Below are 288,358 nucleotides of genomic sequence, written 5' to 3' on the forward strand. Positions count from 1 at the left end.
TGTTGTTATGTAACGCTGGTGAATTAATTTTTGTCATATACATGAGCTAATCTTTGTCATATGCATGAGCTATGCACATATTATGTAATGTTATAGCATGTTCACTACACAAAAATTTTTGACAGCGAATACATGCCTTTTTTCTGATTTTTGCGTCTTCGACAGACATGACATATACCACTTCATTTTCATTAGTAAATCGCTTATAACTTGCTGTAGAGGATAAGATAGATTTTGCATTGCACTGCTACGCACAATTTGTGACCGTGTTAGCTCCAGGGCCAGCATTTTCAAATGGTTCAAATGGGTCTGAGCACTATTGGACTTAACATCTGAGGTCATCAGTCCCCTAGAACTTAGAACTACTTAAACATAACTAACCTAAGGACATCACACACATCCATGCCCGAGGCAGGATTCGAACCTGCGACCGTAGCAGTCACGCGGTTTCACACTGAAGCACCTAGAACCGCTCGGTCACAGATGCCGACCAGCATCTTCAGGTACTGTCTCCTAGTATAATTACATTTGTGTTTTCTTTATATATTCTTTGACTATGTATGCCAGAAATATTTAAAATGAATAAACAATATCCGTGGCCACCAACATGCTACTCGAGCCACCGAATATTCTTCTTTCTGAGAATCCACTAAATCAGCATCTCCTTTTACCGATTATAATATGTGATGATTTCGGGTTTTGCATATTCCTCTGTTGTTGGATCAGTCTGGTCATCATCATGGATTGTACTAATCATAACGACAACATTTTTTATATAGGAAACCAGAACCTTTAAACATGGAACACGTATTATGTTCGAGTATAATGACTTTTCTGGAGACTAGAAATCTACTCTGTAGGAATCAGCATGGGTTTCGAAAAAGACGGTCGTGTGAAACCCAGCTCGCGCTATTCGTCCACGAGACTCAGAGGGCCATAGACACAGGTTCACAGGTAGATGCCGTGTTTCTTGACTTCCGCAAGGCGTTCGATACAGTTCCCCACAGTCGTTTAATGAACAAAGTAAGAGCATATGGACTATCAGACCAGTTGTGTGATTGGATTGAAGAGTTCCTAGATAACAGAACACAGCATGCCATTCTCAATGGAGAGAAGTCTTCCGAAGTAAGAGTGATTTCAGGTGTGCCGCAGGGGAGTGTCATAAGACCGTTGCTATTCACAATATACATAAATGACCTTGTGGATGACATCGCAAGTTCACTGAGGTTTTTGCAGATGATGCTGTGGTGTATCGAGAGGTTGTAACAATGGAAAATTGTACTGAAATGCAGGAGGATCTGCAGCGAATAGACGCATGGTGCAGGGAATGGCAATTGAATCTCAATGTAGACAAGTGTAATGTGCTGCGAATACATAGAAAGATAGTTCCCTTATCATTTAGCTACAATATAGAAGGTCAGCAACTGGAAGCAGTTAATTCCATAAATTATCTGGGGGTACGCATTAGGAGTGATTTAAAATGGAATGATCATATAAAGTTGATCGTCGGTAAAGCAGATGCCAGACTGAGATTCATTGGAAGAATCCTAAGGAAATGCAATCCGAAAACAAAGGAAGTAGGTTACAGTACGCTTGTTCGCCCACTGCTTGAATACTGCTCAACAGTGTGGGATCCGTACCAGATAGGATTGATAGAAGAGATAGAGAAGATCCAACGGAGAGCAACGCGCTTCGTTACAGGATCATTTAATAATCGTGAAAGCGTTACGGAGATGATAGATAAACTCCAGTGGAAGACTCTGCAAGAGAGACGCTCAGTAGCTCGGTACGTGCTTTTGTTGAAGTTTCGAGAGCATACCTTCACCGAGGAGTCAAGCAATATATTGCTCCCTCCTACGTATATCTCGCGAAGAGACCATGAGGACAAATCCAGAGAGATTAGAGCCCACACAGAAGCATACCGACAATCCTTCTTTCCACGAACAATACGAGACTGGAATAGAAGGGAGAACCGATAGAGGTACTCAGGGTACCCTCCGCCACACACCGTCAGGTGGCTTGCGGAGTATGGATGTAGATGTAGATGTAGATGTAGAAGGCATCCAGACACCCCCAAATACATACGTTTTTCATATTAGGTGCATTGTGCTGCCACCTACTGCCAGGTACTCCGTATCTGCGACCTCAGTAGTCGTTAGACATCGTAAGAGAGCAGAATGGGGAGTTCCGCGGAACTCACGGACTTCGAACGTGGTCAGGTGATTGCGTGTCACTTGTGTCATACGTCTGTACGCGAGATTTCCACACTCCTAAACATTCCTAGGTCCACTGTTTCCGATGTGATAATGAAGCGGAAACGTGAAGGGACACATACAGCACAGGCATACAGCGTACAGGCCGACCTTGTCTGTTGCCTGACAGAGACCGCCGATATCACCTTCATGCTCTTCTGATGACTGTTCTGTCTTGGTACAGCGACCGCTGTTTTCACTGTCTACGTCACCATCAATATTATCGGCGCTAACGAATGCTACTTCAACATCTTCTAGGTCATCTTCTTCCAGCCACTCCAAAATTCTTTGTTCTTGTCTGTTCATGTATAAAAATACAAAATAATGTTAGTTTATTCATTTCATATATACTTAGCCATCGTAAATAATAAAAAACACAATAAAAAAGAGCAATGCACAAAAATTACATTTTAAAAAATACAAGTAGCGTAGTGAATATTTACGTCGACACTCACGCGATGATCTAGTTGCCTCACGGTGTTCATCGGCATAACTAACTGACCTCTGCGAGCGACACCCGCATACTGACACAACGGCAACAGTTTGCGCAGGTTGGGGGACACATAAAGCCCAGCTATTGAGTGAACGAGAACCCTGTAGGCACTGGTGACAAAAAGGAACACTGTTTTAAAGTTTCTGCGAGTAAAATACTCAGAGCATTACTGCTCATGGGTTAACGGATAAAACACTATAGTTTAAACAAGTTCCATTCACATATGGAGAGTGTACAGAAGATTGTACGGAAGATTTCCCTATCGTGTGCAAGGAAAGCTCCAATAACGAAGACGAGTGTGTGCGTGAATAATACTTTCTTGTGAATGAATGATACAAAAGTGTGGCTGCATAGTTGCATTTCTCACACCACACTGAAGTCTTTGTTTGTTACACAGATAGTAATGTTCGCTGTCCCTGCTCTGTCACCCAGTGATAGTTACAGGCAACGCTAGCGATGTCGATATCCCCACATAGCACGCCCCTTGTGCAGATGACTGTGGGAAGCTGTGTGTTTCTGTCATCGACCGTCTGGTGTAGAGTGTACAGATGTGCATGATGAGCCATGTTATGTCTGGGGACAGGACCAGGCACAGCTGGATCGATCCTCATAGATGCACTGTGGAGGGCCACCTGACCAGTCGTGCTGTGGTAGGCTTGTAAGTGAGACATGAAAAGACCATTCATCAATAGAGGTGTTGCCTGTAGCGCTGGTACCCTACAAATGGTAAGGTGGCACATGGCTTGGGAGCTGTCTGGTGCAGCTGTACCAGGATTCACACTGGATGGGCAGGGCCACTGGCTGCGGCAGTGGAGATATGCATCATCAGGTGCATCTGCAGCAGCATGTAGACAGAAGTGGCGTGTGTCATGTTGGAACCCTCAGGCAAATGATTTTGAGTGCACTGCCTGTTGGTAAACTATATGAAATAGAAGTGCATATATGTATTCGACTCTCTGAATGCAGGCTACGTTCAAAGTTAGTGCGATGTACCTATGGACATTCACCATTGAAGTATTATTGATGATTAGCGCACTTATGTTCTCCAGGTCGAAGCGTTTAAGGTCTATATTGATAATGAAAGGTTCTTCTCAGTTCAGAGAGGTCGACTGCATTCTGGATGGGAGTCAGTCATCACTGTCATTGACTCTCGCTGCAGTGTTGGCGGCATTCTCTGGATTGTCAACATGTAGTACCCTTCTAGGCTTTAAGTGCTTGATCGAGACAGTCGTTGCTTTGCTGTTGAGCAAGATGTCGAATTTGTGTGTATCGCTTTTGAGGACTTCGAGTGGTACTGTGTAGGATTGTTGTAGAGCTGGTCTAACTGAGTGGTTACACAGCATGGTTCAAATGGTTCAAATGGCTCTGAGCACTATGGGACTCAACTGCTGAGGTCATTAGTCCCCTAGAACTGAGAACTAGTTAAACCTAACTAACCTAAGGACATCACAAACATCCATGCCCGAGGCAGGATTCGAACCTGCGACTGTAGCAGTCTTGCGGTTCCAGACTGCAGCGCCTTTAACCGCACGGCCACTTCGGCCGGCTACACAGCATGACATAACCACAGTATTGCAGTGCCTTGTGAATGAACACCATAGGAGTTGAGTGCAGTAGTGCTGATAGAGGCACCCACATGCATCTGATCTGGTCTTTCACACATTGCGCCAGAGCAGGAAGGTCCATCTGTTCAGGTGGCTGTGTCAGCAAGACGAAACCTGAAGGTAGTATTAGTGTATGGTTGTATAGAATTTTGACTAGCAATGCTTGCAGATCTTCTTCAAATGCTGTTCATACTCCTAACAGTACCCACTGTATAAACTCTGTCAACAACCCCTTGTGGTATGAGAGTGGCTTCCAGTTCTCTGTGCCACTGCTCAACCAACCCGTAGCTCTGCAGGCGTATGCTGTTGTGTTTAATTCTGCTTAGGTTGCATAGAGCTTAGAATAGCGACGAGCCAAACTGTCAATGCTGACTGGTTGATACTGTCAAGAGTGAGCTGAATTGGGCTATCAAATTAGCTATGAGAGAGTGAACCATTGATTCTGCTGTGATGTCCTAGAGTGGTATCATTTTGACCCATTGGGACAGTCTGTAGATTACTGACAACAAGTATTTATCTCTTTCTGATTCTGGAAGGGGCCGACAGGGTCGAAGTCTACATGGCAGAAGCGTGCCAGTGGTATACAAAATTTTCCTAACTGTGGTGTGTATGTCTGCTAACTTGGCCATTTTGGTATGTTGTGAATGCTTGTTCCCAAGTGTGGCACTCTTGTTTTATGTTTGACTAGACGAATCTCTGTGTAATGAGACGAACTGTCGACCTGATGCCTGGATGAGACAAGCTGTGAAGTTGTTCTAAGGTTGCATACCATTTTGTCTTTGGTACCAGGGGTTGGAATCTGTTGTAGGATATGCCACAAAGTATCAGCGCTTCAGACCTACGTATCGTTCACTGTTCAAAGTGAAATCCTGTGGAATCGTTGTTTAGTATGTCTGTAATGTTTGCCTCACTGCCCTGTTTGGCTGATAACTCACTACAGTCAATGTGGAGAGAAATTACGTTGACACACGATAAGTAATCCACAATAATATTGTTGGCCCCACGCAGGTGGCGAACAACTTTTGGGTGTTGTGTGATGAGGTCAAGATGTTGGTAGCCATTGACACAGGCACTCTTTGAATGGTCGCGAATCGCATTGGCGAGTGGCTTGTGATCTAAAAACATTATGAAGTGTTTACCTCAATATGTTCCCTGAAGTAAGTGACCACCTTACAGACGACTAGTAGTTTGCAGTCAAAAGTAGACCACTTTGACTGTGAAGTCGTGAGCTTTTTTGAAAAGAACCATAGAGGTTGAGTCTCGCTTCCCACAACTTGTTGCAGTACAGCCTCGATTGTGGTGTCATTTGTCTCTGTGGTAACGATGAGCAGCACATCTGGGATGGGATGAGCCAGTGTAAAATGGTTCAAATAGCTCTAAGCACTATGGGACTTAATATCTGAGGTCATCAGTCCCCTAAACTTAGAACTACTTAAACCTAACTAACCAAAGGACATCACACACATCCATATCCGAGGCAGGATTCGAACCTGAGACAGTAGCAGCAGTTCAGTTCCGGACTGAAGCGCCTAGAACTGCAGGGCCACAGCGGCCGGCTGAGCCAGTGTAATTGCTCCTGATAGACAGTCCTTAGCAAGTTCAGAAGGGTCCTTTATTTTATCGGTCCAAACTACTCATCTTTTCCTCTTCGAAGCTACTGGTAATTCAGACAGAGGGGAAGTTGTTCGGAGAGGTCAGTTCGGTGTGCTGCAGGTTTGATACCTGTGGCATTCACTGTATGGCCTAGAAAGGGGACTTCAACCTTCTGCAGCTGACACTTCTCTTCATTAACGCCTACGCCCCAATTATGTAAGGCAAACTTTTTTGAGGTGCTGGTTGTGTTGCTGTGGTGTGGCCGAAAAAATTAGGATAATGTTTAAGTAGGCATAGAACTGTAAAAGGGTACCGTCTATGATGCACTGACACGTTTGCACTGCATTCTTAGACCATGCATCATGAAGAAGTATCGAAACAGGGGAAATGGTGTGATCATCACCGTTTTTGTAGCGTCATCATGGTGCATGGGAATTTGGAGGTACACCTGTTCACAGTCGATCTCACTGAAGATAGTTGCACCTGCAAGTGAGTGTGTGAAGTCCTGGATATTAGGTATCAGGTAGGTGTCATACACTGTTCAGAAGTTGAGAGCTCTATAGTCCCCATTGTGTCTGATGCTCCCATCTTTCTTCCGCCTGAGTTTCAGCAGTGATGCTGATGTGCCCGTTGTGCATTCATACGGACTTGGTCAATTTCAACAGGACAATGCGACATCCCACACGTCTAGAATTGGTACGTTTAAACACTTCCGCTGGTCACCAAACTCTCTAGACATGAACACTGTTGAGCATATCTGGGATGCCTTGCAACATGCTGTTCAGAAGAGATCTCCACCCCCTCGTACTCTTACGGATTTATAGACAGCCCTGCAAGATTCATGGTGTCAGTTCCCTCCAGCACTACTTCAGACATTAGTCTAGTCCATGTCACATCGTGTTGCAGCACTTCTGCATGCTCTTGGGGGGGAGGGGGGGCTACACGACATTAGGCAGGTGTACCAGTGTTGCTCAGTGTTATAGCGTATCCTCCATTATTGGGCCATATATTTTACGTAGCACTACTTGTTCAAGCTTCTTAAAGCGGCTTTGTAATCTATCAGTGACACGCCTCTGACCCATATGTGACAACTGGGCAATCTGGGGAGTTATATATTAGCATTTTTGTTCTTCTTGTAACAAGGCTCTCTCTCAGAGTTCTAAATTTGCAAAGTAAGCTCAATTCCTCACTTGTCCTACTTAACTTATAGCCTTATCAATGCTGTTATTGTATGATGTTAAGGCTTCCAAGTAACTAAAAGACGATACTCCTTTTAAACATTTCCAATTGTATTTAGATCTTTAGGGGTTCTTCTGGCCTCAGAGTGTGACATTACAATATATTTTATTTTCATTTACTATGAGACCAATTTTTACATATCTGGCTAGTTTTCATAAATATGGTGCCTGACCAGGTTGCCTCCAAACACGTATCTCCGACGATTGTCTGGTTGAAGGCGTATGCGACACTCATCGGTGGCCGGCCAGAGTGGCCAAGTGGTTCTAGGCGCTACAGCCTGGAACCGCGCGACCGCTACGGTCGCAAGTTCGAATCCTGTCTCGGTCATGGATGTGTGTGATGTCCTTAGGTTAGTTAGGTTTAAGTAGTTCTAAGTTCTAGGGGACTTATGACCTCAGGAGTTGAGTCCCATAGTGCTCAGAGCCATTTGAACCATTTGAACTCATTGGTGAAGAGAACGTGATGGCAATCCTGAGTGGTTCATTCGGCATGTTGTTGTTCTCATCTGTACTGTGCTGCATGGTGTCGTGGTTGCTTTATTGAATAAGATAATAGAGGAACTATATCACCTTCCTTCACTCCTTTATTGAAGACAAAGATTTCACATATCCCGTTGAATATTTGTACTTTAGTTTTTCTCTCTCTCACTGTCATTTTTATTTGGTTTATTACACATCAAATAAAGTTTTGCATCACATCAGTTCAGAGAGTTCCGGAACCTGTACAGAAAATTAGAATAAAGATCAACATAAACATCATTTCCACCCTTTTCATTGCTCATGAAAACCACACATTGCATGTTGTAGCTCCATACAGCGAGACCTTCAGAGGTGGTGGTCCAGATTGCTGTACACACCGATACCTCTAACACCCCGTAGCACGTCATCTTGCTTTGATGTATGCCTGTATTCGCCTTGGCATATCATCCACAAGTTCATCAAGGCACTGTTAGGCCAGATTGTCCCACTCCTCAACGGCGATTCGGTGTAGATCCCTCAGAGTTGTTGGTGGGTCACGTCATCCATAAACAGCCCTTTTCGATGTATCCCAGGCATGTTTGATAGGGTTCATGTCTGGAGAACATCCTGGCCACGCTAATTAGGCGATGTCGCTATCCTGAAGGAAGTCATTCACATGATGTGTACGATGGGGACGCGAATTGTCGTCCATGAAGACGAATGCCTAGCCAACATGCTGCCAATATGGCTGCACTATCGGTCAGAGGATGGAATTCACGTATCGTACAGCAATTACGGCGCCTTCCATGACCACCAGCGGCGTACGTCGGCCCCACATAATGCCACCCCCAAATAGCAGGGAACCTCCACCTTGCTGCACTGAACAGTGTGTCTAAGGCGTTCAGCCTGATCGGGTTGCCTCCAAACACGTCTCCAATGATTGTCTGGTTGAAGGCATATGCGACACTCATCGGTGAAGAGAACGTGATGCCAATCCTGAGCAGTCCATTCGGCATGTTGTTGTTCTCATCTGTACTCTGCTGCATGGTGTCGTGGTTGTAAAAATGGACCTCGCCATGGACGTTGGGAATGAAGTTGCGCATCATGCAGCCTGTTGTGCACAGTTTGTCGTAGCACTATTCAACATGGTGGCGTTGCTGTCAGGGTTCCTCCGAGCCATAATCCGTAGATAGCGGTCATTCACTGGCATTAGTAGCCCTTGGGCGGCCTGAGCGAAGCATGTCATCGACAGTTCCTGTGTGTCTGTATCTCCTCCATCACTTTGGTTCACTCCGAGACGCGTGAACACTTCCCTTGTTGAGAGTCCTTCCTGACACAAAGTAACAATGCGGACGCCATCGAATCGCGTTATTGACCGTCTAGGCATGGTTGAACTACAGATAACACGAGCCGTGTACCTCCTTCCTGGTGGAATGACTGGAACTGATTGGCTGTTGGACCCCCTCTGTCTAATAGAAGCTGCTCATGCATGGTTGTTTACATCTATGGGCGGGTTTAGTGACATCTCTGAACAGCCGAAGGGACTGTGTCTGTGATACAGTATCCACAGACAACGTCTATCTTCAGGAGTTCTGGGAACTGGGGTGATGCAAAACTTTTTGATGTGTATAGTTCGACACATATACCAACTTCCTTCAGCACTCAGTATAGTTCTTGGCGATGTTTACTGTCAAAGGTAGATTTGAAATGAGTGAATAAGAGGTGTGGACATGTGCCATGTTCATAGAATTCTTCCATCATTTGTCTCGTCAGAATTAGTTTATCAGTTGTTCCTCTGTCTTGTCTAAATCCACACTGATATTCCCCAAGTATGCCTTCTGCACACTTTTGTATCCTTTCATTCAGTATTATACTTGTGAAGACCTTACAAGTTGTGGATAATAGTGTAATAGCTCTGTAGTTTGACATGCTATTCTATCTTTTGTCCTATAAATGAGGGGTATTATTCATATTTTCTAGTTATCTGGCATTGTTTCTGTTTCCTATATGTCTGATATTAGTGAGTGCAGATCCTTTATTAAAGCACTTTAACTACTTTTTATTAAACCAGAGATTATGCCTTGTTCAACAGGGGTTCGATTGTTTCACACCTTGTGGGCAGCCAGAAAAACCTCTTGCAGTGTCGGTTTTCTTGCATCACTACCTGCTTCTAGCTCCCCTCTTTCTTCCTGTAGGACTGTCTGGTTTTCTTCTAGGCTGTTGTTTAGTTAAGTTAGTACTCTGTCCACTAACAGGTCTTCTTCCCTTATCATTTTCCCTTCTTTAATCGAGCATGGCTTTATTTTTTGCTTGAAGCTACTCCTTATTTTGCCTATAGCATGGCAGAATTTCCTTAACTCACTCTGTTCCTTTAGCTTTTCTAGTTCTTGGAATTTCTTCTTAGACCACTCTCTTTTCCTTCTCTTGCCCTGTCTGTTAGCTCTTCTTAATTCTCCATATTATTCTATATCTACATCTATACTCTGCAAACCACTGCGAGGTTCATGGCAGATGTTACATCCCATTTACCAGTTATTAAGGTTTCTTCCTGTTCTACTCACATATGGAGTATGGAGAGAATGGTTGTTTGAATGCCTCTGTGTCTGCAGTAATTATTCTAATCTTATTGTCACGATCCCTATGTAAGCAATACATAGGAGGCTGTAGCATATTCCTAGAGTCACCATTTAAAGCTGGTCAGCAAAAAGCCTGAAGTAACTATTAATATTGTCTGCATGATGATTAAAACAGGAACAGCAAGGGTTATAACTCACTTCCCTGGGGCTCACCTGACATTACTTCTACATCTGATGATGATTCTCCATCCAAGGTAACATGCTGTGTCCTCCGTACCGAAAAGTCCTCAAACCAGTCACAAATTTTGCTTGATAACATATATGATCGTCCTTTTAACAATAAGTGCAGTTGTGGCATGGAGTCAAACTCTTTACGGAAATCGAGAAATACTGTATCTACCTGACTCCCTTGATCCAAAGCCGTCAGTACGTTATGTGAGAAAAGTGCGAGTTGGCTGTTACCTGATCGATGTTTTCGGAATCCATGCTGGATGACATTGAGGAGATCATTCTGTTCAAGACACCTCATTATGTTTGAGCTCAGAATATGTTATAAGATTCTGTAACAAATCGATGTCAACGATAGTGGACGTTAGTATTGTGGATCATTTCTACTACCCTTGCCTTTTCCCAAGAACTGGGCACTTTTTTATTTGAGGTATCTATGACAGATTGTAGTTAGAAGAGGGACTAACTCAGCCGCAAATTCAGAATAGAACCTGACAGGGACTCCATCTGGCCCTGGAGCTTTGTTCAGTTTTAACGATTTCAGCTGTTTCTCAACACCACTGACACTAATACTTATTTCATTCATCTTTTCAGTGGTATGAGGCTAAGTTGGGGCAATTCTCCTGGGTTTTCCTTTGTAAATGAATATTTAAAAATGAAGTTAGACAGTTCAGGTCCTCTATTTCAGTTCCTGTCTCATTCGCTAGGGGTTTGGTTACATGTTATTTACGGTTTCTCTTTGTAACAATCTCGTTCTTGCCCTATTCTTTTCCTCTATTGCTAACCTACAATTTTCATCAAACTATCCCTGGGTTCCTCTGCTTCTTCTTATGCCTATTATTTCTCCTGCAGAATCTGTAATGGCTTTTTCAATCCCGCTCCACTTTTAACTTACTCCTGCTGATGACGGTTCATTACTCAATTCCTCACTTAGTGTTAGCTGGTATTTTTTTCATTTTAACAGGATTTGTAAGTTTCTTGAATCCTGATCCACCACTTTTCTGTTCTATTACTATTCGCTAATGAAAATTCCTCTATCAGAATTGATTTTACCACATAGTGATCTCAGTTACAATTTGGTCCTCTGCAGCTACAAACTTCTGTAACTGATATGGAGTGGTAGGTATTCATTAAAATTTTGTCAGTCTGGTTGACTATTCCTTTCACTGCTGACTTCCATGTACCCAGATGTATCCTTTTGTGTAGAAAGCAGGTGTTCTTAATTATCATACTATTCCTGACTGTAATTAGCACAATACATCTCCATTCTCGTTTTTTTTCTTTGTGTAATGAATGTTTACCAGAGACTCCATGTTGATGATCATTCTTCCTAATTTTTATGCTATACTCTCCTATTACTAACTTCAAGTCGTACTTAGGTACCGCACAACATACTGTTTCCAGATCTTTTATCATATCCTCATTTTCCTCGGTTGGTGCATGTACATTAACTCTTTTTAAGTCTTCACATTCTTTCATTAATGTATTCAAATTCTACTAAGCTATCCCCAGCTTTCCTGTTTCTTATAAACCGTGTTCCAAATTGTCCAGTTCTTTTGTTTGGCTCACTGTACACTAACAAGTACTCAGGTTTGTCGATCTGCCCATGTTACTGCCACCTTATTTCCTGTTGCCCCTCTACATCACACTTAAATTTTAAAATTTCTTTGGTTATTTCTTTCATTTTTTCGAGCTGAAGCATTGTTCTTACATTCCACGTTGCAACTGTCAAATTCTCTATTTCCTTTGCTGCAGCTGTAATATGATTTCCCACTGAGTATCGAGGCCTGTGTTCACTTCTCGCAATTGCTTTTTTTTTTCTTTTTTACTGTATGAGGCTATGGACCGTATGTCCATCACTCAGTCTGGAAGATCAGGATTTGCATCAGGTTTACTCCTTTAGGGAATCTGACTTCACCAGATCTCTGGAGCTCTCCTTGCTCTATATTTAGGTTTGCCTGTCATGCTTTAATTGTTCACTTGGAACATAGACACTATTGCAGTACACGTTATGGTAAGTCCAAGAATGATGTGGTTATGATAATTATACACAATGCAAGAGTGTTACAAGTTTTATTACAAAATGTTTGCATCACATGATGTATAATCCATATAGTAGGCATCCTTAAAAGATACACAGTGTGTATTTAGTAAACACTAATAATCCTAGTCAGAGTCAGCTTCTCTTCTGCTGAAATGAACATTCTGAAGTTACTGCTTGAAGTAAGATCTTGCTTCACTTTGTCGAAAATGTAGTCAAATGTCTCAATTTTCAGTCTGTGGTATTCCCAGTTTAATAGAAAAGTCTCTAAGTGGTAAACATGTTTTAAGAAATTCTCCATCACTTCTATCTTTGTTAAATTCGTGTAGACAGACTTGGTTCTTCCTAGCCATATATAAACCAACATATCTGTCACACAGTAAGAAATCGATCGTTTCATCGAAATCCCAATTCTTGATAGCTTCTGTAGCATCGTCACATCTGCTGGGAGGTGATAGATTAGATTAGATTAGATTAATTATTCTTTCCATAGACACATAAAAGAGGGAATTCTCCTCGGTGTGGAACATGTCAGATAAACACATTACAAAAATGTAATTAGAAAAACTTGAGTTTCATTAATTTTAATGATCCTCAGTCAATAAACAGTAAAATTATGTACATGAAATAAATTTAAACTTGTAATACTTACATCTGCTTTCATTAAATCCATCATTCAGACATTTGCTAGTTTCTTGGCTATTACAAAAAAGTTTGGTCAAAAATTAAAGTAAATTATTCATTTCAGTAATCCTCAGTTAAGAACAGTCAGATTATATACAAGATTTAAAAATAAACTTCCACTATTTACAGGCTTAAGACTTACATCTGAATTTTTCTTCACATGTTAGAGGATGAACTGAATGACTGGCATAATTATTTGAAGGTGGATGTGGAAACATATAATTATCTTTTGACATTCATAACCCTTCATATAATATGGAAAAGTATACGTATGAGGATAGCAATTACTCAATATGAATGGCTGACATTGAAGTTAATGTTCTGGGTAAGAGGAAGAGGCTACAAGAACAAGAATACTCTTCTGCAATGCTGAAACACCCATTGAGTTAAAAGTTATTTATGCTGCCCCAAAGGAGGATTTCGTGAAGGCAAGTAAAGTACCTCAATTTTGTAATATATTAATTCTGATAAGTTACAGATATTTTCACTGTTTTAGACATTTATGAAATTTAGTATATTCTTAGAAATTATACGTACAACCAATGAGCAATAGTGTAATTTGTTTCTGACTTGGTATTTTTAATTTGCTGCCTGAAGTATACCAACAACCTGTTATAGACTTTTGCACCAGAATATGAAGCTCCATTCTGAACTCTAGAAGGGGATTCGTAGTCTATCTTGAAAGTTTTACTTCTAGTAATGTGGTAGCGAATGCTACAGTCACATCTTATTCCCTCTCGTTATGAACCACATATTATTTTGGGAAGTAAAGAAAGTGTAAGAATCTTTGTGGCCATGAAGGTACTGCTCCAAGATCTTCCACTATCGGCTTAACACGATATTCTGACTGCACTTTTCTTTAGAATAAATAGGGCCTTTTTTATTTTTGTTGCACTTTAATTTAAAATTAAGGCATAGGACACTACTAAGTGAAAGATTTCTAAGTACAAAGCAAGCAGAACTGAGAATTGTGGTTCAGTTATCCACATGCTAGTATCACCTCAGTTTGATGAAGCGATTTCCGTCAGTAGCATGTTAAACAGAAACTGGGTAAAGCTCTGTGTTAATATCTGAAGTCATATCCCTCAGTTGTTACTTGTATACTTTTTGTCTTGTAGATAAGTGAATAAAGTTACAAACACAAGTAATCGTTACTGTTATTTACAAGATAATCTCAAGCTGTGTTTCATATGATTCACCTTCATTGGAATCACTCAGAAAGCGGAGGATGTCAAAATATTACAAACTTACCTTATATATTTTGTCATCTCCAGGGCCAGATCGAAGAGATCTCTTTATGGTAAACAGTACATGGCGGGTATATTTATTTGTATTACCACTTTCCCATTTGCAATATTGTCAACCGCTCGTAATTTCTCTATTCAAAAATTAGAAGTAGCTGTCTTCTTACATCGATCACTGTATTCCTTGGTCTTAATTTTCCAAAAATTTGTGACTCCTATACATTTCAATATGTTCAGCACCAAACATTACAGAGCAGTGAAATGTTCCTGTCATTTTAGAATTCACTGTGCACACACAGACAAGAAACACTAGACTGAGCAAACTGCTGACTCAAACACGGTTTGCACACCAGGTTTACAACAAGCTGCCGTTCACATATTAAAATTTGTCTGAACAGATGTAGTTGATGCCCACAGATTTGAGCAATTTTGCTCAAACCTCCAACTTCAACTTCCAGGTTCTGCACAAATATCCTATTCACACAGAACAACCTGTCTGTACATATGCGATGTGTACAGACATATTGTTGCATGTGGGCGAACTTTCGGCCAGTATTATACCATCAAATTACTTTGACGAAGAAATTTGATCAAATATTCATCATATTTCTTTGAGAATGATCTATGATGTGGCACAAAAAGGAGTAGGCCTACAGTAAACTCCCGTTTATCCGAATCGCGTTTATCCGAAATCCACTTTATCCGAACGAATTTTTCCGATTTTCGCGGCTCACATTGGCGCTGTCTGACACATCGCCCAGCTACGCTTTTGACTAGCTAGACTGACACTTCATAAGTTTCAACTTGTCTGCGCCTAAAGCCATGCATTTTCTGGTGTTTTCCGGCAGTCTACTGCTACTCAGTGCACTGGCGCGTGTTAAAAGTCCGAGTGTCGTGAATTCGTGTGTGTGTTGGTTGAAGTTTTAGCGTTTCTTGTTCGTACTGCGTGGCTTCATGCCACTGCCAACGATTGGAACTCCTTGGAAGTACAGTACGTACAGTATTGCTCTATGCAGCACGACGTAGCGCTGTCGAAACCGACAATGAGAGTGCGGCGCTAAACACTTCCCGCCTGTTGTCGGTACATCAGACGAAGCTGAGCGTTTAACAGTTTAGCAGTGAACGTTCAATGCACTGTCGTGTTGCCGCATCAGCTTGGATAGGACAGGGGAGAGGGGATAGATGTATCGAATGTCTTCATTCGATGGCTGCTACAGCCTGGTTTCTAAAGCCAAAAGTTTTGTCTAGTGCTTCTCGAGTGTTGTCAAGTTGTGTGTCGTGTTTTTTCGATTCAACGTTTCGTGCTCGCGCTACATGCTTTAAAATGTCCAGAGATAAAAATGGCTAAAAAAAAAAATCAGTCGAGCGTCGGTACAAAAACGCTGAACGTAACTACGGGTGCGAAACGAAAAGGGAATGTGATCTACATCTACATTTATACTCCGCAAGCCACCGAACGGTGTGTGGCGGAGGGCACTTTACGTGCCACAGTCATTACCTCCCTTTCCTGTTCCAGTCGCGTATGGTTCGTGGGAAGAACGACTGCCGGAAACCCTCCGTGCGCGCTCGAATCTCTCTAATTTTACATTCGTGATCTCCTCGGGAGGTATAAGTAGGGGGAAGCAATATATTCGATACATCCAGAAACGCACCCTCTCGAAACCTGGACAGCAAACTACACAGCGATGCAGAGCGCCTCTCTTGCAGAGTCTGCCACTTGAATTTGCTAAACATCTCCGTAACGCTATCACGCTTGCCAAATAACCCGGTGACGAAAGGCGCCGCTCTTCTTTGGATCTTCTCCACCTCGTCTGTCAATCCGACCTGGTACAGATCACACACTGATGGGCAATACTCAAGTATAGGTCGTTGGAACAAAAGCTTCGCGCTTTGCAGGGAATTGATGCTGGTGAGCCACCTGCGAAAGTTGCTGCAGATTTAAACGTCGGTGGGAGTACGATTACTGATGGGAAGACAAATCGATAAGAAATTGAAAAAAATTGTTCCATCGAAGCGTCACGCAGCGCAGTGAAATCTCGAAAAACAATGAGAAAAGGTGCACATCCTCAATTAGAAGAGACCTAATTTTTGTGGCACGAACAAATAAGAGCCAAAGATGTGCCAGTTTCAGGTCCTCAACTTCGTCAAAAAGCGACGACTTTTTATGAGCTGATTGAAGGAGAGGAGCAAGGATTCCTCGGAAGTGATGGCTGGCTGGAACGGTTCAAGAAGCAGCATGACATTCGTGAAATGGCCATCAACGGTGAATCATTACCTGGGGATGAAGCTGCTATATCTGATTTTAAGAAGGAACTGCACTTAATCATCGATAAAGGAGGTTATACTGGCAATCAACTTTACAACTGCGATGAAACCGGGTTAAATTACAAAATGTTGCCAACAAAAACCCTTGCTTAGAAACAAGAAAAAATGACATCCAGATACAAAAAAGCAAAGAAAGAGTTACTGTCCTCGCATGTAGTAATGTCACTGGCAATCATAGACTGTGCCTTGCTTTAATTGGCAAAGCTAAAAACCAAGAGCAATTAGACGCCATCCAGCTGATAAACATTTGCCACTGTGGTACACGAATCAGTCTAAGGCATGGATGAACGGTGTCATCTTCAAAGATCGGTTCCTGGCAGAGTTTGTTCCAGCTGTAGAAAAATACATGGAGGAATACGCACTTCCTCGAAAAGTGCTTCTTATTGTGGACAACGCTCCTTCTCACCCCGATAATCTACAAGATGGGGATGCCAAAGTTATGTTTCTCCCATCAAATGTCACGTCTCTATGTCAACTGACGTACCAAGGTTTTCTCGAGGCGATGAAAAAACATTGCAGATGCAAGCCGTTGGAATACTTAACCGGTGCGATTCATGCTGAAGAGGATTTTGTACAAGCTCTTAAAAAAATCGATGTTTTAAGTATCATTCATTGGATTGCTGAAGCTTGGAATCTAATTCCTCCAATTTCTCTCGTTAGGTCTTGGAAAAACTCTTAGATCATAAGACAACTCACCCGTGGTGGGAAGAAGGAGGTAACACCGAAATTCAAGCCGGTGTGCCAGAAACATATGAAAATGACGTAAGTTTGGTAAATTTACTGGAGAAACTACGGGACTGTGAAGACACGAACTTCGAAGACGTTGCAGAGTGGATGGCAAACGACTTTTTTGATTTGACTGAGGAAGAAATCGTCCAAATTGCGATCAATCAGAAAGCGTCACAAGAATATGCCTCTGATGACGCAGAAGACAAAAAGATTCCTCTCACAGGTGGTTACGAAGCTATTCAAACCACCCTGGAGTACATCAGCCAACAAGAGGAGGCGACTTATCCCAATATTCCAACGTTGCAGATATATTGCCGAAACAAAAGTTTCTCAAGCCAAAAAACAAAAAACCATAACAGACATTTTACCAAAAAATAAATTCTAATAAAGCGTCCTAGAACTTCAACGTCCATAAGTTAAAAGTTTTTGTTTTTTTACTTTACAGTTCCTCTAGACAAACTTTTCGTTTCTTTGAGTAGTCTCTAGATTTGTTTCATAAGTTTGTACAATAGTTTATTTTTTATTCAAAAGAATAGGTAATAAAATTAAAACTCCTGTTTTTTCCTGCTGCCAAATAAGGTGGTTTTTTTTGTAAGACCGCAAAATAAAAGAGCTTGGTTATTTAGCATTTAAAAAGTTTGCGTTTTCAATCATACTTTGGCGCCTTTTTAACATTTTTTCAGTCAAAAACATCTAGGCTTATTCACAACCATATCAATAACAATCTATGTACCCTACGCGCGTTTTACGATCATATTTCGCGGTATTGACGCAATTCGGGGTGTTTCACGCGTGAAAATAAGGGGACTTCGGTTTATCCGAAATTTTCGTTATCCGAACCGGCCGCAGTCCCTATCAAAAAATGGTTCAAATGGCTCTGAGCACTATGGGACTTAACATCTAAGGTCATCAGTCCCCTAGAACTTAGAACTAATTAAATCTAACTAACCTAAGGACATCATACACATCCATGCCCGAGGCAGGATTCGAACCTGCGAACGTAGCAGCAGCGCGGTTCCGGACTGAAGCCCCTAGAGCCGCTCGGTCACTTCGGCCGGCCCGTCCCTATCATTTCGGATAAATTGGAGTTTACTGTATTACAATTTCGTCAAGCACTTTGCCATAGTTTCTTCACAACAGCCAATGAAGACTTGTTACTACACTCTGTAGTTGTCTGGACTACAACTGCAGTGTATTTATATTTAGGAGAGGAGCAGAAAAACAGAAAACGTACTTGGATGAAGCTGTGGGTTTCACAGTGAGACAATAAAAGCATTCAAGAAAATTTGTTAGAGGAACTGCAAGCTGAGGACGTAAAGTTGCATGAAAATTACTTGAAAATGGACGAGAGTATATCTAAATATGTTCTCACGATAGTGGCTGCTCATACTGCAAAGCAGAACACTCGCCTGAGAAATGCTGTATCCGAAAAGACAGACTTACCGTAACACTGTGTGCAACGGTAGAAAGTTACTCTAGTTTACAGTACAGCACTCAAATACCGCAGTGGGCATTGACGAAGATAATACTGGAAATGTGTGAAGCTATTTATAAAGCATTGTAGAATGAATATCATCAGAGACAAGGGTATCGTCAGGAGGGCTCCAGGGAAGTGTGATAGGGCTACTCCTGTTCTTTATATACATAAATGATCTGACAGACAGAGAGAGCAGCAATTTACGGCTGTTTGCTGATGATGCTGTGGTGTACAGGGACGTACCATCATTCAGTGACTGCAGGAGTATACAAGATAACTTAAACAAAATTTCTAGTTGGTGTGATGAATGGCAACTTGCTCTACGTGTAGAAAAATGTAAGTTGATGCTGGTAAGTAGTAAAAACAATGTACAAATTCAGTTGTGTGCTACTTGACATAGCCACATTGATTAAATAGCTAGGCGTAATATTGGAAACTAATACAAAATGGAACAAGCATGTAATGATTATAGTAGGGAAACCGAATGCCCACCTTTGTTTAATTGGAAGAATTCTGGGAAAGTGTAGCTCACCCATAAAGGTGACATACACCATACTAGTGAATCTCATTCTTGAGAGGAATGTTCAAGTGTTTGGGATCCCCACAAGGTTGAATTAAGGGAAGACACTGAAGCAATTCGGAGACATGCTGCTAGATTTGTTACCATAGGTTGGATCAGCATGCAGTTATTGCAGATATGGTTTGTGAACTTAAATGGGAATCCCTGGAGGGAAGTCTATGGTCTTTTCACATGTCATTATTGCAGAAATTTAGAGAATTAGCATTTCAGGCCGACTGCAGAATGATTCTATTGCCGCCAGTGTACGTTATGAGTGAGGATGATGAAGATATGATGCGCGAAATTAGGGATTGTATGGAAGCTTTCAAACAGTCTTTCTTTCACTCGCTCTATTTGCGAGTGGGACAAGAGAGGAAATGACTGCTAATGGTACATCGCTACCTGTGCCATGCATCATACAGTGGACTGCAGAGTATGTATGTAGATGTAGATGAAGGTAGATAGCTGTTTAGTAGAAAATATAGCCACTAAGAACCGTTCTCATTAATAAAGCACTAGTTGAAAATATATTGGAAAATACACACACCCACACCCACCCACACACACACACACACACACACACACACACACACACACTCCCTCTCTTCACTTCCCAAAGTGTCCTCCTTCTCTATCCCTGCCAGTTCAAAAGCAGTTTGAATATAACCAGCAGTGGAAAGCTGTGGCAGTCTTTGTAATATGTTCCACTTGTGTGTCAGCACTTGATTGATCTCGTTTGTTTATTGCACCTCTCAGAAATATATCTGCGTCCTCCCCCCCTCCCCCAACACACACAACACTCATCTCTCACAATTCACAAGCAACATGATTCTAGAAGGCACAGAAACGAATCTTCACTGGCCGGTTCTGCATGCCTACTCATCATTTCGACCACTGCCTTGAGCCTTCAGAAAAACGTCATAGGATTTTCCTTTTCTCTCACTTGGAGGCTTTGGAGGCTCTCTTGGAGGCTGGGGCTCACACTGGCCAACTTCAACTTCATCCCCCTCTCCTTGTTCTTCTTGGTCCTCTGATGCATGCTATAAACACAGAACGAGGAACACTAGTTATATATTATATTAGGTATACGAAGATTTTTTTACAGGTACACACATGCAAAGAAGAATGAACCAAATTGCAAATGATTTTGAAGGAAAGTAGAATGCTTATAACACAAGAGGAGCATTAGATAGAAAGTATCTTCACTCACAATGTCCACACACTAGTGACTCTCACTTGCTGAATCAGATATCCTTCAACAGCATAATTTTATTTTCCCTTGAAGAAGCTAACCTGCAGTTAGATGTAGAAGTTGGAACCAATGGACTAGTTGGTGATGCTCGGGTATTTGCAAAAATTAAGTTCTGGGAATGTCATGTTGGTGAAACTATTCTGAACGTTTCTGGAGGCAAAAAAATAGGGAACATAAATACAACAACCCCAGTAGTTGTGTCACAAGAATATTATGAAACTGTATCCCTTGAAGGGAATCACTAAGGAAGAAAAGATTCTGAATTACAGGTTGTGACGATGAAGAAGGATCGTGGAAAGTGTGTTCAGTATTCTGGCCAGTCGCTTCAGGACTTTTCTTACTTCTATAAATCTACCTCCACAAAAAGTGAAGCTGTGTCCACATCAACAGGATATCTGTTGTATTTTGAGCCACAAAGCACTGACGATGTACATTAAATGCAACCTACATGTTGTGACGCTGCCTCTGGATGTGCTATATGTGGAGGAGCGAACAGAGACAATTTTAAAACATATTATAATGGTGCTGGGAAAAATGTCCTTACCAGACAAATAACATTTAATAACCAAATGTAAACATATGTACCTCTCTCAGGAACATCACACTCTCAATGTTACTCACACTTTCGTCAGCCATGATGGATGGTTCCAGAAATTTTAAAAGTGGGAACCACTACACTTCCAACTGGTAAATAGTCTGTATACTGGCTACAGTTTTGCTCATTCTTTGCCATATCTGCAACAAACAAAATTATGTAAAATATTTGTATGTTATGTAAATATTATTTGCACACACACACACACACACACACACACACACACACACACATATATATATATATATATATATATATATATATATATATATATATATTGAGTTAAATAAGAATGTCATTACAGACTTTTGCCTTCTAATTGAAATAACTAGTGCGGAGCCCACTGACTTTCTTATTTATATCTTCTGAAGTACATCCTGGTCGCACTTCACAGCTAATGGCATCTGCAATTTTTATAGCTTTCACTCTGTCTTAATATATTTTTATGTTATGGATGCTGAAAGTTATACAGGACTTTATACATTTCAACCAACTTTGTCATTGACGAAATACACCAAGTAAAGTTTCCAGTAGCCATAGACACTACATTAAACCAAGGAGGCTAGATTTCTTCTTTCAGTCAACAGGAGATGATTACTTTCTTTGATCAAATGTAAATGGTCTTAAGGCTGGTATTCCACAATCAAATTTCTTTGACAAAGTTGGTGTGTCAAATACATTTGATTTAGTGTAATAAGGAAAATTTGTCAAATGTTGCCTTTAGTCAAACTGATGTGATCAGATCTAGTCTCTCACCTTTTAGATTTGATCAAAGGAAGCGATCGTCTTCTGCTTACTGTAAGTGGCTGCCACACATGACCAGTGAGGAACCACTGGGTATTTTGTATATTGAGGGACAGGCACATTCAGAATGCAAAGGAGGTCATATTTAATAGCTTATTGTGGTGCTGAAAATATAGAAAGATGTTTCATAATCTGTAATCAAATAAAATGTTTTTCCTTTTTTTAAGCTGGCAGGAGGCAATCCACTCTCTTCCTTCAAAGCGAATTAGAATAGTCTGCACTTTCAGATTTGTATAAGAAGCACAAATCAGGAAAAATGTGAGACAGGTTCATTGTCACCACTCTTGTTTATTTGTTCACTGAAAAGGAAATTAAAGAACTGTTGTTGTTTGTTAATGAGAAAAAATTAGCACAATACAAATCATTTGAGTATGCAGCAGAGGTATCTGGAACTGAGTAGGAATTGAGTTTTGTGGTAAATATAATAGAATATGTGTTGGTTGTGGGTTAAGAAATGCACATGAATAAAGTTTCATAGGCAGACATGCTAGAGAGCTAAATGTTGCAGGCGGGGAAGATAAACTTGATACGTACACACAAGGCATAGAAGCAATGACAAGGCCCAAAGGTCTTTTATACGAATAAATAGCAGCTAATATTCAAGAATGTAAATAGTTTTGAACGTATTAAAATGAGTCTGCAGTTCGTAAAGAAATTACCGAAATGGCATACAATAGGCTTAAAAAGCATCAGAAAGTACTTGTCAAGCATGCAGATGTACTCATAATCAGTTCCTTTTGAACTGGTCACATTACAATTCATCTCTCATGTTAAAGCGTTTTCGATGATACAATAATGCCTCGGCTACTATGAACTACATACATTACCTCAGACTCAAATTTTATTATTACATGTTAAAATTAAGAAGGTGAGGGGTATTAGTTTAATTACAATTCATATCCATTTAATAGCCATTTGTATTCCTGTTGGGGAAAAAAATCACTGTTTCGTTTAGTGACTAATGTAATAGATATAATACCAACAGTATTGAAAACAGCAATTTCTCACTTGATATTGTGTGGTTACTCTTACTACATGCCAGTAATACCAGTTTAGCAATCCACGACACAGTTTCCCCCCCTCCTGTGTCAAAATCAAAACTTTCTTCCCAAGAAACCTTGACTGTGATTATGATCTTTATTTGTCCTGTAAGTTACAGCTATGTTCCTACAATATTGAACACATCATTATGCTTACAATCTAAACAATATATGTACAATATGTTAAGCAGTAAATACGTATAATAGCTTGCACAGTACCTTCATAACATTACATTAGTGCACAATGATTTACAATGCATACAAAAGAGTTAAAAAACACAGTTTTGTGATATAATATTATCTTATATTGTACATGAGTAGTTTTAATTCTAGTTTACTTTCTAACACTAATTTCTAATTTAAATTTCTCTTAATGTGGTACATAAAATATACCACTCACTGGATGAACTTTTGCTCACTGTCTGCTTATGTAGAGAAGAGTTAGGTTAAGCAGACAGGTCAAGCCAACTGATCCTTGCTTGTAAATCGTAGCAGAAGTTTTTTCCTGTGTCTTCCACCTGATGGATCAAGAAACTTCTCAGATCAAACAACTACAGCTATTAGAAACAGCTCAAAACCAGCAAGCAATTGTTTTGAGTGGGTTTGTTTGTTTCAAAAGGTTAGAAGTTTTTTCTCCCACTCATTTTGTTTATAGTTAGTTTGTTATTTCAAGAAGAGTACTGGAAAAGCCAAACACACTACAGCAAAGGTGTTTACTCCTTACAGCAGATTATTTTTGTATTAATCCTTGTTAAACAATTGTTTTAGTGACTTAGACAGGAAAAATGTGTGGTTAGGTTAACTGGACACCAAGGCAGTTATGGTATGTGGGCCAGTCCACATAACCCCAATGTAATTATTTCCTTTTGTAAATTACAGATCTTTTTCATTTCAAAATCATTTTCCATCATTTTTTGTACAAATTGTGATAAAGTGTACTTAAGACCTACTTTAGTTCAATTATACAGTTTTTTTGTTTCAGATGCCATACAACCAACCACCGATTATATTCAGTGTAAGATCTCAAAGTAGCAGTGACACTTATCAAAGAAGGAACTAGAATTATTGCAGCATGTAATGAATTTAAAATTCCTCAAAAAATGCTAGAATGTTTCGTCAGCAGATCTATTGATGACTATGAAGTAAATTTTAGGCCATCAAATGAGCACAAAAAAATGTTTACTCCAAAAGCAAACCTTTCCGTTTGTTCCCACTTAAAAGAAATTGCCGGCATGCCTTATGATTTATCTTTCACAGTTATGAGGAAGTTAGCATATGAATTTGCTGCTGCTAACAACAAGTAACTCCTGCAAGACTGGCAATAAGAAAAATGGCTGGAAGAAGTGGTTTTGTTCTTTCATGAAAAGGCATAAACTCTCTCTTAGGCAACCTGAAGCTACTAGTCTGAGTAGTGCAACTACTTTCAGTAGGTCAAACGTCAGTAAATTTTGTACCAATTTGAAAGAAGCTTATCAAAAATTTAAATTTGGACCAAAAGACATCTACGAGGGTTGAATGAAAAGTAATGCCTCCAACTTCGTTAATTGGGTTTGGATGGGAATATTTTAATAAATCAAATGCATAAATAATCCTTAGAATGTGATCTTTAATTACCAATATTCACTTTTCCACATAATCACCAGCCACTTGGATACATTTCTGTTAACAATGAACACGTTTTCTGAAGCCACCACGGAAGGAGTCGACACTCTGTTCCTGCAACCACAGTCTCACAGTTCTCTCAACGTCTTCGTCAGAAGCATAATGATGTCCCCGCAAATCATCTTTCATTATCAGGAACAGATGGAAGTCAGACGGTGCTAAATCTGGACTGTATGGAGGATGCCGTACAGTGGTGAGATTCAGTCTCTGAAGAGCTGCTGTGGTGGCACCTGAAGTGTGTCATTTGGCATGGTCATGCTGAAGGAAAACATTTCCCTTTTCCTTTTGGACCCTTGTTAGCCATCGTTTCAGAGTTCACAGGGTTGTGAAGTAACACTCTGAATTTATTATTGTTCCATGATCAAGGAAATCAACAAGGATTACGCCATCTGCGTCCCAGAACACTGTGGCCATGATTTTTCCAGCTGAGGGCTGACTCTTGAATTTATTTTTCTGCGGCGAGTCTTTGTGTCGATGGCCCATAGACTGACATTTCGTCTCTGGATCGTAATGGTGTACCCACGTTTTGTCTCCTGTCACAATTTAATGGACAAAGGCGTCACCTTCATTCTTGTAACATGACAGGAGTTTCTGGCAAATTTCAAGTCTGGAGTCAGCATCCAGGGAACCCATCATGCACAGTTCTTTCGATAGCCAAGCAAACCAATAATGTGACCTACACGTTCTTGTGAAATGCCGATTTTGCTTGCAATTTCTCTCTGAGTAATACAACGATCGTCAACATTTTGATTGTGAAACTCGGTGGTTGCTGTCACAGGGCATCCAACTCTTTGTTTGTCATGCAGGTCAGATGTTCCCACCTTAACATCTTTAAACTTACTTGCCCAAGGATACACAGTACTCACATCAACACAATCACCATAAACTGCTTTCATTCTCTGATGAAGCTCCTTTCGGGTGACACCTTCTGCTGTCAAGAATTCAATGACTGCATATTGCTTAAATTGCATTGACCAACTGTGTGCGCAGGGTTCCATATTTTACATTGTAACAACACAACTATTCAATGCTAAAGCTTCCCACCAACTGGAACTGTAGAGAAGAGACTATGGAACAAGCCAGTACCAGCCGCATACCAATGCTGTCAACTGTTGAAGAGTTACCCTCAAGCAATCTTGGTGAGTTTGCCTCACAATGGTACAGAAGCCAGGAAAGGTAGTGTCTACACATGGCTAGAAGCAAGTGGTGAAGATAACTTCTGCAGAAAGAGACACACTTTTAACCACATGTAGAATTATCAAGAGCACTTGAAAAGCAGTTCCTACATGTTTTGTGTTCCCACATGTCCATATACTCCATATACTCCACAACGGCCTAACTGGAAGTGCAGTGGCAGCTCATGCCTCAGTTTGGATAACTGGTGACATATTTATGGACATATTGGCTCTTTTTGTCAAACACGAACGACCAAGCGAAGAAAATAAAAAATGGTTCAAATGGCTCTGAGCACTATGGGACTTAACATCTGAGGTCATCAGTCCCCTAGAACTTAGAACTACTTAAACCTAACTAACCTAAGGATATCACACACATCCATGCTTGAGGCAGGATTCGAACCTGCGACTGTAGCGGTCGTGCAGTTCCAGACTGAAGCGCCTAGAACCGCTCGACCACTTCGGCTGGCCAAAGAAAATCAAAAACTGATTATGACCAATAATCATGAAAACATTTGCAATCGAAAATCACAAAGTTTTGCTAACGATACTGCCATATTGCAGCCATAAGCTGCAGCCTTTGGATGTTGCCATTTATGGGCCTTACAAGTCATATTACAAGAAAGCCTGTGACAGGTGGCTACTAAATCATCCTGGTTAGGCACTTCGTATCTATGACGTAGTTGGCTTAGTGGGTGAAGCATTTCCATCTGCTCTCACTCCCTCTAATATCAGCAGATGTTTCGAAGCTTCAGGAATAATGACTGTCAATGACAAAACCTTTGAGGAAGCCGGTTTACTGTTCAGCCTTTTGAGCGGCCTGAGACTGCAAGAGTAGTTTCAGAAAGTAACGTCCCTACTGCAGTTCCATGTCCAGTTCCTTCACCTTTTCTGGTGTCTCTTAGTGATCGAGTTCCTTCAGTTCCTGGTACCTTCATTGGTAATATAATTCCCTCTTGTCCTCATGAACAAGAACTCCAAGCAGAATTATTTGTACCTCCTGAAGCCTTGCTTCCATTTCCACTGTGTTTTCCCTGAAAATGACAGTCATTGCTGAAAGAAAGGAGAATCTCTTACCCTTATGAGTTCACCTGTAAAGGCACACCTAGAAGAAGCCTTTCCCAGAGAATCAAAGAAAAAGAGGAAACCTACTCCACAAAAACCAGTACTCAGTTGGCATTAAAGGAACCTGACTGTTCTTGAAATGAAGACGTTCAAGAAGATGAGGATTTTTCAGGAATTGAAACAGGTGACTTCATAATTGATAAAGTGCATGCAGTAAAAAAGGGCACGGGTTCAACTTTATAGCTGTTGTGAAGAAGTACCTTTGGCCTGGTGTTCAAGTGACTTTCTATAAACACCACATACCTTCCAATAGATTTTCCTTGAGGGATGAAAATGCATTTGTTGCCACTACTGATATTATTACAAAACTTCCCCATCCACTTAAAGACTTCCGCCAAAGATTTGAAGACATGATTTGTTTCACTGTTGATTTATAGAAAAACAGCCTTCTATACGATTGTTGTTATTTGAAATTTCGATCGGTTATGTTTAATGTTTCAACCACTAACTAAATGTTGTTGCAATAACATTTAAAGCTCCGACCAGACAACATTTCTAGTTAGGTTAAGTGGTCACTTTGTGAATAAGTTAATTAGTTAAGATTTAACAAAAACTGAAAGTAATAGAATCCTCGAACACCTCATTGTAAAGAAAACATGTACCCCAGACTTATTGTAAAATTTAATGAAAGTAAGTTACATAGATAATGACTCAAGCAATTAAAAAATAGATAAAAAAGACGACCTATTTAACCTAACTCAGCCACACTATAGCATTCTTCTTCTATTACAAACTTTTTTAGAGTTGCAGGGAATATCATCTCTCTTTTGAGGTTTTGACGTCACGTTCCTGCTGTAGCAGGCCTGTGTGAATGCTGCTGTTTGAATGGAGTGTGGAATGTTTCCTGTTCCGTAGAGTATGAATTGGCCCTGCTGGTATTTCAGATGCTGGTACTTCAATAGCTTCCCACGTTGTTCTCTTAAAAAATCACAACTTGTGCTAAACTTCCTGAAAAATACTGTAAAAGTTCATTAGACACACACGCACCAACAATTCTATGACACTGCTATAAAAATGAATTACACACACACGCGCGATGTTCGAAGCGGCGCGTTTCTTCCCCACCCCTCTACACACATAACAGAATTGTAGCCGCCTTAGGAACTGCAGTTTTAAGATAAAAAACAGTCTTACTGCTTCTTTTTTCCTTTTTCGCGTATTTACAGGCAATGACAACTGTATGAAAACTGATGCATTCTCTGTCTTTTCCAATTTCTATCACTATATGATTGCTCTACGTTCAATTGTTTCCTTTAGCAGGCATGCCACCACATATAATTCTGGCGGCATGATTTCGTAGACAAAATTTGATTACAAGTTGGATGTTATAAAGGGGTGCGTAGTGGTTAGCGTAGCTAAGCATTATGGATTCAGATTTTAATAATTCAGAGGCCTTGTCTACAGACGTAGAAAGTAATTCTACAACGGATAGTGAGCCTTACTCTCGTATTGAATTACTTACGTTGAGACGTTTAAGACTTGTTTTAACAAAGTATTTACTGTTATTAAGAGAAATTAAGAGGGACGTAAACACAACAGCTGAGAACTACGAATTTCTTCTGGAGCACCTCAAGTCTGAGAGGAAAAGAAGCGAGAATCGCCAGAAGAAGTGACGCAAGTGTTTTGATACCCGCTTCAGAAAACTGCTTGGCGTTCAGAGTTGTCAAACAGATTAGTGAGTGTGATGTTCGCAGTTTGTAACATGTTTGTATGAGTGAGTTTTTTTTTTTAGGACAGCTATTTTTTATTTGTAGCGTTTGAATGAAAGTAAAGTTACACTGTAAAATATTTACGATGACGATGCATTTTTGATAACTTTGAATTGGTGGGATCAGATGTCATCTGTTTTAGAAGACTACTAGTTTGGATCGTGTGTGCTTGCGTGCGGGGTGTTCTAGGCGTGTTCGCTGTCTAGGGGAATGAACCTGTTTTTGTAAAACCTTAATGAAAGGATCTCGTCACCGTGAAAAAGTTTTGTATTTGTAGGCTACATTATTGTATCCGTAAGTGAATTTTCGATTCATTTAAAGATAAAAAAAGTTGTGCTAGGGTAACTCAGTTTTGCAGACCGCATACTCGCAAGTTGTAGCTCATTGGGAGAATTGCCTCATTACATCTTGGGCTCAGCTCCACTTGGTGAGACTCTGCACCAGTTCTTTTCTCAATTGACAACTGTAGCAGTCGCCAAGCGTTTATTTTCTGTAGAAAGCCAGTAATTGTAGATAAACAAGACGCATCTCCGATAGCCGGCAGAGAGTGTGTGTGTGTGTGTGTGTGTGTGTGTGTGTGTGTGTTCGTATCTTTTTTTGTAAATTTCTGAATGATAATTCTTTTATGCTACTCTCATAATATCAATGTAACATTTCCTATGTTGTAAATTGTATGGTGTGTACATTCCAATCTCAATAGGCCTATTTTCCAACAATTTTTGCCCTCTTTGGCTCCATTTAGAATCATGGAAGTTTTTTCGTGACTTTTTAAAACAACCTTATAGTCATGTTCTTTCTAGTTACCATATATTCATTTCCTTACACAAAACCTTGTGACTCTTTATCTTATCAGTCTGCTTAATTTTCAATAACCTTCTTTAACACCACATACCAAATGCTGTAAATTTCTTCTTTAACTTTTCTACTGTTCATGTCACAATTCCATGGAATTGTAGGAAAAAAAATTCTCAGAAATGAAGGCCTATGTTAGATAATGTTGTTAGCAGACTTCCTAAGACCGATAACCTCGCTGTCTGGTCTCCTTCCCCAAAACCAACCAACCAACCAGACTTCCTATGATGCAAAAAGCTCTCATTGTCTGTGCTGTTGCCTCTCTTCATGTTCTTGCTTCATCTGTTGTACTGTATATTATTTGCTGGTAGCAGAATACCTTCACTATGTTTATTATGTGGTCTCTAATTTTGATGCTGAGTTCATCTCAGTAGACTGTCCAGTCAGTTCATAAAGTCCTGTAATTCTTCATCACTCTCAAAGAGGATAACAACATTGTCATCGCCGTCCAGTCTCCCCGAATTTTTATCCCATGTTTGAATATTTCTTTTAGTGTTTTTGGAGGCCTAGGTTATGTTAAGTTCAGTTTGGTTGTATGTTGTTGAGGCTATGGAATTTGTCATAGAAATTCTTTACAGAGTTTTCATCAGGAATGTGGTTGTATTTACCTTTCTGAAGAAAACTTGCATCTGTCTTTTGTGGACTGAGATTCTCAAGCTTTTAATGTGTTTGAATGTGTTAACAATAGGAACATGCCTGCCCCAAAACCCCTTATTCCTATAAAGGTCCCAAAAGTTGATCAATTTTTGTTTTGCTAATGTTTTAATTTTTAGTGAAGCCCTCCAATGGTCATCTCCATCATATACATTTATTTATTCATGGAGGGATCATCTTACATTGATATTGGCTTTGTTGTAATAATACAATGGAAATATATAGCTCAAAATATACATACACAGAATATATAAGTACGCATTTTTAAGATAGGACAGTTGATAGGCCGTAGCTTTGATGAAGAGCCTGTCATGGTATTTATTCAATTGGTGGGGTGTTTTGTTGTTTACTAAGCCCATTGCTTCTGTGATACCCAAGTTGGACAGTAGAGGAATAGCTATATATTGTCCTCTTCTGCCTTTTTTTAACCTAATGACTTCTTTCTTACTCTTCCATTCTCATTGTTCCCTTTTCTTCTGCAAATTGTATAGGCCTATAACATCTTTCCCTATAGCATGTATGATGTATCTCTTGATTATTTTCTCATGGTTTTTGTTTTCTTCCTAGATTGAGAAATTTTATGGAAGTGTCTGGGTTTTGCTGATGCCTTACTTTCATTCTCAAGCATGTTAGGACTGCGTGTATGACACCTGTAGGTTTCTGAAAGCCAACTGATCATTGTTTAACAGATCCTCTGCTTTCTTTTCCCATCTTTTGTATATTATTCTGGTGAAGAACTCGGTTGCTTGAGCTGTCTAGCTGATTGTCTGTCCAGTCTCACGTTAATCAGCTTTTCCGTCTTCAGTGTTGTGGGGATGATATTCTTCAAAAAGTCTTAAGGTATCTCTCCTGTCTCGTAAATCCTGCACAGTAACTAGAATAACTGTGTGGTTGGCATTCCTCACAATGGTTTTAGAAATTCTGAAGTAATGATATCTACCACTTCTCCCAGGATTTAGTTATTATTCATCCAGGTATCATCTGACAATAATATAGGATTTGTCTTTGTGATACAATGAAAACAGGTAGCTAGCTCAAAATATACATCTATATAGAACATATATATGTGGTTTTTTTTACACTAGACAGGTGGTCGCAATGACCTTGCTCATGGGGTCAACCTGGCATTAGCCTGAACCGATTAAGGAGAACCACAGAAAACCTAAATCAGGATGACCGGACAGAGCAAATCCGTCCTCCCAAATATGAGGTCATCATCTAAACATCTGCACTGCTTCATTTGATTCATCCCTGTTGTACAGTGTTCTTTTGATGATCTGCAGTTTGCACCAGATAACTTGTATTCTAGAACATAGCTTATCACTGTACACACCAAGGACACCAACTAGTGACTCCTGTACCATGAACATGCTGCTGTGTCCTTTGCATTCCTACCAGTCTGCTTGGAAAACTGACTCCAGTTGCATGAACATGCAAGTATGACCCTTGTGTGGCTTCATGTCCTACGTTCAGACTGTGTGAAAAACTGACTCACCAGATGCATGAGATGTTAAACTCACGATAATGATAAGACTGTAGTATCATGCGCTATGGATCTTGGCACATGATTCCTTGTAAAAGCATTACATTATGATAATGTATTGTAATGTGCTGTAGTTGTCCTGTTTGATTATTAACCACTACAGAGTCCCAAAATTATTCTTTAATAGTGTATTTATTATAGTTTTATTTATTTATTTTATTATAGGCATTACTTATGAAGTATGTGTACTGTCCTTTTGGCTAAAGTTTACAACTGTCTTCCCATGCGTAGATTCTGTCAATGCCTATGCGTGTGAGATTGAGGGAATGTGATATTACTAATACTGTCAGAAATCATGCAACTCATTAGTCTTCACCCATCCATCTCCCTAGCCCCACGATTTAATTTTTTTTAAAAATCATATGAAACACTGATTCACAATTCAGCTGTTCCACCATCTTAGATTTCCCCGACAGCCTTTTGTAAAGTTTTACCACCTTTTCAAAGAAATATATTTTAGTAATTGGTTTCATGTGCTAGATAAATTGATTGTACACTTTTTTCCTTGATAGAAAATATGTTTTTGAATTTTTGTATTTGTTTCTTCCTTGGTAAATGTAAGTCCAAAGTGTCTCTTAGCCTGTGATTACGTTAAGGCAGTTTGTGAAGCACTTAATGTTTTCCCTGAGATCCACAACAGATTGCTCGATGTACTCACTTGGTACAGGAAGGATACCCAGTTTTGAAAACAGTTCCATACAGTGAGCTGACTACAACTTCTAGTTACTTTTTCATTGCCCTTTTCTGCAGTTTGAAAATTGTCTAGGTTTTTTGCATTCGATCCTCTGAAAAGAATCCCATAGCTAAGAACTGAGTGTAAATAAGAAACCACAGACCATTGGCTGTTAGTAATTGATAACAGAACTCATAAGAGCGTAACATATGATGACATTCTTTTTGCCAGAATCTTTCTTTGTTCATTCTGTGTTAATTGCAAACAGTATTTATACTTAAAGACTTCGTGTTTGTTACAGAAGCTTTTGATTTGTCACCTATGCTTAATGCAACAGAATTATGCTCCCCCCTTTATGTCGAATGCTGCTGTTCATTTTCTTTGTATTAAGTGTTAATTTGTTATATTTTGCCCAGTTCTGAACATCCTTGAGGGATTTATTTGCTGCCCATAATAGATGGTCTGGTGTTTTATAAGACCTCTCTCTCCATGTCTTATATTGTCAGAAAAGTCGTGTGTTAAGAACAAAATTGGACCCAATACTTCCCTGATGAACTCCTATGTTTACATGTTTCTCACCTGACTATTGTTTTACTAAAAAAAAATATCATTTGCAGATTTGTGAACTACCTCTTAACTTAGGCACCCTGTTTTCCAGACTGAAACCACTCGTTCACCATTCCTCTTACACCTAGCACTTTTATTGTGTTTAGTAGTGTTTTGTGGTCAGCAGTGTAAAAAGCCTTGCACAAGTCTAAGAACACACCTGTAATGCAGTCATTCTTGTCAAGAGCTTGCAGTTCCACTTTTGTGAAATCTGTAATGGCTGATGTACTTCTTCCAGTCCACAAACTGAGCTGTGCTCCATTCAAAAGGTTGTATTTAATCATGCAACTCATTAGTCTATCTTTCATGATTGATTCAATTATTTTTGAGAATGCATAAGATAATGAAAGTGACCTGTAGTTTTCTTGGTTCTCCACGTTGCATTTCTTTAGTGAAGGTACAATCCATGCATTCTTTAAAGACACCTGAAGTAAAAGACTCATTTATGTTCGTCAATAGGGTTTCTATGCTCCCTGCACATGTCTTGAGAACAGATACTGGAACCTCATCTGTATCTGCTGACTTCTTTTTTAGTTTCTGTATTGGCCTCCTGAATTCAAGCTTTGTGGAGGGAAACATCATCATTGTGCTTGCTGTGTAATTAATTGTGGGTGCTACATGTGTTTTTGTTGCAACTTCTCCACACTACCAGAAAAATAGTCAATTACAAAATTTTTCAGGTCCTGAGGATTTTCTTTTACTCCATCCCCGTTGCTTTAATTTTTTGTATTGTATGTTATTTTGTCACTGAATGATTTTTGTGTTGCAGGCTTTACCCTCCTGTGTATCATCTTATATTTGTGATAGTAATCGAGGAACTGTGGTTTAGTGTAGTGTTTTGTAAAAAAAACTGTGAAATTTAAGTGTTGGGGAAAACTTTCTAATATCTGCAGTTATCCATCTTCTTTTCCTTAGATGCTGCTGTAGTAGTGATTGTTGTTGGAAATGTCCCTTTAAAAATTAATTTAAACAGTGTGCTGGATTTAGAGCACTTTTCATCTGATGGTTTACATTTTGTCACAGGTTTGATTTGCCAATGCCTTAAAGAGGAGGTATGTATTTTATGTTTCAAGAAGATCAATTTACAAGACTGCAGTTCTGCGGATTTTACCAATTCTGTCTTTAGCTTTATTATCTAACAGTAATGATCACAGAGACCAAAATCTATTATAAATATTTTTTAGTGCTCCCTGTTGTCTGTAAGTACATGCCGTGTCCTAACAAAGGATAGAGGGAAGACAGGGGTTTTTGCGGTCAGTGTGCAATTTCAGAGCAGTGAAGAGCAAATGCAGACACAGATTCCCAGTGAGGGCAAGTGGATAATTTGGATCAGCGCCAAACAGTGTCACAGGTCACCTACTAGTCGCAGATTCAGGGACTCGACAGGATACTTGCAGCAGGAGGCTCGAATCAACACTATATACGCTCAGAATAACTACTACACTGGAATCTAATTCTAAACATTGGTTGCACAACAGAAGTCAGTGTCTTAAGTCACATGGTGAGTACTCACAGAAGAAGTGCAGCACTCGGTGAAAAAAACAGACATGTCGGAGCTTACCGAGGCTGGTCATGAGTGACACAGCGTCAGCACCTCAGCAGTGTGACTGGGAACTCCCACTGAATACAAAAACATAGATTTTTAAAGAATTGTGGCAGCACACTATTTCTCCCTTCCAGTTGTCAGCCCACCAATCCACTGCACTTAACAAGCTTCAGCCAAACTGGTGAGTTGCTCTGCACCTCCAGGCACTTCTGACAACCATATTTAGAATCCTCCTGTACTTTTACTTGGTAGGTAGGGATGCTTCTTGATTTTACATTAACAAACTCAAAGTTTGGTATCAACAGCATTCAGTTGATAGCTGAACGTCACTGCCACTCCCATTATGGCCAGCAATAACAGTATTGTATGTCACTTGGCGCCACCCTCCATCCTTTTTAGAGTGACTGTTGCTGTAGCAGCATTCTAACCAGTGTAAACCCACTGACGTTGCAGTTGTTAGGAGCAAGTATCAAGCTTGCTGCCTCTGCTAAGACATGCCTTGTCATGGCCATCTTCTATTGTGATGCCTTAAGACAGCATCTAGGTGGTGGATGGAGTTAATTCTCTGAACTGGAACTTCTCACCTGGGACAGCTGCCCAATGTCTCTGCAATTTGCAGGGCTCTAGTGTTACTTTTTAGCTCCGGGAACCTAAATACTACTAATTTTTCCTGCTCTCTGCATTGTTTTTCTTGAGTTCCTATCTTGAAGTGCCCTTGATGGCTCCCAACATCCCTAAGCATAACAATGTACAAGTCATTAAATTGTCAGTGTATGACACATGATCTAAGAGTGGTGCTAAACTTTTTGGTATCCTAGTAGCAAGGTTTGCCATTTGTGCCATATTAGAAGTGTTCAAAAGGTTTAGTATGTTATTAATTATTTCACCCTCAACACCTGTGTTAATATTCACGTCTACACATAGGCCCTGTTATAATATTAGATATGGGGGCTGAAACTCTTTCCAGGACTTCTGTTAATTTGTTGAAAGAATTGTCCACATTATCACTAGGTGATTGGTACATGCAAGGAATGATTAACTCTTATGGATGGCTAGCTATGTTAGTTTGAACGGTAATGCAATTTGTTACATATACCAATTGTGATATTTATTTATTTGCTTGTTTCTTCTGTAGCTGTAAAGTGTGCCATCTCTGATATAAATATTTGATTGACTACCCTTTAAGATGGTTCTGCTGTAGCAGCTTGACATTCATATGATGATAGCAATATATGCTGTATTTCATTGCCTTTGCGTCAGTGCTCTGTAATGTATACCACTGTGCTGTTCAGAGACTGTAATTAAGATTCAAGCTGATACTTTATTTTTAATAGACTACATGTTTTGACGAAGAATAAATAATTCTGCCCAAATTACTGTGGTGGTTGTACAGTCTGGTGTGGTACATTTTATCTTCCATGTACATGTTGCTGAAATTTCTAAGCTGGTTGTGACAGTTGTATGGGAGGGGAGCCTGTTGTCATAATTTATCTTGCAAAAAGACATAGTCATCCTACCCATGACAACAGATGTTTGACCACACATACCTATTATACTCTCAATAATGAATTCTACCAACTTTCCCTTCCCAGTCCTGCTGAGTTGCAGATCATGCCTAATGTGTCTTTGTCCCAATAGTTCCCACTGGTACCAGTGCAATGTGCACTGCCTGGTCAACAGCCATTTGTACTATCTTCAGCTCTGCACTTATCTGCCATGCAGCACTGCTGAGCAGAGGCAGATTGTGCCACCAGTACAACTCGACTGTGCACTTGTTGGTGAAACCAATTAGGGAATCTATCTTGCCCAGTCACCACCTATGCTGTATGCCCTGCCCTATCTATATTGATGCTGTCAGGTGCCCAACTGTAATTACTATCTCGCCATCTTTTGTGAAATCGCTATAAAAAGGCCCTTAGCTTTCAGCCCAGTACTTCACTTGTGAGTGCTTGTGACCTAATGCTCTTCACCTAACTTCAATCATGGGACCTAAAGCTGTGCAATGAGCGAGAGTGCGTGCTGGGCTCACATTTTGTTAGATGGTCCATCTGGCTATCCAGGTTTAGGTTTTCTGCAATTTCCCTAAATCGCTTAAGGCAAATGCTGGGGCAGGTCCTTTGAAAGGGCATGACCAAATTGCTTCCCTCATCCCTCCATAATCAGAGCTTGCACTCCATCACTAATTACCTCATTGTCGATGGGTCGTTACTCTAATCTTTCATGCTAAACCTCTGCCACAACTGCTACCTAGGAGCAGTAACGTCGTCTTCGTAACATTAGTGTTTTCCTAGCTTTCCTACTCATTGGCTGAGTCTGCTGCACAGTAATTTCTGTTCACTCAAAAGTCTTCCAAAACTCTGTCAAACTCTCTCTTATATAGGATCCTGTGTCTCTTCCATGTTTCCTCTACCACAACAGCAGACAGATCCTTCTGTTTTCTTAGTGTGCTCTTTCCACTTATCTACACTTTGTATTTAACAGTGGAATTAATTTTACACACGTAATGTTCACACTTCTACTTTTCAATTCTTTGAAAGTTATATTGACTGTTCTGTATGTTGTATTTGTCCCTTTTTTTAAAGTTTTCAAATTTTTTCTACAGTTATTTTGCTTTAGCTTTCTTGCAGCTCCTATTAAATTCATTTCTGAATGGTATAGAGCACTGTATTCCTTTCTTTAATTACTGTGAGGGTGGAAGTTGTCAGTGAACCCATAAGGTAATGTGAATTAATTCTCTCCTAGTTTATAGGTTCGTGCATTACTGCTGTCCTGTTCAAAATAAAATCTCTCTGCACAAGTATATCAAATACTGTATTATTGTTTTGTTAGAATCATTGGATATACTCTTCTTTTTTTTCCCTCAGCTGACAAATCAGCTTTTTGTATTTTAGAATTTTGTTGGTTGTAGACAAAACTGCCAGGCCAATATAATACAGGCTGTAAATTTTTAAATGCTGAATTTACTGTAAGTTATGTGGCGAAAGATGATGGGAAGCACAAGTAAATGGCAATCCATCCACTTTTTTACTTCCTTTGATACTTGTAGGGAGGCTATTGCTAAGGGGCAAAAGGGGCATTCATGAGTTTCTGAAGCTTGTCCACAGAAACAACAGTTTTTTCCCTCCTACAATTAACTGTATCTAAAGCCCATTGCAGACTTAAAGTATTACAATTCTTATGTACTTTTTGGTTACTCTTTTTTCCCCCCCCCCTAACGTAACTACCTAATGAGGTTTGTTCTTTGACAAGCTACACTGGCACAGATTTGAATTTCACACTAAATGTGCAGGTACTCCCTATTACCAGTGGAATGCATCAGTGTACAGATTGTGGTAAGCTATAGGACAAAGTTTAGCAATATGATGACGTTCATACCAACTTACAGGTTGATGATCCTTCAGTTCTTATGGACTGCTGTCTAATGAAAACCCCTAATTGTCAAATTTTCAGAATTTGTATAAATTTCTGTTTTGTAGTCTGGGGTTGGTAGTATTGTGAATGTCCAGATTTAGTCTAGCGGATGTAACACAAGGAATTGTAAATGTGATTGGTAAATCATGTTGTTTGCTTTGACAGGAACATTATGCTTTCAATGGAAAATGTTTCATTTTACAGAGTCTTCATTAGAATACTGCATATCCTAGGGTGTGATGATCGGAAAAGCCAAGCGATTACACACTGTTATTTCTCACTGTATCGAATAAAGAAAGAGACTTTGTTAGTGTACTGTAGGTACTATGTAAATTAGCTTCACTAGCTCTGTACATCTGAAACCAAAAGCATACATTAGTAGTCGTGCTTCATATTGTTTGAGAAGTCACAAATGGAAGTTCTGAATTTTGTTATTAAATTCAAAAGATAGTAGTTTTACCATTTAAGTTAGTTGTATTTACAGAATTTTTTAAAAAGCTCTATTAATGGCAGTATGTTGAGCGAAAATCTTCAGCAATTATCACAAGACCAATACTGTTGACCAATAGTCTTACCAGTAAAGCACTGGTCACCTTGTCCAGAGCTGTGATGGCTGTCTGCAACTATAATGCACACTAGTGCTTGTGTTTCAACTGTACATTACCATACCAGTACAGGCACGTAACAGCAAGTTATGACACTTAACACTACTAGCTATGCAAAATCTGCAGTGGAGAGTCTGAACATTGTTCCTATAAAGTTTAGTGCCCATATTGTAAATAGCTATCCATCTACACTGGCTCAGGTAACGAAAGTTTAAATATAACCACCATGTATTGAGAGTTTTGTGTTTTTCCTATGTTGATGAGTTTCTTGAAAAGAGAGAGACAGAGTTGGAGATGGAGAATAGAGTGGGTATGACCTATTACACACAGTGATATATAATGTACAAAATCTGAAAAATACATAATTTTTGTAGTGTTTTCTCATTATTTGCCTTTATTCCTTACTCATTACCATCAACCTTGAAATAGTTCTCTTGTTGATGGGCTCTACACTCTTCAATGTGTTTCCCATTTTTAAATCTCACCATTAGCATAGAGTGTATGACATGTTATGTTATTTCTCACTTTAGAGAACAGAAAGATAAAGTGACAATGTATGTAGCAGATAGACACAACATTTTTCAGAAGTCAATGTGGCTGGACGGATGAAAATACTTTGATAGGAATGATATGTTTGTTGTGGTATCACAGTGTTCATGTATCCGATTTGTGTGAATAGTGCAGTTTTTTAAAGAAATTATATATGACATATAATTCCTAAACTTTTAATGTGTTGATGTGTATGAATATCATTTGGCAGTTGTGGTATGTAGACTGCGCTTCAGTAGGTATTGTGTTGGTCTCAATGGACCAAATTCACTTCAAAGCAGTCTGTCGATGTCCTGGTTTCCATTCAGAAGACATTTTTGTTTCCCATGACATACTGTGAAGAGAAGACCTACTTATTAACTTTCATGCTGGCCATTTTCAGTGTTCTACAAATGTGAATACCAGAGAGCTGGGCTCTCTGGTAGATCTGATACTATTAAATTGTCTACTTGTCAGCATCTGCCACACTGTAAGATACTCTGACGACATTTAGTATGTTTCTCTGCTACAGTTTGCTGGGTTAGTGGTTCTGTTTGACCATTTGGTTGATTTGGAAATTCCCATTTGTAAAAGTGTTGTGTAGTTATGAGATTTAAAGTTTTTTTTTTAGGTTTGTGATGGGACTGTACCACCGCTTCTTACCACTGTCACAAACATCCTTACCCTTATTATCCATTTGAATGCTCCATTCCCCCAACAACAGTGGTCATCATTTCTTATCCTTCCACTGACATTCTTTCTCTCTCCCCTTTTGTTTTATTGTGTACGCCTTACAAGGAAACATTACCAACTCAACTTTATATTTTATGGAGAAAAATGAACAGTGGGAAGACGTCAACTACAGCAGTTGATCTCATATGAAAATTTAGTCCCTAATTCTGATAGTATGTGGCTGTGCCCTTCAGGAAGTACAGCTTTTAAATGTTGCACACACCAGTTGTGTGTCGCTTATTCTGTCCCACCGAAGGCACCAAATTTCCGAGCACAAAGTGCTGCATAGCAGAGTGACAACTAGAGCTGCCCTATTCGTGGGGTCTTGAACACGAGTGAAGAGGAGGAGGGGGCAGGTGGACACATCTGCTTGTTGTGTTTTGTAATCTTGTACAAGAATGCATGTTTTTCTGAGAGAGAAGTGGTAAAGAAAAAGAGTATGTAATACATCAAAATCATGCACATATACATGTAATACTTTTTAACAGTGGCCTCGTAATGAATATTCTTCAGATAAAAAAAATAAAAAAAAACCTCAAAAACCAATTAAGAAACCTAAGTAACCAAAAAATAATTAGGGAATGGGGTTCACGATTTTTGGTTTAAAATTTAATCCTTCCTATCGTGTTGAAGAATAGTACATCTCTTGCAGATATACTTCTCTTTAACTATGTCAGCTTAAAAAAAACATGCACAACAGTGATATTAATAATTAAATAGCACTGAGGTGAATCACAATATAACAATGCTGCAGGTTAGAAACCACACACTATGACAAAATGAACAATGCACGTTATCAGTGTTAACAGTCAAAATATCCACGGGTGTGCTGCCGGTCTATAGTGTTGGACACTATAGACCGGCAGCACACCCGTGGATATTTTGATTATCAAATACGCCGGGAGAAACTCAAGAATCAGTGTCAACAGTGTTTCATAAAGATCTTTACTCACTCCGCTGTAGAGTACTTTGCACTTGAGCATTAGGCGGCTGCATTGGGGCAGAGCAAGTGACAAACAGTGTGCTTGAAAGTTTAAAATCTGTACTTCCAGAAGGTCATAACTGTGTACTATCAGAATTAGGCACCAAGTTTTTGCTGAGGTAGGTAGTGACTGCTTGCGTAAAATGGGAAAGCCAGGTTTGGGTCGCGGCCCGGCTCAAATTTTCATATATTACTAGTAAATCATATAGTCGAATGCATGAATGGTTTGCTCTTCTCTAGCACACTATTGACGTGTTAATGATTTTAATCGATGTAATTTTATTTTTCACCTGGGACAGAACAGACAATTTCATTTAGTATATTTGTAACACATACAGCAAAAAGAAAAATGCCAAGTAAATATGTACAAAATGAGTTTCCCCCTCCCTGCCGCCCTGAGTGACTGACTCAATGTGGTACTTTCGTTACAACAGTGTTCAAATCTCCTGCTTGATTTAGGCTTTTCATAGTTTCTGTAGACAGATTAAGCAAATACCAGGACAGTTCCTATAGAAAGGTGTCGGGTTGTTTCCCCATTCTTGTCACTCTATAACTGTCTCTTAACATTTGAAACTTAGTTGTGGTAATTGTATAAATTGTGATCTTGTTTATTTTTTTATTATCTAATTTTTTCAGATAATAATAGCTGAGGCATAAACGAAGATCGGAATGTTGTACTGCCCACCAAATATTACTCTGAGCCAAGTATGGCTCCACCCTGGTCTGTCACCATGTTTCACAGAAACAGTTGCAAGCTGTGTTATTAGTGGACTGGTTTTATTACTAGGAGGATGGCGACTGAGACTGTACAGACGTTATGGAACACTGGTGGAATCAGCACTGCTTCCGAAGTCCAAGTTGTTTGTAATTCAGATTTTGTTAATGTTGTTTTTGCCAGTATTGGCAATAACTCGATTTGGTTTACAAGCCACTGTAATAAATGATGGTTGCATATATGGATATATGGTGAGTATCCCAGTTTTTGAGCTATTTATATCTTGTGTTAGCATATCTTGAAATTTATGACACACCATCCACATCACTCTCTCCCAGTACTTATTTAACTTCTTATTGCATGTATTAAACAATGAGTATGTTTGTTCATCCTATTGGTGGATGTCCAGGGGTTGGTAGGTTCTAAGACAGAGCAGAATACTGAGATACACACACAGTGTTTAAGAAACTATTTCACTTAACTTTAATAACAGCAAGCCCAGACCACGATCCAAGGAAATTTCTTGAGATAGGCTGGTTTGATATCCACGACGACGACAGAGGCTAATGGACAACACTGAGACTAGACAGGCAGAACTCACTGTCAGACTGACTGGATATTGGTGCAGCATCCTGTAGGATGGCTCCATTGAGGAGGCAGGAGCTGGAAATTTTTCTTGCCCACAGCGCAATATTTGTCTTGCCAATAGGTGGAAACATCAGCAAAAAAATGGGCTATAGGGTGCAGACCCATGTCCAGGGAAGGAGCATCTTCTTTCACTGATGGAGGTGCAGTGGCAACTGGAAGTTCCACTGCGGCCCACCAGAAGATGGCAAGGTGAAAGGGGCAGGGGAGGCACTTCCCACTGCTGGTGTTCCTAACACTGCAACAATGGTAATGGCACATCTGTGGCTCCCATCCAGCACTGGTGGGAAGGAGTTGAAGGCAGCTGAGGCTGTCCTTTCTGCGTGATGCACCACAAACTCGGAGGCGTGCTGTTTGTGGTACTCAAACCGTTACTCTTGTGCGGAATCAAGTTCTCAGAATGGCAGTATGGAAACGTGGTGGTGGTGGTGGTGGTGCTGCTGCTGCTGCTGCTGCTGCTGCTAAGTTTTCTTGCACAGCAGTTGAGTTGTCATTTCCACGAATTGCTGCATCTGAACAATCTGAGATACTGACAGTGCTTGCGCATGACTGGTCATGATGAAACACACAAAAATAATGCTTGCAAATAGAGCACAACCACTAAAGAAAGCACGCATTAGTATCACTAGAAAGAACAGCCTCTGAAAAGCACAAAAAAAAAAAAAAACAGTCAGTTGAAGGCCCAGTGTTCTGAAAGAAATACACACAATTAATACTTGTGCCAGTTGTTTGTACAGTGAGAAGTAGAACTTGGTAGTGACCAAATGTAGTTTTCCATTTCCAGATGTTTGGTTGTTTGGATGGTGGATGCAACAGAGTGGGTGGGTTCCAAGATGGAGAGCAGAATAATGGGCTGCACCTGTAGTGTTTGATCACTTCTTTTACTGAGCTTGAATAACAGCAAGTCCAGAGCACAGTCCAAAGAGAGTCCTCAAGAAATGCCATTTAGATGGCCACAATATCTACAGAGGCTAACTGGCAACGTTTACACTAGACAGGCAGAACTTGACGAACAGATGATATGGAATTCGGTGAGGCATCCTTTTTGTCAGCTCTGTGGTGACACTGGCCCGCTGGCTGAAGGTGTGCCTCGGAGCTGGCCACATGTTGATACTGCAGTCACATGAGTTACTGCCAACTTCTAGATGTGGGCTGGTGGAGTGTGGTATTGATAGCGCGGGATATATTGATAGCACAGGATACCACAGAGAGGAAGTTACATTTTTTAAATAAATTAAAATGGAACGTTGTGTATAATATTACACACAATTTGGTACTTAAATTGTAAGTTGTTTTAACCAGACAATTAAAGTAGAAACATGTTCATTAACTATATGACTTCATGTTGTTGTTTAAATGAATGTCAGTACCTACGTTCCAGTAAACATTACTTAATTCAAACTATACATTTCATCATGAATACCCACCTTTGTGGGTTTTGTGGTGGTGCCTGACCTTTAGGTAGCTAGGTCAAATTATGATGGAAAACACTGAGCAGAACAGAGTTGGTGGGATAAAGTTTCTGATAAGCATACTTTGTGCCAGTGTTTAAGTTTGAATTTAAAACCTCTCTGAAGTGTCTCGTGAAATGAGGCCATGTGTGTCTGTTGATAGTGATCCATCTGTTGTGTGGGGATGTTACACAAAGTGGTCCCCTCAGTTCTGTTAGTGAGGGCTAGGCTGTATGACGGTACCAGTTTTCATCGTCTCCCTTTTCTTGTCACCAGGCAACATAAATGTGACACCACACTGCATGCGTATGTTAGTCACCTACAGCCAACATTTACACTTCAGACACGATTCTCATACACTGCACAGAAAGGGGCTATTGAGTGTGGAGCAAGAAAACAGTTTCCATTAAAGCAGTTGACCAACTCTTTGGCCACTTTCAGCCAACAATGCCTAAAGTCTCCTTCCTTTTTTTGTGTCTCAATTGGTTTTGTTGAAAATGTTACACTATTTCAATGGGTGTGAGTAACATACTACCAGTCTTGAGTTGCGTATAGATGTACAATTGTATAGGTAATGTTTATGCAGTCACTTTTTCATTGTGAAGAGAAATGGGAAAGAACTGTGTGGCATTCTAAATAACTTGCACAAAAAAAAAAAAAAATAAAAATGATACCATAAAACACAGAAACTGGCCAATAAGAATTTTTCACTGCTTATGTGAGAATATACATGTATCTCCCAAGTAACTAATAGAAATTAGACAACTTTAAATCATAAGTTTCTGCTCCTAAAAGGAAAAAAAAAAAAAAAAAGAAATTTGGGTTTTATAGTTTATCATGAGAACTGTAAAGAATTGGGACCCATTCGGAAATGTGAGAATACAGTTCAAATTTGTTGCATTTTCAATGGCATTACCTGTATTGTCAAATTTCTTAGCAGACAATTGTTTCTTCTCGTGCTGTAAGTGTAGATTTGATGTTGATAAGCTGGGAGTTCCTCCTGGGTCATGCCAAATGATCTGTACCTCAGGGAACTCAGATGTTGTAAGTTGCTTTTAGTTTCAAATCAGTTATCTTGACAGATGCTGTTTGATTATGGTGAATAAATGATAAAAATAATGCATTTATTCACCACATAAATGCATTCTGAAAAAAACAGTTTATGTACCATGTTATTTTTGTATATTTTTCTGATTTGTCCATGTTTTGGGCATTGCATTTTGTATGAACCTTATTAAAGTCACATTATCTTCTATGATATCTTGAGTGCAAAAATGCAAGAAGCCGTGCATGGCGCAGGGACTGGTAGTTCACCTTGAGTCTGTTGTGTACATGTAGCTAGAAGGGCTGACTATTGTCCCATTACACGTTAGTGATAACTGACTGAGAACAAGTACAATGTGAAATATCTAGAAGTTGAAGGCAGGCCATTTCTTTCACATATATGCACAATTCCACGTTACTTACTATATATTATTTTATTACAGATCCTTAATTGCATTTCTGCTGTAGTGACATACGGTTTTGCATTGCGCCTACTCATGGATGAGCGTAATTACTTGTTACCATCAGTTCCACCGTATGGCCACAGTCTTACATTGCTGCTGTTTTGGAGTTTAACATTCGTGAAGGAAAATATTGTATTTGTTGACATTCATAAACTTGATTCGTGGTTTGACTTCGCAAAGTAAGTTCCCATGCCTTAGATGTAAGAATTGATTATATAAAAATATTCAGTTGTTCACCACCCCTTAATGCTTTCCATAATTGTTTTTGTCATGTCTTAAGTGTTGATGTGATTACGTATCTCTCTCTCTCTCTCTCTCTCTCTCTCTCTCTCTCTCTCTCGTTTAAGAATCAGATATTTTTCATATGGATGCAGTATTTATAGCCTTTCGAAACCCGTGAAGTGTGTGGTATAAGATTCAGGTTCATATCAATGGAGGGTAATGGTCTGTACATCCTATGCAGTTAATAAGCTGAAAGTTCCTTCTGGGTCATGCCAAATGATTTGTATCTCAGGGAACTCAGCTTTGGCTGGATATGTCTTTGGGGTACCTGGAGTTCCCAAGCTGCGGACTGTGAGCTGCCTCAATCCTTTCAGCCATAAACTCTACATAATTTGGCACCCACCATGGGACATGATGGTGGACTGAACCTACTAATCCTAAGAAAGAAAAGAAATGAAAAAAAAGCACTCCCAGTGGATTTGGGTGGAATACTGGTTAGCATTCACACCCAGGCACCAGAGAGGTCATGGGTGGATAATCCTCCTGATACCCCCAAGGGGCTCACGGTTCTTTCGTGAATTTGTGCTTGGTGCACAGGAGGCCCGAGCTGTTGTGGCCCATTCTTCCTTCCTGGGCTGGATTTTGTTCCCAATGCCCCTCTGTCCCTGTCGTTACTCCTTGCTTTCTGCCACCTTCCCCTCTCTCTGTGTTCTTACTTATGTTGACCTGGATGTCCTCTTGGTTGCTTGTATTCCTTCTGGTTTTGTTCCCCTTGCCTTTTGCTTTTCCTTTTCATCCTTCCTTTTTGTCAATTTTGGTCCCCCTGTGGGGTTTGACCTCCACTTCTAAATTTTATCTCCATAGTGTGAGTCATTTAGGGAAAACTCTGTCCCTAGCATCTGTGGCATGGATACCTCTCCCCCTCTGCCTCCCTTCTTTTTTTTCCCATCATAGACCCCCTCCACCTCACTAGGTCACCAGCTCGTGCAGCTAGTCTGTGTGGGGAGCCTGTTGAGTACACAGTGGGCTGAACCCTGTCACAACACAGGAATCACACTTCTGATACGTGAACTGTTGCCTCCCCGCGTGTTCCAAGGAGTAGTTGCTGGTCATTCTGGGCCATTGGAACTCGGCAATGGCCGCTGTGCCGGACAGCCCTTGCTGCGGCTGTGGGGCACCCGTGGGGAGAGCCCCTGATCAGAGTGGATGGTATGATGGTGGATGCATTTCTTATGAAACACATCAATCTCCAAAAAACTGGTCGTTCTTGTATGGCAGTCTCTTCGGTTGGTAATGTATCATTTAAAGCTGCCTCTTATGACCCTGTGTCTTCCCTTCCTGAGCTACACCCTTGGAGGAGGCCAGGCTTGTCAGCTTGGGAGGGGACACTTACCCCACAACCTGGTCTGCACTAGAACAGACAGGGACATGTTCACCACCACCAAGCCATTGTTTGTTATGGAAAACATTGAAGACAAGTTTGGCAAAGTGGAGTCTCTCAGTAAGATGCAGCTGGGTTCGCTGTCGATGAAAAGCATCCTCTGCTGCCAAATCTGCATTTCTTCATGCCTGTGACCATCTTGTTTTGTCCTGTTGTCCATTACTCCACACCAGTCTTTGAATATGGTTCAGGGAGTCATTTTTCATAGGGCTCTCGTCCTTCCAACTGATAACGATCTCCGAGCCAATCTGGAGTGATGGGGTGTTCGTTTTGTTTGGTGTATCAGGACAACTGCACTGATACCGGCACCTTTATTTTGGCATTTGAGGGAGATACCCTCCCGGAGAAGGTCAAGGTTACGTGTTATCGTTATGATTGAAGCGATGCCATATGTTCTGCCACCCATGAGGTTTTTTTGGTGCTTGAGTTTTGGGCACACCTTCCCACTAAACAACGGACCCTCTGTGTGGTGAATGTGGACACCCACCCCACGGGAGGAGCCTGTGTTCCACTACCCGTGTGTGTTAATTGTCACTACAGTCACTCTTCACACTCGCCAGACTGGCTGGTTTATGAGGAGGAGGAGGAGAAGATATGGAAGTATAAGTCCCTTGATAATTTGTCCTACACTGAGGCTCGTCTGAAATATGACAGACTTCATGCTGTGTCGATGACCTCTAACTCTACTCTTGTTACGTCCTTCCCCTCCCCTCTATCATTACTCCAGTGCTGCACCTCTTTCCTCCCCCTTTCCCCTGCGGTTCCCATGCCCTCCCTTCCAGTGCCACACACCCTTATTGGCCAGAGAAGTGTCCCCCCTACTTCGGTGCCCGCTGGTGATGGGGTTCCCTGCCGGGACCCCTCCCATCCCCCTTTGTCTCCCAGGCTAGAGGCCTGCTACCACAACTTGGCTGTGGGTCACACAGTCCATGTGCCCCAAGGTTGCCCATTCTGTCAGTTCTGGACCTCGCACAGAAACCTGCTCTCCCTCTGTGCCCTGCCCTTCCTGACTGATAAAACAGAAGGGCAAGGAGAAAAAACATAGATTCCAGGAGAAGGCCCCTCCGGTGCCCTCAGAAGTTCCAAACTCTCCCCTTGGAACCCTAGTCTGACCTCTTATTTATGGATGCTTCCCATCCTCATTGGTAATGAATGTTGACCTGGCAGCATGATTGGCCCCAGCCCATTTACTTCTCATTTGGATTCCCATTCCATGCTTATTCAATGGAACTGTAATGGATACTACTGTCACCTCTCGGAGTTGCAATCCCTTATTTCCTTTTACTCGGCAGCTTGTGTCATTCTCCAGGAATGTTGTATTGCCGATGCTCACTCACTGACCCTTCGTGGATTGCCTGCTTTCTGTTGGAAAAAGGGGTGGCTCTTTGCAGATCCCTGTGGTGTTTGCACGTTGGTCCATACTGATGATGTTAATACATGGTTCCCCCTTCATACCGCATTGGAAGCAGTTGCCGTCTGGGTCTGCTTGGACTCTGCGGTCATGGATTGCAGTCTCTGTCTCCCTCCTGACATGTCACTTACACCTTCTGCCCTAACTGCCCTCCCCCTCCCTTCCCTTCCTCCACCTTGTGGATTTTAATGCCCATTATCCTCTATTGACCAATTTCTTGCAGCCCATGACCTGAGCCTTCTTAATTATGGTTCCCTCACTTATTTTAGTGCTGCATATTGCACTTTCTCTGCCACTGGTCTTTCGCTCACTTCCCCTCCCTCCCTCCCTCAAACATGGTTATGGATCCCTCCCTACCTCAAACATGGTTATGGATTGAAGCCTACATCGTCAACAGCATTTTCTAAATGTCAGCACATCTTAGCAGCTACCATGGAACTATTCAGAAGTACCTTAGTACATAACACACTGAGAAGTGAGCTGTTAGAATCAGCAAATCTGAAATTCATGAAAGTCATTATAATTTTTTCACCTGTAGGGATTTGTTAGATCTCTTACTGCTTGAAACTGTGAAGCTTGGAGTCATTACATCACCTTTTTGAATCTCTGTCGGAAATCCTTGAGGGAGATGCCACATTTTCTGGGTGAACCACCTTTGAACTTCCAGTGCAAGATTTTGTTGCAACACCTTTAAGCCTACACTCCGGTCTATCTTTTAAAACCAACCATTTAATTTTACAATGTGACAAATATAGAATACAATCGCCACAGGAGATTGAATTTTACAACTGCAGCCAATAACTAACGTGAATTGAATAGACTGAGGTTTGAGAGTGATGCACGAATTTGCTGCACTGAATTATACTGTGGGTTTTAATCATAACCTAAATTAGGAACTGGACTCTATGCTATGTGGAGTAGGTTTATATAGCCTCAGGTGGTTTCTTAGAATGGTTTGAGGTGATTGTGGAATTGGGGGGGGGGGGGGGGGTGAGTGAGATTGCACACACATCTAAAGACCTTAACATTTGTTGGAGTGGATGATTCCTTCACATTTTTATCAGTGGTCAACAAGCCACAATTTTAAAGGCTTTTATCTTATTATTGGTTGAATATTGCAATAAAATGTTCACAGGTATCTTGCCTCATGAGATTATAGTGTGAGCACAAACTTTCGGGAAGGCTACTCTCTCTCTCTCTCTCTCTCTCTCTCTCTCTCTCTCTCTCTCTCACACACACACACACACACACACACACACACACACACACACACACACACACAAATAGTGTCGCCATTTTGAAAATTGCTTTCACAGACTTCACAAGATGGCACAAGAGAAGAGCGTTTTCAGAACATTGTGCTTACAGTGTGATCTTATACAGCAAGTAACGTGTGGAGATTTCATTGCATTAACATGCCACAAAAACCTTCGTAGACAACCATGAAAATTTTGAAAACTATGAATATTTTTGATTATGAAATTATCAGACGGATGATATCAATGACACTGACTTTTTTTCCTCTCATTTTCAGTTTATCTGAGAAAATTGAGCTGGTCTTATTTGGTTTGAGGTACACAGGCTGTTTTGCACTTTTTATTCTTGGGTTCTGTGCACCAGGTGTTTTATCACCATCAAGCTACTCTCAGCTGCATTCTCACAATGACCTACGTATCTCCATGGTAGGTTATTGTGCCATTTAACTTTGATTTAGGAAAGTATGTGCATGTATGAGAAAAAATATTACTATTGTAATAATATTAAATGTTTACTTTTACAGGGAAATGACACCACTTCTCAGGGTTCCACATTCAGGAATTTTTGGAGTAAGCTAAAGAAACTTTTCCCATTCTTATGGCCAAAGAAAAGTATTCTGCTGGAACTGAGAGTTATTTTTTGCTTACTACTCCTAGCAGGAGGCCGTATTATAAATCTCTATGTCCCTATCTACAGCAAATTAATAGGTTAGTATTTTCTGTCCCTCAAACCATGTCGTCATCTTCATCACATATATCATAATATGGTGTAGCAAGTAAGTTAACAACTAACTGTGTACTATATTTATTAGATCATGCGTTGGGGTTTTTGTTGCAGTTGACAGCATGGCAGACGAACCTGTTTTGTTTCGTTGGGACTATATATTAACATATGTAGCATTTAAGTTTCTACAAGGTGGAGGGACCGGAGGAATGGGACTATTAAATAATTTACGGTCCTTTCTGTGGATACGTGTTCAGCAGTACACTACACGTGAAATAGAGGTTTGTTACTGTTTTCTCACGGGTGTGTAGCATGAGGTATTGTTTTGTGTCACAATAACATAAAATAATTGAAACAATCAAAAATACGCTTATGTGATAGTGTGTAATGAGACATGATACTTGCAGTATACATTAAAATCTATACTTTTATATATATTTGGTGTCAATGGAAAGCTGTATACAGATTAGAGACCAGAAACAGAGCAAGTATGAGCCTCATGACGAGAGTTGCATATATTAGAAATAAAGGTGCCACTCTTACAGTAGTGCTATACTGGCTTCATCCTTGTTGCTGTAGTTACATATCATGAGACTGAGGAGGGTTTTGCTGTGGTTGCTTTCTACTTGTATTTGTTGACTTGTCCCCTCTTACTAAACCATGCAGCTGAAATGTAGTACAAAATTTGAGTGCACGATCTTGCTGTTGTAGTACTGCACTGACAGGGCAAAAATGACTGACTCTTGAGATTGGATGGCCTCCAATGAAGCTGTATTATGAGAGACTGTGAAGGCTGTTAGACAAATTTAGCAACTCTTTCCTGGTGTATGGGTTAAAAAGTATAAATTCACAAGCTTGAGGAAGACACTACACTATGTCTGGGCCTAACAAAGTTGTCAACAGTGAGTTCTAATGACCAGCGAGCTAACCTGTCAAAACAGTACACAAGTCTAGACCAACAAAGTCTTCAGGAAGTGGGGCATAAAATATGGCTACTGGGCGTTGGGGGTAGGATGCAAGAGATCCAACAATGTGTTGGGCTGTTGTCACTGCAACATCTCCACCTGACTGCACCAATTTACCAGGGTGGTGTGGTATGTGGCTAAGAAATGTGAAAGAGCCTCACTTACTGGCTTAGTTTGCCCCACCTATCACATTTGGGTCTTAAGCGACCTGACCCTCCACTCTGGCTTGGAGTTATAAGCTGTGTGGAAGGGAGTGGTGGTTAGATGACTGATACCATTCTGACAACAGGACACCTGAAACTCTGGTGCCGTAAACTGGAGGCCATTGTAAGAGACCAGCATGACTAATGCACCCTTTGTTGCAAATATAGTTGGGAGTGCCCTGATAGTAGATCTTGCTGTTGTGGTAGACACCTGTGCTGTGTAGGGAGTATTGGATAGGGCGTCCACCAGTGTCACCCACAATTCCCCTTGAAAAGGACTGGTGACATCCACGTGCACTCTATCCCACAGCTGAGACAGTTGATGCCACCACAAAAGCTTTCTGGGAGGGTCCACCTGGTTCTGTGATAAGATGAGACACTGTCTCACTGCACATTTGATATGAGTGCTTATCACAGGCCAATGTACATGATGTCAAGCTAATGCTTTCAAATGAAATATGCCCCAGTGAGAAGAATGTGACAGCTGGAGGACCCGTGGACAGAGTGAAGTTGTATCTACAGTGTGGCACTTGTCATTCTTAATTGTAGGCAACAACACTCCCTGACGTACATTAAGACGTTCTTTCATACTGAAGTAAGATGGAAAATTGGGATGGGTGTCCTTAGGAAGGTGCACAAGCCATGCTGATTGAACCACTGCAGCAACACTGATTTCTGACTTGCAGCTGCTGCTGCTTCCTTGGTGGTGGTGGGAAAATCTTGCAGGATTGTGTCTTAATGAATAGTAAAGCTCAAAACAAACTGTTTCCTCCCTATTAAACTCCATATCAGGACCAGTGGACAACATGGAAAATGAACCAGCATTTGCATGTTGTGCGATGGTTCAAAAATGAATATCATAAAAATAATTGCTAAGGAATACTGCCCAATGATGTAGTCTCTGACCAGTCTTGTCAGGAAGTCTGGCTAATGATACCAACAGTTTATGACCTGTGACTAAGTGAAATTATTGCCGTGTAGTAGAAAATGAAACTTCTTAACACCATAGGCTATGGCTAGTGTCTCTCTCTCTCTCTCTCTCTCTCTCTCTCTCTCTCTCTCTCTCTCTCTGGGAGTGATCCGTTTGGGTGGGCGAGATAGTCTTGGATGCGAAGGCAATTGGTTGCTCTGATCTATCTGGATTTCTGTGGGATGGTAAGGCACCAATCACATATTGTGATGTGTCGACAGCCAGTATTAAGCTTTTCTGTCGATCAAAGGAGCAGTGTGTAAATAGTGTTTGTCACAAACAAGCTCATTGACAAGCATCTTACCAAACAAATTTCACACCTTTCGTGCGAAGTTGATTGAGAGGTTGAGAGAACTCTAAGGCATTTGGCATGAATTCATTGTAATAGTTTATCTTGCCAAAGAATGACTGCAGCTTCTTTAAGTTCAGAGGGATGGGCAACAGAGTAATTGCTTTGACGTGGTCATAGTGATTTTAATTCCCTCCTTAATTAAGAAATGTCGTAAATACTTCACAGTGGATGCAAAAAAGTACACTTTCCTAACTTAACAATACGGACCACTGTCCTCCAGTGCCTGAAACACTGCCTTTAAGTTTTACAAATATTATCCCCTAGTGGTACCTGTCACAGTTAAATCACCCAGATAAGTTGCACACTTCAGGATATGACAAATTCTGTACTCAATAAAATGCTGAATAATTCCAGGGGCTGAGCAACACCAAAAGGTAACTTGGTAAACTTACATAAGCCAAATGGCATATTGATAACGAGCAATTGCTGTGACTCAGCATTGAGGGGCAACTGCAGATAAGCATCTTGCAAATCAGTATTCAGAAAATAGTGCCCAACTGCCAGTCTCCCCAATAACTCCTCAGTATGAACAATTGGATAAATGTCCCCCTCACTCTGGGTGTTAATTGTGGATTCAAAATTGCCACACAACTGAATTGCTCCATTGAGTTTTTTAACCACTACCAATGGTGTTGCCCAGTGGCTCGATGCTACAGGTGAAATAAGCCCTAATTCCTGTAGTCTGTCTAATTCAGCTTTAACTACACATCTCATAGCAAATATGTCTAATTCAGCTTTAACTACATATCTCATAGCAAATGGGAAAGGGTGAGCATGGCCAAACTTTGAGGTCGCTGGTGGCTTAAGCTGAACGTAAGCCAGAAAATCTCTCACTTTACCTAACGTTAGCTCAAACAACTGTTTATCACTAAATTAACATGATCTGCAGCTTTGAAATCAAATGCCTTAAGTGTTCAGTCCAAAAATATTAGATGCTGAGGCAGAATCGACAACTAATAATTCTGGTTCACTGGCACATTCTTATACACTCAAAAAGAAGGAATCACCACAAAGGAGTTATCTATATATGAAAGAAATTGGTAGATGAAATGTGTGTGTTCAGACAAACAAATGATTATAATTTCAGAAAAAAATTCGTGAGTTATTAAAGAGAGAGAGCTTCACAGATTTAGCAAGTCAGTGGCGCATTCGTCCATCTATGGCCCTTATGCAAGCAGTTACTCGGCTTGGCACTGATTGATAGAGTTGTTGGATGCCCTCCTGAGGGATCTCGTGCTAAATTCTGTGCAACTGATGCATCAGATCATCAAAATCATGAGCGGATTGGAGGGCCCTGCCCATAGTGCTCCAAACTTTCCCAGTTGGTAAGAGATTTGGCAAACTTGCTGGCCAAGGTAGGGTTTGTCAAGCAGGAAGACAAGCAGTAGAAACTCTTGCCGTGTGGAAGTGGGCATAATCTTGCTGAAATGTAAGCCTACGAATGGCTGTCATGAAGGGCAACAAAATGGGGCATAGAATATCATCAACGTACCGCTGTGCTGTAAAGCTGCTGTGGATGACAACCAAAGAAATCCTGCTATTGAAAGAAATGACACCACAGACCACAATTCTTGCTTTTAGGGTAATACGGTGGGTGAGTCAGGTTGGTACCCCCCACTGTTTGGGACGCCTCCAAATACATCTTTGCTGGTGATGGGGGCTCATTTCGAAGCGGAATTCGCCGTTAAAGACAATTCTACACCAGTCAGTGAGATTCCAGGCCAAAGATTTATCTGGAGACTGGGGTGCCATTTCTTCTCATAGCAGGATCCCTTTGGTCATCATCCGCGTCACCCTTACAGTACAGCAGTACATCGACAAGTCTGTACCCTGTAGCCTGTACCCTGTTGTTCAGCAATATAATACCCGCCTGCATATAGTGAGAGTTTCTACTGCTTGTTTCGTGCTTGCCAAACCCCATCTCAGCCAGCAAGGTCGCTGGGTTTCTCCTCAGTTGAGATCATTTGGAGCATTATGAGCAGAGCCCTCCAATGAGCTCAGTATTTTGACAATCTAACACACTAGTTGCACAGAATTTGGCACAATATAGCTCTGGAGGATATCCAACACCTCAATTAATCAATGCCAAGCCAAAATAACTGCTTGTATAACCAACACCTTATTGACTTGCTCAATTTGTGAAGCTGTTTCTCTTAAATAAATTGTCCAAGTTTTCTGAAATTGTGATCATTTGTTTGTCTATACACATAAATCATGTCTACAAATTTACATCCCACTTGGATAATTCCTTTGTACTGCATTTTTAAAGTGTATTTTACTGCCACAACCAGTTCACTCTTTGACAGAATTAGTTGGTGATTATAGGAAACCACTCTTTCTGTAACTGCTTGTGATGTTGGGCTACCCAACTCGGGATAGGTAGCCAAATTGACCACTGAGGCTGCAACCCTGTAATCGAGCTGAAAGATGGCCGCGAAGACACCAGTGATGACACTCGCACTGGCAGACCATTGTCAGCAAAAACTGATGCAAACATTGAAAAAATCGGTAAACTTGTTCGACAAGATCGCCGTTTAACAATCGGAGCAGTGTCTGAGTTAACAGGAGTTGACAAGGAAAGTGTCGAACAAGTTTACCGATTTTTTCAATGTTTGCATCAGTTTTTGCTGACAATGGTCTGCCAGTGCGAGTGTCATCACTGGTGTCTTCGCGGCCATCTTTAAATCGTTTAAACCACTCAAACACTTGTGTTCGCGATAAACAATCATCGCCGTACACTTGTTGTAACATTACAAACGTTTCACTTGCAGATTTTCCTAGTTTGAAACAAAATTTGATGTTAACACGCTGTTCTTTCTGTACACTCAACATTTTCCGACGCACAGACAAAACGTCAACTACTTAAAACAGACGCCACGGGTAGACTGAGTGCAGGAGGCAGATGAAACTCGAGCAGTAGGCGGAGCGAGAGTCACGTGACAGGCCACGCGACTTTCAGCCTTATTGCATTCGTTTTATTGTTTCACCAGTACTAGTCCGGTTTTTTTCTAGCCACACCTCGTAGTATGTTCAGCTACTGACTGCCCAGATGAACCAAGGGGCTACCAGCCATGGCTCCTCAATGACCGTCCGCTGACTGTTGCTGTGTATGGGCCTCTGTAGAAGGTACCTGGTTTATGCAGCCATGCTGACTGCTGTTTATTGGTGATGGAGGCTGGAATTTGCACATCAATACTGCAACTGGGCATCCAGTAAGTGGTGACAAGCAACCTTTTCAGATGAACCACATTCTATGTTCCATCAGACTGATGGCCTTTGGCGTGTACCACCCTGCAAGGATCCAGGCCAGGGGGGAGAGCATTATGGTCTGAGTGATGTTTCTATGGGTGATCTTGTCTGTCTGGAAGGCACAATGGATTAAGGCAAGTATGCGTCTATCCTTGGGGACCATGTCCACCCCTACATGCAGTTTGTTTCTCCTCAGTGGGGTGGCATCAGCCAGAAGGACAATGCAACATGTCACACAGCTTGCAGGTCCATGTGTGGTTTTAAGAGCATCAGGATGAGTTTACCGTAGTCCCCTACCCTCTGCCCGACCCCTAGATTTAAACCCATTTGAGAATCTGTGGAACCACCGGGATCAGGCTATTTGCGTCATAAATCCTTAACAGTGAAATCTAGCACAGCTGGCCATAGCATTGTAGTTGGCACTGCTCCACATCGCTGTTGGTACCTTTCAGAACCTCGTTGACTCTCTCTCTCTCTCTCTCTCTCTCTCTCTCTCTCTCTCTCTCTCTCTGCATGTCCGCACTGCAAAATATGCTTATTCAGGCGTTTGACAAGTGGACACATTAATGTGACAGAACCGTGTAATACGATCTTTTTTAAGTACTTTGGACCTTCTCTTTGATTCTTCTGATTTACAAAACACAGATTTGTTTGGTATGGGTGAGGTCCTATGTTTAAGTGTCTATTTCTTACGTGCTGGTAATTTGCAGAAAGTATAAGACTCCAATGAAAGTTTCTGAAATGATTGTAAGCTCATGATCAAAGTTAACTGATGTATAGACTCACGTTAGCACCATTGCACAAAGTAAAAAATCTAAAGAAATTTGAAGAATTCATGATGGATGTGTTTACTCAGTACAGCATTAGGCTTTCAGTAAGCTCAATAAATTGACAATTTTGCTGCAAATCATTGGCTGCTGTGATTCCAGTGGTGATAACATGCTGTAATCACTTCTGTAAGGTGATTATCATTGATGTGTATGATGACATCAGTCTAATGATATAGAAAAAACCATTAAAAAGCATTTCGTTGCTTTTTATAAGAAGTCTTTCACTAGATGACAAGGTCACTTTACCGAGAGAGTTGTATCAGTGAATATCACAGTAGCATGAAGTGATTGTCAAAATGAAATTTAAAAGATATGGAAAATACAGAGCAGTTAATGAACTGAATATGTATGGTTGGGCACTGGAGAGTTTCTGTGGGCTGTATAAGTACATGGTTGTTTACAAGCAAAGGAAACTATTGTCATCGGTGTCTGGCAGCAGTGTGTGTGCGCCATGTCAGTGCCAGACATCACACGATATAAGCAAACTACAGAGAGATGACTAACAGGCTCACCTCAACTGTTTCAGTGGTGGACTAAAGACAATGAGATAAACAAAAATTTAAGAGGACCACAGTGTCAGAACAACAGGATGAGAAACAGCTTATCGTCCAAGAAGGAAAAGCTAATCATTTTATTATGGGAGCTAAGAACAAAATAGATTCAATGATAAAAATGACATTTTTATGTATTTTGAGAACATCTACTGCAATCCTTTATGCAAGCATTTGTTTGTTGGTAGTTTCCTCAATCCTCATTTCTAATTTTCTTGCACTGTAATGAAAAGCAGTGTTCAAGCAGTGGCACACTTTTGGCAACAAGTCATGTTTGCAGATGAGACATACTGCAGTTTATGCTGTCACTATGGTTTTATATGCATTTGAGTGCTGGATTACTGCAATGTCATAATGGATAAGTAGCAAGTAGGATGGTCAGGTGTGGGTAGCTGTCTCGCTGTCTGTGCACAAATAAACTTACACTACTGGTATATAGAGTTAAATCTACTTGCAAAATGGTACATGAAGTACCCAATGGGGAATTTGTGAGCAATAAATTTACTAAAATTCTAATTGCCATGCATCAGGTTTTGTTGCAGCAGCAGTGGTGACAGATCAGATCTTTAGTAACACATGAATGGAATGGCTCATTAGAACACTGTAGTGGTAAAATCCTGTGTTTCTCATTTTGAAGAGGGAAGGAAGACAGTAATCAGATCAGGGTAAACACACACACACAGACACACACACACACACACACACACACACACACTGAAGACTTCACCAAATGGTACTAAAGTGTATGGTTTCTGTGCTGTTCGGAATGATATCATAGTGAAAAGTACTGAATGTTTCCTATTCAGATCGTACCAGTAATATTTGGTTAACACTCACACCTACGTGTTACATGACCCAACTTTTGATTCTAATTATGTGCAAGCATTTGTGGCCCTTATTTGTTCTGACTTTAAAGGAATTCTATCAAGTGTTGTGAGCAGTTCTAATACATTACCAGTCTGTAACATTTATCTGTGTCTACTGCTTATGGTTAACATGTAGTGCTGTACATATGTTGGATCCTAAGATAAGTTTTCTTTTCATTTAAATTTTAGGTGGAATTGTTCAGGCATCTCCATAGTCTGAGCTTAAGATGGCATCTTGGACGTAAAACTGGTGAAGTACTCAGAGTAATGGACCGTGGGACAGATAGCATAGACAATCTACTTAATTACATTTTGTTCAGCATATTACCTACAATTGTGGATATAATTATTGCTGTGGTATTCTTCATCTCAGCCTTTAATAGTTGGTTTGGCTTAATAGTTTTCACCACCATGATCCTGTATATTGGTAAGTTTGAAAAAGATTGACAATTATGCATAACTTATTTGTTTTAATGTCATACATATAGTAATACCTCTTTTGTATGTCATATAAAAGATATTGTGTCTAGAGCTTTACCACTATTTTCTTTCATTAATTACAAAAAACTTGCACATGGTACACTGTGTGTTCAAAAGTATCTGGACACCCCCAAAAGCATATGTTTTTCATATTAGGTGCATTTTTCTGCTACCTACTGCCATGTACTCCATATCAGTGACCTCAGTAGTTACTAGACATAGTGAGAGAGCAGAATGGGGTGCTTCGTGGAACTCACGGGCTTTGAACGTGGTCAGGTGATGGGTGTCACTTCGTCATATGTCTGTACGCGAGATTTCCACTTTCCTAAACATCCTGAGGTCCACTGTTTCCGATGTGATAGTGGAAAGGTGAAGGGACAGGTACAGCACAAAAGCGTACAGGCAAACCTCATCTGTTGACTGACAGAGACTGCTGACAGTTGAAGAAGGTCTTAATATGTAATAGGCAGACTTCTATCCAGACCATCGCACAGGAATTGCAAACTGCATCAGGATCCACTGCAAGTACTATGACAGTTAGGCGGGAGGTGAGAAAATGTGGATTTCATGGTCGAGCGGCTGCTCATAAGCCACAAATCGGGCTGGTAAATGCCAAATGACGACTTACTTGGTGTTGGGAGGGTAAACATTGGATGACTGAACAATGGAAAAACGTTGTGTGGAGTGACGAATTGCGGTACAGAGTGTGGCGATTCGATGGCAGGGTGTGGGTATAGCAAATGCCCGGTGAATGTCATCTGCCAGTGTGTGTAGTGCCAACAGTAAAATTCGGAGGCGGTGGTGTTATGGTGTGGTCATGTTTTTCATGGAGGGGGCTTGCACCCCTTTCTGTTTTGCATGGCACTATCACAGCACAGGCTTACATTGATGTTTTAAGCACCTCCTTGCTTCCCACTGTTGAAGAGCAATTGCATCTTTCAACATGATTGAGCACCTGTTTACAATGCATGGCCTGTGGCAGTGGTTGCACAACAACAACATCCCTGTAATGGACTGGCCTGCACAGATTCCTGACCTGAATCCTACAGAACACCTTTGGGATGTTTTGGAACGCTGACTTCATGCCAGGCCTAACCGATCAAATCAATACCTCTCCTCAGTGCAGCACTATGTGAGAATGGGCTGCCATTCCCCAAGAAAACTTCCAGCACCTGATTGAACATATGCTTGTGAGAGTGGAAGCTGTCATCGAGGCTAAGAATGGGCCAACACCACCCTAATCAATTCCAGCATTACCGATGGAGGCCACCACGAACTTGTAAGTCATTCTCAGCCAGATGTCCGGATACTTTTGATCACATAGTGTATTTTTGGTCGGGAGTCCTACTTCTGGGGAGTTCGGGTGCCTGGTGCAAGTCTTTTTATTTGAGGTCACTTCGGCAGATTGTACGTCGGTGACAGTGACAATGTGCCCATCCAGTCCCGAGTGGAATAAATCACCCACCTGAGCGAGAATCCAATCGGCAACGCTGACCAAAAGACTATTAGCAGCTGACCATTAATACCAAAAAATCTGTCGTACAGTAGTTTCTTGATAATAACTGTGATTAAGTCTGTAAAGTAATTACTGGATAAGAGGTAATAATTAATGATAATTTTAAATATTTGACCTTCTTATTGCCTGCAGCAAACCATCGAATTCGGTTTTACCCGAAAGTAATTTGCAATGGATGTTGTGATGTTCCCTTGGAAACGAGCGATGCCATTCTATCTCACGAAATCTATAATATTATTATAGAGTTAGTGAGGTTTGTGAGCATCATATTTGATTATAAACTGATGTGGGTGCCACACCTAAAAGATCCGAGACAAGGGCCCTCAAGGCATTAAACAGTTCGATGTGATTTAGCCATAGTTCTTGGAGAACAGAATGGGTATATGTGCTCCAGTTTAAAAGGCTTCATAATACTCTGACTAGATTATGGAGGTGCAGTGTATGGTCCAGTGAGACCTACTTACTTCACTATCATTGATGCTGCCACCATATTGGGTATAGGTGCTCCCAGAACCTGCCTCATACCCAGTCTCTCTAATGAGACTGATGAGCCACTACTTAACAACCCTTGACAACTCCTCATGGTGCATTGGGTATGTATGAGGCATGTCCATAAAATAAGGCCTTCATCAAACAATGGAAAATCCAGGATGGAATGTAACAATACCAGAGAATGAAAGTTGCTACTCACTATATAGCGGAGATGCTGAGTCGTGATAGGCACAACAAAAAAAGATTCACACAATTATAGCTTTCGGCCATTTGTCAGCAGCAGCAGCAGCAGCAGCACACACACACACACACACACACACACACACACACACACACACACACACACACATCTGGTTTACTAGGACAAATAGTGTAATGTAAAAGGTCAGTTATCAGTAACTAGATACCGATTTTGTTCAGTTTAGTGATGCTATAGTTTTGTGAGATACCTATGTAAGTGTTTTGATGGTTTTTCTTTCAGTGAGCACAGTGTTCGTAACAGAATGGCGCACAAAATTCCAACGTAGTATGAATTTGGCAGATAATGCTCAGAAAGCCAGAAGTGTAGATTCATTGCTCAATTTTGAAACTGTGAAGTATTATGGAGCAGAGAGCTACGAAGTAGAATGCTTCAAAAAGGCAATCTTGCATTACCAGGTGAGTACTGGGGTACTATTAACAGAGATATACCTCACATGCAGTTCAGCTTCAAACATTTTTCCATATATGTCTTTCATTAGCAACTAGATAGTAACCATTAGGAAAGCTGTTCCCAACCGGAACATTTATCTGAACACCCGAACAGGGACCTTGATGGTGCCAGCCTATACAGTATTTGACACACATTGTACATTGTTCCCACTTAGGAACTCTGGCATTGCATTACAGCATACACATCACTACAGGGTCACTGTTTCATTCTCAAATACAATGTTATCTGCATATTTCCTGTAAAACTGAAGACTTGCTCATATATTTAGATGTCTTTCAGGATGAATGATGTGATTTCATAACTTATAAAAGAATTGGGGAAAGGAAGCAGATAAAGATGAACAAAATAATCAGTGTGACTAAAAGTGTCCTATACAAGCAATAAGACTGTGTCAAAAACTTAACTATCAGTATTTAAGCCCACATAGCTGCTACAAGTAATTTCAACTTGATTATTACTCTGATGAGGAATACTGTTAAGATCATCAGAAGCCCTTTGTTCTATAACAGAGGTAGCACTTCCACTGAGACTTGGAATACATTCTCTGTATTTGTAAGCAATGAGGGAATCAACAGGGTGAGGTTAGAGTGTAGGAACAATTACCAAGTGCACAATAGTAGTAGAGTACATTCTTATTTTTGATCGTAGCCTGTAATCAGGGGCTCATTCATTGTCAGATATGAAGGGTCAGTGCTGAAAAAAAGTTGAACATGCTACTGCTACTACTACTACTACTACTACAACTACTAAGCATCGTGCAATGTGTTAGTTTAAGACAGTTGCAAACCTCAAGAAGACACAGACTTTTCAATAGGTTGCATTCCTTACGCCTCTAATTTGGAATGCATTGAAAGAATGTCGCTGTAGAGAAGACGACACTCCAAAGTGTATCAAATTGTAATACTACACGTTTGGGCACCCACCTGGATGTGGCCAACACAACCTAGATACACATATAATATGAAATGTGAAGATTTTATGTTGTGTAACTGCATAACATTCCTTTGACAATATTACTGAAGCAGTATGAAGAAAGGTCCAGGATGAAAATGCCCTTTTGAACAAACTTCTGTGTGGTGCGCTACTGAAGACTGGCACTGAAGCTAATTCTGCCCTGGAAGCAAAGATTATGGCCCAGTGGCGGACTTGGAAGTTACGGCAGCCACAATCTAGATACACCATTTTGGTAGATCACTTTACCTGTAACACCTTTATTTAAGGCATAATCCTTTCACAGCATTTTAGGTGTATCATCAGGTGCAGTTCACAAAATTAAGTCACTTTCAGATCAAAAAGATAGTACGGAATGACCCAGCATTCATAATCAGCTAATTTTTGCTACGTAGCAGATGTCAAAAATAAAATCCTGTTGAACATGCATGTGATACTGTTACTTGTAGTACCGGGTGAGCTAGCGGAGTCCTCGTGCTGAAATGGCAATCGAAATGCAGACCAATCATCTACAGAATAATGTAAAAGCTGAGCAGCTAACAGTCACCCACCATCTGCCAGGATACGTCCAAATACCCCCCCCCCCCCCCTGCCAAAATAAGAAACAAATAAAATGCTCAGACCCTCCAAAACCAGAGATCCTAGGAAATGGCAATTACAATTAAAGTATGTTTAAGAATGCTGTTTATAAGCAAAAGGATGACAGAAGGAACCTCTACCAATCTGTGTTAGTGTTTTGTGTGACACTCTTGCTAAACAGTCATATATAGCTTTATTTAGTTCACGTGGATACATTGAATAAATGTGAGATTAATGTGGCTGATTGCAGAAGAGTGGGCTGTAGAACAAAAATGCCTACAGTAGATCTTATGCAGGTAAACATACAATGAAGTCAGGCTAATCGTGTGTTGAAATGAAATAGCTATTGCAAAATTACATTGAAAAGAATCCTAACTTTCATTTAGAGGTTTGAAAAAGAAACTATAGATTAAACAGTTTGCACCATTTTTAATTCACACAGTAATAAGTCTGCATATCTGGCCTAACAAATGAACAATGTCTGATCACTAGAAATTGATCCTTTAAAAGTGCTGTAGGACAATTTGAATGTATACCTTTGGCTGTCCACAAATAATTACCTTAAGATTCTTCTTGCTGTTTGACTCCCACAACAGCATTCACTTGTGGATATCAAAGAAGATAATAGTAGTTACTCTTTGTTGTTTTACTGATGCACAATACGCGCAAAGAGTAAGAAAAAGTTGTATGTACTGAGTTGTAATAGAGAGAGAATGTAATGAAGACAGACAAATGCCGCCTGGGTTACTTTGTACGGCTATTCCGATTAACAGTTTTGACCTTTGTTACAGGTCATCTTCAGATCCAGTGTACAATTATTCTTAATTGCAGTTTGTCAGCTGGGTGAAGATTCAGATAAAGGTCCTTAGGGTGCCTCTGAAGACTGACATTTCCCCTGTATGTAAGCAACTTCCTCTCATAGGGTTTCTTATTGTAGGCAGCTACAAAATGTGTAGTAATTCTGTGCTGACTTGCTCTTTCCACAGTCCAGACAAATGCATACACTCATTGCAAAGGAAAGGCAGTTGAAAATAAAAGTACATAGTTGGTGGAAGTGGGCTGTATATTTAACACTCCATTGTGTGACACAGTTACAGGTACATTTGTGTGGTCTGGTGGTAAAGACCCATCTCCCCTACTTCTGCCCTCATACAGCCATTCCCTTGTATGGAAGGCCAGATAGAAATTGTACTGTTTGGTCAATGCTGCACCCTTTTGAGAGCACCTTGCACTGATGCAGAACATTCTGCCCACCTAATTTACATAAATTACACAAATATGAATAATCATAAACAGCCCAAGTTAGGCCCAACAAACAAGGACTTAAAATGTCTGAAGAAATTGTGTCCACTGCTCACAAAGTAACACAAATTCAGTTAGTAAATGAATAGTTTTGAGCTCTAGAGTCTATGTTTCTGTTGGAACAACACAGATCTTTTACAGTGGTCATTTGTAGGTTCCCATTGATAGAGCACTGAAACAACTTCCATCAATCGATTGGGATCAGGGTATGTGCAAGAACTGATTCCAGACCACCACACAAGGTTTGGCAGATTGTCTTCCTGCAGGAGAAGCAATGTACCTGGCTGTAGATTGTCTTTGGTTATGACTCCCTGGTTTAGATGATGGCTCTGAAAGAAATCCTGGCTCTCAGACTGTTGTCAGGATTCACCCATAAGAAAATGACCTGGAGTAAGGCATGAAAATTCATCTGGTTTATCAGGGAGTTGTGTAGTGGGTTTGGGATTCAGACACGTTTCAATTTTGAGTTAGAATTGTGTATAATTCATCAAATACCAATGCTTGGTTTCCCTCAGCCCTCTTTAAATGTGTCTTGCTGGAGTTCATACCTGCTTCCTGCTGTCTACCAAAATGTAGTACCTGAGGTGGAATGAAATGCCACTTTTATCACATTCTATGGTGGATAGTTGTCGATTTGTGTTGCTTGAAACTGAAAGCTGAACAGTTTGTGCAGTTCATGCAGCTCATTCCGTGCTGCCATGAATGTACTCCCATTGTCACTATAAGTGTTTGTACATACAACTCATTGTGAAATAAATCATTGAAGAGCAGCAGTGAAAACTTGAAAGGACAGACTGGTGACAAGCTCAACATATACTGCCTCAACATATATAGCTTGAAAGGCTAGACCAGTGTAAAGCTCAACATATACTGCCTTTGTTAAGATGCAAATGAACAACACATTGTAGACCTTTGCCCTAGTTCTGCTCCTCTTTCCACTATTTCTGACATATGTTGACCCTCCACAGTCAATGCCACAACTAAGGGAAAGTGTGCTTTGTTCTACTCTGACTGAAGGAAGTTGTCACATGAGCTGGGTTGCTGTGGTTGCCTTTGAGTTATAGCAGTGAAGGCAGTTGACAATTACTTGCCTGGTTACATATCTTCTGTCGGGTATCAGTTCCTTTGTCTTGGGCTTGCTAACAGGTGATGAGGTCCTGTGTGTAACAAATGAAGATATTTTACCTGACTATTAATTCAGGTGTGTGGTGGGATGAGAAGTTCCGCCTTATGCAAGACACCTTTTTTCTTTCGTTTCACCCATACATGTTTCAGCACTTTTGTGCTATCATCAGTGGGTTCTATTTTTATTTTTAACTTACATTATATTATTGTCCTCTTGTTTTGGTAGCTGTTATGCTACACAATATACAACATGTCATAGTTTTGAAGTTGTGGTACGTTTTCCTGTTTTGTTGGCGAAGTAAATGGGCTTACTTCTGTGCCTGTGTTCGTATGGTAATGTAGTTTTTCGATTACTCAAAACATAGGCGGAGTTTTCGCTGCCATTACGTGTTGTTGGGTGAAACAAAAGAAAAAAGGTGTCTTGCATAAGGTGTAACTTCTCATCCCATTTTCTTAGCAAGCACGGAGACAACAAGAAGAACTGCACCACAAGATGATTATCAGGTATGTGGTGTTCAGGAAGAAGAATCATGGGGTACTTCTGGTTGTAAGAAGCCTCTGACTATTCCAGTCTGCCACTCACCCTCAACACCTTGTTATTTGACCAGAAAGGGATGAAGTGAATGCAGTTTGCTTTCCTTTGGGATTGTTCGGCCATTTTGTAGTTCTTCAATCTTCTTGTAATTGTCTTGCTGTTGTATCAAACAAATGAATGCATTTTCTGCTGTGTGAAGTTCTCCTGTAGTTAAGTTTCCTCTGAATTGATTTCGCAAAATACTCCTCCCTTGACCACTCTTTTTCCATGTACATAGAAACAAGACTTAATTTCTTCTTGTTGCCATAACCGTTCAACCGGTTAGGGTGGTTGTTGCATGTGAGGCACAACAGTATGCTTTGTGTGTTACACGTGAATGAGTGGCGGTATCTTTCCTGACACAATCCAACGAAACACTCTCTTGTAACGTTGGTTGGTTCTCTCTCTTTAGCTGACCAGATTTCAGTACTTCAAAAAAAGATTGATGCTCCAAGCAGAAGATAAATCTCACCAGTTTCTTTGAATGATGGATTTGCTAGCGTTATGTGCTTAGGAAGTTGCTAGGTAGAGGTTTCAAAGGATTTTGTTGGGAGTGGTCCTGTTATACATGACAGTAATGCACGGGTTGCATGTGTGTGGTAGTCAGGTACTCTTGAGGAAATGTACACCTTGCAAATGTGTGACAATTCTATGGTTTGAACATTGCTGACACCACTTATTGGAATTGGATGCTGGTTGGGCTGTAGTCCCATCCAATCTTTTAAACTCCTAGACTTAAAGATCATTTGTGAGGCACTGTCAATAAGTGCTTGGCATTGGTATACTTTACCTTTCTTCTTGGCATTGTTTACAAGGGCAGCTGATAACAGTACTTTTGCATGCTGGTGGTTTCCTTTCACACTGCTTTGTTTGCTGTGATGGTATACCCACTTCTTGCTTTTTATTGGCACTGTGACACTCTTGTTCCTTATGCAGTAGCATACTGTGGTGCTTGTTACAAATGTGGCAGCTGCCATTATGACATACCTTCTGCCTATGATTTGTACCTGTACAGTTGAAGCAGCTTTTGTGTGTTCACAAAGTCTAGTCTCCTTGCAGTATCGCTCTCTTTGAACTTGGGACACAGACTTAGTTTGTGCACTGAATTAAAGAATTCGCAACTGAGAATGGTGGCAAGAAATCTTTCTCGAGAACTGTGCTCTTGTGCAATGTTAGTATGCTCCATGGCTGGCTGGTGGGACTGATGCAGGATTTTGTCTAAATGAATAATGTCTTAATTTCTGACAGCTAGTTCCTAGAAATGTTACCAGACATTTCAGACAAGGAAATGTGATGTCAGCTGTTTTAAAAATCCCACTGTTTCCTGATTTGCATTAATATGTTGCAGCAAATGTTGCATTAGTAACAGTTCATGGAGTGGAATGCCAGCCTGCATGACGTCAGTTGCGTTTGGATTTCTCATCAGATGGTTGATTAACATCAATAAGTCATTAGCAGATTCAGATTTGGCGGTGGATGGATTCAGCAGTTTCTTTGCCTGTCAATGAAAATTAGCTTGGGATTGTTATGCCTTTGAACAATGAGATCACATGCAATCTTAAAGTTACTTTCTGTAACTGGTAAGTTTTCAGTCAGCTTACGAGGTTCACCAGAGACACATGTCGACAAATAATAATATCGTTGAACGTAAGTTAAGGCCTTATTGTTAATAACTAGTGCCTTAAAGATACCAGAAAAAAAATGCACAAAATCTGCAGCACTACCATTGAATTTTGGCAGTGAAATTGTTGGGAGCTTTATTGCATGTTCATTGCATGAACTTGCAGAATGAGGTGGTCAGACATCATTTGACTAGAGTAATGGCGTTGTCGTTGATGCTATATGTAAGCATAAGTCTTCAAATGATGCCGTGTCTTTATGGTGAGGTTCTTCCAGATCGTTAATATCTCACTGAGTTTGGATGTTGTATTCTTCTTTTCTTATATTTAATAATGACTGCTGTACTCTAATGTCATTGAGATTTGATCCTGCCTGAAAGAGGTTTACAAATGTGGAGAGTCTAGTCGCTTGTGACTTTATCACTGTTCTTTTCTTAATTAAACTTAGTTTCTCGGCAGAATCCATGATTAAGGATGTTAGTATGGGAGATGATAGATTAAGGAAATAGAGTGAGATTGTTTACAGAGCATGGTGCGATACCTGTGGTGTGCTCACTGGGCTGCAGCTGCTGGCAGCATTGGCGACAGACAGTGCTGCTCACTTGTGTCATGGTGTCGGAACTGTGAGGATGTTGAGATGTCTGCTGGCTTGAGATGCACTTCAAAACACTATTCTTGTGGAATCTGTAGTCTGGAGAGCTCTACTGCAGGCATACCTCACTGTTGGTGTGTGGGAGAAATTCTTAATGCTGCCTAGTCTCAGAGACTCGCACACAACCACAGTAGCCTTATACTGATAGCTTGCGGTACATACTAATCGAAGCACATAATGTTTGTGCTGGAACACTTTCAAATAGTGTTATTTGCACCCAGAGGATCAAAATGTAGGCAGGCACAAAACACGGTAATTCTGCGCTGCCTCACACTTTCCACAGTCCAGATGAATGCATACACTCATTGCAAAGGAAGTGACATTGAAAATAAAAGTACATAGTTGGTAAAAGTGGACGGTGTATTTAACACTACATTGGGAGACAAAGTTACAGGTATATCTGCATGGTTGGGCAGTCACGACTTGTCTCCGCTACTTCTGCCCTTGTCTGGAGGTCCTACGTGTGGAGGCAGGGAAGAAATCCTTACCTATAGCGACTGGTCAATCGCTGCTGCTCTGCCCTCATGAGGGCACCTTGCACCAGTACAGTACACTTATTAACACTGAATAATTTAATATTGTTGCAGTTGGCTCAACATCGCAAGGTATAAAGAGTCAGTCCTTAACCTACATCTGCGTCTACATACATACTCCACAAGTCACCATATGGTGTATGACAGAGAGTACCTTTTACCACTATCGGTCATTCAGTTTCCTGTTCCATTCGTTGCTCTACAAGTCCTGAATCCTCTTATGTCTTCACAGTCCTTACGTGAAATATATGTTGGCATCAGCAGAATCCTTCTGCAGTCTGCTGCAAATGCCATTCTCTAAATTTTCTCAATAGTGTTTCATGCAAAGAGCGTCATCTTCCCTCCAGGGATTTCCATTTTAGTTCAGGAAGTCTCTCGTCTCTCTGTGATTGTTACTTGTTTGAACCTGGAAGTAACAAATCTAGTGGTATGCATATGAATTTCTGCACTGTCTTCCGTTAATCTGACCTGGTGGGGATCCCAAACACTCCAGCATTACTCAAGAATGGGCCACATTAGTGTTCTATATGCAATTTCCTTTATAAAAGAGCTACACTGTCCAAAAATTCTCTCAATAAATAGAAGTCTACAGTTTGCCTTCCCTACTAACGACCTTATGTGCTCATTCTATTTCATATAGCTTTGCAACGTTATCCCTAGATATTTCATTTTTGTGACTGTCAAGCAGTACAGCATCCGAACATTACAGGATAGTTTTTCCTACTTGTCTATTTTAACTTACATTTTTCTATATTTAGGGCAAGGTGTCATTTATCATACCAAACAGAAACTCTGTCAAAGTCACCCTGTAGCCTCCAACGGTCACTGTGGTGACAGTACTTTCCCATAAAGTACAGCATCATTAGCAAACAGTTGTTGATTGCTGCTCATCCTGTCAGTCTGATCACGTATGTATATAGAGGCCAAGAGTAGTCCTGTCATGCTCCCTGAGACACTCCTGACAGTATCTTCATCTCTGATGAACCCTTGCTGTCCAGGACAACCTATTGGGTAGTGTTACTGATTAAAACATGGAACAATTCGCATATGTGGAAACCTACTCTGTATGCTTGGACCATTGTTAAGTCTAAAGTCGGGCACTCTATTGAATGATCTCTGGCAATCTAGTAATGTAGGACCTGCCTGTTACCGTTCATCCATGGTTCACAGCAAATCGTGTGAAAAAAGAGAAAGCTCAAGTTTTACACAAGCGATGCGTTGTAAATGCATGCTGAATTGTGGATAGCAGCTTTTCTGTCTCAAGAAAATTTACTATATTTGAACTGAGAATATACTTGAGGTTTCTGCAGTAAACCGATGTTGAAGGTATCTGTCTGCAATTTTGTGGATCTATCTTTTTACATTTCTACAGGAATACAGGAATCATCTGTGCTTTTTTCCAGTCTCTTGGGACTTTGCACTGCGTGAGATATATGCGATAAATCGCAATTTAGGTAAGAGGCCAGTGCCAAAGAATACTCTCTAAAACTGAACTGGGATTCCATCTAGACCAGGAGATACAGTGATACCCTGCTTTTACACTTTTCAAGGGACTTCAAAAAAATGGCGTAAAATGCAGGAAAATGTAAAATGTGGGAAATAATGTTTTAAGCTGTAAAAGTTATGTATAGGATACCCCCTTGCACTTTGTGTGATATCTGTACATAGCAGGCATCAAAAGACTTGTCATGGACTTGTTTATTATCTAATAAAAGCTACTGATAACTGTGTGGGAAGTAGGAACATTGGACTCAATTTCATATGTCATAATAGATGTTTTTGAAAGCCTGGAGCTGTCATTTACTATTTAAATAATGAAATATGCACTAGTTACGTATTTTTTCATGCTTAACATAATGCTTCTTGAGAATTTTTCCCATTGTCAAGTGCAAACATGTAAATAAATATTTTATATGGTGTTTGAATATGTGTTATTCTGCGTCTCTTGCACTGTAGTAGACTTTTTGAGGTTATCAGGTACAGTGCCTCATCAGTTATGTAGAAAACCACACACACAGACAGACACACACACACACACACACACACACACACACACACAATCTATCACTCCCATTGTTTGTTTGTGTAACATCACAAAAAATGCATAAGTAAATACTTTATAATAGAGGGAAACATTCCACGTGGGAAAAATATATCTAAAAACAAAGATGATGTGACTTACCGAACGACCTGCCAGCGCTTTCGTCGGTAAGTCACATCATCTTTGTTTTTAGATATAAGTAAATACTTTACTTGATTACGGGAATAAATTCTCAAAACACGTTTTGCTCAGCATGAATAAAATACGTAGCCGGTGCTGTGTTTAAAGTAAAAACATTTGAGCAACGCAAAGTGAATGACAGTGTTAACTAGCGCTCCAAGTGGCCACACGCCGAAACATGCACTAGCAGTCACGAAACTGGGTTTGCGCACTAGAGACAGTTTGGAAATGGTTGTGATTGGTCATAATATCTTCATTCGAACGAGCCTAGTTACTCACATCAGCCACCACGCCAATTAGAGCTTGGCAGCGGTGGGAGATATGGCACGAATTGTTCGAACTTTTACACGTTTACCGGTTCAAATTCGCTGAGTAGAGTGCCCTTGTAGTAGACTGTTAAGGCAGCCAGTCCACAGTGAAGTAGCCGAAAGGGCACGCGTCAACTCACGCCGTCTGGCGTTAAGTCTGGAACAGGATTCGTAATGAATGTGATAAAGAAAAGAACGTAGCTACTAGAACACTTAACTTTTATATCGTCCTTTGGTATACAGCATTCTTGATGATACAAGTGAGACTATCTTGAGATACATGCAATGGTACAAATGGCGCCTTGCTAGGTCGTAGCCATTAACTTAGCTGAAGGCTATTCTAACTGTCTCTCGGCAAATGAGAGAAAGGCTTCGTCAGTGTAGTCGCTAGCAACGTCGTCGTACAACTGGGGCGAGTGCTAGTCCGTCTCTCGAGACCTGCCGTGTAGTGGCGCTCGGTCTGCGATCCTGACAGTGGCGACACGCGGGTCCGACATGTACTAATGGACCGCGGCCGATTTAAGCTACCACCTAGCAAGTGTGGTGTCTGGCGGTGACACCACAGCCCTGGTGTCGAGAAACTTAACCACATAATATTTGTAAACACTACTGGACAGCCAACATAATTTTTTTTCTCCACAAACATTTTTTCGTAATGCGTAAATCGCAGAAGGAAAACTTTCCGGGAACATAAGTGGGGTTATACTGTGTTTGCTTTCAACTCTATCAGTTGCTTCTCAGTGCCATGGGCACCTATTTCTATGTCCTCCACACAAGTCTGTGTAATGGTCGAACAACAGTATGCCTGCATTATACTATGTGAACGAGGTCTTAAACACAAAATTCAGAACTTCAGCTTTGCTTTTGCTGCCTTCTGACCTGCTCGGCAATTTTACTTACGGCCGGAATTTTTAAGGTTCTCAGCAAGATCTTTTGCTAATGTATGATGGTGGAAGTTTTATTTTTTCGCATTGGTCGTTTTATAAACATGTGACTCAGCATTTTTTCAAATTTTCTTATTTAACCACTGTGGGTGTTTTCCATCCTTAGTACACTTACTCGGCAAACACTTCTTCAGAGCACAATTTACAGTCAGTTTAAATTTTGCCTCTGACAGGTATTTGAAATGGTGTTCAACATTTGAAGCTTCCATTTGTGTAAGTTTTCCATGGAAAGTGAAACCAACTGGAGTAGCACAGTGGTAAGACAATGGAGTTGAATTTAGGTGTATGGGGGGTTCAGATTTCCTCATGGCCATCCATATTTAGGTTTTCCCTTACTTCCCTTTGTCACTTCATCCAAATGTCGGATTGATTTCTTTGAATGTGCACAACAGATTTCTGTCTCCATTCTGAGCTCCTACCCAGTCTCTTGACGCCCTTGGCATAGATGGGACGTTAAATGCGGATAATTTTCCTTCATGGGAAATGAAGGATTTTAGTGCCTAATCTCAGGTTTTTAAGTCTATATTGAAAATATTTCTCATATTGTGTTTCTCATTTACTACTTTTTATCACGTAGCTTTTCATACTAGTGTTGCAACATTTCTCACATTCGTATAACAGTTAATTGTACCTTTATTCTCCACCTCTTCACACAATATCTAAATTTGGTACATATTTTACATTGTTTCCACGTTTTTGTGTGTGAATTGGCCTCAAAACAAGCTCTCCTCTACTCTTCTCACAAGCACACACAATTTTCTTAATAAAAGGTTCATGTTGCCCATGCATGCAGAGGTAATGTTTGGTTTGTTCTTCTGTGCTTCCTTTGCTGTTAAAAAGACATTAAACACAAAGATTCAGGGAAATAATGTTGCAGAATGTGTCACAGTATGTTAGCAGCCATCTGCTATTATATTGTTGCACATTTTTCTTTCATTGAGGATTGCGTCTGTGTTTGGTAAAACTGCCACTTCAATTGGTGTGCACGCACTAGAACAGTAAAAAGTAACCCCGCATTTAGAACAAGAAACTAACTAACTAATGAGAGTTCTTGTCTGTGTAGTTCAAAAGCACTTACCACTTGAGATGTCCATTACTGTCAAGGTGAGCTTTCGCAGATTGCCCATGGCATTTATTTCCAATGAACCTCTTTGGTTTTGTTCCATTTTCATTTCAGGTCTAGGGAACAGAAATGCAGTAAGGAAATAAATATAAAATTTAAATAATATGCTTTCAAAACAACTGATATGATATGAGAAGTGTTGTTTATAAGGAGGTGAAACTGAGACATTGAAAGTGTTCTCCAAAGTTGAAATTTTTGTGATGATGGTTGCACTGGTTAGCTTGTGTTTCACTCAGCCCTTCTTTCGTTCTATTATGCATAATCCTCTTTTACCCCCCCCCCCCCCCCCCAAAAAAAAAAATGTTATTGTCATCTTTACACATTAAATTGAGCTTAATGATATACCTTATGAAAACCTTACCTAGAAGTAGAGAATGATTCATGTATCTCCGTGATAAGTTTCATTTGCAACTTACACAAATGAAACAATGAAGATCCCACAACATGTTCGTCGAATCAAGGATTTGAAAAAACTACGTCTGATTCAAACTTTGAGTTAAAAATAACTGTGACTAAGAAACAGACTGGAGTATCCTTCAAGAGAGTTGTTACTAAGATCTTGAGCAACAAAAATAATCCACATTATATTTCTGTTGTAGCCAACATGCTGAAAATGTTGAAGTTAAACTGTTTGATGGCATTACAATTCATTGTTTGAACAGTCATGCTGATGTTTTTCTAGGCAGTGTCAGTGATGACCAAGGTGAGCAGATTTATCAAGACATCAAAAGCGACTATACATCAATCCAATTGGAGTGACAATAAATTCCATGTAATAGAAAGGTGTTTTCATGTTGATACTTCAATAAAACCTTTGTTCATATTCAAAAGTGAAATTAACTTTCATTGTAATTACATGTGTGTTCCTAATTTTGTAGTTCATAACCAAGTAATATTGTGACCAAACTGTATGTGATAGAAAAAGACAGAGGTCAGCTGTGGATTCAGTGCCTAAAAACCATGCTGTGGAGCTGTTACCTAATGAAAGTAATCAGAAAACATATTTTGTTGACATGTGATACTTCCACATATTGCCCAGCTCATGTAGACAAAAGCAGTAATATGGTATCCTATATTGCAGAGGAGCGTTCAGTATACCATTTATCTGTAAATTGTGTAACTTGTTTTTGTCCTACGAAAGTTTTCAGGTACAGAAATGGGGTAATAGCCTGGTAGTTTCATAACATACGTGCAACACTGCCTAAAAGCTATAAGCATGCAAACTGCCTGGTATAGCTGATGAAGGGTTTTTATCTGTTGTGTAGATATGTACTAGACTTAGCTTACTTCCCTGCCGTAGAATCAGATCTTACCACATCGTACTGTCTCTGGGTCTGTGCTCATAAATAAGTGTACTATTATAATTCTTTGCTGTGTACAAGTAATACTGTATTTATAATAAGAAGTGATCAGTTACTATTTGGTACCTCTGTTTAGGGTGAAGAATGGAAATCATTGATAACTTTGAATATCTTGAACACTCTTCAGAACATTATAATATGTGGTGGACTCTTGGCTGGCTCATTGTTGTGTGTCCATATGGTTGTTGCAAAGCAAGGCCTCACAGTTGGAGATTATGTGCTGTTTGCATCATACATTATACAATTATATGTTCCTCTCAACTGGTTTGGAACCTATTACAGGTATGGCCTTTTCTGTTTCCTATTTGACTTATAATATAAACAAGCATACAATGAAATGTGCATACATTTTCACTCGGAAGCTAAATTTTATGCTTGCTTTTAAAAGTGTTGTATTATCTGTATTGATTATCTCAGTTATACATATACTATTGGCCCCCCTTTTTTTCCCCAATGGAGCAATTAGCTGAAAAATAAAACCTCATGTGATAAAAGAACACTCTTTGTTCACCATAGATGGGTGCACATAAGTAGTACTACTCCACATAGTTGTCTAAATGATTCAGATGTTTGCAATACCATGGTATTAGTTCTCCTTGACTGCTGTTATATATGACAACAAACTGTAAGTTTAGCCACTTCCAAACAGTGGTCTGCAACTCCTTACTGAAATATTGTTCTCAAAAGTACTACTACATTTTGCAAAACAGATAAAATAACTAGACACTTAGTTTGGGCCGAAAGACAGTTGATGTGATGTCTTTCATTTGAAACATTGAAGGGCACTAGATGTCTTTCCCCTATCTTCTGATCCAACTGCATGCAAAAGATGTACAGAACACACAAACTTCCTTTCCTGGCAACCAGCAGCATCAGTGTTGGCACATCCCACTACCAAATTCCTGCTCCATTACTGCACAGCATAGCAATGCATGAACCTCTCACTGTGCATTTTATTCATAGATCAATAACTTTTTGCTGGGTTGTGACCCTCAGCTTCAAGAAAGTGAATAATAGCGCTCAACTGTGCTTACCTGTAGACTAGATTGTGCTATGCATATTTACTTGACACTTTCAGTGTGAGACTGAAGGGTACTGTGTGATGTCACCATTTATTACAGTACTGAGAAGTACTAATAGATTATTTGCAAAAGCTTTTTTGAATCTTGGAAAGAAACAAAATAGACCTTGTTTGCATTCTTGCTTTTCTCAAACCTGTGTGTAAGATAAGTCATTTTAGTGAATTATGTTAGGTTTAAAATAAGCAATTTTAGTGAATTAGTTTATATTTAAAATTATAAAGAATATATTCATAGTTTGTTGTGTCATAAAGACCATGAATGCCCTTGCAAATGAAACTTAAGACTACATAAAAGTACGTGTAAGTCAAGTCTCTGTGGGAAGTGAAAATTCAAAGGCCACTGTAAAAGTTTTGAGAAATTGTCAAAGTTTGTGCTTCTCAAACTAACCTTTTCACCATTAGTGCATATTCCAAAACAACAGTAGTGTTGCTGCTTCCAATATCTCAAAATGTTGCCTACATATTTCGTTTCCAATTTTGGAAAGCGTGAGAAAATTGTAAGAGGGCAGGTATGAACAGTACATTTTTGGATTTGAAATTTCTTAAAAATGGCTAGTGTTTCGTATGCCTTTTGTGGAGGGTATGTTTTCATGTTGGAAAAAGGTTCCTGCAGCTATGCCTGGAGTCTTACTTAAGGCTTAGTAAATCCTACTGAGTTGTACAATCTGTAATTATTGTTCCATTTCTCCAACTGTTACGGTGGTGAAATGTTGATTTCCAATAGAGAAAGTTTGCAGTGTTCTTTTGTCTACACTCCTCACTCTCTTCAATTTTGTCAGATGAGTTTCACATGGGAAGAGCCAGTAATTTGGCTGCCACTTTGTTAGGGCAAAATCTTTAAACCAATGTGGTGTCACCAGTAATGCTGCTGAGGGTTGATTCTGGCATACACACAGAGTATCTGCAGACAAGACTTGTGACAGTGAACCTTCTTTTGAGGATAGGCTGTGTCTGCAGACTACAGACCTTTCTGACATTGATCTAATCATGCAATTATGCCAAATGTACTGAGATTCTGGGTGTGAGTGGAGAGCACTATCCATTCATTATATGCAGTTTCTTGAGGGATCATTTTCACTGTAACCTGCTCTGAAATGGTAGAAAATAATTGCTTGGAAATTCTGCCATTTCTGCATTTACATCTGTAGTCTGTCAATGAAAATAAACGATTTTGGAAAATGTAATGTAATTGGCATAGACAAAAAAAATCTACTCACCCAGTGGTGACAGGAGAACACACACACACACACACACACACACACACACACACACACACATTTAAAATACTATTATTTTCAAGCTTTCGGAGGCAGTGGTTTGTTCTTCTGGCAAAAAGGTTGAAGGGGAAGGAAGAGGACTCGTGAGGTTTAGGAAAAGGGGTATACTTCAGAAAAGGCACCCAGAACCCTGGGCCAGGGGAGACTTATCGAATGGAATGAGAGGGAAAGACTGATTGTTGGGGACTGCACTGGACAACATTTGGAAACCTGAGAGCTTAATGGTGGAAGATCAGGAAATACACAAGATATAAATTACTGCCAAGACATTATGCACAAGTTAATAAAAGTGAAAAGCTGAGTGCATTGTATGTGATACAGATTTGGGGGGGGGGGGGGGGGGGGCTAGTGGGAAAATTGATAGGTCAGAAAATTAAAGACAGAGTGAAGAAAGGAATAGTTACCATGAAGAAATCCTGAGAGCAAAGACGTTAATGTAAATTGAGGCCAGGTGGGTGGGGAGAACCAAGGACATGTTACAGCACCTGTTCCTACCTGTGGAGTTCTGAGAAATTGGTGCCTGGGGGAAGAATACAAATGGCATGTGTGGTGAAACAGGCACCAAGGTCACAACTGTCATGTTGTAGAGAATTGTGTCTGTTCATTCATCCTAACAGATAACCTGGTGGTAGCCATGCTGATGTAAAAGGCTGAACATAGCTGGTATATGATGTGTCATTTCATAGCTCTCTCTCTCTCTCTCTCTCTCTCTCTCTCTCTCTCTCTCTCTCTGATAGTATGTCTTCTACCATTTACAGAGCTGGTATAGGTGGTGGTAGGAGAGTGTGTAGGGTAAGTCTTATAGTTGTGACAGTCAGTCACAGGAGTAGGAGCCATAGGGTAGGGAGATGGGTGCAGAAGGATGATCACAAGGACCAGTCTCAACAGTACAGCATTCTCAATCTTTCATTTGAAGCACTCTTCCCTCCTGAATTATCTGTGTTATCCAACAGTCTCACTTACAAATCTAAACCTGCATTTAATTGTGCTGCTTTTGTGAAGGATCCACTTTCCTTGACATACAATTTCACTTTGCAAACCAAAACCATTTCAGCAGCAAACCTGACATTGAACCTTGCCTTGAACAGTTCTGACCATTATCCCAACTTGATCCACCACTGCTAAGTGTCCTCTGCAGAACATGAGTCTCTTCGGTTCCTAAAAGTTGATGACTCCACCATTGTACACTCAGCAGACAAGTGATCTACCATTGTGGTACTTGACTGATGGGAGTATGTAAATAGTGAAGGTCTGTGCCAACTGTCTTACACCCCTATGTCCAGCATCTGCCATCAAGATCCCATTACTCTGATTCAAACTGACCTGCTGTCCCTCCTTAAAACCTCAGGCCCCTCACAGGGACTAACACCTCATTCCACCCAAACCATGCACCCTCGCCCTATCTTCTTCCCAAGATCCACAAACCCAGTCACCCTGGCCATCCCATAGTTTCTGGATTCAAAGCACCCACTGAACATACATCTATATCTAAATATCCACCTACATGATTATTCAGCAACTCACAATTAAGTGTCTGGCAGAGGGCCCATCAAACCACCTTTAAGCTACTTCTCCACCATTCCACTCTCAAACAGCATGCGGGAAAAACAAACACTTAAATCTCTCTGTGCAAGCTGAGATTTCTCTTATTTTATTAAGATTATCATTTCTCCCGATAGAAGTGGACCCAACAAAATATTTTCACACTTTGAGGATGAAATTGGTGACAGAATTTTCATGAGAAGGTACTGCCACCGTGAAAAATGCCTTTGTTTTAATGACTGCCACCTGAATTCATGCATCGTATCTGTGGCACTCTCTTCCCTATTTTGTGATTATACAAAATGAGCTGCCTTTCTTTGAACTTTTTTGATGTCCTCCATCAATCCTCTCTGATGTGGATCGCTCACTGCACAGCAGTACTCCAGAAGATGCGGGCAAACAGTCTGTTCAGTGACCTGTGACATTTTCTAAGTGTTCTGCAAATAATCCAGTCATTGGTTTGCTTTACCCTTAGTTGTCACCATTGATGCCACCTCCCTCTATACTGATATCCTCCATGTAGATGGTCTGTTCTGCAACTACCTGATTCCAGACCTACAAAATTCTTCCTGCTCATCTTAATTAACTTTATATTTACCAACAACTACTTTACCTTTGAGGGGCAGACATACAAACAGATCAGGGGCACAGCCATGTGAACCAGGATGGCACTTTTCTATGCCAGCCTTTTCATGAGTTGTTTGGGAGGGGGCTTCCCCGGGATCCATATGCCTTCAGCCCCTGGTTGGGTTTACATACATTTACGACATCTTTGCCATATGGACTCATTGAGAGGGCTGACTCTAAATACATTGTCCCAATTAAATTTTGCATGATCCTATTCTGAATCCCATGACACTTCCCTTGAAATTGATTTCGTCCTCACTGAAGGTCAACTACACACTTCTGTCCACATTAAACCTACTAACAAACAACAGTACTTAAATTTTGATCATTGTCATCCTTTCCATGTCAAACGTCCTCTCCCATACAGCCTTGGCATTCAAGGCAAACATTTGTTCAGATGCAGACTTTTCACAGCAATACACTACCATTCTCACCTCGACCTTCACTGGATATAATGACCCCACCATCCTGGTACTGCTGATCCCTCCAAAAAACAATTTCGGAGTACACCACTTGTCGCTCAGTATGATGAAGGCTATGACGTCCTAAAATTGTGTCCTGAAGTGTGGTCGATTCTGTCAGACATTTTGCCCACTAACTTAGAACAGCTTTTTGTCACCCCCACTTCCTTGGTTCTTGCCATCCAGTTGGTCTTAATTTACATTAATTTCTTTGGCCTCAGCATTTCTTCACAGTAACTTTCTTTCTTCTCTCCCTTTTAGTTTCCTGTATCATTCATTTTCTGACCCCTCTCTTTTTTGTCGGACTGACTCTTGGAGGCCATGTTCTGGTCTAAGTACTGCTGAGATGCGGACTATACAGTATGGACTATTTTCAGGCACGTGACTTGTAGAGGGAAATAGTCATGTGCACAGGCTGCACATTTTATTGTCAATTAGAATGGTGCCTGTCGGCGAGAGAAGTGCCTGTGGTAGTGGCATGCAGAGTTCCTGGCATGACAAGCTGCATTGTAATAGTAGTAGTAGTAGTACTAGTACTAGTACTGACTTGCTACCCGGCATTGTTTTCGTTGAAGCTGTCTTGCAGATGCCTGTGCCGATAGTGGATGATGCGCAAGGCTACGCCACCAGCGGTGTGTGTGTGTGTGTGTGTGTGTGTGTGTGTGTGTGTGTGTGTGTGTTTTTGCAGTCCAGTTAGAATGTGGGCATGGATACTGTATCCCATCTTCCTTGGGGAGATGATGTCAGAGCTAACTTACTAGTACCTGAAGAGCCTGCATCCTCTACTCCCTCGGGGAATGAGACAGCAGAACCGTAGAGTCACTGTTGCAGAGGCTGTGACCCTTCCCTTTCGTGGGGGTTAGTGATGGCAGCACCCTTTGGATGCCAGAAGGTAAGAGATTGCTGGATGTTCACGTGGGAGTCATACCTGCCTTGGGAGAAATGCAGTGTGTGTCTGCGTCTGGGAGAGCCATAGGTGTACGCAGCCCAACTTCATAGAGGCAAAGTAGGTCCAGGGCAGAAAATGATGAGGGGCAGAATCTGAGGCAAACAGAGAGCTCAGTTCAAATGACAGGACAAGGACAAAAAGAAAGAAAGAAAGAAAGTGTGACTAGAGCTAAAGAGGCAAAAGGTAGCGGATCTAATTGGCAAGAAGAACTTTCAGTGAGCGGGACCGAGGGTGAAAATGTAGTGCGTCATTGACAAACCTTCTATGGGGCAAGACTGGGAGAAGCAGCACTGGAATGAGTGAAAGATATGATTTCAGTGCCAATTTCTTTGTCTGAAGCAGGGCCACCTGTTGGAAGAGGGTTGCAATGGCTGCAGTGCGTGGATGCAATAGGAAGCAGCATTAGGTGGCAGGATGGGATGATGGCCAGAGGTCAGATGAGACTGGATATGCTGTGATCACCACCTATTCAGATATTTGGACAAGAACAAGACTAAGAAAATTGGTTACCCTCAGTGTCAATGATGAAAATGAGGAGAGTAATGAGGAAACAGCATAGTCAGTTATGGAAGGAGATCTTGCAAAGATGATTTTCATCCTAGTTACCAATCTCTTATGGACCAGGGTATAGTACAGGCAGATGTTCAGCAATCAAGTGAACTGGAAATGATACTTATTTACTCAGGAAAAATTACAGCAAGAAGTAACACTATTCAATAACAAGCCGTCTTGTTGTAGCAACTCTTCTAGCAGTGGTGAATGTTGTCATCTTCAAGTCCAGTATAACCTATAAATCTGCCAGGTCATCACCTGGTTTCGGATGCCCTTTGTAATGTTACTGGCCCCTTTATACAGCTGCTATTCGACCTGCTGAAATTTCAAAATCTCTGTTTTTGAAATTGGTTGGAGCTGTAACCTAATACCCCCTGCTGTGTCAGGGGGCTAGAATAAACCCACGCCCCTTCCTTCACTGTCATAAGAGGCGACTAATATGAGACTTTTTTTATGGGATCAGGTTTTCTTACCTTGGTCTGTACTTTGGACTTTTGAAGGTTTTTGCTCTTTTCACGTTTTTAACACTGTTCCACTCACAATTTTTGGCTTTTTAAATTCTGGGTTTGATCTCCACTTTCCAAATTTTACAGAAGTGCAGGATGTGTGGGGAAGAATTCCTTATTATGCTGCATTATTTCTCCACTGTGCACTATTATCTTTTGCACTTACCAATCAACTGGATCTACCTCTGCACTCAAAATCCAGTTCGGTAGCCAGTCCGTCGTGATGTGATTGTCAGATACCCTCTTGGTGGTAGCCCCCAGACAATGCAGGGATCGCACTGCCGATGCCTAAGCTCTGACCTCCCTGTGTCAGCCAAGGAGTAGGTGCCCGTCCACTTCAGAGTACCGGGACTCCGGGGAATGGCTACTGTACCAGGTGGCCTCTGCCTTGGCAGGGTGGTGCCCAAGGGGAGAACTCCGATTGGAGTGAGTGGCATCTGGGTGGATGACCTGCAATGAAAGGGGTCCAACTTAATGGTGGCCATGCCAACATGAACCTTTCTATCAGTCGGGAACTGTGCTTTTAATGCAAAAGATTATAATCCTACAGCACTTCTGTCTTTGACCATGCCTTCAGATGAGAATCAGGCAAGGAGAAATGGAAGTGGATGGCTTGCCGAGTTGTTGGTTTGTTCCCACACTGACGGCGGCTCTTTCGCTTCAATGAAGCCAACGTCTTTAGTTGAAAATGTTGGAGATTGGTTTGGGGAGGTTGTGGCAATAGAGAGGATGAGAAATAGATCTTTGCTGATCAAAACGTCGCATGCCAACAAGTAACAGGCACTTCAGGCCTGCTTCAAGTTAGGAAATATACCAGTCACCATTTCTCCTTGTAACAAACTTAACAGAATGCAAGGTGTTATTTTCTATCTGTACCTGATGCTACAAACTGATAAAGAACTGTGTACTAATCTGGTGTGGCATGGAATCCATTTTGTTTGCCGCATTCAGAAGGGACCAAAGCATAATAGTCTCTGAAGACAACATTTTACCTGAGAAAGTTAAGATAATGGTTTTTAGGTGTGATGTCAGGTCTTACTTTCCTCCACCGATGAGATGTTTCAAGTGCCAAAGCTTCGGATACCTGTCCTCTTGCTGTTCTAGTGAGGCTATCTGTAGGCCATGTGGACGGGCATCCCATGATGGCAGCTCTTGTGACCAACCCCCTCAGTGTGTCAACTGTCTGGAACTGCACACTCCTCATTCACTGCAATACTCATTGTTCAAGAGGGAGAAAAAATTCAAGAGTATAAAATGTTTGACCGCTTGTTTTATCAAGATGCAAAGAAGTAGTTTGAAATACGGAATCCAACTGTCATTTTCCTCAAATTTTGCGACTCGTCACAGTCCGTACCTCACGCAATGACAGGGTCTCGCACAACACCTCCTATTCCCAGTTGTATTCTAGGGCCTGCCCCACAATTGGGAGAGGAAATGTCAGCTCCCTCATCCCCTACACCTTTTAGTACTGGTGGTTCCCATACCATTGGTGCATCTAGAGATACCGAGTCATCTTCTGCCATTAGTGATGACATCTATCAAGGTAGCCCCCCCCCCCCCTCAAGACGAGGACCAGAACGCCACAGGCTATGGGTCAAAGAAAAGCACACTCCCCTTCTCTCCTGGAAGATAAATTTATCTTGGAAAGATAAGAAGAATAAGCAGAAAGATTAGCTACTTTCTGAGACTTCAAATGTTCTGCTCTCCAGCCTTGCAGCAGTCAAGCCTATGCATGCGGACGATGGATCACATAATTAGATGAACCATGACCTGGTAGCAAAGTATTCATACCCTTCGTTTCCATTCACCATTTTCTCAGACCCGACTCCAATGCTCCTTCAATGGAACTGTAATAGCTGCTACCCCCACACAGCTGTACTCAGTCATTTGGTGGCTACTTATTCGGTAATTGGCATAGTGCTTCAGCAAACATGGCTTACAGCAACACACCTCTCTGTTCTGAAAAACTACCAACCCTGCTGTACCAATTGCGTTAATGCTGAGAGCGCGTCCAGTAGGATCTGTAGCCTCATATACTCTGATATTCTCAGTGAGCAGGTGCTCCTTATCACTGCACTAGAGACTGTGGCCATTAGTGTCTTCCTGTCAGTTTGGATGATAATATGTTATGTTTATCTACTCCCATATTGATCTTTACATTATCGCAAGCTGTTTGAGCTAGTGACACAGCTCCCTGTCTCCTTCCTCTTATTTGGGGACTCTAATGTACATAGTCCTCTATGGGGCCGTGACACTACGTCTCTCAGAAGCAGAGTGCTAGAACACCTTCTTGTAGAATTGGACATCTGCCTACTCAACACTGAAGTTGTCTGCAACCCATTTCAGTGTGGCCCATGGAACATTTTCAACTACAGATCTCGCAGTTTGCCGCTAGAGTATCTTGCCCCTGATTCAGTGACGTGTCCATCGCGATATTTGTGACGGTGACCATTTTCCTATCTTTCTCTCCCTCTCCACTCATGGACTCGTAGAATATGCTCCACGTTGGTTGCTTCTGATAGCTGACTGGCAGATTTTGAAGATAAAGCCACAGCTATCGGGGAACGCCGCAGGCCACTTAAACGGCACAAGTGCCATCCCTCTGTGGATAATTTAATAGCATTCAAAAGACTCCGGGCAAAAGCACAGTTTTCAATAAAGAAAAGGAAACAGGAGTGATGGAGCAATATGTCTCAACTATGCGCTCCAACACCCCATCATCCCACATATAGACTAAATTCTGCCGCATTTGCAGCCATCCACCATCTGCAGCAGTTCCTGGCATCATTTGTCAATTGGTAACACCTGCACTGATCCTGTGGTACTTGCCAAATGTTTTGCGGCACACTTTGCTGAAGTGTCCACTTTCAGTAATTACCACCATCAATTCAATTCCTGACCCAGAAACACCTTATTGTCTTTCCATGCACACAGCTCTCTTTCATATAATGTCCCTTTTAGTGAATGGGAGCTTTGCAACACTTTGGACCCTGGATGTGACAAAATCCACAACCAATTGCTCAAACATCTTTGTGCCAACAGCATGAAACATATCCTCGGGCTTTTTAATCTCATTTGGTGGGAGGGAGTATTTCGTTCTCAATGGTGGGAAGATATTATCATCCCTGTCCTGAAACCGAGAAAGGAGCTGCTTGTTTTAACTAACTACCAGCCAATCTCTCTGCTAAATGGGTTGTGTAAACTATTCAAGCAAACGGTCAACTGCCATCTTTGTTGGTGCCTTGAAGCTGGAGGGCATGTATCAAGATTCGGAAGTGGTGTCGGGCTTTCCAGTCCACCACAGATCACCTGTTTCATTTGGAATCCACAGTGCACGTTGCTTTTGTGCATGACCAACATCTGATGCTGTGTTCTTTGACCTGCAGAAGGCATACGATACCACCTGGCGACATCACATCCTGTCCACACTGCATGAGTGGGGTTTCTGGGGTGTTTACCCATTTTTATCTGGAATTTCCTATCTCTCCATTTTTCCCCCCTCCCCCCCCCCCCCCCCTCCCCGGATAGGTTCGACTCCCAGCAACAAATATGTGCAGGAAATGGGAGTCCCTCAGTGATCAGTTCTGACCATAATGCTGTTTGCTATTGTCATCAATAGTATTGTAAATGCAGTCTCTGTCACTGTATGTGGATGATCTTTGCCTGTACTATGCGTATGCATCATCGTGCCACTGAGTGCCAACTTCAGAAGGCTGCCTGGAGGGTCCATGACTGGGCCCTGAATCACAGCTATCAGTTCTGTCCTGCAAAATCATTATTTACGTATTTTTGTCAACTCTGGATTGTGCATCCACCCACAGAAATTTATCTTGTCGACCAGTTACTTGAAGTTGTTGAAACTTTCCAATTCTTATGTATATTATTTGACCACAAGCTAACTTGGCTGCCACATGTCTGCCGGTTCATGGCAACATGCATGAAGAAGCTAAATGCTCTGAGTTTTTAGCAACTCCTCATGGGGATGGGGACCACGTAGTTCCTCTGAGATTTTACAAAGTGCTGATTTTATCCCGCTAGGGCTATGGATGTGTTGCCTGTGGGCTGACAGCACTGTCTGTGTTGAGCTTACTGGGCCCTGTTCACAATATCATGCAGTTGGCAACGGTGGCCTTCTGCATGAGCCCTGTTGACAGCCTCCTGACGGAAGCTGGTGTCGGACCACTGCAGGTTAGACGACAGTAACTTCTAGCAAATTATGCAGTCACAATCTGTCAGATGCCTACCCACTCATGTCACTCAACTCTTTTTCCACAACCAGCAGTTCAGACTGTTTGCGCATCACCCCAAACTGGGAAGACCAGCTGGGATCCAACTCAATATTCTGCTGAAGAACCTCCAACCACCTCCATTAGTCTGTGTTCCTAGTGCTTCCTCGACATCCCCTGTGGGCTCTTACCCTGTCCTGTGATACGGATGGACCTCTTTTGTGACTCCAAGAAGGATGCTAATCCTATCCTTCTGACACATGTTTCTTCCAATCCTTCACGTTTGTTCTAATTTGGTATGCATGTACACAGATGAATTGAAAGTCAATGGCAGGGTTAGTTACACTTCTGCACATGCGAGAGGGAACAAGAAGCATCCTCTGCTGGGTGTCTGCAGTGTATACACTGCAGAGTTGGTTGCTATCTCTCAGGCTTTGTGGTACATCAAATTCCAGATCACAACAGAACTTTCTGATATGTAGTGATTACACAAGTTGCTATCCCAAAAGGATTTTTGTTGCCAACATCCAAGACCTACTGGCTGACCTCTACAGCTCTGGAAAGACAGTAATCTTCATCTGAACACAAAGCCACACAGGCATTCCAGGAAATGAACTAGCGGACTGTTTAGCTAAAGATACAACTACAGGAAATCCACTTAACATCAGAATACTCAACACCAGCATACGATTACAACTTTTGTGCAATATTTTAAGGCTCTGGGAATTGGAATGGCAGGCTGCTATGACCCAAAACAAGTTGAGAGAGATTAAAGGGTCCACTAAGGTGTGGCATACATCTTTCCAGGCCTTTTAGAAACATGCAATTGTGTTGTGCCGACTATGCGACTTGCCCACAAGTTCCTTCGGCGTCAGGAGGATCCTCTTCACTGCAGCTGCAGGAGTCTACTGATGATAATACATGTTCTTGTTTAGAAGCACCGTGCTGGCCTAACTGTGGTACCCTCTGGTAGTGTGGCTGTCACGTCATCTGCAAGCATCTGAGGTAGTGTGGTAGGCAAACAAAGTGTTGCATTTTCTTAGGGGAGAATGGATTTTGCTCCAAAATACAATACTGTTCCACTTCCAGTGTTAGGGGTGGTTGTGGTGGCAAGAGCCTCCTCTGTGGTGGGTACACACCAAATGACCGCAGGTTACTTTCTTCTCCTCTCACCTGGTTGTGCCTTTAGACCTTTTTGTGTCAGATGTGGTCTGGGTTAACTCTCTTTTCTTTTACCTATTGTGTTATGACTACTGTTATGCCCTTTTAAGCTCTTTGACTTGATTATATATTTTGAGCACCCTAGCCCCATAATTCCCCCCCCCCCCCCCCCCCCCACCGTGTTGTAAGGAGGTACTGATGACCGAGTAGTTTAATCCCTTTAAACATACAATCATCATGTAACATAATATTTCAGTCACAGACGTGACACCATTGACTGAAACTGGGATTACTTCACATTTATTAGTGCTAAAATATTTAATGTGAATGATCGGCTTCTGCTATCAGTTGGTTTTATTGTTTGAATAATCCAGGTTAGCAACTGCACTCTTAACAGTCGCAGTTTAATGGTATAAGTTTCCATAGTGAAGGTGTCACTCATGTTTGTATGGACAATAAATCTTCACAAAACACCATTTGAAAGAAAACGGATACGGTTGTTTCCAGAGTGAATCTCACTTACACATTAAGAGGGACGTTATGTGAAAGACTACAGCTGGACTGTAAGGTCATAAAATATTTACACTGACAGACTCTCACACTTAGATCCGCACATATTAGTGACCTTCACATTTAAATGTTGATCGGACAAGTGCAAACTGAGAATATTTACATTTAGGTATTAATGTAAAAATTGCTAATCATGGGCTCTTATCACAGAGATGTTGGCAGAACAGTTACTGGGGGTCGACTAACAGATTTATTGTCCAGTGCTTGCACTTATAGATAAGCGTATGAATATTTACTCAAATTGTTAAATGTGTATTGCTTTATAGAGAGAATGATGTCAAAATTAGTGGCAGTGGTTTATCTGTATGAGAGATGATTGGAAAATTAACAAAATCAGACGGACTGATTTTTTTCATGCCATGAGTGCTACCACAGGTATTGGAGAGCTTCATGTAAATTTAACTGGGTCATAATTTTCGTAATTTGCTTAATTTCTTAATCAAAGTAGCCTGGCAACCGAAGGTATTTTCTTGTTCAAAAAAATTAAGACAACAAAATTATAACATCAGTATTCAGAATGAACTGTGCTTAGTGGTCCAAAAAAACGAAAATATCATCTGGATGGTGGAAACTGCATTTGCAAATTACTTTTTAGTTAATGGCTTTTCAGGAAAGGAAAAATGTTCACTAGAAAGAGTGAAATTGGGTCTTTTACTTAATTTATGTCCTTTTGGAAATACAGCTACTAGCTCACTCTATTTTTCCAAGCATGTGGTTTCTGAACATAATAAATTACTGGTTTCTCTTAAAAGAGCACGTTTACCCAAACACTAATTGTACCATTAACATTAACAGAACTCAAACTAATGAATAATGAATTTTACTGAGATATTGCCTAGATAAAAATCTTAATATTGTATGTAAATGTGATGCATATACTGCCAGTATAAAAAAGAAGTTATCTAAGCAGTAGAATTACAGAATATGGAGTTATTCCACTTTGCTACATTTTACCCCTTTTTTATGTCCCTTGCCTCTCTCTACAGTTACAGGGAAATAATTATTTAACTATATGAAAAAACTTAAATTAGTTACAAATTACAGCATGCACACACTTTATTCGCCATGTAAAGGTCACTACATATTTTCGGATTTATGTTAGGACATGTTTGATATGCCTGGCATCCTTGGCAATGATGTGGCGCAGACGAATAGCGAAATTCTGTATGACCCGCTGAAGTGTCGGGACATCGATACTGTCTGTGACCTCATGAATGGCTGTTTTCAGCTCAGCAATAGCTTTGGGGCCATTGCTGTATACCTTGTCTTTAATATAGCCCTACAAAAAGGAGTTGCATGTATTCAGATCTGGAGAACATGGCGGACAATCGAGGCCCATGGCAGTGGCCTCTGGGTCCCCAGAACCAGAATGTGGTCACCAAGGTGCTCCTCTAGGACATCAAACACTCTACTCCTTTCATGGGGTAGATTTCCATCATCCATGAACCAAAACTCATCAAAATCAGGGCCACTTTGGATAATGGGGATGAAATCATCTTCCAGAACCTTCACATACTGTTCGGTAGTCACTGTGCCATCGAGGAATATCGCACTAAGTATTCCATGAGTGAATGTTGCACACCACACAGACACCTGTTAAGAATGAAGAGACTTCTCAATTGTAAAATGCAGATTCTCAGTCCTCCAAATACGCCAATTTTGCTTATTGACGAACCCATGCAAATGAAAGTACGCTTCGTCACGAAACCAAACCATATTCACATGGAAGTCCTGTTCAGTTCTGTGGACAATAGTGTTAGTGAAACACAATTGCTGTAGCAGGGCCTTGGGGCTTAATGGTTGATGGGTTTTAATTTCATGTGGGAAGAGATGAAGGTCTTCAACAACAATTTGTCACAGTTTATACTGGTTGATTCTGACCTGTTGTGCAGCTCATCTGATCGATTTTGTGGGGCTAGTTTGAAACACAGCCTGTGTCTTCTCGATGTTTTCAGACGTTTTCACCCTTTTTGGATGAGAGACATTGCCAACAGTCATCACGAATAATAACCATTCTCTCAAACGTGAGAATCAAATTATTGATTATTAGCATCTGGTGAGCAAGCTGTATGAGACAGGCGAAATACCCTCAGACTTCAAGAAGAATATGATAATTCCAATCCCAAAGAAAGCAGGGGTTGACAGGTGTGAAAATTACCGAACTATCAGTTTAATAAGCCACAGCTGCAAAATACTAACACGAATACTTTACATACAAATGGAAAAACTGGCAGAAGCCAAACTCAGGGATGATCAGTTTGGATTCCGTAGAAATATTGTAACACGCGAGGCAATACTGACCCTACGACTTATCTTAGAAAATAGATGAAGGAAAAGCAAACCTACGTTTCTAGCATTTGTAGACTTAGAGAAAACTTTTGACAATGTTGACTGGAATACTCTTTCAGATTATGAAGGTGACAGGGGTAAAATACAGGGAGCGGAAGGCTATTTACAGTTTGTACAGAAACCAGATGGCAGATATAAGAGTCGAGGGGCATGAAAGGGAAGCAGTGGTTGGGAAGGGAGTGACACAGGGTTGCAGCCTGTCCCCAATGTTATTCAATCTGTATATGGAGCAAGCAGTAAAGGAAACAAAAGAAAACTTCAGAGTAGAAATTAAAATCCGTGGAGAAGAAATAAAAACTTGGAGGTTCGCCGATGACATTGTAATTCTGTCAGAGACAGCAAAGGACCTGGAAGAGCAGCTGAACGGAATGGACAGTGTCTTGAAGTGAGGATATAAGATGCACATCAACAAAAGCAAAACGAGGATAATGGAATGCTTTCGAATTAAATCGGGTGATGCTGAGGGTATTAGATTAGGAAATGAGACGCTTGAAGCAGTAAATGAGTTTTGCTATTTGGGGAGTAAAGTAACTGACGATGGTCGAAGTAGAGAGGATATAAAATGTAGACTGGCAGTGGCAAGGAAATTTGTTACATCGAGTATAGATTTAAGTGTCAGGAAGTCGTTTCTGAAAGTATTTGTGTGCAGTGTGGCCATTTATGGAAATGAAACGTGGGCGATAAATAGTTTGGACAAGAAGAGAATAGAAGCTTTCGAAATGTGGTGCTACAGAAGAATGCTGAGATCACGTAACTAATGAGGAAGTACTGAATAGATTTGGGAGAAGAGGAATTTGTGGCACAACTTGACTAGAAGAAGGGATCGGTTGGTAGGACATGTTCTGAGGCATCAAGGGATCACCAATTTAGTATTGGAGGGCAGCGTGGAGGGTAAAAATCATAGAGGGAGACCAAGAGATGAATACACCAAGCAGATTCAGAAGGATGTAGGTTGCAGTAAGTAGTGGGAGATGAAGAAGCTTGCACAGGACAGAGTAGCATGGAGAGCTGCATCAAACCAGTCTCTGGACTGAACAACAACAACAACAACAACAACAGCACACTTGGACTGGTTGTCTTCATCTTTAACTCGGTCGCAAACTTCCTTTGAGCCGCAGTTAGGATATCATTGCTCGCATAGTAGGCCTTCACAAGCACTATATGCTCGGGCAAGCTGTATTGTGACACTTTTATGTGCAAATGGGTGACAACAGAAAGGTGCGTGTGCATGTGAATACTAATTCCTGTCATGCCTCACAGCCAACCATGCAGCTTGAGCATCCTAACGCAAACTGCTCAGAAGTTATAACGATTTTATTTCATGCAGTTCAGTGATTATCACCCTCTATGTTACACGAGTAATTTCTCTTCTGTTATATAAATTATTTTTGTGTTATATTTGAGCAACCGAAGGAATTTGTTTTCCATTCCTGCTTTGCCTCAGTTTATTGAAGCATATTTGATGGGAGTATGTCTTGGTGTTTCACAATGTGTGTTCTTGTGTTTATGTTGGTGAAGCTGTTCATTTTCCACCTGCACTGTAAATACTTCTCAGCATAGCCCAGAACTGCACACTTTTATATCATGTTATTATGTATGTACTTGATATGAATAGAATATGAAGAGCTCAGACAGAAAACCAGTCCTTAACAATGAAGGGAAAGCTGAAAGGTGGAAGGAGTATCTACAGTATCTACACAAGGCAGTTGAACTCCAAGGCAGTATTATAGAACTAAAAGCAGACGTAGATGAAGATAAGGTGGGAGATATGATACTGTGAGAAAAATTTGATAGAGCCGTGAAAGACCTAAGTCAAAACAAGGCCCTGGGAGTAGAAAACATTCAGTCAGAACTACTGATAGCCTTGGGAAAGCCAGCCGTAACGAAATTTTTCTATCTTATGTGCAGGATGTGTGAGACAGCTGAAATACCTTCAGACTCAAGAAGAATATAATAATTCCAATTCCAAAGAAAGCAGGTGCTGACTGGTATGAATATTACTGCAGTCTAAGTGTAATAATATGTTTGCAAAATACTATCAGGAATTCCTTACAGGAGAATAGAAAAAATTGGTAGAAACCAACGTGGGAAGATCATTTTGGATGTAGGAACATGTAGGGCAATACTGATCCTACAAATTCTAAGGTAAGTTAGGTTATAGGTTACGTTAAGGAAAGGCAATCCTATGTTCATAGCATTTGTAGACCTAGAGAAAGCTTTTGACAGCGTTGACTGGAACACACTCTTCAAAATTCTGGTTAGCTGGGGTAAAATACAGGGAGGAGAAAGCTATTTACAGCTTGTACGAAAGCCGGCTGACTTTTAAGAGTTCGGTGATGTGACAGGGAAGCAGTGTTTGAGAAGGGAGCAAGACAGGGTTGTAGCATATGTCAGATGTTATTCAAAATGTTTGGAGTAGGAATTAAAGTTCAGGAAGAAGAAATAAGAACCTTGAGGTTTGCCAATGCCATTGTAAATCTGTCAGACAGCAAAGGACTTGCAAGAGCAGTTGAACGGAATGGGTAGTATCTTGAAAGGAGTATAAAAGATGAACATCTGCAGAAGCAAAACACAGATAATGGAATGTAGTCAGTTAAATTGGGTGATTCTGAGGGAATTAGATTAAGAAACAAGATACTTAAATTAGTAGATGGGTTTTGTTATGTTGATTAGATTAGATTAATACTTGTTTCATAGATCATGAATACGACACTTCGTAATGATATGGAACGTGTCAGGTTAATAAAAGATGTCTGTACAAGAGATTACATTACTCAAAATATTGCATGACACAAATGTTTAAGTCCCCCCCCCCCCTCTTAATTTATATCTAAAAATTCAGCCAATGAGTAGAAGGAGTTGTCATCTAGAAATTCTTTTAATTTAATTTTAAATGTTTGTTGGCTATCTGTCAGGCTTTTGATGCTGTTTGGTAGGTGACCAAAGACTTTTGTGGCAGCATAATTTACCCCTTTCTGTGCCAAAGTCAGATTTAACCCTGCATAGTGAAGATCATCCTTTCTCCTGGTGTCGTAGCTATGCACACTGCTATTAGTTTTTAACTGGGTTGGATTACTAACAACAAATTTCATAAGTGAATATATATACTGTGAGGATCCCTAGATCCTTAAATAGATGTCTGCAGGATGACCATGGGTGGGCTCCAGCAATTATTCTGATTACACGTTTTTGAGCAATGAATACTTTTCTATTCAACAATGAATTACCCCAGAATATGATGCCATACGAAAGCAGTGAATGAAAGTAGGCATAGTAAGCTAATTTAATGAGATTCTTATCACCAAAATTTGCAATAATCCTAATAGCATACATAGCTGAACTCAGACGTTTCAGCAGACCATCAATGTATTGCTTCCAGTTTAACCTCTCATCAATGGACGCACCTAAAAATTTTGAAAATTCTATCTTAGCTACGGACTTCTGTTCAAAGTCTATATTTATCACTGGAGTTGTGCCATTTACTGTACGGAACTGTATATACTGTGTTTTATCGAAATTTAAAGACAGTCCGTTTGCTGAGAACCACTTAATAATTTTGTGAAAAACATCATTTTCAATTACATCACTTATTTCTTGGTTTTTGGATGTTATTACTATACTTGTATCATCAGCAAAAAGAACAAACTTTGCATCTTCATCAATGTGGAATGGTAAGTCATTAATGTATATCAAGAACAGTAAAGGACCTAAGACCGAACCCTGTGGGACCCCGTACTTGATAGCCCCCCAGTTTGAGGAATCAGCTGTTGTTTTAACATTACATGAACCACTTATTTCAACTTTCTGCATTCGTCCAGTTAAGTATGAATTAAACCATTTGTGCACTGCCCCACTCAAACCATAATGATTTAGCTTATCTAAAAGAATTCCATGATTTACACAATCAAAGGCCTTTGAGAGATCACAAAAAATACCAATGGGTGATGTCCGGTTATTCAGAGCATTTAATATTTGATCAGTGAAAGCGTATATAGCATTTTCTGTTTGAAAAGCCTTTCTGAAAACCAAACTGACATTTTGTTAGTACTTTATTTTTACAAATATGGGAGGCTACTCTTCAATACATTACTTTCTCAAAAATGTTTGATAGAGCTGTCAGAAGAGAGATTGGGCGGTAGTTGTTGACATCCGACGTATCCCCCTTTTTATGCAATGGTTTTACAATGGCATATTTCAGTCTATCGAGGAAAACACCCTGCTCCAAAGAGCTATTACATACGTGGCTAAGAATCCTACTTATCTGTGGGGAACAAGCTTTAAGTACCTTGCTGGAAATGCCATCAATTCCGTAAGAGCTTTTACTTTTCAGCGAGTTTATTATTTTACTGATTTCAGAGGGAGAAGTTGGTGGGATTACAGTTGTTTCAAACTGCACAGGTATGGCCTCTTCTATTAGTAGCCTTGGCTCTTCTAGTGAAGATATAGATCCTATTTTCTCCACAACATTTAAAAAATGATTATTGAAAATATTTTCAATTTCTGATTGTTTGTTAGTATACTTGTCATTCAGTTTTATTGCACTAAAGTCTTCCTGTGCTCTTGGTTGCGCTGTTTCCCTTTCAATAATATTCCAAATTGCTTTAATTTTATCATCAGAGTTACTGATCTCAGAAATGATACACATGCCTCTGGACTTTTTAATAACTTTTCTTAGTACCACACAATAGTTTTTATAATATTGAACAATTTCGGGGTCAGTACTCCCTCTTGCTGTTACATACAGTTCTCTTTTACGGTTGCAAGATATTCTTATTCCTTTAGTTAGCCAAGGTTTTTTTTATGTTTCCTTGGAATTATGTTTATTTTCTTGGAAAAACAATTTTCAAATACCATTAAAAATGTATCGTGAAATAAGTTATATTTCAAGTTTGCATCGGGTTCCTTATACACTTCATCCCAGTCTAGCTGCTGTAGGCTTTCCCTAAAGTTTGCAATGTTTATATTGTTAATTGAACGCACTGCTTTGAAAGTCTGATTTGATATACTGCATGGAGCTATGTCATGTACTGTAACTAGCTGTGCACCATGATCTGAAAGACCATTCTCAACAGGATAAGCATTTATGTCCTTAAACTGATCTTGGTCTATAAAAAAGTTATCTATCAATGTAATGCTGTTCTTTGTTATCCGAGTAGGAAAATCAATGACAGCTCGAATTGAAAGAACTGAGTAACACTACAAGGTCATTCTTCCTATTACACTCTTTCAGGGAATCAACATTGAAATCCCCACAAATGATAATTTGCTTCCCCCTGTCTGACAGATAGCACAACAAAGCATCCAAGTTTTCTAGAAATAGCTGGAAATACCCTGAGGGGGACCTATACACTGTTACAATTATGAAAGTGCCATCATTTAGTTTAAGTTCAGTGGCACATGCTTCCATATGTTGCTCTACACAAAATTTTTTAGTTTCTAAATTTTTTACACTGTGGAAGCTTTTGACATATATGGCAGCTCCTCCTCTCTTCATATTATCTCTACTTAAATGTGCAGCTAATTTGTACCCATTGATGCTAACCTTTTGCATATCAGTGACAATGTGATGCTCAGACTGGCAAAGTACATCTATTACATTCTCAGTTCCTATATCTTCTAAACAAAGCAGAAGCTCATCAATTTTATTCTTCAATCCCCCAATGTTTTGATGAAATATACTAACATTATTTTTCACTTTACTTTTGTGAGTATCTTGAACTTTTTTAACATCTTTATTACTTGCCTAGCTGAGTTTCCCACTGGACACTGATCTTACACTAAAAAAGAGTTTCCACCATGAGATGTACTTCCTCCCCCCTTTAAATTTCCTCCTGTCAGCCCAGCCAGTTTACCCTTCCCTTTCCAGTTGAGGTGTAGGCCATGTCTAGTATAGTCCCACCTACAGAGTGAATCAACAGGAACCACACCCATGTGTGACCCTACACCAGATCCAAGTAGCTGTTCCAACTCCAAATTAACTCTCCTGACAGAAGAGCTCGAATGAGGTCGGTCGTGGCGCTCCAGAACTGAGACAAACCCAACACTGGTATGACTCGATGTTGATGAAATCTTTGCCAGGTCACACTCTATGCTGTACCCCGGATCTCTGTCAGTACTGTTGCCCGGCCCACCCACAATAACCACGGTATCTTCCTTAGTAAAGCCTCTACACAGTGAACCTAAATCCTCTGTAACCTGCCCCAGTCCAGCACTAGGTTTGAAAAAACTTGTGACCTGGTATTCTGACCCTAAATCATCCTGCAGAAGTTGGTCCACACCCCTAGCATGCGAACTACCTAGCAACAAGACTTTTCTCTTTGCAGACTTCCCTACACTCTTATTCAATTTGCTGCTGAAAGCTTGTTGAGCCCTGTCTACATCTACTTCTGTGAGAGGCTCATCAGTTTCTGATTGAGGCAACAGGTCAAACCTATTTTGTACATTAATAACAAAGCTGTCAGAAGAATCTCTTGGCCTGTTCCTTATGCCTGTTGCGACTTCTCACTGTTTACCCTTCTCCCCCCTTAACCTGCCCAGTTCTCGCCTAGCCTCATCTAACTCAGCCTGAAGGGCAGCAATTTTCCCCTCCTGTTCCACAATCTTTCTATCTCTACTGCATAGCCTACAGAACCACTGATGAGTCTCGCTCATTTTCCCAATTCCCACGCCACTACAATCGTCCCCAATGAAAAAAGTTACTACATCCATCACACCAGACCCCGGAGCTAACGATTCTACGGCACGTCAGGCACTTTACACTCATGGTACAAATCGATTTTAGTGACAGAAAGACAATTAAGTTACCGGAAAACAATGAAAATACATGTACGAAAAATTAGGCCTACTTGCGACTATGTAAACAGTGGGTCAGAAGTTTTTTACTGGAAATTACTTAAGAGATGATGATACTCTACAGATATAAAGGGGCAGCAAACGTATTTAGCACAGTAAACTATCAGTAAATGCACTTAAAATTGCAGTATGAAGTTTAATATGAAAGCTCAAAAGTTCGGCCTGGCCGCGATATGTAAACAAAACGAACTTTACGTGATTACTGTGAAAATACGCGAGTAAGACAAAAACCTTTAATGGTACGCTTGAAGAACACTATAATTAACGTAATAAATTAGTTTAAAGGGTTAAAACAGTTTATTACTACTTAAATTACTTACCTTGTACGAGAGCTGTGACTCAGACGTCCGTATAGCAGGCGCAGGGCTACCCTTGAGGATATAAAATGTAGACTGGCAATGGCAAAAAAAGTGTTAAAGAAGAAGAGAAATTTGTTAACATTGAATATAAATTGAAGTGTTAGGACATCTCTTCTGAAGGAATTTCCATACAGTGTATCCATTTATGGTAGGGAAATATGCATGATAAACAGTTTAGACAGGAAGAGAATAGAAATGTTTAAAAAATAGTGCTGCAGAAGCATATTGAAAATGAAACGGGTAGCTCATGTAACTAATGAGGAGGCACAGAACAGAACTGGGGGGGGGGGGGGGGGGAAGGAAATTTGTGGCGCTGCTGCATCTCTAGAAGGAATTAGTTGATGGTACACATTCTGAGACATCACCAGTTTAGTATGTTTTGTGTGTGTGTGTGTGTGTGTTTGTGTGTGTGTGTGTGTGTGTGTGTGTGTGTGTGTGTGTGTACGCGCGCCTAGGGGGGGATAAAAATTGTAGAGGGAGATGAAGAGATGAGTACAGTAAGAAGATTAAGAACGATGTAGGTTGCAATAGTTATTCAGGGATAAAGTGGCTTGCCTGGGATAGAGTAAGAAGAAGCAGCAAAAATTTCTGTAATAATGCAGTGGAAAAATGTTTTCATTTCGTGGTGTGTTAACAAATTTTAAGTGCTGGAAGCAGAACAGCTCCACGAACCCAAAAGCAAACCACGTGTAATGCAATACCGAAAGGCACTACCACTGATCATGCTTAAGTGAACTGAGGCACAAAGTGTTGGCAAAACAGAAATTGCAATCATTCAGTTACACGTAGACACAACCGGAAATTCTTTGGTATAATGTTAGGAGCAACTGAAAATTCAGAATATTTAAGATTTCTTTCTGTTGAGTGGTTTATTGTTTTCTAAGAAATTTTGAAGGAAACACCAGCATCAATAAGAAATGTAGCTGATAAGGCAATAATAGCTGCCTTGTAGTTTATGCAGGTGTGTTCTAACAGCCAAAACATTAGGACAATTGCCCAATGAGAGATCGAATGCCACTTGGTGGGGTTGCGTGTTCACGACTCAGTAAGGAAACAACACCAACAGAGAAGAGAATTATGAGGAATCATTCTCGCTACAATATGTGCCGCAAATGGGGAAATCCACTGAAGTATGAGACTTTGACAAATGACCAATCGGTATGGACCGGCACCTAGGAACGCATGTCTCAGAAACGGCAAAGCTGGCCATCTGTTTGCATATTACTTTTGTTAGCATCTCCAGAAAGTGGTCAAAGGGCAGTGAAACTACGAGTTGGCAGCAAGGTATAAGACATCTGTATATTGTGGAATGTGCGGGTCAGAGACTCACCCAGGATAGGTGGCAATCTGTGTTCGATCTGAAATCAGAGTATAATGCTGGTGCAGGCATGAGATTTTTAGAGTGCAACGTCCGGCTCACAATGTTGAACGTGGTCTCTGCGGCATCTGACCGCGACTGTGGTTGTTTCCTTGGACGCCATCTGTGGGAAGGACAAGTACTCGAAATGTCGACTGCACTGTGAATATGGGCTGCCAAGACATTATTGTGCTGTGGGGACAAACATCTGGACTTCCATAGGACCTGTGATAATAACTGAAGGCACTATGATAATTGTGGGCAGTACAAACTTTATTGTGTGCCGTCTGCTTGGTGTCTTCTATGGTGGTTATGGCATATTCCAGCAGGATAACTATCAGTGTTATGAGGCCAGAATTGTGCTACAGTGGTTTGAGGAGCACCGTAGTGAACACTCACCTATGTTACAACCACCAAATCTGCCCGGTCTGAATCCAATAGCACACATCTGTAATACTATGAAGTGCCAGCACCCTCCAGCCCCTGGCCAGCAATTTATGTGAACTGTGTGGTGGCACATAACTCCAGAAACCTTGTGAGGACTCGTCAAATCGATGCCCCAGGGATGGCTGTATGTATATTCGAAGAAAATATTATGTTCTAATATTCCAAAAGTTTGTTTTATTGGATAAAACACAGAAATCAGACGCAAAGAAAAACTTCAGGTTATCAAGAAAAATGCTTGTCAGAAATAGATACAGTAATAAGATCTCATTAAAAAATTGAAGAGTTGCTACAAAGTTAAAATTATTTCCTACCAGACAGCTGCTAACAACCTACTTCAACAAAAGAATTTAACTATAATCCACAGGGAAGCCTGTTTTATTGAACAGTGTAGGAGGAGCTACTTACATTATTATATTTTTACTTTCACATTCTAAAGAATCTTCTAGCTTCCCCCAAACTTTTCCATACTACTAGCAGTAAGTGCTTTCTTGTCATCGGCACAAAGTTTCTGGATATTCCTGAATACTCTTCTCCGTTGTAACTGAGAGTCGGAGAAAGTCACCCTTTTTCAATTCTTTCTTCTGATGTAATGTCAAACACTAAGTTTTGTGAGTGAGTTTTTCAGTTTCTACATTAGTGGGATCTTACTCAGGTCATCACATACCAGTTCCATTTCATCATGTGAAGCTGAATTGTAACTATCTGTTGAGACTGGAACTTTCTTTGGTGTTCCAAACTACTGCATTTGATTTCCTTCCTCAGACACTTTTTGTGTCGTTAACATTAATACTATGGTTAACAACCACACTTAGCTCCTCCTCCTTCTGCTTCTCCTTCTTCCATCAGTATTAACATATCATTGTTGTTACAGAAATGCATCTCTTATTTGCCAACTATTAGATAAGCATTAGGTTTCATTATAAAAATGCAAACTGTCTCTTTGGTTAGCATATTATTAGGCAATAAATGTTTACTTTCTAGATATTTGACACTCGCCTCCTGGATCATTTATAGGAAAATCCCCAGTTGCTTTTCTTGTGGCAAAATGTTGAACCAAAACCAACCAGTGCTTCCTGTATTGAAATTTGCCTGCAAAATTCACACAGTTTCTCTGAAGTATATTATGCCTGTAGTTAATATGAGCATTAATAGTTAAGTCCGTACTGAATACAATGTAGTTCAGTTCCACCATTTGTATACTCATACATACCAAAATGAGCTCCAAATCGGTGTTCATGGAAACTGTTTTTTGTATTTTCTTACTGTTGGCTCTAAATATACTACTGATTTTCTTCCAGGGCTATACAAAAAAACTTTGTGGATATGGAAAACATGTTTGACTTGCTTCAAGAAGATCAAGAAGTTTTTGATGCACCTGGAGCAAAACCTCTAGAGGTTGTTAAGGGTGAAATAAAATTTGTGAATGTGAGCTTTTCATATATTCCTGAAAAGACTGTATTGAAAAACATTTCTTTTGAAATACCTCCAGGACATACTGTTGCACTGGTATGTTGCCCATATTATTATTATTATTATTATTATTATTATTATTATTATTATTATTTTGGTAAATGTAATCCTTTTAGATTAAAGGAGACACTCAACGAAAAGCAGCAGAAGCACTAAGTCATTGATAGGCACACAAAAAAGAAGAGAAAACTTGCTATCTTTCCTCAGAAGAGGATTACTCTGAAAGCTAGCAAGTTTTCTTTTTCTTTTTGTGTGCATGGTTTTGGTGAATAGTCTCCTTTAATCCAAAAGTATTACTATGAGAGAGAGAGAGAGAGAGAGAGAGAGAGAGAGAGAGAGAGAGAGAGAGAGTTTTGGTGCGTAGTACACAACTCGTCAAAATTAAGCACTGTCTTTGTGCATTGTATGTGGGCATGCTTTTTTATTCTGTTTTCAGTATTGGTTGAGGTTTACATGTCACGCATATTGCTCGGTCAACTTAAGCGCCTCGCTAACGCAAGTTGCAACCCTCTGCCACTAGAGGGCTCACAGTTCTAGCATGTAACATAACGGTTTGTAGGATTACTATGACATTATGTGAGAAACGATATGCTGTAATTGAGTTTCTAAACACGGAAAACATGTCTCCAATTGAAATCCATAGAATAATGGAAGCTGTATTGGGATGATTGTGTTAACATAAGTAACGTGTGAGATTAGGTTGTTTGTGCTCACGTAATGAAGGATGTGGTGGCAGTAACCTCAACGTGTGTGACAAAGCTTGGAGTGGATGATGGCATATGGCAGTCGAGAGGCTCATCGGAATGGGATTGATGAACTCTTCACAGAATCATTGTGTAATACAGAGACAACTGTCAGGTAAGTATGGCATGTCATAAGAGCATGTACAGGCTATCGTTGCAGGACTGCGATACAGAAAATTGTGTGCACAGTGGGTGCCTCAATTTTCTCAGAGTTCATCAATCTGATTCTGCCAAGTCTCTTCGGTTCCTGTTCACTGTCGTCCACTCCAAGCACTGTGTCACATTGAATTTAGCACCTCAGTTTTCTTAATTACGAACATGAATAAACCAATGTCGCACATTAATGATGCCACACATTAATGACCCTGATACAATCACCACCATGCACGGCTTTCATTCTTCTATGAATTTAAGTTAGAGGCACGTTTTCTGTAGTTAGAAATTAAATTACGGCACCTTTTTCCTCGTGTGCTGACATAGTTATGTTACACCCTGCCATATTATGGCTTACAATTCAGAGCCCTCTAGTGGCAGAGGGTTTCACCTAGCATCAACGAAGCGTGAAACTTGACCGAGCAATATGCGTGACATGTAATGTGTCAGCCAATATTGAGAACAGAATAGAAAATTTTCAGCACACCATTGTATGTTAGGTATTGAAACTAGACTCTGTTGACATATGTTGGAATTTAATATATTAGTTTTGAATTCTTGTATGTGGTTCCATATTGGTATTGTATGTGCCTTGAAAATTGAAAGGTTCCTGAATTTTGCATGTGCATTGTTCTGCTCAGACTGGATGACATTTTGTAAGTTACATCTTGTACACAGTGAGCAAGAGAATCTAGGTTGAACTGTGACATCATTGCTGCAGGTCAGTTGCTGTGATACGTAAATTTATACAAGTGTACGTGTGTCTGAATGCAATTTTTTTTAGTTGGGTTGCATTGGTAAAACAGAGAAATTATAACTGAAATGGTTAACATTACATATTGTGATATCCAGTGCAGTTAACTCTGTTACGAGAAAGAACAAGTGAAATTGGTGTTGGTTGTGAAGCAGCAGCTTTCAGTTAGCCAGGTAACATTAATCACAACAGAAATTGCTGTGCTTTCAGTTAGTGCTGAAAAGGTACTAGGAATAGTTTGTATAGGTTTTGGCAGTTTCAGTATTAATAAGTCTATCAGGATAACACTCAGTAATTTTTTTATAAGCTTGGTCAAGATGTTGATCAAAGGAACATTTTGATGATATTTTTTAATAATTTGGAGACAGACCATCTAATGATGCAAATTTGGTGCCCAGAGAGTTTACTTTTAGTCTGGGCATTCATATTAAAGTGTTGACAGATCATTTGGGCCAACACTTTTGTAAGAGGTATCCTGAATAAAACGTACTCGGTTTCTGAGCCACGTCAATTCGAATCCTACCAATTAAAATGTTAAAATGTAATTTGAGGAGTGCATATATCAAAACATTGTAATTCATAAACAAATTTCAGCAAACTGATAATTCAATTTTGGCTTGTTTTCTTCCTACATGGTGATAATATTGAGTTGCTAGTTTTAAAAATAGACGAAATGGTATCATAAGTTTCTTTGTCTCCACTAATTAGCTTGAAAGTTAGCTGTTATATCAAGCTTTTAATAGCTTGCCAGTGACATAAAGCTATGCCGTTTGCAGTCATTACTGTTCATTGCAATGTTTTAAGAAATTGGAAGAATTTTAAAGAAGAGATAGTAGGAAAAATTAAAATAGCTGTGTAAATGTCCTGTAGTGCAATAAGTAGATAATCCAGATCTGCTATTTTATCTATCTTTTTGTATGAGGTACCATATGTGGAGCAATAAAAATGCAAATCTAGATGGTCAACTGTGAAGCCACTAGACAACATGAAACAAGACATATTTACCAACAAAACATATTGTATTTCTCTGGGTCTTCGGTCGTCTTTTGTTTGACAGTTTTTTTTGTTTATCCAGTACAAGGGGTGACATTGTCAAAGGTTCACCTTCCGTTGCTGGCAATGGACTGGAGTCAAGCCTGTGGACCGGAGATAATATTATACCTATCGCATCAATGTATGAGGGCTTTTTCATGTTCATTACCACTGTGGTTCTCACCTAGCTACCTGCAGTGATCATTTGCAGCACTATAGGAATCCAGGATGCGTTTACCTTGAAGCTTTCTTCTTTCATGTTGAAACTACTGCTAATATTTACTGAGCTACTATGCATTCATTCATTAGAAACATCTACTTGCATGATCTTCCTATGGACATAGTGCATTATTATTTTGTACTTTTATTTACTGTTAGAACTTTCATATTTAATATTTTGTCATTTAATTGAGAAATTTGTAGCAGTTGATGAGATTAAGATTTTTTTTTTGGTTTATTTCTGTTGTTTTTTGCTAGCTTCTAAAGAGTAGTTTCACCATGATATGGAATGCAAGTTAATTCCACTCGTGCCTTAATTTTAATTTTTTTGTAGTTATCATGTGGTTAGATACTAAAACAAGTGAGTTTTAACATGCAAAACTCCTAATTGTAAGTGTTATTAATTCACTTAGAGAAGGGTAAATACATAATGCACAGGTAAAGTGAATTATCTGCTCCTATGTGTCAGACCAAAGAACAAATGCTCAATTTGAAATGCCATTGGTTATTACTCATATTATTTCTTAAGCCACTCCCGGTGTTTTTTAGTGAAAAGAACATCATTAATGTTTAAAGCTGTGTTTCATATCGGGTTTTCCATTCTCTAGGTTGGACCATCAGGTAGTGGGAAAAGTACTATTGTAAGACTGCTATTTAGGTTTTATGATGTACATGAAGGTGGTGTGTACATTGACAACACAAATATTAAAACTGTTACTCAGAGTTCTCTGAGAGAAGCCATTGGTGTTGTCCCACAAGACACTGTTCTTTTCAACAACACTATCAGGTAAGGTATTAATTTGTCCTTAGTCTTTTGTGGTGACGTGCCTGACTAAAATCTTCTCAGTTCACAAGCAGTGTCACTTCGAATAAAATACTGGTCCCGCAGCAGGCAGAAGCTGCTATGAGCTGCCAGACTCGCCTTCCTGCACGTATGTCACTTCGGCCATCTCTGAAAGGTTACAGACATTGCTATTGTGTCTATAAAAATGAAACACTGCGAGGCCCTGCAGTCAGTGATTTTTTTTACTCATGATGATGATGTGTTTTTGTGTGCTTGCATAGTTCGATTCTTAATTACATATTTCTGTAATGAGAGGTGTAGTACAGCATTCTATTAATGGTAACATGTACATTTGTGCAGTCTGTAGCGCAGTAGTCGTGTGTTTCTTTTGGATGGTCAGTGACCACTCGTCACAGCCATCCAGCCAGCCAGCCATTGGCCTTCTTCGGTTCAGCACCAGGAGACTAGCAAGTCACATATTCAACTTTTATGTTCATTGTTTAGTTCCCACATTAGCAGTAGTAATACAATGGATAGGGTGCGTGTGTGCTGTGTGCAGACTCACTCTGTGAGTGGACAAGTGACCACTCTTTCAACAGGATCCGAGCAGGGCACATGGGCGGAGGGGTTTACAAGTTATTAGGAGGTTTACTAGTTATTAGGAGCTCCAGTGTTTGGCACCTTATTGAGCCCCCTTAGGGAAATAGTATCCAGGGGTGGAAAGAATTCCATTGTGCACTCAGCGTGTTTGCTGGTGGGCCTTATCCGAGATGTGGAGGAGGCTCTGTCTGCGACTATTGAGGATGCAGTAGTTGGCAAGTTATTGACGCCTATCATGTGCGTTGTGATGACATCATCAGTTCCTTTAGGTGGCTGGTAAAAATGAAGACTGCTAGCCTTACTCCCAGGGTGCAAGCAGAGCTCAGAGTTTGCAGCATCGTACCCAGAGTTGACGGTGTTCTTCAGTTTGGAGCTGAGTGGAGGGTCATGGCCGGATGCTGTCAATTCTGACAGTCATGGCCACGGATTTCTGGACCTGCATTACGGTGTGGAGAGTTGTGGGACTCCTCTTTATAGGTCAGGGGTGCATTACACAAAGGAAGCAGTTACTCGGATAGTGGAGTAAATCAAATCGTCGAAGTATTCATAACAAAGTTCCTGAACTTGATATCCTCCAGGAAAATTGTCATGCTCAAATTATTCTGTGAACAAAGACCTGCCTGAAACCCCAAGTTGAGAGCTTCAAAATATTTCGTTAGGCACGGAATGTATATCGAAAAGACAGATTAGATGCTATAGGAGGGAGTGCGTTCATAACAGTCAACAAAAATATTGTGTCTATTGATGTAGTATTTAAGTAGGACTGTTAATTAGACATGAGTAGCAGGCCTAGGCAAACTCACGTTAATTATCGAATATTTTTACTGGCCACCTGATTCTGCTGTTCAAGGAAAGTCTACATTCAGTAGTGCAGGGGACAAAAAAAATCTCGTGCGGTATTAGTTGGAGGTGAATTTAATCTACGCGTATAAAAAGGGTCATCTATTGATTAAATGCAGGTGGTATGGACAATCAGTCTTGAGAAATATTTAACACATTTTGCCAAAATTGCCTCCATCAGTTAGTTAGACAGCCCATACATAATGGAAATATTTTAGCCCTTGTACCTACAAACAGGCATGATCTTATTGACAGTGTCAGTGTAGGAACAGTGTTTAGTGATTATGATTTCATCATAGTATCAATGATTACTGAAGTTAATAAACCAGTCAAGACGAGTAGGTGAGTGTTTCTGCTAGGAAAAAAAAAAGGCAGTTGTTAATGTCCCCTTAGACAGTGAATGGACATCATTTAGCTACAATATAATGGATGTAGAGGAATTATGGGCTAAGTTTGAACTGATGGTAAATTGCACTTTGGAGAAACATGCGCCAAGTAAGTGGATTAAAGCTGGAACGGACCTTCCATGGTGAAATAATAAAATTCAGAAAATGCTGAGGAAACAGATTGTAGCACTCTTGGTTAAAGGGGAATGTGCAAGTATTGACTGGCAATAGTTAGTAGAAATTAGTTTGTCTGTAAGAAGATCAATACGTGGAGCGTACAACTACAGGGTGAAAATTATTGAACTATATGAAACAAAATCGTCAAAACCTCTGAACAGTTTGCGATGGGACATTCAAACTGCATGGTTGACTGCAGGGCATGAAGGTAATCAGTACGTGCATGTGCACACGCCTTGTTGTTGTCAGCCATTTGATGTGAAAATGTCACAGTACAGTGTGCCTGAGCATAGCGCTTGTGAAGGCCTACTATGCGAGCAATGATATCCTATCTGTGGCTCAAAGGAAGTTTGCGACAGAGTTAGAGATAAAGACAACTGGTCCCAGTGTGCTAACGATCAATAATTCGATTAACAAGTTTGAGAGAATGGGTATTATTCGTGATGACTGTTGGCAATGTCTGTCATCCGTAAAGGGTGAAAACGCCCGAAAACATCGAGAAGACGCATACTGTGTTTCAAACTAGCCCCCACGAAATCGATCAGATGAGCTGCACAGCAGGTCAGAATCAACCAGTATAAACTGTGACAAATTGTTGTTGAAGACCTTCATCTCTTCCCACATGAAATTAAAACCCATCAACCATTAAGCCCCAAGGCCCTGGAACAGCAATTGTGTTTCACTAACACTATTGTCCACAGAACTGAACAGGACTTCCATGTGAATATGGTTTGGTTTCGTGACGAAGCGTACTTTCATTTGCATGGGTTCGTCAATAAGCAAAATTGGTGCATTTGGAGGACTGAGAATCTGCATTTTACAATTGAGAAGTCTCTTCATTCTTAACAGGTGTCTGTGTGGTGTGCAACATTCACTCATGGAATACTTAGTGCGATATTCCTTGATGGCACAGTGACTACCGAACAGTATGTGAAGGTTCTGGAAGATGATTTCATCCCCATTATCCAAAGTGGCCCTGATTTTGATGAGTTTTGGTTCATGGATGATGGAAATCTACCCCATGAAAGGAGTAGAGTGTTTGATGTCCTAGAGGAGCACCTTGGTGACCACATTCTGGTTCTGGGGACCCAGAGGCCACTGCCATGGGCCTCGATTGTCCGCCATGTTCTCCAGATCTGAACACGTGCAACTCCTTTTTGTGGGGCTGTATTAAAGACAAGGTGTACAGCAATAGCCCCAAAGCCATTGCTGAGCTGAAAACAGCCATTCATGAGGTCATAGACAGTATCAATGTCCCGACACTTCACTTCAGTGGGTCATGCAGAATTTCGCTATTTGTCTGTGCCACATCACTGCCAAGGATGGCAGGCATATCGAACAGGTCATAACCTAAATCTGAATATCTGTAGTGATGTTTACATGTTGAATAAATTTTTGCATGCCATAATTTGTAACTAATTTATGATTTTTTTTTTTTTTTTTTTCATGTAGTTCAATAATTGTCATCTTGTACTTCAACCATCATAGCTTAGCGAAAGATCTTGCTGAGAACCTGGTTTTATGTAGACTCAGTAAATGGGTCGAATACTTCTGTCCAACCACTCGTCAACCAATCTGGGCTGGCAGTAGGAGACAGCCAAAGGAAAGCTGAATTTAAACAACTGAAAGAGTTGAAAACAAATAAGTCCCCAGTTCGAGAAGGAATCTGAGTTCGGTTTTGTGTGCAGTGTTAGACCCTTACTTAGCTTTCATCTATTGTGAAACTCGCACCCATTGCAAAGTCTCAGGTGACTTGAAAAAAGTGCAGGTGACTCCTGTTTAAAAGAAAAGTCAAAGAACAGGCATGCATAATTACAGACCAATAACGTTAACATTGGTGGGTTGCAGAATTCTTGTACACATTCTGAATTTGAATATAATATATTTCCTTGTGACAGAAAAGCTCCTGTCCACAAATTGGCATGGATTTAGAAAGCATCACTCGTGCGAAACTCAGCTTGCGCATTTCTCACAGGATATCCTACAAACCATGGATGGAAGGCAGTAGACAGATTCCATAATCCAAGATTTCTGCAAAGCTTTTGACACAGTGCCCCACTGCAGCCTGTTGACAAAGGTCCAAGTATGTACTTTAAGTTCCCAGGGATGTGAGTGGCTTGAAGGCAAGTTTTCATAGGAGAAAAGGTAGGCCTATCATCAGGAGTGCCCCAGGATGATGTGACGGATTTCAATGTGCGGTTGTTTGCTGGTAATGCTGTAATACATGGAAAGGTGTCTTTGTGGAGTGACTGTAGAAGTATACAAGATGACTTGGACAGAATTTTTAGTTTGTGTGATGAGTGGCAGTGTGCTCTAAATGTAGAAAAATGTAATTTAATGCAGATGAGTAGGAATAACAATACTGTGACATTTGAGTACAGCATTAGGACGATACTGTTGATACAGTCACATTGATTAAATATCTAGGCATAACATTACAGAGCAGTATGAAATGGAATGAGCGGGTCATGTTGGTAGTAGGGAAAGTGAATGCTCAACTTCATTCTATTTTTGAGAATTTTGAGGGGTGTAGCTCTTCCATAAAGTAGACGGCATATAGAATACTTTTGCGAACCATTCTCTGAGTACTTCTCGTGTGTTTGGAATCCCCACGAGGCCAGATTAAAGGAAGACATTGAAGCAATTCAGAAGTGGGCTACTAAATTTTGGTACTGGTAGGTTCGAACTACACGTATTACAGAGATGCTTTAGGAACTAAAGTGAGGATCGCAAAAGGAAGTCGACATTCTTTTTGAGGAACACTATTGAGAAAATTTAGAGGAATGGCATTTGCCGCTGACTGCAGAACAATACTACTGCTGCCAATTTATATTTCACATAAGGACCACAAAGATAAAAGAAATTAGGGCTCATATGGTGGCATATAGACAGTCGTTTTTCCCTCGCTCTATTTGAGAGTGGAACAGAAAAGGAAATGACTAGTAGTGGTATGTGGCACCCTCCACCATGCGCCGTATAGTGGCTCACGGAGTATGTATGTAGGTATAGATGGCGGAGATTGGTGTCAAAAGCTCGTGTTTCATTCAATGTGATGCAGCTTGTAAACTGAGAACATTTTGTTCATTAACATATTATGTATTTTTTAATCATACATAGCAGTTAAAATGATAAAATTAATATAATTACAAATAATTTTCTTAAAGATAATTACTTTTAATCCATGTTGCACTTTTGTAATTAGTGTAGTGCTATACATGATTAGACTTGCACAAAAATAATATAAACCAACATATACTATAGTATAATGTAGTATACTATAGTGTAGTGTCACAGTTGGCACCAGGTACAGCCCTTGTAAACAGCTGAATGTAAAGTGTAAATTGCAGACAATGGGGCTTATTACCATCGCTCTCACACAAAAAATGTTGCTATTACTTGAAATGGACTGTGGAAGTTAGTGCACTGTTGTTTCTCCACATTAGGGAACGATGACTCAGTGAAGTTCAAATCGATAAATGTGTTACCCCCTGTGATGTCAGAGGCTAGAATAGGCGTGTGGTTATTCCTTGCCTGTCATAAGAGGTGATTGAAAGCAGTCTTAACTGTAGTAAAGCTTCTATGTTGACAACATGGTTATTATTAGGACACCAGTCAATTTCAGATCATTTCACAGTCTTTGCTCAGCCCTTTCCTCCACTTTTCTAAATTTCACAAAAGTGTGGGCCATTTTGGGAAACCACATCTTACAGGGGCGAAGGAACAGAGCAACTAATTTCAGAACTTGAAGGCTGCCTCCTTAACACTTGAGCTGCAACACATTTCAGTCTGGCCCATGGAATGAACCCAGCCATAGATATTACAGTCTGTAGCCCAAGCAAATCATATTTAATCCAGTTACCCATCCATGGTGACATCTGAGACAGTGACCACTCTCCTAGCACTCTGTTTCTTAACCCACTGACTGATGGAACGTGCACCACATTGGTCAGATTTCAAAAGCCAAATGGCAAGCTCCACCTTCAAAGCAACTTCTTAAACCAGTCAGGACAAGGATATCAAAGGAGTGGTACAAGGTACTATTTGATATTATTATTATACGTGCTGCAGAAGCATTGATACCCAGTTCTTCAGGTCTTTTGCCCTGGAAACCTGTGGCATGGTGGTCTGAAGAAACAGTTGTGGCTATCAGAGTGCATCAAAAGGCACTTCAGCAACACAGACGCCATTCTTCTACTGAACATTTAATACCATGCAAGAGAGTTAGAGTGAAGGCACAATTTTTAATAAAAAAGAAAAAGCAGGAGTGTTAGGAACAGTATGTATTACTTTCTGGGGTTGGATAAAAATATGAAAACACTGCGAGAAATGCATGCCCGAACATAAATGCAGATGCCAGGCAAATGTGCAGGTTGCACATTTGTATTTGACCACAAACGGCACATGTGAAATGTCCTCAATAGGTTGCAAGTGTCAGTCGTGGTCAGAACGGGGTTCTTTGTAGGTGTGAATGCATTGTGTCAGAGGTAAGTAAATTTGAATGTGGGCAACTTGCTGCTGCTTGTATGGTGGGTGCTTCTGTAACTAAGGTAGCCAAAGTGTATGGCTTTTCAAGAGGCACTGTATCAAAGATTTAAATCGCTTACAGGGAAAGTAAAAATACATCGTACAGTAAGTCACTGTGGGGACAAAGGTGTGTGACGAGTGATCATGATAGATGGTCATTGAAGAGGATTGTGACAAAAAATACGATAATGACACCTGCAAAAGTGACTGCAGACTTGAATGTGGCACTTGCTAACCCTGTCGGCACCAAAATGATACGAAGAGAGCTCCTTGAGCAGGAAATTACAGGGCAAGCTGGTATTCTAATACCACTCGTCATTGATGCTAATTCCCGTAACAGGAAAACATTATGCAGAAGCCATAAAACCTGGGGCCGGCCGGTGTGGCCGTGCGGTTCTAGGCGCTTCAGTCTGGAACCGCGTGACCGCTACGGTCGCAGGTTCGAATCCTGCCTCGGGCATGGATGTGTGTGGTCCTTAGGTTAGTTAGGTTTAAGTAGTTCTAAGTTCTAGGGGACTGATGACCACAGATGTTAAGTCCCATAGTGCTCAGAGCCATTTGAACCATAAAACCTGGACTACAAAGCAATAGAAGAAAGTCATTTGATTGGATGAGTCTTGTTGCACACAGTTTCCAATTTCTGGCCAAGTTTACGTCATAAGAGTGAAACATGGTGGGGGTTCCATGATAATTTGAGCAGCCATAATGTGGTATTCTTGTGGGGCCCCATGGTTGCTCTGCAAGGTCACAATACTAACAAGATTGTGAGCATTTTGGATGATCAGGTCTATCCCATGGTACAATGTTTGTTTCGCTCTAGGCAAATGCCGGGATGGTTCCTTTCAAAGGGCACGGCCGACTTCCTTCCCCATCCTTCCCTAATCCGATGAGACCGATGACCTCGCTGTCTGGTCTCTTTCCCCAAACCAACCAACCTACAATGTTTGTTTCCTAATGGTGATGCTGCATTCCAAGGCTATAGGGACCCTGTTCACACAGCTTGCATCGTCCATGACTGGTTTTGTGAACGTAAGGATGAATTGTCTCATTTTCCCTGGCCACCAGTCACCAGATCTCAGTGTTATTGAGCCTTTATGGCCTACAACAGAGAGAAAGGTACATGATCACTGGCCATCATCGTTTCCTGAACTTCCCACCATTTTGCAGAAAGAATTGCATAAGATTCCCTCCAAAGCCATACGAGACCTGTTTTTATCCATTCCTAGATAACTGGAAGCTGTTTGGAATGCCAACTGGTTTCCTGTACTGTATTAGGCATGGTAATGAAATGTGTTTTTGGTGTTTCCATAGTGTTGTCCAACCACTGTATGAGAGCCCACACGCCATCAACTCAAGTAAGGACTAAACTCTGCTGCACATAAGAGCACCCACCATACACAGTAGTTTGTGGCAACATTTGTACTTATCATACGGTCATTGCTGAATGTCTGCATGCAGTAACTACCATCCTAATTTTCTGCCCCAGAAACTCCTGGTGGAGCACATCACTTTATCCTTCCATGCACACAGCTTTGATTCGTATAATGTTCCATGCAGTGAATGAGAGTTCTGCGGTACTTTAGCATACTGTGATGACGCAGCCCCTGGACCTGATAAAATCTATAGTCAAATGCTTAAACACATTAGCCACGACAGCATAAAACAAATCTCCAGGTTCCCAGAATGAGATATTCACTCTGCAGCGGAGTGTGCGCTGATATGAAACTTCCTGGCAGATTAAAACTGTGTGCCCGACCGAGACTTGAACTCGGGACCTTTGCCTTTCACGGGCAAGTGCTCTACCATCTGAGCTACCGAAGCACGACTCACGCCAGGTACTCACAGCTTTACTTCTGCCAGTATCTCGTCTCCTACCTTCCAAACTTTACAGAAGCTCTCCTGCGAACCTTGCAGAACTAGCACTCCTGAAAGAAAGGATACTGCGGAGACATGGCTTAGCCACAGCCTGGGGGATGTTTCCAGAATGAGATATTCACTCTGCAGCGGAGTGTGCGCTGATATGAAACTTCCTGGCAGATTAAAACTGTGTGCCCGACCGAAACTTGTCCCTGTGAGCTGCATCTTTGGTGATGTCTCGATTGTCTTTACTTGTGGAGCATCAACAACAGCGTTTGCTTTTCCACTGACAAACCATTTGTATGAATTTCTGGCAGTGCAATGAGTTTCTTCCACTGTCTTTACGCCTTGGGCCTGTTGCTATTCCATTCACTGAACCTACAAAATTCCTGGGGCTCATGCTTCATAGGAAAATTTCTTCATCCTCCCACTAGTCTTATCTGGCCACCCACTATACCTGGCCCCTAAATATCCTGTGTGTCCTCAGTGGTACTTCCTGTGGAGCTGATCGGACCACCCTCCTCTGTTTGTACCGATCCATTGTCTGCTCGAAACTAGACTATGGGTGTTTTGTTTCTGCATTTGCACGTCCGTCCCTCTGATGCCATCTCAATACAATCCACTATCATGGAGTCCATTTGGCCACTGGCACCTTTTAACTTGTCCAGTTGAGAGTTTGTACGCGGAAGCTGCCATACCACCTTGATGATCTTCTCAGCAGATACGCATGCCTTTTGTCTGCCATGTCTGGCCATCCATCCTATGCCTCCTTCTTTGATGACTCCTTTGACCACCAGTATGGCATGCATCCCCCTTCTCTGTTACCTCCTGGAGTTCGCTTTCAGCTATTGCTCCGTCAGCTTAACTTTGCGCTACCTGCTTCTTCAATATAGACAATCCCATGTCGCTGCTATACAAGCACCTAATCTTGAAACTGCTACTCAGCTGCGCCATGACCAGTCGGGTGCGGCACTTACGTCCTCTTCACATAGGGGCTGCTGCTTTCGCGTTGTCATCCTGGAGAGGGGTCGATCAGCACACGGTTGGCCAACATCTTCTCACAACCATCTCTTATCTATCGTTCCCGACTGGTTTGTTGGCACTTGACTTTACACTGTAACATTCCTCCCCTCCCCCCCCCCCCCCAAAGCAATGGACCATCACCATATATGGAGCGTGACAATGGTGAGGGAGGTAGGAGCGTGGACGCTGTGATGGACTGGAAGCTGTGGCTGCGGGGAATGTCAAACTTTGTCATATCCCGCTATCCAGCCTTCACTCTGATGGAAACGTTCCCCGGAAAATGCCCAGAAGGGTACGCATCCACCTCCTGAGGACCATAACAAGATGTAGAAGGCAAAGGCTGCTGCAGTGTGGGTGGGTCCAGCTCCATTGGTAGGACAAGAGGAGGTGGAGATGGTGTAGGTTCCATCTCTATGGGGGTAGTCCTGCGATGTCGTGCTGCCACCTTCTGGCGGCTGCTGTGGCTGCACTGTCCTTGGGATCCGTGAATCTGGGGGCAGAGATATGGAAGGATCACCATGCATGTGATAGTGGCGAATTTGATTGTGACGTCGGCACTGCAATCTGTTGGAACATTAAATTAGATACTTGCATGCTCCAAGTGGACGAAGGATCTCGCCTCGTGCCCACCATCTGCTGCCACTAAAAACCCTGAAGAACACAATATCGTGCAGCGCAAAGCAATACTTGTGGCCTTCCTTTGGTGCTGGATGCTGAGGAGGGTGGAGCAGTGTCCGATGGCAGCAGCCATGAAGCAATTCCGGCGGAAAGGTCCATCTTGTGCATGCGAATGACAGGAGGCGAGAAACAGTTGCGATGCTTGATCCCTGCTGTGTGTGGTGTGAAGTTTGGCCATGTACTACTTGAAGGTTCTGACAAAACATTCCGCTTCACTGTTTGACTGTGGTTTGAATGGTGCGCTAGTTGGATACTGTATGCCATTGTGTTCATAGAATGTTTGAAATTCATTTGACGTGAACTGAGGGCTGTTGTATGACTTCAGGCAAACCTTCGAAGCAAAAAATACAGGACAACACCTGAATTGTGCTAAATGACGACGTTGAGTTCATTGACGCAGCAGAAGGAAACTCGATGTACGAATCAACCGCCGTCAACCAACGAATGTTCCAAAAGTCTATGTCCACACGTTGCCATGGTGATAGAGACTTAGGCCAAGCAGAGAATTTTTGTGGTGGAGTGGACTGAATTTCCACACATGTGACACTGACGTCATCTTTTCTACTTGGGTGTCCATACCCTGCCAAGTACAGTGTCGACGCGCTACTGTTTCGTACAAACAATCCCCCAGTGTCCTTGGTGAAGTAACTGCAACACTTCTTTTGGCAAAGCTTTAGGGATCAACACATGTGACTGTCCACTGTCATTTTGAACAAGAATTACACCTTGCCATAAGTGAAATTATGCAGACATTGCAAAGTATCGGTGCACTTCAGAGTTCTTAATGCTATGCAATGAGTGAGGCCAATGTGTGCGAATGTATTTTAGCAAAATGTTCAAACCTGTATGAGCTCCCGTGGCCTGTGCAATTTTCCTATAATTCAGAGGAAAGGATTGAAGCAGTTCAGAATCCTGAGCATCAATTGGACAAGAAGATGCAGCAGATGCATCAAAGTCTGTATCAGGGCCAATCGGAAGATGTGAAAGTGCATCCGCGTTACCATGTTTAGCTGTCAGACAATACACAATCTTGCACTGGTATTGAGAAGACAACAAAGCCCATCTTTGCAGTTTTTGTGCAGTTTGTACAGAAACTGGCTTCATCAGATGAAACAAGGACTACAATGGCTTGTGATTAGTTATTAAGTAGAATTTTCTGCCATACAAATAATGGCGGAATTTGATGACACTATACACAATAGCCAGTGCCTCTTTCTCTATTTGTGAATTGTTACACTGTGCTTTGGACAACACTTCTGATGTGAAAGCAATAGGCCTGCCTTTATCACAAATTCTGTGTGAAAGCACTGCACCGATAGAAGCGTCAACTTGCAACACAACTGGTTTGTCAGGATCAAAGTGAACCAAGCATTGATCACAGAGCAATGCATCTTTATGTTTTTGAAAAGCTTCTCAACACTCGTATGTCCAATCAAAGGGAACATTCTTGTGATGCAAGTGATGCAATGGAGCTGTGATTTGTGTAGCATTCGGTATGAACCGAATATAATAGATCATTTTTCCTAAGACTGACCACAATTCTGTGACATTGTGGGGGGAACTGGCAGGTCCCGTATGGCTAACAAATGTGACAAGAGGTTGTACATCTTGACTTTCACATGACCAAGATACTGCAACTCAGGTTTAAAAAAAATCACACTTGTCCAGTCTACACTTAAATCCTGCTTTAGATAACACACGAAACAAAGCACGCAAATTTGCAATGTGTTCTTCAGGTGTATGACCTGCTATGATAATACTGTCCAAATAGTTCAAACAATTTGGTACTTGAGTAGTCAGATGTTCCAAATACCATTGGAAAATGGCAGGTGCAGAAGCACTGCCAAATATTAAAACAAGCCCATATAAGTGTTCACATTGAGATTCTTCATCTAGTGGTATTTGAAGATACGAGTCGCGCAAATCAATTTTTGAAAAGCGACCAGCGCCTAACCTGTCCACGATATCCTCCGGCATGGCAATGGATAAGTATCAGTGACAGTTTGTGGGTTGACTGTAGACTTAGTCAGCACAGAGGCGAATGCGACCTGAAGGTTTGGGGAGTAAAACCAGTGGACTTTCCCATTGACTAGCTTTATGGGTGCAATAGCTCCACTATCTTGCAATTCTTTAAATTCAGCAGAGACATTGTCCTGTAATGCAATGGGAACACTTCTGGCCCAGCAAAATTTCAGCTGAGCATTGTCTTTCGTAGTAATGTGTGCAACAAAATTGTTAGCCTTGCCTAAACCTTCAGAAAAGATTTCAGGGAATTCTTTCAGCAAGCTAGCTACAATGTCTTTGGCATTGAATGCAGTCACTGACAACACATTGACCTGAATTTTAAGCCCAAACGAATCGAGGCCAAATATGTTCTCACAATCGCATGATGATAGCACAGTGAAAGTCACAGTTCGTGTATGCGAGCAATACATGGCAGGCAAAGTACATTTTCTGAGAACAGGAATGTCTTGCCCATCATAAGCTGACAGGTATGGGCTGTTTCTAGACAGGTCTGGGGAGCCTAACAGTTCATATGTGTTACAATTCAGCAATACAACAGAGGCACACGTGTCCAACTGAAACGTCACACATTTTCCACCAATACGCAAATGAACAGAGTTTGTTGGACTGACGTAGCACTGAATAAACTGTTCACTTGCTAGTTTTGCTAATTTGTGTTTTGAATACACTGCATTGATTACATGGGCCTTGTGATTAGCTTTGTATGAGTGGGCAGAATTCTTATGTTTGTTCAGTTGCAAACATATGGATTGTATGTGACCTGTCTTTCCATAGGTGTAACACTGTGCTTGTCTGCATAGGCAGTCTTGGCGTGTCTGCTGTGAATAGCACCGAGTGCATGACTTAATTCTGTTCGCCTGTTTAGAGAGCTGTTTACGCTAAGTGTTGCATGCACGCGCTGTTGCTGCCTGTTGGGGCAGTTGCAAACAAGGGACGACTAAATCCAACAAATTGATGGCTGCTCCAATTTATCAACCACTATGGCACCTGAATCTTAGTGATCGAGAAATTGCACTATGTGCTGAAGTGATGGATCTGACTGTTTCAAAATCTGTTCTCTAAGTTTAACATCAGTTACATTGTACACGATTGCGTCACGCAACATAACATCTGAATATAAAATTTGAATTTGCATTTCCTCGTCATATCCTGCAAATTTGTTACCCACTTGTGATAAGATTGTGCTGATCTTTCCTTGCAATGAAAGAATTGGTACCTAGTTGCTACTACATTCACTTCGTTGACAAAAAGTAATGTAGTTGCACAGTACATGGTATGTTTTGAGCAGTTACATGGGCTTCATACTGTTGCAGCCATTAGAGTCGTTCCTCTTCTTTTTCGTTAGACTGGCGAAAAGGCGGTATAGCACTTGGAGCTACAGGTATTGCTTGCTATTCTGTTGGGCATGCAGCATTTGCCAGCAACTGCTGTACAGTGTTCTGCAGTGTGGCTATCTGCTGCATCTGAAACCGAAAAATCTGTGTTAGCTGCGTCGCATCTATCGTTCGCAGCTGAGACAACTGAGCAGGGGATGGTAGAGGTTGGTTGCTCATTTTGGAATAGGCAAAGGCAATAAATAGACAATGCCACCTGAAAACACTGATTAGCAAAAACACTATAGGAGACCCTGTTATAACATGTAATACATCCCTGCAAAGAAAAGACAAGGTAGAATTAAGGCACTAGCAAACCACAAAAGCCCACGAGGGAAAAAAAAAAAAAAAAAGGTGGCAGCTAGGCTTTGCAGTGTCGCTATGTTGTTTGATCACCTACTTGTCGCCTCATCATTAAATATTATGTTTCCATGTTAGTCATCAAATATAGGGTGTCCAGGAAACCTCCTTACTTGGATCACTAGACAACATTCAAACAAATCGTTTTAATGAATTTTATTACAAAAAAGTAAATGACAATACTTAACTTTGCGAATCACACAGATGATTCATAAGCAATCTTTTTCAATACAGACAGTGCTAAGTCACTGCTATACAAGTGCCTAATCTTGAAGCTGCTATTCAACTGGACCGCAGACCGCGACCAGTCAGGTGCGGTGCCTCTTTCCTCCTCACACAGGGGCCACTGCTGTCGTGTTGTTGTCCTGGAAAGGGGTTGGTCAGCATGCAATTGGCTGATGTCTTCTCACAGCCATCTCTTCTCTATCGTTCCTGACTGGCAAGCCAGTGCCGGACTTTACACAGCAACATCTCTGATGATCTCTGCACTGCTGTCTGTCAGCAAGTGGTGTCACTTTGGCATCAGAAATGGTCTTCCCTTCATAGAAATGAGCTCTGGGGAATTAAACCTGCCCCAATGCTTGGCTGACCACCTCTCGGCACTCTGTGTCATTTTAGCCACTGCCATTTGTTAAGTGGCGATCTCCCACCACTTTGTGCTCATTGTCATCAACCATTGACAATTCGCCATTTCCTCACAGATTGCCCTTTTTTAACAACTTACGTTCTAATGTATGATTGTCGTCATAGTTATCGGTTGCTTTAACGAATGATGTGCGGACTGTCAACCGTGTTTTACTTTTTATCTGTGTCATAGCAATATGGCAAAGGATATTTAATCTTTAGTTTAGGACCTCTGTTTTCTCTGTGATGTATTTTATGGACCTTTCTCCAAGAGAAAGTACCTGTTTTTAGCAGTCTTTCCTTCTGTTGATTGGGCTTAATGTGTAGTTGCTCTTACCTCCTTTTTCATTTTCGTGTTCTAAGGTTCTGATATGAGTATGTATGACATTAGTTGTTTTTGCACCCTAAAACAAAATAAAACAAAACTACAGCAATGCCATTACGTCTGTAATGAGGAGCAGTTCCTCTCGAAATGTGCTAAGGGTCTGATCGAGGCCAGAAGCTCACTTTCTGGCAGTTGTTTTGTTGTGCCTATCTGCAACTCAGAATCTTTGCTAGATGGTGAGTTGCAACTATCCTTTTCATAATATTGCTATGTTCCATCTTGGATTTTCTGTTTGTGTATAAAGCAGTTACATTTAGAAAAATATGGCACATAGTTCTACTAATATATAAAAGGAATGGGATAATTTTCACATTTTATATATGTTCCTTGCTGCTAGCACAACAGTCACATAGATGTGATTCAGCTACTCTAAATTGTCAATCTGTGTTTACAATACTCACATACAACATATACACTTTGGGACATATGGCATTATGCTTGTATGAAGAAGATATTGACATCTGATAAACCATACTAAGTGAGTTTCTGTAATATACTTCTTATGCTTCAAATAAATCTGTAGCTAAGTTCTAAAGATTTATATTGTCAGTAGGCTTCTGAGGATTACAAATTAATTTGTTGCATCCAGTAAAGCATAATTAAAGTATATTTGCAGTTGATGGCTGAATTGTATTGTGAAAAAAGTTGTACTTTCATGCTATGAGCAGCACACCCATATCTCCTATAACTGATTTACTAATACTTGCTGTAAAGCAACATACTGGTTCAATTAATTTTATGCGGCCGGTTATTACACAAATATTCACTTTACTCGCACTACTTAGACAGTAAAAGCAAGGGGTGTCACTGTCCTTGTCACTTTGCTAACCCTTATAACATGTTACAACTCATAGTAACAAAATACATTTAAAGAATAGCTCACAAAAACTCTTTGTGCTACGAAATTATCCTTTCTATATAGCAAAAAATGACACTAATTCTTTGTGCAACCACATAATATTCTCATTGAAAATCTGTGATTGCATCTGTTTCTTTATGACACAAAAGTACAATGAAATCAGTAACCACACAAAAATCATCCACAATAGAACAAATAAAACAGATTACAGCACCAACTCAGATCAACATCGACAGGTCACTAGCAGTAACAAATAAAACCATAATACCCGTAGAACAGTAGGCAGCAAGACTTTACATTGAAATAGGAAATATTTTCAATCCCTTGACAGTAAAGCATATGGATGTTTTTGCTTTCTTTACAACAGAATTTTTAGCTTGGGGTGGTTCCACAGTTACAGCAGGTGGTGGCAGAGCTTGCCCATGATATGGTTTTAGTCTGTCAAAATGAAAATTACAGCTTGGTACAGTCGAATTTCTGCATGAACAGGAGATGTTAAGTATGTGACCAGATAAGGCTCTTCATACAGGGGAGAAAATTTTTGTTTTTCCTTTCTTAATGGCTGGGTTATAAAGTACGACAAAATCACCCAGTTTGTAAGGGGGAAGCATAGCTCCTTTGTTCCTTTGTTGCTTTGTTGAACTTGTTTGGCGGTAGCGTTAGCATATTTTTGTTGCACTATTTTACGGATGGTTTTAAGACAGCATGCTAGCCCTTTAATTTTGGCAAGCTCTGCACAAGGCAGCAGCTTATTGAGTAAGAATGGAAAGCTCCTAAGTCACCTATATATCATCTTATAGGGTGTATACCCAGTTGATTCACGGATATGACTATTATATGCGGAAACTGTGTGCCCCAGTCATTGTGTGTTCTGTTAACATAGTAGGATGGCATCTGAACTATAGTTCAGTGGACACGTTCAAGGTGGCCATTTGCTTTATCATGTAAAGGCATTGTTCTCCATTTCTTAATTCATAATAGTTTACTTGCCTGTAAAAACAAGACAGACATGTAATTAGTCCCCTGATCAGTAATGATAGCCTCAGGCATGAGCCACCATTTCTGCTGCCATGTCAGCAAAAGGCACGACGATTAAGTACTTAGAAAAATGATCGATAATAGGTAGGACATATTTATTTTCTTATATGCTTTGTGGAAACAATCCTATGATATCTAATCTAGTGATCTGAAACTGTCCTGGTCCTTGGGGGTTGTGCACAAGACAAACAGTTCCAAATATATTTCTCAACATCACTCTTTCTGATTTTCCACCAAAACTGTGTAACTTTAGAAATTACTACCCCCTTCCCAATGGGAATCTTCCAGTATAAAATGCTGTCCTTTGTAACAAAACCTGGAAGAGAAGCATACTGGTGATATTCTACAGCTCCATTCTATGCGTCTCTCAACCCTATCAGCATATCATCTGTTTGTACCACCCTGACTTTCCAACTTAAAACGTCTGTGTTTTTGTGTAATCTACTTGGTTTGTGACACACTTCAGTCATATTCCAACAATTTTAAGGGCCAGTGGGTTACATGACTACTCGGGTCCTGGAAACTCAACATCCACTAAAGGACAGCATGGTCAGTGACCACAGTGAATTTTCTTCCGTACAAATAACATTTGAAGTAGTATATTCCAAACACAGGAGACAGTAATTCTTTCTCCATTGTACTGTAGTTTATCTCTGCCTGATTAAGTTGGTGGGAGGCATAACTAATGGGCCTTTCATCATCATCATCATCATCATTATCATTATAATATTCTTGACTCGGAACTGCTCTGACAGCAAAACCCGATGTGTCAGTTGAAAAGATAAAAGGCTTTGAGAAATCTGGTGAACTTGTCAAAATATCTTTCATCTTCCTCATCGCTAACTAACAGTCTTCCATCCACTCAAACACTGCACATTCTTTCAGCACATTAGTTCGTGGTTAGTTATCATGGTGTAATCCTTCACGAATCTAGAGTAATAATTCATGAGACCCGGAAAACTTTGTAACTCATTAACATTAGTGAGCACTGGGAAACTCTCAATTTCTTCTGTTAATGAGGGTCTGACTTCACCCCCACTGAACTAGTGATGTGCCTCAGGTACTGAACCTGTGACTCTGCTGTACAACACTTCTCTATTTTTAAACTTAGATTTGCACATTTTAACTTTGACAGTACATTTCTCAACCTGTCCAAAAGTCCGTCAATGGTCCTGGGAAAGATAATTGTGTCATCTAGATAGACTAGAGACATAGTAGGATTAGCCCTTCAATAATTCAGCGAACCTCTGAAAGGTGACAGGTGTTTTTCTAAAAACCAAAGGACATGCTTTAAAACTCTTCCAACCCTGAGGGTACCATAGAACCAGTTTTTGGCCAGTCTTGGGGTGCAGTTGGAATGTGGTGGTAGCTAGATCGCCTATCAAGGTTGGCAAAAATCCACAATTCCCTACTCTGTCTAGTGTTTCATCAATACAGGGTAGAGGGTGAGTATCAGGTGTGGTTATTTTATTTACGGCTCCCATATTGACACGTAGATGATAGCTCTTTTGACCATTGACTAATTTCTTTGCCACAACCACGATTGGTGAAACCCAGGAGCTATCTGAAGGTTATATTATTCCTGCAACTAGCTGTTTTTGGATAGTGTCCTCCTCAACTGATTGTAAATGAGGAGTAATTCTGTATGGTTGCTTTGTATTGGCCTAGCATCTCCCGTTGGAATTTTGTAGTGCAGCAGGGCTGTTACTGGCAAATATTGCTATTCCTTGGACAACCAAGCAAACCCCTCTAAAACAGGGTATAATAAATTTTGGTTTGACTCGGGTAGGTGAGCTAACTTCTCATACAACTATTTTATAGGGAATGGTGCAGTTGTTCACTTTTTTTTTTTTTTTACAGGTAACTGTTTCTTTTTCCCACATCTATACTGATTCCCATACTGTAACTTTTCCCCCTCAATCTTTTGTAAATTTGCAAGAATTGTCCCAAGGGGTATATCCATTCCTCCCTTACCAAAGTTAGCAATACATCCTGGAACACAAAACTTCTTTCCTACTGCTTCCATTGTAGTATTACCTCCCCTTATGCAAATCTGTAACCTGTCAAGAACATCATTTTGTCTGAATGGACCAACAAAAAAAGACAGATTCAGCAGTTTTTTGGGCTTTAATGTCAATCCAGAGAACTTTCTCTTGCCATCTGCTGATTGCAACAGTAGTGATGGTTTTTAATATCCAAGTTCATGGTTGTGTGGAAATCTGCAAAATGTTTCTTTCTTTGCAAGCTCCTCATCACTGTGAGGTGTGGGCACTGACGAAACAGTGAATTACCACACTGAATTAAGCAGTTTGCATCATATAATCTTATCATGTCCTGAAGCTGATGTAAGAAATCATTCCCTAAGGTTACATCGAAATCCCTTCTTCACTTCCTAACTTCTTCCATATTAAACTGGTAACTGCTACCACTGATTTGTAGCTTCACAAAATGTTTTCCTGCCGGTACTATTAGGTCCTCGTCCAGCCCATTAATGTGGCAGTGTGCCAGCTTCAGCAACTGCTTACCGAGCGAGGTGGCGCAGTGGTTAGCACACTGGACTCTCATTCGGGAGGACGACGATCCCGCGTCCGGCCATCCTGATGTAGGTTTTCCGTGATTTCCCTAAATCGCTCCAGGCAAATGCCGGGATGGTTCCTTTGAAAGGGCACGGCCGACTTCCTTCCCTAATCCGATGAGACCGATGACCTCACAGTTTGGTCTCTTCCCCCAAACAACCCAACCCAACTTCCAGCAACTGCTTATAGCTATGAGAAAGAAACAAAACAGTAGATTGTGCACTGGTATCAACTACAACTTTGACAGCCCTCCTATGAAGTTTTCCTTCTAAAATTATGTTTTCCACCTCATATGTCTTCTTATAACAGTAAGGATTGTAAATTTCATGGGGATGGTATTTGGTGGCAGGGTCTGAGTGCCTGCCACCAAACCCACCCCCACCCCCCTTTCCTGTTTCACCGATGAGGTCCCTCATATTGTCTATAATTTCGCAGAGGGTTACTCTGCTGGTTGTACTGCCCTCTCATCTGGGGACAGTGACTGCTAATGTGCCCTACTTCATGACAGTGTGGACAGTATATTGCCTGACACCAGTCAGTGGGATATCCAGGTTTTTCACAGTGATGACAGTGGGTGTCATTTTTAAAAGCTTTCTGCAGCTTGGTACTACACAATGAGGTGGACACAAACCTTGCTGCCTCTTTGTGCAGCAAGACTAACCTTACTGCCTCATCTAAGGAGGCTGTGAGGCCACTTTAACCTCACCTATTTGTGGTATTATACTACCCCTAATGAATATGTCCATAGCATTAGGTTCAGCCCCCTCAATTAGTACTTCATTTCGTTTCACATCTGACGCCAATACGTACCAGTGACACGAAACCGTTTGTATACCTGTGCGGCAAAAGCCTCGAAGTCATCACTTTGTTTTTGCCACAGTGTGGATAACAGCCTCTGCAGTAACTAAGTCCTCTCTTATCTGAGTAGCGCTCTGATAACCCTTGTGCCAAAACTTTGAATATTTTTGTATCTCTTAAGGTATTTACTGGTTCGACACGTGTAGGGGCAAATCCTGACAACTTCAACCTGGCTACATTTAAAAAGAATCTATGTGGTTAGGAACCAAGTGTGTACTGCATCACAGGCACTTTGCAAGAAAGTAGTGGCATTTCCATTAGTCTTTCTAGAAAAAGTGAGTATAAAAGTTACAGCAGGGAAACTGTTTACAGTAGCAGGGAGAGAGGTAATGGAACTACCTGTGGATTTCTTAGGGGCTCCTACAATAGTTTTTACTAGCTTTTTGCATAGTTGCTCGATACCTCAATGCTTCAGACTACTCCTCTAACTGAATTTTTCTGAGAGTGAGCCTATTAATTTCTTCATTTAAAGTGGCAACAGGATTCACATTTTTACTTTCGGCAGCTGTTTCCTGTCTTTCTTGTTGCTGAGAATGCAAATCGGACACGGTTTCAATTTAGGAAAAGGCAATTACTGAATGATAAACTTTTGAGAGAAGGCTGATATTCTCACATAAATTGAAACTCGTGTCTGTCCACAACAATGTTCTCGCTGTACTCCTAGTGAAGGGACAGCAACAAATGAGTGTGCAGTGCTAGTAACACTTATATTAATTTTCACTGTGTGGAAGCAGTGGGTGTGGACGTGATGACAGTGCATCGCGTGAATGGGGTCAGCAGCAACAGTGGCGCGCTGGCAGTGCTGGCTCCACAGTGGCTGTGTGATGTGGTGTTGACTCACCGTAAAGGCCGCCGGCCCCTCACAGTGCTGGTGCAGACAGCGATCGGCACAGGCGGCTTTCCGTGGGATGGTGTGGCGTGCATCACAGACAGTGCGCTGGCAGTGACTACTGGCTCTAAGAAGCCTCCCACTGCTGCAGGGGAGAGCCAAGTCAGGGCCGGTGGCACTTGCCTGTGGCAGATGGTAAAATATGTCACTACGAGGTCGAGCCCTGCTCAGTCACACTGACTATAGATAGCACTCTAATGTGACTATGGGCTAAAATGATATGCTGTCCGCAGCTCTCGACTGTCAATGTTCGTGTGGCCACCATCTTCGGAGGATAATTAATCCTAATACTGGACCAAATGTTGTGAACTATACCAAGTTCTGACACAGATTGTGCATGATGTCTGATGGAAAGATTGTCCAGATCTGTGGGTGTCCTGTTTGTGAGGATGGTTGAAATAACAACAGAGAGATCCCATGGTAAAACTGGAAAATTTCCAGCTTTATTTTCTAGAAATCGTGGGATACATCAGTGTCTAGGGAGGTCACCGACGGTGTGTGGATCTGGCTTCTGAGTGGATGGGAAAGGAGCGTCTGTTTAGGTTGAGAGCCAGATGATGAAAGAGGCTGACGTCTAGGCTCGACCGTGTTCCTTGGTCTGCAACTGGCCCTCGTGTGATCATTTCCAACTTCATGATTGACGGGCTGCTTCTACATATGCTTGTTTTGGAAGCGTGGCCTCATCAGCATTGCCACCCGTGCGAGTGGAATGTGCCCAGGCACACGAATAGGGCATCAGTTGATGCTGGCATCCAGCGAACGTTTGGTACCAGATAACCCAAGCCTAGCCATAGCTCACAAGAAAATGTAGTTTTAACAACAAATAATATTTTTGCTTGAGGTAGACTAATCTTCTGTACACTCCACTTCAGCTTGCACATTTATTGTTATTTTGAAATCAGCACAAAATCTTAAGGTGCTGTTGAGTTTGTGTTCCATGACTGGGAGAGTTGCCCATTGAGTGTGGGGGAATAGGTGTTAAAATGTCTTCATGAGTAAGCCTGTCCAGCGCTAGTTATGATGGTGTTCTTAAGAGGCAAGGGCACTCGACAGCTTCTGAAAGAGTTGTGGGTCGCCATGACTTTGAGTGAGATGAGCTTCAAAACCAGGTGTCTTCCCTAGTTCAGGTGTGAGAATTTTTGCCTGTTTATCTCGGAATATCTTTATGGTGATGCAAGGCCCTTCAGATTGCATGGCATGCACTGTGTCATGAGCCATAAATCCAAAAGTGTGGAAAGAGTCAGCCCCCAAACAATGTCCACCTTGGAGTCAGCTATCACCAGAAAATTTACTAAAGAGTGAAGTGAAACTGGGAACTGCTGTAAAAGCGGTTAAAGGCGCTTCAGTCTGGAACCACGTGACCGCTACGGTCGCAGGTTCGAATCCTGCCTCGGGCATGGATGTGTGTGATGTCCTTAGGTTAGTTAGGTTTAAGTAGTTCTAAGTCCTAGGGGACTGATGACCTCAGATGTTAAGTCCCATAGTGCTCAGAGCCATTTGAACCATTTGAACTGCTGTAAAAGACAAATGATGCATGTATGCCCAAAGGTTTGTGTTGGCTGCCTGCAACACTGGTGACCCTTAACTTAAGAAACTGGACTGGTTTAGCAGTGACACAGAAGTACTGCCGGGCAACGGCACTGCTGGTGGTGTAGTTGTTTGTGAGGTCTTCCTGGCTACAGTGTAGGTGGGGTCCTCCCACCAGAAGTGGCATGAGCAAGATGTCCCACATAACCTGTGCTGGAGAATGTGACTTCCATGACATCTTCTTCCACCAGAATCAAAATCTGGACTGCACTGACTTCTTCATGAGCACATAACTTCCATCCAGAGTCGAGCATAAACTGCACCGTAACATCCACATTAGTGTATCTATGTAGTCTGTTCCACACAAACATTTAAATTTGGAATTCATACATAATCCTTGTTGATTGGCAGCCCAGTTTGCATATGATTGATACAGGTCCTTTTTCATTAATTAAAACTTCCGGGCTGAATTGCCGTGGTCCATATATAAAACTGCTTCTCCTTCCTGACGTTTTGTTGCCTACTGCGGGCAACATCTTCTGAGGTGAGCCGGCTCACCTCAGAAGATGTTGCCCACAGTAGGCAACGAAACGTCAGGAAGGAGAAGCAGTTTTATATATGGACCACGGCAATTCAGCCCGGAAGTTTTAATTAATGAAGACGCCGGTCATGAAAGCTTACATGTTATGATTAGAGGTCCTTTTTGTGCTGTCAGGATTATAACCTGGCTGCAATAATATACTTCTGTAAAGGAAAATGTTCTTGCAATAAAGAAAACATTCTAGCAACTCACGTTCTGATGGATTTGTTTACAGTCCTAGTTTTTACATTACATTTTATATATATATTGAGATGACCTTTTGTGTTTCCATATCAGGAACTTGACAAACTGAAAAATATAGCTACATCCGTCAACTGTAAGCATCTCGCTCTTCATGTTGTTCGATAAATGGTTGGAAAACTGTAATAGTGGCTGATGAGAGCGCTACAGTCACTGACACTTACACTATGTGTATTATACATGTTGTTAGCTCTCGATCACTTTGTGCCGTTTGCATAAGGAATTGTAAATGTTCAACAGTTGAAAACCTGAACTTTCAACTAATTGCAAAATTGTTCAAAAGTCCGATTTGTACACATCTCGTATCTCGAGTTTTGTAAAAGGTGATCTACACCCACAAACAATTGAGTTTATTCACAACGAGAGATCTAAATAGAGGACACTATCTAGAATCAGTGAAAGCGTTCATAAGTCTGTATTACCGAACAGAGTCCACTTCAGGCAGCATCAGAGTTCTGTCAATTACAAATAGAGCCCACCAGACTAACACTCTCTGCAGTACGATAACACTTGTGACATGCACGCCACTGTTCACGTCGGCACTGGCTTAGGCTGGCCGTGGGCTGATATATATGCCAGAGTCTGTCATAATCCCATCAGAGGGCACGTCTGAGGATCGGCACAGAGTTAGTAGTGGAACCACAGCAGACAGTACTAATGTCGTGGTAGCTACTCACTTTCCTTGATAACGTCAGGTAGTGCCATTGCGTACTCAATACAAATTTCTCATGAAAATATGGTTTATCTTGCATTGCTGGACCCATCATCTGTTGAAATAATGAATTGTGGGGCAACAAAGTATTGAACACAATGGAACTGAATTTTACTCACTATAAACACACAAGTATTAATATTCATTAGTCACCTGAAAATACAGCCCCCATTATTGGTGAAATTAACATCTAATTTTGGTGAAATAGACTGTGTCCCTAAAGACAACGCCTTAGTGCTTCAAAATTGACTGTTAAAGGGAAAAAAATTGGAGATTGGGGAGCTGTTCAATTGGAATGTTTGCTTTTGCAAAAATTTCAACCATTTCTTTACAAAATGGTGTTTCCGTGTTTTCTTCTTTTTTCTCTATTTAAGCTTTCAACAAATGAGTGTTTATCTTCATCATCATCATTATTATTTACCCACTGGTGTATTATTTACTCACCAGTGAACAGAGTGCTTTTCTGAATTACGATGTTTCTTGACATTATTCTTTTTACCCCCACACAAATTTATTATTACAAGATCAGCAGAACATTGCTACTGATATTTCATGGGCACTTCTAACTGCTACAGATAGAATTGAAAGGTATCTAGCCTAGAAGTATAAGCAAAAAATAACTCTGAGCCTATTAAGGGATGACTTTCGGCATGATCAGTGTTGTGCAGAGTGCTGGCACTATAAACTGGCATTCAGTAACGATCTTAAATAAACTAGTGATACGACCACCAGAGGGGAGAGGAATAAAGCAGGGAAATAAGACCCACCTCCCTGTCACGGGTGAGCATCTACACTCGTGTTGTGTGTTTCTGTGAAAGTAGAAGTGACACATGGCCATGGGGATCACTAATATCTTCTGCCATTGTGAGAGTTGTAATTTCAAAATAAGAAATAAAAATAATGAGCAACACACAATACAAACCATTCAGTAACAGCTACTTGAAATTGCATGCTGAGGTTGGCAGTGTTGTAAACAAGGTGGTTGGAGTGTGATCTCTACCAATATTTGATGCAACCACAGTTTAAAACACCTGCCACTAGAGCAACTTTTTGAACTTTAGCTAGCAGACAAACGTACACGTCCATTTATTTTAAAATGCTAGGTCCTACATTGCATTATGTGCTGTGTCTCATGTAGATATGGGTCACCCTCCCACAGTTGATATGGCAACAGAGCATCTTGCACACTGATGGATTGTTTTCTTTGTGAGATTTTTATTTTCTTACACACAGTATCTTTCAAAGTAAGACTTTGCCTAACTTGCAATACTATTAACCAAAAATTGGTTAAATTTTCAATATTTACACGCTGAAAAGAACAGTTTTAAATTATCTCTGATAAAATGGTTCATTTGGATAAGGTTTATTATGAAACTGTGTTTATTAGCTAATTTTGTGTTTCCGGATTTTGAGGCAAAAATTTACATCTAGATTTGCATTTACAGCAAATGAGATTTTTAGGTCCCTAGTAATTGTAATGAAAAGAGATACGGTATAACGCAAAGATATTTCTGACAAACAACTTTTTGAAAATGGTGGATCACAAAAGATTTTTCAGTACAATGTAAGTGGTATCACTCAATTTATGGGGGCATGCTGGAAAGTAATGCCTCCAAAAATTTTTATGTGAAACCTCTTAAATGTTTTTAAGTAAGGCAAATGTTATTAACATTCAACATCTTTATTGTCCATTTCTACATATTTATTTCTCAACATTGTCACGCTGACAATGAACACATTTCTCCCAATGAGAGACAAGTTTCTTGATACTGTCATTGTAGAATGACTTTGAACCTCACCACAACTTGCACTGCTTAGCCACTATCAAAGTGAAGTGCCTTGAAGGAGTTCCTTAAGATACGGAAACAGACGAAAATTGGATGGAGCCAAGTTGGAAATTATTGAGGGTGACTGATGATAGTGAACCCCAGGCATAAGATGTTGCAGGTGTCCCAACACTCGTGTGTGCTCTGGCATCGTCATGCTGAAGGAGAGGATGCTCGGTGTGTGAACAAACTCTTCGAATTTGAAACTCTATTGCAGCATGCTGTTTCTCATGCACTAACATAATTACATTACATGCTGCCATGTTGCATGCTACAACTTGAAGCCCTCCAGTGGCAGAGGGCGGCAAATGTATAGACATGTAGAATATTAATAATGATTGTTTTTATTTGAAAAACGTTCAGTTTTCACGTGAAAAATTCTGAGGCATTACTTTTCAGTATGTCCTCCTCATATGTTAAAAGTGAGCATCCCTCTTTTAAATATTTAATGAGATATAGTACTCCTGTGCTAGAAAGAATTTTAGTTCAAAGGGTGTTTTTTTCCCCTTAAGAAACATAGATTTATTCATTTAGGTGTTGACACACTAACGAACTCTGTCGCCTTAATGTGACAGCTGTGGACTTATTCCTGTAGTCACATTGTTTTCATGATTGTGAGTTGTGAGTGCACTGCACCAGTTGTAGAGCTGGCAGAACAACAGAAATATATGGGAGTTTGTTAGAAGGAAGTATCCCCAATACGAGGAGGAACCTCTAATGTGGCCACAAGAGTACAAGACACTGGAAGTGGTATTGATTTCTAGGAGAATGCTAAAAGACACACAAATGGTGTAGTTGTTTAACTGACACACGGTATTTGATTATATTATAAAAGGAGTTACCACTGCACTTATTGTGTTCTTTCAACACTGAAAAAAATACATAAAGAATGTCTGTACGTTTCTAGGTTAACATTGAAAGTGTTTCTGTGGAAAACTATCAAAACTTAGGTAATATAGCAACATGGCAGACCAATCAGTGCAATGTACGCACTGTCTGGTCTGTTTTCTACTCTGCAAGCAATTGTATGAGGCTAAATCAATTATTATCCGCAAAGTAGTTATAAAATTTTATTGTAATGAAATAGGACACATACAAGAACATCATTTTTCGACATAGTCTCCTTGCGTTTCAACGCACTTTGTCCATCGTTGTACAGGCTTCCTGATGCCCTCATAAAAGAAGGTTCTCGGTTGAGCTGCGAGTCAGGAATGCACTGCTTCTTTCACTGCTTCGTCCGAGGCAAATCGGTGGCCCCTTAATGCCTGTTTGAGTGGACCAAACAAGTGATAGCAAGAAGGGGCAAGATCGCAACAATATGGAGGATGATCCAGCAATCCAAATTTGAGTTTCTGGAGCATTCCAGCAGTTTGCGGACGGGCATTGTCGTGCAACAACACAACACCTTTTTGACAGCAATCCTCGATGTTTGCTTCAAATTGCGGGCTTTAGCCTGGCAGTAAGCATCTCACTGTAACATAGACTGTTTATTGTTATGCCGCTCTCCCCATAATGTTCCAGTACTGGACCGTGCATCCCAAAATACTGGAAGCATCAGTTTTCTTGCGGATGACTGGGCCTTGAACTTTTTCTTGCATGGTGAATTTGGATGTTTCCATCCCATACTCGGCTGTTTACTCTCTGGCTTGTAATGACGGATCCATGTTTCGTCACCAGTAATGTCCTGTCTAAGAAGTTGTCCCCTATGTTACCATAGCGATCCAAATGTTTTTTGCAATTGTCAAAGTGCATTTGTTTATGCAACTGTGTGAGTTGTTATGAGACTCATCTTCCACAAACTTTATGAAACCCAAGTCTGTTGTGGAAGGTTTCGTAGGCAGAACCTTGACTAATTTGCAGACAATGTGCCACTTTGTCAATAGTTAATTGTCTGTTTAAGAGAATCATTTCATGTGAACACTCAATGGTGTCTTCATTTGTGGCGGTAAACTATCGTCCGGCTCCTTCATCGTGCATAACAGTTGTCCGACCATTTCAGAATTTTTCAATCCATTTGTAGCCACTCCGTTGTGGCAAAACACCGAAAGATCTAAAGTCTTCCATGAATTTCGGCCCCTGATATGCCTTCCAACAACAAAAAACAGATCACTGAACATTGCTCATGTTTGGTGCTAAATGCAAAAGTGATTAGCTCAAATACCTGTTAAAGGAAATGTTAAGTGCACGACTCACTCCACTTAAAGGTGCATAAGCAAAAATAGCTTTTACAGTGTAATGAACGCAGCAGTTGGATAGGAAGTACCTAGAAAAGACTTTTACTAGCATGCAGAGCCATGGTCGTTTACTCCCTGTTCAGGAGTGACTGCATTTCAAGTCAACCACATAGCACTATGGAGCGCCATCTGCCAACAATGTTGTCGTGCACAGAAAAATGTCACTGTCGAGTTGTCATCGGGAGATTCAGGGTGACCTAGACATATCTTCTATTTGGTGTAATGAATGTCAGCTCACTTTAAATGTGGATACATAAAAGTTAATGCAAATGGGTAGGAGAAACATTAGTGGACTGTTCAAATATAGTATTAACGGTACACTGGTGGACTCTGACACTTCAATAAAATATCTTTATATCTGGGAAAGTTACGCGCACCTACATATTTTCTTTAACAAGCATGCGTATTTGAGCTAGTCACTGTTGTATTTACTGTGATTGACTCATCCAGGGTGTTGTATCTGTCAGCCTGTACTAATCACACAGCCTTGTGCTGATTTCAGCTGTCTACATTCTGCAGCATTACAGAGGAGTTTTGATAGGTTTTTTTTTCTTTTCTTTTTTTCTCTCTGTTTGTGCAATATCTAAAACCAATTTGGGCAAGAAAATATTTTAAACACGAATGTCCACATATTCCCATTTATAGGAAGTATGTTGAATTCCATCAAAATTCTACAAACAGTGCATATTCTAAAACATCAGTCTTATATGGAGAACATGAAAATATTATAAAATGTTAATATATTGATGTAAAATAGTTAGAATAGTAATATGTTTACTAATCTCATAAAAAAGCATTGAACAATACATGTGACTGTAAAATATGAGGGTTATCAGGTCTGCTTAATAGGTGAAGGCCTTCAGAGAACTACATCCCCCTTTTTTAAACCCACCCTCCATCCTGTAACCCACTGTTCTCATACTTCATTGTACGCTTATTCTATCTTCCTCCCTTGTTGAACACCTGTTCTATTCTTTTGAAACTTCCTGGCGGATTAAAACTGTGTGCCAGACTGAGCCTCAGACCATGGAAGTTTTATGTTGGTGCTCACTTTGCTGCAGAGTGAAAAATTCATTCTGGATCTCTTCTTTTTCTCTACATTTTCTCCCATCTCAATTTCTTTTTATAAGAGAGCATTATAACTTCATTTCTGCCATGACTATTACAAAAATTTCCTGACAGTGTTACAGGCAGGAAAAATCATTTCATTTTCATCATCATCTTCTTCCTTCCCCTAAAAGTGGAAAAACGCTAGATGTAACAGGAGCTTGTCTTGTTGGACATTCGGTGGCCTATAAATCAAAGAAGTCATTTACTCTCTAATTGTTGCAATATTTCTTCAAATTATTCAGTACATTTCATGCTACTGGCCATATTTGATACTAATTAGTGCTTGAAATTTTAGGTTCAATATCCAGTATGGAAGAGTTGGTGCAAATGACGCAGATATTATAACAGCAGCCAAAGCAGCAGATATTCACGAAAGGATCCTTTCGTTTCCTGATGGCTATGAAACACAGGTAAGTGTGTGTGTGTGTGTGTGTGTGTGTGTGTGAGAGAGAGAGAGAGAGAGAGAGAGAGAGAGAGAGAGAGAGAGAGAGAGAGAGAGCACAGGGGGGGGGGGGGGGGGGGGGAATTATGAACAAGTGATAAATGGTTCTTCTACCATATTTCTACCATATAGTTCTTCATAGTCATTCAGTAGTTCTTCACAGTCAGACACACAGAAGAAACAATTGGGTTTGACTTTAGTACAAGGCATGGTCAATAAAGAATGACTTTTTGGCAGCGTACCTTTAGTTTCTGCAGAGGTGTGACAACACCACCAAACAGCACTGTCTACATAAGGTACTGAACAGGCCAATTATGGTATGGGAATGAAAACTCACCATGTGAGTCAATGCACAGGGAAGCAGAAAGTCTGAAACCATGTAGAGACATGCACGAGGATAAACACAACACATGGCAGGGGCGGTTAACAGACCATTGAGCACATGGATACTGCACAATGCATAAAACTAGGTCCACGTTGGTTAAACTCGGCATTATAACTACTCTTCCTGACTTATTGCTGGCGGCAGGTATACACTCCTGTCACCAGGTCTGCCCATACCATGCCGCGTGCCCTTCCCTCTCCCTTTCCCCCGTGGCAGTTGTCCACACTATTCCAATCTCAATAACCCTCCCAGCTCCTCTGCCTTCAGCAAGGTGTCTGTTGGCGAGGATACTAAATACCTTCACCCTGAAAAGGCTAAATAGAGCTGAAAGTGGCCTGGCTTGGGCCAAGACTTCCAGCTCAAAACCAGAGCGAGTGCCAGAAGGAGATCGCCAACACCATTGGCTCTACCAGAGGGACAGAAGAGTTCAGAGGCACAAGCAACAGTCCACCACCAATGGCAGAAACAAGGCCATACTGGTGAGGGAAGGGGAAGGGGAACGGGGGCGAGGAGGAGGAGGAGGAGGAGGAGGAGGAGGAGGAGGAGGAGGGCGTGCCAGTGTCCATGGGGAATGAGACGTGCCGGGGTCCAAGATGGCAGACGAAGGGGAGGCAGTCCAGGGTGTGAAATGAAAGGGGGGGGGGGGGGCGGGGGGAGCATGAGGAAGTGCACCGCTGTAGGTGGGAACCTGCACCCTGAACAGCATCACAACAAACTCCTCCAGCCGGCTGGGTGGAAGACCACGACTGTGAGGACCCAGAAGGGTGTGAGTGCAACTGATTAGCATGATGGGATAGCTACTCCTGACATTATGACCCACGATGAGACGTGGTGTCCACCCCTCCTGCTGTCCAAAAGACCAAGCCTAAACTGCAGTCCTGGGAGGAAAACACAGCGGGCCTTGGTGGTCCAGGTCATGTGACTCGGGATGCAGCAAATCTAAGAAACTCCATAACTGGTGCCCATGTAAGAGTTCCTCCGGACTGCATTTATTGACCTGTGTCGCCCAGTATGTTCCCACAAAACTCAACGATGCATAGTCTCAGGAAGAGGCAGATACCAACTTCTTCATTTGTTCATTTGTCTTGAATAAATGCATGAACTGCTCCAGCTCTGAGTTAGAAGCTGGGTGTAATGGGACAGTAGTCAGAAGCTGAATATCGTAGTGAAAATAAGTCTTCAAACTAGTGTGTCGTGTGTCACATTATCAGACACGAGACCCTGGGGGGGGGGGGGGGGGGTGGCAGTTGTTGACGTGGAGGATGGCTGGGCTACACATGGGAAATTTGACAAAACATTGACCACAACAACCACTATCTGCCCAAAAATGGACCCATGAAATCAATGTGCATCCTATCCCGATGGTGCTCCAAACCTGGCCATGGGGAAACCTGGTGTTACGACGGAGCCAGGTTCTGTGCACAGGTCCCGCAAGCTCGCCACAAATGTTCAGTGTCACAATCAGTTGCCAATGTGTGCACATTATGCCACGCCAACACCTTTGTAGGAGTCGTACCCCAGTGTAAGACACGTAGCAAATTGAATATGCAAGGGTGCAATGCCGGTGGGATGACCCTTTGACACTTAGCATAATATGAAATCTTGCTCAAAATACTGGCGCTCCTTCTGGTTCTTAGGTGCTGGCAGGTTGGCAACAGCTTTGGTGTGTTCATCCATAGGAATGAGGCCATTTTTGCTAAGCATATGTCCCAAAAAATGCACAATTTGGCAGAAAAATCTGAACTTCTACAGCTTCCAGTGGAGGGCATTCTCTAGAAGACATTGGAAATCTGTATGTAGTTTATCCAAGTGCTCATCTCATGTAGAGCCCATAACGCAAATGTCATCAAGATAGTTTATACAACAGAAAATGTCCTGCACCAACTGCTTCAAATATCACTGATAAATTCCCGGCACAGACAAGATTCCAAAAGGCAATCGATTAAACTGGTTAAACCAAAAGGGGGTGATGAGTATCAAGAAAGTCCAAGAATCTGCATTCAATGGCAACTGCAGGTGCACATTGTAAAAGTCAAAGCATGAAAAATACTGTCGTGTCCATCCCCTCCCCTCCCTGAAAGGCACACAATGCCACCGGGCTTCTGAATCACCACCAAAGGAGTGGCCCACTGACTTGATTAAATAAGAGAAACGATGCCCTGATCGTGCCAACTCTGCAAGTTTATCTTTACCTTGTTGCACCTGGAGAAAGGAATGGCTGGGGGTGACAAAATTTAGGTACAGCCAACAGCTTGAGAGAAATGTGTGCCTCAAAATTTTTTTTGCCCAGCCCAAGGTATTCTCAAACAACTGGTATTGCGCCAGCAGGAATTGATCACTAAGAATTTAAGTTTCCATTCTACATTCTTATAATGTGCAGAGACTGAGAATTGCACCCCCCCCCCCCCCCAAAGAAATATACTGATTACTATAAGACACAACTGATGTAGCTGTCATTGCAACTCTGGGAATTATTGCAGCTGACCATCACTCTCATGTGTGCTTTAAATTCAGCTGGTCACCCATCCACTACGAGCATCAGTAAAATACTTTGGGGCATCACTTGTGCGGCATTGGAGACAGCATCAGAGACCATGGAAAACACAGGTGCGTCTGATGACAGACACAAACAGGTGCTAAATAGCCCACCTGATGGCATATCTCATATATGGCCTTCATCTGCAGGAAATCTCTTTGAACATGTACCAAAAGACAGTTAGGCCAGGACTGCTGGCTCTCCCAGTGAGCGGAAGGAGAGTGATGCTGAGGACCTGCAAAACGCTACAGGCAGGAGTTACAATGCCGCAATTGATGCGAATCTGCCGAGTGCAATGCGGGTGATAGGCAGAGCCATGACACCACTGTGGTGGAACTGTCAGGACATCAACACATGGTAATATGACAGGAGGAAAGGCAGACAGGGAAACTCCATGGTGCTGTGTGTCATGCACACCTAATTGCACCACCACCCAATCGTTGGGAAGTGTATTCCTTGCTGCTGCTGTAAGCTCATGTGGCTCCGCAGTTTCGGCCATGTCGGCTGAAAAGGGATCGGACAAGATAAAGACCTAAGTTTGGATCTCGGGATTATGTGCTACCTGGACAATCCAGCCCTGCATTAGCAAGTCTGCATATGAGGTAACACATTTGGAACACTCAAAATGACCCTGGACTGAGAGACCCTGCATATCAGCAATCCAGGTTGCATACAAGTGCCTGCAGCACTTATGGTGCAGATTAAGCATCAACCATGCTGCCATCACATGGTTTTGGTGCCCGAAATAGTGTGTTAAGTAACCAACAAAACTTCATCAAAGGAGAGTTTCATGGGCTCAGTGGAAGGCTTCAACTTTTGCACTACTTCTTACAACCCTGCACTGCTGGACAATAACAAGGCAGCTTTGTTGACCAGATCAATGATATGCCTTACCAGGCAGTGCAGGAAGAACTGTTGTAGGTAATTTTCCCACCTTTCTGTAGACTCATCGAAACTGGCAAACATCAGGGGCAGGGAAGAAAATAGCACAACAAGCATTTGGCTCGCCACCTGCATGGTATGGGTACAAAGCAATTATATATCGTGGGTTAACAGAACCTGCACCTGTTGATGCTGCAGCTACTGCTGCTCATTCTGTAGATGCAAGTTTTCCTGTCAGCATTGCAGAAATGCCAGAATTGCTGGTCCATAATTAATACTATGAAACAGAAAAAAAATTAAAACTGTCACATGCATAAGAACATCCTTTGTCACTACAACGCCTCTAAATAACACTGTTGGTACAAGACCCTGGGCGGGCCAGCAGTGGCGTGACAACAAGCCAGAGACAGAACCTGGCAAGAGGGATTGGAAACTCGCTGTGTGGGTCAATGTAGAGGGAAGCAGAATGTCCAAAACCGCGTAGGATACTGAAATACCTTTATTCATCATCATAATTCAGATGAATCTTCTCAAAATAGTCTCCTTTGGATGTGACACACTTGTCCCAGTGTTTCTACCTGTCTGCAAAGACATGATAGAAATATTTTTTTCAAAGCTCCATCAGAATCACCTACAAAGCCTTCACTGCTGCTTCTGATGGTGGAAAATGCTTCACAGATCAGTTTCTTCAGGTTAGGGAACAGAAAAGTCACAAGGGTCTAAATCAAGATTGTGGGGATCTTAAGGGATGTACTTCACACTGATTTTTGCAGAATATTCACTAACAACATTTGCAATATGCAGCTGTGCATTATCATGATGATGCAGTGTCCAGCCCAATTTACAGATATATATATGGTATTTTGTGCCTGATAAGGAATTTCAAGGTTTTCAGAACAGCCCTGTGTTATTGGTCAGTTGTTGATGTGTGCATCAGTACAACATGCTGATAAATCATTATGTGAATATAAAAACAATGATATGGCCATAACTTTCCTAACAGAAGCAACCACTTCAGTTTTTTTGGGAATTGGTGATTGAGGTTATCACGGAGCTTTGCTGCTACTTGCCTGTAACAAAATTATGTAGCAAAGTTTCATTAGCAGTATCATGAAATGTATTTGCAAACTGTGAACACAGTCTGACAACAACTATACAGTTTACTAAAAACAAATTTGTGTGGACCAGGACTCGAACCTGGATTTCTCACTTGTCATGAGTCTTACAATTTCTGCTATTCAAGCACACCTCCAGGAAATCTCCATATGTCCCAGTGTCTGCTTCCTATAATGCTCACACAATTAGGTGATTCCATTATGGTGAGAGACTTATTTTATTTTTCAGGCCAGGTGGCTTTGGCTGTGGCAGGAAGTACATTAGTGCAGTGGCTGTATAGTTGAGTGCAGTGTTCCTTCAGACATACATGCATGACTGAAGGAACAGACTCTGTGATGATGGGTAGTTGTATTAAGTTGAGAAATATATTCACAAATTGAAAGTATGACACCACAACAGCTTTACAATTTACTAGAAACATGAAAATTTTTGCCAGGATGGGACTCAAACCCAGATTTCCTGATTGTTACAAGCGGTCACCCTAACCACTTCGGCTATCCGAGCACATCTCGATGCATGAATATATGTCTGAAGGAACATGGCATTGAACTATACAGACACTGTCAAATAGAAATACTTCACATGTGTATCATCAGCAGTACAGACGACCTTGCAAAGTTTTTCTTAGCATGTCTTCTGAAACTGTCTTGAGCAGCTAGTTTTTCACCCCATACACATTGGAAATATTGTAGACATTATAGCTACACTATGTGATCAAAGGTATACAGACACCCCCAAAAACATAAGTTTTTCATATTAGATGCATTGTACTGCCACCTACTGCTACGTACTCCGTATCAGTGACCTCGGTAGTCATTAGGCATCATGAGAAAGCAGAATGGGGCACTCTGTGGAACTCGTGGACTTCGAACGTGGACAGGTGATTGGGTGTCACTTGTGTCATGCGCCTGTATGCAGGATTTCCACATTCCTAAACATCCCTAGGTCCACTCTTTCTGATGTGATAGTGAGGTGGAAATGTGAAGGGACATGTACAGCACAAAAGCATGCTGGTCGACCTCGTCTGTTAACTGACAGAGACCGCCGACTGTTGAAGAGGGTCGTAATGTGTAATTGGCAGACATCTATCCAGACCATCACACAATAATTGCAAACTGCATCAGGATCCGCTGCAAGTACTATGGCAGTTAGGCGGGAGGTGAGAAAACTTGGATTTCATGGTTGAGTGGCTGCTCATAAGCCACACATCTCGCTGGTAAATGTCAAACGACGCCTCGCTTGGTGTAAGGAGCGTTAACATTGGACGATTGGACAGTGGAAAAACGTTGTGTGGAGTGACGAATCACGGTACACAATATGGTGGTCCGATGGCAGGGTGTGGATATGCCGAATGCCCGGTGGGCGTCATCTGCCAGCATGTGTAGTGCCAACAGTAAAATTTGGAAGAGGTGGTGTTATGGTGTGGTCCTGTTTCTCATGGAGGGGGCTTACACCCCTTGTTGATTTGCATGGCACTGTCCCAGCACAAGCCTACATTGATGTTTTAAGCACCTTCTTGCTTCCCACTGTCGAAGAGCAATTTGGGGATGGCAATAGCATCTTTTAACATGATCGAGCACCTGATCATAATGCACAGCCTGTGGTGGAATGGTTAAACATCATCATCATCCCTGTAATGGACTGCCCTGCACAGAGTCCTTACCTGAATCCTATAGAACACCTTTCGGATTTTTTGGAACACTGACTTCGTGCCAGGCCTCACCGACCAACATAAATACCTCTCCTCAGTGCAGCCCTTTGTGAAGAATGAAACCTTCCAGCACCTGATTGAACGTATGCGTGCGAGAGTGGAAGCTGTCATCAAGGCTAAGGGTACGCCAACACCATCTTGAATTCCAGCATTACCAATGGAGGACGCCGCTAACTTGTAGGTCATTTTCAGCCAGGTGTCCGGATACTTTTGATCACATAGTGTATATGCAGGCTTGACCTAATCGATGGCATCAGTAGAGGGACGCTGATTAGTGACTATGATGTTATCATAGCATCTTTGGTTACTAAAGTTAACAAATCAGTCAAGAAGGCTAGGGGAATATTTGTGCTTGAAAGAGCAGAGAGACAGTTGTTATCATTCCACTTAGACAATGAATTGACATAATTTACTTCCAGTCCAATGGACATAGAGGAATTATGGTCAAAATTTAAACACATTGTAAATCATACTCTGCAGAAGTATGGGCCGAGGAAGTGGATTAAGGGCAGAAAAGACCTACTGTGGCTCAACAATGAAATTTAAAAAAATGCTAAGGAAGCAAAAGGCTGTTGCATTCTCGGTTCAAAAGAGAATTTACAAATGACCACAGGAAAATGTTTGTAGAAATTAGTGGGTCTGTAGAAAGATAGATATGTGAAACTTACAACTCCCACCACCATACACCTTAGCAAAAGATCTTGCAAAGAAGCCGAGAAAATTTTGGTCCCACTTATAATCACTAAGTGGGTCTAAGTCTTCTATCCAGTCATTATTTGACCAGTCTGGTATTGCAGTGGAAGAAAGTAAAGCTGGAGTTTTAAAATTCACGTTTAAGAAATCATGCGCGAGAATCATATGAACTTATTGTTGTTTGACCATCGCACGGATTCCCCTGTGGAGAACGTAGTAGTAAGCATCCCTGGTGTAGATAAACAACTGAAAGAGTTGAAAGCAAATAAGTCCCTATGGAATTCCAGTTTGGTTTTAAAAAGAGTAGTCTGCAGCATTGGCCCCTTATTTAGCTCACATTTATCGTGAATCTCTCTCCCAGTGCAAAGTCACAAGCAACTGGAGAAAACTGCAGTCGACGCATATAGAACAAGGGTAAAACAACAGACTCGCAAAATTACAGACCAGTGTCCATGACATTGGTTTGCTGCAGGGTTCTTGAACACATTCTCAGTTTGAATATAATTTCCTTGAGAGGGAAAAGGTTATGTCCACAGACCACCATGGTTTTAGAAAGCATCACTTGTGCGACACTCAGCTTGCGCTTCTCTCGCATGATATCCTGCAAACTGTGGATGAAGAGCAACAGGTGGATTCCATATTCCTAGCTTTCTGTATATCATTTGGTGTGGTGCCACACTTCTGACTGTTGACAAAAGTACAAGCATATGGAATAGGTTCTCAGATATGAGAGTGGCTCAAAGACTTCTTAAGTAACAGAACCCAGAATGTTGTTCTTGATGACAAGTATTCATTAGAGACAAAGGATGTCGTCAGGAATGTGCCAGGAAAGTGTGATTGGACCACTGTTATTTTTTATATGCATCAATGATCGTGCAGCAAGGTAAGTAGCGGTCTGCTGCTGGTTGCTGATGATGCTGTGGTGTATGGGAAGGTGTCATCAGTGGATGACTGTAGGAGAATACAAGATGACTTGGACAAAATTTCTAGTTGGTGTGATGAGTGGCAGTTAGCTCAAAGTGTAGAAAAATGTAAGTTTGCAGACGAGTCAGAAAAACAAGCCTGTAATGTTTAACTACAGCGTTAGTAATGTGGTGCTTGACACAGTCACATTGATTAAAAACCTAGGTGTAACATGGCAAAGCAATATGAAATGGAATGAGCATATAAGAATTGCAGTGAGGAAGGCAAATGGTCGACTTCTGTTTATCGGGAGAATTTTCGGAAAGTGTGATTCATCTTTCAACTAGTGTAAACATTTGTTGAGTACTGTTACCACACCAAATCGGATTAAAGAAAGACCTCGAAGAAAATCAGAGACAGAGTTTGGAACAACGCAGAAGTATTACAGAGATACTTCAGGAACTGAAGTGGGAATCACTGGAGGGAAGGCGACATTATTTTTGAGGAGCACTATTCAGAAAATTTAGAGAAACAGCACTTGAGGCTGACTGCAGAACGATTCTACTGGCACCAACAAATGTTTCATGTAAGGATCACAAAGGTAAGATTTGAAATATTAGGGCTAGTACAGAGGCATACCGAGCGAGGTGGTGCAGTGGTTAGACACTGGACTCGCATTCGGGAGGACGACGGTTCAATCCCGCGTTCAGCCATCCTGATTTAGGTTTTCCGTGATTTCCCTAAATCGCTCCAGGCAAATGCCGGGATGGTTCCTTTCAAAGGGCACGGCCGACTTCCTTCCCCGTCCTTCTCTAACCCGATGAGACCGATGACCTCGCAGTCTGGTCTCCTTCCCCAAAACAACCAACCAACCTAGTACAGAGGCATAGAGATAGTTGTTTTTCCCTTGCTTAGGAAAGGAAATGGCTAGTAGAAGTACATGGTACCCTCCGCCACATGCTATACGGTAGTTTGCAGAATATGTATGGGGTTGAAACTTCCTGGCAGATTAAAACTGTGTGCCGGACCGAGACTCAAACTCGGGACCTTTGCCTTTCCCGAGTTAGAGTCTCGGTCCGGCACACAGTTTTAATCTGCCAGGAAGTTTCATATAAGCTCACACTCCACTGCAGAGTGAAAATCTCATTATGTATGGGGTTTTATGATTTAAAGTGGAGGTGGTGACAGAATGACGGTGGTGGTGGTGGTGGTGGTGGTGGTGGTGGTAGTGGTAGTGGTGGTCACTGTATCTATGCAAGAATTTGGCAGTGTTAGAAGCTATTTTGCATCAGTTCAGTCAATTCTTGCAGCATCTTTCAACTAGAGTGACAACAGTTGTCAGCACATTAAAATTCAATAGGATTAGAACTGATCCTGTTTCTGGAAAAAACAAATTATTTTTGTTCCTTTATGACCTTCATGCTGTATCATGAGACAGATAAAACAATATTTGAATAATAATGATACTTTGCATTTTTTTCTTTCATTCACAATATAAATTAACAGTTTAACAAGTAACTTGAAAGTGAAAATATACTGAGTTTATGCTAAGCTACACTTTAGTTTCCATACATAATAGTTTATGGTTAATGAATACTAAAATGTTCAAACGTACATTCCAGTCACTTCTTCTGTGTAAGTGAGGTGAACCCCTGTTTAAGGAAAAACCCTGTAAGGAAAAAAATATTGGATTCCACAAGGACTCATTAAAAAGGGTTTCACTGTATTCTGTATTTGAGAAAAAGACATATATTGACACAAAATAAACTCTAATTTGACATGAGAAAGACTCTCTAAGCTTAAACTGGCCTCTCTTCATTTCATATGGTTCAGTTTCTTTTTCCTCCCATTACTCTGACTTCACTTTCTAAGTGGCTCAATTCTAGATTACTCATCTGGACTGGGCTGACTTCTTGTAATATGGCACGGGTCTGTCTTCCTCCCAGTACAGTACTATTAGTTAACGTTGTATGTGGCTTAGGCACTTGCGGTTTTTCTCATTCAAACATCCCTTTTTATTTATTTATTTATTTAGTAAGTTCTGTGGAACTGTCACTTGGCAATGAAATGCGTCATTACATAGTTTACAGATGCTGATTAGAAAATTTATAAACAAAGAAGTGAAGAAATAATAAAATATGAAGAAACAGGACATGCAAATAAATAACACATCACCAAGAAAAGTTACCAACTACTGCAAGGAACTCCTTAACAAAACAAAGAGGATTTTATCACAAGGAAACCTTTCAACTCAGATTTGAATATTTCGAGCTTATCATTCAATTTTTTTCAGTTCTGGTGGACACCAGTTGAAAAATAAAACCTGTTAAATTGTGCACACTTTTCAGTACAGTGCGTAAGGAAGTGTTATGACATGCTCACTAAATGAATTTTGCAGTTTCTTCTAAATGAGTTAATATTGTCAACAAAAAATCCCATGGTAGATTATATATGTTAGAATTGAGAGACACCTGTGCAAAGGCGTAGATGAAGTTCACAAGAAAGAAATTGCAGATAAAACTGACAACCCATTTCTGGGCTGAAAATATTCTCAGTGAATGTACGGAGTTACCCTTAAATATAATACTGTACAAGATAATGATGTGATGGTAAGCACTGTCGCCTTCCGTCTCCCCCAGTCCTAAAAATTGAAAGTGGTTGACTTCACTTTCAGACAAAAAAGTTTCACTATTATGAGAGTACCATGTGAGAAACACCATACATTGCTTTTTGTTACACGTAAGTTGTAATCTGTTCTCTGAAAGCCACATGCTGATATTACTGATTACACTATTAGCTACGTCATTATTTAAATTATGTTCCATGTCTTTCACAATGATACTTTTGTCATCTACAAAGAGAGAAATTTTTTGTGCTATTTGTAGTGGTTTTTTCTTGGCACTGCCATTGTAATTCATTGTTCAGTTATCATGCTATTCATTGTCCAGCATCACAGCTCTACAAATATGCAAGAAAAATATGTATTAAAATTTTTTGTGTTACTTAAGATCTTTGTGCAAGCTGGCATTTCAAGTGAGGTAACCAGCATAATATTGTGAAGGAAGATATCTGTTTGACCTATGGCAGCGCCATTTAGTGGGCCAACCATAGCGCCATCTGGTTTCACCCTTCAAGCTAGACAAGTTTCGTTCTTTGTAGTTTTTTTGTTTGATGCTTACTTTGTGAGGTACTTGGCCCGGTCACGATCAATGGACCATCCTCTGTGTGTGTGTGTGTGTGTGTGTGTGCGTGTGTGTGTGTGTGTGTGTGTGTGTGTCTGTCTGTCTGTCTGTCTGTCTGTCTGAAAACAGCCACTGGCAGCAGCTGCAGATGCCTCTGAACGGAGCCTAGGGGCCATCCTGACACGTAGACATGGATGGCTTCAAACATTTGATCGCATTTGCATTGAAGATGCTCAGAAGAGGTATTCACAAATCGAAAAAGTGGCCCTTGTGATGATCTTTAAACTGAAGGAATTCATGTATTCATAGAGAGAACGAAATTTCACGTCACTACGGATCATAAGCCACTGATCACCCTCTTCAGTCCTGCAGCACAGCTACCTGAGAGGATTGCCCACAGACTCCAGCACTGGAGTCTTTCTCACCAGGTTCAATTACGAAATTCACTTCCGCGGTACCGCTCAACACGCCATTGCAGACACCCTGACCTGTCTCCCGGTGGGCCCCATCATGGAGTTCGACTAAGACGAGATCTTGTGCTTCCAGTTTGACGAAGCAGCTTAACAGGCAGTGGATATTTTTCCTGTCGTGAGGCCCCATGTGGCTGCAGTCATGGCCAAGGACAGGTACAGCGGTACGTACAAAAGGGTTGGTCAGACTGAATTCTCAGATAGGACTTCAGCCCATTGCAGCAGTACTTTGATCTCCATCAGTGGCTTACCCTAGTGGACAGAGTTATCCTATTAATCACAGATCAACAGGCTGTGCCGTTAATCCTGGCAGAACGTCTGTGCCTGACTATCTTAAGGCTCTGGCAACAAGGTCACTAGGGTGTCTCTGAAACTAAACTGCTCACATAGTGCCATGTGTACTGGCCAGGCATAGACTGGTAGGTCAAACATCTTGTCCACAACTGTCATCAGTGTGAACATCAACAAGCAGATCACCATATAATGTTCTCAGCCTGGGTGAAGCCCTCACACTTGTGGGAGTGCATTTGTTTCAACTTTGTGAGTCTCTTCCTGGATGCTTCGTGGCTGACTGTCCTCAATGTGTACTGCAGGTGAAGAAATATGTTGCAGACATTCCTATGAATGGCGTAACACCAATTAAGTTCCTACTGCTCGACACTAACCAGGGAGAAGAGTCCGGCAGAACTCCTCCTTGGCCATCAGCCCTGCATGCATCTCCATCTCATACTACCAACACCGTATGTTTTTAGGGAACATTTACATGTGAATTCATGTTAAAAATGTTATGAGTGTTCCTCTCTTAGCCACACTTGTTTCATGAGAATAATGTACAGTTATTGTACTCCCAAACAAGTGTCATCACCACACTACAAATTGTGTAATGTACGAACTACAGAGTATTTGAAGTATCATACTAGATTTTTTTTTAACAAGGAGTACCACAAGTGATAGGGAAGCTTGCTTTCATTTTCACCTCAGATTAACATAAGCAATTAAAGTGTATGGAAGTAAATTGGTGTTGGAAAACTGTGTTCATTGTGATAAGGGACCATTGTTGTTTTCTTCTTGTTTAATGGTAACAGGGTAGCAGCATAAGTTGAAATAATCCTTACCTGTTGATGTAATAATGCTGATCCATTAGTCTTCCTTTTCTGTTGGTTCGTTTAGATATGTTGATAATGAAGAACAACTTACCTGTGCCTTTTCAGCTTTTCTTTTTTCGCACCATGTTGGTATATTATTTTCATATTAGTTAATTATATGTAATTAAAATGATGAGCTCTAGTAAAATTGAGTTATGGGAAATTTCTTCATAATCTACTTGTGTAAAGTGTAAACTACTTGATCAGTTACTAAATGGTTCTCAATGTAGAAGTAAGCAAATGATTTTTGATAATGCAGGGAGTACAGTAGCAGTGCTCAGCAAAAGGGAAATATGGTGAAAACGCAGCTCACCATCGGGCAGTACATGGGACAGAGCTAGAAACACAAATGAAATTACTTCCATGCTGTAGATTTTTTAATTCAAAACTTTATTTACCAAGACCGCAGTATAGAAAACCGTGATTACTAGTTTCAGCCACTTAAATGGTCATCTTCAGAACAGTATACAAACATGCAGTGCCTACATCAAGAGAATAGATACCATAACAGCCCGCACCCCTCTATCAGTCGGTCAAGAGAATAGATACAACAATCATTTCAGTGTTGAATTCATTAAGGAAACACTGAAATGACAGTGTCATACCTGTTCTCTTGATGTAGACATCGTGTGTGATATCTTGACCTGAAGATGACTAGTTAGGCGGTTGAAGCTAGTAGATTGTGGTCTTCGTAAATAAAGGTTTCAATAAAAAATCTACAGCATTCAAGTTTACAGATGCCATGCCAACTACACTCCTGGAAATTGAAATAAGAACACCGTGAATTCATTGTCCCAGGAAGGGGAAACTTTATTGACATATTCCTGGGGTCAGATACATCACATGATCACACTGACAGAACCACAGGCACATAGACACAGGCAACAGAGCATGCACAATGTCGGCACTAGTACAGTGTATATCCACCTTTCGCAGCAATGCAGGCTGCTATTCTCCCATGGAGACGATCGTAGAGATGCTGGATGTAGTCCTGTGGAACGGCTTGCCATGCCATTTCCACCTGGCGCCTCAGTTGGACCAGCGTTCGTGCTGGACGTGCAGACCGCGTGAGACGACGCTTCGTCCAGTCCCAAACATGCTCAATGGGGGACAGATCCGGAGATCTTGCTGGCCAGGGTAGTTGACTTACACCTTCTAGAGCACGTTGGGTGGCACGGGATACAGGCGGACGTGCATTGTCCTGTTGGAACAGCAAGTTCCCTTGCCGGTCTAGGAATGGTAGAACGATGGGTTCGATGACGGTTTGGATGTACCGTGCACTATTCAGTGTCCCCTCGACGATCACCAGTGGTGTACGGCCAGTGTAGGAGATCGCTCCCCACACCATGATGCCGGGTGTTGGCCCTGTGTGCCTCGGTCGTATGCAGTCCTGATTGTGGCGCTCACCTGCACGGCGCCAAACACGCATACGACCATCATTGGCACCAAGGCAGAGGCGACTCTCATCGCTGAAGACGACACGTCTCCATTCGTCCCTCCATTCACGCCTGTCGCGACACCACTGGAGGCGGGCTGCACGATGTTGGGGCGTGAGCGGAAGACGGCCTAACGGTGTGCGGGACCGTAGCCCAGCTTCATGGAGACGGTTGCGAATGGTCCTCGCCGATACCCCAGGAGCAACAGTGTCCCTAATTTGCTGGGAAGTGGCGGTGCGGTCCCCTACGGCACTGCGTAGGATCCTACGGTCTTGGCGTGCATCCGTGCGTCGCTGCGGTCCGGTCCCAGGTCGACGGGCACGTGCACCTTCCGCCGACCACTGGCGACAACATCGATGTACTGTGGAGACCTCACGCCCCACGTGTTGAGCAATTCGGCGGTACGTCCACCCGGCCTCCCGCATGCCCACTATACGCCCTCGCTCAAAGTCCGTCAACTGCACATACGGTTCACGTCCACGCTGTCGCGGCATGCTACCAGTGTTAAAGACTGCGATGGAGCTCCGTATGCCACGGCAAACTGGCTGACACTGACGGCGGCGGTGCACAAATGCTGCGCAGCTAGCGCCATTCGACGGCCAACACCGCGGTTCCTTGTGTGTCCGCTGTGCCGTGCGTGTGATCATTGCTTGTACAGCCCTCTCGCAGTGTCCGGAGCAAGTATGGTGGGTCTGACACACCGGTGTCAATGTGTTCTTGTTTCCATTTCCAGGAGTGTATGTTAGGTAATTACAAGAAATTACTTCTGTGTAACGTTCTCCAAACCAACTGCAATGTAAGCAGCCGGAGGCATTATGTTCATCAAGAGAATTACTTGTGTAATATTTTAAATTCATTCATGTGGCTCTCTTCGCACTTTCCTACACAAGAACTTTCTTGTGTTAATAGTTTTAAAAACAGTAGCTTAGTGATAGTACTTGGCCCTTCCTCTTCTAAGAAGAATTGGTGCACTGGCAGAAGTCGAGCACACTTCATATGCCTGTCAGCAGTTAGTGGGGTTTTCAGCAGTCTGAATATACAAAATCCACTTAGCTTGCATTCAAAGTAGTTCTACGTACAGCTATTGACCACCCTCGTGTTTTGTAAATTTGTAAAAATACATCGATCAGTGTCGTATTTAGTTAAGTATTGCTAAAGTATTATTTACATTAGTAAAGTATTTAATTTAACCACCTATTTCTTAACTGTCTAGAATGAATCTTGGTCACAGTATTTGAGCTGAGCCATTTCATTCAAGCATACACAAACCATTAGCCTACTTCAGAAAGTAAATAAAGTTGATATTTAACTTGAATTATTGCACATGTACCAACATACCAAAAAACAAAATTTCATTGGTATAAATGCCAGTTCTATTCTGTACAAAGAGGCCTTCACTATGACTTGAACAAACTCGTTTCTGTTAACATAAAATATGAGAGATTAATTTTGTCTGTGTTAAAATTTGTGTTCGTTATTGATGGAGTGTTTACCATCTTATATTGTGTAATTGTTGCTTTTAAATTAGTGAAAAGCATAGTTTAAACAGCTGGGAGAAATAAGGACCTGTTTACGCTTGTGCAGAGCCTGCAGCACAGACGTACTGTGGGGCCCATATTCTGTCATTTGTACTCACATTTTTTATACTTTTTATTTAATGAATTTAAGCACTAACAGATGCTGTTTACTTGGATTCTTTAACCATTATCAGAGAAACATAAGGGACATTATTCAAGACAATAAAATGGTCCATCGGGTTTGACTCTTCTAAACTTCATTCACATATCAGTGCAAACCACTCTTGGCACATAACAACTGCCATGTGTACATCTTACATATGTAGTAATCTATCTACTCATTTGACATATAAGTTAAAATGAAACAGCATACTTTCCTTAATGACATTCAAATGGTCTCAAAATGATGAGTACAGTGATAAATATTGGTCAATTTTGATATTGAAATGTTTCCTTTATCTGAGAAATTTGCTTAAAGTGAAAAGCAAGTTGGCCAGACTTAACAATTGCAGTGTAAATGTCACCAGATGGGGTGTCTTGTGCCGAGCACCACCACCGTATTGAGCCTGTCGACTGTTTACTAATTCCCACAAAAGCTGTTCACTTAAATATATGTGCAGACATTTGAAATACTTTTCCTAATACCTTTTTAATGTGATATGATGTGCTGGAAATTAGTATATAATACCATATTCAACAACGAAAGCTGACTCTGTGTCTGTTTTGAGAAGTAAGGCAGAGAGGAATATGTTGTACCTTAGTCGTGTCTTCTCGATGCGTGTAATGACAGAGCCTGGCACGAGAACATATCTACATCTACATCTACATCCATACTCCGCAAGCCACCTGATGGTGTGTGGCGGAGGGTACTCTGAGTACCTCTAAGGGTTCTCCCTTCTATTCCAGTCTCGTATTGTTCGTGGAAAGGAGGATTGTCGGTATGCTTCTGTGTGGGCTCTAATCTCTCTAATCTTATCCTCATGGTCTCTTCGCGAGATATACGTAGGAGGGAGCAATATACTGCTTGACTCTTCAGTGAAGGTATGTTCTCGAAACTTTAACAAAAGCCCATACCGAGCTACTGAGCGTCTCTCCTGCAGAGTCTTCCACTGGAGTTTATCTATCATCTCCGTAACGCTTTCACGATTACTAAATGATCCTCAGTGAACTTCTGATGTCATCCACAATGTCATTTATGTATATTGTGAATAGCAACGGTCCTATGACACTCCCCTGCGGCACACCTGAAATCATTCTCACTTCGGAAGACTTCTCTCCATTGAGAATGACATGCTGTGTTCTGTTATCTAGGAACTCTTCAATCCAATCACACAATTGGTCTGATAGTCCATATGCTCTTACTTTGTTCATTAAAAGACTGTGGGTAACTGTATCGAACGCCTTGCGGAAGTCAAGAAACACGGCATCTACCTGTGAACCCGTGTCTATGGCTCTCTGAGTCTCGTGGACGAATAGCGCGAGCTGGGTTTCACACGACCGTCTTTTTCGAAACCCATGCTGATTCCTACAAAGTAGATTTCTAGTCTCCAGAAAAGTCATTATACTCGAACATAATACGTGTTCCAAAATTTTACAACTGATCGACGTTAGAGATATAGGTCTATAGTTCTGCACATCTGTTCGACGTCCCTTCTTGAAAACGGGGATGACCTGTGCCCTTTTCCAATCCTTTGGAATGCTACGCTCTTCTAGAGACCTACGGTACACCGCTGCAAGAAGGGGGGCAAGTTCCTTCGCGTACTCTGTGGAAAATCGAACTGGTATCCCATCAGGTCCAGCGGCCTTTCCTCTTTTGAGCGATTTTAATTGTTTCTCTATCCCTCTGTCGTCTATTTCGATATCTACCATTTTGCCATCTGTGCGACAATCTAGAAAAGGAACTATAGTGCAGTCTTCCTCTGTGAAACAGCTTTGGAAAAAGACATTTAGTATTTCGGTCTTTAGTCTGTCATCCTCTGTTTCAGTACCATTTTGGTCACAGAGTGTCTGGACATTTTGTTTTGATCCACCTACCACTTTGACATAAGACCAAAATTTCTTAGGATTTTCTGCCAAGTCAGTACATAGATCTTTACTTTCGAATTCATTGAACGCCTCTCGCATAGCCCTCCTCACACTACATTTCGCTTCGCGTAATTTTTGTTTGTCTGCAAGGCTTTGGCTATGTTTATGTTTGCTGTGAAGTTCCCTTTGCTTCCGCAGCAGTTTTCTAACTTGGTTGTTGTACCACGGTGGCTCTTTTCCATCTCTTACGATCTTGCTTGGCACATACTCATCTAACGCATATTGTACGATCGTTTTGAACTTTGTCCACTGATCCTCAACACTATCTGTACTTGAGACAAAACTTTTGTGTTGAGCCATCAGGTACTCTGTAATCTGCTTTTTGTCACTTTTGCTAAACAGAAAAATCCTCCTACCTTTTTTAATATTTCTATTTACGGCTGAAATCATCGATGCAGTAACCGCTTTATGATCGCTGATTCCCTGTTCTGCGTTAACTGTTTCAAATAGTTCGGGTCTGTTTGTCACCAGAAGGTCTAATATGTTATCGCCACGAGTCGGTTCTCTGTTTAACTGCTCAAGGTAGTTTTCAGATAAAGCACTTTAAAAAATTTCACTGGATTCTTTGTCCCTGCCACCCGTTATGAACGTTTGAGTCTCCCAGTCTATATCCGGCAAATTAAAATCTCCACCCAGAACTATAACATGGTGGGGAAATCTACTCGAAATATTTTCCAAATTATCCTTCAGGTGTTCACCCACAACAGCTGCTGAGCCAGGGGGCCTATAGAGACATCCAATTACCATGTCTGAGCCTGCTTTAACAGTGACCTTCACCCAAATTATTTCACATTTCGGATCTCCGTCAATTTCCTTCGATACTATTGCACTTCTTATCGCTATAAACACGCCTCCCCCTTCACTGTCCGGTCTGTCTCTGCGGTATACGTTCCAATCAGAGTTTAGGATTTCATTACTGTTTACGTCTGGTTTCAGACAACTTTCTGTCCCTAGTACTATATGGGCGTTGTGACCGTTTGTTAATGAGAGCAGTTCTGGGACCTTTCTATAGACGTTCTTGCAGTTTACTATTAGCACATTAATATTGTTATTCCCTGCTGCATTTTGCCTACTCCTACCTTGCCGCGTCTCAGGAGGCGTCTTGTCGGGCCTAGGGAGGGAATTCTCTAACCTAAAAAACCCCCATGTGCACTCCACACGTGCTCCACTACTTGGCAGAGTTAACAGTGCAGTTGTCTATTTAGACAGCCTAACATTTCACTTTTGCAGTAAATTTAAATGCCAGCATTAACAAGTTTTACATCACTGTACGTACCTTTTCAGGATCTTTCACATGCCATTTAAAAATTATATCATTGAGTTATTGTGTTTTTTTACCATCTTGAATTTATTGGTTGGTACACGTCTTACGAAAGATTAATAGTTAAACAGCATTATGTGCCCTTCTGCCTGTAATCATTTCCCAAAAAATTCATTTTGATACATTGAACTGCTCACAAAATAAAAAGGTTACACAATTTAGATGAGTGACCCTGTACAAAAATATGAAAAGTTTAAAATCTTGTTGCTCCCCTTCTTTGGATAAAGTTTTATGGGTGCCCATGCCTAGAATAGTGTGGCACAAGCTTGTAACAATGCACAGCAAACTGTAGTGGAACCATAGACATAGATAAAAACCTTATTCCGAAGTGTTTATATGTAAAATGTGGGTTGAATAAAATAGAATTATGTCAATTATATTCTTCAAAAGTTTGATAGTACACTCTAATTCATAAAAATTTTTATTAATTTCTACCGAAAGCTTTTAACTATAAATGTTCCCCAAAAAGAGGGAGGGGGGTTATGGTTGGGAGGGGGGGGGGGGGGGGGCGCAATGTGGCTGTGGGAGCCCTGAACAGTGCAGTGCCTGTAGCAAGTGCTACATGGATAAGCTGTCACTGGTAATGATTGTACAGGGTGAAGAAAAAATACTGCACTTGGCGGTCGGCATGCAATTCCTCATCCCAGTTCCAGAAAAAAAAACACACACACACACACACACACACACACACACACACACACACACACACACAATGAGAGGGAGAGGGAGAAGACGAGTTACCACAAACTTGCACCTCTTTTATTGCTTGAATGGTTCTGGGTGTTGAAAGAATGCGATCTAAAAAATGAGGCTCTGGCAACATTGTAACTGTGTGCAGTGTGGCCAATAACAGGTAGCATGAACTCTGTGTTGTGCTGGAACTGTCCCATTAGCTCAATGAGACGAGGCAGTGATGGGCAAAATGGATATGCAGACTCACCTGTTTGAGTCACATCCCCCCCCCCCCCCCGCCACTCCCCTCCCCACTCCCAGTATAGCATCAACTTGTTTCCAGTTTATGCCTCAACACTCAATAATGCGGTATCTTGTGTATTTCTTTCTAAAGACGTAACATGACTTTCTTACAGATATAAATGACCACTTTGTTTCAACCATGACAAAAATAAAGGCAATAGAAAATAACAGTGAATACAGTAATATAGTCTGTATCCAAATAGGTACAAAAAACACAATAGGTAGGCTACACTAGATTGCACAGTATGCCATGTACAATAATTCATTTCTCTATGTTTGACATCCATGTATAGCTCTTCAGAGCCAGTATGTATACATATGAGCAACATTCACTTTAGAGATGATGATCAAAACGATCACCATGCATTTGTGATCACTTTGCCACTCACAGAATCATACTTCGCTGAACCCTACGTAACACACCTGCATCCTCCATTCGCTTACATCAATGGGTGGAGTACTAGAAGCTTGCTCCTTCATGTGTCCCCACAAATAAACATCTAGTGGATTACGACCTGGGGAACATGGAGGCCATAACATTGGACCTCCACATGCAATCCATTTTCTTGGAAATCCTTCATTTAAAGGGTTATGTATATTCATTGCAAAGTGTGGTGGTGCACCATCATTTTGAAACCATAGCTGTTACCGAACACAGAGTGGAACGTTTTCTAATGCGTCAGGCAAATTATTGCAAGAAAACACATGATACAGGGATGCATTCAACTTGTCCGGCAATAGATATGGGCTCAAAAGCATTCCTCCCATGATTCCAGCCCACAGGTTTATGCCAAAACATGACTGAAAGCCACATATACAGATGATGTGTGGGTTGTGTTCCGTCCAATAATTGCTTTTGTGGAGGTGGAAAATACCTTCACAAGTGAAACTAGATTTGTCAATTGATAAAAAATTATTTCTGAAATGTTTGTTATCTTCTATTTGGTGCAAAAGCCATTCACAAAACTGTGCTTGTCGAATGTGGTTTCTTGGCTGCTGGTGTTGACGTGTAATGATGCAGTTCTTCATCGTGCAATACTTGAACAGTCAGTCTTTGAGGTACGTGTAACTGCCTTGCAATACCATGGGTACTTCCCCAATATGACTGTTGTATCGTTTCAAGAATCGCGTCCTCTGTATAGTACGTCTTGTTTTTGGATGACCTCTGTCTGTTACTTGTGGATGAAGATTACTGTTTTCCCAAACGTGTTGCCGCCGGTGATGAGAAACATTCTTATCAGGATGGCACCTTCGAGGGTACCATGCAGGATGTGCATGAGCAGCAGTAACAGTGGTTTGGTTATTGGATGCACCCAGCACCAAAAGCATAATGCATTCATTGTTTGTTTACTCCATCAGGAAGCCACCCTACATTAATATTACAGGACCAGTTATGTTTGTGCTCTGTGTGATTAGTAGACACATCCAGGGAGTTTAATGGACCCCTCTGTCACGTGATAGGCTATTGTCATGTGACAGAATTATGTTCTGCTTGTAAATGACGAGAAATAGGGAATGGACTTCTAAAAAATAAAAAAGGAACCTGTTGAGGATTCAGACCATAGCTCCATGGTGGCACTGGGTTTGATGACCCAGCAGTCTACTCAAAGAGCTAAGAAAGCTGATACCATAATGTGGGGTGAGACATGTTCCTCTATATTAGAATGCACTGCATGATGTGACAGTGTTGTGAGCTTCTCATTTTCAGACGTGTGTTTTCAAAATGCACCAGATCTGGTTTTTCTAGATAAACTTTTTGCACATATTTTCTCTTCTTCAAAACATTCTGGAGAATGTCTTGAGCACTTGATTTAAAGATGGTGCTTCATTGCGATTTGTGACAATGTTCACTATTTAACACTGCCTGCTCACAGTTGACTAGTTGAATGTACATCTAATGTTCTCAGTTGTTAATTCAGACTGCCGCTGTAGTTACTGTGCTGATGTTGCCTATGTGCCAGGAATAAAATCGGTCTTGGAATTTTTGGACAAGTGTTATATATTGAATCTTAAACTTAGTCCAATGGACATGTATTAGAAAAAATGTTTTCTCTCTCTTTTGTTTAGGTTGGTGAACGTGGTCTGAAGCTGAGCGGCGGAGAAAAGCAGAGGGTTGCAATTGCTCGAACAGTCTTGAAATCACCTCCCATAGTTCTTCTGGATGAGGCAACAAGTGCTTTGGACACTCAGACAGAGAGAAATATACAAGCTGCACTTTCAAGAGTGTGTGCAAGTAGAACCACTCTAATTGTTGCCCATCGACTGTCTACTATAATTCATGCCAATCAGATACTGGTGCTCAAAGATGGAGAAATAATTGAAAGAGGAAGGTAAACATTTATTGATACAGCTGAAACTTAATTGGGAAATCTGGCCTCTTTATACATTCAAACCATTGCATCTGCTTAAAATATTTTTAGAGCCCTTAATGTAAATAGTACTTTACTAATAATTATGCTGCTAAGCGGATCTAGTATTGTAAGAAAACTTACATTTAAAAATTATGTTTTTGATTCCAGTCATGAAGAATTACTGGCTTTCGATGGAGTATACAAAGACATGTGGGATCAACAACTGAAAAAAGAAAATATAGGAGAGAGTGATTCGATTCCAGTGTTGAATGGAACCTCTTAATGTGGAAAGTAATTCCATCCCTATAATTCTATATCCTGCAGCAGTGGCTGGGACTGAGTAGTTAAAAGTGGTCTATTTTTTGTGGGTTGCAAGAGCATGTGACATTGTCAGTTACAGAAAACTTGAAATGGTAGCTAAAAACCACTAAGGGCTGTGATATTTGTGCAGTTACCTAAGTGATAAGGTATTTCTTGTTTTCAGTCAGTAGTTGTAGTTTTGTGAAAAAGACAGTGAAAGGACTCTGGGATGAGATGTTTAGACTTGCTTTATCAGTGGTGTGTTCCACTTGATGACAGTGACGTGTAGCCAAGAGAAACAGTATGCCATGTGTACACACAGCTGCAGCCTGAACAAAATATTTGTGTATTATAGCCATAACTACTCTGTTAACAAAAATACAAGTTCTCAGCATAGTGCATTTGTATATGGCTGAGGATATTCCACTTCTGTGATTTGTAAATTACCAGTTTTTATTGGTATAATATGTTGTAAATAATTCATTCAATGGGCTTTAATACATACTGTGTCAAGACTGTTATCCGTCTATATTTTAGCAGTAGGTGAATTTATTGTACAAAGAAATAATAAATATGTAGTCATATATTACTCAATATTTTATGCTCAAGTGGACATGAACTACAAAAATACAACACATAGACTTGAGATAACCAGGTACTATTTAAAAATACTTTTATAACTATTGTTTGTCAACCAGTGTGAATTTAATATGTTTTACTGATTGTACAAATCAACAATGACATATGTATACTGTATTTATAGTATGCCACAAATTCAGTACATAAAGGCTGGAAGAGAAATGAATTAAACTTTACTTTAAAATTCATGGTCATCTCTCTCAGAGGCCTTCTCTTTATTATTTTGTGTTATGTTATAAATATAGTAGGAAAGTTGTGGTAGAATGTAAATAATTTAGGAGTAAAGGAGACCACTCACCAAATAGCAGAAACATTGAGTCATTGACAGGCACACACAAAAAGATAAAAACTTGCTCACCTCCCGGGGGCCCACGTCTCTTCTGTGAGTATGGATTTGGCCAACATGGGACCCCCAGCCCTTGCAATGCTATCCATGCTGCAAGTCTGTCCTCCAACTATGAAGGAAAAGAATAAGAATTGAGACAAGACTCTACCAGTGCTCCCAGGCCACCAGATCCCCTCACACAGTCCAATTCTGAACCAACGTTTGTGGATGTGGTTCCATCCCCACTTACAGGCAGTGATCCTGTTGCATGACTGGCCCCCTTGGCCGCTTCACGACTCACCTGGTCACCAGTCACGTGATCATTTAGTGGAACTGTAATGAGTACCACTGTCACGTGCCAGAACTGTAACACCCTATTTCCTCTTCTTCTGTGCCGGCCGCAGTGGTCTAGCGGTTCTAGGCGCTCAGTCAGGAACCGCGCAACTGCTACGGTCGCAGGTTCGAATCCTGCCTCGGGCATGGATGTGTGTGATGTTCTTAGGTTAGTTAGGTTTAAGTAGTTCTAAGTTCTAGGGGACTTATGACCACAGATGTTGAGTCCCATAGTGCTCAGAGCCATTTTTCGCCTCTTCTTCTGTGGTTTGCATTGCTCTTGAAAAACTGTAAATTGCTGGTGACCATTCTCCAACACCTTGTGGTCATCATGCTTTCTCTCAGAACCGCGCTGGCCCCTAGAGGGCATCTGGAGGGGTCTGTACTTTGGTTCGTGCAGATGTCATTCCTGAACAGATTCCCCTTCATACCACAGTAGTGGTGCAAGTGCACACCACCCGAGCGATTACCATTTGTATCATTTACCTATCTCTTTCCAAGCCACTTACTTATGTTGAATTGGCTACTTTAATCCAACAATCCCCACCACCACCACCACCACCACCACCACCACCACCACCACCACATATTTGTTATACTTGGAGACTTCAACACACAGAACCCATTGCGGAGGAATACTACTTCATCTGGTAAGTGTGTTCTAATTGACAACTTGTCACAGACCATGATCTCTGCCTCCTCAGTGATGGTTCTCCTACCCAAAGTCCTAAACGGCGGGGTGCCGCACAGCACTGCCAGCCCACAGGCTCGCCCGGCCCAGCCCTCGGGGTCACCTCTTCATGTGGCACGGTTGCACTGGGCTGCTGAGCGCACCGCACTAGATGGGCTGGGCCGCCTATCAAACATATGTCCCACGCCGCATACCGAGCTCTACCACTCTAGAAGTGCTGTCACCACCTCTCACTGAACCCATGGGGACAAATTACTTTTCTCTGTTAAATGAATTTCATTTTACTTAATGCATGTGAAATAAATGCTCAGCAACATATTCGAAGCAATTTTTTGAAATGCTATTTGCTGCTAAAATGTACACATGCAGTTGCTAATACAGCTGATTAGATATGCTTGTTTACACTTTGAATATCTTCATTTTAAGCAAAATGAAGGACGGTATTTGTGTAGAATTCTCAGCCATTATTGGATTTCGACACTTCCAGAACTGAATTCGAAAACCAACTGACTAGTATAATGAAATGCGCTGACACTGGCAGTACTTGAAGCTGCCCAAAAGCAACATTGTTTCTTCTGTTCGGTCAAACAAATAAACAGATAAAACTTCTGAGTGTCGATGCGACTGCATAAAGTAGGTACTGAATATCTACTTTACCTGAGAAGTGGATTATCGCCATGTCAAACCATTTTGTTTCGTACTAAAGAAAAACTGAGTATGACATTACGCCGGGTCCACAGTACTATTTCATGTCAACAGATTATTCAAATTAAGCATTTTTGTGTTAAAAGATTGTTACTGCTCTAACTTCAAAACATAACGACTTTGGGTGTGGTAAAACTGCCAACATACAATAATCGATTTACAGAGAATATAAAACAAAATGTGGTGTGGAAAAAATATTTAAAACATATTCCATCATTCATTTTCTGTTATTGGAGTTGCTATGAAGAAAGAGAAATGTCCGCCTTGCATTTATAATGAAACTTGCAAACTCAGATTTCACTCTGATGCAAAACTGGATGACGGTACACACAAAATTTTTCAGGTGATCTGGAGTGTCGCTAACATTTGTCCGTTTACAGTTCTGGTTTAAGCACCTATGTAACTCATCTGTGGAAGTATGATTGTCGTCAATATCTGGCTACAGAGCAAACTTCAATACTTTTGTTCATGGTAGTAAAACAAAGACTTTTAATTTACCGTTTGGCAAATCAATAGAATGTGAAAGTACTACTGAAAACTAAACCAAATGTTCCGTTCTTAAAAATATCTGAATTATTTTCCAGAACTGCAGGACTTCGCCGAAGTTGCTCTCAGATTCTACCTGGACAGTCTGACAAATAGTTCACATATATTTGGCTATACTTTAGGTGAGAGTGTACATGAGATGATCGTTTTTTCTGCAGCCGAATTTAGTTTTGTCTGGCAGATGGTGCTTCACAGGGAAGCATCCTTTTGTGACTGGTCACTCCAAAGTATTGATGTAGTAGCTAGTGAATGGTATGCTTCACCTCTCCAATGACGTCACGCCTCTGAGGTTCTGACATGGTGCCCACGGGAAATTACCTAGCTCTAGATAATTTTTCAGGCTCACTCGCGAGATTTATTTCAGGGGCTTCTCCGTCCTAAGGTTCTTCACTTAAGTGTTTCAGGAATATCACCTTCAGTGGCAACAGGAGGTGCAGTGCAGGTGATTTTTCCACTTCTTTTGAAGTCTCCTTAAAGGGATATAAGAAAAATCCCTACTTTACAACTCTTGAATAGAGTAGATCGGGGGGAGATGCCTATCGGGGGTGATATGCCTAAAGCTAGCATTTCCGCCTGCTCTCGACAGATTGTGACACCAATCTGCATGGCAATTGCTAGCTGTAGTATGGAACGAAGGATGCTCCGTGTATCGCTGTGGTAATAGTTTCTCCGCTTTGGAAGCAACAAATACAAGGTAAGAGCTAAAACTGACGCCTTCTTAATAGTGCATAGCTATTTTCAAGAGCGTACAAGCGTCTGGAAAATGTAGTAGAGCCAAATGCTGCACATGTTGAGTGTAGAAGATACTTTGTAGTTTAATTTGCCATCCGCCGTTGGCACACAACGGCCATATTGTGCCAGTCACGATAAGTAGCATTTCACTCAGATCCTCGGGAGAGACGCCACTGTTTTCTCGGGGTAAGATACCGAATCGTATTCCTCAGGTACACAGACTTTCCTTTCGTAGGAAATGCCTTGAACATATGTTAGAACATTCAAACAGGGGTCAGTGGTCTGAAGAATCGCAATGGAACATGTAAGGACTGGTGGAATGAATTGTTTTAGAGCTTCCTAAGAATATGGGATCCCATATAGAACTCTGAAACAACGTCTGGTGAAGAAAGATGAAAGGAAGCATGGCGTGGGCCCACAAAGTAAGCAGTATTCTATTAATTATGTTTTCTTTGATTATGGAGCAAAATGAGAGTAATTTCTAACTTAAATATTAATTCACCTAAAAATTAATGATTGAATTGCACTTTTTTAATTCCTCAAACTTTTGTTAGTGATGAATAACTGTCACATTATAATTATTTTTATTATTTATAGGTAGCCTTGGTGAAGAGAATGAGAAACAATTGCTCACTTACATAAGACAGTTGCAAATGTGTGGATTCCCACCAACTGGAGAAACTCTTCGTAGGCTGGTATTCCAGTTTGTGGAAAGAAATGGAATTCCTCATAGATTTTGTAAAGGAAATCAAATGGCAGGTTGGAACTGGTTACAGTCCTTCCTGAAACGTAACCCACAGCTAGCTATGAAGAGGCTACAAGGTCTCTATTGATAGGGATATGGGAATGAATAGAGAAGATATTGCAGCATATTTTTCGTAAGTTCTGGACGTCTTAACAGCAAATTTTTTACTGGATAAGCCTGGCCCCCTGTACAACGTGGACGAAACTGGGTCTCAGATGAATCCTAGGCCAGACAAAGTGATAACAGAAAAAGGTTCTTCTTTTTATCAAGTAACTTCTCAAGAAAAAGGGGAAACCATAACGGTAATCAATTGCTGCAATGCTGAAGGCAACTTCATTCCTCCAGCGCGCATTTTAAAAGGTAAAAGAAAGAAGTCTGAATGGGAGGATGGGCTTCCGAATGGTTCGAATGTATTTATGAATTAGAGATCAGGGCATGTCAACTCTGAAATATATTCATGAGTTGGATGAAAGACCACTTTATTCCCAGAAAACAACAAGGAAAAGTAGTTCTGCTTCTCGATGGGCAACACCTCACATTCTACTGATCCAGATGTGCTTGATCTTGCAACAGAAAATGATGTGCTCATGATTTGTTTACCTCCGCATTCAGAGGTGTGTTTTCAAATCACTGAAAAAGCTTTTTACAGTACAATACGAAAGTGGACATTGTGTCATCCTGGATGTAATGTCTCGAGCACAGTTCCCACTCTTCCTCAGTGAAGCCTGGAAAAAAGCTGCAGTTCCATCCAATGCTCAATCTGGATTTGAAGCTTGTGGCTTGTACCCATACAACCCGGAAAGAATTCCAGAGGAGGCATTTCAAATTTCTGATCTGGTTGCTACTGGTGTGGCAGACAAGAATGAAGGACATAACACTGACTGTAGAAGATGTGCTCAGGTTGTTCTCCCACAGAAAGAGAATAGAAGACTTGAAGCACAGGTTGATAGCAGAAAGAAAACCGCTGAATTTCTCACAGAAGGGAGTCGGAAAGAGGCAGCAAGAGCTAGGTCACAGTGAATTAAAAGCAAAAAACCAACTCCAGGTCGGTCTAAGTTTAGCAAACCAAGTAACTCAGCAAATAACAGTGATTATTGTGCTGAGTGTGCCAAGAATTACTATGATAAAAATGGACCACAGGTGGATTGGATTCAGTGTCATCTGCAATAAATGGTTGCATGAAACCTGAACAGAGGAAGAAAACGTGTGCAATAAATGTGCAAATGAATTGTGATTTCATTTGGATGCTTTCTTGTCATTTGCTTATTCTTAAATGTATTTATATAGTTGTTTTGTATTCTATTCCTTACAAACGTAATAAATTTGCTTTCTGAATTACTTATGTAGCTATGTTGTATCATAAATGCACAAAACTAGTGCTGAAATCTCCTTACAATATAACTGTCATCTCACCCGATGCCTGGGGTGAGATGCCTAAACGACACTGTTCATAAAAAATTAAATACACATATAATTACTAATGGTTTCGTAATGCCAACTGGCCTTTACATAGAAAAATCTCATCAGTGAACAATATTTCAGTGCTGATACTAAATTAAAAATTATAACTCGCCTTTTGGTCCTCAAAACCTTAATTACTGCGTCTTCTCCCGATCTACTCTAATTTACTTGCTTATCTATACCAGTTTAAGGGGACATTGTATGTGAAATTCGACATTTTCTGTTTTCTACTCCATAATGTACTTTCCTGAACATTTTGGTATATAATAAATTAAAATCGGACAATTGTGAGACCTTCAAATAATATTTTGAATGTTGACATGTGACTGTCAAATTTCGCTGCTATGCATATACTGCCACAGTTGAGCAGTCATATTTTGGGAACTGTACAGTCTACAATGCTATGAATTGCTTTGTTTTGTGCCTACTGCTACGTCTCAGAACTTGAGTGTGTAGGACATGTCAAGAAAAGGATGGGAACACGTCTGTGTAACCTGAAAACCAAGCTGGGTAACACAAAACTGCCTGATGGCAAGACAATAAAATGTGCTGGAAGACTAACGGACAAAGTAATTAATGAATTATAGGAATATTATGCGAAGGCCATTAGAGATAACTGACAATTTAGAGAAGATGAAGAGAGTTGTGTGGAGCACTTTCTATCATCGAATATCAACCGATGGAAAGCCATGTCATGCTTTGTGTCCACCTCCACCAAACACTTGGTGTAAATATAGGCAAGCTGAATTTTCTGGAACCCTGCACGAATTTACACACAAACAATGTCTTCCTTTGGCAGTAATGGAGGCAATGAAACCTGTTTACAGAGATTTGGCAAATCCTGAGCTACTCAAGAAGTTACATGGGAAGACCCAGAATGTGAATGAGTCCTTCAATACTGTTGTGTGCTGCTGTTTGCCTAAAAATGTATTTGTTGGCCTTATGACTCTAAAGTTAGCAGTGTGTGATGCAGTAATAACTTTTAATAGTGGGAACTATGAAAGACTTAAGGTTCTGGAGAAGTTAGGGGTAAGATTTGGACAGAACACAGCTAAAAGACTGCGGGAACTGGATGAGCTTTGTGTACGAGAAGCAGAGTTAGCCACTCAGCAAATGACGAAAGAAGCAAGATGGAAAAGGACGCGGCAAGCACTGAGCTGTTGTGACACACAAGAAGAGACAGATTATCGGCCAGGGCAATTCTAGTGCATAAAAGACGCAGAAATGTAAGTCTGTTTAAGAATTTGTAACAAAAAAGTTTTAAGTGGACCACACCGTGGTTTAGGTCGAAAAAAATCGATTTTTGGGCCATCATATGCAGCAGGACAGTTTTAATTAACTGTAAGTCACAAATTTTAAAAGTTTTTTCTTTAAAGCCAATTTCCCGCAAACTAAAATGTTCAGTACATATGCCCCATTACATCAGAAACTATCATAGATAAATGAATGAAATTTTCAGAGACTCTGCATAACATAAAAAGCCACCTCTTGTACTACATTCGTTAATATTCCCGCATTAGGAAGTTCACAAAAACGTTTTCTGCAGAAAAACTTAATATTTTTGTTAATAAATTTAAAAAAGTATTTCTTAAAAACTATAAAATGAATAAAGTAGATTTTAGTGCAGTTGACTCTATTAGCATCATGTAACATACAGTAAAAATATTAAGGTCCTTCATCAAATAGTTTTTTTTTCAGAAATGGGTCAAATACTTGCCTAAATTAACATGGATTTGATAGGTAGGGTGTGGTCCCCTTAACACTTTCGCTGCGGCTGACGCTTATAAGCGTCACAAGCCATGAGCCAGTGCGGCTGACGCTTATAAGCGTCCACGCTCACTATCGGATTACAGTCTAGTTGCAGTGTCTAAGCTAGCATCAAAGCGTGTAAACTTTTGTTTTGTGTGGTCAGTTATCGAACGTATATTGTTCGTAATGGCGGAAAATGAACCGACACCTGGAACTTCCAAAGTGAAAAGGAGCAGGAAAAGTGTTAAATTGACGGAGTTACTTAGTGTACTAGACGACAGTGACTTTCCGTTCAGTGAGGACGAGGCATACCACGGAGATTGTCATTTAGAGGCTGCAGAAGAATTGCAGAGTGATGATAGCGTGGAAGCACAGCTTTCGAATCTGTTTCGTGACAGTTCCGAATCTGACGATACGGATCACGAGCATTGTGAGGAAATCGACTACGAAAGAGCCCGACCTGCCACACGGAGATAATCCAGGTGAGTCCTGGCATAAAGAACCACATAATATGCAGTATCAGCCATTTACGAAGGAAGAAGTTTTGCAAATTCATCCTGCTGGCAATTCTCCTATGGATTTCTTCAGATTATTGGTAACAGACGAAGTGTTGCAACTTGTAGTTGACGAAACGAACGATAACACAGTCAAAATATTGCTGAGCTAAAATACAAAAGAGAGATCTAGGATCTGTAAATGGAAACCTCTAAGTATAGGCGAATTACTAGTTTACCTGGGTGTTTCGTTACATATGGGTAACGTTAAATATCCGCGATTATAAGACTAGTGGAAGAAAGAACCGCTGTTTGAGAATAGAGGAATAGCGATGACTATGAGCAGAGACCGGTATTTGATCATATTGCGCTCTCTGCATTTTGCAAGAAATCCACTTCCAGGAAACCCGAAACCAGGCGACCGTTTATATAAGATACGACCTGTATTGGATTATTTTAACACGAGAATGTCTCAAGTGTATTACCCGGGAAGAGATTTATCAATAGACGAATCAGTGATTCTTTGGAGGGGAAGATTGTCATTTAGACAATACATAAAAAGCAAACGTAATAAATATGACATTAAGATATACATGGAACCCAAATTTTTCCTGAATGCAGTGGATTTGTTGCTTGTTTGAATTGTATTTTTTGTTGGATTATCAACAAATCACTAACATTTGAATGACGCCTGTGGCCCCTATAGGTGTCAGACAGCAGACTTTAAAACATCACCACAATACAGTCAAAGCTTATTTAAAGTAATGCATCTAAGGTGTCATCATTAAGTCAGTATAGAACATGATCCTACAGGTCTTACAAGGTCTTGGCGTCAGCCTGTAGCTCAGGTGTGCTTAGGAGCGTCGGCTCCGAGCGGTACCTGCCGTTTCGGAGTGTTACCGGCCTGCACTCGCACTTTGCCGGGCCGCACTGGAGAGTTGCGCGCCTGCACCGATGCCGCGGCGAAAGTGTTCAACCTCAATATCTCTGACCTACATTTTTTTGCAATAAATGACACGTTTTCTAAAAAATTACTGATAGTAGAGACATGAAATTTTCACAGCATACCAAGTGTGAGATTCAACACATATATGAAACTAGAATAATTAAAATATCCTGAGTTGTTTTGTTTTTATGTTCATTTATTTACAAAATTCTGTCAAAAAATTGAGTGTTTGAAAAAAAAAAAGATAACATGCCCCACAATACAATTTTGGCAATAATTCTTGTTCAGTGTATCTAGAAAGGTGCATTCGATAATTCTGGAAAATTGTAAGTTGATGTCTTAAAAAGTTTCCAAGATAATTGGTCACAAAATGCGATAATTTAACATTTGTGGCATAGGACATACAGTGTTGTTGTGGTCTTCAGTCCTGAGACTGGTTTGATGCAGCTCTCCATGCTACTCTATCCTGTGCACGCTTCTTCATCTCCCAGTACCTACTGCAACCTACATCCTTCTGAATCTGCTTAGTGTATTCATCTCTTGGTCTCCCTCTACGATTTTTACCCTCCACGCTGCCCTCCAATACTAAATTGGTGATCCCTTGATGCCTCAGAACATATCCTACCAACCGATCCCTTCTTCTGGTCAAGTTGTGCCACAAACTTCTCTTCACTCCAATCCTATTCAATACTTCCTCATTAGTTATGTGATCTACCCATCTAATCTTCAGCATTCTTCTGTAGCACCACATTTCGAAAGCTTCTATTCTCTTCTTGTCCAAACTATTTATCGTCCATGTTTCACTTCCATACATGGCTACACTCCATACAAATACTTTCAGAAATGACTTCCTGACACTTAAATTGATACTCGATGTTAACAAATTTCCCTTCTTCAGAAACGCTTTCCTTGTCATTGCCAGTCTACATTTTATATCCTCTCTACTTCGACCATCATCAGTTATTTTGCTCCCCAAATAGCAAAATTCCTTTACTACTTTAAGTGTCTCATTTCCTAATCTAATTCCCTCAGCATCACTCGACTTAATTCGACTACATTCCATTATGCTCGTTTTGCATTTGTTGATGTTCATCTTATATCCTCCTTTCAAGACACTATCCATTCCGTTACATACAGTGTACCGTTAATATAAAAACACTACAGCATACATACTGTCAGAATAGAAATCTGTTCGTCCATAAATGTGATGTCAGTTTCTTCTATTCTCTCATTTCTCAGAGAGCTTTTTACACACTACAGAATACTGGCTTTTGACCAACGACCTATATAAACAACATAGACTGGCTATGGCACCGCCATCTTTGAAGCAACTTGAAAACTGAGCCGCCATGTCTTGTAATGTCAAGGTGCAGCCTACACGTCGTCTGCTAATACTGAATGTTGTTATTGTTTACTAAGCATGGCGTAAAAAAAAAGCCAATCTGTACTGACAATCTGATTTCTCTACCGTAAAACATATAGTGATGAAGGCTGAAAGAAATGAAACACACTTCTGACATCGATTAATTGAAAAGTTTATTACGAAATGTTGCACTTCATTTCGCTGCAATGCCATATAGATTAGGTAAAAACAATTTTAATTTGTTCAGTAGGTCCAAAAACGATCAATTGACAGCGCAGGACATTTCATTGTCCCTTAAACAATATATGTTTGTGTATATTTGCCGAATATGTTACCCTCTTTCTTCCATTGGCCTGGTTTTTGCACAAATGGTGCAACCTACAATTATTATACTATTTTAACAGCATCCTGACTAGAAAAGAGTAATGTGACTCTTCTCCAAATTCAGCTGGCACCATTAGATGGTCAAAATCGAGTAAATAAATTCGGCCTATCACCCAACATTCTGAACAATTCCACACACAACTACAGAAGGAAGTTCTTCTTCCATATTAAGGTTTGACAGCCCCTGAAAACCCTTTCTGCCACTGTTAACAATTTGAATACACCCTTTGAAGCAGTATAAAAACTATTTTTGATACATTTTATTGGAATGATACCTGTTTTCCATCAGTTTCCTCCAATTTACGGAGGTAGGGGCCTACTGCTGCAGTAAATTAAGTTTCACACTTGCTGTTAAACAGGAATTTTCCAACTCTTATTAATCCCAGTGACCATAAACACCAGTGCCTCTTTTGCTATTTGACTCACATCCTTGCCCTAAGCCAACATAACCCCAGACCTTATTACCATCCCATATTAAGTCTTTTTTAAGAGCCACCTCATCGAACATAAGTGCAGCTAAAATAGGTCCTGAACTACGTTGAACCTCATCTGCTAATTTTTTTAAGCTTTCTTCTGTACATCTAGGACTGCCATTTACTGTAGTTGCCCACCTGTGGAGTGTTCGAGGATGGGGCAATTTAACAAACTTCCTCAAATAATTATAAGCTTTGGAGGAGTAAACATTGAGTGTAAGGGCAAACTGTCTTATTTCTTTAGGATATTCAGGAATTGAACATTTGTTTTGCATTTCAAAAAGTTGCTTCAGAATATCACTATTTTTGCCACATCCTATCACTTCAGGAGCACAGTCTTGAAGTCTCTTATTTAGTCCTACAACCACTGTTTTATATTTCACAATTTGTTTCTTCTTTCTTGAAACACTTTGCCTTGCATGTTTCGCTTGCTTCCTCAGTTTCTCGGTCCTTTTCTGTAGTGCCTCATAATTCTGTTTCAATTTTTTGGGGCTAGGCAAACAATAAGAATGATCTGTGTGATCATTCTGATTCACTCTTTCACCTACAAAAATGAAGTACTATCATTAAGCTTTATTTTTCTTTAAAGATACATTGTTTAAAAGTAAAATTCACACATAACCCATATAGCAAATAAATAACAGTAAACTATTTTACCTGGTTCATTTGATAAGGAAGCCGATTCTTCACTGACAGGCCGTTTCCTTCGTTGTCTCTATACTACAGTTGTTTTCTGCAGATGATCAGGAAACGTAAATATTATCGGTACTGCGTTTGCCAGAAGTCGCCTTTTCTCATTTTTACTATACATGTATCTATCTTCAAAGTGAAATGGGCATATGTAGCTATATTGAGTTGGCTACCCACCGACTTAACAGCTCTTTCTTTTTCAGAGGAAATCTAAAAATAAAGAGACGTGTATACAATAGCTTATTTACATTTTGTGTACAGCTTAAACACGAAAATGATGCACAAGACGCTAAGTACAACACGCATTTAGATACTCACCTGAAATATGATATTCCAGTTGTTTTATCACTTCTATCAGCGCAATTGTACACTGCACATACACTGGGCATAATTCGCGATCGGTCAATAAGACTTTTAAAACAAATCACAACCGGAAAACAGTGATTTTCTAACGCCAGTGCTATACACCAAATGTAAATATACTGACATGGTGACGTTTCAAAAAATGGCGGCCGGTGTTGCTTTTTGTTGCCGCTGGGAGCGCTGTTACCTCACAGATAGCCACTCTATGTAGTTTATATACCTCCTTGCTTTTGACCGATTCAAGCATGGTCAATCATGTGTTCCAGTGAGTATCGTTCGACTGCTCCAGTGTTCTCTCTAGGCTATGAACAACGCCATTGTCCTTTGCAAATGCCACAAGTTCCTTAATTGCAATCCGAACAAAATAAAGTTGTCGGCAATTGGATGGTATACACCGCATATTAAACCCAATTCTTAGGATTTTGTTCAGCATGTGACAGGGAAAATTCAGTGTAGAATATTTACGAAGAGCAGTGGTAAAGTTGATACCTTGGTGAGTCGTAAAAGGTTCATCAGGAAACCGTGTCGCAAGCAAGAAGAGCGAACTGAGGTCCCAGTTAACGAAATAAGACACTGCACGTCTTAGATAATGATCTCTCGTTGTGCTACATCTCACATATCTGTGGTCGCCTAGCTTTCACCTCATTCTCTCGATAATTTGTTTTAGGTACAATTTCCTTTCTAAGTTTTTCGCTGTTTCTATGATATGTCGTGAGACAGTTGTGGGATAAGGCATAGTAGGTTTTACGGATAATTTTCCGTAAATCGCTAAGTGTCGATTAATCTATGAGTAGGATCCAAAACTCCTTCACCCCCCAAGAGCTGCTCCTGTACACAGAGTCAGTAAATTTGTGCGGAGCAGATTTGGGAGGCGTTTTTCGTCAATGCATGACACTTGTTTGTAAAGACAAACGCGACTGTCGTGAAATATGCGAGGTGCCAGATGACTATTTAGTAGGCAAGTAAAGATTGTTATACCATCACTTTTATTCTATAAATAATAGGAGGAAGTATCTTCGCAAAACGATTTCCTAGAACTGATTAACGATTCGCGCCACTTTTATTTGCCTCCAACGCAATACGTATGCTAGTAACTGTGTTGGAGCAGTTGTCTCCATAGACGTCACGGTGTTGTACAACTGCCGCCATACTGGTTTGAAAAATTGAAATAACTTAACCCGTATACATGAAAACGGTCGAGGTTGTTAGTGGCATTAGGGAAGGCAACAAAGCAGCTTATGTGAGAAAGACTGTCACGAACAAGGAAGCAAGATATTGCAAAATACAGAATGATAGTTTTTGCACGAGTGCTTTTGCAAAAATTAATAAAAAAGTCGTATGCTCCTTTGAATTAACCCCTAAAGTGAGACTTCAAGATTCCAGACATAATATGTACACTATGTGATCAAAAGTATCTGGTCACCTGTCTGAAAGTGACTTACAAGTTCGCTGCGCCCTCGAATGGTAATGCTGGAATTCAATATGGTGTTGGCCCACCCTTAGCCTTGATGACAGCTTCCACTCTCGCAGGCATGCGTTAAATCAGGTGTTGGAAGGTTTCTTCGGGAATGGCAGCCCATTCTTCACGGAGTGCTGCAATTAGGAGAGGTATCGATGTCGGTCAGTGAGGCCTGGCACGAAGTCAGCTTTCCAAAACATCCCAAAGGTGTTCTGTAGGATTCAGGTCAGGACTCTCTGCAGGCTAGTCAATTACAGGGACGTTACTGTCGTGTAACCACTCCGCCACAGGCCGTGCATTATGAACAGGTGCCCTCTCGTGCTGAAAGATGCAATCACCATCCCTGAATTGCTCTTCAACAGTAGGATGCAAGAAGGTGCTTAAAACATAAATGTAGGCCTGTGCTGTGATAGTGCCTCGCAAAACAACAAGGGGTGTAAGCCCCTCCACGAGAAACAGGACCACACCATAACACCACCTCTTCCAAATTTTACTGTTGGCGCTACACATGCTGGCAGATGACGCCCACCGGGCATTCGGCATATCCACACCCTGCCATCTGAGCGCCATATTGTGTACCGTGATTCGTCACTCCACACAACGTTTTTCCACTGTCCAATCGTCCAATGTTAACGCTCCTTACACCAAGCGAGGCGTCGTTTGGCATTTACCAGCGAGATGTGTGGCTTATGAGCAGCCACTCGACCATAAAATCCAAGTTTTCTCACCTCCCACTTAATTGTCATAGTACGTGCAGTGGATCCTGATGCAGTTTGCAATTCCTGTGCGATGGTCTTGATAGATGTCTGCCTATTACACATTAAGACCCTCTTCAAATGTCGGCGGTCTCAGTCAGTCAACAGACGAGGTCAGCCTGTATGATTTTGTTCTGTGCGTGTCCCTTCACGTTTCTACTTCACTATCACATCGGAAACAATGGACCTAGGGATGCTTACGAGTGTGGAAATCTCGCGTACAGATGTATGACACAAGTGACTCCCAATCGCCTGACGCCATTCGAAGTCCGTGAGTTCCGCAGAGCACCCCATTCTGCTCTCTCACGATGTCTAATGACTACTGAGGTCGTTGATATGGAGTACCTGGCAGTAGGTGGTAGCATACTGCACCTAATATGAAAAACTTATGTTTTTGGGGGTATCTGGATACTTTTGATCACATAGTGTACGTTTGTGGGTAATAACACAAAAATCTCAATACGCTAAGAAAGGCAGAGTCGTTAATAAAAATAATTTCCTTTGATAAATACTGACACAGATCTTATACAGACTCTCTCAGTTCACAAATAAAGCCCAAATAACATATTTGTCTCTCTCTCTTCAGTGATGAATTCCTCGACATTATTTTCAGACCAGACGTATTTCCCTCTATCTTTTTAAACAAAGTATTTTTCGAAGTCCATCGATTCGACTTCCTTTAAAAGAAGAAATGGCTAACTTTTACTGTCGAATTGTGGTCAGATCATCTTTTTTTCGCATTCCACGCGATATTTCATACGTTACATATTTGATTACATATTAACACTGCTTATGTATTGAGTTTTGCCATTTTTTTCCTTTTTCCATAATGCATGCAGCATTGGAGAAATGATCGTTGCTTAAAGTTTTATGTACTCATTTAACCAAACCTACAACTTTCACCAACAGAAGCAACTATTCGCGAGTGTGCAATGGCAAACACCAACAATGGGGAAGTAGACTACTGGAATTTTTTTTTCAAATATGTGTGGGAGGCTGCATTAGGATTTCTTACAACCAACTTCATCATATTCCAGCTTCAGGCATAAAAAGTAAACTGTCTGGAGCAGCCTGGCCCGCGCAGTGACATGGTCTACACTTTGTCCAACGGTTTATTGCCCCGTGCGGAGGAGTGCAGTGTCTACCTGTGGGCCACGCCGCTGTGAAGGGCTGAGTGGGCAACGCCGCACTCCGGTCGCAAACTGGTGGCCCAGCCTGGCCCGTGTAGTGACCTCAGGGGCTCGTTTCGTCCGAGACTGTTGAAGCCCAATGCGGAGCAGAGCGGCGTCCGACCGTGAGACAGATTGCTTTGCAGGACTCTGCTCCTACCCACTTCAATGCCACCTGTTGCATCATTTCAACTATTGAACTAATGATATCTTCCCCTACAATTGTAGCTTCACTACATTGTCGCTACATGACTACAATTGTGACAATGACTACTTTCCAGTGATACAGATGTTTTCTTGCCACCACCAGCCAGACTGAGTACCATGATGTGCACTTCAGAGAGCCAGCTGGCTTTTGTAGCCTCTGCTGTTACATTCACTACCCCTCTGTCAGATTGTATCGATGAAGTTATGCAAGGCATCTCAGATGTGGTCGTCCATGCAGCTGGAACTGCTATTCCCCTTTCTACAGCCGCTCCCTTCCCCTCCTCCACCATTTGCTGGTGCCGTGGGGACCAAAGACATTATAGCAGCTATTCAGGATTGCCAACGAGCCTTTTCAGACCAACCTTATCACCTTTAAATGGCTTCTTGCTGAAGCTTGCTATCTAATCAAATATAGTGAGAGAATGTTGTAAGCATTGTGTCTCCTCTTTGGGGACTGAAACCTCTTCATCTCAGGCGTGGATCAGGCTCCACCTTCTTAAGAAGGACCACCAACATTCAACAGCTGCTATAGGCCTTGTCCTACAGGGTGGTATTTGTATCGATTGATTGGTTCTTGCAGAACATTTTGCAACAACATTGGCGTCCTCTTCCTATCCAGCTTTCTTTCTATTGTAGAAGCGACAAGTAGAAGACATCCTCTTATGTCCAACTCCCAGCCAAGCTGAATCCTATTATCGAACGCTTCACTGACTGGGAGCTACTTCAAGCTCTTGCCTCATCCCATGACACAGCTCCAGGCCATGACTCAATTCACAACCAGATGGTCCAGCACCTGAATGTTACCTAGAGGAAACATCTTCTCAGGGTGTTCAATGTTATTTGGCTCACAGGTGCCTTCCCCTCACAATGGCGAGATAACACAGTTGTCCCAATTCTTAAGACAGGCAACAACCCAAAGCCTTAGGGTATTAGCCTAATGAACGTGCTCTGTAAGTTTCTTGAAAGGATGGTTGCCACAGGTTATGCTGGTTTCTCAAATCTTGAGGCCTTTTGTCCCCCCTACCAGTGTGGTTTCCAGGAGGGATGATCCACAATCGCCTATCTGCTTACTGTGGAAACAGCAATCCGACAGACTTTTTCTAAATGCCAACATCTTGTCACAGGCTTTTTTGACCAGTGTAAGGTGTATGATATAGCTTAGCGTCATCAGATTTTACTTTTCCGTGACTGGGGCTTTCGAGGCCCCCTACCGACTATTTGCGTCGGTTTCTATTCCACTGGTTGTTCCAAGTTGGAGTGCACTTCACTCAGCTCCCCAAGGGCCCAAGGGAACGGCATCCCACAGGCCTCTGCATTGAGTGTCCTCATTGCCATAAATGATATAGTAACCTCTGCTGGGCTGCTCGTCACTCCTGTGGTGTATGTCGACGATTTTTGCACGCTGTAGCCTCTGATGAATGCCAACTCCATGGTTCCATACAGCGTACCTCTGCATGGGCTCATTCCCATGGTTTCCAAGTATCACCAACAAAAACGCAGGCCATGCATTTCAGCTCTCATACCATGTCCATCCTGACCCGGAAGTCTTCTGAGGTACCCAGCATCATGACAATGTAGCACAGCCTCCTTTCTTGGGCCTCATTTTTAATTAAAAGCTGACCTGGCTGTCTCATATTCGTCACCAGAAGAGTAGCTGCATGCAGAAGCTTAACCCTCTTTTCTTCCCTGCCTACATATCTTGGGGTACTGATTGTGCTACTCTTATACATATTTACCAGGACTGGTTTTGTCCCAAACTAGAGTTGCCAGATTAATGTTGTGGCAGCTCCTTCAGCTTCCATAGTGATGCCTTTTGGACTAGTCCCATTGACAATAGACAGTCTCCTTGTTGAAGTGAGGATCTTCCTCCTTCAGATTTGATGGTACCAACTCTTTTTGTCCTATGCAATCACCATTTGACAATTCTCTGATCACCCCACATATCCCATTCTCTTTGCATAGGAAGAGTGTTGTCCTCCTCATACCTGCCCTTAGGTGGGGCTAACACTTGGAATGTTCCTTGCTTCCCTCTGCCGAGATTTCCATCTCCCATTTCTGGATTGTGCGACCTGTGTTTGCTTGCAGACACCCTCTTGGATGGACCAATCTCTTCCAACGTCCTGGTTTTTAGCTGGCTGTTACATCCAGTTATTCAGGAGTTCCACGTTGCAACCACCGTCTACACTGACTGCTCTGACTTCCAGGTCAGGATGTACCTGGTAAGATGGCAGAAATGCATGACCTTCGTTTTTGTTGGTGATAATTGGAAACCATGGGGATGAGCCGATACAGAGACACAACATATGGCACCTTGCAGCTGACATTCAAACGGTATATGCTTTTACATCTCCTGCTGGAATAGAATGTCATAAACTGCTGGGAACATGTAATGTGTTTTCGACAGACCTGATAGCCGTTAGCAGAGCATTCCACTTTATTAAACAGGTCTCCCTTGACCATGTTTTAATACATACTGACTCAATTAGCAGTCTCCAGCCTATTGACAGATGATATCCTCACCACCTTTTGGACTCCACTATTCACAGCCTTCTCGCTGACCTTCAATGTGTTGCCTGATCTGTTATCTTTCTCTGGATCCCAAGTCATGTGGGTGTCATGGAGAATGAACTGGCCAACTCCTTGGCTAGAGGAGCACTTACTCACTCCCCATTTGCTTTGCTGATCCCAGGTGAAGATTTTCAGGTGCACACAAGATCTGGTGAGCTTCTGCCTCATCTGCACTATCAAGGAGATGACTGCAGCATGGGGCTCTTCCTTCCACTTCTCCTGGAATGAATCCACCATCCTCTGTCGTCTCCACATAATTCATACCAGAATAACTCACAGTATTGTTTTGTGTAAGGATCCACCGCAACATTGTGGCTGTGTAGCTGAACAGACAATAGCTCATATCTTGGTAGAATGCTCCTTCCTTTCGGCCCTATGCGCTAAGTATAGATTTCCTGATTTTTTTTGCCTCTAACGCTAGTGGACAATTCATGGATGATTGAATTGCTTCTCAGTTTTCTCTGTGAAATGGTTTTCATTCTCCGTTATAAGAATTTAATCTTGCTCCAAAGCAGAGGCAGAGTGGTTGGGGATGGGGCGTTTCCCACTGTATGCCAGATCTGGGGGATCCCCGACCCTACCTTCTTGACCAGGTTACTCTTTCATCTCTCTTTTACTCTGTTTTAATCGCTTTTAGATTTGGTTTGCGCCCTTTTTGTCGCACCCATTTTTCTACTATAGGTGTCACACTACGTTAAATAGTGGGCACTCTTCATTTTAATGGATAAGGGTTGGAGCAGCAATGGGTGAGACGTTTCCTGTCACGTTTAGAACCCCACGGACGCCCACCTGCCAACTTCCCTATCTCCTTCATATTGTTTTTATTATTGACAATGCAAAAGAAGTAAATTATGTCTTTAGCCTTCTGGCGTTTACTGTTATGAATCTCCTGACGATCAGAAAATGTTCTCGATGGATGTTTCTACTTCTCGATGACACACGCAGTGGGGAATGGTACAGGATGAAGCTGACGTGAAGACATGTATTGGGAGGGGGTAATAGGACAGAGGAAGACGAAAATGTGAAAGCAACCATGTCATATACCATCTCTGCAATCACTGCACAGACTTTCATGTTGGTATGATAATCAAACAGCTGTCCACCAGATTGAGTGGCCACTACCAAACTGCAGTGAAGAACGAAGTTGATCATCCAGCAGCACAACATGCATATGAGCACAACAGGGTAGATTTCAGTGGCTGCTTCACAACCCAGGCCGTGTGGATCCTTCCCTTCACGACCATCTTTTCTGAACTACCCATATGGAAGTTAACGTGGCAGGGACTTTACATCTGAGGTCATCAGTCCCCTAGAACTTAGAACTACTTAAACCTAACTAACCAAAGACATCACACACATCCATGCCCGAGGCAGGATTCGAACCTGCGACCGGAGCAGTCACGCGGTTCCAGACTGAAGCGCCTAGAACTGCTCGGCCACACCGGACGGCTAGGACTTGTGTTGTTTTGCTCTATTTCTGAAAACAACTACAAGAAAATTCGCTTTAAATTTCTGGCAAGAGGGCAGATGAAGCTTAATATTCAACACTGAAGAAATTTTATTTGTAATGTTGATTGAATGGATTACAAATTGCATAGCAAGGTGCTTGGCACTTCATTGATTTTCCAGAGTCATTAGGCACAGGTGAGTGGCGGACATGTATCTCTGTGTGCAAGGTCAATGTGAGATCTGGTCACACTGCTGTCCCCCTACATCTTAGCAAAAGGTATGAGACACTGCTGTGTGCTGTTAACATGTTTGAGCCAGCATGGAAACCCTCCACTGTTGGCCCTGTGGCAGATTTTCCTGCCCTATCCAGACGAGTCTGTTTTTTGATCGTTGGGAACACCAACATTACGCATGAGATGGAGCCTCTTAAGAAAATATGATAACACCGGTTTGCACTCTGTATGTATTTATTTTATTTACATGTCAAGTTCCGTAGGACCAAATTGAGGAGCAAATCTCCAAGGTCATGGAACGTGTCAGTACATGAAATTACAACGTAAAAATAATAACAGATAAAAATTAAATGTTTATGAACACAAAAAAGTCAAGCCATAAGTTAAAGTAAACACAATCAACAATACTACAAGACTCAGCTTAATTTTTCAAGGAACTCCTCGACAGAATAGAAGGAGTGACCCATGAGGAAACTCTTCAGTTTCGATTTGAAAGCAAATGAATTACTGTTAAGATTTTTGAATTCTTATGGTAGCTTATTGAAAATCGGTACAGCAGTATACTGCACCCCTTTCTGCACAAGAGTTACGGGAGTCCGATCCAAATGCAGGTTTGATTTCTGCTGAGTGTTAACTGAGTGAAAGCTGCTTATTTTTGGGAACAGGGATCGACAAGAATGGGAAGAGTTACCTCAAACTATAATACCATGCGACAACGAATGAAAATAAGCAAAGTAGACTAATTTTCATGTCGAGCGATTGCTTACTTCAGATAACATTTGAATGGTAACAATGGCAGCATTAAGTCTTTGAACAAAATCTTGAATGTGGGCTTTTGACGACAGTTTATTATCTACCTGAACACCTAGAAATTTGAACTGTTCAATTTCACCAATCATATGCCCATTCTCTGAAATTAAAACGTCAGGTTTTGTTGAATTGTGTGTCAAAACTGTAAAAGCTATGTCTTATTGTGATTTAGGGTTATATTATTTTCTACATGCCATAAACTTATGTCATGCACTGCAATATTTCAAACAGAGCCAATGTTGCACTCAACATCCTCTACTACCTAGCTAGTGTCATCAGCAAACAGAAATATTTTAGAGTTACCTGTAATACTAGAGGGCATATCAGTATTTTATATAAATAAGGAACAGGAGTGGCCCCAACGCTGAGCCTTGGGGTACCCTCCATTTGACTGTACCCCACTTAGACACCACATCACAGCCATTCTCAACACTGTGAATAATGACCTGTGGCTGTCTGTTGTTAAAGTAAGAGGTGAATCAGTTGTAAGCTGCTCCCTGTATTCCATAATGACCCAACTTCTGGAGCAATATTGTGTGATCAACACAATCAAATGCCTTAGTTAAATAAAAAAATATGCATAGCGTTCGAAACCTTTTGTTTAACCCATGCAGTACCTCACAGAGAAAAGAGAGTATAGCATTTTCAGCTGTTAAACGACTTCTAAAGCCAGACTGTAGATTTGATAGCAAATTGTGTGATATAAAATGATCAATTATCCTTACATACACAGCCTTTTCAATAACTTTAGCTGCACGGGGTAGCCGTGCGGTCTAAGGCGCCTTGGCATGTTTCACGCTGCTCCCCCTGTTGGAGGTTCGAGTCCTCCCTTGGGCATGGGTGTGTGTGTTGTCCTTAGTGTAAGTTAGTTTAAGTTAGATTAAGTACTGTATAGGCCTAGGTACCGATGACCTCAACAGTTTGGTCCCATACTACAAAATTTCCAAAATTTCCAATAACTTTAGCAAACACTCATTGACATAGAAATAGGTCTAAAATTGCTTACATTGTCCCTTTCTCCCTTTTAGAAAGCGGCTGTACTACTGAGTACTTTAATCGTTCAGGAAACTGACCACTCCTAAAGGAAAAATTACAAAGATAGCTAAATACAAGGCTAACATGTGCAGCACAGTACTTTAATATTCTTCTAGGCTCTCCATCATATGCGTGAGAGTCCTTAGTCTTCAGTGATTTAATTATTGACTCAATCTCCCTCTTGTCTTTATCACAAAGGAGTATTTCAGACGTCAATCTCGAAAAGGCATTTGTCAAGAGAGTTATATGATTCCCTGTAGAAGCTAAATTTTTATTTAATTCACCAGTAATGCTCAGAAAATGATTGCTAAGTGCTGTACATATATCTGATTTATATATTTCTACTACGAACTGACTTGATATCTTCGACCATGCACTGCTGACCAGACACTTCCTTCACAGCTGACCATATGGTTTTAATTTTATCCTGTGAATTAGCTATTGTATTTGCGTACCACATACTCTTTGCCTTACAAATAACATTTTTTAGCACCTTACAGTACTGTTTGTGATAGGCTAATGTAGCTGGATTGTGACTACTTCTAACATTTTGATATAATTCCCACTTTGTTCGACATGATATCCTTATCTCACTAGTGGGCCACCCAAAGCTGCCTTTTACTGCTAGTACACCATTCAGAACGTTCTAATGGAAAGGAACTTTCAAAGAGCATGAGAAATGTGTTAAGGAAAGCATTATATTTGACATCTATGGTATCATCTCTGTAAACATCCAGCCACTCTTGTTCCTTGACGAGGTTTAAAAACTCTCTATTGCCATTGGATTAACTTTCCTAGATAGTTTGTAGTTATATGTGACATTTCTTTGAGTACAAAATCCTTTTAGTGTTAAAATTTATGCATCATGGTCTGAAAGGCCATTCACCCTTGTACTAACAGCATGCCCATCTAGTAATGAAGAATGAATAAAACTATTATCTATGGCTGTACTACTGTTCCCCTGCACCCTAGTTGGTAAAAACTCAGTCTGCATCATATCATATGAATTTATGATATCTACCAACATCCTTTTCCTTGCTCCATCATATACAAAATTAATATTGAAGTCACCACATATACCTAATTAATTTCTGGTACTTGCTATAAAGTGAATCAAAAACCCTCTCTAGGTTGACCAGAAATGCTCTGAAGTCAGAGTTAGGGGACCTATAAACAACAACAATTAAAAATTTAGTTTCACTAAACTCAACTGCCCCTGCACAACATTCAAATATCTGTTCAGTGCAGCGCCGTGATATGTCTATGGACTCAAATGGAATACTGTTTTTTACGTACATGGCTACTCCCCCACTCTGCAAGGAACTCCTTGTATGCTGGTAGGTCACGTCCAATATACTGAGGAGACAGTACTGGCAGCTACTGAACCTATGGGTGGAACCTGCTGCAGGTATTGGCTGATGTCAGCACTAGAAACTCTCACCACCTGGGTTCTGAGAATATCCTCCCAAGGTTCTCTGGATTTGTGAAGGCAGGCTGCATTGCACATGGAGTGCAACCATGGGTCACTATTTCAGCCTCGTACCCATAATCAGTCAGAGTCTTGTGGTTTGGAGCAGAGTTAATGTCTAAACCACAGGCTCAGATGATTCTGTCACACTCTCAGATAAAAATTTCTTGATCTCTGCTGTCATTTGGCAAATTTCACCTCTCAGTAGCTCAGGTGTGCACAACACAAAATACACATCAAGCAGGGTTAGAGGAAAATCTCATCAGGATTAATGATGAAATGTCTGTCTAAACTGAAGACATATCAGCCACATTACTCTTAGCAGACAACGTACAGCCTTGCAAATCAGAAATAAAAAATGTTTGTGTTATTAGTAAACTGCAGCAGCATCCATACACTGATGAGCCAAAACATTAAGAGATTAAATGCCGCCTGGTGGCGTTATGGACGCATGACATCCTTAGGAAAGTATATAAGAAGAGAAGAGATAAATGGGGAATGATTCTAGAGACAATATGGACCGCAAATGGGGTAATCCTTTTTCGTACACGACTTTGATAAAGGGCAGGTTACTGTTGCATAATGTCTATGAACGAGGATCTAGGAAATGGTGAAGCTGATTGGTTGTTTGTTATTACTGCCCTGTGCATTTATGGAAAATCGTTGAGTAGGCAACAAGGTGTTGGACATCCACACATCATCATACAATATGGAGGTCGGAGGCTTGGCTGCTCTGTTAAGCCTGTGGCTGATATGGCAACAGATTACATTGCTGATGCAAGCAAAAGTGTTTCAAAGCACAGCATTCAGTGCAGATTACTGTGCATGGGACTTTACAACAGAAAATCCCTATGTGTTCCAATAATGACCCAACGACATCGTCTCTATGGTAGCATTGGGAACCAGATGGAAGGGTCATTATTTCATCACGCATGACTACATTTATCCAGATCCCAAACTGGTGTTCCCTGAGCTCAGCTACTACATGTTTTTCCATTCTTCTGTAAATTATTTGTGTCGGAATTTTGCAGCCATGACTTACTGCACTGATGACTTGGTAATATCCATACCTTTAAACACCTGACGTCTTTGGAATAGAATCATTACACTCTTCTAGTCAGAGGACATTTGACCTATATATATATATATATATATATATATATATATATATATATACACACACATAGCAAACCAGGTGGAATAGTTTTGTCATGACTGGCGCTCCCAAGGATCTCAAATTCTGAGGGAATGCCATACACAGCAGGGACTTTGTTGAGACTTTGGTCTTTCAGTGCTCTGCCAAATTCTTGTAGCATCCTGTCTCCCATCATATCTTCATCTAATTTGTTTTTTATTTCTATAATATTGACTTCAAAAATTTATTGCATTCCATTCTGACTGATTGATAGAGCAGCCATTTTGAATTATTTCAGACTGAAAAACAGTCTGGGTTACAAAGTCATTTATTTCAATGATACGTTTCACCCTTTTGGGACATCATCACATTGTGTAGAAGTAAATGGATATAAAACCCATCTGTCATGAAGTCATACAGAATAAGAGGTGGACTTTAATCATACTAGCAAACTTCACCATAGCAGCTCAGCATAGGACCACAGTTACAGAAGTACAAACGTGGCATCAGCTGTGCATGGCACAACAGTTTCGTTTAACACTACATGGGCCTGTTGTGCTGCACACAACTGATACTGCATTTACACTTGTGTAAGTGTCTGAAGCTGCACTGCCATTATGAAGTTTGCTGGTGTGGTTAAGGTTTACCTCTCATTCTGTATGACATTATGGTGGATGGATTTCATATCCAGTAATTTTTACACAATCTGATGATGCCCCCAAAAGAATGAAACACATTATTGAAATCAGTAACTTTGCAGCCTCGACTGTATTTCAGTCTGAAATGTTATCTTAATGTTTGCTTTCCTTGTAATATAGAGGCCTAGTGTGCAGTGATCACTACAGTGGGGTGGAAGTGCAATTCTTCTAGGTCAGGGTGGTGTTTGGCTCCCCAACCTGGGACACAAACCTTCCTTGTCAGTCAGTTTATCTACTAGTGAAAACCATATCAACATCGCTATTGTAGTTCCTGAGATTAGCCTTCACATAGAGATAGAAAAACGTGGCAGGGTACTTAATAACATGAATAATATGTAGTGACAAACAATTCCGCTTAGCAGATCATTGTAAGACTACATGGATGTATCCATGTTCTAGACAATAGCGTCTCATTACTTGTGTCATCACTTGGAAATGTGACAGGAAAGACGTTCCACTCACAAAAACCGCTTGAGACATCAGTGACTGCTGGACTGACCACAACCTGTAAGTTAGCCATCTGATGATTCGCGTACATCATAATTCATCATCCGACTTCTCAAATCCTTCCATCCACTGGATTGCCAGACATGGATCTGGACCGTCATCCTCTCGAATGTCAGTCCAGTCTGCAAACTATTGCGCTACCTTGCTGGACTGAAAGAAGAACAATTGGTGGCATAAAAAGCTAAGGAATTTCAAAGTTTGTCAGGAGCCAGGAACTTGCGGACGTGTTATTCTGGAATAAAAGGAATACATGGACATGTTTGTTCCTCATGAGGTGCCCTGAAAGCTTCAGACAGGACGACCATCCTCACTGACAGTCAGTACATCTTAAATAGCTGGAAAGGGCACTTCATCTCAGTCTAAAACCATGAATCAACTGCTGCCGACGACTTCCTCAAACGTCTCCCACAACATCTGGCAGAAACTTGGATGGCAGCCCCGCCAACATTTCGTGAATTCAGCTTGACTGTGTAGTAGTTGTTGTGATCTTCAGTCTGAAGACTGGTTTGATACAGCTCTCCCCACTACTCTGTCCTGTACAAGTCTCTTCATCCCCAAATAATTACTGTAACCTATAACCTTTTGAGCCTGCATACTTTATTTATTTCTCGGTGTCCCTCTACAATTTTTACCCCCCCCCCCCCTACCTCCCTCAACACTTCCCTTCAGCAGTAAATTGGTGATCCCTTGATATCTCAAAACGTGGCCTGTCAACTGATCTCTTCTCTTTATGCCACAAATTTCTTTTCGCTGCAATTCTTTTCATAACTCCCCAATGGTTACATGATCTAGCCATCTAATCTTCACCATTCTTCTGTAGCACCAAATTTCAAAAGTTTCTATTTTCTTCTTGTCCAGGCTGTTTATCATCCACATTTCACTACCATACAAGACTGCACTCCAGACAAATGCCTTCGGAAAAGACTTCTTAACACTTAAATGTAAAATCTATATTCGATGTTAACAAAATTCTATTCGTCAGAAACGCTTTTCTTGCCATTCCCAGTCTAAATTTTATATCGTCCCTACTTCGACCAACATCAGTTACTTTGCTAACCAAATAGCAAAACTTGGCTACTACTTTCAGTGGCTCGTTTCCTAATCTAGTTCCCTCAGCGTTACCTGATGTAAATCGACTACATTCCATGTGCAGCTTATGTCCTGCTTTCAAGACAGATTCCATTCCATTCAGCTGCTCTTCCAAGTCCTCTGCTGTCTCTGACAGGATTACATACCATCAGCAACCTTCAAAGTTTTATTTTTTCTCGCTGATTTTCAATGCCTTGTCTAGATTTATGTTTGATTTCCTTTAATGGCCGCTCACTGTACAGATTGAATAACATTTGAGATGGGCTTCAACACTTTCTCACTCCCTTCCCAACAATTGCTTACCTTTCATGCCTCTGCTACCTTCAGGAGTTCAAAGAGTTAATTCCAGTCGACTCTGTTAAAAGCTTTCCCCAAATCTGCAAAAGCTGTGAATGTAGGCTTGCCTTCCCATAGCCTAACTTCTAAGATAAGATGTAGGGTCAGTTTTGTCTCGAGTGATCCTACATTTCTTTGGAATCCAAACTAATCTTCCCCAAGGTCGGCTTCTACCAGTTTTTACATCCTTCTGTAAATAATTCATGGTATTCTTTTTGTTTGAAACTCGTGGTCTAGTGGCGAGCGTTGCTGCTTCTCGATCACGGGGTCCCATGTTCGATTCCCGGCCGGGTTGGGGAATTTCTCTGCCGGGGGACTGGCTGTCTGTGTTGTCCTCATCATTTCATCATCATCATCATCATCATTTGTGACAGTGGCTGGGTAAAAAATTGGACTGTGTAAAAACTGGGACTCTATATGGGCGCTGATGACTGCGCAGTCGAGCGCCCCACAAACCAAACATCGTCATCATCATGTTATTATTTTGTAACCATGACTTATTAAACTGACAGTTCAGTAATATCCTCTCCTGTCAGCACCCGATTTATTTGAAATTGAAATTATTAAATTCTTCTTGAAGTGTGAGGGTACTTGGCCTGTTTCATATATGTTGCACACCAGGTAGAATAATTTTGGCATTACTGGCTGACCCAAAGATACCCGTAGTTCTGGGAGTGTTTTCTATTCCAGGGGCCTTGTTTCAACTTAGGTCTTCCAGTGTTCTGTTAAATTCTTCTCACAGTAGTATATTTCCTATCTCATCTTCATCTATGTAATCTTCCCTTTCTATAAAATTGCCTTCTAGTTCATTTCTCATGTATAATACCTCTAGATACTTCTTCTACCTTTCAGCTTTACCTTCTTTGCTGGTTTTCCATCTGAGATCTTGATATTCATACTGCTGCTTTTCTTTTCTCTAAGCGTCTCTTTGATTTTACTATAGGCGGTATCTCTCTTCCCCTGGTGAAGTATGCTTCTATATACTTACATTTGTCCTGTAGCCACTCTTGCGTAGCCATTTTACACTTCCTGTCAGTTTCACTTTTTTGGGCGTTTGTATTCTTCATTTTTATATTTTCTCCTTTCCCCTATTAAATTCAACATCTCCTGTGATGTCCTAGGATTGTTACTAGACCTTGTCCTTTTACCTGTTCGATCTTTGGCTGCCTTCACTATTTCATCTCTCAAAGCTACTCATCTTCGTTTCCTTGTTTCAGTCAATTTTTGCTTAATCCTTCCCCTGAAACTGCCAACAACCTCTTGTTCTTTGAACTTATGTAGGTCCCATCTCCTTAATTCCGTACCTTCCAGAAATTTCTTCAGTGTTCATCTACAGTTCATAACCAATAAGTTGTGCTCAGAGTCCACATCTGCCCATGTATACAACCTTATTTCATGTTTTTTAAACCAATTTTAGCGATGATTAAATTTTGATCTGTGCAAGATTCTATCTGGCGGCTTCCCCCCCAATCCATATTCTCCTACTATTTTTCCATCTCTTCCTTTTCCTACTATCCAATTGCGGTTTCCCATCACTACTAAAGTTTTCTATCTCTTAACTATCTGAGTAATTTCTTTTATCTCATCAGACATTTCCTTCATGGCTTCATCATCTGTGAATATAGTTGGCATATTAACTTTTACTACTGTGATGATTGTATGAAACCAAGACAAGCACTTGGAATTGACAACATCCCCCTTGAGATCCTTCAAAGTTGTGGCTTGCGTCTAAACACCAGAGTCTTCTTCCCATTTTTTTGAAGTGGGAAACCCATAAGGTACAGTCTCACACATAAAACCTGGCCAGCAGTCGCAGAGACTAAGTTGGGTTGTTCACTTAAAGTGGCTAATAGAACTGGCCGCCACTCAGAATTGTGGACCTGGTCATATACACTGTCTGGCAACACTGTAGGATGTGGAAGTGTATGGAAGAAGTGCTGTCATTCTTCACAAGCTATTACAGTGCTGTACCTGCTCATGGTCTAGTGGTAAGCAGGGCATAATTTAAATCTAAAGTCTTGAATTGAAGTCCACCCCATTCCCTCTATTTTAAATAGCATTTAAAATAGAGAGAATGATATCAGTCTGATGGAACCTCAGAGATAATTGGCTTTACTTTATAATCAACCTGAAACAGTTGAAGCGTCTAGAAACTATTCCACCAAACAGCTCGCGGCTGCATCAAGATCAGAACAATTTACACACAAGACTTTCCTCCCCCTACAGCAGTCACCTGCTACCTACCATACATAACCTGCCACCTAATGCCAGGCATTGTTTGCCAAGTGAACACAATATGGGTGTTATGAATGCATTTATCACCTGTAATTTTCTTACTTGAAATTCTAATATTTATCTGGTAGTTAAGTCTTAAATTTTGCATGCATGAAACTTATGAACGATGTTCAAGAGTTGTAAAACAGACTTGCAAGTGGAAAATCGTCTAGCACTTGCGACATATTCGCTTTGGATTTACCAGAGGAGTGAAGGCAGCTCAGAACTTTTGTGCTGTGTGTCAGGCCAGTGCCTTTGAGCAAAATATGTCAGAAAAAGATTTTCTTGTTTCAGGAAAGATCATTTTGGCATGAATGATTTTCCACATTCAGGAAGTCTTGAGAGCAGACATGTGTGATGAACTGTGACCATTTAAGCGTCGTGCGACACTTATATTCAATAAGCAAGGTTCAGAAGTTGTGTGTGGGAAATCTCCATGCTCTAATCCAAAGTAGTGATTATTACTGCATTCTTGCATGAATGCCGTCAGTTCATACATTGAGCATTCCTATGCAGTATTGTTGCTGGTGGCGAGTTGTCATGTCTTTATGTTAACTTCTTAAGAAGAAATTAACGGCTGAGCCATAACGGGCGACATATACTTAAGCAAAGGGCAGTGTGAATGTATTTTGCATGTGTTGGCTGAAAAGGACGCCATACTTAGGAACTCCTCTCAAGGGGTGTGCCCATTGCAGCTGGTATTTGTTGCCAACAACTGAGACTCCCTTCAGTCGTAGTGTAAGAAAAATGACAGGCAAAACTGCATTGTATTTTCCTACTACACGATAACATGCTCCGCTGATTCCAAAAACTTAACTATCCAGCAGATTGTTTGGGAAGTCATCTGTCACGCTCTTATCCTTCTTAGATCATGCTCTCAAACGTTTACCTACTTAACGAAAAAGCGTCAAGAAAATTCGTTTCTGGCTTAAAATGCTCGAAAAACCTGGGTTGACAACATCTTAAACTCAGAAGCAGTAGGTTTCTACAGGCGTAAAATTGGTAAACTACCTGAGCATCATCAGACTGTTTTAGATAATCTGAGAAAATATAATATTGATGAGAGATAAATGTTTACTGCTGTGTTCAATAAATTAATGGAAAACTCTGTTAAAATATACATTTCCCCAAATGAAATACAACTTATCACAATAACCTCACTATGAAAGTCTATTGTAATAAAACATTAATCATCTGTAAGACGGCTGTGCCTATATCAGCATGAATTGGCAAGATATTATTCACTTTGGGCTTCGAAAAGGTGTGTGTTTACTTGCTGTCCTCTCATACTAAAGTAATACGAAAAAGTGGAATTTCATAAATAAAATTGTGTGTTCACTAAAACCATAACTTTTGTCAGCAGAAGCGGAAAGAGGCATTATTAGTTGTGCAACAGCATACTTTTCCACCCTTACACTATGAGGTACTGGAAGTAGCGAGATGATATTTGGTGGATGGAGAAGTTCAATTAAGATATCCGCATTGGTTTTCTATGTGGCTACTTGCAGCTCTGTAACAGAGCAGCTGAAAATATGGCTTTCAGCGAGACTGGAATCGCGAGCCAACAGTCTTCGTTTGACAGGCGATCACTTTACCACAGAGCTAACGAATAGGTGCAGGATATGTCTCTCAGTTATTGCCCCAGTGGTGGCTAGGAAAGATAAATCGCAACGTGAAAGACCACATTAGATGCAATTTCCACATGGAATGACTTTCTTCGACTCAAAACCATAAATTGATCACCTAATGTCTTTCATTAAGTGAAAATTACAAAGATTATTCAATGGTAATGACACGTAAAATCAAGTAAATTTAGCAGTATAGTTCTGTGTCATCCTGGAAGTACATCATCAGCCACAGAGTTGCCAAATGTACTCTGCTTTGTTGCCAATATTCAGTTATACCACCAGCAGGAAGAATACTACCAGATGTGTGCCTTGAACGGGCTCAGAAATGATTACAGCGTGCATCTCAAAGACGTGGCAGTTGAGGGTTGGAATATCAAAAGTCCGAGGGTAAGTCGATTATTATCCGGAAAGTAGTTATAAAATTTTATTGTAATCAAATAGGAAACTTACAAGGACATCATTTTTCGACATAGTCTCCTTGCGTTTCAACGTACTTGGTCCATCGTTGTACAAGCCTCCCTCGTAAAAGAAGGTTCTTGGTTGAGCTGCGAGCCCAGGAATGCACCGTTCTTTCACTGCTTCGTCCGATGCAAATGACGGCCCCTTAATGCCTGTCTTAGTGGACCAAACAAGTGGAAGTCAGAAGGGGCAAGATCAGGACAATATGGAGGACGATCCAGTACTTCAAATTTGAGTTTCTGCAGCGTTTCAGCAGTGTGGGCAGCAGTATGCTGACGGGCATTGTCGTGCAACAACACAACACCTTTTGACAGCAATCCTCGGCGTTTGCTTCGAATTTCAGGCTTTCTGCTTATCTCACTGTAGCGTACACTGTTTATTGTTGTGCTCCTTTCCCCATAAGGTTCCAGTACTGAACCTTGTGCGTCCCAAAAAACCGTAAACATTAGTTTTCCTGCGGACGATTGGGTCTTGACCTTTTTCTTGCATGGCGAATTTGGATGTTTCCATTCCATACTCTGCCGTTTACTCTCCGGCTCCTAATGATGGATCCATGTTTCGTCACCAGTAAAGATCCTGTCTAAGAAGTTTTCCCCTTCGTTACCATAGCGATCCAAATGTTTTTGCAGATGTCCAAGCGCGTTCGTTTATGCAACAGTGTAAGTTGTTTTGGGACTCATCTTGCACAAACTTTACGAAACCCAAGTCTGCTGTGGATGATTTCGTATGCAGAACCATGGATAATTTGCAGACGATGTGCCACTTCGTCAATAGTTAACCGTCTGTCTAAGAGAATCATTTCATGTGAACGCTCAATGGTGTCTTCATTTGTGGCGGTAAACTATCGTCCGGCTCCTTCATCGTGCATAACAGTTGTGCGACCATTTCGGAATTTTTCAATCTATTCGTAGACACTCTGTTGTAGCAAAACACTGTTCCCGCACTGTACCGAAAGTCTTCGATGAATTTCGGCCCCTGATACGCCTTCCGACCACAAAAAACGGATCACTGAACAGTGCTCATCTTCGGTGCAAATACACAGTGGAGCAGCCATGATTAACAGCACGGCAGCGATAACGAAACTAACCTGGCAGCTTGAAAATTGCAAAGATATAACAGCAAATAAACAAAACATGCGTCATCAACGTAAATCGACAGTACTACCAAAATAAACAAAAATATAACTACATTGCGGATAATAATTGACTTACCCTCGTATATTCACTGAGATTTTTGACATTTATCTAACTAGCTTTAGGGACGACAGCATAGTTACCCATAGTACTTAAGTGCACCGATTGTAAATTAAATACAACAAATCAGTAACTGTAACAGTTACGTCTGTTTTACTGTCTTATTTTACTGCCTTAAGCGCACTGAATACTGGAAAGCTCATTCAGCAGAGGGCACTCTCATTTTTGGGGAATTCCAGTGGCTACAGTTGTAACATTATGAGTAGGCAACATGTCTTTCGATTATTATACACTTTGAAAATATTTTTCTTAACAATTCTGTCATTGGCGCTATTCCCAAAACAAAAGAACATAAATGGAAAGGTAACAACACAGCATTGATTGCAAAATGTGAACAATCACAGAGAGACTTCATCGGCTATGAATAACATAAAGTAGTGTACCATTCACGGAAACCACATGCCATGTCTGAAAAAGCTGTCTCCAAAACGAGTATGGAAAATAAAATCAGCTAACAAGAAAGGAGAAGCAGTTGTCACCAGAACGTTGAAATAAGGAGTCCGGACTCTGATATTAATATCTAGAATAAGTTATCCTTAAGCAATTCTTCCGTTCAGCCTATAAATACTGAAAGAACTTCTAATTAAAACAATATTACCACTTTTGATACTTAGTCAATAAAATCGAAAAGCTTCTATGTTGGAGAGCTTTTCAACTTGCATTGCACATAAGACAGAGAGAACCCGAAATAACTATGGGTTCAGCAAGTTGAGTGTGGTGCTGAGATTATATGCAGTATGTCTTTGCAGATTCTTATTAATGTTGACTCTGACGTTTTCATACGACGGACGCCTCTAGGCCAGGTGAGAATTACTGAGTTGTAATGCGACGGCATACATGGGTAGACGATTGTAGAATTCGTCAAGGCTATCTGTACACTGCTGATTCATAGCATCAAACTACAACTATGTTGGATGATGCCCACAATTCATTTCTGCCTGTAAAAGAATTGCTCGATTTGGGTGAATAGCATCAACACCTCTGCAACCCACACGCAACACAGACCCAATACGCCAATTAAATGCAGAAAGATGGTCTATGTTTCTATCTTTCTGCCAGCAACTTAATTTCTTTTGCAGCAATTGCCACTCCATTGTGGAGACGAGAAACAAGTGTTATGGTCTACCATATCATGATTCACATCCACATCCTTCCCCCATCCACCATACACACACTGTGGATATCCCATAACTTATAACAATGAACGCAGATTTATAATGACAGAATGTTTCCATGATGATGGTACAAATTTTCGGGTGTGATTGAGAAAAGTAATTGTGTGAATTTTATGTAAACGACCCTGGACTGGAAATGACCGAGTCAAAAGTTAGACTCGAAAATCGTTCTGATACCTCAAACTGTGGTCCTCTTCTACAGAAAGTTTTTTGCTTTCCCTATTTTGATAGCTGGTAGTGAAGCAGGAATGTGTGGGATCGCTGCTTATAAGTTAGTGGTGCAGTGAGCCAGTCTTATTGCCGCACCCATGCATTGTGCTCAGGCTGTAGGACGTGATGACTGTAATTGACATGAAACATGTCCACACAATGGTACATTTATTTATCACAAGTAAATACAGAACTGATTAACAAATCTTGTAATACCGAAAGTCTGTACTCTCGCGACAGCATAATCGCAGTAACGGGTGTTGCACAATAGATGTACTCGAACACTGTTCCCAGAGGATGTGCACCCCTCAGTGATCGAGCATGTTGTCCGATTGCGTAACCGTGGAAAAACGATGGACGTGTCAGAGGACGAAACTGGTAACTGTCTTCTGCCCTGCGGGTCGCCGTGTACTTCGCAGTCACGATAGAACAAGACGGATGAACGGACGGTGATGTACTCGTATAAATAATACTGCACGCATTGTAGGGAGTTCATGTAAAGCTCGACCAATGTGGCCCGTGGCAAGCAGAATCATACACTTGGGGACACGTCTATACTGGTCTGGTGCTCAGCTCTTACAACTGGGATCGGCTTTGTCTTGTGGGCGCCTGTGAGCATCGCAGCGTTGTCAATATTTTGCCTAACGGTAAATCTGCGGGCACGTCGACGGATGCCAAATACCGCTAGCTTGGGCTGGCTATAACTACGGCTCACCCATTTCTCGGCGTGGCTGCGACAGTAGTATGGACCAAAACAAGACAAAAGTGACCACTGAAAATGGCCTTAAAAGTGCATGAGTACTTGTTCATCTTTACTACCGTGTGACACATCTGTTCCACCAATCAAGTGCTTCTAGTTCTTAAGTTAAACATTTTAGGGCCCATCTTTAGTACACAATTTTTACTTATGTTGGTTCATACTACATCCTTTCAAAAATATGGAAAGAAAAGAGCGTGTAGTAGAAGAGGTCCAGTGTCACAGGTATCAGAACGATTTTCTCTTATAACTTTCGACTCGGTCCTTTCAGGACCGGGCTCTCTTACCTCAAATTGATACATTTACCGTTCCCCATCACCCCTAAAATTTTGTCACATCGTCGAATCACCCCGTATTTTGTCCAGCTGCTTGTTGTCACGTTTTCTGCCGTTGCTCTGAAGATAAAGACTTCAGGTAAATATGAATATTCTGTACAGTGAACATCTCGTGTTCTGATTGTTGCAACTTCATCATTCAAACAATAGTGCAAATAAGCGACGTAAAAGCGCCTCTGAACTAATAAATAATAATTAATGGAGTCTGGCAAATTCCTTCAGTCATTTGACGAATATGAAAGGCTACCTTAACCTACACAGCACTGCAGCACTTACTCTTAGGTTTCATAGGAATTGGTTAATTAATTTCATTGTGGTTGTTAACAATTAAAATAGAGGAAGAGGAAAAACATCTGACTCTAAACACACTTCTCCAGCAGGATTTGAAGACTGGTGCAGTGGCAAAGCATTGTGCGTTCTGATGAATCCCAATATCTTCTACATCATGCCGATGGGTGGGTGTGAATCCATCGTCTTACAACGGAACGGCTCCTCGACACCTGTAGTGCAGGATGGAGACAAACTGGTGGCGACTCCATTATGCTCTGGGGAACATAAACTACTGGCCATTAAAATTGCTATACCAAGAATAAATGCAGATGATAAACGGGTATCCATTGGACAAATATATTATACTAGAACTAACATGTGATTACATTTTCACGTAATGTGCGTACATAGATCCTGAGAAATCAGTACCCAGAACAACCACCTCTGGCCGTAGTACCGGCCTTGATATGCCTGGGCATTGAGTCAAACAGAGCTTGGATGGCGTGTACAGGTACAGCTGCCCATGCAGCTTCAACATGATCCCACAGTTCATCAAGAGTAGTGACTGGCGTATTGTGACGAGCCAGTTGCTCTGCCACCATTGACCAGATGTTTTCAATTGGTGAGAGATCTGGAGAATGTGCTGGCCAGGGCAGCAGTCGAACATTTTCTGTATCCAGAAAGACCCGTACAGGACCTGCAACATGCGGTCGGGCATTATCCTGCTGAAATGTAGGGTTTCGCAGGGATCGAATGAAGGGTATAGCCACGGGTCGTAACACGTCTGAACTGTAACGTCCACTGTTCAAAGTGCCGTCAATGCGTACAAGAGGTGACCGAGACGTGTAACCAATGGCACCCCATACCATCACGCCAGGTGATACTCCAGTATGGCACTGACGAATATACACTTCCAATGTGCGTTCACCTCGATGTCACCAAATACGGATGCGACCATCATGATGCTGTAAACAGAACCTGAATTCATCCGAAAAAATGACGTTTTTCCATTCGTGCACCTAGGTTCGTCGTTGAGTACACCATCGCGGGCGCTCCTGTCTGTGACGCAGCGTGAAGGGTAACCGCAGCCATGGTCTCCGAGCTGATAGTCCATGCTGCTACAAACGTAGTCAAACTGTTCGTGCAGATGGTTGTTGTCTTGCAAACGTCCCCATCTGTTGACTCAGGGATCGAGACGTGGCTGCACGATCCGTTACAGCCATGGAGGCCGTTAGGATCCAGCACGGCGTTCCGTATTACCCTCCTGATCCCACCGATTCCATATTCTGCTAATAGTCATTGTATCTCGACCAACGAGAGCAGCAATGTCGCGATACGATAAACCGCAATCGCGATAGGCTACAATCCGACCTTTATCAAAGTCGGAAACGTGATGGTACGCATTTCTCCTCCTTAAACTAGGCATCACAACTACGTTTCACGAGGCAACGCCGGTCAACTGCTGTTTGTGTATGAGAAATCGGTTGGAAACTTTCCTCATGTCAGCACATTGTAGGTGTCGCCACCGGTGCCAACCTTGTGTGAATGCTCTGAAAAGCTAATCATTTGCATATCACAGCATCTTCTTCCTGTCGGTTAAATTTCGCGTCTGTAGCACGTCATCTTCGTGGTGTAGCAATTTTAATGGCCAGTAGTGTACATGTGGGCATCCGTGCATCTAGTGAAGCTCGTGAAAGCCACCATGATGGCCAAGGAGTTTCGTAGGCTAGTTGCAGACCACGTACACCCCTTCATGATGATAATGTTTCCCGATGGTAGTGGCATTTTTCAAGATAATTCACCATGTTACAAGGCCAGGAGTTTTATGGAGTGCTTCGAGGAACCCAGTGGCCATTTCCAATTGATGCGCTGGCCCCCCAACTTGCCAGATATGAACCCGATTGAACACATCTGGGACGTGAACAAACATGCTGTCAGAGCTCATTAGGTGACTTTTGTGTGCACATGTGATGCCAACTCCGTCCAGCGACCTACGAAGGCCTCATTGCTTCCATGTCACGATGCATCGCTGCTGTTATCCAGGCTATAGGTGAACATACTGGCTATTAGGTAAGTGGTCATAATGTTCTGGCTGATAAGTGTAGGTTTACCACAGAGTAAATGATGAGAGACATTGAGATTTACCTGTAAAATAACCTTCCTTAAATTTTCCAATTCACTGTCACTTATTACGCTCGAACTGTTCAGAATATTTCATCATCATTAGAAGTAAATATGTAGTGGACGTAGTAGGATAATTCAGCTAAAGTCCTGGAAGACTATCAGGGAGTTTTCTGGATGGCTTCTTTTATATAATAATTTTTTTAGACAAAATAAGTGATTCGCGAACATTTGTCTTGCTATCTGTGCAATAACACTTTAACAGCGTCTTTTCCTTGGTCATTGTTTTGTGATAGCGATAACCCATGTCAGAACATGGGAATTATAATGTAGTGCATATTTATTCAAATAACGAATGGTCAGTATATCTCAGAAGGAAGCAGGAGTGCAGCGGCTTTATTACTTAACGAACAGCAACATATAAAACATGTGTAATGACTGTCATTTTTGTTGTAATATTGTTAAAGAATTATCTGCAGAATTAATGTAATTACACAAGAAAGAACTCCTTGCCTGCTTGGTGCTAATGAGACAGGTGCTTGGCACATTTGTCTGAGCAGATTGACTGGTTCTCCCTTCAAACGTTGGAAAGATTTTGTTCCACTCTCTGCTTGCTCTTAAGGGAAACGTGACAGGCGTAGCACGCCACATATTCCACATCTACATCTACATGCATACTCCGCAAGCCACCTGACGGTGTGTGGCAGAGGGTACTTTGAGTACCTCTATCGGTTCTCCCTTCTATTTCAGTCTCGTATTGTTCGTGGAAAGAAAGATGGTCGGTATGCCTCTGTGTGGGCTCTAATCTCTCTGATTTTATCCTCATGGTCTCTTCGAGAGATATACGTAGGAGGGAGCAATATACTGCTTGACTCCTCGGTGAAGGTATGTTCTCGAAACTTCAACAGAAGCCCGTACCGATCTACTGAGCGTCTCTCCTGCAGAGGCTTCCACTGGAGTTTATCTATCACCTCCGTAACGCTTTCGCGATTACTAAATCCTGTAACGAAGCGCGCTGCTCTCCGTTGGATCTTCTCTATCTCTTCTATCAACCCCATCTGGTACGGATCTCACACTGGTGAGCAGTATTCAAGCAGTGGGCGAAAAGTGTACTGTAACCTGCTCCCTTCGTTTTCGGTTTGCATTTCCTTAGGATTCTTCCAATGAACCTCAGTCTGGCATCTGCCTTACCGATGATTAACTTTATATGATCATTCCATTTTAGATCACTCCTAATGCGTACTAGCAGATAATTTATGGAATTAACTGCTTCCAGTTGCTGACCTGCTATATTGTAGCTAAATGATAAAGGATCTTTCTTTCTATGTATTAGCAGCACATTACACTTGTCTACATTGAGATTCAATTGCCATTCGCTGCACCATGCATCAATTCGTTGCAGATCCTCGTGCATTTCAGTACAATTTTCCATTCTTACAACCTCTAGATATACTACAGCATCATCCGCAAAAAGCCTCAGTGACCTTCCGATGTTATCCACAAGGTCATTTATGTATGTTGTGAACAGCAACGGTCCCATAACACTCCCCTGCGGCACACCTGAAATCATTCTCACTTCGGAAGACTTCTCTCCATTGAGAATGACATGCTGCGTTCTGTTATCTAGGAACTCTTCAATGCAATTACACAATTGGTCTGATAGTCCATATGCTCTTACTTTGTTCATTAAACGACTGTGGGGAACTGTATCGAACGCCTTGCGGAAGTCAAGAAACACGGCACCTACCTGGGAACCCGTGTCTATGGCCCTCTGAGTCTCGTGGACGAATAGCCCAGGCTGGGCTTCACAAGATCGTCTTTTTCGAAACCCATGCTGATTCCTACAGAGTAGATTTCTAGTCTCCAGAAAAGTCATTATACTCGAACATAATACATGTTCCAAAATTCTACAACTGCTCAACGTTAGAGATATAGGTCTATAGTTCTGCACATCTGTTCGACGTCCCTTCTTGAAAACGGGGATGACCTGTGCCCTTTTCCAGTACTTTGGAACGCTACGCTCTTCTAGAGACCTACGGTACACCGCTGCAAGAAGGGGGGCAAGTTCCTTCGCGTACTCTGTGGAAAATCGAACTGGTATCCCATCAGGTCCAGCGGCCTTTCCCCTTTTGAGCAACTTTAATTGTTTTTCTATCCCTCTGTCATCTATTTCGATATCTACCATTTTGTCATCTGTGCGACAATCTAGGGAGGGAACTATAGTGCAGTCTTCCTCTGCGAAACAGCTTTGGAAAAAGACATTCCTAGTTGCACATGAGCACATAGTGTATACTAGCTTGCGGAACAGGTTGCAATAGGTTGAGCTTAATGAGAGTTGTTGCTTATAAGAAGCAACAACACCACCCCTCTTTCTTTACTTAGGAAGTCAGCGCTAGATTATGTGCACCACCATCAACGTCACTCAGAGCAGGTGGGCAGCGTAACACCAACGTATTCATTCAGCATCTGTACCATTCTGATCATCTATCATCTACACGCAATAATTACAATAGGATTGCTGCTGATGCCTTGCCAAGAAAAGTGGAAAGCGCCTGATGTGGCATAATGTTTACTTACAATAAGCCTAAGACAGAGAAACTCCAAAATAGCAATAGAAGGTTAACAGAACAGAGCGAGGAGAAGAGTCTCTACGTATTTCGCGAATTCTCGCAGTCTGATCTTTATTAATTTTTTATAGTAGCGCAATAACAAGTCTTTTTGGCTATCAGAATGCTCATGTGGAAATTATTGAAGTGCAATTATTAGAACACTGCTGTAGTACCCTATTTTGTATTGAATATGACTCAGGAAGTGACGTTAATTTGACTTTCAGTCCATAAACTGAGGACTTACTGAATGAGGTCTGAATTGCTCTGACACTTGTGTTGCCCGTTGTGCGGATTGTACGAGGGGCGTTCAGAAAGTAAGCTCCGATCGGTCGCGAAATGGAAACGACTATGAAAATCCGATAAAGCTTTGCACAGATGTTTTGGGTAGTGTCTCTAGTATAACCCCAGTTAGCATCACGTCGCTCTTCTCATTTCTGAGCTCGCAGTGAGTGCGTAAAGATGTCTAGAAAATAGTATCTGCCGCCAAGTACGAGGGCCTGGTGAGACATTTCGCCTGAAGCTATGCAGCTAACATTACATAACTGTCGTGCTGTTTCTTCTTCAAGACAATTCTCAGCCGCATTCTGCAGGGGCAATGAAGATGCTCCTGCATCGTTTTCAAATGGAAATGTGAGATTACCCACAATACAGTCCGCAATTGTCTCCCCCTGAGTTTCATCTCTGGTCACATGAACCGCTGTCTTTGAAGACAACATTTTGACACAGACAACGAGGTGTAGGCCAGCGTGGAGAATTGGCGGAAAGCACTGGCGGCTGCCTTCTATGATGAGGCTATTGAAAAGTTGGTACAACGCTATGACAAAAGTCTAAGTCAGAACGGCGACTACGTAGAGAAGTAGCTGAAAGGTGTAGCTCATTGTTACAAGTAAAACATTTCTGATGTTCACTGTGGTTTCAATTTGGCAATCAATCGGAGCTTACTTTCTGAACAGGCCTCGTATGTGCTGTGGCAGCTGGTAGTCAGTACTGAACGCAGACTTGGACAAAGAGCTTCGCTGTTGTAGGGGATATTCTCCTTTGCCGCATGTCCACCATCATACCACAATCAGTAAAATAATACACTGAAGAGCCAAAGAAACTGGTATACCTGCCTAATATCGCGTAGGACACCCGTAAGCATGCAGAAGTGCCGCAACACAACGTGGCATGGACTTGACTAATGTTCGAAGTAGTGCTGGAGGGAATTGACACCATGAATTCTGCTGGGCTGTCCATAAATCCGTTAGAGTACGAGGGGGTGGAGATCTTTTCTGAACAGCACGTCGCAAGGCTCCCAGATACGCTCAAAAATGTTCATTTCTGGTGAGTTTGGTGGCCAGCATAAGTGTTTAAACTCAGAAGAGTGTTCCGGGAGCCACTCTGTTGCAATTCCGGAAGTGTAGGGTACCGCATTGTCCTTCTGGAATTGTCCAAGTCCGTCGGAATACACAATGGATATGAATGGATGCAAGTGATCAGACAGCATGCTTACGTACGTGTCACCCGTCAGATTCGTATCTAGACGTATCAGGGGTCCCATATCACTCCAACTGTACACGCCCCACACCATTACACAGCCCCCACCAGCTTGTAACAGTCCCCTGCTGATATACGGTGTCCATGGATTCGTGTGTTTGTCTCCATACCCGTGCACGTCCATCCGCTCGATATAACTTGAAACGAGACTCGTCTGACCAGACAACATGTTTCCAGTCATCAACACTCCAATGTCGGTGTTGACGGGCCCAGGCGAGGTGCAAAGCTTTCTGTTTTGCAGTCATCAAGGGTACATGAGTGGGCCTTCGGCTCCAGAAGCCGCAGTCCGCAAATTGTAGTTTGTAGGTACAAAACTCGACATGTTTACGGGTTTCAAACAGATACCAATGTATGGAAGTTGGGTTACTGTGTGTTGACATTCGTTGTCAGCCGTTACAGGAAACAGATGGTGCTGCAGACGCGATCTCACGGGCCCTACACTGATGGCTAACAGCATCTATAGGGAAATTCTGGTTTCATACTTCTACATCTGGTAGACGTACAACATAGCACACTGCCACTTTTCCACCGAACATCGATATACGAGGGTTGGAACTTAAACAGTGGCAACTATTTGTTCACAACTGATACAAAAGAGTTACATGTTTGTACCTGATACTGCCCTTCAAAGTAGTCACCAGAGTTGTGTAGAACCCGTTGCCAGCGATGTGGAAGGCATAGTATACCGTTAGCAGAGCCTGTTCTGTTGATGGTGTGAATGGAGCTGCCTACTGCCTGTCGAATCTCTGGAACAGTTCTGAAGCGAATGCCACGAAGTGGTTCCTTCATCTTTGGAATCAAATCAAAGTCACAAGTCCGGGGAGTATAGTGGATGGTATAATACGTCCCAGTCCCATCGATCGAACAGAACAGCCACGACTTTGATCTGTATGCGCCCGCGCATTATCGTGCAAAATGATGGGTGGGTTGCGCAGAAAGTGTCGCCGCTTCTTTCGCAAAGCTGGGCGCAGGTGATGCTCCAAAAACGAACAGTAATACTGTGAATTGACGGTCTGCCGTGGAGGAACGTAATGCGTTAGGATAACACCGTCACAGTCGTACACAAGAATCACCATAACTTTATATCGCTCCATTCGCACCATCAACAGAAGAGGCTCTGCTAACGGTATACTGCGCCTTCCACATCAACCGGAAATGACGACAGAGATTCTACCAACCCTTGATGCTGCTATAGCTGAAATATGCGCTTCGTATCAAGTCCTCAACCACTTTGTTCATGTTTGGGCTTCCAATAAGCAAAGCATAAACTTTAACATTGCAGCGTGACAGCATGACATTACCAGTTCATAGAGACGATAATATCAGCGCCATAATACACAAACAACAGTGACAAAATAATGTGATTATAACAGCAGTACTGGTGTGGAATTACCAGTAATTATCAAAATAATGTAATAACATTCCAAAATAGAGCAGCTGAAATGAAATGTACAGGTCATCATGTGCATACCTATGTAATCTTGCTCAGGTAGCGAACAAACGACCAATTTTGTAATGGACTCCAGTCTGTTAATACCATGTTCTATAGCCAAGGAAGACATAATAATTCGCTGTAGTCGCATGTCTTGACACCTTACAAAATCTATAAGGAGCATACCAATAACGTTGCTCGCTCCTTGGCTTGTGATTTGACATATAAATATATTACATAAATTTTACTCTACTGTTGGAGGTCATCCACGTTAGTCAGCACAGTATAATCCTACGTGTCGTTTTATATTCGAGACGTCACCTCCAAGCGAACATTACGCTCTACCTAGGAAACTTCATAGAACTACCAATGCAGGCTGGCTTCTATGACTGCTGCATGGCGGTGAAGAACCACAGAGAGCGTCTCAAATCCGTTAATGTAGATTTATAGTACAGTTTGATGAGGAAGAGTAGTTTGTGTATCTGTCATACTGTATGTATAAATTAATGATGTCATAGGATATTTCGCAAAATAGTCGAGCACAACAATTAAAGAGAATGATTTAATGATAAATTCCACGATTTATGTGTGACAGAGCGTCAAATCACGACGGACAGACCGTGCCGATGGTGTATTGTAGAGAACAATGCTTCCCACTATTTTAGTATAGCATCTCTGCATCGTATTTGTTGGAGTCAGAGTAGCTTAGTGAAGCCATATGCACATAGAATATAGTTACTGGTTTACCTGTACGCCGGCAGACAGACAGCAGAAACATTGTTAAACACTATATAGCACCTCTTCTGTACGTTACTCGTTACTTGGTTCCTCACGAAAAAAATTGCCCAAAAGTATAAAGAAGTGTACCGTAAATGCTGTTTGATGGTGTTTAATACACTTGGGACACTTGCACAGGGTCGAAACACACGATCCATACTGTTCTCAGCTATAAGATTCTGTTGTACCCTACATTTTATGCCACCACATGCAGGTAATGGTACAGAGTACAGGAAACAAATTGTAAATACTACTGTTGTTAGCATTTAGATATGGATAGTCAGATTATGGTAATTATGGATAGTCAGATTATGGTAATCGAATTAGATGGTGTTTAATGTAACCCCTACACAGATATTAAATATGTACAAGCCGATTTGTTGCATACAGGACAGACTCTTAAGTCTTTCCCACAATATTAGCAATTTATGGGACAGCTGGAGGTTGGGAGGAGGGTGGGGACGAGGAATGTACCTTACCGGTTTTATAATCCAATTGGGAGCAAGTGCTGTTTCTCTAATATGGCTCCTATTCGTCCGCTTCTGCATAGAATATACATGTCTCGAAATATCCAACTACAAAAGCACATTAGTCTTAGTCTGAGCATTGACAGTAGAACCACTGTCAGGCTGAAAGCTGAAGTCGCAAGTGGAACTATGTATGACATGTTCTTTGACTGCCAAGGATTCTGCACCACACATAATCGATTAGACGCAAAGAAGCTAGCATTTCAGATGTTGGATGATATTTGACGTAGCAGGATTGCTTCTGGTGACTTTATTTTGGAGTTAACAGCGCCATACTATGAGCTGAATGTAAGTTCTGCTAAATGGTTACTGGAGAATCACCCCAGCACAGTAAGGACTCAACTGGTATGCCATTGTAGACAGTGCTGAATTGTATATGCACAGTAATTAAAGCCGAGTTGTGCGTCTTTGTGAAGGGCTTAGAGAAACTATTGTGTGTTTACGACTTGTTTCTGGATTACAATATCTCTAATACTGAGTAAGAAGGGTGTTCCTCACTCCCTGGGTTCTGAATGAAAATGTGTGTTGACAAAAGTGAACCAGTGACTGCTGAGTCAAATGTGAAATTGTTGCAATATTGGTGGTGATCACTCGCGAGCTTTCTCATATGCTAGAAATGTAGTGTTTCTTTGTGTTGAAATGAACATGAGTAAAATAAATCTAGCTGTCAAACAATGAAATTTTTATGTTTCTTTTTTATGTGAAAATTACATTCACAATTATCATTACTGCAGAACACTGCAACTCACACTGACCCATAATAGACACAGTCTAAGAAAATTTCTACTACAGCTGTAACTGTCTGCTTCTAGCGGTTAACACCCATAACGAGAAAGAATTGTTGCAATATATTCCAATAGTAATTTACGTGACACTAAGATATATACAACAAGCTTTTAAACAATGTGAGATGGCCTCTGCAAGAGTCTAGTCAGCACTGCTACTCTTCACATCTCTGTGTTTTGGCTGCTTGACATGGTATGCACACGTATCAACTCAGATGCCAGAGCTGCCACAAGCCAGTTGACCAAATCTCCACAATTTAGCAATATGCAAGGCACTCGACCTCCTTAAACTTTGCTAATGCCTAGTTACTTTATATGAATACAAATAGTTTCATCTAGTAGGTGAAAGGTGCAGTATCCTGCAGTACTGAAAATAAAAATCGTTACTGGAGACAAAGATTCTAGACACACCCCTTAACACCCAATCTTGATACACTTTACATAATGGAAATAACTATCTGAAATTTTTTGCCCTAACATGACATTCTAAGGTGGGGAATTGCTATCAAATCTATTAATAACTATATTTTAAAAACAGTTGATAACGAAAATGAGTGGTGGTGATGGGGGGGGGGGATACTACCTACTTTAAAAGAAACTCAAATCAAAATAAACTGGTGATTTAGTACAAAAGTTCGACTTCAAAACCAACAGACTGACAATACCAATCTGACATGATAGATCAACATAGCTATGATGCCCAGGGAAGGACAATACATTCCAGGAGCATGTTCCCTCAATGATGTGAATAAATCCCACGGTTCTGAATTTTATTATGCATTTTACTAAAATGAAAAGAAATTATCTTTGTAACTTAAATGTAATGGAACATATGAAATGGTAGACTCCCGCCTAATGAGCCAGTGCTGCAAAACATTGTCACTAATCTGTTATGATCTCGATGGACGTAAAGATGTGTGTCAGCATGAGATCTGCACCAACCCAGAATCTGCGGATCCATGGGAAGTCGATTGCAGTGTATGGAATATTGCATAGATAATTTAGACAATGTGTGGAATATTGTTTATTTAAAAAATTTACAGGATAGTAGAAGGTCTATGGAATATTTAAACAATAGCGGCCCTTATTCATTCTGATCACCTAAGAACACACGTAGTTATACCATTACAGATTGCTTAAATATATCTGAAAAACTTTCTCGCGTCTCGCCACTTGTGCAGACTACCTGGACTCAGAGTGTGCCGGAGGGCCTTGGAAGCACCACTCGCCGCCCCGCACCGCTGTTGGCTGTTGGCTGTTGGCTGCCATCTCAAGTTGTCATGTCCTGTTTCTGCATGCGTGAACAACGTGTCAGATACCAGTGCATGCGAGAGACACCTTCTCCAAAGCAAATACCTCACTGGCAATCGATCCTGAAATACTGCTGTAGTTAATAAGTAACTAATTTCCGATCACTCTGTTGTGATGTATGGAATATAAGCAAGACGCGGTAGCTATTTCACACACACACAAATTGAAGATGTCACAAAGCTCTTAGCAGGCCGACTCGAAATACGCTTTAAAAAAGATCGCTGCATACAGGGAAAGAGTGAGGGAGACCTTTAATTTTCTTTTCAGGTGACATAGGAATTAGTATGGGATATTTCACTCTGCCATAGATTCTAAACTACCTCAGACTTTCTGGAGCACTTTCTTGTGGTATAGTTCGTGAACTGCTTCAGGACATACACTACTGGACATTAAAATTGCTACACCAAGAAGAAATGCAGATGATTAACGGGTATTCATTGGACAAATATACAGGGTGATTCAAAAAGAATACCACAACTTTAGGAATTTAAAATTCTGCAACGACAAAAGGCAGAGCTAAGCACTATCTGTCGGCGAATTAAGGGAGCTATAAAGTTTCATTTAGTTGTACATTTGTTCGCTTGAGGCGCTGTTGACTAGGCGTCAGCGTCAGTTGATGCTAAGAAGGCGACCGCTCAACAGAAAGCTTTTTTGTGTTATTGAGTACGGCAGAAGTGAATCGACGACAGTTGTTCAGCGTGCATTTCGAACGAAGTATGGTGTTAAACCTCCTGATAGGTGGTGTATTAAACGTTGGTATAAACAGTTTACAGAGGATGGGTGTTTGTGCAAAGGGAAAAGTTCTGGACGGCCGAGAACGAGTGATGAAAATGTAGCACGCATCCAGCAAGCATTTGTTCGCAGCCCAGGAAAATCGACTCACAGAGCTAGCAGAGAGCTGCAAATTCCACAGTCAACTGTATGGAGGGTCCTACGAAAAAGGTTAGTTATGAAACCTTATCGTCTGAAATTGGTTCAAGCACTGTCTGCAGCTGATAAGATTAAAAGAATCGATTTCTGTGATTTTATCCTTGCTCAAATGGAAACAGATGAATCTTTCGTTTCAAAGATTGTGTTTAGTGATGAAGCAACTTTCCACACTAACGGGAAAGTCAACCGTCACAATGTCTGTATATGGGGCACTGAGAATCCGCGGGAAACAACTCAGTATGAACGTGACTCGCCTAAGGTGAACGTTTTCTGTGCCATTTCAGCCAATAAAGTTTTTGGTCCCTTTTTCTTCGAAGGTGCTACTGTAACTGGACTACAGTATCTGGAGATGTTAGAGAATTGGCTGTTCCCTCAGCTCGAACAAGAAGCACAATAATTCATATTTCAGCAGGATGGAGCGCCACCACATTGGCACTTATCTGTCCATAACTACCTGAACGTCAACTACCCAAGGCGATGGATCGGCCGCCAGGCAGCCCGTGACAGAGCACTTCATCACTGGCCTCCAAGAAGTCCTGATCTTACCCCCTGCGATTTTTTCTTATGGGGGTATGTTAAGGATATGGTGTTTCGGCAACCTCTCCCAGCCACCATTGATGATTTGAAACGAGAAATAACAGCAGCTATCCAAACTGTTACGCCTGATATGCTACAGAGAGTGTGGAACGAGTTGGAGTATCGGGTTGATATTGCTCGAGTGTCTGGAGGGGGCCATATTGAACATCTCTGAACTTGTTTTTGAGTGAAAAAAAACCTTTTGAAATACTCTTTGTAATGATGTATAACAGAAGGTTATATTATGTTTCTTTCATTAAATACACATTTTTAAAGTTGTGGTATTCTTTTTGAATCACCCTGTATTATTCTAGAACTGACATGTGATTACATTTACACGCAATTTGGGTGCATAGATCCTGAGAAATCAGTACCCATAACAACCACCTCTGGTCGTTCAAATGGCTCTGAGCACTATGCGACTTAACTTCTACATCTACATCTACATTTATACTCCGCAAGCCACCCAACGGTGTGTGGCGGAGGGCACTTTACGTGCCACTGTCATTACCTCCCTTTTCTGTTCCAGTTGTGTACGGTTCGCGGAAAGAACGACTGCCGGAAAGCCTCCGTGCGCACTCGAATCTCTCTAATTTTACATTCGTGATCTCCTCGGGAGGTATAAGTAGGAGGAAGCAATATATTCGATACCTCATCCAGAAACGCACCCTCTCGAAACCTGGACAACAAGCTACACCGCGATGCAGAGCGCCTCTCTTGCAGAGTCTGCCACTTGAGTTTATTAAATATCTCCGTAACGCTATCACGGTTACCAGATAACCCTGTGACGAAATGCGCCGCTCTTCTTTGGATCTTCTCTATCTCCTCCGTCAACCCGATCTGGTACGGATCCCACACTGATGAGCAATACTGAAGTATAGGTCGAACGAGTGTTTTGTAAGCCACCTCCTTTGTTGATGGACTACATTTTCTAAGCACTCTCCCAATGAATCTCAACCTGGTACCCGCCTTACCAACAATTAATTTTATATGATCATTCCACTTCAAATCGTTCCGCACGCATACTCCCAGATATTTTACAGAAGTCATCAGTCGTCTAGAACTTAGAACTAATTAAACCTAACTAACCTAAGGACATCACACACATCCATGCCCGAGGCAGGATTCGAACCTGCGACCGTAGCGGTCGCTCGGCTCCAGACTGTAGCGTCTAGAACCGCATGGCCAATCCAGCCTCTGGCCGTAATAACGGCCTTGATACGCCTGGACATTGAGTCAAACAGAGCTTGGATGGCGTGTACAGCTACAGCTGCCCATGCAGCTTCAACACGATACCACAGTTCATCAAGAGTAGTGACTGGCGTATTGTGACGAGCCAGTTGCTCGGCCACCATTGACCAGACGTTTACAATTGGTGAGAGATCTGGAGAATGTGCTGGCCAGGGCAGCAGTCGAACATTTTCTGTATCCAGAAAGGCCCGTACAAGACCTGCAACATGCGGTCGTGCATTACCCTGCTGATACGTAGATACGTAGTAGGGATCGAGTGAAGGATAGAGCCACGGGTCGTAACACATCTGAAATGTAACGTCCACTGTTCAAAGTGCCGTCAATGTGAACAAGAGGTGACCGAGACGTGTAACCAATGGCACCCCATACCATCACGGCAGGTGATACGCCAGTACGGCGATGACGAATACACGCTTCCAATGTGCGTTCACCGCGATGTCGCCGAACACGGATGCGACCATCATGATGCTGTAAACAGAACCTGGATTCATCCGAAAAAAATACGTTTTTCCATTCGTGCACCCAGGTTCGTCGTTGAGTACACCATCACAGGTGCTCCTGTCTCTGATGCAGCGTCAAGGGTAACCGCAGGCACGGTCTCCGAGCTGATAGTCCATGCTGCTGCAAACGTGATCGAACTGTTCGTGCAGATGGTTGTTGTCTTGCAACGTCCCCATCTGTTGTCTGAGGGAGCGAGACGTGGCTGCACGATCCGTTGCAGCCATACGGATAAGATGCCAGTGATACAATGCCGTTTGGATCCAGCACGGCGTTCCGTATTATCCTCCTGAACCCACCGATTCCATATTCTGCTAACAATCATTGGATCTCGACTACCGCGAGCAGCAATGACGCAATACGATAAACCGCAATCGCGATAGGCTAGAATCCGACATTTATCAAAGTCGGAAATGTGATGGTACGCATTTCTCCTCCTTGCACGAGGCATCACAACAACGTTTCACCAGGCAACGCCGGTTAACTGCTGTTTGTGTATGAGAAATCGGTTGGGAACTTTCCCCATGTCAGCACGTTGTAGGTGTCGCCACCGGCGCCAACCTTGTGTGAATGCTCTGAAAAGCTAATCATTTGCATATCACAGCATCGTCTACCTGTCGGTTAAACTTCGCGTCTGCAGCACGTCATCTTCGTGGTCTAGCAATTTTAATGGCCAGTAGTGTATTTAATCTGGTGCGGAATATCACATCTTGAAGATGTCACAAATGTTGCTTCATAAGGTGTGTCACAGGAAATATTAATTAAATCGTTAATATAGGCGTTTAAACAATTTGTTTCACATAGTTTAAAACTACTTGAATAAAAAGAGATAAACACTGCGCAGTAGGTAGCGTGTGTAAGTAACAGTGTCATGTTTCTGATGAGAAATTTCACTAAATAATCCAAACCTATTATTATCTGACGTCACAACTGAAAGCGGTGACGTATGATATGATAGTTGGAATTTCGACAGTCACAGTTATGGGATTTCCGACAACTACAGGTCTGCTAAGCGTATTTTCTTATTTAAAGCACTACAGAATTTCTAAATTCGCTCTCTTCACTACACCAGAAGGAAGAAGGAGGGAGGGAAGGATCTATCACATGATGGGTTAGTAACAACAACAACAAATAAGTCGCTGTGAAGTATTGAGAAGCACTAAAGATGACACACTTAAGCCACGATCTGGTCCTTAGCAGTACTTTTCATAGCCGTATGTCGGAGCCCGCTTAAACACTCGATCACCTCACATGCTCATGTCTTGAGGTCCACTAGCAGCACGCCAATCCTCTCTGATACGCCGCTGGCGCCAGCGTTCAGAGATAAGTGAAAACTACCGCCGCAGTTATGCACGCGCTTCTGTGCCATGGAGGGCATCAGGAATGATTGGTGTAGTAGGAATTTGAAGGTATCAATATGTCCACCGCAAACAGCAGTCATTCGAATCTTCTGTCACTCAACACACACGTCGGTTTCTGTCGCCATTCATCCAGCACACTGGTCACTTCGCTAGCCCCTGCTACCACAGACAAGATAGGACAGTTCGGCGCATTCTTTGTATCTAATCGCCTGACACAGTCTGAGCTAATCTGCTCCTTCCTGTTGCTGACTCCCAGCGACTGCCCTTGCAGTCCAGCTGCGCTGGACTGCAAAACAAGCAGCTTGGACATATACAATTGCTCTGACCAATTCCACCCCAACATAGAACACCACTTTAAAAAATGCGCTTTACCCAATCCGAGAGAGTGATGTTGTTGACCATATACCTCAAATACCTCGCGTGAAATGTAGATTCTCTCTTTTATACAAGTCATTCTCGAAGACAGAAGAAATCAGGGCATACACGCGTTTTCACATCGCTGATGTCTTGTTACTTGCTGTGGAAATCCTATAACAATACGACATAGGCTACATTTCCTCTATTTTCTCCTCAGGTAGGAAGAAATCTTTTTTTATGTTACGTCATGTATCACAGTGTAACATAGCAAGTTATTACGAAATAACATTTGATGCAGTAAGGCGCGCAGTCCTGTAGCACGGTGGCTACAGGATGGCTGTTTTTTCTTCACTGACTCACAGCGCAGCTAATGTTACCAGCCGTGAGAACGGTCTCAAGTAACATTCAGTCGGCTGCGCAGATTCATACCCCCTCTGGATCTAAATAAACCATAGTAATTATCTTCCGATATTGTTCACACTTGGTACGCAATATTTTGTTGTTAAGGAAGGGATCCTGTCAAAATTTCAGATTTTTGTCTATTATAGTTACAGAGATGGAGAAAATTACTTAAAAATGTCCTAAAACCAACACTTATGTTTCAAAACTCAGTTAGGAACAATAACCAAATGTCTTTTATTATCATCTGAAGTCATAACAAAGCTCACAATATATAAAATCACTTAATTGGAATTTTCTTTTCAGAATTTTAACTACTCTACGTTATGTAGTATAAAAAATCATTCAAACTTATTATTTGCTTATTATTTTGTTGTGTGAATACATGGGAATGAATGAGAGAGTGTATGCGGGACATATTTTAAAACTTAATGTCATTTTATGGAAAACCTTATAAAATTGAACCGTGGGAAAATTGAGCTGCAACCACGATGCTGATGACATATGTCGATGCGTGCTTGCTTTTGTAAGAGAGCGCCAGAATAAAAGTCTGAAGCGGAATAAGTTTCCATATTAATTTAAGGAATATTTTGCAATTCGTTCTGTTTTACTAAACAATATATTAGAAATTGAAATTGTAATGACGTAAATGACTATCTGATTAGTTGTTGGCTAAGGCAAGTTTTGTCGCAAGAATGATCTGGTAGGATCATTCTGATCGGTCATTCATTTCAATAGCCAATCAGAATTAAGCGGTTCCCGCGCGCAGATAGACAGGCAGAGAGGAGAGGAGCATCGAGATAGTCGCTCGCTAACCTGTTTCCGAGTAACACCCCGCTAGATGTCTCCACGAAAATAGTATGAAAAAATGAAGAGTAGTGAGATCATTTCAGATAAAACGTGTAGTGACTAAAGCGGCTTAAATTACGAACATTTTGAGGGAAGTGTGGTGTTTCGGAACTAATTAGTTGAAGTTTTATGAGCATGTGGTCTTTTGGTCTTAGAGACAATTCCGTGTGGCATATTCCGTGTTCTTGATGGAATACTTTGGCAAGCACTTCTAACATAGAAGACCACTGAAACGACCGAATGTTCAACTCGCTGATAGTGGTGGGTCAGTGACTGTTAGACCGCAAAATTAACCGGGTCGGACTTGCAGCAATTCTGGCTGCATTTACGTGTGAAATATTTTGGATAGACAATGAACTTTGAATGATAGAGTATTACCATCGTAAATACGGACTTGATAGCCATTTCATGTACTTCCTTATGAATAAAAGTACGTTAATAGAATTTTCAAATACTTATTGCAATTAAACTGCATTCTCTTACCGCCTAAAATTTGTGAAAATGAACTTACAAGAACTGATTTGCAACTTGGGTTACGCGGCCTCTGTGTGGTAGTGGTTTCATCAACGCTGCCTTACGCTGCCTAGCGTGTATCTATTACTGCAGAGTGAAGGAACGTCAGAAGGCCGGCTGGGGTGGCAGAGCGGTTCTAGGCGCTACTGTCTGGAACCGCGCGACCACTACGGTCGCTGGTTCGAATCTTGCCTTTGGCATGGATGTGTGTGATGTCCTTAGGTTAGTTAGGTTTAAGTAGTTCTAAGTTCTAGGGAACTGATGACCTCAGAAGTTAAGTCCCATAGTGCTCAGAGTCATTTTTTGAACGTCATAAGGAAGAAATATAGAGGTAGGTGAACTGTTAGATGAAAGTGACTGAGAGAGGAGACGAAAGAACGACAGGACGATCCCGCCCCGCCGCAACAGGACCAGAATATTAAACTCATCTTTGTCTAATGATGGAATGCTATGATCTACGACTGTCACAGGACACCTACCCACTTCCTAACTCTGTCTTAAAGTAGCCAGTTGCCTCACCAAATACTATGTCTCTTCAGGTAACAGCATAGAGAAGTTGTAAATATCAGATTTATAGTAGGTATCACTTTATAAATTCGGCAATACATCTGATTTTATTACGATGGTAGCCTCTCCCTGTGTAGGTGGGAGACTGAAATGTCGTTAAAAGATATCGCTGCAACGAAAAAAAGTCTGTTTACCACTTCAAGTCAGGAACCATATCTGTTGCAACCTACCCATTACTTCCATTCTCGAGGCGGCATGTCACTGAAATCAGATTGATAGAATAATTAATAAAATTGAACAGGAGAGTCACTTTGCATGGCAAGTAATTCTTCTATTATAGTAGTTAGATTACACTAACCAGGTAGCGCAAATGGGAATCCATGGAGGGAAGAGGAGGTTATTTTCGAGGAACACTATTGAGAACCAACATTTGAAGCTGACCACAGAAGGATTCTACGGCTGGCGACATACATTTCGCCTAAGGACTCCACTATTAAAAACATGATGACAATGACTACCCCGTATAAAAAGTGATCTTGGTTCTCCAGGCACACACAAGAGTTACTGACAGCATTACGCTTTCTGATACAAATGCAGTCTGTGATATCCCTTTCCACCCTGAACACTTTTTTTTTGAAAATGGTGAATAAAGTTGAATTCTCTGTATACTTGGGCATAGTAGACACTGAAAAAAAATAACAAAAAAACTCTTCCATAAAAAATGTAGCGGTAAAACAACTAACACAATCGTGAGGGTCAGGTTTTATTTCGCCAAAATTATTCTCTGACTTCCTGCTATGTTTGATATTATAAGTTACCTGAGTTTATTTATTAGTTATTATTTTCACTGAAATATTAACAGAAATATTCAGCAGGAGTTCCAATTGGTGAAGGACTCTAGAATTAAAAAGAAGATATTTTAGCAAGAAAATGGGAATGATACATGAAATAGGTAACTCAGATCGCAACTCTTTGTCACTGACCTCAACTGTACTGTAATTAATGTTTGGTGGATGAAACTTCTGAACAAAATTTGATCTCCAAAAAGCAGTGGTCTGCCACCTTCTGTGACACTGTGTGAACTCCTGCACTCTTCAGGAACTTCTTCGGCACTCAAATCATCATCAGACGAGTCGTCTGCCTGCTGAATATTTGAAGGAGAAGGAACAAACTCGTCGTCTTCATCTGATGAAATGCCACTCAAATCCGAATCCTCTAATACAGAACGGATTTGATTGTCTGATAAACCTGCATACAATAACGGGAATGTGCATAAAAACTTTCCCATTCAAAACTGTATGAAAAGCAGTAATATAGGGAGGCCAATGACACAATCAACAACACCCACTCGAGGATGAAGTTACACAGTCAACACCTAACCCGCACAATCGTCCTAGTACAAATTTAACGCACAATTACTGTGCAAAGATATGAGGTTACTAATAATTATCAATATCACAACGTTGTACACACTATTACAAATAACCAGATCCAGCAAATCGCCGAAACAATTCAATTTAACTTAATTATGAGCTACTAATCAGGCGCCGGCATAATGCTCACTTCTCGATCAACTTAAACAACATGTGCTGCAATCTGTTGGCGCCGAATGACAACATAAACATGAGAAACGCGTAGCGCATAACCTGCACGATCGATGCAGGTCAGTTGGTAGCAAGGCAAGAGATTCAATTTGTCGTAAAAAAAATAAAAACCGCACCCGCCCGATCGTGTGGGTTCGGGTGGAAAGGGTTAAGGAATCAAGCCTATCCATTCAACAACAGATTTGCGTTGGGTCTATCTCAAACGAGTCACCTTCTTGGAATCTGTCTGCTAAGGACCCCAGACAGCAAAACACCAGTGTAGCTTTAGACAGACTCTCGGCGTCTTGTACCTGCTCCTAAGTAACTAATCTGCCCTCCCTGCAGCTTTATCCATGTGATCATCAACTGATTGAGCAGAAGTCGAAGAGCGCTACATCTAAGACCTTCTGCATCCCATGGAGAAACAGGGTGAGCTGAGTTAATGCGACAGGACTGTGTTCTAACCACTCGGTGAAAATGGGAACATGTTTTCGAATACATAAAGCGAAACGTAGTATAAACTTGATTTTTGCAACTTCCCTATGCTGTCGCCTTAAGAGACTTCGTATGTGGCGAGGCATTTGGCTCCTTTAGGAGAGAGTTAGAAAGTGAGGAGATGTCCTGCGACAGTGGTAGATCTTATCACTCCATAATGAGACAAAAAGAGTTTAATATTCTAGTCCTATGATACATGACGTAACAGATAAAAAAAACATTTCTTTCTACCAGATGAGAAAATAGAGGAAATGTAGCCTACGCCACATTGTTATAGGATTTTCACAGCAGGTAACGATACTTCAGCGGTGTGAAAACGCGTGTATGCCCTAATGTCTTCTGTCTTCGAAAATCACTTGCATAAAAGAGAGAATCTACATTTCGCATGAGAAATTCGAGGTATACAGTCAGCAATACCGCTGTCTCGGATTGGGTAAAGTGCATTTTTTAAACTGGAGGTTCCAAGTTGGGGTGGAATTGGTTAGAACTATTGTGTGCAGCTGGTTGTTTCTCAGTGCACCACAGCTGGGCTCCAAGGGCGGTCACGAGGAGTCAGCAACTAGAAGTAATGATTAGCTCAGTTTGTGACGGGCAATTACATACAAAGAATGCGCTGAACTGTCCGATCTTGTCTGTGGTAGCAGTGGCTAGCGAAGTTACCAGTGTGCTGGATGAATGGCGACAGAAGCGGACGTGTGTGCTGAGTGACACATCTTCTGAAGCAACTTTTGTGACATCTTCAAGATATCATGTTCCACACCAGATTTAATAACTGCTGAAGCAGTTCATGAAGTGTACCACAAGAAAGTGCATGAGGCAGGCTTGGGTGGTTTAGAGTCAATGGCTGAATGAAATATCACATGCTAATTGCTGTGTCATGTGTGAAGCAAACTACAGTTTTCCCTCTCTCTCTCTCTCTTTCTTTGTATGCAGCGATCTGTTTTAGAGTGTGTGTTTGTGTTTGTGTGTGTGTGTGTGTGTGTGTGTGTGTGTGTGTGTGTGTGTGTGTATGTATTTGTGTGAATGTGTGTGTGTGTGTGTGTGTGTGTGTGTGTGTGTGTGTGTGTGTGTGAGAGAGAGAGAGAGAGAGAGAGAGAGAGAGAGAGAGAGAAGGAGAGAGATAGCTACCATGTACACATTATATTCCCTACATCTCGATCCTGTGATCAGAAATTTATTATTTATTAACTTCAGCAGTATTTCAAGATCGATTCCCAGTGAGGTATTTACTTTGGAAGGAAAGCATCTCCAGCATGCACCTGTGTCCGACAGGTTGATTCACACATGCAGAAACATGACGTGACCACTTTACGTGGCAGCCAACAGACAACAGTGGTGCAGTGTGCCCGGTAATGCTTCCAAGTCCCTATGGCACACCCATGTTTAAGCGATTTGTGCAAATGTAATTAAGTGTGCTCTTATGCGATCGGAATATAAAACCACCTAAATTGTTTGAATATTCAGTACACCACCTTGCATCTCGTACATTGTTTAAATAAACAATCATCCACACATTGTCTAAATTGTTTGAGCAAACAATATTCCACATCTTGTCTAAATTGTTTAAACAATATTCCATACACTGCAATCGATTACCCACCAAATTCTTTACATTAACAAATAAATCGTACTCCATACACCACCTCGTATCCAATAAATGATTTAATTAAACAAGATTCCACACATTGTGTAAATTGTTTAAACAATTTTCTATACACTGCAATCGTTTTTCCGCCAAATGGCCAATAAACTGAGCCTCTTTACCGCCAACTTCCAGGTGTGGGTGGGGAGGGGGATGGCTGGAGCATTTCCCAGAGGGGGAGGGGTTAATTTTAATTGGTCGATTTAATTAATTAGTTTGTCAAATTGATAACAAAAGTGTGCTTGTATCGGCAAGGGGGGTTTTCAGGGGGATGGGCGAGGAGGTGGGGGTGGTGGAGTTACTTGAAACACCGCCTAACCAGACAGTAGGTTAAGGACCTGTCATTCTAAAGGACAGACTATCCCCATGAGTCATACTCCTCTTAGCAGAACAATAGGTTAAGGACCTTTCAATCAAAAGAGAACGATAGGTTTGCCCTGAATGTACAGAGTCAGCCAGAAAAATGTGTACACTCTTTGTCAGGCTCTATCGAGATATCGATATTGACATTCAATTTGAGTTATGAGTCTGTTGTAGTATGGTCTTTGGCTCAACAGATGTTAGTACTTTCATCTCAGTATTGAGAAAACAATATGACTGGAGTACACTTGACATTCGAGCAACGAAAATGTATGGTGAAGTGGTTTTACAAGTTTGATAATGCCATTGAAGTGCAACATCATTAGAGGTGGGAGTTTGAAACAGAACCGCCAGCCTGCTTGACAATTAAATGTGTCACTGAAATGTTTGAATTGCATGGAATGATTCGTGATATTCATAAAGGAATATCAGGAAGGCAGTGTACAGCTACAAGTGCTGCTTTGTTGGCTCTCGTGTGGGAAACTTTTGTTAATAGGACACTGAAGTCTGTTACCCAATGTGCAAGTGAAGTGGGGTTAGAGTACAAGCGTACAAAGAATTCTAAGCTGCAAAGTGGAAAGTTTACATTCCACAATTATTGCACACGATTAATTATGACGATCCTGATCACCGAATGCACTTTTGCATATGGTATCAGCAAATGGTAACTGATGATGAACAAATTGTGACGAAAGTAGTGTGGCGTGACAAGGCACAATTTAAACTTAATGGAACCATGAATTGGCATAACAGTGTGTACTGGGCACCAGAAAATCCGCATGTTTATTTGGATAAAGCGGTCAATCTACCATGGTTCATGTGTGATGTGGACTATCATCTAGGTGCTTAGTAGGACTCTTTTTCTTGGTGCTTCTGTTACTGAGGAAGTGTACCTGGAAATGTCATGCACCATCAATTTTTCCAGGTATATGTGCACCTTATGGAGCTGATGAAGACGTCTTCTACCAACAGGACGGGGTGCAACCACACAACCACCTAGCCATACGAGCTTTCATGGATGACAATTTTCTGGGTCATTGGATTGGACAAAGAGGGCCCATTGAGTTCCCTTCATGGTCGCCATATCTAACACCTATGGACTTTTACTTGTGGGAAACTGAAAAATAACATCTATCACTGTAAGCCACGTACCCTGGAGGAATTTGACCAGGAGATTACAGTAACATGTGCAGCGATCTCCACTGTAACACTGACTGACGTTGTGGCGACTGCTCATCATTCAGTTATGTGTATCGCCGCCAATGGCGAACATTTTGAACATTTAAAGTAACCAAGTGCTAAACTGATGGTTGTACAACATGTGTGATCAATTATTAAATGTAAAACAAACACATAAGTAGTAATACTTTTCGTTCCCTAAAGTGTGTATACATTTTTCTGGCGGACTCTGTATACTTGCATCTGATGTAGGCAACCCACAACATGGGGTGAAACTGGTGTTTCCGTACTACTCACACCTACTGTTCATACTAAGCTCTATGTAGCTTTATTTCCTTTCATCTGATAGGGTGCTGGACTCATTAGCTTTTCAGGATGGTTATTGTGAGCGCCAGATGTAGCTTTATTTTCTTACATCTAACATGCTGCTGGACTCACTTGCTTTTTGTGTGCGTGGGAAGGCACAGTGCGTTGGATTTGCGATGAGATGGGCAGAGAATCCAACAGAAAAAGAGGGGCTCTTGGTCACCATTGCAGACCAATGTTTCATCTGTTGTCTTTGCAGAAGTAATCACGCCAGGGGCGAGACAGGGACTAGTGGGCTATTGTGTAACTTTACAACACAGCCCTGCCTAGCAGACAAACTGTGGCAGAAGAGCACCACTTTCTCATGTGTTGAGGAGAACTTTTCGAATATAACAATGAGACACTTTTCGAAAGAAACACACCTTGCAGAAAATAATGGCCAAACCTCGTGAGCTGCATTCCAGTTTCAGAGGCCCTCTGATGCGAGGATTATTGTTGGGCACAAAGACAAACCATTGGTAAAACAGTCAGTGACGTCACAGAGATGGAACTGAAGCAGCTGGTTGTTAAAGGTAGAAGGAAGTTCTGTTATTTTATGGGAGTTTTATTGCGACTCATTGCTTTCGCGGGATTTGCTGCTGTATTTTGCATTCTCCACTGTTGGGGGGCAGGGACTGATTGACAGGAAAATATAACAGGGTGTAAGAATCAGATAAAACTAGTGGCGATGGTAGTTAGGTGCAGAGGTGAGCAGATCAAGGAGGTCTGTGTGAAGTCATAAAGGACCACAAGCGCCATTTGCATGGCAGTGGAGTTCACCAAGGCAGTAATTGAATAATATACAGTGAGCATTAATAGCGGAACTTGTGTGATAGGGCATTCTTGGTCCACACTTGAGGAGTTATGTGAGATCCCCTGTTTCAGGTAGTACTACGATTTTGTAGGTTCTGGCTCACTAGCTCAATTTTATAAAAAATAAAAAATTGCTCATTAACACTCATATATTGTTACTTTTCTCAATATTCACCTAATTATTCATAGCCTAAAAAATCATCATACTATCTCTTTACCTAATAATTAATAATTATAATATAATACAATAATAATATAACAATATTATATAATATAAAATAATAACTATAATTAAAACTCGCTTATTTTACATACATTTCCCATAGCTGAATGTAATAAAATAAATAAAATGAATTAGTTAACAAAGGTAAAATACATTTAAAATTTTATATTGTGAACATAAGTAAATTAATTAAAATGTATTAGATAACAAAGGTAAATTATATTAAAAATGAAATGGACAACAAAAAATGGACAATGTTAAGAAAATAAATAAGTAAAATGTATAAGTTAACAAAAGTAAATTATTTTTAAAATTTTTTAACTATGAGCATAAATAAAAATATAAAATGTATTAGTTAACAAAGTTCATTATTTTAAAATTTTCGTTTTTTATTTTTTCTATCTTTCTTAAAATGTTTCAGAAATGTATATAAACATGAAGTTAACATTTTATAAATTTTTTAAGTTTTTCATTCCTTTATATAGAAGCAAAGGTTAATAATTAAAAATTTTCAGTAAGTAATCTGTGTTGTGCATCATATGTAAGATTCCTTTTAACATACATAGTTACATAAGCAAGTGTATAATTTGGAATTTTATCATTAAGATTTGCACAAAGTTTCATAGCTGTTTTTTGTGTAGTTGCAACATTCTTTCTACATCTCATATTAATTACATAAATTGGATCATTATTTATAAAACTAAATGGACTAATATCAATATCTGATTTTAGTGAAGTAATTCGTTTAAAATCTAAAAATGCATCATATCCTTTTAGAAAATTATTTGGTGGCTTAATATTCCACATTTCTTGAGGAAAAACTTCATTTCTACCATTTTTAAATAAATATTCTGTAGTTTAACATGATCAAATAATGATGAATCAACTAATTGATTATTTTTACGATTTGTCTGAAATACAACAAAAACACAATATGGCATATCACATTCTGTAGAGTTAAAGTAATATCTTATATCTAGGTCAAAACAATTTTTAATAGACAAACCAGCAACTTCTTCAGTTTGAAGTTCATAAAGGAAATAGGAATTATAGACTTTTTAAATATTTTCATGTTGTTCAAGTTCAAAATTTACTTTATATTTAACAACAGGTTATAAGGAACCATTTGCACTCGAGCACAGACAATATTTAATTTAGTTAACTTAGATTATATGTATCGATTTTTTAAGACAAGAGAATGCAAAATAAAGCAATTAACACCGCTCTCTTGTTACAGCCAGTAGGCATTAACACTCTCATGTCATTCGTTGTCATAGAAGGGCTTAATATTTTGTGCGGCTCCACAGTTAGCCATATTGATATTTATTAGTAGAAAAGAGGCGCAGAATTAATAAGTCGCTCTCATTTGTGATCTGCCATTATTTATCTGAAATTTTACGTAAGTGTAATTTATATCGTAATGTATATGTTGAAATGAATATATGTTTATTTAATCTTATGCTTTTCTTTGTTTTAGTAGTTTTAGTCACTCCATTTTCATGATTGATGCTGAGGTCAGATATCAGACTCTGTCTACAAAAAAAAATACATAATGAGCCCTGGCTACGTTCCGTACATCTTCGGACGTGCGAAGCTCGATAAATTCACGGCGTCAATTTTAATCCCTCAATTACTTATCCAAACAAACAATTATTATTATTACAATTATTATTATTATTATATTTTATTATTATTTTATTTTTTATTTGTTACACTGGCGACTATGTGCCAGGACTCATTATTGTATCTGTACTACAACTAATTGCTCTTTTTCATGTACATCCTGACCGGCAACAACCTATGTGATGAGAATATTGAAGAAAACGAATAAAATCTGGAGACAATTTGGACTGGAAATGCAATCTTCGCATCAAGACGACATGTACGGTAAGACGCAGCACTCGCGCATCCACAATTGATTTCAAGCACATTTTTCATTCAAAATTATTTTTCTCAGCATTAAATTCAATATTCAGTTTTCATTCAATAATTTTTTCCAAATTCCGCGAAATCTCATTATTCAGACGATTACATTCCGATCCAACAATACGCAAGTTACATTGCACAATATGGCCGACATTGTACAAGATTCAAGCAACATGGCTAGTCACCATTAACACGTATGCTACTTTCGATCTTTGAAGTCATCTCTCAATTATTCTCAGTCATTTAAACACACACATAGGCAGTACATTTTCACACTACACGCTTAAACAATTTTTTTTTCTTGCACACAATTTATTCACGATATGGTAAAAACTCGACACCAGTACACAATGGAACAACAATCAAGTAATGCAAACATGGATACACAGACACATTCAGACACAGAAGTTAATACAGACACGCAAACACATCAAAATAATCCGCTACAGACACAAATAAACGCCGAGAGGAGCAATTCAGAACCAAACCTGAGAGACCACGTCACGTCTAATGACGCGGCGGGGGCAATCTCATTTTGCAATCAAAATTTTGGCGCTATACTGAATTCAATTTTGGAAGGCATATCCAATATTAAGCAAGATAATGACGAAAAATTCTCACAATTAATGACAGACAATGCAGCCTTCAGAAATGACATAAAATCAGACTTCGCCACACTGACTCAAAAGGTAGATGAAATTAATACACGTCTTTCCAAACAGGTCGACGATCTCACGGAAAAATTCGAAAATTTAGAGTTACGACAAAGTGACAATGCCAATCACATCCATGACTTGACAAAAACCTGTGAAACTATTAATTGCAAATTAGAATCAAATACGCACGCATGTGACGAAATTAATTTAAAGGTGAATACAATAGAAACAAACGTAGCTGACATTCACAAACAGATTCACACAACAATACAGATAGAGGCTGAACCCCATTTGTCTCGCATTAATTCACAATTTAAAGAATGGACGGCACACAAAGACGAAATTTTTGAAGAATGTATACAAAACAAATTGCCACATATTGTGCACGATTCTGTAGTGGAATACATGAACAACAATAGACAAGTAATCGATGACGATATGCAAACAAAGACAACTCAATGCCAAGCACAACAGAATAGTACACCCACTACATATTTTTACACACACAGAAGAAAATCTCGATTCGGAAATGAACACATGTACACACACGAATTTCAACACTCAAATACACAATACACTGACACGCATAGCAACAGATACCCATCACCTGAAATACAATATAATTATTCTGATGAAGAACCATGTACACACAGGGAAGAATTCAATGATTACACGGAAAGAAACAGACGAACACGTAACAAAGAAGAAGAAAGTCTATTCAAGCACCGTAAATTCCAACCTTTTATACCAGGCAAAAACACTGTACACCCTGTCATCTTCTTAAAAGCTTTTAGGAACGCATTCCCTCGTTCGTGGAGTGACCACAAACGCATTGCGTACATTGTGGATTACATTCAAGGGGACGCTGCTGTCTGGGCTTACCATGAAAGCGACAGATGTGTAACAGACGAGCAGTTTGAACGCGCCTTCTTGAATAAGTTTTGGTCACCCACTGTGCAGGAACGCATCCGCAAACAAGTCACTGAATCCGAACCCTTTAATCCTAAAAACGGCAACCTGCGCAGATATTTCGAGAAGTACCTAAACATGACACACTTCCTTAATGAACCAGTGAAACCAAAAGATGTGATCCGATCACTGAAAGCAAGACTTCCTTTTAATATTAAAGATAAATTACTGTACTTACCAGACGAGGATCCTGAATATTTTTTGGAAAAGTTAGATGCTGTTGATTTACTGTATGAAGAACAAGAACCAACACACAACTCACGCAGTAGGAATCAACATGTCTATATTGCTACATTACCAAACACGCAGCAAAATTCACAACACACAGTAAACATGCAAAACAATCACCAAAACTCACAGCTGCATACAAACAACAACTGTAACTATATACAGGGAGATAACCCGTACAAAAAACGAAGAAACGACAATTTTAATTCAAGAAGGAATAACGGAAACAACAACGGACACATAGCCAAACAGAAATACTGGCATAGAAACAAGAACACAGATTACACAAGAAATGGAACACCTACACCACACTTTAATCGGAACAACAACCAGAATTATGTGAGACAGTGGCAAACACAGCAACCGCCACCACAAAATCATATTCAGATGCCACAAGGGAATTTTGCGCAAACAAGCAACACAAACCAACAAGTGACTTCAGCCAACCGAAAACAGACAGGCGATTGGCAAAGACAATATCCTAATGTAAATATTATTGAGGTAGCTAATGAAACTACAACTACACTTGCCAATGACCAGACAAACCAGGTAAACTAGAACCAGTCATTACTGAGCCCCAGGTCGTGACTGAGGAACATTTGGGGGGCAACTTCAATTTAGAAACTATGTTTGAATACACACTTGCTAGTGAAACTGTGAAACAAGAAAAATTAACATTTACACAACGAGAGTTGCCTACACTATTCTTAAGATATAATGAAAGTGGAAACTTAGCTGATGATCTGATAAATGACAACACACAATGTCACAATGTAAAGAAAAGATTTGTACCGTCTTCCACCTCAGGCATTGTAGGAGGTATACCTACCAACATAATTATTGATACAGGAGCTGCTGTCAGTGTGATTTCTCACAATTTTTATACTATGACGAAGAAAACTTCTAAGATACCAGAGTTCCCAGTTCAAAACTGTTTAATATTAACTGCATTAGGTAATGATAATGGATAAAGTACTTCATTTCTTTCACTGTTTACTTTTCCTGTATTAAGAATATGTTCATCAAAACTTATTTTATCAGTAACAGATGAAGTTAAATGTAACGAAACTGTTGATGAAATAAATTGATGTTCAATTCTAGATAAAATATTATTTCTTTTTCAATTATTATAAAATCGAACAATTTAGGACCATAATCATCAATTAATTTTTTATTTGATTTTCCATCATAAGTTGGATAATCTATACCATTATTTTCAATAACACTAAAATTCATGTGTAATTGCGCATGGTTTGGATGTTGCCAACCATCACCAATATTTATTTCAATTTCAGTTTAATTGTTAGGAACACTTAAATTATTTTTAGTTTTTTCATTAACAGGAAGTGAATAAAACTGTTATCTTTCAATTTTATTCATTATTGTTTTGCAATTATTCATTTATTAAAGAATAAATATATTAAGATTTTTTAAAATAACTGTTACAGTAACACCATTAAGGTCAATTAAATTATCATTTTCAATAGTTATAGTAACATCTAAATCTTGAATTGTATTAAAAATAGGAACATTTACAGGATAATTGGTTTTTAAATTATTGGTCCACTAAATTCTGCATTTTGTTTAAATGAAGCAATTATATTAGTTTCTTTATGAAAGTGATCATTACATTTTACATACATTCCATCAGCAAGATTAATATATATATTTATCAATTCAAAAGGAATTATTATACAAACATTTTTAGCTACAGCTTTTTGATTAGGTAAAACAAATTGACTATTAAAACCAAGTAAATTTCTAATACTATCTTGTCCATCCATATATAATTTTACATCACTGTCAATATGAATTCTATTTAAAATTTCATCTGCTTTAACGTGTATATTAGGTTCTTTCGAATGAATAATTTAAAAAAATTTTTTATACTATATTGACATACCGGAATTTCTGTCCTTTCTCCATCACAATAAAGTTTATTATTTCTTGTTGTAATATTTGGTGTTAGGAATGTTGAATAAAAACCAGCTAGTGAAAAATTACTATAATTATCACGTTTTGGAACAGTTAATATTTTTCTAAGTACAGATGATTTATTACTAAGTTGAAATAGGCGACAGTCAAAGCTGTCTTTAGACTACATCAGGCGGCTCATTTACAACTGTAAAAATATAAATAAATGTAAAAATATAAATAAGTGTAAAAATATACATAAATGTAAAAATATAAATAAATGAAAAATGTAAATAAATAAAAAATTATTAAATAAATGCACAACACGGATTGGGAGCCTAAAGTAAGAATTCGAGAAAATAAGTTCAAAATTAAACATGGTAAACTTTTACCAAATTCTTTTAGATGTGCAATAATTGGACCAAGAGCTTGTGGAAAAATAACATTGATGATTGATAATTAAATTATAACTCCAGGATGGTTAAATTGGAATAAAATTTAACAATTGTATGTTTATTCAAAATGTTTAGAATAACCAAAGTATCAAGAATTTATAAAACAATGTAAAAAATTGAACATAAAATTAATAAACAAACTGTTAGTTTCATTGATAAAATGAAGAAATTATTCCATTACATGAATGTAAGTAAAATTCAGTTGTTGAATTTGATGACTTATTTCTATAAAAACCTTATATTGTTAGATATTATGTTACTAGAGGCAGACACAAAGGTATGGATAGTTTTTACTTAGCTCAAATGTATTCAAAAATACCAAAACAGTTAGTTAGAGATAATTTAAATTTTTTAAATATATTTTGACGAAATGTTACGAATTTATATCATATTTTTCATGCATTCGTTGGTGGAGATTTACAGTTTGATGATTTTAAAGAAATGTGTAGCAAATGTTAGAATGATGTATTTGGTTTTTTAACAATAAATATGTCTAGAAAAACAAACGAAGGTATTTTTAGGAATAAAATACAACATTTCTTAAAACATAAACATAATTGTAAATGTAAACATAAACGTAAATGTAAATTTTAAACATAAACATTAATAAAAAAATATGAATGTAAATATTAAACATTAAAAAATAAACATAAATGTTAAACACAAAAAGAAAAGATAAACATTACACATAATTAACGTTTTTTTCTTCTTTAATACATGTAAACAAAGTATGGTGAAGATGTTGTTAAAAAAGCTAAATAAAATAGAAAGTAAGCTGAATAACTTAAAAAAATTTAAACTTTGGAAAAAGCACCTGAGAACAGAATATGAAAAATATAAAAACCTGTTATTGATGCTACTGAAAAAGTAAAACAAAGTATTGAAAGTTTAGGTGAAAGGCAATTGAAGAAAATAGAGAAATTGAAAAACAAATGATTCTATATCGTCATAATATAGAAGGGTGTGAGATTTATCACCAATTAAACCATTAACAGATTGGTCTGATGATATACGTGGAACATATAATTATACATTGAGTGAAAAGGATTAGTAAATACTGAATACATAAATTACCATTTGAAATGCATCTTCCAGGTTATAATTACTGTGGTCCAGGCACAAAATAAGAAGAAACACTAGCTAAAGGTGGTAAAGGTATAAAACCATTAGATGAAGCTCTTAAAAACATGATATTGCTTATAGAAATAATAAACATTTAGGAAAAAGACATATACCTGATAAAGAACTTAAATTAGCTGCAAAAGAAAGAATGTATGCAAATGATGCAACATTTGGTGAAAAAGTAATCAGCAACAACAGTTAGACGAATATTGTATCGAAAAAGAAAATTAGGTATGGGAATACATGTTGATGAAAATGGTTGGGGATTATAAAAATCGTTATAAATTTTTAAAGTACATAAATATCATTATTCATTTTTAAACTATTTAAGAAATCTTCAGATGTGTTTAAACATTATAAAAATAATTATACATTTTTAAATTATATAAAAAAATCTTTATAAAATATTTAACTATATAAATGAATAACTTCCCAATAGATTATACTTTGCTACCTAGTGGCAAGACCAAAATCAATTTAATTAAAGTTAGATACTGAGCAATTGAATGTAATTGAACCATTATTAACTAAACCACTAAAAGGTAAAAGAGGTTAAAAAGATTAAAACTGGTGGAAATTTACTTAATACATTAGGTATTCCTGTTATTAAAGAAATTATTGACTATTTAACAAAAATGAGAGAACGTGAAGGACTAACACAACATGAAGGTGGATTTTTACCATTATTATTAGCTGCATTACCTTATTTAGCAACAATTGGTTCTTCAGGTGGTGGTTCTGCAGCAATTGCAAATGCAGTATTAAATAAAAAGAAAAATGACCAAGAAATAGGAGAACATAAAAAATATAACTTAAAAATGGAAAAGAAAGCTGCTGGCGCTGGAATAAAGAAAACCAATTAAAAATTATAAACTTTCATGGTGTATATATGATTGATGAATTGCCAAATAAACCATTTAAAATTGAATATGTAATAGTTGATTTAGATACATCTTATAATCCTGGTACTCATTGGATTTGTTATCAAAAAAATAGTGAACAACAACTAAAGCCATATTCAGACTGAATCTATAAAAAATTCGTGTTGAATCATTAGGTGGTAATATACCAAAACAATTAGTTAACTATTTAGGGAAAAATGAACTACACTACAATACAGAAAGAATACAAAATTTTGATGAAGTTATATGGGGTAATTTAATTTAATTGTTTTAAAATTGCTTTATGAAAATTATAATTTTAATGATATTTTAGATTTAATAAATGGACATTTTTCGAAAGAAGAAACATTTATTTAAACAAAATGAACAAGTAGTTAATACATCTTTATTTATTTAGAGAAAATTGTAAATAGTATTAAATAACTACAATCATCAGTAGATCCCAAAATAACTAGTGCAATTAAACAATTTCAAAAAGGATTTAGTGTAATTTTTAAAATAACTATAGGTTATATTGGTTTTAAAAATAGCAGACTAGCTAATGTAAATGATCCAATTGATGCAAAAGATGTCGTTAACAAACTTTTTTTGATAACCGAGTATTAAATTTCGTTTCAAAACCAGAATATACAAGCATTTTAATACAACTTTATAATTGTTTTTTTAAAGATGTCGAAAAAGCTTTTTGAGATTATTTCACAAAAACTGATTTAACTCCATACTTATGTAAGTTAAGTAATCTGAAAGTTAAAGTGTGTCAAAACAAATAATTGAAATTATTTTATGACAGGTGGTGAACAAAAAATGTACAATTTTGAATATGATTTAATACTTAAAAGGATTATTACTGTTGGTAAAAATATATAAAGAAATTTAAAATTTGATGATTATGATATAACAGTCACTTAAGCTGATAATCTATATCAAATAAATAATAATAAACATTCAATAATGGTAAACAAATCAAATTTTATAACTGTACCATTGAAAGAGTCTGTTAAAACTATATCTATAGATGTAAATTTAATTGTATTTGGTGAAATGATTTAAAATATAACAAATTTTTAATCTGTATAAATGAATAATCACAATTCACATTTAGTTCTTACAGATGATCATATTTATTGCTTCTAATGTTCAAAGATTACAGAAACAAATAATCCACATAGAGTATTAATTAAAAATAGAAGACAAAGAATTGAATGTCATTGTACAATTTGTAAATCTCAAAAAAGTAAATTTGTTAAAAAAATTTGTTAATGATGAAGGTTTAAATAATAATAATAATAATAATAATAATAATCGTGGTAATTTATTTAATGAATCACATAAACTAATTAAAAATTTTTAAAGGAGAAATGTCGTTTCTTTAAATATAGATGATGTATTGCAAGCTGATTATTTGAAATGGATTTGGGTATTTTAAAAGTAATTAAAAATAAAAAAGTTATATATATTTATTAACAAAAACAAATCTTTTTTCAAAATATGCGTTCGATGTTCTCATTAAACATAAAATTGGTGAAAATATAGTTGTTGCTTTTCAAATCTTTTTTACAGTTAGACTACCAAATAATTTACAAACAGAAAATGATAAAGATTTTGATAACAAAGATGTTAAAAAATTAATGAAAAAATATAACAGTAATCATTGTTCAACTTTATCAGAATTAAAAGCATCTGTTGTTGAAAATTTAACAAAAGATGTCAAAGAAATTTCCGTTCCAACGGAATTATTTATGGCTTTAATTTAATTAAAGATCTAATTGATGAATATAATAATACGAACATTCTACAATAAGAATGTAACCAATAGAAGTTAATGAGAAAAATTTTAAAACAAGTAATATTTTAACTAAAGAGCAAAGTAAATTAAAAAAGGTGATAAACTAAGAATTAGTAAACGTAAAGGTCTTTTTGAAAAACCATATACCGCAAATTGGTGACCTAAAATTTTGAAATTGAAAATGATATTTATTCTAATCCAATTAAATGTAAATTAAAAGATATAAAACTAAATTTTTTTGAACAAGAACTACAAAAAGGAAAATAATCAGGTCATTACTTTGAAAAAGTTTTAAAAAAGAAAGATAATAAAGTTAAAGATAATTAGTTAGGTTTTGATAATACACATAACAGTAGGATACATTAAGATAAAGTAATTTTATAGTAGTTCAGTTTGATGAAGCATTTTAATATTATTAATCAATTGTTCTTGTGTATAGTTATCCAAAATATTGTAATAGTTCAGATGACAGACAATCCTTAAATTTTCTTTTATTCCTTGATACATATTTATTGAATTATGATTATAGTTAAATCTCAACATTTCTTCACAATTTTGATATCTATAATGGATTGTATATAGTTGTTTCTGTATATTTTATTGTGTTCTAATGAAACAATTGTTATAGTCACATTCATCAACAGTAATTTTGAAAGAATGAATGTTGGTCTTAAACTGTGTACAATTGTTTTAGGACCTACATGTTGTAATAAACTATTTATTTCTTCATGTTTTACCTATTATTTCTGAAGTAGTATGAACTGTTTTGAATTTGACCACCTTTTAATTGAATTATTTATGTGCACAATTTATTTAATGTTTGTAGGTGTAGTGTACAATTATCTTTTTGTTTTATTCGATCTTTGCAAAAAGTATTAATTTTATACTCTCCATGTTTTCTAATTGATGGTAAAACTTCATGTGTAATCCGTTCTTATCTTTTTAGCTTCCCCTTTTTTTGAAGATAAAATTAAAAAATATAATCCAGATTAAGTAATAAATATTGAAGATTTTTCATTACCCGTAAACCCCAGTAATTTACTGGTTCAGATAAATCGTTATATTTTCTTTACCAACAATATCAACGTTTTTTTAATTGTATCGTCAGTATCATTATACTTTAATATCTGTGCCATATTTTTCTTTAATCTAGGGGTTATTTTCTTCATCAATAATCTTGTAAACTTGTTTATTGTTGTATGTAAACATTCTGTTGATTAGATCTACAATCGGTTCCATTTAAGACACATTTTTTTTTAGTTTTGCAAAAAATAAACATAATTTGAAATTTGTAGTTTTTTGTTTCTTGATGATACTGATTAACTATAATTGTAAATGAAAATAACTTTATGTATTATTGTATTTTTCTTTTAATTTTTAACACATTAATTGTAATTCAGTTTTAAATTGTTTAGCTTTAACAAGAAAATACAATAATAATTAATTAATAAATGTAGTTCTTTTGTTTTCCATAATAAATTATACCCAGAAATTTACTGGATGTAATTAAATCTTCATATTTTGTTTTATCTTCACTATCAACAAGAATTATTTTACTATATAGTTTAACAATCAATTAGTTTCACAATCAAGTATCTTTTCAACAAATTGTTTTTAAAAGAATTAGTTTACTATTTAGTTTAAAAATCAATTCGTTTTTAAATAAGTATCAAATATTTGCATCAAATATTGAATTTGAGCATCTTTTGATTTAATTATTAAATCTTTAACTTAAATTCTTTCATCTTGTAATTTAATTCCAAGACTATGTTATCTAAGCACTTTTTAATCTTCCGACCAACTTTGTTATATGGGAGCGAAAGTTGGGTGGATTCAGGTTACCTTATCAATAAAATTGAGGTTACAGATATGAAAGTAGCTAGTATGATTGCTGGTACTAGTAGATGAGGACAATGGAGGAGGGTGTCCACGATGAGGAAATCATACTGAGAATGTACTCTATAGATGTAGTAGCTGGGGCGAACAGGCTTAGATGGTGGGGTCATGTTACATGCATGGGAGAAGCAAGGTTACCTAAGAGAATCAAGGATTCAGCAGTAGAGGGTAGGAGGAGTCAGGGTAGACGAAGGAGAAGGTACCTGGATTCGGTTAAGAATGATTTTGAAGTAATAGGCTTAATATTAGAAGAGGCACCAATGTTAGCACTGAATAGGGGATCGTGGATGAATTTTATAAGGGGGACAATGCTCTGGACTAAACGCTGAAAGGCATCATCAGTCTTAAATGATGATGATGGGGAGGAGGATATGGTGCAGCGACTCTTGACGCTGGATCAAAAACGTTTGAGAATGGACATATCGAAACAATGTCTGGTCCGTTTTAGGAGAACCAGACAATTTTGTTTTCATTGGTTTTTGACCACAGATGAAACTTGGGTTCACTACTACACCCCAGAGGCAAAACAACAGTCAAAGCAGTGGAAACATGCTGATTCTCCCCCACCAAAGAAAACATAAACTATTCCATCAGCGGGAAAGGTCACGGCATCAGTGTTCTGGGATGCAAAGGGGATTCTGTTTATAGATTAATCTCCCACTGGGCAAACAATTACTGGAGAATACTATGCTAACCTTCTGGAAAAAATTTTAACAAAAGATACGTGAAAAAAGGCCAGATTTAGCAAGGAAGAAAGTCATTTTCCATCAATACAATGCACACCCGCACACATATGCCATCACCATGGAAAAATTACACGAACTAAGGTATTAATTGTTGCCGCACCCACTTTATTCACCTGATACGCCTCCATCAGACTTCCATCTCTTCCCAAAACTGAAAATTTTTCTTGGTGGACAAAGATCCATTTCAAATGAAGAATTGTTAGCCTGAGTTGACAACTATTTTGCAGGCCTAGAGGGAACACATTTTCGAGGTAGGATCAAGGCACTGGAACATCACTGGACCAAGTGAATTAATCTACAAGGAGACTAGATTGGAAAATAAAAAAGTTTCAGTGATGTATCTACTTTTTTTTCTATGCCATTCTGAGAACTTTTCAAACGACCCTCGTACCAACTACACGTGCAGTGTGAACATGTCTAACAAGGGAGGCCACGACATTTGGATCACAGATTTACTTCAAGCTTTTTACATCTTTAGTTGGCCATTGAAACAACATAATGTGCAACTAGTAATGTGTCTTACTCTGGCAATTCCAAGAAAATCGCATGAGAAGTTTTACATTTCTATTATGTAATGGATGCATCTGGGCACACATGCTGGATGTTACAGTTTACAGTGGTAAAGGCCGGTATTACATTATCAAATTTCTTTTTCAAATATCTCTGACAAAAATCTTTGTCAAAGATATTATATGGTGTAATAGGGACTTTGTCAAGTGTCGTCCAATATTTGATCAAATCTAAGGCCTCGCTGTAGATTTGATGAAAGAAATCGCCTGTCTTCTGTTCACTGCAATGTGACATGTTACCACATGGGGCGCTAGCATCGCTGCAGCGTTCTGTCGTCTGTAGCGTTTTTATAAACATTGCCGGTAAATACAACTGTTGTGTGCCGACAACTACAAAATTAATAGAGATGTATGAAGCTAATGAGGCGCTTTACAACATGAGGCACCCAGAAAACAAAAATAGATTAAGAAGATTGGAGACCTGACCTGACCTAACCTAACCTAACCTAACATAACCCTCTCCTGTAGCAAGGAATCGTAGTGTTACAGTGAGCCTGTCTTCTGAAGATGTAGCAGTTCTTAAGTGAATATTGTGCTTTGTGATAAACGATAGACTTCACTGAACAGATACAGAAATGTATGGTCATCCATTCTTAAGTAATTGATGTACGACTTGACGTCTTCCACTGTAAGCTCACGTAAAAAGTTTTGTTGAATGCTTTTATCGTGTCGGCGTAAAACCCATGGCTTCACTCAGATTAGATTAGTTTTCGTTCCATAGATCCATGTTGAGGAGATCCTCGTGGAACATGTCAATTTTTTTAAAGCTGAAATAACAATACTAATAGTATGAACAAATACAATACATCATTTGTTTCTATTAAAAATTTCGCCAATGGAATGGAAGGAGTTGGCCACTAGTAACTCTTTCAGACTCCTTTTAAACTGATCTTTATTTGTAACTACATTTTTATTTTTGCTGGCAAATTATTGAAGATGAGTGTTCCTGAGTAGTGGACCCCTTTTTGAACTAAAGTAAGTGCTCTTAACTCCTTGCGCAGATCATTTTTGTTCCTGGTATTGTATGTATGAACTGAGTTGTTTGTTGGAAAAAGAGATATATTATTTAGGACAAATTTCATTAAGGAGTAAATATACTGAGAAGCAGTAGTTAGTATACCCAGTTCTTTGAAGAGGTTTCTGCTGGACGTCCATGAATTTGCGCCACAAACAATACATATTACACGCTTTTAGACTCTGAAAACTTTTGTTTGACTTGAAGATTTACTCCAAAATATTATACCATATGACATTATGGAATGAAAGTAGGCGAAGTATGAAAGCTTTTTCATTTTTATGTTGGCTGTCTGCTAACACTCGAATTGCAAATACAGATTTGTTAAGGCGTTTCTGCAGTTCTGTGGTGTACTCCTCCCAACTGAATTTATTATCAATTTGTATTCCCTGGAATTTAGACTGTCAATTTCGTATGTATGTTTCCTTTTTTTCCCCCACTTCTTTTCCGCATGTGCACACAATGCAATTGCGGTACATGCAACTGCTGCGGTTAATAACAAGTTGTTGTCAGCCATCTTGAACTTTTACGAAAAATTTGATGTCAGTGTAATACCCCTTCTAGCGCTACGTCAAAGATATTTGTCAAATATATTTGATGGAATATTTGATCACATCTTGGATCAAATCTTTGACAAAGAAAATTGATAGTGTAATACCGGCTTAAGTGATTAGTGATCAAACTTCACTTATGTAAGGCAACAGTTTGACTCCTACTTGAACTTAAATTTTAATCTATATTTTTCTCATCACTGGTCATATTATTGTTTTGTTTTGTTTTGAGTCATACGTGCCCATGTCAGAGCCATACAACACTACAATGAAAGGAGTTGGAACAACTACACGTTAAGCCCAATCGACGGAAGGAAAGACAGCTAAAAACAAAGACTTGAAGAAAGGTGGATAAAATACAACATAGAGATAACAGAGGTCCTGAACTAAGGATTAAATGTCTTTCGCCACATTGCTAAGATGGATAGAAAGTGAAATGCGGTCAACAGCCCTTTTGTTCTTCAAAAGGACTGACAAATCACAAGGCAGACATAAATGTGAACATAAGTGACCATATACTAATATATCTACTTTATTTTCCTATATATATCTTTCTTTATCATACTGACTTAGTGCTTTTTTGTTTACTTTAATTATGTATATTTCATGTTTTTCACTTTTAAATTGGCTCTAATGGCTCTGAGCACTATTTGACTTAACTTCTGAGGACATCAGTCCTCTAGAACTTAGAACTACTGAAACCTAACTAACCTGAGGACATCACACACATCCATGCCCGAGGCAGGATTCGAACCTTCGACCATAGCAGTCATGCAGTTCAAGACTATAGCGCCAAGAACCGCTTGGCCACCTCGGCTGGCTTTCACTTTTAATTACATTAAATTTTCTAAATTGTTCTTTATTGTTAAACAAACAATCTTTATAATCATCTAAACTTACTTTGTTTTTTATGACACATTTCTTCATCCATTTAGATTTTTTTTATACTTTGTAACAAAAATTATAAGCATACATCTTTGTTCATAAACGACAAAATTTTTCCATTACTTTTCCATTAATTCATCTTTCGTTTTACCAACAACTTTTTTGTTTACGTCTGGAATATTATATATATTATCTGTTGGATAATCACTTATATCAAAGTAATCAAACATTGAATTCATATCTTCATAGAAATCTTCAGTTTTAATATGATTAATATACTTTTCTGTATCTTGATAACATAATTCAATATTTTCTCCATTATTAGGTTTAATAGCTCTGTAGTGAAAATCATACATTAATTCTTTAGATAGATCGAGGATACTTAATCCAATATAAATAGGTTTATTAAATAATATTTTTGCTTTATTTATATACAAAGCAGCACGATTTTCATTAAATATAGTTCTACATTGAAAGTTTGGTTTAGCTTAAAGTTTAACACGTACTTTACTATTTGAAACTAATTTTACATCATTTCTGTTTCTTATTTTTTCCATTGTTTTACCAAAAACTGAATTATTCATTAATTTAAGCAAATCTTTTTCAAAATCATTTGTAGCTTTAGATCTTATCAATGAGTTTAGTTCAATATATTTCTTTAACCAATTAGAGTGTTTTAATTTTAATACTTTACATATTTTTTTAACTTGCATTGCTAATGGTAAATATTGTTTACGATTTCTATATTGTACTACATAATTATCCTTTTTATCTAAAGTAGTTATTAATTTACTTTCACTTGTATGTGGAACATGTTTTGATTCAGGAGCTAATGGTAAATCTTTACATAAATTATGTAATTCTTTTCGATATTCTAAATCTACTTCAAATATATAACAATTTTCACAATTGTTTGACATTTCATTTATTTTTGTACAAGGAAAGTTATTTGCTTCATCCCATTGATTCCCACCATGTGGTAAATATTAGCTCATAGCTTAACCATACAAATTATTTGTATCTAGTTACATTATATAATTTGATATTTGTTTATTATTAAAACAATTTAATATTGATTATTTGCTTTCAAATATCTTTTACAACAATGTGTAATTCCACCGTTTATGCCGTCTTCAACCATTAGAACCATATCTTAATCATATATTAATTTAAGTTCTCATTCAGTAATTTGTAACATTGCACCCCAAGATAGACCTGGAGCTGTAAAATATCAACATAGGTCTAGATCATATGTCTTTCTAAAAATTTCAAATACATCACTTAACAATAATACATCAGTTCTAAGATATAAATCATGATATTCATCAAGCTTTTTATACTGAATTTTCCCAAACTAATTTTGCATGTTTATTATCTTCATCAGTTATATTACAATCATTTAATTTACAATAACATTTTTCTTTTATTGATAATTGTGTATCTTCAAATTTATTGCAAGAATACGTTTAATCATATGGATAAATACTCTTTCTAATTACTAAATAAAATAATTCTCTAGAAAAATACTTTTTACATTTTTTAATTGATTTTTTTTTAAATGTGATGAAAGTTTGTCAAGTGAAGATGTCATAAATTTAAATGTATCAACAAATCTAACTTATAAAGTTTTTGTTTGTCTGGTATTAGTTCTATATCTTTATTATCATAACCATGTTCTATTACAAAAAGATGTGATTCATAACCAGATATATTATGTAAATAAATCGTTACAAAATCAGATTATTTTAGTTTTAAATTAGAATTACTACATAATGGAGCAATATATTTTCCAGTTAAATGATCATAATGACGGACATTTTTATTATTTTTTGTATAATAACAATTACATACTGTACAAAAATTAGAATTATTATGTATTTTATTTTTTTCAGTTCTAAGTGGTATCATTTCTTCAATTTCACATTAAATTCTTCCAATTTCTTCAACTTCTTATTTCATACCTTCAATAAATTTTTAAGACAATTTGGTCCTCTATAAACAATAGGATCTTTATATTTTCTGTATATGTATTTAATCTAATAGCAAAATCCACTTGGTTCATGATTTTCAAATTTCTTTGTATGTGGTGTTTCTGAATTTTGTTCACAATTATCTATTTTTAAAAGTAAACTTTCAAAATCGGCAAAAATATCAAATGGTACTTTTTGTGTATATTGATAATTTTTAGTATATACATATTCTCCATCCATTGGCATTTCAACTTTTAATGGTTCCTTAGTTAAACAATTGGGTTTATGATTATCTAATTTTTCATTACTTCCAAAATGTAGTAAACATAAATCTAAAATTAATGTTACTGTTTCATGTTTGATAATTTGACTTGATACATGGCTAGATAACTTTGTTATATTACAATAAAATAAATTAGATTTGCATGTTTTTCTTTTTCAGATTTTGTTAGTTTTAATGGATTCACATGATATTTTTCATCTTCATCATCAAATAAATAAATATTAATAGATACATTATTTAATGATTCTATTTTTTGAATATGATCAACAAATACGGGAAATTCAATATTTTCAGTAATTTAACAAATCAAGGCCAACATCTTTATATATTGTTATTAATTTTGCATTTTTATCTACAGGAAACAAAGCTGTTTTTATAGAACATAGATAACCATTTTCATCTTTAATATAAGTTTTTATGTTTTTATTGTTTCCGGTAAATCTATATAAGCTATCCTTTTAATACAATATTTTTATTAATTGCTAGTTGTTAACTAAAAATTCTATTTAATGCCCATCCTTATACTTGTTCTTGAAAATTAGAAATTAGAAACTTTATCTAAAATATGTCTTTTCGCATAGTTAAATTTTTTTATAAAATCTTTTTGTGTTAAAATAGTGTACTTTGGTATTTGTTCTGCAAAACCTTGAAGTTTTTTATCTGCTTTTTCCTTTTTTAGTATATATATTCGCAATACAAAATAAAATTTATCCTTACACCATGAGGTTTTTCAACAACTTTAAAAATTTTTGTTTTTTCTGCATTTATGAAATGTTTGTTTGTAATCTATTTTGAAATGCTTTTTCTTCTAAGTAATCTTTAATTGTTTTTCTATCTTTTGGTTTTGGTTTTTAAATATATTTCTAGAAAGTATAAATTTTTTTAATGGTTTACCTTCTTGAGTTGGGAAAACATCATAAATATCATTAAATGGTAAATTTTTCCAAAGATTTTAATGACAATTAGGTGTATAATTTTTAATAATATTTAAATAAAGCTATCTTATTTTAATATATACTAAAGTACATGTCTTTTCTTTATTATTATGTTTATCTTTATGTGAAGGATTTTAAAAAAAACAATTTAAATCTTTAATTTCTTATCAGCTTTTACTTTTCGTTGCAGATGTAGATGTAGATGTTTCTTCAGTTTTCTCTTCTTCATTATTCATTTTAAATGTAGATTTTTCTTAATTATCTATTGTTAATTATATTTTTGTGTGTTCTTCACTTGTATTTCATCGTGAATGTTCTTTGAAATAATATTTAGCAACATTTTATCCACTTACACATGGAATTCGATTTTTATTGTAATTTTGTGCATGTTATTTATTTATATACAGCCTACATGTAGTTCTATAACCATGTTTTTCGTATTTTTGTGAAGTGAAATTAACAATTGATTTCTCTGTATTACAATATTTACAAAATTTATTTTTCACATAACAATCTTGTTGAACTTAACACAGTTGAAAGCCTGCTTCACCTGACGCTTGCCGCATTTCTAAGACTGCACAGCTGGCGCTTGCTCTATTTATATAGAAAAAAATATATTAAATTTGTGAAAAATTAAATTTTTACATTTTTTATTTATTTTATAATTTCTTAGATTTTAATTTTTAATTATTCATATATATTATTTTTAAAATAGTTGTCACTAATAATCATCAGAATCATCATCAGGTTCATAATGCTGATTTCTAAAAGTTATATGTTCAAAAGATTTAACTATATTTGGTAAAGAATCAAGTGCAGCTAATATATCTCCTAATGTTCTTTCTTTCTTTTTGATAATACTTCTACAAAGTGGACAATATTCTTTTTCCTTTAACCATTTATCAATACATTCTTTATGAAAAATATGATTGCAATTTGTTTTATCAATTTGATTATTGTTTTCATCACTTAAACAAATAGGACAGTCAGTATCTTTTTCAAATACCTCAATTATTTCGTAAGTACCTTTTTCTTAGCAAGCATTTCTTTTTTGGTCTCCATTTATATGAAATAATTTTTATTAGATTTATAAATAAAAGTAATAATTGTCAATGAATAATTTAGCTATAAGTACATACATACAATTTTTTAAAAAATTTTTTAATGCAAAGTATAAATTATTTTTGTGAAACTAAAAATTTGTTATATATATTAATGGAAACTACTCTAATTAAGAAGTTAAATAATTTAAGTATTTCTAAAGAAATTAGAAAAGTAAATGAGCTATTGATAAATGTCTCATATAATATTACGAACTGTGAATATTTAAAAACTAGATTTGGAGATCAACTTTGTCTAGAACTCAATAATGATTTTCAAGTTATTTTACCAAATAGATTTTCTAAATTAATTGGTCATTTTGATTTTGATATAATTAAAAATGGACAAATGAAATTAAAATTTAAAGGAATGAAGAAACTTAAAAATAGAAATAATTAATTTCGTTATATAGGGTTTACAATGTATAATGTTTAAAATAATGTTCTTTTGTTAGTTAATACATTTTAATTATTTACCTACTTTCACAATGTAAAATTTTAAAAATATATTTTTCTCATTAATTTTATTTTATTCAAATGCACAACACTGGGCCACAATTAAGACAGTGAAGTGAATGTATGATTAAAAAAAAGTATTGAGGAATTTTATAAAGATAAATATCAAACAGGTGGACATAGATACGTATGTAAAGAATGCTGCAAAGAATGTCAGAAAATTAAAGTTACTTGTGAATTTGGTAGAACTGTAAATAACTATTCCCTCAAAAAACATTTACAAACAACAAATCATAATAATCTTATGGCTGCTAAAGCAGAAAGTAAATAATTTTATATATTTAATTATTTATGTATTATATATGTTATACATGTATTACATTCACCTATGGGAAATGTATGTAAAATATGTGATTTTTATTATAGTTATTGTTATTTAATTATAAATGATATTATCATTATTAATTATTAGGTAAATGGATAGTGGGATGATTTTGTAGGTTCTGGATAATTAGGTCAATTTTGTGAAAAATAGCAAAATTGAGAGTGTTAACTAGCAATTTTTTATTTTTTATAAAATTGACCTAATGAGCCAGATTCTACAAAATCATCCTACTTCAGGTCTAGCATCCCATATTGAATGTATGAGCTTCTTAGCTTGCCTGGAGGTTTATAGTCACAGTTTTTGTATATATATGAAGACAGTAACTGTTCTCAAAAGAATAGAATACTGTTGATGACTGTGCAGCTTTTCCCTGGAATAAATGATGACTAACTGAAACCCTCAGCTTCCAGCAGGTGTTGTTGATATACCTTGATGTGGTCAGCTGAAAATATGTGGCCCGACCGGGACATCTAACCTGGGATCTCCTACTTACATGGCAGATGCTCTATCCATCTGAGCTACCGAGGTCACAGATGCATAGCGCGACTGCAGGGACTTATCCCTTGCACGCTTCCCATGAGACTCACATTCCCAACTGTCCACAATTCTACATGTGTAATGTACCTTATAGACATTTGCCCATTCACTCATTACTCGCGCATGCTTTGGCGATTCCTGTAAGTGTTTGGGCAACGTAGTTTAAGGCTACCCAGCCATTGACCTCTGTCTGTGCGAATGCGCACAGGTTGCCCAAACTCTTACGGGAATCGCCAAAGCGTGCACGAGTAATGAGTGAATGGGCAAATGTCTATAAGGTACATTACATATGTAGAATTGTGGACAGTTGGGAATGTGAGTCTCACGGGAAGCGTGTAAGGGATAAGTCCCTGCAGTCCCGCTGTTCATCTGTATCCTCGGTGGCTCAGATGGATAGAGCATCTGCCATGTAAGCAGGAGATCCCAGGTTCGAGTCCCGGTCGGGGCACACATTTTCAACTGTCCACATCGAGGTATATCAACAACACCTGTTGGCAGCTGAGGGTTTCAGTTAGTCATCACAGTTTTTTCTTTCGGTTTAACAAAGATTGAGACTGATTTTCTGATAGTCATTTTCATCAGGATGGTACCAATTTCTAGATTAGCAGTCGCCAACTGGCGGACCGCGGTCCAAATCTGGACCACGGGAAGTCAAAAACTGGACCGCCAAAAATATTTTAAAAGTATAAATTACGTACCCAAATTATTTAAAAAATATTTTTGTGTAGATAACAATTCGTTTGAGCGTCACCCTTATATTTTTTCTAATAGTTACAATTAAGTGCTGAATAATTAGAACTCTAAATGGCTAGCTGATTAAATGCATAGTTGCATGGGGTGGGGGGCAGAAGTGGAAGGGAACAAGCTGGCCGGCCGGTGCAGCACGTTGTGTCGACCTACATACAAGCTCTGTACATACGAATGCAACACAATAATTTTATATGATGAACAAGGAAATTTAATAAATTGATTTTGCAACGTCTGAAATCTCTATTAAATCGGAGATACTCATTTAAACACAATTTTTTGTGCTTGTAGCTCAAATGATGGCTTAAAGTTACTTTATGAAACTTCGGGCAAGTTCACTCGGCAGTGGCGATCTTTGACTATGAAGTGCCTCCTTTGCAGTGTGGCTCCTTTGCACTGAGGCCCCTTTGGTGTGGGGCAGCATACACTCTGAGACGGTAGTACGTCCATTACAGTGCACCGGCATGTGCTGTGTCCCGGGCAACAGTATTTTTTTTATAAAGGACAGATCTAAATAAAGTACACAAATTTCATTGCCACTTCGTCAGTAGTTGTTCCGATCTCGTATGGAGCGTTTCATTGTTATCGAGGCTTATAAAGTTTCTTTTGCATCGATATGGACCCTAAAAAGCATAAAGTTGATAGTGAAAATAGGAAATTTTTGTCTGAGTGGATTGAACAATATTGTTTTACACTGCCTGATAGCTCTGGAGCTCTTCTAATTTGCCAAATATGCAACAGAACTGTCGCTCTTGTTGAAAGTGGCAATGTAAAGTGGCACTACGAAGCAACTCATCAGCAGTTTCATAAAAATTTTCCTCTGGGTACTGAAGCTCATGAAGAAAAACTCCAGATGTATCTAGTGTCTTCCAAAAAACGCACAGCCTTCCTAGTTCACTCTATGAGCGAGCTACAAAAATCTGCAGGAACAACGATGCATATGTGCTGGATGCTTAACAAACACCAGAAGCCATTTTCAGACTCTGGGATAGTAGAAAAGTGTATGTTGCAAGTGACAGTGGCACTTTTTAAAGAGAAGAACGATATTGTTGCAGCAATTCAAGGTATTCCATTGTCGGAAAAAAGTAATTCAAAAAGAAGCGAAATTTTGGTTGCTGACAATAAAAGTAGTTTACTTGAACTTCTGCAGAAGCCGCCTTGTTACACCATAGCACTAACTGAATCATGCGACGTTGTTGATGAAGTACAAATGTACATTTTCTTGCGATTTTTGGATATTTAGAGTAAAGAATGTAGGGAAGAATCGCTAACAATTTTGCTGTTGAAAGATGAGTGTGATTCAGCGCATTCTGACTAACTTCAGTACAACAATGTTCATTGGCAAATAAAAGAAGAAGTAACATCCTTCTAAGAGAACTTGGATTCACAAGAAGCAAAAACCATTTGAAATTCCTAGCAAACGAGCGCAGTGCGCTAGCTGTGGCTTTCTTGAAAGACATTCTGAAACATTTAAATGCGCTCAGTACTGAGCTACAAGGAAATGGGAAATTAATATGTGATATAATAAAAATAGTGTCTTTGGTCAGTCGCAAGATGGATATATTTTAAGAATACATAGCAAATCAAGAATTGTTTCATATAATTATATTTTTTCTGAGACATTTATGTCTCTACTTTATCTGCGATAATGATGTTCGAGTCCCAGCCGCAGCACAAATTTTAATCCATTTCTTCTGCTTCAATCATTATCGCAGCGAAGAAATGTTTCACTTTCCAACAATTTTTAATTTAAAAATAATTTTGAAAGAGACATTTCAGTATTCTCAAGTTTAATGTCAGATCTTAAGATGGAATTTGCAGCACGATTCCAAGACTTTTAAGAGATCGCGATTCTTAACAGTGGTATCAACAGATGTGGCTGCGAAGTTGTACTTCCTTCCAATGACTTTACTCTAAATGGAGATAATAGACTTGCAAGAAAATACTTCCTTACAAACGTATAAAAATGCTACTGCTGAAAAATTTTAGAGTAAACATGTCCCCAAAAGATATGAAAATAGCAACAAAAAAAATTGCTGTGTACCAGGATATTATGTTTGGTCTACACATATTTGTGAAATCGCTCAAGATTAATGGCCGCCCATCTTGAAGACACTATTCATGTAAATTGCTCCCCACATGAACCTAGCTTTAGGAAACTGGCCCAAGATCGCAAATGTAATTTCTCCCATTTATTTTTTAATACAAATATGTCTGTATATTGTATTTTATACTTTATGAGTGAAAATTAAAGTAAAAAACAGTAATGAATATATGTTTTTCTGAATTTTTAAATTCAAATATGCATTTCATATTTTTTTGAGTGAAAATAAAATCAAAACATAATGAAGAAGATAAGTTTTTCTGGATTTTTAATACAACTATACCTATCTAATGTATTTCATATTAGTTTGAGAGTGAAAATTAAAATAAAAAATTAGTAAGGAATACGAGGGTTTTCTTATAGACCTCCATAAAAATTTTCAAAATTATCCAGACCACATTTAAAATTACTTGCCGACCCATGTTCCAGCTGAATCGAGTAACACTGCAATCCGAACCAACTCCATAGCTGGGTAAACACCGCGTGCTCCCTATTGGATTATAAATTGGCATAGTATATTCCTTCCCCCCTGCCTCCTCTCTTCACCACCACCGGTGAATTGTTAGTATTGTGGAAAAGACATTCTGTCATATATACCACAAATCCGCTTGTATACGTTTAATACTTATGTAGATGCAACATCATGTAATTTGATTATTGCAGTCTGACCTTGCATGTCTAAATGCCAACAATAATAGTGTTTACAATTTATTCACCATATTCTGTACCATTACATGAATATGGTGGTGTAAATGGTAGTGTACAATACAAGCTGGGAACAGAATGGATTGTGTGTTTCGATCCTGCCCAAGGGTCCTTGAGTGTATTAAAAACTATAAAACAGTGCTTACGATGTGCTCCATTCTATTTTGTATCAATTGATTTCATGAAGTGGCAATTAACGAATAACTTACAGAAAAGCTGCTGTCTAGTGCTTAACAACGATTCTGTTGTTTGTCTACTGGTGTATACGTAAACCATTACCTATATTCCGTCTCAAATAACTAACGGGAATTCAGCTCGGTGACGTCGTCGATAACCACCGATACTTCGGCAAGGGTGCACCCCACCATTTCCAAGGCAAAGCTGCAGTAAGTAAGCACTGTGCAAGCGAATTTAATTTCTCGCTCTTCACAGGAGCTCCGTAAAGATAAAACACTTACATAGACATGCATTGTAACCACTAGCCCCATCACAAACCGAAGACGTGCGACGTTAGAAGTTATCAATAGTGAAATTAGTCATCAATGGGTGAGGTAGCTTAAAGTCAGACCCTCTGTTTTTTGACAAGTGAAAGAGCAGGATTCCATATAGCATTTAGGCAAAAACCACCACCTCTATTTATAAGATTACTTGCTAATTTAATTTCAACAGCTCCCTTAATAACACTATCCCAATACCTGGAAGTGCATGCCAGAATCTCCATGTTGTTATATTCTATAGATTGACCGGTGCCACGACTCTGATCTGCAATGGCGGATTTGCTCGGCTCTTGTAAGAGTGTGTGCCACGTATGCTCAGTATACCGATCCTACACTTTGGTAATACTCTGACCAAAATATGTCATGCCACAGCTGCAAGGAATACGGCACACACACACCCTACACAAACCAAAATCATCCTTTACATAACTTAAAACGACGGTGATCTTGGATGGAGGTCGAAAAACACACTTCACATAATTTTCCGCACAATATGAGCGATCCTGTTCGAAATTCTTGGAGCAATCATTAAATGAAGCCGCAACAATTCCTTACAAACTTCGTCTTTTTTCCGGATTCGCTGGACGGTGCTTCATTGTCGCAGTCTGTCTGGGAGTTTCATTCTGTAACTGCACAGCATTTGGAGAAGTTTGAACGTTTCCGTGTCTTGGAGTCTATTACACACATCAAAAAAAGTTTTCCATCATCTCGGTTCTGAGTGTTCCGGAACCTGTACAGAAAATTGGAATAGAGATCAACATAAACATCATTTCTGCCCTTATTATTGCTGATTAAAACCACACATTGCATGTTGTCGCAACATACAGTGAGATCTTCAGAGGTGGTGGACTAGATTTTTGTATGTACCGGTACCTCTAATACCCAGTACAGCGTCCTCTTGCATTGATGCATGCCTGTATTCATCGTGACATGCTATCCACAAGTTCATCAAGCCACTGTCGGTCCAGATTGTCCCACACCTCAACAGCGATTCGCTGTACCGTGCTGCATGGTGTCATGGTTGCAAAGATGGACCTCGCCACGGACGTTAGGAGTGACGTTGCGCATCATGCAGCCTATTGTGCACAGTTTGAGTTGTAACACCACGTCCTGTGGCTGCACGAAAAGCATCATTCAACATGGTGGCGTTGCTGTCATGGTTCCTCCGAGCCATAATCCGTATGTAGCGGTCATCCACTGCAGTAGTACCCCTTGAGCAGCCTAAGCGAGGCTTGTCATTGACAGTGGACACTTTCCTTGTCCCTTGTTGAGAGCCCTTCCTGACAGAAAGTAACAATGCGGACACGATCGAACAGCGGTATTGACTGTCTAGGCATGGTTGAACTACAGACGACACGAGCCATGTACCTCCTTCCTGGTAGAATGACTGGAACTGATCGGCTGTCAGACCCCCTCCGTCTAATAGGCGCTGCTCATGCATGGTTGTATACATCTTTGGGCGGGCTTAGTAACATCTCTGAAGAGTCAAAGGGCTATGTCTGTGATACAGTATCCACAATCAACGCCTATCTTCAGGAATTCTGGGAACCAGGGTGATGCAAAACATTTTTATGTTTGTACTATTTCTCGACGTTCTGTGATAAATTCCACGGAGAAAGCTTTTGATGGCGCAGCTTTATCTGTGCAAGAGAAAGGTTTAAACTTGGCACCAGCTCCCAAGTGTTAGCCATTGTTGATTTTGTTAGTTCTGTTGGACAGGCTGGTATTTAACTGCCTCCTGATTTTGTAGAGGAGGCAGGGAGGGAGGTATGTCGTCTACTGACTGGGGCATGTCCACCCAAGAGAAGTATCACAGCGGCTGAGAGGACTTGTTTTACGTTCACTTACAGTTGATCTGGATATTGTTATTTTACCTACGGACAAGGACAATGCTGCTGTTGTTTTGGACAAGCAGGATAACGTTCAGACGATGCAATGTTTACTGTCTGATTCAGCGTATAGCACGATCGGTTCTGACCCACAAAAATTGTTAATAGAAAGACTAAGAGCCTTCTGAAGAAAAGTTCCTTATCGCAGGAAACCGTCAAGAGTCTCAATTCTTATTGTGCTGTTTCCCCTAGGTTATATGGCCTCCTTAAGGCCCACAGGGTAGGGGTTCCTCTTCATCTGATTGTAACATTGGTGCACCAACACATCATGCAGCAGAACATCTGGCTACCCTGTTGATCCGTATAGTAGATCAGTGTGATAATCACATTAAAAACGGCGGATTTCTTACGTCGATTAGAGAGAATACGTTTGAATTATTCTGAAATTCTAGTAATTTTTGATGTGATCTCTCTTTTCACTTGTGTTTCTCTGTCTGGTTCATTACAGTTGATGGAGGTTTGGTTTGGTGATGAATTAATCAATCTACGTATTTCGACATGTGTCGACTTCCATATACTTTTTGTTCAATGACAAGTACTGCGAGTACACAGATCGAGTTTCGATGGGAAGCCTGTTGTCACATATTATTGCCAGTTTGTTTAGGAAATATTTCGAGGAATGTTCCTTACGCCCGGGGACTTTAAAACTAACGGTTTTTTTCAGATATGTAGACGATACTTTTGGTCTCATGGCCTCATAGCAGTGAGAATCTGAACGACTTTTTAGAACATATGAATTCAGTACACTTCACTATTCGTTTCACAGTGGAAATGGAAAAGAATGGCTGTCCTCCCTCCCTCAATGTGTTGGTCAGATGGAAGGTGGATGGTACGTTCAGACATGTTGTTTATAGGAAGCCTATTCACTTGTATGTGCAGGCTGACAGTTGTCACCATCCAACTCAACGTGAAGGAGTATTTCATACCTTCATTCACAGGGCGCTTGTCATCTCAGACGCTGAGAGTTTGTCAGCTGAATTAGCCCATCTCGAAGTCACCTTTCGTCAGAATGTTTATAGTGAAAGACAGATGAGACATGTGGTGGGATATTAACCAACTGTGCACTGAGTGGATGACGAAAATAACGGGGTGGCAGCAAAGTCTATGGCCTTTTTGGCTTATGCATTTTGTACAGGACTGGTCTTATTTTACGGAAACATGTTGTGAAGTCTGTTTTTCAACTACCATCTAAGATCAGGGTCCTTTTAAGTTCCATAGAGGATGATCTTGGTTTGCATAAGGCTGGTGCCTACCACTTTCCTTGCAGTTGTGGCATGTCATATATTGCTCAGACGGGCAGCACTGGAAAGGACCACTGTACTTAAGCGGCACACATGCTTACAACAGCCAAGCACATCCTCCACTGCAGAACATTGCCTTGCCACCGGTCATCCTGTGGGACAACACGAAGAATCTGGCATACACTTCCAGTTATTGCGATAGTGTTATTAAGGAAGCTGTTGAAATTTAATTAGCAGTTAATCTTATAAACAGAGATGGTGGTTTTTATTTAAATTCTGCATGGAATATTGCACTCTCTTATCAAAAAACACAGGGACAGAGTTTATGCTAGCTCACTCGTTGATTATTAATTTCGCTATTGACATCTTGGGTTGTCGGGTGTTCTGCCGGATATCAGCGTCGTACTTGCACGATATTTCGGTCATGTAGCTCGTAACCTTCATCAGGTGCGACCTGAGACTGCTCCTCGAGTGGACCTGGTCCAGTATTTATGCCTATGGCCTTCCCCCTCCACCAACGGCTGCAGGCGCTTCCTCTGTGGTCCGCGCCCATTCCCTGCGACCTGCTGGAGTGTTGCTGCTCCGTTTTCCGTCCGCCGCGGTTCTAGGTGTTCCCTCTGCGGTCCGCGCCCACCAACCCCGCTCCTGGGGGTTTCATCTACGGTCTGGGGTACCAAGCGTTCCCCCTGTGGTCCGCGCCCGCTCACCACGACCTGTAGGAGCGTTGCCGCTCCGTTTTTCGTCCACTGCGGCTCTGGATGTTCCCTCTGCGGTCCGCGCCCACCAGTCCCACTTCTGGGTGTTCCATCTTCGGTCCGGTGCTCCTGGCAGTCCGTCAGGGGCTCGTTTTCCATCTCCATGTCTCTGGTTCTTCTGTTTGTGCAGTGTTGCAGCTGGCCCCGTTGCTCCTTTAACAATTCCAGAGCCGGATCCCAGGCTCTGCTTAGCTGGTACCCTGTGTCACGGTTCATAAGATCGTCAGCCATTTTCATTTCTATCGATTCTCTTATAACACTGTCCCAAAATCTGGGTGTTTGTGCTAGAATCCTGGTATCCTCATACTTCATGGCATGATCTAGTCCTAGACAGTGTTCAGCAATGGCTGACTTAGTCACCTGTCTTAATCTAGTGTGCCTCTGATGTTCTTTGCACCTGATCTCCACAGTTCTTGTCGTCTGGCCAATGTAGGACCTGCCACATTGACAAGATATATTGTAAATCCCTGGTTTTCGTAACCCCAGGACGTCTTTGACACTCCCCAGCAGTCCCCCAATCTTGTTGGATGGACAGAAAACACACTTGATATTGTGTTTACGGAGGATCCTACTGATTCTGGCAGAAATAGAGCCAGCATAGGGCAGATATGCCACCTTCTTTGTTTCATCTTGGTCTTCTTCAGGAACCTGTGGTATGGTGGCTGGTTGGAGTGCCCTTTCAATTTGTCTGTCCGTGTATCCATTCTTGGAGAAAACTGTTTTGAGACGTTCTATCTCTATAGGTAGATTCTCTTGGTCTGACAGGGCATGTGCTCTGTGGACCAAAGTCTTCAGAACCCCATTCTTCTGTGCAGGGTGGTGACAGCTGCTGGCCTGCAGATATAAATCAGTGTGTGTTGGTTTTCGGTACACACTGTGGCCAATTGATCCATCTGCTTTCCTCTGGACTAGTACATCCAGAAATGGCAGCTGGCCATTCTTCTCCAGTTCCATGGTGAACTTGATATTAGGGTGGCATGAGTTAAGATGTTCAAGAAACTCATTGAGCCTGTCCATCCCATATGGCCAGATCACGAAGGTGTCATCCACATACCTAAAGAAGCATGTGGGTTTAAATGTGGCTGTCTCCAATGCCCTCTCCTCAAAACTCTCCATAAACATGTTGGCAACCACAGGGGACAGTGGGCTGCCCATAGCTACACCTTCAGTTTGCTCGTAATATTGGTTTCTGTACAGGAAATACGTGGATGACAGTGTATGACTGAACAGGTCCAACAGAGCACCGTCAAATTTCTCTGCAATCAGTTCTAGTGAGTCCTTCAGTGGGACCCTGGTGAACAGCGATACCACATCAAAACTGACCATGATGTCCGAATCTGTGATGTGCAGTTGCTTGAGGCGTTGCAGGAAATCTTCTGAGTTGCGGATGTGGTGAATACATTTGCCCACATATGGAGACAGGAGACCTTTCAAGTACTTGGCTGTTGTGTACGTAGGTGCCCCAATATTACTGACAATTGGACGTAGGGGCACGCCCTCCTTGTGTATTTTAGGCAGACCATACAGTCTAGGTGGCACTGGCGCTTTTTCTCGTAGTTGTCTGATGATCTTATCAGGCATCCCTGTTTCCTTCAAGAGAGCACTAGTCTTCTTGGTCACCTTGTCCGTGGGGTCACACTCCAGAATTCTGTATGCAGGGTCCTCCAGAAGGTGGAGTACTTTCTCATCATAATGAAGTCAGTAGATGTAGGTGTTAGAAATAATTGGTATCCTTCAGCGACAATTTGGAATATTAAACCAGGTGGGCTGCCTTAAGGTGCCTCTGCAGGTATTGAGTAAATATGAGATAATGTCACTCTTTGTTTCGCTTGCACTGTGTTCAATATCACTGGCAACAAATGTTTTACATTAACCAATTTTAATGAAGAATGTGACAACTGGTATGTAGAATAGCATGTTGAAGTCATTCTCAGAGGTATTTGTACTTCCACAAACGTGCTCTAAATTCCTAATAGTCATTTCTACAGAATTCAGTGTTAATGTCTGTTCCACAAAAGTTGACAACCAACACATACCTCATTTGTAATACACTCATTACTTTAAATTTATTCATAATGAAGTCAGTAGATGTAGGTGTTAGAAATAATTGGTATCCTTCAGCGACAATTTGGAATATTAAACCAGGTGGGCTGCCTTAAGGTGCCTCTGCAGGTATTGAGTAAATATGAGATAATGTCACTCTTTGTTTCGCTTGCACTGTGTTCAATATCACTGGCAACAAATGTTTTACATTAACCAATTTTAATGAAGAATGTGACAACTGGTATGTAGAATAGCATGTTGAAGTCATTCTCAGAGGTATTTGTACTTCCACAAACGTGCTCTAAATTCCTAATAGTCATTTCTACAGAATTCAGTGTTAATGTCTGTTCCACAAAAGTTGACAACCAACACATACCTCATTTGTAATACACTCATTACTTTAAATTTCTTTTCAGAAAAGATCTGTGAAGCTGACAGTTGGTAGCATGCACCACACATTTTTTTTGTAGCGACCAAACCTACTCTCTAGAGCAAGGGCAGCCATGATTTCAGCTTAGAGCAACGGCGGCTAAGATTTCAATTTGCAGACCATGCCTGGGCACGAGTACCAAAGCGCTCAGCCTCACTTCCCATGTCCCCCACCACCACGCCACACTTTCTGAGGGTGAAGAGGGGGGAAGAGAAAAAAACGGCGAACGCGACGCATTTAAAAGGCAGTGCAGTCACACTTCTAGAGTTTCAATCACTTCCATCTACTGCGGCTTATGTCAGTTTGTTATCAGCATTTTTTTAAAATCTTAAGTGCACCTAACTGTCCTTGCACAAACGTTAAATGCTTACTGCAAGCATGAAGCCCACAACCGCAGCCTATGCAATTACAACTCGCCCATATCCTAGAGGATTTCATGTAGTACTTGTGTTGACTAGGGGCTGGCTACATGACGTGTCAGTCATCGCCAGTTCCAATCCCCCTTTAGGTGCATTTACATCTGTGCACCATGTGGCTAGTCGCCCCCACACAGAAATATAGGTTTCCAGTGTAAAAATAGGTATGAGTGGAATCACTCACATGCCCATTTTGAGGAAAAGGTGTGCACTGAAAACGATTTTGAGGCAGTTGTAATCGAAAATCTAGAAGCAAATATAATCATAACAAGTATCTATCGTTCTCCAACAGGCAATGTATGTGTCTTCCTAAAAAACCTTGAAATACTCCTAAACAAACTTCACCAAAACAAAAAGGTACTAGTTTTATGTGGTGATTTCAATGTTTATTACCAGTTCACAGGGCTTTTTAAAGGATCCCTACTGAATCTCACTAACTCATTCAGTCTGAATTCCACAGTAACATTCCCCACAAGATGCATAAACCACACCAAAACCACACTTGACCAGATATTTATAAACTGTCCCTACCACAGAGTCGAACCTCTGGACACAGGCTATAGTGATCACTGTGGCCAAGTGCTATACCTTACAAATGTTCTCCCCTTAGACTGCAACAACAAATACATAAGTAAAGTAAGAAACTACAGCAATGAAAACATGAAAATCTTCAGTGATTCCTTAGCTGCAGAAACATGGAACAAAGTATATGAAGCAGACGATACAGACAACAAAATGGAATCGTTTCTAAACACATTTCTATATCGCTTCAATATTTCCTTTCCTCTTAAACTCAAACACACCACATCAAAAGAACCTAATAAGAAGCCATAGATAACAACTGGTATAAAGATTTCCTGCAGAAGGAAGAGAGATCTGTTGAAGTATCTACAAAATAAAACACCATCCCCACCCCATCTGAAGAAAGATACATCAAGCAATATGTCAAAATCCTTAAAAAAAGTCATAGTACTGGCAAAGCAAACAGCAAATGACAACTATGTGGCAACATCCTCAAACAAAACCAAGGCATTGTGGAACATTATAAGGAAAGAAACAAATCAACAGCCATGTAAACATGAAAACACTATCCTGATCCACAACAACACCAGAGTTACTAATCCACAAGAAATTGCAAATATCTTCGACAATTACTATGAAAATATTATTAAACATCTGTTACAAAATTTCAATAAACCCATACCCAACCGACAAAACAAAATAACAACTACTGTAGAATCTATATTCTTCTGGGAAACTACTCCTGAAGAAAGTGCAATGTACTTCAAGAATAAATTCTCATCTGGAATCGATGACATCCCAGCTTTTATCATCAAAAACTGCATAAACAAAATAGCTCTCCCACTCTCAAATGTGTACAACTCATCGTTGATGGCAGGTACATTTCCAAAATGCATGAAAGTGGCTAAAGTCATCCCAGTCTTTAAGAAATGTGAAAAACTCAACGCAGAAAATTACAGACCCATATCGCTGTTACCTGTGTTTGGTAAACTTTTGGAAAGACTAGTTCACAAAAAACTAATAAATTTTCTTGATAAGAACCAAATACTATCTGATGCCCAGCATGGTTTCAGACAAAATAAACCCACGACAACTGCCATATGTGAGTATTTACACTCCACCCTAGATGCTCTAGACAAAAAACAAGAAGCAGTTGGGCTCTTCCTAGATCTGTCCAAGGTATTTGATGTCATAGACCACAAGATTCTTTTCAACAAACTGGAGTCATATGACATCAGAGGCACTCCACTAAACTGGTTTAGCTCATACCTGACAAATGGGAAACAAAAAGTGTCAATAAAACATAACAACCAAGGACATATCGAAACATACTACTCTGACTATTGCAGTATTGTACAAGGTGTGTCCCAAGGCTCAATACTTGGACCAGTGCTCTTCCCTGTGTTCATAAACGACCTACCGTCAAACATCAATGCCAGCACCAGTACACACTTTGCAGATGATACCAGTATCCTCATTACAAGCAGAAATGAACATGACCTCCAAGAGGCCATAAATGGAAATACAGACGAACTTGGTGATTGGTTTGAGAAAAACAAGCTCATAGTTAACACAAAGAAAACCACTTACCTAAACTTCCACCTAAGATCAAATAAGATTAAGCCTGATATAAAATTACACGGTTCCCAAATATCCCCAAATACAGAAACAAGATTTCGAGGCCTATGGATTCAGGATAATCTAAAATGGCAAACACACATTAATAAAAGTAATAGTAAGCTAAACCAAGTATGCTACACCCTAAGAATCCTTGTATACTGCACAAGCCCTGAAACTGTTCACACAGCCTACTATGCACAATTCCAAAGTGTAATGCAGTATGGTATTATATTCTGGGGAGACTCTACACATAGCCCAAACATCCTCCTCACCCAAAAGAGAGCTATAAGAATAATGAACAAGGCAAAGCCGACAGATAGCTGTAAACCTCTCTTCCAAAAGTTGCTCATCCTACCCCTTGGCAGCCTGTATATACTAGAACTATGCACATTTGTAAAAAATAATACTACAAAATTTAATAAAAATGTAAATGTCCATGACTATGGTACTAGACAGAAAATGGAACTCCATGTTAAATAAGTGTGCACCTCTGCCTTTAAAAACTCTCCCTTCAACAAAGGCATTAAAATAGACAATAGCCTGCCATCAGAAATAAAAAACAGTAAGTCCCTGAATGTATTTAATAAAAAATTAAAATCATTCCTACTTGATCATTGTTTCTACAGTGCAAGTGAATTTCTGCTCCACATGGGTGGAAAGAAACATGAAACAAATTGCAGCAAAGAATTTTGTAAAAATTAAAACATTAATGCAAGTATGTGCAAAAATCTTGCATCTATATCATCTGCTACTAAGCAGATTAAGTGCAGAAAGAATATCCAGCCAGGTACTGTTGTGTATATGTGTCAGAGGAATATAGCACTCAAATACAAATGTGTAACTGAGTATGTCATTTGTGTGTCCATAAATTTGTGTGTCCATAACTTCTCAGAAAATATCTATGTAAGCTCATGTTTGTGTAAACTTTTAGCACATTACTTCATCCCAGCAAATTATCACAATGTCCAACATCAAATGTATATTTGTGCATCACCATGTGCATGTCATGTACGGTATTGATTCAGCTGACAATAAATAAATAAATAAATAAATAGTTGTGTGTGAGGCAAGCACAGACGAACAGCAGTTTGGTGCAAGGCGCACAGGTGTAAAAGCACCTTTAGGCTAGACTTCTACTCACATTAAGTCACAGGAGTAATCTACTTCGATTTCACTACATCATAAACTATTCCTGACAGCAACGGTCTTTCACTACTGTAACCCGTAGGTGCTAAAAACTGCGTAAGCGGCCTAGACACTTCGACACATTGTGATGGGAAGACTGTGACAACGTACATGAGTTTAGAAACTTCAATAATTCACATAAAATTTTGAATTTCGCGTGGAATAAATCAAACAACTCCTTGGCCTAAAGGCGAATGTAACTGTTCACAGCCTGCCTTCAGAAGATGCTACGAGCTGCAGACCCAAAGCCAACCTAGCACAGCTGATCGGCTCATCTGATCGGCATCAGTGTTGCGAATTTGGAGAAAAGTCGCTAGATATGGGGTGTATGACAAGCACAACAGTCACTAAAATTCATGTTTGGGATTGGCGACTTTTTTAGGGTCTCCTTGAATATATTATGGAAAATTTGAAGACTTTTCACTACCATAACTCCCAATTTATACTCTGTATTTGGTACTACTATAATACTTTTGCAGTTATGTAGAGAGGCATATGGGGAAAATATGTACACCGAATACTTCTCTTGCAATTGTGGGCTCTTTAGTGCATGAGAAAAAAACTTGTTTTCCATTTTAAGAGGTGAGTAAGCCTTATTTCAGCTTATTCCTGACGCTAGCACTCACCCTACATTCGCCGGCCGGGGTGGTCGAGCGGTTCTGGATGCTACATTCTGGAACCGCGCGACCATTACTGTCGCAGATTCGAATCCTGCTTCGGGCATGGGTGTGTTTGATGTACTTAGGTTAGTTAGGTTTAAGTAGTTCTAAGTTGTAGGGGACTGATGACCTCAGAAGTTAAGTCCCATAGTGCTCACAGCCATTTTACCCTACATTCCAACAATAATCAGTAAGAGCATTGCTGAGTAAATGAACATGATTCTTTCCTGTATTTCAGCACCCACGAAGCAAGAGAAACTTGCACTTGAACTCCCTGATTCTAGCCTGAAGAATATAACGAACAAATTACAACAATGAGTTTTGCAGAATGCTGTGTACTGTTATACAATTTGCTTGCAGGGTTGAGTTATGTTCACTTCAATATTTGATTCCAAGCGTGTATTTGTACAAAACTGTGCATTTCACTGGTGTTTCATGATGGGACCTAATCCTAAATATGAACAACATTACACAGGTCTGGGAGTTGTATCTTCCATTTAAAGGTAGGTTACGTTATGTTGAAAATGACACTACAAGAGCCTATTGTACTTACAAGTGCGAAATTAATGCAAAATTAACAGACAAAAATCATGTTAAAACACAGGAACACAGCCAGTTTTTGGATCCTTTCAAAAGTTCTCAACAACGGAAGCTCCCATTTAAAAGCGAGACTGAAACAAATCTAGATAAATTATCAGAAGCAGGAATCTGCACATTCATTGCTGAATACAGTTTATTTCTGTCGTGTGATCAGTTCTAAGAATTATGCAAAAAACAATTTTCAGATAGCAAATGTCCGAGAGAAATCCAGTTGCACAGAAGTAATTGTAGAGAAATTGTCTTAAACATGTTAGCTCCGCACTTTTCGGATGTGTTACATCAAGATATATGTTATATAATTGCTTGGCATTTGTATACGCTATTTCAGTATAAAAGTGCAAAAATAGCATACACATTCTTGGGTTTGGTGGAATTAGAATTTTGCACAGATGAAGCCATTGTCAACTCAATAAAAGCTTTGTTGGCGTGTCATAAACTCAACCCAGAAGATATGATTGGTGTAGGGGTTGACAATGTTTTCGTAAACACATGAATAAACAATGGTGTATATGAGAGGTTGAAACAAGATTTGAACTTACCACACGTGATTATGATGCATTATGTTTGTCATTCATTGCGGAAGAAACGTTGCCAAGAAATGTCGACTTTTTGGTTCGAGAAACCTACAACTGGTTTTCGCACTCTTCTACTCACCAAGCAATGTACAGGGACATCTGTAAAACATTAAATGATGGGAAGGAACCTATGAAAATTCCAGGTGTGTGTGAGACATTATGGCTTTCGATTGAGCCGGTTATTATTATCGCAATGGGAGGAAAAGAAACTCCACTTTCAGATTACCAGATCTAAAGAAAACTGCTACACAGCAGAAATGCTGTACAACAAGTATTCTGAATCTATGAATAACCTATATCTGTGTTATTTAAAACCAATAGTATAGGAACCGCAAAAGACAATCAAGGCTTATGAATTTGAGAAAATAATTTCAGAAATTAAACTCAGACGTGAAACTAAAAATCTCTTTGTAAATGGTGTATAGATTTGACAATAAAATTCGCTAAATAACTAAGAATTGGGCTTCCTAATTCTAGTCTCTTAGAGCCTTAAATGGCTTTTGCTAATACTAACTCCGACGTAACTGAATCCATCATAAGACAGTAGCGGAATATCAGTTTCATAAAATGGCGCAGCCCTAGTAAAATATTGGAATTTTGGGCTGACGTAGGTGATTATAAAGATTCCACAGGCATGAATTCCTTCAAAGAGTAATTGTGTCTCGCAGTTAGTGTTAAGTCTTCCCCATTCAAATGTAGAAGTGGAGAGGGTTTTCACTCAAATGAGCATTGTGAAATCAAATAGCTTATTAGGGTGACTATCGATACTTTGAATTCGATTCTTACTTTAAGAAGTGGGCTACAGTACAGAAGTGTTGTCATTCATATGAACCACCTGGCTCCGTCACTACGTTTACATGCGATACATCTTCCGAAAGACGAAAACCGAATTTTGAAAACCGTCTTTCGCTGTCGTGTCTGAAGCGAATTTGCTAGCCTGGTGCCTGGAAAAAAGCTGTTACAGTTTCTGATTTAGTCAGCACAATTAGAGGAGGTGTATGCAGCTTCAGTCTAATATTTCTACTTATCCTTCATTGTACAAAAATTCACTCCTTCCATATTAGTCAAAAAATTTAGAAGCAAGACGAAACCTGACAGCCCAAGCACATTTCAAAACCGGTTGCGTTTTCATGGGAGCTAAAATTCATTGCGGAATTGGAAAATCCGTAACTATAAGTGGATTACCAGAATAGATTTTGAAGTGCTTACATGATCGACCAGAAGGGGTATTGAGAAATCAGTTTACGAAATCCGGTTTTGAGAGCCCCATATGAACGGGGTGTGTGTTAAGTTGGTAGGTACAATGTAAAGTTACACTAGACAATCTGCTCCTGACAAAAGAACAGCTGGACCTAGTCAGTCATCTTCAAGAATGGAGAGATATGGAAGTGTCGATGAGGACTTACTGTAAATGTAAGTTTTAAAAAACGCTTTATTTTAGGTAGTATCTGATTATCGTTAGCAGCTTTGTTTACATATAATAGTAAGTTTTAAGTATAATTTGTTATTTTATATGTTTCTATATTTGTTTTAAATTTGGGGTATTTTGTTTCGAAATGGTAACTTAAGTGGCTTTTGGGAACTTTCAGTATCATGTTATTGGCAACACTGATCGGCACCAACATTTTCTGTCAGTACTAACTACTTCGCAGTTCAGATGTTTTGGTGTTCTGGGGTTTGCGTCGTGGTTGGCGGGACTTACAGACAGTAATGTGTTGTAAGCTCGCTTAGAAGCGGCGCGTGTAGTAGGCTTTGTGGGTAGTATAATTTGTGCAAAAGTAGATAATCGTGTGAGACATGGATACCATCGAAGTACCTTTGTCAGTCAATGGTGTTGATGTTATAAACGTGATATCCTTAGAACCTAATGATACCCAGAATGACACTAACACAGAGGAAGTTGGTGAGGAAATGGTGAGTGAATTACTTAATGTTCTGCCGTATTTTCTCTGTCGATAGATAGCGACACAATAATGTAAACATTGTTGGGGTGTTACCCCTGAGGCCACGGCCTCCTCCGTTGTAGTATGTTGAGATGTTCTGTGCTTATCTACTATTTAGGATTTTTATGTGGGGCGTGGTGCTGTCTTACATTCCTTAAAAATTAAATACTGCGCCCTTATTTTTATGAGATTCATTTCATTTATTTGTGCCTTTCGTTGAGCACAGTCGTTTACCGTTGTTATCAGTTTTTATTTTGGATGAGTTGGGTGACATGACAAAAGTGAGTGATTGTGTATTTGTTTTTAAAATCCAATCTTTTTTAAAATAGTCAGCTTTACAAAATAATAAGATGCACACCGTGTACATGATTGATCGAAGCCATCTTTTTATTACCCACGTAACTAAGTAATAGTATTGCAGATTCATTCATAAATATACCCCAAACGAGGTGGATAGTGTCAAGCAGATATTATTTCTACCTTGTCTTGGAGTTAATTTTATTATCTCCATTTAAACTGCACAAGGATCGTTTTGCAACTCAAATAATAAGATGCACACCGCGTACATGATTGATCGAAGCCATCTTTTTATTACCCACGTAACTAAGTAATAGTATTGCAGATTCATTCATAAATATACCCCAAACGAGGTGGACAGTGTCAAGCAGATATTATTTCTACCTTGTCTTGGAGTTAATTTTATTATCTCCATTTAAACTGCACAAGGATCGTTTTGCAACTCCTAAAACAACTTAGTTCAGTCACATTTGCAACAGAAACTCAGTAAGTCTACATATTTTGCATATTTCCATTTAATAATGTCATATGGAATAAATAGTGTTCTGAGGTAACTAGCCTTTAAGAAAGAAAATCTTCATTATAAGAGACATCATATTTACGCCAGTGGCTGTAACACTTTTTTAATCTCAAGATTGCAATTTCGGCCTTAGGCCATTATCAAGTGCAGCAGAAAATACAGATTGTTTATAAATTATTTAACAAAATCGTTGTGTGTCTTAATATTCGGGCGATTACTCAGAATTAACATGTTAACTTAAAGTGAGCTTACGCATTTATGCCATTGCCATTACTATTAATTACATTAGTGACACTGTTACATATTGCGAGCACACACATCCATATGTCATAAAACAACATAGTCTGTAGACACTCATGTTCGTTAACCTATCACTAGTCACTTATGCTCTAAACAGCAGTAAATATGATGTATTTTATAAAGTTATACATGATTGTGAATCCCAGGTTAAAATCTTCATTGTTCAAAAACGTGCTGTAAAAAAAATATATAATGCTCATCCATGCAGTAAATAGCAGATAAAGTGTAGTCAAAGAAAGATGGGTTAATGAAATTTTCATGGACTTTAGTAATAAATGGTTCCTACCCAGTTTTTTGTCACAAAACTTTGAAAAAATACACTACGTGCAATTCAGAACAGGATTACAGCTTGATAATAGTAAACTACAGAACTGCTGAAGTGCTCAAAGAAATCTCTATTTGCAATGTGACTGTTGTCAGATATAGAAGATATGAAAATGAAAAAGTAGACATACTATGAATACTTCCATTCCGTAATGCCATATAGGGTAATTTTTTTGGTGTAGCTTATCAAGCCAAGCGAATATGTTCCAGGTACAAAAAAGTGTGATAAGAATTACTTGTGGTGTGGACTCAAGAACATAGTGCAGCGGGAGCTGTTTAGGGAACTAGGAATATTAACTACTGATTCCCAATATGTTTATTCCTTAGTGAAATTTGTCATTAAAAATACTTTTTTCAAGCAGTGACTCAGTTCATGGAATCAATACTAGAGGTTGCTGCTTCGCTCATGTCGTTTGTGAATAATCCTCTGCAGCTCGAATGAACATTGATGCACATAATTAAGTATCAAGAGAACAAATTGTATTCATAACTCCAAATTAAGGTTGTCTTTAGCACAGAAAGGGGTGCACAATGTTGTGACAAAAATTTTTGATCACATATCCAGTGATATAAAATGTATGATGGACAGCAGAGTAAAATTTGAAAGCAAACTGGAAGAATTTTCTCTGTAACATATTCTGTTGTGTAGAACAATTTCTAATATTGTAACCTACATGTGAAGGTGAAAGATGGTGCATAGGAATTACTAACACAATCTGTTAAAAGAAAAGAAAAATTGGGGGAGAGGGCTCAGCATGTAGCCATATTAACATAGTAATTTGTTGTTTGAATGTATAATACTTGTGCCACATTATTACAGTTTTCTTGCAAATTATCAGAGGAACATGAAACAAACGAACTTCATGAGATAATTCACATCACTGGGTAAATGGTCAATAACTTCACTCGTTTTCATGTGACATGAAAATTGGGTAATGTGCATCATTTCTCCGTCAGATATTATAGTTATGAATTTTACTGTTTTCAAATTTTAATCAGTTGTTGACAACAAAATTTTGTGAGGCCCTTAGTGTGCCCAGTTGTTTGAGGATATGTTTGTAAGAAGCTATTGAGTGGACGCCACGCCACGTATTAACCTTATTACTCACTTCTGTGTGACACAGACCTCCTTCAAAAAGGCTTATTACTATCTTCAGATGCTGGTAAAATTCTTTATTTACAGAACCAGTTTTGGTCAATGGACCCTCAGGTTCCCATGTATCAAATAAAACAACACACAAGTAACACTACAGACTTAGTGTCACAAATCTGTTAACTGGTGTAAATGTTAACAACACACATTTGCACCAGTTAAAGAATTCATGGCAGTTTGTGCCTGTGGTGTTAGTTATGTATTATTTTATTTGACATTTAGAGAACTTATAAATGGTCAGTCGACTGAAACTGGTTGCGTAAATAAACAATTTAACCGGCAGCTCAAGGCGGTAATGTCATTTTTCAAATAGTCCTATACATTTTGACTGAAGACACTGAAATATCTTGAAAGTGACACACTGAATCAAAAAAAGTTATAACTCTAATTTGTTTGTTTTTGGGAACATCAAAAAATACCACACTCAACCCACCACATCACCCCCTGTTTGTGTGGTAGGGGGCAACTTAGAAATCTTCCATGGGGACCCCCATTTTTTATTGTAGATTACTGTTCTACAGAAAAATCTACAAAAGTTTTGTCTGAAGCATTTTCTTCATTGGCCACGGGTGGTGCAGAAATGAGTGCACAATTGTAATTTATGACATACTACTCAATGGCAGGTGGTTCCTACCTCCATGCTACGAGGGTAGGACAGGCCAGTATTTCATAACTTCTAATTAGAAACCCCATTCGCAACACCCTATTTCTCCAACATATCAAACAGTGGACTACTCAACGCGCAACGTTGTATCAAAACAAACTGGAGCTCGTACATTGTGCAGATGTAGAACAGACAGCGGCTCTAAACATTACAATACTTGTACAGTGTTAATTGCTTGCACACCTAACTGTCGTTTGCAGAATAGATGTGCAAGTGGATGATTACTGTTGCAACCATGGAAGAAAAAATTGAAATGGTCTTGACTTATGAAGAATGTAGGAGAAATGTCACCTTGTATGCTGAGAATTTTCCGGGGAAAGCTCATTCTCACCATTCTTTTACAAGGTTGTGAATGCCTTTATATCTAATGGCACCGGCAAAAGGAAACAAGGCAAATGTGTTACAGGAGGAGCTAATGAAATAGCTTTAGTAGAGACAGTACTACACATCCCATGGATAAGTGCCAGCAATTATACCACGATTAATATTTTCACAGTAATGCATCGTTATAAGTATCATCCATAACACGTGTCAGTGAACCAAGAACTTCATGGTGTTGATTTTCATAACTGGACAGTGTTACGTGAATGGGCACGTCAACAAATACAAACGACCCTCACATTCTTTGCCGAGGTACTATTTTGTGATGAGTGTATATTCACAAACCATGTTAGTGTTGTCTGGCATAACATGCATTATTAGACTGGAGACAATCCCCACTGGTTATGGCAAGTTGACCATCAATGGCCTTAATCAGTTAACGCATGGTGTGACATCATGGGAAACAAACTCATTGGTCTGTGTTAAATCAATGCACGTTGAATGGATGAAAATATCAAATGTTTTTGGAACAGGAACTACCAGTACTATTGCAGGATGTTGCCCCGAAAGTTTGACAACATATGTGGTTACAGCACAACGGTCGCCCAGCGCTTTACACAACTGAAGCCCAGGAAGTGTTATACTTTGTTTACACTGGTCGGCGGATTGGCAGAGGTGGCCCTATTAATTGGCCTGCGAGGTTGCCGGTTTGATGTCGCCAGTTTTCTTGTGTGGGGATATTTAAAAGATAAGTTGTACTATCAACAGGCCACCACATCAGAAATGCCTGTGCTGACATTCCCACGGATATGATTCTGCCATTTGTACAGTCATTTGAAAAGAGAATCGCGAGGTGTTTTGAAGTTGGCAAAACTACGTTTTAACACTTACTGTAATTGGAAAAGTAGACTAACGTTCACATTGAGCCCTGGTGGTGCATCGAGTAGTGCCCTGTTCTATATGTTAGAGAAATACAATGTTGTGGATGGAGTTTCCACTTACAAGGGAACCTCCCCATCGCACCCCCCTCAGATTTAGTTATAAGTTGGCACAGTGGATAGGCCTTGAAAAACTGAACACAGATCAATCGAGAAAACAGGAAGAAGTTGTGTGAACTATGAAAAAAAAATAAGCAAAATATACAAACTGAGTAGTCCATGCGCAAGATAGGCAACATCAAGGATAATGTGAGCTCAGGAGCGCCGTTGTCCTGTGGTTAGCGTGAGCCGCTGCAGAGTGTGAGGGCCTTAGTTAAAGTCTTCCCTCGAGTGAAAAGTTTAGTTTTTTATTTTCAGACAGTTATTCCTGTGGAGGAATCGGTTGACCTATGACCTTGCGATCAAATGTTTTCGGTTCCCACTGGAGAGACACGTCCTTTCGTCTACTAATTGCATGGTTTTGTGGTGCGGTCACAAAACACAGACACTAAACTTAATACAGTGAACAGAGACATCAATGAACGAATGGATAGATCATAACTTTGCGAATATGAAGAAAGTAAACTTTCACTCGAGGGAAGACTTGAACCAAGGACCTCTCGTTCCGCAGCTGCTCATGCTAACCACACGACCACGGCGCTCCTGAGCTCACTTTATCCTTGATGTTGCCTATCTTGAGCATAGACTACTGTTTGTATATTTTGCTATTTGTTCATAGTTCCACACAACTTCTTCCTGTTTTCTCGATTGATCTATGTTCAGTTTTTCAAAGCCCATCCACTGTGCCAATTTATAACTAAATCTGTGGGGAGGTTCCCTTGTTAGAAGTTATGAAATACTGGCAAGTCCTACCCTCGTAGCGTGGAGGTGGGGTCCCACATGCCATTGGATGTTAGAGGGCCATTGAGTAGCATGTTGTAAATTGCAATTGTGTACCCATTTCTTTTCCTAGGGTTATAGAGTCATCTGTGGCAAAACGAGGAAAATGCTTCAGACAAAACTTAGGTAGATTTTGCTGTAAAATCATAATCTGCAATAAAAAATAGGGGTTCCCATTGGAGATTGCAAATTTGCTCCCCACCACCCACACATGGGGTGGGGTCGGGGGGGGGGGGGATTCCAGTGTGGTGTCATTGGATATCCCCCTCAGATACAAACAAATTGGAATCATAACTTTTTTGATGTGATGTGTAGATTTTGAGATACATCAATGTCTTCAGTGAAAATGAACACCCTACATATGACCTGTGGGGCACCACCACCTGATCAATGTTCTCCAAAGATATGTTACCCCATAATTTGATGCCATAAGGTATTACTAAATGAAAAGTTGGGCAATAAGTCAACTTTTTGACATTTTTTTCTCCAAACTATGCCTTTATCTCTAATGCAAAAGCTGCAGAGCTTAGAAGTTTTGGAAGATATATAAAATATTTCCAGCTCAAATTCTTATGAATATAGGCACCAACAAATTTTTAATATTGCATTTCATTCATCGATTAACTGCTGAACAATACATGTGAAGGTGTGGTCAAGAATTTTGCATGACAGCATATTGTTCCTGCCGTGCTCCTCGCCTAACTCCAGTCTTCTTGGATAGCTGACTCTAGACATGTAAACATCCCACTTTTCTACATGCCTGCATTTGTGTCTTCCAGTCAGTCCATCCAAAAAAACTGGTTCAGGATTTACCTGTTAAAAGTGAGATGTTGCGGTCACGAGAATGAAAAGTCATTTCTGTGACGAAGGCACTACTTTGAGGCACTTACAGATGTTGAAATGCAAGTGTTGCCCTATTGTAATGTGACAATGTGTTGTAGTTAACCCCTTTCATTCTTAACCACCACTCTGAAACCCCTATGTAATCACTGATTGAGTAGTATGGGTTACTTATGAAAATAAACTTTTTTATACAGTTGTATTTAGTAGGTCCCGATCTTCTTTGTCTCCTTGGGAAATTTATTATATATTTTTATTCTCTAATAGAACATCCTGTTTTGACTATTTTTCTCTCTTTCCTTGGCAAATACAAGTGCAAACTGGCCTGTGTTCCACGGTTATGTACATAAATACTAGCAAAATACTAATTAATGCTTCCTGGAATTGCATAACAGATTGGTAGATGTACTCACTTGGTGCATTAAGGATATGAAGTTTCTTAAACAGTTCCTTTCAATGAGCCAGAACACTACTTGTAGTTACTATTTGAATGACCTTTCTCTGCAGCTGAGAAATTTATTTATTTATTTACAAGTTAAGTTCTTTAGGACTAAATTGAGGAGCAAATCTGAAAGGTCATGGAACGTGTCAGCACATGAAATTACAATTAGAAGTTTAGTTTCACTAAATTCAACTGCCACTCCACAGCATTCAAATACCTGTTCAGTGCAGTGCCATGATATGTCTACAAACTCAAATCAAATAATGTTCTTTACATGCATGGCCACTCCGCAAAGAACTCCTTGAAAAGCAGCCAGCTAATCTGTACCCTGGTAAAGGAACCCTTTGAATTGTCAAATTATTTAAGTGGTGCTCTGATATACCAATAATTTCAGAGTCAACATCTATAAGCAGTTCACTAACTTTATGTCTAAAAATGGTTCAAATGGCTCTGAGCACTATGGGACTCAACTGCTGAGGTCATTAGTCCCCTAGAACTTAGAACTAGTTAAACCTAACTAACCTAAGGACATCACAAACATCCATGCCCGAGGCAGGATTCGAACCTGCGACCGTAGCGGTCTCGCGGTTCCAGACTGCAGCGCCTTTAACCGCACGGCCACTTCGGCCGGCAACTTTATGTCTAATACCTCTTATATTTTGATGAAGCAGGTATACCTATCAGCTGACTGAAATCTAAAAAAGGTGCAGCTCTAACACCAACTACTACAGGAATTTTTCTGTGAGCGATACCACCACCACCACCACCACCACCCACTACACTGTCACCTCTAAGCTTTGTCAGCCTCCCATTCCCATACCTATTGACGTGCAGGACATACCTAGTGAAACCCGATCTATTGATAGACTCAACTTGCACCATTGCAATGTGACCCATGCGCTCTGCCATCAGTGCCTTCTCCAGCCCCATGTTAATGTGCGTAATGGCCGCATTAAGATGAGGCTGATTGTAACGCTGTAACAGTTGCACGAAATGCACATTAGTGCCACCAGTACCACTTCACCATGTACATCGTATTCCCTGTCCCTATCAAGACTATTTCCTGCTCCACCCACTATGACTACCTGATCCTCCTTTGTAAAATTCCTACATAACTCCCCTATGCTGTCAGTCACCTGAGCCAACCCTGCACTATGCTTCACAGTGCTGGTGACCTGGTACTACCTTCCCAACACTTCCTTCAACTGCTGGCACACACCTCTACCATGCGAACTACCTAGCAGCAGAACCTTCTTCTTTCTGTTAGACTTTGCAGCTGACCTAGGCCTCCTGACTGCTGAGGACTGCTGCATGTTTCCTACATCTACAGCTACAAGAGGCTCCTCTCCACTCAACTCTGATAGTTGGTCAAATCTATTGCATATACGCAAAGTATAACTGTCTGAATACCTCCTCCTCCTAGCCTTCAATCTCCAGAAAAGACTCCCTTGGTTTAGAACTGTGTACAAACGAGCAGGTCACCATGACCCACTGGCTATTGCAAAATGATGATTGAACAGCAAGGGCAAACATTGCTGATGGTATTGTTTTTGCAAGCGTCTTGGCATGTTCATTCTGTGTTATGTGACAGTCAACGTTCTTTCCTAGAAATGTTATTTGTTACACAGCTGATAGCTTTATCATGTATGCTGAATGTGACAGAACAGTCTCCCCTCTTCATGCTGATGTGCATAATGTTTGTTTTCCTTATGTTCAATTTTAATTTCTTAAACACTACCTAATTGTAAAGACCCTTGACGGTCTCATTCACTTTCTCTAGTGAGAGTTTTTATGTTTAATCAGTGACTAAGAGGATGTCACCAGCAAAGGGAACATTTTCTCAATGTCTTGTACTGCTGGAAAAATCCTTGGTACATACTACGAACAGAATTGGACCTAATACACTACCCTGAGGAACTCTGCCTGTTTCTTGCCTGCTAATTGTTTTACTAAAAATTTATCTGTGGATGTTTGAATCCTGTTTTCTTAATAAGACTGGAACTTGTCTTTTCCTATTCCTCTTGCACGTAGTGCTTCTAGCTTGTTTTGTAGTAATTTATTTTCAACAGTGTCAGAAGCCTTAGACAGGCCTAAGAATATGGCTGTAACAGTCATTCTTGTCAAGAGCTTGAGGTACCACTTTCATGGACTCAGTAATTTCTGATATTTTACTTCTCCCATCTTTAAAAAGGTCGCCTTTATTCATGATTGATTCAATTATTTTTGAGAATGCAGACAGTAATGAAAGTGGCCTGTAATTTTAATACTCTCCACAGTACCTTCCTTAATAACAAAGGTTCGACTTGTGTGTGCTTTAGATACTCAGGAAAAATACCTGAACTTGAGGACTCATTTATCATGTTTATTAATTAGGCTTGTTACTCCCTGCACATGCCTTCAGAACAAAGACTGGAGCCTCACCTATCTCTAAAAACTTACTTTTTCATTTCTGTGTTGTGCTCCCGACTTCAAAGTCTGTTGTGGGTGGGTGGGATCATCATTGTGCTTGCTGTGTGAGTGAATGAGGATGCTAAAAGTGCTTTAGGAAGAAATTGTTTAAAGTTCTCTGAAATACCAGAAAAACAATCATTTACAGAATTATCCAGTTCCCGAGGATTTTCTAGTATTCTACCCCATCTTGATTTGTATGTTGTTATACTTGTCTGCCTTTTCCCGTTTCTTGTTTCATGACCTTCCACACTACTTTTGATTTCATTTTCTGCATTATATATTTTGTCATTGAATGATTTTTAAACAGACAGATTCCTCCTGCATACTTCTTATATCTGAGATAGTAATCAAGGAATTGAGGATAATTGTGCAGTGCTTTTGTAAAGAACTGAGAAATTGAAGTGTCTGGTAGAATTTTCTGATACATGCAGTTATCAAGGAAGCAATTTTTGTTGCAGCTGCTGTAGGTGTGGCTACTTTTGGAAATGTTTCCTCCAAAATTAATTCAAACAATGTACAGAATTTAGAGAACTTAGCATGTACATTGTTTTCCACGGGTCAACTGAAGTTTCCAGGACCGCCTGCCTGCTTTGACCCATGCACCCCTGCGGGTCTGGGGGTTAGAATAGGCCCGCGGTATTCCTGCCTGTTGTAAGAGGTGACTAAAAGGAGTCTCACATGTTTTGGCCTTTATGTGATAGTCCCCTGTAGGGTTTGACGTCCATATTTCGGCCGGCCGATGTGGCCGAGCGGTTCTAGGCACTTCAGTCTGGAACCGTGCGACCGCTACAGTCGCAGGTTCGAATCCTGCCTCGGCCATGGATGTGTGTGATGTCCTTAGGTTAGTTAGGTTTAAGTAGTTCTAAGTTCTAGGGCACTGATGACCTCAGATGTTAAGTCCCATAGTGCTCAGAGCCATTTGAACCTCCATATTTCCAAATTTTTCCAGAGTGAGCCAATTCGGGAAGGGTGCCTTACATGGTGCATAGTGTCCATCATGCATTGAGGTGTCCGTCGCATTGCAGTCCCGCTCACTCTGTGTCTCTTGGGCGAGGATACATTCCTGGGTGCAGTTTCTGCCATCCCCTATGCTGTGTCGATTTCTGCACTGACGGCGGCCATGGACTTCTTTGCACCTGATATCCAGCATAGTAGCCAGTCCGTTGTGGTGGGGTCGCCATGTACCCTGTTGGTTGTAGCCCCCTGACAACACAGGGATCGCTCTGCTGATGGCTGCACCGTTAACTCCCCATGTATGCCAAGGAGTAGATACCTATCTCCCTGGGCCATCGAGTCTCCCAGCAATGGCCATCCTGCCAGGTGGCCCTTGCTGCGGCTGGGTGGCGTCTGTGGTCGGGGTGGGTGGCATCAGGGCAGATGACATGTAATGAAGCGTGGCACATCTTCTCTTGCTGGTGGCTAGCCGCCAGCAGTCTCTAAGCATTCCAGGGCTCAACTTAATGCAAACACGTATGACCCCAAATCGTTTCCCTCCCTGGCCACACCATGGGAGGAATGAAAGGCTAAGAATGGCAGCAAAGCTTATTCACCCCACTACCTAGTATGTACGAGAGCTGATGTGGAATCCTTTGTGTCCATGAAGTCTCAGTTCTTTGTAGAGCATTTAGAGGACAAGTTTGGGGAGGTGGAGGGCTTGTCCATAATGCACTCTGGGTCAGTTTTGATAAAAACAGCATCCTCTGCCCAGTCACGGGCATTACTCGCTTGTGACAAGTTGGGGGGTGTTTGTTACCATCACACCCCATAAGAGTTTAAATATGGTCCAGGGTATTATATTCCACAGGGACCTACATTTGCAGTCTGAAGATGAGCTGCACGCCTATTTAGAGCGGCGAGGTGTTAATTTTGCCCGGAGCGTTCATCGGGTTCTGAGGGATAATCAGGTTGCCACTGGTGCCTTCATCTTGGCCTTCAAGGGTGATACATTACACGAGAAGCTCAAGGTGATGGTCCACTGCTGTGATGTAAAGCGCTATACCTCCCCCCCCCCCTCCCACTTTACAGTGAGTGTGTCCCTCTTCAGTCCCCTTTAGAGGCTGTCGCTGTTTGGGTGTGGATGCCTCTGGCTGTTACTGTCTGCAGTCTCTATGTTCCACCTGATGGCGATGTACCGCAGCATGTATTGGCTGCACTGGTAGCCCAACTGCCACCACCTTTCCTGTTATTGGGCGACTTTAATGCCCATATCTCTTTGTGGGGTGGATTGGTGGCAACAGGCCAAGGCACTGTCATTGAGCAAATGTTGGCACAGCTCAACCTTTCTCTTTTAAATGATGGTGCTTCCACACATTTTAGTGTGGCGCGTGGGACATACTTAGCCATTGACCTTTCGGCCTGTAGCCCTGACCTTCTACTGTTTGTCCAGTGGAGAGTGCATGACGACTTGTCCTGTAGTGACGACTTTCCGATCTTTCTGTCACTGCCCCAGCATCACTCACCTGGGCACCTCACCAGATGGGGTTTGAATAAGGCTGGCTGGTACTTGTTCTCCTACATTGCCACTCTTGAGCCTCTTTCTCATGGCACCAATGATGTGGTGGTTCACACGATTGCCACTGGCATCATTTCTGCTACGAAATCTGCAATTCCCTGTTCTTCCTGGTCTCCTCGGCGGAAGACTGTGCCTTGGTGGTCACCGGAGATCGCTGAGGCAATTAGAGATTGCAGGCAGGACCTCCAGCATCATAAGCACCACCCATCATTGGAACACCTAATTACCTTTAAACGGCTCCGTTCCCGAGCCTGACGCCTTATTCACTAAGGGAAGCAGGAGTGCTGGGAACGGTATGTCTCCACCATTGGCACCTGTACCTCTCCATCACAGGTTTGCTGCAAGATTAGGCGACTCTATAGGTACCAGACACCCGTCAGCGTACCTGAATCACACACGATTGCAGAACTCTTAGCAGAGCATTATGCTCAAAGTTCTGCTTCTACAAATTACTCACAGGCCTTCTGAATCCTGAAAGAGTGGTTGGACAGTCGGAGCCTTTCATTCCATATGCACCTCCCCAAATCGTACAATGCTCCATTCAGTGAGTGGGAATTCCACAATGCCTTAGCCACTTGCCCTGATATGGCTCCCAGGCCGGATCGCATCCACTATCAGATGCTCAAACACCTCTTGGTGGACTGCCAGCGACACCTTCTCGACCTTTTGAACTGTATCTGGGATGAGGGTGAGTTTCCTCTGAATGGCAGGAAAGAGTTATCGTCCTAGTTTTGAAGCCTGGCAAGAACCCCCAGGAGGTGGACAGCTACCACCCCATTAGCCTCACCAACGTTATGTGCAAGTTGCTGGAACACATGGTGAGCCGGAGGTTGAGTTGGCTATTTGAGTCTCGGGGCCTTCGGGCTCCGTCCCAGGGTGGGTTCTGTAAGGGCCGCTCTGCCACTGATAATTTGGTCTGGCTGGAGTCTGCCATCCACACGGCATTTGCCCGTCGTCAGCATCTCGTTGCCGTCTTTTTTGACATTCGGAAGGCGTACGATACGACGTGGTTGCATCACATTCTCACCACACTTCATGGGTGGGGTCTTAGGGGGCCTGCTCCCGCTTTTTATTGAAAATTTTCTGTCACTTTGTTCCTTCCGCGTGCAAGTTGGTTCCTCCCACAGTTCCTCCCGAGTCCAGGAGAATGGGGTTCCACAAGGCTCTGTCTTAAGTATCTGCCTCTTTTTAGTTGCTATCAGTGGGCTAGCTGCATCTGTGGGAATGTCCATGTCGGCTTCTTTGTATGCTGTTGACTTTTGCCTGTACTACAGCTCCACTGGAATTGTGGTTGCTGAACAGCAGCTACAGGGCGCAGTCTTGGGCCACCACGCACAGCTTCGTTTTCGGCTGCCAAGACCTGCGTCATGCATTTCTGCCGGCATCGCACTGTTCACCCGGAGCCACGGCGAACCTCTTGCCATGGTGGAGACACATAGGATTTTGGGCTTGCTTTTTGATGCACGGGTAACTTGGCTCCCTCCTATTCGACAGCTTAAACGAACATTGTGGCGCTGTCTTAACGCTCTCCATTGCTTCAGTCACACCAGTTCAGGTGCCAATAGGTCTACCTTTCTACGGCTGTATCAGGCGTTGATTCAGTCCCGTCTTGATTATGGGAGCCTGGCTTATGGTTCAGCATCGCCTTCTGCGTTGCAGTTGCTTGACCCCATACTTCACTGTGGGATCTGACTCGCAACTGGAGCTTTGTGCACAAGCTCTGTAAACAGCCTACTTGTGGAGGATCCGGTGCCAATGACTACCGGCCGCTTATGCTGCACATGTTTATTGCTTACCCGGGCATCCAAATTACTGTATCCTGTTCCCCAACTCGGGCGTCCATCTTCCAGAACACTGGCTCTGGTCAGGGTGTACGATCACGGTTGGCGTCCGGGTTCTTCTCTCTGGGCTTGAGTTTGTCCCTCTCCCACCTCTTTTTCCAAGCCCATATATGTATAGCCCCATGGTGTGTGCCCCGCCCATGCCTTTGGCTGGATTTGGCACAGGGCCCGAAGGACTCAGTCCCTCCTGAGGCCCTCTGCTGCCACTTTCTTTCCATCCTTGCCACATTTCACAGCTCTGACGTGGTCTATACTGACAGTTTGATGGTTGCTGGTCGAGTTGGTTATGCTCTTATTCTTGGGGATCATTCTGAACAACGCTCATTGCCTGCTGGCTGCAGTGTTTTCACTGCTGAGCTGGTCGCCGTCTCTCGCGCCCTAGAGTATGTCTGCTTCTGCTTAGGTGAGTCCTTCATTATCTGTAGTCACTCCCTGAGCGGTTTTACGAGCTATAGACCAGTGTTTTCCTCATTCTCGTCTGGTGATGGCTATCCAGGAGTCCATCCATAGTCTTGCCTGTTGTGGCCACTGCCTGATACGCTCCCTGCACTTCTAACGGATGACACTGCCATGGCAGGCTGTTTTGAGTTTTATTCTTGCAGGGGGCTTTTATTGCTTGATCTGAGGGTTTGTCTCTTCCTTTTGTGTTGAGTCTGGCCTTTGGCCTACGGTTTTGGATTGGACTTTTTAGCGTGTCTCTTCGTGGTTGGCTTTTCTTTTCCATGGTCGGCCAAACCACTGTCATCCCATGTCATCTCTGTTGCTTGTTTTTGTTCCTTGTGGACGTTTCATGATCGTGGAAAATGGGACCGATGACCTTTGCAGTCTGATCCCTTCAATCCCCACGAACCAACTAACCTTTGACCCATGATGTACCGGTGTTGTGTAGGGATCATGTTCATAGAGGGCATCTTGGAAAATGTGTTGGCATTCTCTAGTTCAGGATTGTTTTTCAATTATTTATGGGTGCTACTCATGAGTCATTGGACTTCTTGAGTGTTAAGTTACGAGAACAATATTGACAGTGTTTTGTGGCAGTTTGTTAGGGAGTTATTTTGTTATTGGCGGTTATGGGCAATACATTTGTTTTTTTGTATGGGATTAAAAGTGCAGTGTGTTGTTTACAGCTGATATTTAATTGCATGTTTTGATTTTTGTTACTTACGGATATGGCGATGAACTTCACAAGCAGGCTCCTGCATGCTACAATGACAACATGTTAATCACGACTAAATTCCTACAATCATTTGATAAAATTGACATATGTGAAGTACAGTGTTTGTGGAGAAGGATGAGATGCACCAAAGCTGCTGCATCTCGGACCATTATACAGGGTGATCAAAAAGTCAGTATAAATTTGAAAACTTAATAAACCGCGGAATAATGTAGATAGAGAGGTAAAAATTGACACACATGCTTGGAATGACATGGGGTTTTATTAGAACAAAAAAAAAAAAAAACAACGAAGTTCACAAAATGTCCGACAAATGGCGCTGGACAGCAAAACTGCTACCGTGACGGGTGAGAGGTATGCCAATATGTTACAGAATCGCATCATCCCCTGCCCGGCTGATAAACACCTGCTGGAACATACGATGTTTATGCAGGATGGCTCTCCACCCCAGATTGCTAGACGCGTGAAAGATCTCTTGGACGCGTCATTTGGTGATGATCGTGTGCTCAGATGCCACTTTTGTCATGCTTGACCTCCCAGGTCCCCCACCTCAGTCCGTGCGATTATTGGCTTTGGGGTTACCTGAAGTCGCATGTGTATCGTGATCGACTGACATCTCTAGGGATGCTGAAAGACATCAGACGCCAATGCCTCACCATAACTCCGAACATGCTTTACGGTGCTGTTCTCAACATTATTCCTCGACTACAGCTATTGTTGACGAATGATGGTGGACATATTGAGCATTTCCTGTAAAGAACTTCATCTTTGCTTTGTTATGCTAATTATTGCAATTCTGATCAGATGAAGTGCCATCTGTCAGACATTTTTGTAACATTTGTATTTTTTGGGTTCTAATAAAACCCGATGCCATTCCAAGCATGTGTGTCAATTTGTACCTCTCTATCAACATTATTCAATGATATTCAGTTTTCAAATTTATACTGACTTTTTGATCACTCAGTATGTGGTGTTTTTGGTGTGACAAAAGAATGGTCTTATATCTGGAGGGGTTTCTGGTTTGAGAACTCTAGGCTGACCATTCAAGAGATTGGGTTAATGAAATATTATTTTTACTCTAGCTAGATTGCTAACTGTGTGTAATCTGACTTTGGTTATTAGTATGTTTTAGAGTTTCATTCGTTTCCTGTAGTATGTAAAGTGTGGGTGTTAATGCGCATAATAGTGTTTCTTGTATATTGAAACTGATGTTAATGCAATTTTTTATGGATTTGTGCATTTTGTTGTTAGGTGTTGATAATTATGTGGCATTGTGGTTTGTAGGTGTCATCATGTTTGTTTTTCTTACATGGGTGAGGTGAGGTAAGGTCTTTAATATTAGTTAAATTGGCTTGTTTTCGATTATGGTATTGTGGTGTATCGTTTGGCCCTCTGATTCCCACAGTTGTCCCATTGGCTTCATGTTGTTTCTGCAGTTAAATATTTTTCGTGTTATTTGTCTGTCCGTGTGTGTATTAAGAGATGTCATAGTCACCATATTGTGTATGCTTCAAATAGGGGTGTCCACTATCTTGGTGATGTCATGAGTCAAAGCTGGTGGGTTTTACTGCAGTCTTAGTGTCTGCCCACTTCAAGTGCCCAAGAAAAAGTATGTATTTTATGTTCAGGGAAGATCCTTTTGTAGGCCTGCAGTTTTGCAAGATTTACCAAGCATCTCTAGCTTTATAATCTGACAATAATGATCAGAAAGGCAAAGAACATTTTAAAATATTTATAAATATTCCGTATTGATATCTGTAAGTACATGATCTAACACTGGCATTGAGTTTTTGATACCCTAGAGGCAGTGTTTGCTACTTGTGCCCTGCCAAAAGTGTTCAGAATGTTTAGGTAGTTATTATGAATTTTGCCCTTAATGCCTGTGTTAATTTCCATGTCTCCACGCAGGCCCTATCGTTATGTGCATTTTGTGGGTGAGGCTACTTACAGGACTTAAGGTAATGTGTTGAAGAAAGTGTCCACATGACCACTAGATGAGCAATACACTTGCAGAATGATCATCTTCTTAGAGATATGTAGCTTTGTTAGTTCAATGGCTGCCAATTTAAAGACTGAATTTCAAGAGTTAGCTGAATTTTCTTCATTAGGCTTGAGTCTAATACTTACCATCAGCAAATACAACTATTTTGCATCTTGTGTAATTGTGTACATTACCTGGGTTTGTTGATATGAAACACTGCATTGATTTCCCCCCAGGGGGTCCACAACTCTATTGTGGATACGTGCGTAGCGAGCACGGGACCCCGAGCTACTGTGGCCCTCCTTCCTTTTCCGCATCCTTCCCTCTCCCCCATCTTCGCCCCTCCTCCCCTCACCTCTGGCTCTTTCCTTCCCCTTTCTCCCCCTCTGGGAGTATGGTTTGTGCCTACGTCCGGAGACGGAAGCTCGTAAATGTACCGCATTCTTCGCCTTCTCTGCTTGTGTCTTCATCCTTCCTTTGTCCTTCTCTTTTCCTTACCTCTTCTCTTTACCCTTTTCTTCGCTGCGGCGTTTGAGACCTCTCCTCTTTCCTTTCTCTTTCTTTGTTTTTCCCTTTCTCTTTCTTCCTTCCTGTGCGTGTCTGAAGGCCGACCCACGCATTTTTGTGCATAGCCGGTGATGGGGTAACGCGTAATTCCCCGCCCCGGGTAGACAGGTAGGACACGTACATACCCCCTGGTAACGGCCAGGCCCAGGGAGGGGTGATTACCCGAGCTGATACCTTCCGAAAGTGCCGATTCGTCCCTCCGTCCGTTTGTCTGGAGGTGTGAACAATCACCTAAGGCGGGAGTGCCCTCAGAGAGGGCCCCCACAAGGGAGGAGCGCGCCATCGGAGACGCCGGTAATCATGGGGGTTCTTCCGCAATGGTTTCCTCACCTTCCACTATGTCTGCTCACAAGTGTAAGTTCACAGAGTCTCAGCCACAGACAGTTCTTCCATTGTTGCCACAGTTCCTTGTTGTTTCTCGGTCTGACGAAGGTCACGACTTCTCCATGGTCAACCCTTGCATTATTCAGAAAGGTGTCGACGCAATTGCAGGTCCTGTAAATTCTTGTTCCAGATTACGGAATGGCAACTTGTTGTTAGAAACAGTCAGTGCCCTCCAGGCACAAACATTGCTGCGTACGTCACTACTACACACCTTCCCTGTCTGTGTGGAACCGCATCATACTTTAAATTCCTCGCGTGGAGTCGTTTGTACACGCTCACTCGATGGATTGTCTGACGAAGAAATTCAGCACTACCTGTCTGACCAGGGCATAACGGCTGTTCATAGAGTTATTAAAAGGGTTGACACGAAAATCATTCCAACCCGCACTGTCTTCTTGACATTTGACAAAGTTCAACTCCCATCAAAAATCAAAGCAGGCTATGAGATAATTTCCGTTTGCCCTTACGTCCCAAACCCTACGCGTTGCTATCAGTGTCAGCGGTTCAATCACACCAGCCAGTCCTGTTCCAATCCGGCCAAATGTGTTACATGTGGCAAGGATGCCCATGAGGGTGCTTGTCCACCTCCATCCCCTCGCTGCATCAACTGTATGGGTGACCACGCTGCTTCCACTCGAGATTGCCCTGTTTTTAAGGACGAAAAGCTCATCCAGGAAATCAGAGTGAAGGAAAAGGTGTCGACCTTTGCTGCTCGAAAATTATTCGCCAGTCGACAGCCCACCGTGCCTCAGACAGGAAAATACAGCACTGTCCTTGCTTCTCCTCGGCCAACAAAGGAGGCGGCCACGCAGACTTGCGACCTCACCTTTAGTGCCACGGTCGTCAGATCGGCCAGCGCAAAGATCGCCCGTTCAACCTCACCACTTTCGCCTGCCCACTCTCTGGCTCACCCTTCGTCGGGTTCTGCTAAATCTCGAGCCCAAAAGTCAGACACCAAGACTTCGAAAAAAGAGCATACTCGTGAAGAGTTCATACGTACCGCAACTTCCCAACCATCGGTTCCTCCTTCATCTAAACATCATACTTCCAAGAAGGCTACAAAGAAACCCAGTTCCTCTCCTTCACCGCCAAGGCGTGTCCCATCTACAGCACCACCTGGCGGAAATCGCCCTCGGCAGTCTTCTGTGTCGCCGAGGCGCACTGCTGGCGGCCGATCAACCGGCCGATCGCTGGTGGCAGGAGCTGCTCCTGACCAACCTATGGATCAGGATCTTCTGCCTTCGGCTGAGTGCCATTCCATGCTGTCGGTTGCAAGCTCTGAGCAGTTGTTGAGTTGACAGCGACCTTGGTCACATTCCTCCATTTTCTGTTCACCCTATGTCCATTATTCACTGGAATATCCGCGGTATTCGAGCCAATCGGGATGAATTGTCAATCCTCTTACGATCCTACTCGCCGGTCATCTTCTGTCTTCAGGAAACAAAGCTGCGTCCCCATGACCGCTTTGTTCTCCCTCATTTTCAGTCTGTCCGATATGATCTCCCCTCTGTTGAAGGCACTCCAGCACACGGAGGACTCATGATTCTTCTCCATGAAACTGTCCATTATCACCCAATCCATTTAAACACTTCCTTCCAAGCTGTCGCCGTCCGTCTTTCCCTTTCTGGATATACCTTTTCTCTTTGTACTGTATACATTCCATTGTCCACACCAATGGCACGAGCTGATCTCCTTCATCTTCTTGGTCAGCTTCCACCCCCCTATTTGCTGGTTGGGGACTTCAATGCCCACCACCCGCTTTGGGGATCTCCACATCCTTGTCCACGTGGCTCACTATTGCTAGACGTCTTCCACCAAGCGGATCTAGTTTGCCTCAACACTGGGGTCCCTACATTTTTGTCTGCCTCCACGACAAATTTATCTCATTTGGACCTTGCGGTTGGTACTGTTACGCTAGCTCGGCGCTTCGAATGGTTCGCCCTTGATGATACCCACTCGAGTGACCACTTTCCATTTGTCCTTAGACTGCAGCCTCAACTGCCATACATGCGCCCGCGACGCTGTAAGTTTGCCCAAGCTGATTGGACACTTTTTTCGTCTCTAGCGACATTCGATGACCGTCACTTTCCCAGCGTCGACGATGAGGTCACACATATTACTGATGTTATTCTTACAGCTGCGGAACATTCAATACCGCGCACCTCCGAATTGCCCCGGCGCCCCCCAGTTCCTTTGTGGAACGAGGCATGCCGTGATGCAATATGTGAGTGGCGACGTGCTCTCCGCGTTTTCCGCCACCATCCTACTTTGGCCAACTGTATCCGCTATAAGCAGTTCCGAGCGCGATGCCGTCGTGTCATCCGTGATAGCAAGAAGGCAAGCTGGAAATTCTTTATTAGCCCCTTTAACACCTTCACTCCCTCCTCGGAAGTTTGGAGTCGGCTTCGACAGTTCTCAGGCGCGCCTAGTTTCTCCCCAGTCTCTGGGCTCACTGTCGCGCATGACACATTAGTGGACCCCGTCGCAATTTCTCACTCGTTGGGTCAGCACTTTGCTGAGATTTCGAGCTCTTCAAACTACTCGCCAGCGTTTCTCCCGAAGAAACGTGCAGCGGAAGTGCGACCTCTTGCTTTCTCCTCTCAAAATCGCGAAAGCTACAATACTGTTTTCTCCATGCGGGAACTCCAACATGCACTCTCTTCTTCTCACTCCTCCACCCCAGGACCGGATGGTATCCACGTCCAAATGTTGCTGCATTTATCAACCCATAGTCTGCGTTACCTCCTTCGCCTTTATAATCGAATTTGGACTGACAGTACTTTTCCCAGACGATGGCGGGAAGCTATCGTCGTTCCTGTTCAGAAACCTGGAAAGGACAAATATCTCCCCTCTAGCTATCGCCCCATTTCTCTCACGAGTAGTGTCTGTAAGGTTTTGGAGCGTATGGTGAATTACCGTTTAGCGTGGCTGGAATCCCACAGTCTTTTAACACCTTCCCAATGCGGATTCCAAAATCATCGTTCTGCAGTTGACCATCTTGTTGCTCTCTCCACTTATATCATGAACAATTTTCTCCGGAAACGCCAAACAGTCGCAATATTTTTTGATCTGGAGAGAGCATACGATACCTGTTGGAGGACAGGCATCCTCCGCACACTGTTCTCTTGGGGCTTTCGAGGTCAGCTGCCCCTTTTTCTTCGCGACTTTATGGCAGAGCGCACATTTAGGGTGCGGGTGAACACTACTGTCTCCCGTACTTTCTCCCAAGAAAACGGGGTACCCCAGGGCTCCGTGCTGAGTGTTGTACTGTTTGCCATTGCCGTCAATCCAATTATGGATTGTCTCCTTCCTGATGTCTCGGGCTCCCTCTTTGTGGACGATTTTGCGATCTACTACAGCTCTCAACGCACCAGCCTTCTTGAACGACGTCTTCAAGGATGTCTCGATCGCCTCCACTCTTGGAGCATCGAAACCGGCTTCCGTTTTTCTCCCAGTAAGACCGTTTGTGTTAATTTTTGGCGACGTAAGGAGTTTCTTCCACCCTCCTTACATCTAGGTCCTGTCAACCTTCCGTTTTCAAACGTCGCTAAATTCTTGGGTCTTATGTTTGACAGAAAACAGTGCCGGTCCTCCCACGTTTCCTATCTTTCGGCTCGCTGTCTGCGATCCCTCAACACCCTCCGTGTCCTGAATGGTACATCCTGGGGAGCGGACCGAGTGGTCCTTCTCCGCCTCTATCGCGCCTTAGTGCGCTCGAAATTGGACTATGGAAGCATAGTCTACTCCTCTGCTCGGCCGTCTATTTTTCGGCGTCTCGACTCTATCCACCACCGTGGATTAAGTTTAGTGTCTGGAGCTTTTTGTCTGGAGCTTTTTACACCAGCCCTGTGGAAAGCCTTTATGCTGAGACTGCTGACCCTCCGCTGTCCAATTGGCGAGCAGTCCTTCTGAGTCGTTATGCTAGCCATCTGTCTTCCATGCCTGCTAATCCCACCCATGACCTTTTTTTCGACGCCTCCTTTGATGTAGGGTATGCAGGCCGCCCCTCCTCCCTACTACCACCGGGAGTCCACTTCAGTCAACTGCTCCATTCTCTTTCCTTCCGCTTTCCTAGAACCTTCTTGACAACTTGGGGTACAGCACCGCCTTGGCTCCATCCCCGGATCAGCCTGCTCCGTGACCTTCGTCGATTTCCCAAGGATGGTACCCCTTCACTTGTTTATCGTCGGGCATTTGCTGCTCTATGTGCACAAATGACGGACGCCACATTTATTTACACTGATGGCTCGAAAACATCGTTAGGTGTAGGGAGTGCCTATATTGTTGGCGACACCCCAAATCACTTTCGGCTTCCCGACCAGTGTTCGGTTTATACTGCGGAGCTTTACGCTGTTCTCCAGGCTGTCCACTACATCCGCCGCCATCAGCGGATACAGTACGTTATCTGCTCAGATTCTCTCAGCTCTCTCCTCAGTCTCCAAGCTCTTTATCCTGTGCACCCTCTGGTCCACCGGATTCAGGACTGTCTGCGCTTGCTCCACCTGGGGGGCGTCTCGGTGGCGTTCCTCTGGCTCCCGCGACATGTTGATATCTGTGGAAATGAGGCGGCCGATATTGCAGCCAAGGCTGCAGTCTCTCTTCTTCGGCCAGCTATTCAATCGATTCCCTTCGCCGATCTACGGAGCGTTTTATGTCATCGTGTTGTTCATTTATGGCACGTGCATTGGTCGACACTTCCCCATAATAAATTGCGGGACGTGAAAGCTCTTCCTTGTGCTTGGACCTCTTCCTCCAGAACGCGTCGTCGGGAGGAGGTAATTTTAACTAGACTCCGGATAGGGCACTGTCTTTTTAGCCATCGACATCTTTTAAGCGGCGATCCTCCCCCACTCTGACCCCACTGCTCTCAGCTGTGGACGGTAAGACACCTTTTAATTGAGTGCCCCTATTTAAATCCGTTACGCTCCCGTCTACAGCTATCGCCTGATATATCGCCGATTTTAGCAGATGACACGCGCTCAGCCGACCGCGTTCTCAAGTTTATTAGTGCCAGTGAAATGACATCAGTCATTTGATGCCTTTTTTTTTTGGGGGGGGGGGGGGGGACAACCAACCCCTTTCTGTAGTGGATTTTTAAGCCTTCCTTCTGCTTTTAGTTCCTCCAATTTTATGACTTTCGTTCCCATTGCTGCTGGTTTTCAATTTCGGTTTTTTACTGTTTCCTAAGTCACGGACCGGGCGTTAATGACCATAGCAGTTTTCCGCCCTAAAAACCTAAAACAAAAAAAAACAAAAAACCATCTTTGCGATCTGGATCGGGGGTGAGGACACATTGTCCACATGCCTCCAGAACCTCAACAATTTGTCCCCCGTTTGCTTCACCTGGTACTACTCAAGCCACCTTCCCAGATGTTGACCTCCACCTCAAAGTTGGCTTCATCAGTACCTCCGTCCATATCAAACCTACTAACCACCAGCAATACCTCCACCTTGACAGCTGCCATCCATTCTATACCTAGAAGTCCCTTACATACAGTCTAGCCACCCGTGGTCGCCGCATCTGCAGTGATGAGCGGTCCCTCTCAAAATATACCAAGGCTCTCACTGAAGCCTTTACAGACTGTAATTATCCTCCCAACAAAAACAAATCTCCCATGCCTTATCTTTCCAGTCTCCCACCACCTCCCAGTCCCACTGTCCGGCCACAGAGGAGCATTCCCTTTGTAACTCAGTACCACCCAGGACTGAAGCAACTGAATTACATTCTCCACCAGGGTTTCGACTACCTGTCATTGTGCCTTGAAATGAGAAATGTCCTGCCCACTATCGTTCCCACCCCTCCCACAGTGGTATTCCGCCATCCACCGAACCTACACAATTTACTCATCCATCCAACCTACACAATATACTCGTCCATCCTTACACAATGCCTGCTCCCAACTGTGTACCTCATGGCTCCTACCCCTGTAATAGACCTAGATGCAAGACCTCTCCCATACACACCACCACCACCTGCTCCAGTCCAGTCACAAACATCACCTATGCCATCAAAGGCAGTCATGTGATCTAAAAGTGAAGCTGCAACCACGATTTTATGTGCGCATTACAACCAGCAAGCTGTCTGTCCGCATGAATGGCCACCGACAAACTGTGACAAAGAAACATGTGGACCACTCTGTTGCTGAGCCACTGCCAGACATGACATCCTTCACTTCAATGACTACTCCGCAGCCAGTGCCATACGAGTCCTTCCCACCAACAACAGCTTTTCTGAATTGCTCAGATGGGAACTTTCCCTACAATTTATCTTACATTCCCATAACCCTCCTGGCCTCAACCTTTGTTAGTCATTATCCTCTCCCATCCAGCCGCTTCCCTGTTCCCATTCCAGTACTTTTGCTTCTCTCCTTTCCTACTACTTCCTCCCACCTCTCCTGTGCCCTCTGTCTAACCTACCGTCTGCACATAGCTGCCCCACCCTCTCTCCATGTTATCGCTGCGTGCTCCCCACAAGTGTGTCATTGTCGGCCACCCCTCCCCTACTATCCCTCCCCTTCCCTGCCCCAGCCTTCTCCTTACCCTCACCCAGTCGCCACACCCATCACCTCAGTTGCCTGAGGCTGGCTGTCTGGCTTTTTTTTTTTTTTTTTTTTTTTTACAAAGGCCTTACTGGCTGAAAGCTTCATTTGAGACAGGCTTTTTGTTGTGCTTATCTGTGATTCATCTTCTCTGCTATATGGTCACTGTAATTCGGGATAGATGAAGCGTTTTAATTTTTGATGTACATTACTGAAAATTGGTATTGAAGAGTCTCTCTCTCTCTCTCTCTCTCTCTCTCTCTCTCTCTATCTATCTATCTATCTATCTATCTATCTATCTGGCTTCCCATCTCCTCCATGTATATGGTCCAACTGTGGACACAGTGGCACCGATATCAGTAGATTCCGATGATGGCTGACATCCTCTGAAGGCGACTGTTCTTTCAAAATCAGTATGTCACAAAACTGATCTCGTAGCTTGATCATACTAATTTCAGACGACCCCCCAGGGGGTCCACAACTCTTTTGTGGATACGTGCGTGGCGAGCACGGGGCCCCGAGCCATTGCAGCCTTCTTTCTCTCCCAGGCTGCATTTCCTTTTCCTTCCCCTCCTTTCCCCTCCATGCTCCTTTCCCCTCGCCCTCTCCTCTCCCACTATTGGTGTCCTTGCTTATGTTGGCCCCCGCTATCCTCCTGGTTGTGTTGGTTTTACACTCCGGCTTTGTTGCGTACTCGTCTCCTCCTTTTGGCATTCCTTGGTCCCCCTCTGGGGTTTGACCTCCATTCCAAAATTTCTCCTCCGTAGTGTGAGCCATTTGGGGAAGAGCACCTTACCTAGTGTCTCCGACGTGCGCCCTCCTAGTACATTCCACCTTTTCTTTCACGTCGTTGTTTGATGCTAGGGTGCATAGCCAGCACGGTAGCCAGCCCGTGTGGTGGGGTCGCTATGTACCCTTTTGGTTGAGCCCCCTGAACACACAGGGATCACACTTCTGATACCTGAGCTGTGACCACCTCATGCATGCCTTGGAGTGGTTGCTCGTCATCCTGGAGCATCGGAACTCCCGGCAATGGCCGCCGTGCCAGACGGCCCTTGCTGTGGCTGGGTGGCGCCCGTGAGGAGAGCCCCTGATCGGAGTGGGTGGTATCAGGGCGGACGCTATGCAGATGAAACGCATACGGGTCCAAAACTCTGGCCGTTCTTCTGCGGCCGTCTCTCTGCGTGGTACTGATTCCTCAAGTGCTGCTTCTCTTGCCCCTTCGGCCTTCCCTTCCATGGCTACCCCCTGGGAAGAGGGTCAGGCCCGTCGTCTAGGGGCAAAACCTTTCCCCCGTTATCTAGTTTGCACCAGGACTGATGGAGATACTTTCACCAGTGTCAAACCTTCATTCTTTGTGGAACACATTGAAGACAAGTTCGGCGAAGTGGACTCCCTGAGCAAGATGCGGTCGGGTTCGTTGCTGATAAAAACTGCTTCAGCTGCCCAATCTTTGGCCCTTCGTGCCTGTACCCATCTTGGCACAATTCCTGTGTCCATTACCCCTCACCAGTCTCTAAATATGGTACAAGGTGTGATTTTTCACAGGGACCTCATCCTTCAAACTGATGAGGAACTTCGGGACAATCTCGGACGGCGGGGTGTTCACTTCGTTCGGCGTGTTCAGAAGGGTCCTAAAGATAATCGTATTGATACTGGTGCCTTTATCCTGGCCTTTGAAGGGATACCCTTCCTGAGAAAGTTAAGATTATGGTCTATCGCTGTGATGTGAAGCCGTACATCCCACCTCCTATGCGGTGTTTTAAGTGCTTGCGTTTTGGCCACATGTCTTCTCGCTGTTCCCAGGACCCTCTCTGTGGTGACTGTGGACGTCCACTCCATGAGGGGAGTCCCTGTGTTCCCCCTCCTGTATGTGTAAATTGTCATGGTAGTCATTCTCCACGTTCACCAGATTGCCCAGTCTATAAGAAAGAAAAAAAGATACAGGAGTATAAGTCCCTCGATCGTTTAAGCTACACAGAGGCCCGTAAGAAATATGCACGACTGCACCCTGTGTCCATGCCATGCCTTGGTTACATCTTCACCCCTTCCTCCCCCTTCCTTACCCCCATCCCGGACCCCACTCCTCCCCCCCTCCCCTGCAGCTCCCACACCTTCTTCTCTGGGCGCTGCTCCCCCTCCCCAGCCGGAGAAGTGTCCCACTCCTTCGGCGTCTGCCGGTCAAGGGCGCCTCTCCCGGGATGCCCCTTCCTGGCACCTTCCAGGTCAAAGGTCTGCTGCCGCGCGGCGACCGCAAGAGCCGCGGTCTGTCGGCCCCCAGGTCGCCCGGTCTCTTTCTGTTCCTGATCTTGCTGCAGCTGGCTCCTTTATGCCACACAGCCCTCCTCGATCTCAGCCTGAAAAGAAGAAGAAACATAAGTCCCGGGACAAAGAGCCTCTGGTGTCACCGGAGGTCCCTTCCCCGACTTCACAACCGGATTCTGACCTGTCATTCATGGATGTCGCCCCCTCCTTGTCGGTGACGGGTGGGGACCCGGCGGTATGACTGGATTTAGCGTGTTCAGCCCTCATTTAAACCATCGTTCTGTGGTTCTCCAATGGAATTGTAATGGCTACTATCGTCACCTTCCGGAATTGAAATCCCTTCTTTCGTCCTACTCTGCAGCTTGTGTGGTTCTCCAGGAATCTCATTTTACTGATGCTCACTCACCGACCCTCCATGGGTTCCGTGTTTTCTGTCGAAATCGGGTCGTACCCTTGCGGGCTTCTGGTGACGTTTGTACGTTGGTCCGTACAGACATTGCTAGCACGTGGATTCCTCTCCAAACTACATTGGAAGCGGTTGCTGTTAGGGTCCACTTAGATTCTGCAGTCACGGTTTGCAATCTTTATCTCCCTCCTGACAGGACTCTTACACCTGCTGCCTTAACCACCCTTCTTCAGCAACTTCCTCCTCCCTTCCTCCTCCTTGGGGATTTTAATGCTCATCATCCTTTGTGGGGCAGTGCCTTTCCATCTAGTCGAGGTCTTCTTATAGACCAATTTATTGCAGACCACGACCTGTGCCTTCTTAATGATGGCTCCCCTACTCATTTCAGTGCCGGTCATGGTACCTTTTCTGCCTTTGATCTTTCTCTTTCTTCTCCCTCTCTCCTCCCTTCATTACACTGGTCGCCACACGACGACCTTTGTGATAGTGACCATTTCCCGTTGATTATCACGCTCCCTTCCCGCTCCCCGATGGACAGGTTACCTCGTTGGTCTTTCCACCGCGCCGATTGGCCTCTATACACTGCACAGGTCGCGTTTTCTCCCTCTTTGTCGGGTTGTATTGATGACGTCCTACGTGACGTGTCTGACGCGATTGTTCGCGCTGCTAACCTTGCTGTCCCGCGCTCATCTGGACCATTTCGTCGCCGGCAAGTCCCGTGGTGGAGTACGGCCATTGCCATTGCCATCCGTGATCGCCGTCGAGCTTTGCAACACTTTAAGAGGCACCCATCCGTAGCCAGCCTTACTACCTTTAAACGCCTTCGCACTAAAGCCCGTTATTTAATCAAACAGAGCAAGCGGATATGTTGGGAACGATTCGTTTCTTCCCTTGGTTCCACTGTCCCTCTGTCACGGGTATGGGCTACACTTCGCTCTCTCCAAGGTTGCCATCGGCAGTCCACCCTACCAGGCCTTCACCTCCCAGATGGCATTTGTACGGACCCATTAGTTATCGCAGAACATCTTGCGACCCATTTTGCAGTGGCATCAGCGTCAGCCTCCTATCCAGCTGCTTTCCTTCATCAAAAACAGCAGGCTGAAGCTCTCACCTTATGTTTCACCACTTGTGAGTCAGAATCTTATAACGAACCTTTTACTGAATGGGAATTTCTTTCTGCTCTATCTTCTTCTCATGATACGGCCCCTGGCCCAGATTCCATTCATAACCAACTGCTTCAACATCTCAGTGCTCCACAACGGCAACATCTTCTTCGGGTGTTTAACCGTATCTGGCTCCAGGGTGACTTCCCTTCTCAGTGGAGGGATAGCATTGTGGTTCCTGTCCTTAAGCCTGGTAAGAACCCCCTGTCTGTTGACAGCTATCGGCCAATTAGTTTGACCAATGTTGTTTGTAAGTTACTTGAACGGATGGTAGCCCGTCGGCTCACTTGGGTCCTCGAATCTCGGGATCTATTGTCCCCTTACCAGTGTGGCTTTCGAGAGGGACGATCTCCAATCGATCATTTACTTCGCTTGGAATCCGCAGTTCGGCAGGCTTTTTCCCAGCGCCGCCATTTGGTTGCAGTGTTTTTTGACCTTCGCAAGGCCTATGACACGGCCTGGCGCCATCACATCTTACTAACCCTTCATCAGTGGGGTCTTCGGGGCCCACTCCCGACTTTTATCCGCCAGTTCCTGATCCATCGGTCATTCAGAGTTCGAGTTGGTACTGCTTTTAGTTCTCCACGGACCCAGGAGACGGGCATCCCACAGGGTTCTGTCTTGAGTGTCCTTCTTTTCCTCATTGCTATCGATGGACTTGTGGCCTCTGTCGGTCCCTTGGTCGCCCCTGCCCTGTATGTGGATGATTTCTGCATTTGGGTTAGTTCCTCCTCGATGGCATCTGCAGAACGGCAGCTCCAGGTGGCTATACGGCGTGCCTCTGCATGGACCCTCTCACACGGGTTTCAATTCTCTCCTTTAAAATCGCGGGTGGCCCACTTCTGTCGCCGTACTACGGTCCACCCTGATCCAGAGCTCTATCTCGCTGCACAACGATTGCCTGTGGTTTCACAGTTTCGTTTCCTGGGTCTTCTTTTCGACAACAAGCTCACTTGGTTGCCCCATATCAGACTCCTGAAGGTAGGATGTTTCCGTAAACTCAATGTCCTTCGCTTCCTTGCCCACTCCTCTTGGGGTGCGGACCATTCCCTCCTCCTCCGTCTTTATCGTGCTCTAGTTCTGTCTCGTTTGGACTATGGTTGTCAAGTTTATGGTTCAGCTGCTCCTTCCACACTGCACGTGCTGGATCCAGTCCACCATCGTGGTATCCGTTTGGCCACCGGTGCCTTCCCTACTAGCCCTGTTGATAGTCTCCTGGTTGAAGCTGGGATCCCACCCCTTTCTGTTCGGCGGTCCCAGCTTCTGGTGTCTTATGCCCTCACTATCCGTTCTTCTCCCACTCATCCTTCCTATTCTATCCTGTTCCCAGACCATGGACGTCGCCCACCCGACTCCCGCCCTCGGGCGGGTTTACCGGTTGGGCTGCACCTTGCGTCTCTTTACCGTGATTTTCAGCTTCCTTCTTTGTCCTGTCTTCCTCGCTCCCTCCCCTCCACCCCTCCTTGGTTAGTTCCTCGGCCTCGAATTCGGATGGATCTCCGCCGCGGTCCGAAAGATTCCATCCCCCCGGTGGTGTTCCGTTCCTTTTTCCGCCAAATTTTATGGGAGTTTCGGGATGCTGTTGTTTTTTACACTGATGGCTCTAAATCTGCTGATCATGTTGGGTATGCCTTCACGTCCTCTGTTGGAACGGAAAATCATCTGCTGCCACCTACATGTGGGGTGTTTACTGCGGAATTGATGGCAATTTCCCGGGCCCTTACCTTTATTAAACATTCCCCACACAACCGCGTTTTGTTATGTACGGACTCGATGAGTGGCCTTCTTGCTATTGACCGGTGTTTTTCGCGCCATCCCTTGGTCTCTGCCATCCATGACCATCTCGCTGATATTCACCGTGCTGCTTGTTCCATTGACTTCCTATGGGTCCCTGGCCATGTGGGTATCCCAGGAAATGAGCTCGCTGATCGTTTGGCTGGGGGAGCAGTTACTTACCCCCCGTTTTCTGTAACCCCTCCTGCAGCGGATTTACGGCTTCACATCAAATCCCACTTCGCACAGTCATGGGCCAATTCTTGGGAGGCTACTCCACTGTCTAATAAACTTCGTGCAATTACGGTGACACCAGGCCCATGGCGTTCTTCCTTTCGCCTCTCCCGAAAGGACTCGACCACATTGTGTCGTCTCCGCATTGGCCATACCAGGCTGACCCATGGTTTTCTTTTGCGTGATGAGCCACCCCCGCTATGTGGTTGTGGAGCCTTCCAGTCAGTGGCCCACATTTTGGTTGAATGCCCCCTTCTTTTGGCTCTGCGTGCTAAGTACAGACTCCCCCACACTTTACCTTTGATGTTGGTTGACGATTCCCGGATGGTCTCTCTGGTTCTCGGTTTCCTCCGGGAGAGTGGTTTTTATTCTCAGTTTTAAGGTTTTTAATCTCTCTGGTGTTGGGGCAGGGCGGTGAGTGTTTGGGTGTCTCCCACTGTAGGCAGTGTTCAGAGATTCCCGATTCACCTCCCTGACCGGAATCCTCTTTTCTTCCCCTTTTACTCTTTTTTACCCTTTTTTTTAAGGCTCGGTTAGTCTTTCTATTCCCATACGTATTTTCTGCATTATAGCAGTTGTACCTTTTAAGTCACAGGTGGTCTTGCCTATGCTGCTTCAGCATAGTGTTGGGTTCGTTCTCTTGCCGACTTCCCTCATTTGTTTTTACCAATGACAACGTGACTGCCCTTTTACATTTTTCCCTTTTTCCGTTTTATTGTTCTGACTTTTCCGCGATGTCCTGTTAGCAGAATGGAGTATATTTGAAACAAGGGACTGATGACCTCGCTGTTTGGTCCCTTAAACCTCAACCAACCAACCAACCAACCAATTTCAGACGAAAGTCGGCAGAATTCAGATCAGTGTTTTTTTTTGGAGGATGGGGGGGAAGGCTGACATTAGGTTCCTACAGATTAATATTATTACTTACTGGCATTTTAATACCAGTAGGAGGGTGATTGTGTTACATCATGTTGTTTGCAAATGTAATATGGGTTACCACTTTTCAGTGCTTTGTGTTCAGAGTATCTTATTCTGAACTTCATTTGTCTTTCACACACGTGCTGAGTGACAGTCATTGAAGAATTGAAGATTACTTGACGTATGTCTGCACAACTTCAAATAAATTGAACATAATTGTGTCTTTATTCTTGTTTTTCAAGGTCACCGTGAGGTCTTGATTATGTTG

General features: G+C 40.7%; 2 protein-coding genes across 6 annotated transcripts in view; both read left to right on the forward strand.

Moving 5' to 3' along the window:
* The first annotated feature begins 28,399 nt into the window (after positions 1-28,399).
* Positions 28,400-157,684, forward strand: LOC126248154 (ATP-binding cassette sub-family B member 6). 5 transcript variants are annotated; one of them, XM_049948896.1, is made up of 14 exons: positions 28,400-28,490; positions 41,633-41,962; positions 45,295-45,494; positions 49,924-50,071; positions 50,170-50,353; positions 50,484-50,650; positions 58,545-58,782; positions 61,325-61,500; positions 74,924-75,129; positions 100,462-100,669; positions 104,143-104,321; positions 133,936-134,050; positions 156,507-156,769; positions 156,959-157,684. In XM_049948896.1, the coding sequence occupies exons 2-14, from the start codon at positions 41,666-41,668 to the stop codon at positions 157,071-157,073; spliced, it is 2,496 nt and encodes an 831-aa protein (XP_049804853.1). In that variant the 5' UTR covers positions 28,400-28,490; positions 41,633-41,665; the 3' UTR covers positions 157,074-157,684. The 5 variants fall into 5 exon arrangements, with proteins under 5 accessions (XP_049804853.1, XP_049804851.1, XP_049804849.1 ...); XM_049948894.1 differs by lacking the exon at positions 28,400-28,490 and adding an exon at positions 28,541-28,869; XM_049948892.1 differs by lacking the exon at positions 28,400-28,490 and adding an exon at positions 28,541-28,830.
* A 99,212-nt stretch (positions 157,685-256,896) lies between these two features.
* The window catches only part of LOC126248155 (DNA polymerase epsilon subunit 4), a 70,116-nt gene continuing 38,654 nt past the window's right edge, over positions 256,897-288,358 (forward strand). The window contains exon 1 of the mRNA XM_049948897.1: positions 256,897-257,175. Coding sequence (XP_049804854.1) covers positions 257,059-257,175 — 117 coding nt within the window. The 5' untranslated portion in view covers positions 256,897-257,058. The remainder of the gene's footprint in view (positions 257,176-288,358) is intronic.

The sequence above is a fragment of the Schistocerca nitens genome, chromosome 3, assembly GCF_023898315.1.
Source record: "Schistocerca nitens isolate TAMUIC-IGC-003100 chromosome 3, iqSchNite1.1, whole genome shotgun sequence".
NCBI classification, from domain to species: Eukaryota; Metazoa; Arthropoda; class Insecta; order Orthoptera; family Acrididae; genus Schistocerca; species Schistocerca nitens.

What these genes read in the sequence shown, in the direction of transcription:
- LOC126248154 (XM_049948896.1), top strand. Translation starts at nt 41,666, where the DNA reads ATGTTGTACTGCCCACCAAATATTACTCTGAGCCAAGTATGGCTCCAC. An exon ending in AGGCAATCTTGCATTACCAG is followed by an intron (nt 61,501 to 74,923) that starts GTGAGTACTGGG and finishes ACCTCTGTTTAG; the next exon opens with GGTGAAGAATGGAAATCATT. An exon ending in CTGATGGCTATGAAACACAG is followed by an intron (nt 134,051 to 156,506) that starts GTAAGTGTGTGT and finishes TCTTTTGTTTAG; the next exon opens with GTTGGTGAACGTGGTCTGAA.